Here is a 270,461-nt window from a genome sequence, read left to right as displayed (position 1 = left end):
GAAGCCTTCCCTGACCACATCATCTGTGGTAGGCAGAATAATACCCTCCCCGCGCGCACACACACACACACACAAACACAAAAGATAATACATCCTAACCCCCAGAATCTGTGAATATGGTACCATACATGGCAACAGGGACTTTGCAGGTATGATTAAGAATCATGAGAAGACTCCTTATTTAAAGTTTATCTTTCATTAAGTTAATGAACATCAAGGAGAGTTATTATCCTGGAGCCCCAAGAAAATAACAAGGATCAGGCAGGAGCCCTGGCCGGTGTGGCTCGGTTGAGCATTGCCATTCACCAAAAGGTCACTGGTTTGATTCCCAGCCTGGGTACATGCCAATTTCAGGCTTGCTCCCTAGTAGGGGGCATGCAGGAGGCAGCTGATCGATGTTTCTCTCTCTTCCTGTTCCTTTATCTCTCTAAAATCAATAAAAACATATTTTAAAAACTGTTTTAAAGAGGGAGGCAGGAGATTAGAGGGAGAGAGAGTGATGTGACAGTGGAAACAGAAGTCAGAGTGATATGGGGCCATAAAGTATTGCAGGCATCTCTAGACGCTGGAAAAGTCAAGAAAATGGATTCTCCCCTGGAGCCTCCAGAAGGATCCAGGACTGCCACCCATATCAGACTCCTGACCTCCAGGACTCGAAGATAATAGCTGTGTGGTAAGACATGGAGCTTGTGGTATTTTGTTACAACAGCCGTAGGAAACTCATACACCACTTTCCATAGTTACTCTGTTCTGTCTTCAGACCACTTACCAAGCCAGAAAAGGCCCTTTTTGTGTATTTATTGTCCATCTGTCCCACAGCAATCCCTGCGAGGACAGGAATCTTCTGTCTTGTTCTCTGATGTGTCCCTAGAGGCTGAGCACATATCTGACACATCAAACATTTAGCCCTAGCCAGTTTGGCTCAGCAGCTAGAGCGTCAGCCCACAGACTGAAGGGTCCAGGGTTCGATCCCAGACAAGGGCATGTACCTCAGTTGCAGGGTCAATCTGTGGCCTATGTGGAAGGAAACTAATCTATGTGTCTCTCTCACATCTATGTTTCCCTCTCTCTGTCTCTCCCCCTTCCTTCCACTCCCTCTAAACATCAATGGAAAAATATCCTCAGGTGAGGATTAACAAAAAAACTAAATAAATAGAACAAACATTTATCAAAGGAAGGGAGGCCCTGGCTGGTGGCTAAGTGGTTAGCGCGCCCTCTCACACACAGAAGGGTGGAGGGTTCTATTCCAGATCAAGGGCAGGTACCTGGGTTGCTGGTTCCATCCCCAGCCCGTGGGGGCGCCTGCGGGAGGCAACCAACTGATATTTGTCTCTCAATCGATATTTCTCTCTCCCTCCCTCTCTCCTCTTTTCTACTCACCAAAATCAGTGGGAAAATATCCTCCAGTGAGGATAAGATAAATAAGAAAATTAAAATAAAATAAAAAGGAAGGAGGCTGGGGAAGGAATTGGGTGGGATTTCCTCTTTAAAAGGACATTTGGGCCCTAGCCAGTTTGGCTTAGTGGGTAGTGTTGGTCTGCGGACCGAAGGGTCACAGGTTAATTCTGGTCAAGGGCACGTACCTAGGGTCCAGGCTGGGGCCCTGGTCGGCGCCTGCAGGAGGCAACCAATTGATGTGCATTGATATTTCTTTCTGTCCCTCTCTCTCTAAAAATCAATGGGAAAATATCCTTGGGTGAGGATGTAAAAAAAAAAGAAAAGAAAAAAGGACATTTGGTTATGGGGGGACATTTGGAAGCTAGTGTGTGTGCAGGGGGAAGGTGGGTTTGCAGCCTGGTCTTGAGTCTTTGCCTGTGGCTCAGGATAAACGGGGTGGGCCGTCCAGGGCACTCTTTTGCCCGCAACCTGTGTGACCCGTGGAAACTGACCGCAGTCCCCACGTGAGCCCTGCGGACACAGGGACGGGACGATGTGTGGGTTCCAGATGCCAGCACACAGGTTTAATGCTCAACATGAACAATTTATTTGCTGAATAGAAGAATGAACAACAAGGAGTATCGCGAACAACAGATACGTCGTATCACGAAGAAATTTTAACAAGCCGCTGCTGACCTCTAGGACTCAGCACCTCCACGGAACGCCAAATCCAGACGCCCCGGAACCTTTGTTGCGAGATATCACAGTTGCAACCCGGGAGGGAAAACAGCCGGAAAGATTTTAACAGGCGGGAATCGCGCCAATGACAAAAGCAGGCTGTGTGGGCTGCAGCCAATACTGGAGGCTGGAGCAATGACAGTATCGGAAGTGCAAGGGACGTCGGGGAAGTCCAGTAAACAGCAACCCTAACCTGTTTCCTGGTACGTGTGAGAGGAGTGGGAGACAAAGATATCGGAGCGAAAAGTTTTAAAAGTGTTGGATGTCTAGGGCTTTATACCCAGGGCGACATATCTCCGAACTCTGGCCGAGGTGATCCTCTCTAATTGGAACCTTGTTTTCTAGCCTAACGGCCTCCCAATCATCTTCCGCGAGAGGTGGGCTTTCGCTAAACTTTTCCCGGGATTTACCCAATCACAGGCGGGGGGCTTGGGGGGCGGGAAGAGCGGAGCTTGGAATATTTGCCCAATCACTTCCCATTTTTGGGTTTCCGAAAGAAATTGTCCAATCATTTCCCTTGGGGGCGGGGCTTCCTTTAAAATATTGTTCCCTCAACACCTTTTTTCACCTTCGGGGGCGGGACTCTGCTAAGCCCCGCCCCTCCTGGGATCTTAGCCTATTGCGCTCCTAGAAGGGGTTAAGCTTTGCTAAATAAACTCTTCTTTGGCTTCAGGGGCCCCTCAACTTCTCTTCCCAATTCTGTTGGGGTAAAACCAGTACTAACCAGCACTCTTGGGTGGAGAGGGTCTTGCAAGGCAGGATTCGGCGTTTGGAAGAGAGAGCTCTGGAATTCTGAGTGCCTGTCCTCACCCCACAGGAGAGTGTGTGCTCCCAGAAAGGGAATGAGCTCTCAGGCCTGCGAGTAAGTCCAAGATGTCAGGATCCACAGCCTGGAGCCTCGGGTTGAAGTCCAGTTGATGTTCTTTCCTGTGACTCAGTGCCTTCATCTTTTAAACACCTGTGTTAGGAATCCAGCCCCAGCCTTTTCACATTCCAGTGCAGTGTGCAGGATTTGTGTCCTTGAAAGCCCTTTCACCGGGAGCATCCAACTGGGAGCCATCTATTTCTATAATTTACTATTAGATACTTCTGTGGGCCATGCTGATCATATCCTCACAAGTGGACGGGTTATATCCATTCAAATGAGGAAACTGAGGCCCAGAGAGGATATGGTATAGCCAGGGAGTGGCTATAGTCAGACCCAGGCTCCTGACTGTTACCTCCGCTCCTAATCACTGTACTACACTGTCTCCCCCAGAGTCGGGTCCCCAGGTCTGAATCCTGGCTCTGCAGTTCATGCTCTGTGACTCTGAGTAACTTGAAACCGCCAGGACTGAGTTTCCTCTGTGAAATGGATGTATCACTCTCTGTCTCATGGAGACTTTGAAAGCCGTAAAAAGTGTTCTGTGTGGTGCCCGGCACCCAGTAGGTGCTCAAAAACACGAAGTGCTTTGTTTTCTCATTATCTGATGCAGTTGTTTTTCATAATCCAAACCCACTTTCCCTATGTCTCCCATTTCAGGCTCCTGTGCAGGAAGTTTTAATTCAGCAAGTGTGAGGCTGCTGTCCTTAGAAAGGCCAGATTACAAGGTTGGACGTTGGCTGGCATCTGGGAACTTGAATTTCAGGATGGTTTCCACTGTTCCCTGATAAGAGTGGTTCCCTGGGCTTAAACTGTTTGCACAAACAGTTATGCTGAGCACCTGCTCTCCTCCTGGAGTCTGGAATCTTGGTCCGTGCTGGGCAGAGCTGCTTGCATGACAGTCCCCATTGAGAACTCTGGGTGCTGGGTCTCCATGAGCTTCTCCAGACTTTTCACACCTGTGTGACTACTCCTTGCTGGGGGAATTGAGCACGTCCTGTGTGACTCCATTGGGAGAAGACTCTGGAAGTTTGTGCCTGATCTTCCTGAACCTGTCCCACGTGCCTTTTCCCTTTCCTGATTTTCCCCTATAACTTTTTGCTGTAATAGATAGTAGCCATGTGTATGACCATATGCTGAACCCCAGCAGTTCTCCTACGAAATCATTGAACCCAGGAGTGGTCTTGGGGACCCTGGCACGGCTCCCCAAAGACCGGCAGGCAGTACATGGTGCGATTGATGGTTCCCTTCAACATGAGGTCAGTGCCCCCACATGGCCCCCCACACCAGTTGTGGCAGACAGATCCGATGTCTGGAGTCCAGGGAGTGGCTCATCACTGGTGATCAGACCAGGTCACCAGTCCTGGCTCAGACATCTTCACAGTGAGCAAGTGACGGCTCCAAGCCCCCCTCTCCCACCATCAGGATTATCTCCCTGCCCTCCTAGAGCTCCCAGCCAGTGCCTGCCTCCAGATCTTGACCTTTGATAGTGAAAGTGTGAGCACAGAGATGGGGCCCTGTACATACATTCACTTGCACCAGCAGCCATGACTGTTCCTCCCTCAGGACCTTTGCATAAGCCGTTCCCTCTGCCCAGAAAGAACACTCTTCCTTTTGCTCTCACATGACTCTTCTTCACCCGGGAGGTCTTGGATTAAATCTCACTTCCTCAGAGAGCTCCTCTTGAACCCCCCATCTAACCCATCCATTATTTCCCCTCTTGTCTTTTACACCACGTTTGAATGACCATATGTTACCAGTTCCAAGCCTCATATTTTTTTTCACATTTTAGCATAATTTGAAATCAGGCACCCCTGATAATCAAAGATACCTTGGTTCAGTGAATTTCAGGGCATGTTTACATATTGATCTGATTATTTTCTATTTCCTTCATTCTTTTTTGTTTTCCATTCAGCAGTCATTTCTTAGGCACTTGCTGTGTGCCAAGGCCTAGGCTGGATACCAGGGATGCTTGGGGATCAAGACTGACAAAATCCCTGACCCCATGCACCCCACAGTCTGATGGGGAGTGGAGATAATAAACAAGTGCTCAGGCGCATTCACAACAGGTGTGTGGGGGGCACGTAAATCAGTCACGGGAGAGTGACTGGGTAGGCGGCAGGGAAGGGAGAGTGCTTAGCTGGGGTGGTCCAGGAAATGCCAGAAGAAATGCCAGCGGAGCTGGGGTCTGCGGCTGAAGGGTGTCATGGGCCGTGGGAACTGCAAGGACAAAAACCCAGACGTAGGACCAAACTGGGGGGGCGGGGGTTACAGGGATGGCAGGAGGCCGCGTGCTGGGCGGGGAAGCACAGGCTGAGCAGGAGGGGCTAAGGCAGGGCAGAGGCGGGAGTTCTGCCTTGCTCCCCGTGGCCTCCCTCCTGGTAGAACCTTCCCTCCTGAAGTCCAGGAGCCCCCATTTCACCTTGCCCCCGGGAAACAAAGGTTTGGGGGAGATATTTATAGCAGCATTATTTATAAAGGCATAAAAACTGGAAATAACCTAGATGTACAGTAATAGGAGATTCTATGAACAAGCTGCTGTGCAGTGGAATATTACATAGCCAATAACAGTCACAAGTTTACTTTGTCATCCCAAGTGTGGTATTAAAGATTTAGGGAAAGGACAAGGAGAGCATACAATTTTTCTTCACATACTTATGTACTGTTTGAGCATATTTTTGCCAGAAGCTCCTTTCCTTTGGTTAAAAAATCAGATTTGATTAAAGTAAAAAGACAATTTAAAAAATTACATCTTTTATTTATGTTTCAACAACAGTTTTATTGAGATACGTTCTGCATACCATACAATTCACCCTTTTAAAGTGTACAGTTCAGTGGTTCTTAGTATATTTGCAATGTATTAAACTACCACCTCTATCTAATGCCAGGACATTTCATCACCCCAAACATAAGCCCGTCCCCATTAGCAGTCACTCCCCCTCCCACTCCCCAGCCCTTGGCAACCAGTAATCCACTTTTTGACTTTGTGGGTGTCTGGACATTTCACACAAATGGAACCACACCCAACTGGCCTTTCGTATCGGGCTGTGTGTTCCAACACAGGGCACCCAGGCCTTCCCCAGGTCAAGGGTTTCGCGTCCGGCTCCAGCCAGCGGTGTGGGCAGGAGGCCTTGGCACCAACTGGAATCACAACCAGACAGTCATGAGCATCCTCTGAGGCGGGCGGGGACGGTGACTTGGTTTCTCTCCTGCCCCCCGCCCCCCAGCCTTCCGGAACCCGGACTAAGCCGGCTTGTACTGCCAAGGGGCCCGTGCTCTGCTCCCAGCTCTCCACCCTCCTCTTGGCTTTTGGAAACGAGGGACTTGGTTTCTCTCCTGCCCCCCCTCCTACCAGCCCTCCTGAACTCGGGGCCCCAGCTTACACTGCCCACTCCTGGCACTGGGTTCGGGGTGTGAATCCCTGGAGCAGCCTCCAGCTGGCCTTTGCAGGCCTCTCTTGGATAGTTCTCGAGATGTCAGTCATGTTTGGGCATGTGGTGAGCCTACCCGCTCCCGATTGCCTCCCTCCCTTCTTGCCACAAAACCATCTGGAAGCAATAAAAGGAACCCACCCATCTGGCCTGGGCGCCTTCTCTCTACCAGAGTCTGAGGAGCGGGCACAGAACCATGCAACTCAGCCAGTACTGGGTTCCTGCCTCAGAAACCAGGAGATACATGTGTGTTGTTTAGCATGTGACCTGTGGGGATATTTGTTACACAGCAGTTGATAGCTAATATGGTCATGTGACCAGTAAGTCTCGTTCCCAAGCTCACATTCTGTGGAGGTGGCCAGGTTTCACCTCTGGTGTCATCGTCTCCCATTCCACACTTCCTGGTGGAAGGGCCTGTGCCACCGTCGGACTCCTTCACGCCTTCTCTCCCACCCTCCCAGGGTGTCTGACATCAGCGCTCGCTCTCTCTCTCTCTCTCTCTCTCTCTCTCTCTCTCACACACACACACACACACACACACACGACTTTCCTTTGGCACTTGATAATGATGTTTTGTGTTTTTCACTGTCAGAGTTTGGGGTCCACTTTCCTATGACAGTTTTCCCACTTAGATATGACAGACGAAGAGGCGACCTAGGATCCAGTCAGGGCTTCTGGATCACTAGGGCTTCTCATCACTGCTCCCTGGCTGTGAAGACAGGACCTGGGGGTCCTGGTTTGAAGCCCTGACCATGGTGGCTGAGCCAGCTTGTACTGGCAGCTGGTGAGAACTGGCACGTGGTGCGTAGACTTCCTCAACCCTGCACTCAGCAGCAGCATATTTGTGGCTTAAAATTGGCCACGACAGAGTTCCACCATGGAAGTCAGTGAGTGCTACGAGTCAGTGCCCCAAGCCAGAGGCCCCGCGGTGAAGTGCTGACCAGCACACGCACCTGTCTTCCCAGCTCGGCATTGAGAAGGGTGCCGGCCGCGCCTGTGGTGCCGGAGGAGACTCTGGCTGAAACAAGCCATCCGAGCCTGGCCCGGTAGCTCAGTAGGTGAGAGTGTCCTCCCGACATGTCAAAGTGCTGGTTTGATCTCTGGTCACGGCACATACAAGAAGCAACTAATGAATGCTTAAATATGGGGGACAACAATTCGATGTTTCTCCCTCTCCTCTCCTCTCTCTCTCTCTCTCAAACCAATCAATATATATATATTTTTTAAGTCATCCAATTTGTGTCTCACATCAAGTTTCTCTCTCGCCCTCCCTTCCACTCTCTCTAAAAATCAATGGAGAAATATCCTCAGGTGAGGATTAACAAAAACAAAACAAATCTCTCTCTCTCAAAATCAATAAATAATTTTTTAAAAAGTCATCCAACTTAAGGAGTTGTGAAAAGAGAAGGGGCGGGAGGTGAGGCCTCTCTGGTGCTTGTTGTTGTTGTTAACCTCACCTGAGGATACTTTTTCCATTGCTTTTCAGAGAGTGAAAGGAAGGGGGTTGGAGAGAAACATCGATGTGAGAGAGATGCACCGACTGGTTGCCTCTTGAATGCGCACTGACTTGGGGTGGAGAGCGAACCTGCAACCCTGGGATATGCCCTTGACAGATCAAACCCGAGACCCTTCAGGTGTGCAGGCTGACGTTCTAACCACTGAGCAACACAGGCCAGGGCCTCTGGGGCATTTTTTTCTCTCTTTTTCCTCTGGTGCATTTGATTCATTCTTTTATTTGTTTGTTTGTTTGTTTTTATTTTTAAAATATATATATATATATAGTTTTAATGATTTCAGAGAGGAAGGGAGAGGGAGAGAGAGATTGAAACATCAATGATGACCGGGAATCATTGATTGGCTGCCTCCTGCATGCTCCCTACTGGGAATCGAGTCTGCATCCCAGGCATATGCCCTTGGCTGGAATCGAACCCAGGACCCTTCAGTCTGCAAGCCAATGCTCTATCCACTGAGCCAAACCAGCTAGAGCTACTTGTTTTTATTTATTTTTTAATATTTTTTTATTGGTTTCAGAGAGGGAGAGGAGAGAGAGAGACACACATCAATGATGAGAGAGAATCCTTGATTGGCTGCCTCCTGCACACTTCCTACTGGGGATTGAGCCCACACCCAGGCATGTGCCCTGACTGGGAATCAAACCCTGAACTCCTGGTTCATAAGTCGATGCTCAACCATTGAGCAACACTGGCCGGGCTTGATTCATTCTTTTAGACTGTTTCCTATACTTCTTGATCCACCGTAATTTTTGCCCTGTGCGTGCACTGTTACTATTATTTACTTACTATAATTAAGTATTAACCTAACTCCATTCCAACACATGGCTTAGTAAACTACAGTCCATGCAAAACTTGGCCCATGGACTGTTTTTGTAAATAAAGTTTTATTGGCACACTGGCTTGCACATTTGTGTGCATATCATGCATGAATGGCTGCTTCCACTCTCCAGTGGCAGAGTTGAGCAGTTACAACTGACACTCTATGGCCTCAAAGCCAACATGTTTATAGAGAAACTTCGCTGGCCCGTTAGGGTCACCCAACTCAGCTGCCCACGGCCTCTAGGGGAGGGTGGCCAAGAAATCCCTTTCCCAATTTCTAAGCTCACACTGTCCCCACCGCTCTGCTGGCTGCGGTCATCTCTAGGGAAGGGACCAGCTTCCTTCTCCTCAGTGTGACCCAGTGGATGGGGCACCCAGAGTCCATTTAATGAGTAATAACATCAGCTAACGTTTGTGCAGCCCTTAGCATGGGCCACACCTTGTGCTAAGCTCATTATACAAACTCACTTGCTTAGTTTCCCAATGCAAGTATATTAATCCACTTGCTCATTCAAAAAATATTTATTGAGCATCTACTATATGCCCAGCTCTGTTTTAGGCACTGGTGCTACAGCAGGTGAAGGAAAACAGTCTCCACTTACAAAGGTGACGTTCTTGTTGGAAGATGGGGGATAATAGAGTAAACATATCTAAATATAATAATGAAATAAAAATAAATGAGTACTAGAGGTGGAGATAACTATGATGGAAATAAAGCAGGGTAAGAAAGTTCTGAGCACACTAGCTGGTTTGGCTCAGTGGATAGAGTGTCGGCCTGTGGACTAAAGGGTCCTGGGTTCGATTCCAGTCAAGGTCACATGCCTGGGTTGCGAGCTCAAACCCCAGTAGGGGATGTGTAGGAGGCAGCCGATCAATGATTCTCTCTCATTATTGATGTTTCTAGCTCGCTCTCCCTCTTCCTTCCTCTCTGAAATAAATAAAAATATATATTTTTTAAAAGTTCTGAGAGGGTGCCTTAAGGAGGTGCATTTTCTGCCCGTTTTTCCCTGTATGAGTTATCTAGTGCTGCATAACAGATGACCCAAGTTAGCAGCTAAAAAACACAGGAATTGGATGTGGTTTTGCTGGGTTCCCTGCTTCAGGGTCTCTCCTGGCTGTAATTGAGATGTCAGCCAGGGCTGGGGTCTCCTCTGAAGGCCCGATTGGTACAGGTCTGCTTCCAAGCTTCCTCATGTGGTTGCCCCAGTTCCTTCCCAGGGACCTACCAGCTGGCTTTATAAGACCAGCAGAGGAGGAAGTCTCCTGGAAGTGACACCAACTTTGCAGGTTCCACTGATGAGAAGCAAGCCTCAGGTCCCAGCCACATGCAAGGGGAGGCGATTGCACATGGGTGTGTCCATCAGGAGGTCATTGGGAGCTGCCAGACCCCCCCCCCCCATCCACAGTGAGCTTTGCAAGGGTAGGTGTCATGTTGATGAGTATGTCCCCAGCACCTAAGACCATCCAGGCACTTAGTAGGTGTTCAGTAAATGTTTGTAGCCTGACTGAGTGGGTGTCTCCCAATTCATAGTGAGGGAATCGAGGCCCCGGGGGGGCCTTGGTTCTGCCTGCACTTCGCCACCACTCGCCAGTCCTCCCCCTGCCGCTGGTAGTGTTTCATTCATTTTTCTTTTCCCTCCAGGCTTTTACGCTTCTTTCTCCCTGTGATCTGGGAGCAGTTTTGCTCTTGACCCCCAATTCCCTTGTGGGGGTTCCCAGGACCGAGTGAGCAGAGGAACAGCAACACATTTGGGATCTGTCGTATGTGTAGACCCTCCTGGGCCTCTGCCTGCCTCCCCCCACCCCCGCTTCCCTCTCCTCCCCTGGAGCCACCACACACACTGTTATGTGGAGGCTACCCTTCCCCCATCACTGCCGACAGCCCTGCTTCCCGTGAGCTCGGTCTGTCATCTGGTTCTCGGGGGCTGTCAGGCTTCATCCAGAATCTCTGTCAACTTCCCTGGGAACTGCTGGCTGAGCACGTCAGAGGGCAGGCAGCGGTGGCCGCCCTTCCCCGGAGCCCCCTCTTGCCTGAGCCTGCGCGTCACCACGGAGCCGAGGGGCTGCTGTCACCTTAGGCAGGCACTGCACCCCGCTCCCTCCACACCCAAGCCGCTGCCGCCCCATTTTGCAGAGGAGGGGAGCCGCCCAGGGCTCAGCCAGTGAGGCGCGAGGCCGGGTTTAGAACTGTAAGGCTCCATCCTGGCCGGTGTGGCTCGGTTGGTCGGAGCATCGTCCTGTACACCCAACGGTGGCAGGCTGATTCCCGGTCAGGGCACACACTCAGGTTGCTGGGTCACTCCCTGCTTGGGGCATGTGCGGAGGCGGTGATCCAGGTTTCTCTGTCTCTCCCTTCCTCTCTCTCAAAATAAAAAACACCGCAAGGCTCCAAGGCTACTTTGATCACCAGGCTCTGTTGGCGGGGAGCCCCCCGGGGCTGGGCTGTGTCACCACAATCAGACTGGGGACTCATGATGACAGGGCTGTGCCTCTCCTATCAGACTGGGACCCCTGCAGGAAGGCTTATGTCTCCTCCATTACATGGGAACCCTTGAAAGAAAGTGCATCTTTCTTCCCTCAGATGGGAACTTCAAAGGGCAGGACAGGTTTCTGTCTCCATCAGGGGCAGCGCCATGCATCTCTCCTCAGCTGAGAAGCCCCTGGAGTCAGAGCCACGCCTCCCCCATCCCACTGGGTGCTTCCGAGGGTAGGACCATGCCTCCCCCATCAGACAGGGCCTATGAAGGCATGCACGTACCGACCATGTCTCTCCCCTCAGACTGTGCTAAGAAAGGCATGACTGTCTAGGAGCTTCTGGGAGCAAAGATGGTCTCCCCTGTCAGACTAGGAGCTCCTAAAGCAGGGTCACGCCCCCTCCATCACATCAGCAGTGAGCCATGCCTGCCTTGTCCCTTCCGTCCTGCTGCTTTGGCTCCCACCCCACTCCAGACTTGATCCAGCGGGGAACAGAGGGGCAGGCACCGCCCCCAGCCCTCCCCCCCCCCCCTCCAGCTCCTTCCTGAGGTCCCATCCACTCTAAGCACATAGTGAGCACCTACGCGGTCCGTGCACTGGACTGTCACTCAGCCACGAGAAGGGCTGGAGCACCGACACAGGCTACAACATGGGTGAGCCTTGAGCACATGCTGCTCAGTGAGAGGGGCCAGACGTTTAGTGTGACCCCATTGATGTGAAAGGTCCAGAACAGGCACACCCACAGAGACAGGAAGTGGGTTCGTGGATGCCATGGAATATAGATTTGGGGAGAATAAAAGGTTACTGCTAAATTTCGGGTGATAAAATGTTCAGGAATTAGATAGTGGTGAGGGTGACACAATCTTCTGAACATACTGAAATCCACGGAAATACACACTTTAAACGGGTAAATTGTAGGGTATGTGAATTATATCTTTTTTAAAAGTTGCCCACTCGCCCTGGCCCGTGTGGCTCAGTTAGTTGGGTGTTATCCGGTGCACCAAAGGATTGCCCCTTAGATTCCTGGTCAGGGCACACACCCAGGCTATGGGCTCAGTCCACGTTGGGGGAGGGCAGGAGGCAGCGGATTGATGTTGCCACTCTCACATCGATGTTTCTTTCTAAAAGTAATTCTTTAAAAATAAAAAGTGCCCCAAACAATGCCAGGCAATAAGTGCTCAGCAGAGGTGAGCTGTTACATTCCCATTGAAAAGATGGGACAACAATCCAAATCACTGCCCAAGGTCAGGCGGGCTCAGCCCCACCGGGAGGAGCCTATTGAACTGCCTGGGGGTAGTGCTGGGGGAAGGGAGGACACCAGGCCACCCACCTTCTTGCCTTTGTCCATGTAGTGCCCCCTCCAAGCATCGCTCCATGGCTCCCTGGTCTCCAATCAGAAAGCCAAACCCAAGAGGTTATGTGGCTTTACAGGTCATACCTCAAGGTCGCAGGACTCCCAGCCTGGCTCTCCTGTCCACCTCCTCCAGCTCCTCCCCTCCTCCCCTCCTCCCCTCCTCCCCTCCCCGCTCCTTGCCTGGCGGTGGAGGGGCAGTCCCAGGAGAAGCCAGCTCAAAAGCGCAGGAAAGTCAAATGCCGTTTGATTCCGCCTCCGGGGCCTCTCATTGCTATTCCTGACACACACTGTAATTAGAAGGCCCTTTCAAATATTTATACCTCAGACGCCGGGTGTTTATTCGCCAGGGTGAGGACTCGGATTTGATGAGATCTGTCATCAGCTCAGCCCTGAGCCAAGCCTGGAATTACCTGGCGGCTGACAGAAAACAGGACAATTACCCGCTGTGCTCCCCAGCGGTCCCCAGGGATGCTGCCTGGGCTGTGATCGGAGTGATCGGAGTGGGCATGTTGGGGCTGGGAGGCTGAGTGAATGTGCTTCCCAAGGGAGGACTGAATTCAACAGGTTTGTGTTGGGGGACACAGCCAAAGCGAGAAAGAGGAGGACACGGGGAAGCAAGCCCCTGCGGCTGTGAGAGGCTTTGCCTTGTCAGCTGTGGACCTCAGTTTTCCCATCTGGAAAATGGGGCTAGCAGTGGAGGGGAGACGGAGAACCACTGATTCCATGAAGAGACTCTAGCGGGTCTCTAATGCCACCCCATGCCAGGCCATATCATGGTGTCCGGGGAGAAATGAGCTGCGGGGTGGCTCTGAGCAAGTCCTTCTCCCTCCCCGTGCCTCAGTTTCCCCACCAGGAAAAAATGGCTCTCCCTTGGGCAATCCTTCCTCTAGCTCTTTGGGGTTTCCTATCAGAAGTCCCATATTTTAAGCCGGGAAAGCAAAGTGCAGAAGCATAGACATAGCCCTAACCCCACTGTTCTTCCCAGGGGCAGCGAGTATGTCACCGGACAAACAGTGGGTCCCGTGCTGCCTGTCACTATCCAGCCAATGAAGCAGTGACAGGGTTGAATCATAGATGAGCGTTTCTTCCAGAACTGCGGGCAGCATGGGAGAGCCGCAGGTCAGCCACAGGAGACTTCTCTGCACCCCGCCATGAGCCAGTTGCTTATACAGTAAACGCACAAAGGAAAGGAGGCACAGGGGCCGTGTACAGCTAGCTATGCAGAAGGACTGGGGGTCTTCAAAGGGCTGAGTGACAGGCAAGGGCCGGGGTCACATGGGGACGTAGCCAATGGGAGTGCCAGGTGGGCAGTTACAGGTGAGCAGGCGGGAGTCGGCCAAGGCCTGCGGGTGTGCAAAGGGCTGAGGTCTGCAAAGGGCTGGCGATTCCTGTTTCTGCAGCAAAGGTGTTCATCTTCTAGGGGAACAGGCAGCTCCCCGTGGGGAGGAAGGGCTGCGCCTCTGGGCCGGCTCCAGCCGGGGTGGAACGGGCCTTCTTTAATCAGAAGGAAACAGCCGTGGTTCATGGAGCGGGATTCATATTTCTCACAATACCAGCTGGCTCCCCAAATCCTATTGCTGCCCCCTTTCAATAGCCCTAGCCCCACTGTTCTTCCCAGGGGCAGCTCACAGCACGGGCAGCTCTGACTTCTGGTTCTCCCTCCCCTCCAAGCCCTGCCTGCCCAGCCTGGGGGGCCGGGAGCAGGAAATCTGGGATCCCACTCTTCCTGACCACCCCTCTCTTACTCCAACATTAGGGGACTGAGCAAGCCCCTTACGGGGAAAGAAAGCAAATGTGTTTGCTCTGGAAGTGGCCAGAAGCTCCCCTGGCCTCTCCCTCCCCAAACCTCTTAGTGTCCTCCCCACAGACAGCTGCAGCTGCCGGCAGGCAGGCAGGCCAAGCAGACCCCCCTCATTTCTGTCCCCCTCCCCGCCTCCTCCCCAGGAGCCACAAAGGGACAGATGCTGAGGACACTCGCCAGGCACAGATACCATCTCCCTTCCCCTGGCCAGCTGCCCCAACCCTCTCCCCCCATCCTGCCATCAGTCCCCTGGGGAGCCCTCTTAGGGGCGGGGAAGCCAGATCCCTCTTTCCTCCTCGGTGCAAGGCTCGCTGCGGTGACCTCTGCGACAACCCCCACCCCCCGCCCCCCAATTCCTGGTCAGTTTCGCCGCCAGACCCTGGTTCCATTTGAACGCCCAGAAGCGGCGGTCACTCTCACCCCCTCTGCTGGTCAATTCGCCCCGTCTCGTGGTCAAGTCCAGCCCCATTTCCCGGCCCGTTTCCACCTCCCGCTCCCCCAGCCCGCCTCTGCACCTCCCTCCCCTGAAGGTCAGCGCCGGGGGGCGCCCACCGCCCGCGCTCCTCGCTCGCTCCGGCCGCCTCTGCCCTCCGGGTCAGTGTCCAGCTGCCGCGCCGCGGCCCCGCGCCTCCTGCTCGCACCCCCTCCCTCCGTGGCGCGGCTCCCCGCCCTCCCCGGAACGGCGGGAGGTCTCAGTCACCCCGAGGGGAGCGCCGAGCGGGGAGGGAGGGGGAAGCCGCGGAGCGGGAGGCGGAGGACCCTTAACCTCGCTGCCCGCGGCGCGGCCCGAGGCCGGTGGGGACCGGAGCGTCCGCCCGCGCGTCCCCTCCCCGAAGTCCCACCTCCCGGCCGCGCGCCGGCGGCGGGTCAAGTCTCCGAAAACGCGAAGGGGCACTGCAGGTTTATCTCCCTTTGTGCGGCGGCGGGCGGACCGGGGCGGCGGGGCTGGGGGCCCGGGGTTGGGGCTCCCCGGAGCAGAGGGCAGCGCCGCCGAAGATACCCTGCGTCGGGGTCCAGGTCCCGGCGGCCCAACTTTGGGCGGGGCGCCCGCGCCCCGGGGGAGCCCCGCTGCGCTGAGAGCCCCGGCGTCCCGGGTGAGCCGGGCTGGGGCGTCCGCAGGCGGCGCTTCCCTGACCCCGGACCCCAGGAGGGATCCCGGCGCTTCCCGGAGGCGCCTGGCGGCCGAGCGGCACGCGGGGACCTCGCTGCCCGCAGGGACCACGCTGCCCGCGGATGCCCCTCGCCTTGGCCGGACGACCTCGCGCTCGGCGTTCGGGGCCCTGCGGAGCACCCCCTTCCCCCGCGGGCCTTCCAGAGCCGGGCTAAGGTGGGCTTTGCGTCCCCACCCCCCCGTCTCCTCCTTTTTCTCTCCTTTTACCCTCCCCTGAGCCCAGCCAAGGGGCACACCTGACCCTCCTCCCCCTCCTCTTTCTCCCCCTCCCCTCCCCCTCCCCCTCCTCCTCCTCCTCCCCCTCCCCCTCCCCTCCCCCCGCTCCTTCTCCTCCCCGGCCCCCCCTCCCGGGGAATCTGCTGAGGAAGGCGCCCGGAAGAGGGCATGTGTGTCTCCCCTTTACAGTAGCCAGGTTTTGGGGTGACGCGGGCCCAAATGGCCAAGTGGCTCCGGGACTACCTGAGCTTTGGCGGGCGGAGGCCCCCTCCGCAGCCACCCACTCCCGACTACACGGAGAGCGACATCCTGCGGGCCTACCTGGAGCAGAAGAATCTGGACTTCGAGGACCCTTATGAGGACGCGGACAGCCGCCCGGAGCCGGACCCCGCGGGCCCCGGGGACTCCAAGTACGACTCCCCCAAGCACCGGCTCATCAAGGTGGAGGCCGCCGACATGGCCGAGGTGGCCAGAGCCAAGGTCTTGCTGGGCAGTGCCGGGGCGGAGGTGCGCGGCTGAGGGTGGGAAGCTGGGTGGCCCTAAGAGACGGGGTGGGGAGGACCAGGCCGGGCCCCGGACTCTGGGGAGCATGTTCACTGTGTGACCGCAGACACTCCCGTCCTCCACCTGCTGGGCCAGGTTTGGTGTCTGTGCCTTTTCAGTGCCCAGTGCTGGGCCGCCCACCTCTCTGACTGCCCCGCATTGTCCTCCGTCCCTGAGGTCGGAGCAGCTGGAGGAAGCTCCCTAAAACAGGCCTGAGCGATTCGCTCCCCTACTGGGCACTAAAACACCCTCACCACTGCTCTTTGAACTGCCTTTGTTATTATTCCCATTTAACAGATGTGGAAACAGAGGCTCACAGAAAAGTAAAGAAGCAATTTGCCTGAGGTCACATGGTCTAACTCCAGACCTGCCTCCAATGCCCATGATTTTTGTAGTATTTTTATTTTTATTTTTTTTAATATATATATTTAATTAATTTCAGAGGAAGGGAGAGGGAGAGAGAGAGATAGAAACATCAATGATAAGAGAGAATCATTGATCGGCTGCCTCCTGCACGCCCCCTATTGGGGATTGAGCCCGCAACCCCGGCATGTGCCCTGACGGGAACCGAACTGTGACCTCCTGGTTCATAGAGTGACCCTCAACCACTGAGCCACACCGGCCGGGCTATAGTATTTTTCTTAGAGGATCACTGCAAACCCTCAATGGAAACAGAAGGATTTGGGGAGGGTTAGGAGAGACTGTGTTGGGTTGATGGTACAGAGAAAGGGAGAAGGAGGCAGGGACTCAGACAACCTGGGATCAAAAGCTGCCTCTTACCAGCTCTGTGACCCTGAGCAAGTTACTTACCCTCTCTATGCCTTGGTTTCCTCATCTGTAAAATGGGGATAATGTGCCTACGGAATGTTGCTATGACAAGTAAATATACGTATATAAAGCATTTAGAACAGTGCTGGCAGCTGATAAACTTTAAAATTATTGAAGCCCTAGTCAGTTTGGCTCAGTGGACAGAATGTTGGCCGGAGGACTGAAGAGTCTTGGGTTTAGTTCCAGTCTAGGGCTTGTATCCCAGTTGCAGGCTCAGGCACATGCGTGTGGGAGGCATCCAATGGGCGAGTCTCTCACATCCATGTTTCTCTCCCTCTGTCTCTCCTCTTCCCTTCCACTCTAAAATCAATAGAAAAAAGCATCCTCGGGTGAGGACTAACAACAACAAAAATTGCCCTAGCCGGTTTGGCTCAGTGGATAGAGCGTTGGCCTGTGGACTAAAGGGTCCCAGGTTCTATTCCGGCCAAGGGCACATGCCCGGATTGCGGGCTAGATCCCCCCCAGTAGGAGGGGTGCAGGAGGCAGCCAATCAATGGTTCTCATCATTGATGTTTCTATCTCTCTATCTCTCTCCCTTCCTCTCTGAAATCAATAAAAAAATATATAAAAAATTATTGAAGGAAGGAGGCGAGGGGGTCTATGTTGGGGAGGATCAGAACTGCATGGAGGAAGGGAGTAGGGGAAGCCGGCATCTTTCTTGCAAACATCCTGGGTGGTAGCGGAGACTCCCTCCTCCCCCCAGAAAAGAGAACTGCTGGAAGGGGGTGTGTCAGCTGGCCCAGGGAGGGCCAGGGTACCCAGAGCCGGGCTGGTCCCCCTTTCCTTCTCTCCCCAGTCAGAAGTTGACACTGAGTACTCGGACCCCTTTGATGCCCAGCCTCATCCGCCACCCCCAGATGATGGCTACATGGAACCCTATGATGCCCAGCGGGTCGTGAGTGGTGAGTGGGCAGGGCTTGGGGGAGGATGGCAGGGTCCCAGGTGGGAGTGGGATCTGACCAGTGTCCTTGGCCTCCCAGAACTGCCTTGCAGGGCAGTGCAGCTGTATGACACTCCCTATGAGGAGCAGGATGGGGAGCCAGGAGACAGGCCTTTTTCAGGGCAAAGGCCTGGACAGAGCCGGCAGCCCCAGGAAGATGAAAGGCCAGCGGATGAGTATGATCAGCCCTGGGAGTGGAAGAAAGATCACATCTCCAAGGCATTTGCAGGTGCTCCTCCAACCCAGGCACTCTAAATGCTTGAGGCCCTCTATTTGCTGCTCTGGTCACATCCCCTGTTTCAGCTTACAAAGTAGACCCCATTTATCTGCCACGTGGGTGGTTTGTTAATTCTCACTAGAGTGTGAATGACTAATAGTCACACATTTCTCTTCCCAGAAGAAACTATCTTCCTTGGAAAACGAAACACCTCGTAGAGTGCAATAGGACCTACTTATTCTGCCCAGTATAGTGAAGGGGAAGGCTTTGACCTGGGTTTGTGTCACTTGGGCAAATCATTTTACCTCCCTGAGTCTGTTTCCTTACCTGTAAAATGGGGATCATTGTGGTCTCTACCGAACAGGGTGCTTGGAAATTGAGTGCTATAAAGTGCTCAATTACAGAGGAGTTGTTGGGGGAGAGAGTAACATTTCATAGTAGCTGTCATCAGGTAGACTTGGGTGATCTTGGCAAAGCCTCTGAATCTCAGTCTCCTCTTCTATAAAAGGAGGAACAATAAGGTCAGCTTTAAGAAGTAAAATAACTTGGCCAGGAAGAGTTGTGAGAACCCAACTTTGCCCCACATGTTGTATGACTGGGAGGGGAATTGGAGCTCAGTGCCTTAGTTTGCTTGTCTGTATAGTGGGCACCCTTTTAGCCACGCCCCCTGCTCTCTGATTTGTCACTCATGAAACTGCCCCGCCCTTCTATGCCTTATGACTACACCCCTTCTGAAAGTCAATTGGTTGTTCCTTTCCCAATTCGGCCCCAGCCCCTCCTCTTCTGGATTCCATTGGTACCGCCTTCCTGTTGAAATTCCATTGGCTTGCCCCCACCCCGCTCCTCCCAGGGAGGCTGGACTTAGACCTTTGCTCTCTAACCCTCCCCCGCTTCAGTGCAGTTTGACAGTCCGGAGTGGGAAAGGACCCCAGGCTCGGCCAAGGAGCTCCGGAAACCCCCACCCAGAAGCCCCCATCTGGCAGAGCGTGTGGACCCTGCCCTGCCCCTGGAGAAGCAGCCGTGAGTGGGGAAACTGAAGATGGAAGTCCTGGGTTGCATCCCTCCTGGCCCCATACCAGCTGCAGACTCACCGGACTAGGGGAGCTGGCTCATTCACTCACTCATTTCATTCAATCTTCAACTAATCTTCACTGGGCGCCAGCACCTGCTGTGTGCCAGACCATCTAGCTAGGTGGCAAAGCAGAGTCAGACGGAGTCTCAACTCCCTCTGGCATCAGACCCTGGGTTCAAGTCCCTGCTCTGTATCTCCTGGCTACAGGACCCGAGCCTGTCACTTAACTTATCTGAGCCTTGCGCTTAAAACCCCCAAGATGGTACCTGGCTCAAACAGAGTAAAGGGGGATTTCCTTCCTCCACTTGGGTGGGGCTCATAAGCCTGGGAACTAAGAGCCAGAGGTATTCTCACGCCCAGGACAGGCCTGGGATAAAACTGGGAAGAACAGGATTGTGCAGAGGTCCCAACTTTGGGCTGGGGTGAGGCTGGGAGGGGGAGGGGCTTCTCTGTGTCCCTCCAGCCTAGGGCCCTTGAGGAACGCCCCAGCCAGGTCCTAGCCCTGTGGCTGTGCTTATCACAGTCATTCCCAGACCCTGCCGGCGGGCGATACCGACCTGGCTACTTAGCACTGAAGCACAAGGTGAAAAGTTTATTCTCTTTCTCAATTTTCTTTCAACACAAAACAACCACCAAGTCCCTGATGCCCATCTGTCTCAGACACCTTGCTTGCAACTGCTGCCTCTCTTTGGGCACATTAAAGAACAATGTTAAGGAAAGAGTGGTCCAGCTGGGTGGGGACACAGGATGGAGCAAATCTTGTGAGAGTGATAAGCACGTGATTCAAGTTGGGGAACTAGGGCAGGGGCTGAGTTATCCAGCCCGGGGAGGCCAAGGTCAAGGTCAGGTGGAACCGTTAATTGGCAGGAGCAGCTCCACACGGGCCTGGGCTCGGCTGCCTCCCGGGGGGGGGGGGGGAGGGGGGCGAAACAGGCTCCTCTTGAGAAACCCACGGGAGTTTTCCTCTTAATTGCCTGGAGGCCCAAAGCCCTCTAACCCGCTGTGCCTGCCCCAGACCCAGAGTGCGTCTGAAGGGGGCTGGCCCTTCCTGAGACATCTGCCCCCACCCCCAGGTGGTTTCACGGCCCCCTGAGCCGGGCAGACGCCGAGAACCTCCTCTTGCTCTGCAAGGAAGGCAGCTACCTCGTGCGGCTCAGCGAGACCAGCCCCCAAGACTGCTCCCTGTCCCTCAGGTGAGACCCCAGCCTCCTGGAGGTCGCAGGACTGCATGCGTCTTGTTTTCGGGTCTATTCAGTGGGAGCCGAGGGGTGTGCCTCCAGCTTTCAGGCCAACGGATGGGACTTCTGGGACCTGTTGGTGGGGCTTCCAGGGAGACCTACTGAGAATGAACTCCCTGTCCCGGGAGGTATGCAAGAAGATGGAGGCGAAGCCGTACAGTAGAGCAGGCGTCCTCAAACTACGGCCCGCGGGCCACAGGCGGGTGTTTTTGCCGTTTTGTTTTTTTTACTTCAAAATAAGATATGTGCAGTGTGCATAGGAATTTGTTCATAGTTTTTTTTTTAAACTATAGTCCGGCCCTCCAACGGTCTGAGGGACAGTGAAAAAAGTTTGAGGACCCCTGCAGTAGATCTAGGACTTGGGTGAGAAGGAGAACCAGATGCCAGTTTTCTTTGGACTCCCCAGTCCAAAGGTTAAAGTATATTCACTTGTGTCTGTCCTGGGGCTGGGATCTGAGTGGCTCTCTAGCCACGTGAGTTAGAGACCCTGGTTCTGCGTGCTTCTCTGCCCGAGCTTCTAGGTGTGTCTGATCGCGCAGCACTCCTAAGGTCCTCCTAGGCATCTGAGTGTGACATCCCTAAACGGCCACGAGTGAAGAGGCCTTTGGAGGCTGGTTCAAATCCTGCCTCTACCGCTTTCTAGCTGTGTGACCTTAGCCAATTTACTCAACTTCTCTGGGCCTTGGTCTCCTCATTTATGAAAGGATAACAGCACCAATGCCATGGTAATACTGCAATGTTTAAATGGAAAAAAAAATACAGAGAAAATGTTGAGAACAGTGCCCCAGAAACAGGAAGTACTTGATTCACATGAATGATGTGGATAAAATGATTCCCAGGTTCTACATCATTCCACCCCCCCCACCCCCCCACCCCCCCCACCCTCCGCAAGACAGAGAAAGGAAAGAGACCCCAGACTGGGGTTTAGTTAACTAGTGGGGAGGTCAGGAGGTTTGGAGAGAAAGTGCAGTTCATGTTGCAGGGCAGGGCCTGCCCGGACAAGCACAGAAGGCGTCCCTGCTGCGTGGCGCAAGCCAGCGCCTTGGCACCAACTGGCCGTTTAACGGAAATCTCTGGGGACACCATCCCCGGGTTCTAGGAGCAATGACGGGGGTGGCTTCAGGGCTGGAGAGTGTGCTGGGCCTGGGGTGCTCAAGGCCCCTGTGATGCTGTTCCCCAGAAGCAGCCAGGGCTTCCTGCATCTGAAGTTCGCGTGGACACGAGAGAACCAGTTGGTGCTGGGTCAGCACAGCGGCCCCTTCGCCAGTGTGCCCGAGCTGGTGCTCCATTACAGCTCGCGCCCGCTGCCCGTGCAGGGCGCCGAGCACCTGGCCCTGCTGTACCCGGTGGTCACACCGAGCCCCTGCGCCGGAGCCTCTGCCCCCGGCCCTGCTCCCTGAGGCTGATTCGCTCCAGTCCAGGAGGAGGCCAGAGGGAAAGGCGTCCTGCTGCTCCAGGCTCTCCGGCTGGCTGCATCAGGGCTGCCCTCTCAGCCCCCTTCCGGGTCCTAGGGTCCAAGATTGTGTGAGAGAGTCCTCCTCCGATCCAGAAAATAAATAAGTTATTGTGTGTTTCAAGTGTCCTTTCTGGGAGGCCGGGATCCCAGCCCCTGGGAAGGGAGAAAAAGATGGACCCTTGGAGGGAGAAGGGGGTCCCCAGCTCCTCGTTTTGCAGAAAGAGCTGGGATTGGAGCCTGAATGGCTCGCAGGGAGGGACCAAAACTCAGACAGCTGTGGTCAGTGGAGTCCCGCAGATAAAAAAGATAAAGAAACCCAGAGCGGGCTCTCAGGCCAGCCCCGCCCCCACCCGTTTTCCCCTCCCCATTGGGGCGGGCAGCTGAGGCCTGATGCTGCTGCTGAAAGGACATCTGTCCCCATGGAAACAGCAGGAGTGGGGGAGGGGAGCTGGGCCCAGCTGGTGTCACTTCAAGGTGACTTGGGCAGGAGACCCAGGAGGCTGACAAGTGCCAGGGAGTCCCATCTCCCTCCTCACCCCCACCTCCCTCCTCACCCCCACCTCCCTCCTCACCCCCACCTCCCTCCTCACCCCCATCTCCCTCCTCACCCCCACCTCCCTCCTCACCCCCACCTCCCTCCTCACCCCCATCTCCCTCCTCACCCCCACCTCCCAGCCTGCCTGGGGGTGCCAGCTGGGGAGAGGGGCTTCCTGCTCAGGGCACAATTTGGAGGCTGGGGGCATCGCTTCTCTGCTAATTGGACATGTCCCTCCAAGGATGAGAGGGGGAGCTGATGAGTCATCCCAGAGCCCCCTTGCCATATGGACCTCCCCAGCCACCCCCGGGACCTCCAGGTGACCCCTTGAATCTTTTTGGCACCTCCAAACTGCCACAAAATCTGGCTTTGCTTTCTTCATGAGCCTTTATTGGGTTTTCTGGGGGCAAGGGAGAGGTCCACGGTCAAAGAAATAAGGACAGGGGTCTCAGGAGGGGCTGCTGGACTCCTGAGACCAGTCACATCCTGTGTAGCCACTGGGGGGTCATGTTTGAGTCCCCAGGGTCTGGCTCCTCTTCCCACTTCTCTTGGCCTTGGCTGCCCAGAGAAGCCTGGGCCAAGGAGAGATTCTGCCTGTAGACGTGGGGTGACGGGCTGGGGCTGGGGCAAGGTTTGGGGGCCAGGTGCCACCGAGGGTTGGGGCTGGGGAAACGCGGTGGAATAGAAGGAACGGCCCTGTGGCCCTCCCTGGGGGTGTCCAGCACCTTCCCCTCCACAGGCCTGGCCTCAGTCCTCTTTGGGAGCCCCTGGGCCAGCAGAGGATGTTGCTGTAGAGGGATGACAAAGACCAAGAGGGGACAGTCATTCCAGCCGGTGTGGCTCAGTGGTTGAGTGTCGACCTATGAACCAAGGGGTCGCGGTTTGATTCCTGGTCAGGGCACACGCCCAGGTTGTGGGCTTGGTCCCCAGTGGGGGGTGTGCAGGAGCCAGCTGATCAATGGTTCTCTTTCATCATTGATGTTTCTATCTCTCTCCCTCTCCCTTCCTCTCTGAAATCAATAAAAACATATATTTTTTTAAAAAAAGGAAAAAAAGAAGGGACAATCCGCTGGGAGAGCCTGGCTTTTCTTCCGCTCAGCCCCGGGGCTTTGTCTCTGCTTCTGAGAAGCATGGATGTACGGGGCAGCCTTCCCCACCGCGTCCCCTCTTTCCAGCCCTCAGCCTCCCTCCCTCCTTCCAGAAGTGGGAGAGGGGGGCACAGTCCCTCCTTGTGAAGGGCTGCAGTTCCCACCTACGCCCAGTGGAGAAGGGTGCCCAGTGGATGGCTCCAGAACCATCTGTCCTGGCGCCACTACCTGCGCCCTCCCCTGCGTCCTTGAGGCAGAAGCCCCAGAGCCGGGCGCCCCGCCTGATACAGCCAAGGTCATGACCCCGGCCTCCAGCAGCATGAAGAGTCCTGGGGTGAAGGGGCAGGAGGTGGGCGAGACACAGGCGGCAGGGGTGGCGCAGGAGGGACACCAGGTGAGGCTCACCTGGGAAGCCAGAGGTCTGGTTTGTTCGGTGGCAGGGTCCAGCCTCCTGCGCCCTTCAGGGTCAGAGCCTCCCACCCCGTGTGGGACCTCAGGGTCCCTGGGCCCTCTGTGCTGTTTGACTCTGGGCAGGTGCTTACTCTAAGCCTGTTTCCTCTTCTGAAAAAGGACACTAACATTCCCATCTTGCTGGGTTATTGTGGACTAATGACCAAGTGGATTTTCATCATGAGCTCCACACCCTGGTCACGAGCTTCAGTCATCCTCACGCTGACCTCCATCACCCTGATCATCAGGGGTCAGTTACTCGCCCAGGGTCACACAGCAGGGAACGGCAGAGCGGGGACATGCTTCCGGGTCTGCATAGTTGGCGTGACCCCAGCCAAAGGCTCCTTCTGCTGCACCTGAACCCTCCGTCTTCAGGTTCTCAGGCTGGCAGTGGTGCTGGGGGCTGTGAAACAGCTGTTCGGGGCGGGAAAGCCGCTGTGTGGCGCGGGACCTGCACCAGCTCGTTCCCTCACAGCTGCCTGTAACAGCTCACAGCCCGGTGCCTCTGCTCGCTGGTAATCGGCCCCCTCATCACTGGAGGGGTAGGGGGTGCAGGACAGCCATAGGACACTGCCCTGGAGGTAGGCAGTGGGCGGTCCTGCCAGCTGAAGAGGAATGGGCATCTCTGTCGGATAGGGGCTGGAGCCGGGGCGGTGCTGCATTGTCTGATAGGGGCTGGGCATGCGGCGGAGGAGGCCATCAGAAACCACCCAGAGAGCCCCTGCTCAAGGGTCAGCCCTAAGGCAGCGCTATCAGAGCGGGGAGTGTGTGCACCCGGCTGGAGAGGAAGCCGCCGCTGCGCTGGCTTGTGTGTGTCACTGGATATGACTGCACCCTCTCTGCGCCTCAGCTTTTCCATCTGCAAAACAACCCAGCTGCCCTAGCTGATCTGGAGAGCTCCCTCCAATTCTGGGTTCTAGAATTCTCTGGTCTACTCTGAGACTACAAACTCCTAAGAGTCTCTTTATTGAAAGTGTTTACCATAGTGCACTTCTAAGATTCTAGAACCATTCATTCCTTTATTTCAGGGTTTCTCAACCGTTTATTATTGTCACCCGCCGCCCCCCGCAGGAGTCTTTTTAAAAAATCTTAATTTCTTCCCCCATAAAATTTTAATACCACAGATATACTGTAAATCTATTTGTGCATTATGTGCATATTTATAATTTATACATAGAAAAGGGAAAATTTTTCTTTGCTCCCCAAGAACCAATTTTTGCCTCTTTAGGGAGTGATCTGCCCCAATGAGAAAATACACTTTATTTATTTATTTATATATATATATATATATATATATATATATATATATATATATATAAAATATATATATTTTATTGATTTTTTACAGAGAGGAAGAGAGAGGGATAGAGAGTTAGAAACATCGATGAGAGAGAAACACCGATCAGCTGCCTCTTGCACACTCCCTACTGGGGATGTGCCCACAACCAAGGTGCATGCCCCTGACCGGAATCGAACCTGGGACCCTTGAGTCCGCAGGCCGACGCTCTATCCACTGAGCCAAACTGGTTTCGGCTATTTATTTATTTTTTAATCCCACCCTGCGTTTCCCTACTTCTTTTATTTTTTTTAATATATTTTATTGATTTTTTACAGAGAGGAAGGGAGAGGGATAGAAAGCTACAAACATCGATGAGAGAGAAACATCGATCAACTGCCTCCTGCACACCCCCTACTGGGGATGTGCCCACAACCAAGGTACATGCCCTTGACCGGAATCGAACCTGGGACCTTTCAGTCCGCAGGTGGACGCTCTATCCACTGAGCCAAACCGGTTTCGGCTGAATTGTTTTTAATAAAAACTCCAGAATTATATGTACTCACGAGTCTTTATGATTGTAATATTCTAGAACTGGGTTCAGCAAACTATACAGCCTGCTGATCAAATTCGGCCCACTGCCTGTTTCTTCAAATAAAGTTCTGTTTTTATTTTTTATTTTATACTTTAAAATATTTAAGTGCTTACAAATGTTTTCACACATATAAACAACGTATCAATCTAAACATAGAATGTTTCAATCTCTGCAGAGAGTTCCCTGTACATACCACCCCCATAGATGATCACTGTTTTGATTTATATCATTTAAAGTTCTTTTTCAAAATATGTTTTTATTGATTTGAGAGAGAGCGGAAGGAAGAGGGGGTAGAGAAAAACATTGATTAGCTGCCTCCTGCACAGCCCCCACTGGGGATTGAGCCCACAACCCCGTCAGGTGACCAGGAATGGAACCAGTGACCTCTCCATACAACCAACTGAGCCACACCAGCCAGGGCTCAAAGTTTTATGGGAACCCAGCCCCGCCATTAGCCTACTATCCTCTACAGCCATTAGCCTACTATCCTCTAACCATGGTCTTAGGCGTAGGCGACCCTGCTAGCAGTTCTCTACCTCTGGGTCTCGACCCCCACAGGTTGAGAACCGCTGCTGTAGAGCCTAAGACCATCGGAAAACACAGATATTTACATTACGATTCATTAACAGTAGCAAAATTACAGTTATGAAGTAGCAACAAAAATAATTTTATGGTTGGGGGTCACCACAACATGAGGAACTGTATTAAAGGGTCGCGGCCTTAGGAAGGTTGAGAACCACTGCTCTACAGGCTTACAAAGGCAGAGCAAGTAGTTGCAACAGAGAGCACCTGTTCACAAAACAGAAAATACTTACTATAGTGCCCTTTCCAGAAAACGTTTGCCAGAGCTCTGGTCTAGAGTTATAAGTTCCAGCATGCCTTTGGCTCTGTGATTTATGATTTAATGTTCTTGCGTTTGCAGGATTTCTGTTCCTAAAAATCTGATTTGAATGTAGAGCTTATGTTTCTAGCTGTTTGAAATTCCAGTCTTAAGATTCTAGAAGTCCCGAGTCCCTGCCTCTTCTCCCCACTTGCTCTCACACCTGTGCCCAGGAGCTGCACTCCATCGCCCATGGCCTCCACCAACTCAGGAAGCTCCATGGTTGCCCAGCACAAGTGGTTCCCACTGTGGTTGATTCTGGCTGTCCAGCTGCAAAGTGAGATTGCCAGGTGGTCGCCGGAAGAGCCGTCCCTGAGGCCCACAGACCTCCAGGCTGAGGTTGCTGCTGGCGATGTCCGGTGGGCACAAGGTAACACTGTCCTTGGTCCGCCCGACAAGGAGCTGCTCCCAGGCCTGAGACTGTACCACCTGACAGGTCAAGGTCACCTGGCTGTCCTGCCTCCCCTGCAGCAACTTGGGCTCCTGTTGCACACTCAGACCTGTGGCTCCTTGCAGGGCAGGAGGCAGAAGAGGTGAGTGAGGCCTTTCTCAGTGTGTGTGTGTGTGTGTGTGTGTGTACACGTGTGGTCTTACTCCCAGAGCCAGCTCACTGCGGTGAGGCAGTAAGAGGTTAAAACCTTGCTGTCTGTATGACCTTTTGCAAGCTCACTTCTTCTTGCTGAGGTGCAATGGCCTCATCTGTGAAATGAGTATAACTCTCTCAGCACTTGTGAAATTTCAGGGTGGACTTTATGACATGCCCAGCTCTCAGCCACACAAACGTCGCTTTGTAAGTGCCCTGTTCTGGACCCCGTGGACACAGACACAGAGGTGACTGAGTCAGACAAAAATCCCTGCCCTCAGGCAGCTGATGGCCCAGGGCAGAGAGAGACACAGGAAATCGTGAAATAAGAATAATAATGGAGGAAAGGAAGAGGGAGTGGCAGTCGGGGATTAGGCTGAGGTGAGAATCTACTTACTGAGGGTGGTTAGGGAAGGCCTCTCAGGGGAGGTGACATTTGAGCAGGAGTCTGAATGGTAAAAAGAAGAGGAGGGCTGAGTAGAAGAAGAGTTTGCTTTTGGCACCTGTTGGATCCCCCAGAAGGGGTGAGTTTACATTAAGCTCCTAGCATTTCAGACACGATTGCAGCTGAGGATAGAGAGATGAAATCCAGGGAAGAGTGTTTCAGGCAGAGGGAACAGCATGTGCAAAGTCCCAGAGATGGGATCAAGCGTGGTGTGCTAAAAAAAAAAAAAGAAAAAGAAAGACAAGCCAGTAGGCGGTCAAGGGGGAGGGAGGGAAGGCAGAGGGGGTGATGTGGTGATGAGAGAGGCCAGTGAGACCAGGCCACCCAAGACTGGTATGTAGGTCATAGTTTAAATTTTATCCTAAGGGCCCCCTCTGAGGACCCTTGCTAGACCCCTTCAGCTCTCCTAAGGTTCTGAGTATCAGAGAGAGACAGGCCTTATTGGGCAGAGCAGAGAGACTAGGGTTTAGAGGAGCTTTGAGTGGAAGGGGTAGGCAGCTGGAGTGGTGGACAACAGAAGGGGGTGCAGAGGGGAGAGAGGCCCAAGTACTCACCCCAGAACCACACCAGGAGGACCAGGGCTGTGCCCATGGACCCCATTCCTGGCCCATCAGGCCTTCCTCTCCTGGCTGGCATCCCTCTCATTGGACAGACTTCCTGCCACAATCTCCGCCCCAGACACAGAGGCAGGTGTGACACCTGGGCAGGCAGCAGATGTCTGGGAACAATGCTGCATGGGGCTCCACTTCCAGCCACATTTTGCCTCAGTTTCCCAAAGTTTTCTAAATTTTGTTTGAAAGGCATATGCATATGTGAGTGGGAATGTGTCCCATTGAGTGGAGATCTTTCTGGAAGACTATATATAAACACACCTGGCCTGAACCCCGGGGCGGCATAGGAAGGGCAGGTGATGCGCAGTGGGGAGCGGGGAGTGGGGAGCGGGGAGTGGGGAGTGGGGAAGGGGAGCAGAGGAGGGGGAATAGCAGAATCCAGATCTCGGAGGGAAAGAAGGCATTGGAAAGCTGAACATCCGCTGGGCAAAGGCCTTGGCTTTTCAGTCAATGCAAGGTTGTGAGTCGTCAGGGGCCAGATCTCGGTAGAATTCCCGCGTGAGCAGCAGTGTGGGTGATCCAGTGGGGAGACTGAGGCACCAGGAGGACTAGGATGGGCTCTAGGTCACAGGGCAGGACTTGGGTTCAAACCCAGACATCCTATCTCCCAGCTCCAGGCTCCCTTCAGCTCAGCCATCACTGCCAATTACCAATGTCACCGAGTGCGTCCCAGGTTCTGGGGGTGGGGGCTTGGAGGTGGGTGGGTGAGGGGTTAGGGGTGTCCCTTCTCTCGGAGACCCCAGCGCGGGACTACATTTCCCAGCCTGCCGCATTGGGTGGGGGTCGCGCCTGCGCGTTGTGGCCAGTGATGGAGCGCTGAAGGGGGGCGCGGCAGCGCGGCGAGGGCTCGGCGGGCCATTGGCTCCCGGCAGCGGCACCGCCAGCTTGGGGACGAGAAGAGCGAGCGGGGCCCGCGGGCCGGGCCGGGACGAGCTGGGCTGCAGCCATGGAGGACCAGAGGGTAAGACCAGGGCGGGGCGCGGAGGGACCCGCCTCGGGGTACCCAAAGAGGGGGGACCAGAGGATGCCGCAGCGCCCTCCCCGCCCCCGCCCGCAGCTGCTCTGCGGTGCAGACTCCACCCCTGCCGCAGCCTGGCCCAGCCTAGCCCCTCCATTGGGAACGTAGCCCCCCACGTTTGCCCAGACTCCTCATAATCCTAGCCTGGGTTCAGACGCATCCCCTCTACCCCCACCCCCACCCCCACCCCCGCCCAGGATCCCGGACGCAGCCTTGACCCCATCCCCCACGCCTTCCATCCGGACTGCGGACCAGGTGTCCCAGCCCCCGCCCCGCCCCGCCCCACCAGCTCAGCACAGGTGACTCCACCGACCCTGCGCCCCCAGAAAACAGACCCGTCCGAGTCCTGGGTCAGAGCTACAGGCCCCAGCCAGACCCTCCCACGCCGCCTTCCCTTCCAGCATTCCCTCCCGGCATCCCCTCCTCCAGACCATCCCCCTTCCCCACTTACCTGGGCGCTCTGGCGCCCGCTCTCCTCAGCTTCCTCCTCTCTCCTTGCCAATCCCTTTTCCAAGGTGAGCCCATTTGCTGCAGGCATCATTTTCCTTCGGGGGTTTCTTTTCCCAAGCTGGCCCCTCACCTTATCATGCCCCGCCCTCAGGATGGAGGTTTGAAGGCTTTGTGCTCCCGCCCAGAGTTTGTTCCCAGAGTTGAGAGGCTCACTCTGTGCCTCAGTCTCCTCTCCTGTAAAATGGGTCTCTTCATGGAGCCCACCTGCTGGGTGAGGGGAGGACCAGAGCTTCACCCAGGGCCTGCCTCCTGGTGAGTGCGTTGGCACAGTGGCCCCACATCTCCCGGCATCTCTGGAGGTTGGAGTGATGAGCTCCAAGTGAGGGAGCTGGGCCAGGCGGAGGGGCTTACTGGCCTGTGTGTGTGCGCGCTTCCCGTGGGGGCAGGAGGCTCTGCGGAAGATCATCACCACGCTGGCTGTGAAGAATGAGGAGATTCAGAGTTTTATCTACTCCCTCAAGCAGATGCTGCTGAACATGGAGGTGAGGGCAGGTGATGGCAGGGAGGGAGGGGGCAGCCCTGTGAGCTAGCCTGTTGCTGCTGATAACTGTGGAACTCTGGGCCCGGCTGCCATGTCCAGGCCTCAGTTTCCCCATCTGAGCGTGGGCTTTGGCCAGTCCTGGCTGTTCAGACCTGCAACGTCTCTCCAAGGCGAACTCAGCCAAGGTGCAGGAGGACCTGGAGGCGGAGTTCCAGTCCCTCTTCTCCCTCCTGGAGGAGCTGAAGGAGGGGATGCTCATGAAGATAAAACAGGACCGTGCCAGCCGAACCTACGAGCTGCAGGTGTGTGTCTCGGGGGACTCTCTGAGACCCCTGCCCCGATGCCATCTCCACTGCACCCCTCAGATTCAACAGATCTCAGCTGGCCTCATGTCTTTTTCCAAACCTGCTCCTTTTCCTGTGTCCCTTCTTGGAGATGCTCCCGTGTTCCCAGTGTCCAGAGCCAGACACCCTGCTGATGTTGGCCTCGCCTCCTCTTTCCCTGGTCTCTTGCCTGTCCGCTCCTTGGCCATGACCTGTCAATCCCCCACACACCTGTTCTCCCTCTTAATCCCGGCCATTCCACCCGCTTCTCTCCATTGCCACAGCCACGCCCCCACAACTGGCTGTTCCTCCCTCCCGTTCTCACCCAGTGACTCCAGTTTCTCAGCCCTTCCCACTGGTCCCCCAGATCTGATGGCCAGACACCCCCCATGGCTCCTGTGGGATTAGTGGGGCTGTATTGAAACCACCTGGGCAACTTCCTAACACCCCAGACGCCCATCCCCGGGGATGCTGAGCCCTGGGCTCAGGTGTGGCCTGAGCATGTGAGTGAGTGAGGAAGGATCCCCAGGTGATTCTGATGTTCTTCGAGGAGCAACACCCCACCCTTCTCCAGCCTCCCTCTCCCACTTGGAGTGGAAGAAGGGTGTGGTGCCCTGAATCCCAAAGGCAGTGGGGAGGCCTGGGAGGGTTTGATGCACTGGGGTGAGAGGTTTCCTCCCTCAGTGCCCTGCCACCCGCAGAACCAGCTGGCTGCCTGCACTCGGGCCCTGGAGAGCTCTGAGGAGCTTCTGGAGACGGCCAACCAGACCCTGCAGGCCACAGACAGCGAAGACTTTCCTCAGGTGGGGCCTCAGAAGCCATGCTGGTAGGGCTGCCGGACAAAATACAGGACACCCCGTTAAATTTGCATTTCATATCCACCACGAGTAACTTTTTAGTAAAGTTTGGCCCATGCAATATTTAGTATCAGTATTTCCATGTGATCTTTGGGACATACTTACACTAAAAAAAAAAAAAAAAAAAAAAAAATTATTGGCCCCGGCCAGATGGCGTGGTTGAAGCATCATTCCAATGACCCAAGGTTGCAGATCCCTGCTCAGGGCACATGCAAGAATTAACCAGTGAATGAATGGATTGGTCAAACAACAAATCTCTCTCTCTGTCTCTGAAAATCAAGAAATAAAAGTTTTAAAAATAAGTAAATAAATAATAATTATTTGTTGTTAATCTTAAGTTCATATTTAACAAAGAATAATTTTTTAGTGTAAGTATATCCCATGCAAATGTTTATATAAGTATTTCTCAAATGTTGCATGAGACATATTTATATTAAAATAGTAATTATTTATTTGAAATTTAACAATGAGTAATTTTTTAGTATACTATATCCCATGCAATATTTAGTACAGCAGGTCCTTGAACAACACTGTTTTATTCAGAGTTGTTCTGTTATAACATGGATGTGGGGAAAACATTCTGGTTGAGGCCACTCTCTGTGTGGAGTGTGCATGTTCTCTCCATATCTGCGTGGGTTTTCTCCAGGGACTCCAGTTCCCTCCCACATCCCAAAGCTGTGCACGTGGGGGGAACTGGCGTGGCCACACGGTCCCAGTCTGGATCGAGTCTGGGTGGGTGTAAGTGCGCCTGTGATGGAAAGGTGTCTTGTCCCGGGTGGGTTCCTACCTTGTGCCTGAGTTGCTGGGAGAGGCTCCGGCCACCTGCAACCCTGAACTGGAAACAGGAGGCTGGAAAATCATTCTCTTTCTTGTTTCTATTAATCCTTCTTAATGGGTGTACAGCTCACAGTTATTTCCATGTTTAATATTAGAAGTGTTTGGGGTCTTTATTTAGAAGTTTGGTGATATTCTTGTGACCAGAAATAGGCTATAGGAACCTACCTCTTGTTTATATCAATTAGCCTACCATAAAGTTGATTTTATTACTCATCATTTCGCTTAAAGTTGCAGTTTCTAAGAACCTATTGACGCTCTAGCTGGTTTGGCTCAGTGGATAGAGTGTCCACCTGCGGACAGAAGGGTCCCGGGTTCGATTCCGGTCAGGGGCACATGCCTGGGTTGCGGGCTCGGTCCAATGTGCAGGAGGCAGCCAATCAGCCAATCAATGATTCCCTCTCATCATTGATGTTTCTACCTCTCTCTTCCTCTCTGAAATTATATATATATATATATATATATATATATATATATATATATATATATATGAACCCATTGACATTAAGTGAGCACTTACTGTATATGTATGTTGTAAATATAGATTAGGACATACCTATACTAAAAAAAGCATTGTTGATCTCAAATGCAAATTAACTGGCTGTCCTGTATTTTTTATTTGCTAACTCTGCCAATTGTATGTTCTGGGCACTGGGCAGGAGGTGGGGGAGGGGTGGAGCCTGTCTTTGCCCTTCTGTCCTTTCAGGGTGCAGCCAAGGGTTTCTGCCCCAGTGCTGGGGGACTTTGGCAAATGGCTGCCACGCTGGACCTCAGTCTTCCTGTCTGTGCAGTGGCTTTCTAATTCAGTCTAGACAACTCTGAATTTTATTCTGTCCCTCTTTCTAGGCTGCCAAGCAACTCAAAGATGGGTAAGATACTGGATCTGGCCCCCACCCCAGTGCCCCGCCCCTGGTATGACGGTGGGGACACCCAGGTGAGGGTCCCTTGGCCCAGAGCACTGGACCAAAACCAGGGGGAGGGAGTCACCTCCACACCTCGGAGGACCAAGCCAGGGCCCTCCCCACCCACCCACCCCCGCCCCCCCTCCCCCCCGCCCCAAGATGCCTGCCAGCAGGCTGCCTCCACTTCCTTCCCTGCAGTGTGACCATGGCCCCTGCCTTTCGGCTGTCATTGAAAGCCAAGGTCAGCGACAACATGAGTCACCTCATGGTAGACTTTGCCCAGGAGAGGAAGATGCTACAGGCACTCAAGTTCCTGCCGGGTGAGAGGGGATTGCCCCAGGGTTTCAGAGAAGTGGCTGGGAGCCTGGGAGGCCCTGAGAGTAGGGCTGACAGCCAGGTGTGGGAACCCCAAGAATGCCCTTGGGTGGAGCCATAAAGAAGCCCCCCTGGTGCCACGAGGCGGCCACACACCTGGTGGAATCTTGAGGAAGCCCCTCCCTGGTGGCAGAGCCCCAAAGGCCCCGCCCAGCAGTGGTGGGGTTCCATGGAGGCCACGCCCCTAGCTGGTGGAGAATTCTGGAAATGTTCTACCTGTAAGTGGTGGAATCCTGAAAAGGCCCAGCCATTTGTTGGATGAACCCTGAAAAAGCTCTGCCCGCCACCCCCCTCACGCTTTGATGGAACCCTGAACTCAGAGGGGTCCCCCATGCGTGGGATCCAGAGAAGGCTTCATCCCCAAGGAGGCCTATCCTGTGGACAGGGCTCAGCAGGGCCTGCCCCTGCTGGTGCAGGGTCCTGACCCCTCCCCCCTCTCTCCTGGTCAGTCCCCAGTGCCCCTGTGATCGACCTGGCCGAGTCTCTGGTGGCAGACAACTGTGTGACGCTGGTGTGGCGCATGCCGGAGGAGGACAGCAAGATTGACCACTACGTGCTGGAGTACCGGCGGACAAACTTCGAGGGCCCGCCCCGTCTCAAGGAGGACCAGCCCTGGATGGTGGTGGAGGGCATCCGGCAGACGGAGTACACCCTGACCGGTATGGGTGGCTCGGCCCAGCTGCCAACCCCCCTGTGCCGCTTAATCCCTCTGGGCTCCCGTTTCCCTGTCAGCCAGCTGGAGGTTGGTGGGTGATCCCCAATACTCACGGGTGTGAGAGCAGCCTGGATGGACTGATCAGGAGTAGCAGGAAGTTGTAATAACAAGGATACTGATGACAGCAGCTGCAGCACTTACTGAGAACTCACTGTGTGCTAAACGTTTCACCCCCATGTAACAGGCAGGCTTATCACCATTTTACAGATGAGGGGGCACAGGGGAAGAAGGCACCCTCTACCCACATCTTATCTCTATTCCCCATCATTCATTCATTCAAGTTTATTGAGTGACTACATTGTACTAGGTGCTGTCCTTACAGTAGTGAGAAAGCAGACAAAAATCCCTCCCCTCAGGGAGCTGGTGTTCTGGGGCCACCCTCTCAGTATGTGGGGACTTCCTTGGCAGGTACAAGAAAGCCGAAAGGCTCTGCCAGTGTGGTTCAGTGGTTGAGCATTCTCCCATGAACCAGGAGGTTGTGGTTGATTCCGGTCAGAGCACGTGCCTGGGTTGCCGGCTTGATCCGTGCAGGAGGCAGTGTTGATGTTTCTATCAGGAAGTAGTAATAACAATTATTACTCCGAAATCAATAAAAACATATTTTTAAAAAAAAGAAAGCTTGGGGGAGTCCACCCAGCTGGTAGGGGAGGGTCTGAGGGGGGAAAGAGGTGGGTGTCAGAGCCATCCTGAGCCAGGGAAACCCTCGGGGCCGGGAGAGCCTTGCTGGCAGGATAACTAGCACCCCCGCTCCTGGGCTGTAATCAGCCTGCTCCTGGGCTGTAATCAGCAAACATAGTTAATAATAAGTATGCTAATTGCGGGAAGGAAAAGCCACCAGCCTACAAGATGGCCTGAGAAGCTACTGGTTTATCCTTCGCCTGGGAATCAAAATAAACACACCCCATTTTTCTTCAATCTTTATTGTGGTAAAATACATATAGCATTTACCATCTTAACCTCTTTTGTTTTTTTTTAATTGTAGAGGTCATTTTTTGTTGTTAACCCTCACCCGAGGATTTTTCCCCGTTAATTTTTTAGAGAGAGTGGAAGGGAGGGGGAGAGACAAAGAGAGAGAGAAACATAGATGTGAGAGAGATGCATCGATTGGTTACCTCCCACATGCACCCCAACCAGGGCCAGGGATTGAGCCTGCAACTGAGGTGCATGCCCTTGACCAGAATCGAACCTGGGACCCTTCCGTCCGCAGGCCGACGCTCTATCCCCTGAGCCAAACAGGCTAGAGCTAGAGGACATTTATTAAAGCTGGGGAAGGGCCTAGGCCGGGCTGCGTCGGCTGATTAAGAAGTCAGAGACCTATTTAAAGGAGACAATAAATACACTTGCACAGGATAAAAGAAGAAAAATTTTGCCAACAAAATTGCATCTTACATGGAGGGAGTAAGTGTAGCTAAATAATAAATTTAGGTGAAAACTTTTCAAAAAAAGAGAAAAGGGAGTCTTGGGAACAGGTTCAGGGGGGTTAGTCCTGGATGAGCTGTCGCTGCTCATTGCTGCCCTGGTTGCAAGCTTTGTGGGGTCCTTCGAGTTTAGGAACGGGGAAAGAAGGGCCGGGGAGGCTTGGGCGTGCTCCAGGGAGGGAGAGCATGTTCAATCTTAACCATTTTAAATATATATTTTTATTGATTTCTGAGAGGAAGGGAGAGGGAGAGATAGAAACATCAATGATGTACTGGGGATCAAGCCCGCAACCCAGGCATGTGCCCTGACCAGGAATCGAACCCAGGACCTCTTGGTCCATGGGACAATGCTCAAACCACTGAGAGTCCACAGCCAGGCTTAACCATTGTAGGCTGTATAGTTCAGTACATTCACATTGTTGTGCAGCCATCACCACCATCCATCTCTGTAACTTTTCATCTTGTGTAACTTTAAGAAACTCTGTCCCCATTAAACACTAACTCCCATTTCTCCTCCCACTATTTGACTTCCTGTTCCTCTGATTTTTACTACAATAAGTACCGCACAGGAGTGGAACCAAACAGTATTTATCCTTTTGTGACTGGCTTATTCGTTGAGCATGTCTTCCAGGTTCATCCATGTTGTAGCACGTGTCAGAATTTCCTTCCTTTTTTAAAAAAAATATATTCAGAGAGGAATGGAGAGGGAGAGTTAGAAACATCGATGAGAGAGAAATATCGATCAGCTGCCTCCTGCACACCCCCTACTGGGGATGTGCCCACAACCAAGGTACATGCCCTTGACCAGAATCGAACCTGGGACCCTTGAGTCCGCAGGCCGATGCTCTATCCACTGAGCCAAACCGGTTAGGGCTCCTTCCTTTTTTAAGGCTGACCATTGTCTGGGTATGTCCCACTTCCTCCAGTAGTGGCAGCTTACATAGCTGTAGTTCAATATCAGAACCAGGAAACTGACATGGCTACATTCTAGTGTTGATTCACATTTCACCAGTTTCACGCACCCTCATTCATGTGTGTGTGTAATCCCATATGCAAGTTTACCCCACATGCAAATTCTTGTCACTGCCACCACAATCCAGGTATAGATCTGCTGTCACAGGCTTTCTGATGCATCCTTTTTATAGCCACACTCTCTCGCCTTTCACAAAATTCCTAGTGAGTTAGTTCCTCAGGGTAGGAAGTTGAATCTATTAAAAGGTGTGTGGTATTGAGGAATATGTGAATGTGCTCACCTATGGAAATAACCCATGTGGTTATTTGCAATCAACCTACTATCTCGTTGATTGCTTGGAAAGACAGGAGGGTTTTGGTTAAGTGTTTATGATTTCCATTTCTCAACTCATCTCATCCTCATGTGAGCCCTGCTCGGCATGGGGAATATGATCTCTGTTTTGGCAGAATAGGAAACTGAGGCACACAGTGAGTGACTCTAGGCCATGTTCCATATTTGAATCCAAGCCTTCTGAGTGGCAGTCTTAGCTCTGGAGCAGTAGATGGCACTGCTGAGCAAACTGCTGAATTCAGAGAAGGGAATCCAAAGTGAGGCAGTTTGGGTGGGAACCCGGGAGAGGGGAGGGGGGGGGGCGCCTGCAAACACCAAGGGGGAGCAACCAGAAGGGGCAGCCAGGAGAGGGCAGTGCTCTGGCTGCCAAGGAAAGACAGTGCTCTAGGAGGGGAAGAGTGGTCAGTGAGCAAGGTGGGGACTGACGAGGCCTGAGTGGGGGGGCAGATTGGGGGGACAGATTGAGGGGGCAGCGAAGAGGGTGTTCCTAAGCCTCCAAAGAGGTTTAACTTGAGGGGACAGCTCGATAGCGTCTTTTTATTTTTTTAAGAGCGGAAGAAACCTTTAAAAAAGGACAGAAAGGGAGGGCGAGATATATCCTGGTAGTAGGGAAAATCTTTCATAAGTAACCAGGTATGGCTAGATCCAGGGGTTGCACTTTTTGCCTCTGGGACTTGCATTCTCCAGGAGACGAGCCAAGAACACTGACAGTTTTCCCTGGAGGCACTTCCTCCAAGCTGGCCAGCTCTGCTCTGCTCCCTGTACCAGCCAGGGTCCTAGGGAAGACTCTGGCCAGTCTGGGTTGGGTGCAGAGCCAAGTAATTGATAGCTCCACAGGTGTATGTGGGCAAGGTTTCTCAGGTAAGATGTCGTTTGCAAGGTGCTCCTTAGAATGAGGAGTCTGCTGTGGCGGGCTTACTATGGGACCCAGGGGCCTCTAACCTCCTGCTCAAAGTCTATGTTGAGATTTCCTGTTGTCTCCTAGGTCTCAAGTTTGACATGAAATACATGAATTTCCGTGTGAAGGCCTGTAATAAGGCAGTTGCAGGCGAGTTCTCGGAGCCGGTGACTCTGGAGACACCAGGTGACTGGCTCCCACCCCTACCCTGGCTCTGACTGTAACCCTTCACTCCTGGGGCCCCAGGGACTGGTGTGAAATGAGAATCCAGGATTCTGTGGCCCTTTTTGCCCTGGCTGCCAGAAAGCTCAGAGCTTAGCCCCCAGTAGAAGTCCGCACCCTGAGCGTCTGGTATAAACCTGCTTTTGTCCTTTACTTTTGCTCTTGATCCCTTTATACCTGGATGGTTTACACACACACACACACACACTTCCTCTCCCCCTCCCCCAAGTGAGTAAGTGCTCTATAGAACTGGGGGGGGGGGGGGTGTCAGTCGTGCAGACAGCTTCTTAGCCTCCCACAGTGACGCCTTTGCACGGCCTTTCTCAGTCTAGCTTAACTGCCCTATTGCTGCCCACCGCCTTTCCTGGGATTAATCCCCCACGGAAGCACAGGGCAGCACACGTGGTTTGAAAAGGGCTCCAGGCCTGGGAAGCCTTCAGACAACAAGCCCTTGGCCTTTCCTCCTCTGGCTGTATGGTCTGCCCCCTCCCTTTTCCCCACCTTGTGTCTTTTGGTGTCTTTCTCCCTGTCGTCTCTATCTCTGTCTGTCTTGTCTCTGGTCCTTCGTCTCTCTCTGTTCTCTGTCCCTGTCATGGTCTGTCTTGGTCACTGTTTGTCTCTGTCTCTGTGTCTCTCCGGGTTTCCCCATCTCTGTGACTCCCACGTCTGCCCGGCCCCAGCGTTCATGTTCCGCCTGGATGCATCCACATCCCACCAGAACCTTCGGGTGGATGATCTCTCCGTGGAGTGGGACGCCATGGGCGGGAAGGTGCAGGATATCAAAGCTCGAGAGAAAGATGGCAAGGGGCGGACGGCGTCTCCCGTCAACTCCCCAGCCAGGTAGCCTGCCCCCTCCCCTCCCTAAGTCTCTGGTAGAGGAGGTCAAGATGGACATGAACCCACAACCCAGCGTGGGAAAGGCTGGGGTGGAGGGAGGGACGTGGAGCTGGGGAGACAAAATAGTGAATGGAGGGAGAGGCGGCTTTGAACGGGGTATTGACGGCTGGACAGTTTTCCAGACAAGGAAGGGCACAGGCATGCTCTGACGTCAGGGGCCCAGTGTATGAAAAGGACCAAGTACTGTCCAGGACCGATGAGAAGTCCTCAGTGGCCGGGGTAGACCAGAGAAGCATCCCGGTACGGGAGGTGAGGGCTGAACTGAGCGCTCCCCTCCCTGTCACCCACAGAGGTACTCCATCTCCCAAGAGGATACCCTCAGGTCGTGGGGGACGGGATCGCTTCACAGCTGAGTCCTACACGGTGCTAGGTAAGGTGGGGGGAAGCTTGGAGGGGAGTGGGGAACTCTGGCCAGGGCTCTGATGCTGCCGTGTGGGAGAGAACTCCTTTGGCTGGGGAAACTGAGGCAGCCGTCAACAAAGCTTCTCTGGGAATGGTCCCAATAACATGTGTTGTGGTGCTGGTGGAAAGGGAAGGTTTGGGGAGGGGAAGGAAGCTGAGGCCTGGAAGAACCTGGTCTCCACCAGGAGCAAACTGGGAGTCTGGGAAGCAACAAGAAGGAGTCTGGAGTCCTGGAAAGTGTCTGGACTCCAGTAGGACTTGAGGCCTATGGGAATACTTGGAATCAGCCAGGAGCAAAGGTTTGGGGATTATCTGGTTTCTGGAAAGAATTGAGGACGGAGGAGTAACGGAACATGGGGAAGAATTGGAAGGGGGTTTTAAGGCCTGGAAGTATCTGGAAGGAGTAGCTTGTACTTGTAGAGAATCTGAAAGGACTAGTGGAAGCTTGGAGAGAATCTGGACTTAGTATCTAGAGGAAGCTGATAAATCCTGGGAAATATCTGGAAGGAATAGCTGGGGACCAAGGAGTATCTGGAGGGAATAGCTGTGGTCTGGGAGTACCTAGGTGGCTGCCCCTTTGTGGAAGAGCACCTGGGGCCCTATTCAACCCTGTTCTCACTGCCCACCCTGCCCCCCAGGGGACACGCTGATCGATGGCGGGGAACATTACTGGGAGGTGCACTATGAGCCAGACAGCAAGGCCTTCGGCGTGGGGGTGGCCTACCGCAGCCTCGGCCGCTTCGAGCAGCTAGGCAAGACCGCGGCGTCCTGGTGCCTGCACATCAACAACTGGCTGCAGGTCAGCTTCACCGCCAAGCATGCCAACAAGGCCAAGGTGCTGGACGCCCCCGTGCCTGACTGCCTGGGCGTGCACTGCGACTTCCACCAAGGTGACCCTGGGCCCCAGCGGGCATCTCCAGCCACCTCTGCCTGTCTGGTCTCTCTGCCGCAAGCCCTCTAACTGGTCCCCTGCCCCTCTGCCCTCCACCCAGGCCTCCTGTCCTTCTACAATGCCCGCACCAAACAGCTGCTGCACACCTTCAAGGCCAAGTTCACTCAGCCACTGCTGCCTGCTTTCACAGTAATTTACCCTCATGGCCTGAGATGGGGGGGTGGGGGTGGCTCTGGGTGATGACTTTGAGGCCGAGCCTCTTCTCTCCCCTCCGTCTCGCAGGTTTGGTGCGGCAGCTTCCAGGTGACGACAGGCCTGCAGGTCCCCAGCTCCGTGCGCTGCCTACAGAAGCGAGGCAGTGCCACCAGCAGCTCCAATACCAGTCTCACCTAGGCCAGTGCACCCGGCTGGGCTGATTTTGGGGGCCACCACCAGGTCTCGGCTGTTTTCAGCCAGGCACCCTCTTTTCACTCGCTGCTTGGAGCCTTAACTCCTAATGGGGGTCACCAACAGGAAGCAGGCACCTGGGCAGGCCCTCCTCCCCACCTCACTTCCCAATAAAGGTCAAACACTGGCCAGTGGTGCTGCTGGTTCTTTGGGGCTGGGTGGCACTGGCTGTGCCTCGGCCCTCTCTGGACCTCAGCTTTCCCAGCTGTAAAATGGGCTTTCCTGGCAAAGTCAGATGGCAGTTTTTGCTGAGCTGACGATCTTTAGGAGTGAATGGAGCCAGCTGATGAACACCTCACTGCCCCACGTAAGCCAAGTCACACTCACGGGCCTTGGGTCACTTGAACTTTAATTCTGGGAGGAGGGATCCATCTGACTGCCGTGCCAAGCTCCGAGTCTGGCCCGTTAATCCCCAGGGTGCTCGGCTGAGTGTTCCAGTGCCCGCCGCCTCTGCAGTTTCTCTTCCAGCTCTGCCGTCACCTTGCCCAATCCTGGGGGGTGGGTACCCTAGACATCAGCTGCACCCAGAATCCCCAGTCTGTGCTGCCCCACCCCCATCCACCCAGGACTGGCTGCAGAAATACGTGGGGCCCCAGTGCAAGATGAAAATGTGTTCAAGAGGCAGGAGGAATTCTGAGATGGAGACAGCAGAGCGTTAGACCAAGTACAGGCCCTTCGGAGTGCTGGGTCCTGTGTGCCTGCACAGGTCGCACGCCTGTGAAGCGCACACCCCTCCCACATCGGCCCCCCCGGCCCCGTACCTGTTGTGGGGAAGACAGCCTGTGCTGAGCTAATGGCCAGCTTCTTGGCGAGGCCGCTGGTGAGGCCCCTGGGCTCTGGAGAAGGCAGGTAAAGGCTGAGAATGGCCCTCCACGGCATGAGGGAGGGGCTGGGGAAGAGGGTCCCCTACCTGGCTTAGGTCCAGTGGGGGGCTTTGGAGGCTTTGCCTGAACTTTTGGGGCTGGGTGACACGGCTTGGGCTTCTGAACCTCTGGCCAACCAGGGGCAAGCGCTGCATAGACAAAGATAGTGTGTCACATCGGCCGTGAGCCTGCTCCCCCTGCCCCTTCTCTCAGCCACCTCTGGTCCCCCACACACCATCCTTGTTCTCATAGTCGGCAACTGGGGCATCTTTAATGGGGATCACATAGTCCTCATCCGGGTTCAGTGGCGGGGGCAGCTTGTGCTGTCTGGGCTCAGGTATGACGGGCACAGGAGGTAGCTGCTTGGGGCCACCGGCAAGGGATGCAGCACCTGGTGGGTGGGAAACAGCAGTAATTTTGGGGACCCACATGGTGCAGGGAGACCCCAGGGTGGGTCTGTGTGCTTCTGAGCAGGAATGTGTGTGTACATGCCTGGATACAGGCAAGTGTCCCTGTGCACGTGTGTCTGCAAACATGTCCATTTATAAGTCTGTGTGTTTGTGCCCCGGTGTAGCATAAACATGAACACTGCGTGAGCTTGAATAAGTTAAATATAAATATGTATAACAGTGCATGGATGCTAAAGTCTGTGCTGGGGTACTTGTCTCCATGTGTACACTCATGTGTCTATAAATGTCTGAATTTGTGCTGTGTACACATAATTGTGGCTTAAGGTATGCATGTGTGCTAGATGGAACAGAATCATGACACATGCATTCATGCATGTGTGGAGCTGTTGTCTACATGGGTCTGATTATTCAGGTCACACAGTCTGTGTTGGTGATTGTGGCATGTGCGTATGAATAGATACATACATGGGGCCCCCCCCACATCTGCCCAGCCCAGGGCGGATCATACTGCTTCTAACCTCTTCCTCCTGCTCCATAAGCTCGACTGCCTCCCATGCCTTTCCCAATACCCTCCCTAATTTCCCATCTCTGGGTAGTTCTTACTCCATGTGTACCTTCTGTCCCCCTCAGTGCCATCTCGGCCTACTGAAATCCTTTGTGAACTTCAGCAAACACCCTCTCCTCCAGGATGCCTTCCCCCTACCTTGCCCCCCTCCTCCCCTCCTCCTCTCCTCCAGGCACTGTACCAGCCCTAGGTTCAGTCCCACAGGGCTGGGAGTGTCTGTATCCAGCTCTGTCTGCCCCCTCTACAACCTGGAAGTCCCCAGAGGGCAGGGTCTGGGTAAATTCTGGGTACAAGATTGGGCACAGGAGGCACCATGTGGGTCCTAGGTTTCTCCACCCTCTGCCCCAGTGGCTGCCTTGGGGAGGGGCATCACCTGGGCAGAGGACCGCGGGTACCGAGGGTCCTACCCACACACTCTCGCCGTTCTCTTTATCCGCCTCCACGTAGCCTAGAATAGAGAGGGCTGCCTGGAGGAGGCGCAGCGGCAGGGCCTGGGGCTGACCCAAGGGAGTCCCCATCAGGCTGGAGGCGGGAGAGGCAGGGACTGGGCCCCTGAGTCCTCACCCACCTAGCACCTTCTCATAGTCCTCGTCCAGTAGGAAGGGCACCAGCACATTCTTGGTTTGCAACACGAAATAGTTGACCACGGCTTGGAGTGAGGCGCAGGAGACCTGGGAGCGGATAAGGGGTCCGGTTAGGGCCGCTGGGGCGGGGCGCGGACCCCGCCCGCGTGCTTCCCGAGACCCCGCCCCAATGCTCACCGGCTCCTCCACGTCGATCACGTACATAGGGCCGTCGCGCTTCACCTTGTAGTGCCGGACCAGCGGCGTCCTGCACGTGCAGTGGGCAACTGGGTGCCCCGTCTCCGACCCAGGAAGACCCCGCCCCGCACTCTGTCCCGCCCCCGGCACACCGACCACGCCCTCTCCTGCCGGGACCTCTGGTCCCGCCCCCAAATCCTCCCCCGTCCCAGCTCGGACTCGGTCCCCGGGCAGACGCGCTCTAGGACTCGACTCCGCCCCTACGTCTGGCCACGCCCCTCCTTGGACGCCCCACCCCCACCGCCGGCCTCCCGAGCCGCGCCTGCGCACCCGCTGAGCGTCTGGCGCGTGGAGACAGACACACCGTCCGTGCCGTCCCCGCTGGGCCGCAGCAGCAGGTTCCCGCACTCGGGGTAGCGCTCCAGGAGCAGCTGCGCCTCTAGCCGGCTCACCTTCATGAAGCACCTGGGGAGGGTCGCGTCTCACTCAGGACAGGCCTTGTCCCGCGGAGACCCAGGCGCCCTCCCGTACGTACCGCCGCCCCTGGACACAGCCCCGCCCCGCTCACAACCCCGCTTCCGACACCCAGTCTCGCCCTCCCGCTAGTTACCGGGTCCCCGACAACCAGCCACGCCTTCTGGGCACCCAGACCCTCCCCTGGAGATCTTGACCCTCCCCAGGGCACCTAGAATCGCCGCCTTCGGAGACCCAACCTCACCTCCTCCTCCAGAAGACCCTGCTCTGCCCCAGCCCCCGGTTCCGTTTCCGGAGGCGCACAGTCCGGTCCTCCAGGCACCTAGACCCTCCACTGGGGGCCCAGACCAGCCCCCAAACACCAAGTCCGAACCTAGTCCCCGCTGCAGCACGAATGCAGCCCTGTATTCAGCTTAAGGCCCGACCGGAGACCCCGCTCACAGCCCACCCTCGACCCCGCTCACACCACCCCCACCCCGCAGCCCCTCGTGCGAGGCGGGCACTCACGAAGGCATCTCCAGCGCGCGGCGCGCCTCCTCTTTGGCCAAGGCCTCGGCCATCATGTACAGGTGTCCGGGCAGCAGAGTCAAGTTGGACGGGACACGGAGCTGCGGGGCGATCAGGGCAGCTGTGGTTTGGGCAGCTGTGCCCATGTCACAGAAGGCAGAGTGTGGACAGAGCCAAGATGGGAACCTGGGTCTGGGGGCTCCAGAGCTGCCCTACACCTTCAAGGGCAAAGAGGTTTTGAGAGGATGCAGAGAGAGAGACTTCAGTGATGGGGAGGAGGACAGAGCAGATGCTAGTAGTCTCAAACTCTACAGGCTGCGGGGGTCAGGTAGGAAACAAATGAGTAAAATAGAAATTAGGAATGTTGACTAAAATCCTGCTTTTTAAGTGATGGTAGCTGACTTTTAAATTAGCACTTCATGCTGTAACCGGTTTGGCTCTGTGACTGAAGGATCCCAGGTTCCATTCTGGTCAAGGGCATGCACCTTGGTTGCGGGCACATCCCCAGTAGAGAGTGTGCAGGAGGCAGCTGATGGATGTTTCTCTCTATCCCTCTCCCTTCCTCTCTGTAAAAAAAAAAATCAATAAAATATTTAAAAATTAAAAACTAAATTAGCACTTCGTTGGCAAAACAAAACATGTTTATGGACTACATTCGGTTTGTAGAATGCCAGTTTGAGACCTGCTTGAGACTCTAGGGGCTTATTTGGGGAGTGAAGGATGGAAAGAAAAAAGAGGATTTCTGAGGAGGACTACTGGGGAATGGGAGAGAGAGGGGCAGGGGGTGACCACTCTGACCTCCACCACTGTCAGGATGAAGCCTTTCCACATCTCCCGAGACTCCAGGCTCTCTACCTAGAGAGGGAAGGAAAAGTCCATGTTGATTAGGCTCAGTCTATTCATCTGTGAAATGGGAGTGAGGAATTGAACAGTTCATGTTTCCAAGGGCTGTTTGAAGATTAAATGAGTTGAGACAGGTTAATTTAGGGTGATGTCTGAATATAAGTCCTTAATGTGGATTGTTATTCTTTAATGTTATCACACCAACATTAAAAAAAGTAATTCAGCCAAAGCCGGTTTGGCTCAGTGAATAGAGCATCGGCCTGCGGACTGAAAGGTCCCAGGTTCGATTCCGGTCAAGGGCATGTACCTTGGTTGTGGGCACATCCCCAGTAGGGGGTGTGCAGGAGGCGGCTGATCCATGTTTCTCTCTCATCGAAGTTTCTAACTCGCTATCTCTCTCCCTTACTCTCTGTAGAAAAATCAATAAAATATATTAAAAAAAAAAAGTAATTCAGATCATGTACCTCCTTATTCTTTAAACCCTCCAGGCCTCCCACCCCCCTCAGGGTAGAAGCAAGTCCTCTCCATGGCCCACAAGGCCCTGCACGACCTGCGCAGTCCCCTCCCAGCCTTCACCTCCTCCCTCCCCCTCGTTCACTCTGTTTCAGCCATTGTTCCTCTAACACACCAGGCATAGTCCTATCTGAGGACCTTCGTATTCACGTTCTCTTAGCACTTGTCTCTCTAGCATCCACTGCCACCTGACAGTCCATATGTTTTACACATTAGTACAGTTGATTGTGTGCCTCTACCACTAGACTGTAGACTCCTCAGGGGCAGGGATTTTTAATTGTCTGTCCCACTGCTGTGCAACTAGAGGAAAGTCTGGTACATAGTAGGTGCTCATTAATGTTTGTTGGAAGACTGAATGATGGCAGTGATGATCTTTGTGAATTGTATCTTGTTCTGGGTACTTTATACATATTATCCCATTTTGCAGTTGAGGAAACTGAGGCCCAGAGAGATCAAGTGACTTGCCCGGTATCACCAATCCAGTGTTAGACTCTGTGTGACTCCTTGCTAGTGTGTGTTAATGGTGGGTGTGATGGGGAAACAGGTTCTCCCCCCAGCCCCACCCCTCCCCCCAAGGGACCTACCTTGAATTTGATCTCCTGGTTCCGGACGAAGAGGTTAAAATGTACAGCAGGGTCATGGGAACTCCCCCAGGGAGCTTCATCTGTGACTTTCACAAATGCTCCAAGGTCTATCTTCTCCACGTGCTGGGGGCACAGAAGCAGGCGTCTGAGCACCAGACCTGTGGTCCCTCAGGCCCCCTGGTTTGGCCACACCACCCGGTACCCTCTGCTTGGTACCTGGGGTCAAGGATAGGCCAGCTCTTGGGCCCTCATTCGCATCCTTACCTGGGAGTCCCTATTGCTATTGTAGAAATAGAGAGTGAGGCCCTGGAGGCCGGCCCAGAACTTCTTGTAATCCTGGGGAACAGAGGGGGAGAAAGAGAAGGATGTGAGTTGGCCAACTGGGTACCTCCAACCCACCCATGTCTGCCTTAGGACCTTTGCCGTGGCTGTTCTCTCTGCCTGGACACTCTGCCCCCAGATCTTCACATAGTTTCCTTTGTTACCTGCTTTGGGTCTTTGAACAAATGGTGCCTTCTGAGGGAGGCCCTCCTCTCTCATGGCCCAGCCTCTGGGGATCTGTTATTCTCTGATAAATGACCAAAGGGAACCTTGATAGGATGGGGGACCCAGAACAGTCCCTCAGTCTATGGAGGGGGCTGTTCTAGGAGTCAGTCAGTGGTGCTAACTGGCTTTATGAAGATCCATCCACCCACCCACCCTTACATCTGTTGACCCATCCATCCAGCCACCCATACACACACATACATCTCCCTGGCCCCTTATCCTCCCCATAAATATGTATTGGCATCTCCTGGGTGCCAGGTGCTCAGATAGGTGCTGAGGCCATCGTCTCAGAATTTCACACGGTTCTGGACTCTAGGAGGTCTGCAGATTCAGGAGCCTCCCCGCTCCTCCCCCACCGACCAGGATTCTGAACTCCAAATGCCCTAACTCTCTGGATGTCTAAGGGGCTGATACAGCTCAGGTTGTAAGATTCTAGGGTCTTTTCACCCAATATTCCATGAGCAACTACTCCGCAGCAACCAGCTCTATTGCAGGCAAAATAATAAGTGGGACATGGCTTCTGTTTCTAAATATGTCATGTTCCAGAGGACAGAGAAAGCACAGATACTGAGATCCTCCAGGAAGGAAAACTAGGGTCCTGGAGAGGGACAGACCCTGGGCCAGGAGATCACAGAGGAGGAGAGTAGCCCTCCAACTGGAAAATCTGAGAAGACTTCCTGAAGGAGGAATCGCTTTAATTAGTCTGCAATGACAATGAGGATAGCTTATATGGACAGTTATTCTCTCAACCATCCACCCGTCCATAGATACATTCATACATTTAACTAACATTGCCTGAAGACATACTCTGTGTCAGGCATGGTTCCAGGCACTTGGAATAAAGCAATAAGTGATCGAACTCCGTGTAGTCAGACTTGCTTTGTCATGTACCAGCTATGTGTCATTGGGCAGGTTATTTCAGCGCTCTGTGCCTCAGTTTCCCCACCTATAAAATGGTGATACTAATGGTATCTACCTTAGAGGCTATTGTGAAAACTGGGTGAACTGATGTAAAGAGCCAGTGCTTGTCCTGAGCCAAGTCCTTGGCCAGCTAAGGGCTGCCCCTTTCCTGTAAATGTGTCTATGGCCCTATCCTACCCGTTTTATTACCGAGGGAACTGAGGCACGAAGATGGAGAATCACTCGTAGAAGGCCTGGGAGTCAGAAAGGGGTGGGGCATGGATGTGAACCTGGGTCTCGCACGTTGGGGCCCATGGTCTTTCTTAACCACGGTGACTGGTGACTGCCTCTGGGTGCTTTCCAGGCGGGAGGGAACTCGGGCTCATGGAGCCCCAAGAAGAAGAGGAGGGAAGGGCAATGACAAGGTCAGGGCGGTGTGCGGGAAAGCCGGGGTGGCTGGTTTGGGTTCTAGGAGAAGAGGAATGAATACAGGGAGTGGGGAGGGAGAGATGGGGCCTTAGTGGGAACCAAGAGGCGGGGCTTGTTTCTGAGCAAGATACAAACACACACACACACACACACACACACACACACACACACACACCCATGCCCGCATGCGCACATTGGCCCGCAGTATCTGGTCCTGCTGGACGTGGCTGCCACCAGCTCTTACTGTCCCCACTGACAACTGTCCGAACCCTGTCCCCTGCAGCGGAGGTTCACAAAGTTCAGGGCTGGGGGAAGGGGAACTAATTAATTTTAATTCCTCATTTCCTCAAGGAAGTCCTGATCCTGTTTGTATCTGACAGACAGAAACAGCGACTGAGACCCAGAGAGACACAGATGGACACAGGCTGGGAGAGACAAAGAGAAAGAGAAAGAGATCAAATAAGAGTCAGAGACACAGAGGCAGACAGACAGACAGATGGACAGAATCCTTCTAGCCGCCAGCCCATGCCCTGCCCCATCGCGCACCCACCCCGCCCTCCTTGGCCAGGTGGCAAGATCGAGGCTCAGAGAGGTGCCTCACTAGCCAGGCAGCCCAGCGGGGCCAGGTTCCCTGCCCCACCTTACCCGGTCACGGGGTCCCTTCTTCTCCAGGAAGCTCTCATGGTAGTGTGAGGGCAGGGCACACTTGGGCTTGGGGGCCCGGGGTGGGTTCAGGGCCGAGGCCATGGCAGGCTGGGCCTCTGGCCTGGCCTCTCCTCCAGCACACAAGCGGGGCCAGGAAGCAGAGGAACAGGTTCCAAGGGAATTTCCTCTCTTCTGTCAGCTCCCGAGTTCCCTCCCCTGCCAGTGCTGGGCAGGGCGGGGCGGGCCGGGGCAGGTCCAATGATCCTAGGGAAATCCCAGACTCTGGTCTCTCCCGGAGGTCAGAGAGCAGGCAGGCCGTGCGGGACTCGTGGGATGGGGAGGAAGCCACGGGAGGGTTCAGTGTGGAGCAGAGACTGGGTGACTGTACACCAGGAGGAGGGACCTGCTTCGGCAAAGGCCTGGAAGTGAGAAAGGAGGAGTGTGGTCCCCAGTTGGTTAGGGCCGTGGTCGGCAAAGTGCGGCTCACAAGCCACATGCGGCTCTTTGGCCCCTTGAGGGTGGCTCTTCCACAAAATACCATGTGCGGGCGCGCACGTACAGTGCGATTGAAACTTCGTGGCCCATGCGCAGAAGTCGGTTTTCGGCTCTCAAAAGAAATTTCAATCGTTGTACTGTTGATATTCGGCTCTGTTGACTAATGAGTTTGCCGACCACGGGGTTAGGGGATGTAACAAGAGAGTTCACAACAGGAACATAGCATGAAGGCCGACTGGACCTCAGAACGATGGTGCCTAGATCTAGCCCCAGATCTTGCTGGGTTTCTGGTAGGAATTGCACTAAACTTGTATATTAGTTGGCGGAGACAAGGCATCTTTCTTATGTCGAGACTTCTAGCCCACGGGCATGGTCCGTCTCTTCATTTATTCAAATCTTTGATTCTTTCAGCACTGTTGTGTAGTTTTCAGCATACAAGTCCTGTACCTATGTGCAGCCCCCCCAAAAAACTTTTTTTTTTTGAGCCTTGTATTTTTTATTTTTATTTTTGGTTCATCCTTACCCATTTTTTCATTGATTTTTTGAGAGAATGGAAGGGGGAGTGGAGAGAGGGAGAGAGAGAGAAGCATCAGTGTGAGAGAGACACATCAATTGGTTGCCCCCTGCATTGGACCCAATGGGAGCCAGGGATTGAACCTGCAACCCAGAAACATGCCCTTGACCAGGAATCGAACTTGCCACCTTCAGGTGCACAGTTGATGCAGTAACCACTTAGCATTCTGGCCTGAGCAATGTCACTGTATTTTTTTTTTAAGAGAGAGAGGAACGAGGGAGAGAGAAAGAAACATCAATCTATTATTCCACTTACTTATGCATTCATTAGTTGATTCTTGTATGTGCCCTCACTGGGGATCAAACCCACAACCTTGGTGTATTGGGACAATGTTCTCACCAACTGAGCTACTTGTTTAGGGCCTGTCCTTGGAATTTTTAATTCCAATTTTCACATATTCATTGCGAGTGTACAGACATGCAATTGATTTTTGTGTGTTGATCTGGTATCCTACAAACTTGCTGAACTTGCTCATTTATTAATTGAGAGGCATTTGTTGTAGAGATCTTGGGATTTTGTACATTGTATCATCATGTCATCTGCAAATTAGGCTAATTTTTATTTCTTCCTTTCTAACCTGTACTGCTTTTATTTCCGTTTTCTGACTTATTGTACTGGCTAGAACTTCCAGTACTATGTTGGAAAAAAATGGTGACAGTGGACATCTTGCCATTCTTTTTATTTTTTATTTTTAAAATTGACTTCAGAGAGGAAGGGAGAGATAGATACATCAATGATGCGAGAGAATCATTGATTGGCTGCCTTCTGCCGGCCCCCTACTGGAGACTGAGCCTGCAACCCGGGCACTTGCCCTTGACCGGAATTGAACCTGGGACCCCTCAGTCCGCAGGCTGACGCTCTATCCACCGAACCAAACCAGCTAGGGCAACATGTTTTCATCCTTAAGGGGAAAGCATTTCGTCTTTAACCATTAAGTACAATCTTTATGGAAGGTTTGTAGACGTTCTCCACTAAGCTGAGGTGGTCTCCCTTTGTCCCAGTTTGCTAAGAGTTTTTATTGTAAGTCGGGGGAATTGTGTTACGTGCTCTTTCTGCATCTGTTGCTATGATTGTGCAGCTTCTCTTCTTCAGCCGTTGCACGTGTTTCCTGTGGCTGCTGTAACAAGTCCACGGCACACTTAGGGGCTGAAAGCAACACAAATGTATGATCTCACATTTAATTAGAAAGCCTACGTGGATCTCCCGAAGCTAAAGGCCAGGTATTGGTGGGGCTACATTCCTTGCTGGAGGCTGAACGGATGAATGTTTCCCTCGCCCTTCCCAGCTTCTAGAGATCTCCCACATTCCTTGGCTCCTGCTCCCCTGTCTCATCTACAAAGCCAGCAACCCAGGCAAAAGCCTCACCTCATCAGATCGTTCCTGACTTCTTCCACTGTCTCCTCTCTCTGACTCGCTCTTCCACTTTGAAGGACGCTTGTGATTACAATGGGAAAACTTCCCTATTTTAAAGTCAGCTGATCAGCCACTGTAATTCCATCTGCCACCTCAAATTCCCTTTGCCGTGTAACCTCACTTATTCACAGATTCTAGGGACCAGGAGAGGGACATCTTTAGGGAACCATTATTCTGCCCACCACCGCCTGTGAAATATGATGGGTAACATTTATTTTTGAATACTGAACCTACCTTGCTCCCCTGGAATAAGCACCACATGGACATGGTGCATAATTCTTTTTATATATTGCTGAATTCTGTTTCCTAATACTTTGTTAAGGATTTCCCTGTCCCTGTTCATGAAGGATATGGTCTGTAGTTTTCTTTCTTTGGGCCATCCTTATCTGGTTTTGGTATCCTGGTAATTAATGCTGGTTTCATCTAATGAATTTGGGAACTGAAGTGTTCCCTCCTTCAATTTTTTGGTAGAGGTTATATAAAAGTGGTGTTGATTCTTCTTTGAACCTTTAGTAGAAAAATTATCTGGACCTGGAGATTTAAAGAAAATTTTAAAATTGATTTTGAGAGAGAGAGAGACGGGAAATGAGGGAAAGAGAGAGAGAAACATTGATTTGTTGTTCCACTTATTTATGCATTCACCGGTTGCTTCTTGTATGTGCCCTGACCAGGGATTGAACCTGCAACCTTGGCACATTGGAAGGAAGCTCTAACCAACTGAGCAATCTGGACAGGGCTGGAAATTTCTTTTTTTTGAGTGTTTTAAAATTGCACACTCACCGAAACCGGTTTGGCTCAGTGGATAGAGCGTCGGTTTGCGGACTGAAAGTTCCCAGGTTCTATTCCGGTCAAGGGCATGTACATTGGTTGCGGGCACATCCCCGGTGGGGGGTGTGCAGGAGGCAGCTGGTCGATGTTTCTCTCTCATCGATGTTTCTAGCTCTCTATCCCTCTCCCTTCCTCTATGTGGAAAATCAATAAAATGTATTAAAAAAATAAAAATAAAATTGCGCACTCAATGTCCTTCATAGTTATAGGGTGAGGCCGCTTGGACTTTATACACATAGCAAAGAATAGCCTTTGGAATCCACTGGAGAGCTCTGTGACTCTGGCAATCTATTCATCTTGAATTGTATAATAAAGTTCATAATAAGACTGCCATAAAGGAGTGCCATAAATGGTTAATAAAGTCGTAGCAGTTAGTTTTAATTTTATTTATCAAGGGCAATGGGGAGTCATTGAAGGATTTAGAGCTGGGAAGGGAGGTGATCATAGTTTCATTTTAGAAAGATCCCTCTGAGGCCAGGGTGGAAAATGGACAGTATTGGGGGTTAGTATGGAGGCCTGAGGCCCAAGGAGATAGCAAGGGTCCTAGGTTTTGGAAGATAGTTGAAGGGAAAGTGTGCAAGGACATGGAGGAGTAAACTGAAGCTAGACTTTAGGGAGCGGGCGATGACAAATTGGTGGCTGGACCCGCGGTGGGGGTTCGGGGGGGGGGACTCCAAAAGGAGGCTTGGGCTGGACAAAAATTGAATAATAATAATTCACATTTATCCCGCTCTGTCAAGCCCTGATCTTTAAACCTGAAGTGGAATTATTATTATCCCCACGGGGACGCAGAGAGGTGGAGCCACGTGGCCAAAGTCACATTAAGTGCGCATGATAGCAGGATTTGAGTCACGTCCAGTCCGATTCCCCACCACCCTGGCTGGACACCCCCGCCCCCGCCCCCGCCCCCAATTTCCTCTCCCCTCTTCCAGTCTGGGGTCCGGGTAAACCCAATGGGGAATCCCCAACCCCGGGCTTCTAGCTCTGCCAAGGGCTGGGAAGATTCGGAGCCGAGAGCTGGCGCTGGGAGGTGGCACTGCGCTATGGAGCAAAGGGACCAGGGACAAAGGGCCGGACTGCAGCCACTAGGCGCACCCCCCGCCCGGCTCCGCCCACGGGCCCGCCTGCGCGGAGGGTGGGGCCACCCCATACCAAACCCTACAACTGGTTGGATAAGTGAGGCTGAGGGTTGCTGGTCATTGGCCGAGAGCGACAGCTGCCCATTGGCTCAATCGGAGTTGGGCGGAAGCAGCGGCTTAGCACTGATTGGCTAGAGTAAGTCAAACAGCTACTGCTTATTGGTTGGAGATGAAATAAACCTCCGACAATGGATTGGCGTACGCCACTGCGGTCCAATAGGGTAATCAATCAGCCGAGGGCCCACCCGAAAAGTGGAAATTAACCCTTTAGACTCCAGAGATGGCCGCCCGCGAACTGGACCCGCGGCGCAGGGCTGCTCCCGCACTCGGGCCCGCAGCCTCAGGGCTTCAGTTTCTCTCCAGGTCCCAGCGGCCGAGGCCTCTGTGTCCCGCCGAGCTGGCCGCGGGCCTCCGTTTCCCCTTCGTCCTGAACTCCCCGCGCCCCCAAGTCCCAGGCCTCAATCCCAAGGAGGAGGCCTCGGATGGAGCACTAATCCCCTGAAAGCAGAAGTCTTGCGCCTCAGTTTCCTCATTGGTACCGATGAACCCTCAGTTACCACCCCCTCCCCTGGAGAGTGGTCTCAGGCCTCAGTTTCCCCAGTGGCCCCCCGGAGGGTTGAGCCCCCGACTCCCAGTCTTAGATGCGCGGGCCCGGGCCTCAGTTTACCAGCTCGCACCGGCGGGCCGAGCCCCCCACCCGCCCACCGGCGGCGGCCAATGGCTGAGGCGCCCCCCGAATTGGGGCGGAGCCGCATCACGTGTCGGGAAGAAAGAACTAGCGGGGCGCGGGGTTGGAGCAGCCATGGCAGGTACGGCGGGCCTGTGGGGGAGCCGGCGAGGCGCTGGGCGGGGTGGCTGGACCCGAATAGGGGCGCGCGACCCCGCTGCAGCCTGTCGCTGCCCGCAGCTCCGGAGCCGCTGTCCCCGGCGGGCGGCGCGGGCGAGGAGGCGCCGGATGAGGACGAGGAGGAGGCGGAGGCCGAAGACCCCGAGCGGCCGGCGGGAGCGAGCGGAACGCGCAGCGGTGGCGGGGGCGGAGGCGGCGGCGGGGCGGGAGCAGGGGGCGGTGGCGGGCCGGGGGGCGCGCTCCCCAGGCGCGCGGTCACCCTGCGGGTGCTCCTCAAAGACGCGCAGCTGGAGCCCGGCGCCGGGGTGCTGTCTATCTACTACTTGGTGAGCACTCCCCATCCCATCCCAGCAGGGGCAAGAAGGGAAACTGAGGTCCAGGGCTCCCTTGCAGCAGGCGAAGCCTGGGAACGGGGAGGGGAAACTGAGGCACGGACCATCCAGACCCAGCACGAGCCCAGAAGGTCATCGTTCACCAAACACCCCATTCTACAAAGGAGAAATTGAGGCTCAGAGAGGATACCACTGCTTTCTTGGCTGTGTGGCCTCGCTCAACCTCTTAGTATCCTACTATTCTAGCTTCCTTCTTTGTAAAATGGGACTCCCCTCCCCCCACTCCATGGGGTTGTATGAGAATTAAATGAATAAAGCGCTCAGCAAGGTGTCTGCTACACAGTAAGTGCTTTGTGTTTGCTCTTATTACTATTGTTGTTTAGTTTGTGAATGGTACAATTTGTGAATTGAGCACCTGCTGTGTACCAGCCTGTTAGGTATTAGGGACACAGCAGTGGAACAAGACAGACCCTGTCCCTGCCCTTTGGGGGTTCACAGTGAGGAGGAGGGGGGTAGACACATACTTGGGTGGTTTTGATCCAAGCTGATCAGGACTGCGGCAGTGGGCATGTAAGTACAGGGAGGCGCCTAAGGTAGAAAGCTTCCTGGAAGGGGTGCTGAAGTGGGAAGTGGGTGCTGAGCCCTGGGAGCAGCATTGGGTCAGGGAGGACTTCCTGGAGGAGGACTTGGTGGGTACCAGGTCCTGGGCCCAGCCAGCCCACTGTCACTGCAGGGGAAGAAGTTCATGGGGGACCTGCAGCCAGACGGGAGGATCGTGTGGCAGGAAACAGGGCAGGTGTTCAACTCACCCAGTGCCTGGGCCACCCACTGCAAGAAGCTGGTGAACCCGGCCAAGAAGTCGGGTTGTGGCTGGGCCTCCGTCAAGTACAAGGGCCAGAAACTGGACAAGTACAAGGCCGCCTGGCTCAGGCGACACCAGCTCCACGTGCCTGCAGCTGTCGCCGATGAGGTGCGTCCTTTGGCCTCCTGGATTAAGCCTTAGACTTCATCGTATGTAAAATGGAAATGGTAATAGCAGTACCATGTGTATTAGACAAATTTAGGTTGCTTCAAATATCTGGCTGGCAAGTCTTAAATCTGTAGGGCCACTGGCAGGCTGGAAACTCAGTCAGGAGTTGGTGCTGCAGTCTTGAGGCACAATTCCTTCTTTTCTGGGAGACCTCAGTTTTTGGAGTAGACTGACTTGGATGCTGGTCCAGGCGGGCGATGATGGGGCGGACCAGACCAGCCATTGAGATGGAGAAGTGGTCAGGTTCTGACTAATTTTGAAAGTGGATCTGATGGGATTTGCTGATGGATTAAATGTTGGTGTTAAGAGTTTTGTTCTGAGCAAGTGGGTAGATGGGGTTGCTGTCATTGGAGATGTGGGGATTTGGGAGGAGTAGGTTTGGGGGGATGGTCGGGTACATCATGGCTGTATTGAGTGTGAGCATCCCCTGCATGGTGATGTTGACGGACAGCGGACCCTGAGTCTGGAGCGCAAGAGAACTCCAGGATGTAGACAGGTCTGTGGGTATCACTGGGGCATGGGCAGGATTGGAGTCCTGAGAGCAGACCAGGCTTTCCTGAGGGAAGAGCCCCAGGATCCAGCCCTGGGCAACAAGGGAGAGATGGGGCGGCTGAGGGGACCCTGGAGGGGGACAGGGAAGCTGGGCGAGTTCAGGATCCCTGAGAAGTTCCCAGGAGGAGGGGGTACCAGCTGGGTCCGATGCTGCTGGGAGGGGGAGGAGGGCAGAGAATGAAATGTGACTGTTGGGTTTGGACACAGAGAAGTCACCTTGGCAAGGGAAGTTTAGGAGAGAGCAAGAAGAGAGGTTATTGAAAGAACATAATCCATGCAAAGTGCATGCTTGCTCAATGGAGCAACTGAGCTTATGCTAAATTCTTTGCACACATTAACTTGTTTCACCCTGATGCCAGCCCTATTGGGCTAGAGGTCATTGTGCGGTTTTACAGGTGACCACAGAGCTCAGATAGGTTAGGGCGCTTACCTAAAGTCACACAGCTTGTTCAGGATTCGAACCTGGGAGCCACATGAAGGCGCTCAGGTCTGAGCAGCGTCAGAGCCTTAGGCCGCCTCTGCTCACTCACTCCCTCTAGTGGACATCTGAGGCAACGGCAAGGACCTAAGGGTCAGGCAGGCCAGCAGTCTGGGTGGAACTTGGGAAGGGTGGAGTGCACCCAGCTGAGGGTCCCGCTGCTGTCACCCCCACCCCGCCAGAGCCCAGCCAGTGAAGGGGAGGAGGAGGAGCTGCTGATGGAGGAAGAGGAGGAGGAGGTTCTGGCAGGGGTCTCAGCAGAGGACAAAAGTCGAAGACCACCTGCAAAGGGCCCCTCAGAGCCTGCCCATCCTGGTGAGAGGCGTGAGGGAGGGGAGGAGACAGGGTGGGCAACATGCAGAGCTCAGGTGCAGGAGGAGGCTGTGGACAGGTATGGCCTTTCTTTTCCTCAGTGCCTCCAAGATGCCTGGCTGACTTCCTAGCCCACTAATTTCACTCTCACTGCCTGACTTCTGAAGCTCTAGTGTTGGATTTCTTGCTCCCACTGACCAGTTTCTTTTCTTTTTTTCTATTGACCAATTTTTTTAAAAATTTTTTTTAAATTTTCAAATGGAACTTGCTTTTAAGTGACGACGACATGCACTTGGGGGTGGGTGGATGGGAGTTCTCATTTGTCTTGAAATCCCAAATTAATAAGCATGATAAACTGTTATTGCTGGCACTGGCTTTACCCCAAGTGGCCAAGTGGCACTGTCTGACTCTCTACTCTTAAGTCCCCTAACCCCCATCCTTTCCCTTTCCATTGACTTGGGACAGCCCTTGTAGACATGCCAATCACAGTGGGAAGGGGGAAAAGGGGGAGGTCACAGTGCATGGGGTTCAAGGCCACAGTGGGAGGAGCAAAGGGGATCACAGTGCAAGTTAATCAGGTCCTTCCCTCTGCTCAAGTCCAGTTGTCTGCCACGGCAGTGCGACCCATGGTGGACGACCCAGGAGGTGGTGACGGCGGCAGCATTCTTTCTTGCCCACATTTATCTGCGCTGTTTGAAGCCTTGTGACCCATCAGGACCCAAAGGCTGTCTGATCACATTATTGGGCTGCCTGCTGTCTATTGACCAATTTTTTAATGTGCTGCCTGATTTCCTTGTTCCCCAATAGGATTTCTTTGCCCTGTTGTCTGATTTCTAAACTTGCTGCCTAATTCCACATTCTCCCCAACCTGGTCTTCTGAGGTCCTGGCCTGATTTGAGCCCCTCATCTGGTTTTAAATCTCTGTCCAATTTATCAACCTGCTGCCTAATTTCCCAGTCCCGTGGCCTTATTTTTAGGGCTGCTTCTAGGGTTTTTTTTTCTCTCTTGGGTTGCCCTGTCTTTGATTTCCAGTTCCAGGCTGGGGAGGGACTGACGATGCCTTTTTTCCAACCCCGCAGAGGCCACGCCCCTGGGGAAGCGAGTGGAAAACAAGATCCGGGTGCCAGTGCGGTACTGCATGTTGGGCAGTCGCGACTCTGCCAGGTCAGATATGCCCATGTCCCTCACACGAACCCCAGTTTACACAAGCTCTTGCTGGGGTCGGGGGGAGGAGTAGGGTGGGGACAAGGCCTCAGATCCTCAGATCTGGCTGGGGGGAGGGCTGGGGAGCCAGCCTAGGGGTTCCTGAAGCTGTGGGACCCTCGGGCTTCTGCAGGAACCCCCATACCCTGGTGGAAGTAACATCCTTCGCAGCCATCAACAAGTTCCAGCCGTTCAATGTGGCCATCTCCAGCAACGTGCTGTTCCTGCTGGTGTGTGCCTTGTGGGTCAGGGGCTCCCAGGTCTGGGCAGAGGGCTGGGGTGCTCTGGAGGCAGATGGGGTCCCTGGAATGTCAGCTCTATGTGGGTGGGCACCTTGTCTGCTTGCTCACAGGTGGGTGAAGGAGGAGGTGAGAGGGCTGGCCCCTGCCCATTACAAGAGACCTGGGCTCCCAGGATGGATTGGAGCCGGGTGTAGCCTGAGTTGTGTCTTTTCATGTACCTCTTCCCAGGACTTCCACAGCCACCTAACTCGCAGCGAGGTCGTGGGGTACCTGGGGGGCCGCTGGGACATCAACAGCCAGAGTGGGTAATTGGGGCCTAGCGGGCAGGGGGATATTGGGGGCTGGGTCGATATCCACGCCTTATCTCCTCGCTCTGTGCAGTGCTCACGGTGCTGAGAGCCTTTCCCTGTCGCAGCCGGTTGGGGGACGTGGATACCGGGGCCACTATGGAAGAGGAGGTGCGGGGACACACTGGATGGGGCATTCTGGGGTGGGATGGGTGGACACAGCTGTTCTGACAGCTGGCAAAGTCAATGCTCAAAAAATGTGCAAATGAGCATGTGTGAGCCCCTGCCCCACCTTACACCTAGTAAGGGCTGGATACATTTTAATGGCCATTTAAAAAAAAATCCTCACTCGATATTTTTTTCATTGATTTCTAGAGAGAGTGGAAGAGAGGGAGGAGGGGAGGGAGAGAAACATCGATGTGAGAGACACACACCGATTGGTTGCCTTCTAACTGAGGTATGTGTACCCTTAACCTGTGTGCCCTTGATCGGGAATGAACCCGAGACCCTTTGGTCCATGGATGGACACTCTAAACACTGAACCAAACCAGCCAGGGCTTAACTGCCATTTTATTTATAAATATATTTTTATTTATTTCAGAGAGGAAGAGCTAGAGAGATAGAAACATCAATGATGAGAGCGAATAGAATCATTGATCAGCTGTCTCCTGCACACCCCTCACTGGGGATCGAGCCCACAACCCAGGCATGTGCCCTGATCGGGAATTGAACTGTGACCTCCTGGTTCAAAGGTTGATGCTCAACCACTGAACCACATCAGCTGGGCTTTTTTTTAAAAAATTATTTTTTATAATATATATTTTTGATTTCAGAGAGGAAAGGAGAGAGATAGAAAACATCAATGATGAGAGAGAATCATTGATTGGCTGCCTCCTGCAAACCTCCACTGGGAATCAAGCCAGCAACCAGGTCAGGACACATGGAACTGTGACCTCCTGGTTCATAGGTCGATGCTCAACCACTGAACCACCCCCATCAGGCTGCCGTTCTTGATGTTTTCCTAATGGTTCTTAGTATGCACCTGGCACCATGCTCAGCGCTCTACACCCACCTCAGGGATAAGTGAATGGGTGGTGATTCAGCAAGAACCGTTCTCTTTCCGCCCCTGCTTGCCTCCACTTGAAGGCATTCAGGAATGCCTGTGCCTGCTCAGATGCATGCATATCCACCTCTTTTAACTGTTTATTGAGCATCTACTGTGTGGCAGGCATTGTTGCAGGAGTTGGGACACAGCAGGGAAAATCACTTTTTGCCTTTGTTTCATGACAGGTGCATCTTTTTTATGTACTTGTTGACCATCCCCCAACCGGACTTGTTAGGGTGGGCGCGGGGGCAGTCCTGGTACACAGCCGATACGCATTATGTGGAGCTGGATGGGAGTCAGGAGCACACCAAGGCTGGTAGGATCCCAGCTCCCCGCCCTCTCCAGCCCTGCCTCTGTCCCCAGATCTATCAGAGCCTGCTTCTGCGGGGCCTGTCCCTGGTGGGCTGGTACCACAGCCACCCACACAGCCCGGCGCTGCCGTCGCTGCAGGACATTGACACGCAGATGGACTACCAGCTGCGGCTGCAGGGTTCCAGCAATGGCTTCCAGCCCTGCCTCGCCCTGCTCTGCTGTAAGTGCCCCACTGGGGTATGTGTGTGCGTGTGACTCCTGGACCATGAGCCCCCCAGGCCCAGCCCCTCTCTCTCACTCTCCTCCCACAGCCCCTTACTACTCTGGCAACCAGGGTCCAGAGTCCAAGATCTCCCCGTTCTGGGTGATGCCACCCCCTGAGGTAGGTGGGGCTCCTGGGGGAGGCCAAGGGTCAACATGCTAGATGTGTCATGGTGTGGGAGGCTTGGGGTGGCTGGTGGTGACTGGCCAGTGTCCCTGCCAGCAAAGGCCCAGTGACTACGGTATCCCCATGGACGTGGAGATGGCTTATGTCCAGGACAGCTTCCTGACTAATGACATCCTCCATGAGATGGTGAGCTCACTCCCAGGTGAGGTGGGTGCACCCCTCCTCATGGGGCGGGCGGGTCTGAAAGTGCCTCCCAGCTGGACCTACAGGACAAGGTCTGACTCGGGAAGCCGTGGCTGCATGTGCCACACCAGGGCCCTGGTCAGGTTCCTCTTCTGCAGATAACCACCCGTGTCTCTTAGGACCCAGTCCCAGGTCCTTGCAGCACCCTTCCCTCACCCCCCAGGCCTCCTAGTTGCTCTGGACACACCAGGGAGGCTCCTATCTCGGGCCTCTGCACCCGCCACTGCCTCTCCAAGGGGAGACACGTGGAGGACTTCAGGTGTTACAGGATGGTTTATGCCTGTGGCTCAACAGGCATTTAAAGAACGGAGCTAGTTCACTACACCTGTGGTTTCTCAGTATCTGTAGTGAGGCTAAAGCAGGGAGCTGTCAGGCCTATGTGACAGCACGTTCAACGTGCCTCCCACAGCGTCTCGGGCAGTTCCCTCTCCCCTCCACACACCTCCTGCTGAGCTCCCTGTCTACTGGGTGGGCGCCTCAGTGGACTTCTTGGTGAGCGGTGTTGTCTGCTTGCATTAGCCTGGAAGCCTTCACGATAGGTGACAGGTAGCAGCAGCACCGTCCTGCTCACTGCTGGATCCCAGTGCCTGGCGTGGGGAGGCAGGAGCGAGGGGTCCCAACCACCCCCTGTCCTGTAGATGCTGCTGGTGGAGTTCTACAAGGGCGCCCCGGACCTGGTGAGGTTCCAGGAACCCTGGAACCAGGAGCACACCTACCTTGACAAGCTCAAGGTAAGACTTCTACCCCAAGTCCCATGTGAACCCCTCCTGTAGGAAGACAGCTCTTGGGGAGCACCCAAGAATACACCCATGGGACTTGAGAAAGGGATCCCCTAACTTGTATAGGGAATGAAGTATTTCAGCTGGAAATGCACAGTGCCCCAGAGCCTTATCACGAGGGTGGGAGTGGGAATCACCATCAAAGTGGAGATGAACTATTAAGTCCTGTAGACTCCAAGACCCTGGCACAGCCCCGCTGAAGCTGCACTGGACCCTACTTCCCTCCGTGGCCACTCAGAGGGTGTGCAGGGTTCTGATCTGGTTTAGAGTCTTAAGAGCTGCTGGTGTGAACGTGCACACTGGCCCCCCAGGCAGTGGGACATTTAAATTAGGCTTTTACTGGCCTCCGGTGTGTGTCTGATTTATTTCCTGTTTGAAAGTCATCCTTAGAAGATACTCTCAACTCTATGCTTTGCATAGAGTTTCACACTTTTGCTTTTGTTCAAACTTTTATATTTTGTTAATCCTTACCTGAGGATACTTTTTCCACTGATTTTTTAGAGTGGCGGGGGAGGGAGAGAAACATGGATGTGAAAGAGACACATCAGTTGGTTGCCTCCCACATGCACCCCAACCTGGGGCCATGGATCAAACCTGCAACCCAGGTACCTGCCCTTGACCAGAAATTGAACCCAAGATGATGCTTTGGTTCACGGGCTGATGTTCTAACCATTGAGCACACAGGCCAGGGCTATTCAAACTTTTAAAGAAAATAGTAACCAGGGCTTAAAGTTGTTTCTTGTCACCTCCCAGCCAGGCACTGGGCTGCTGGGGATGGAGTGGGGGGTGGGAGGGCGAGGAGGATCTGGGTGGCTCTCAGCATGTGGCGAGTGTGGGATCCAGGCTGGAGTGACAGCAGGATTTGTCAAGTGCAGATGATCCCCATACCCCAAACATTAGTCAGCTGGGTCTTGTTACTCAACATCCTTTTTGTTACAAAGAAAGCTTTGCTTTAGGGATACCACCGTGAACCTTGGGCAGGCGAGCCCCTCTGCCATGTGGCAGTGCTTGGGCCTTGGGGGCGAGGCCAGGCCAGGACCGCTGGACGTAGTCCTGAGGCACCAGGCCTGATTGTTTCAGATCTCCCTGGCCAGCAGGATGCCCAAGGACCAGGGCCTATGCCATGTGCTGGAGCAGGTGTACAGCGTCCTTAAGCAAGGGAACTGAGAGGATCGATCTCTGAGGACCTGGGAGGCCTCCTGGTCAGACTCGGCACCCCCCAACCCTGGGTGAGGGGGAGCAGGTCGAGAGGTTTCGTTCACGACTGTGTTGCTCTGATCCTGTGGGACTGAGGTGTTCGATGGCAGGGGCTCATATAATAAAGGAGAGAAGCAAACAGCCCAGGCCTGTGTCTCACCCTGAGGGGGGCCTCCTAGCACTTGCTGCTGGGCATGTAGGCCGCTGTCTGGGCAGTGGAGCATTCATGCAGCTGAGTGTGTGGACAGTGCTTTACCCAACCCCAGCCCTGTCCCTTCCTGGGCTTGCTGTGGGGCCGGTGCCCACTCCAAGAGAGGGTAGGTGGGCAGCTGTGTAGGCCCTGTCCTGACCAGAGACCCCTTGGGAGGGCTGTGGGTGTCCCGGTGAAAAGAAGGCCTGCCCCACACCACAACCAGGCAAGAGACTGTAGAAAGAGACGTTTAATACTTTTTAAAAAAAAGTCAGGATTACATTTCCATCTGCCCTAGACTGACCAAGGCTATATGCTGCTTGTCTTGGTCCGGATGCCTGTGTCTCACCCACTCACGATGGTGGGGGGGCCTTGGGACGAGCAGAGCCTGGTGTCATGGGGGCTGTGCAGGGTCACTGGGGGAAGGGAATGTGAACCAGGCCCGAGGTCCCCGAGGCCAATTTCAGATTAGGCAAGAGGCGAAGCAGATGCAGGGCTGGGGCCCTGCTGGTCTGGCAGCTGCCTACCTTGGTCTGGAGGAGACAGCTGGGGATACTGTCAAAGGGGGATGGCAGCCAGCTTGGGATGGGGGAGGCCCTGTGACCCTCCCGAGCAGCCAGGGGTCTGGCAACATTCACTCATCAAAGCCTTTGTGCTTGACCTTCAGCAGAGAGGAAGCTGGGGGCTCCCATGGTCCCATGTATGGTGTGTGTGTGTGTGTGTGTGTGTGTGTGTGTGTGTGTAGCTGGTGGTGGCAGCTTGTGCCAGAAATGGTCCATGTGCTTGGCTAGGGGGTGGGCATGGGTGTGTGGGGCTCAGCCCTGCAGCTGAGGACAGGGCTTGTCCTTAGGGGACCGGGCCCCTGGGTGAGGCCCTACTAGGGAGGTGGCATCTGTGGGCATGCAGGGGCCTGAGAAGGAGTGTCTTGGGGGAATTTAAAAGCAGGGTGGTGAGTCTGGGCCAGGGGTCCTGCTTGGACCACCCCATCACACAGACTTTCAGTCTGCTCACAATAAGGGCAGGCCAGGCCCCAGTGTGGAGGGGACAGAGGGTATGTGTGTGTCTGAGTGAAGGGGACCCACCCAGAGTTACCAGTCCTGGAGGGGGCCGGAGGAAGTTAGTGTTTCTAAGAGCACCTTAGTGTTAGCCCCCCTCAGGGCGGGTGGGGAGGGGAGCCCCCACCACCTCTATGGGTGAGCACTAGTGTAAACAGGGCCCCTGGCCTCTCCGATTGGCCCTGCTGCCTCGAGTCCTGGTGCCCTGGGAATACCTCGGGAGGCCCTGGGAGGAGCACTACCCTTGCTGTGCTTCGGGCCGAGTGGAATACAGGCGATCTGGACGGAGAGGTGAGCAGGCCCACGCTGTCACTGAGGCAGGGGCACCAGCACCTCCACGTAGCTGAGGGGGAAGAAGCCCGACTGGCCATGGAGCATGCCCTCGTACCAGTTCTCGTCGATCTGGTTGGTCAGCGTGATGATGTCGCCCTCATGGAAGCCCAGCTCCCCATCGTTCTCGGGCTCAAAGTCATAGAGTGCCTTGCAGCTTGGCTGGTCCAGGGGCGCTGGGGGTGGGCAGGGTATGAGTGTAAGGTCTGGGCGTCCAGCTCAAATCCCACCTGCTGCCTCGCTGTGCCTCAGTTTCCCCTAAGGAGAGCTGCTCTTCCTCTGGCTCCCCAGGGTTGTTGGGAATAAGGAGCAGTGACACACACACAAAGGAGGGAGGACCTGGGGGCGCACAGTGGCATTAGGATGCCCAGAGCCCACTGCCCTCAGGGCGCCCTGGACGCTCACAGCGGCCCGTTTCCCACGGGAAGGCTGAGGCCACAGAGGCAAGAACTCGGCTCCTTCCCTGCTTGAGGGTCTGAGGAAACCCCAACAGGTGTACACTTCTACCGATCAGGGGAGTCAGAAAGACCCTCCCAGGACAGACTGGAAGGCACTGTTATAAACCGAGGCAGGGGGACACTCACGCATGCTCCTGCTGGGAGTCCGGATGGGCTTGTCAGAAGATCGGAAAGATGACGAAGCTGCTTGCAAACAAAACACACAGCTGGGCTGAGAGTGCTGAGGTGGGGCCTGGTCCCCTTTTGCAAAGGGCTTGGATGGGGCAGCAGGCTGGGGCTGCCCCACAAGAGGCCTGTCTCTGAGGCCCGGGGAAAGCACGGCCCCTCCCACACCTTACCTGTGATCTTGGGGGCCGGGAAGCCCCCGTTGGACTGCTCAGGCTCTCCAAGGTCAAAGCTCTCCCGGGGCTTGGGCTTATATTCACGTTTGGGGCGCGAAGAGGCTTCCCGCATCCTGCAAGTGAAGGGTGTGAGCAGTCACAGAGCCTGCATTATGAGCCAGAGTGTCAAGGCCAGAGAATAACACCCCCCGCCCTCCAAGCTGATTTTGCTGCCGCCACATGGACAGTGGGACCCTGGGGAGGCTGTGAGATGGACACAACACACAGGGAATCCTGGGGGACACCCTGGGCCAGATCCCCAGACTAGGGCATTTTTCAGGTTGCCAAGTGGCCCCACCAGGGAACCACTGCCAACCAAGGAGACTGGCAGTGGAGGAAGGGTTCCTGGGGTCTGCCCTGGGTAAGCTGCCTCCAGCCCCCTCAGGTTGTCTCCTGTCCCACCGCCACTCCAACCCTCTCCTTCGGGACAGGACAAGCCTGAGGAGGTCCTACTCCCGTGCGGGATCCCCACAGCCAGTAGGCCTTTCCTGGCCAGCACAGAAGGGAAGGGGCTCACCTTCGCTTAAGCTTGCTGGCCAGCTCATCCAGGATCTGCACGGCCTGCCGGTGGTATTCCAGCTGGGCATCCACCAGGGCAGAGAGCTGGCTCACCTGCTCAATCTGCAAGCAACCAGCCAGAGCTGAAGAGGGGGCTGTCCTCTAACTCCCATCTCCAGGCCACTTCCTGCAAGGAGCCTTCCCAGACTGCGCCAGGCACTGGGGCCCGGCTGACCTTTGAGCTGCAGCTGGAGAAGGGTGGAGGACCCAAAGACACCGAAAGCCTCAGGGTGCCAGTTGCTGCCCACCGCTGCTCCTTGTTCCCCCTACATTTCCTTCCCCTCCTAAACCGGCACTGAGCCCTTGGGTTCTGGCACTTGTTTCAGGGGCTTCCCAAGCAAGGGTAGTCCCCGGCCCATGGACGTACATCAGTCTCCAGGAGGTTGTGCATGCTGGTCTCAGCCACTTCCTTGGACTCTTCGAACTTCTCCAGGGCCTGGCGCAGCTCCTCATCAGGGATCTTGCCCTGCCGCTTCTTCTTATAGTCAAAGTCCAGGCGGCGGCCCTCTAGCTTCTTCAAGTGGTGCTGGGGGCAGGGCGAGGGTCACATTGCAGAGCCCCCCAATGCCTTGCAGCCCTGCTCGCAGCAAGTATGCACAGAGGTGAGCTGAGCAGGGGCCCAGGATGGGAAGAGGCTCACTGAGTGAGGGAGCCATGTGGGATCCCTGAGGGCTATACGGGGGTTGGGCATGAGGGACAGGACGTCAAGGCATACCTGGATCTCCTTCAGGTCTTTGTCGCACAGGTTCTGGAGGGGGTCGATGAAGTTCTGCTTGACCTCTATGTCCAAGGAGTCCTTCACCTCTGCCAGGCACTTCATGGACTCCCCTGCATCCAGCAGGGCGTCGCCTGAGGGGGTAGCGGGTGGGGGAAGAAGCCATCACAGGATGCCTGTGGGGCCAAGACGCCCCCAATTTTTAAAAGACCCCACAGCCAAGGACTGATCAGAAATCAGAGCAACAGACCATCACGTCTGTTCCTGAGCCAGTGGCCTGGGGCTGGTAATGACAAGTGCCAAGCAACCTGCCCCTCCACACACTCAGAAGGGACCAGATTTGCCCTGAATGCGCTCTGGTGTGAGCGGGAGGCCTTCCCTCAGCCTTAACACTGCAGGTGGTCCTGGGATCCTCCCTCCCCCCATGGGACCAGCCAGCAGTAGAGAAGATTCTGGAGCTATGGGAGGGAAGTGCCCTCCTGCTCACCAGTGTGGGGAGGCTCTGGCCTTCCCTCCCTCAGCCTGGCCGCCTGCCCATGCAACCTGCTGAGGCCGTCATGGTGGCCCTCACCGAAGTTGGACTCGCCACCCAGCTCCTTCCCGTGACGAATCATGCACTCGCCCAGCAGGCCCTCCGACTGCGGGTAGCCAGGATTCTTCACCTGCCCACGGATCTTGGATACCGTGTTGAGCATGGTCAGCTTGGCCCGTGAGGCTGGAAAAGAATGGGCCGGGTGGGCATGTGGGTGGTTTCTCCAGGAGCCACCAGGCCTGTGCTCAGCTAGCACTGCTGCTGCCCTGGGTGCTCCCACTCTTCCCCAGGGCCCACGTATTTCTAAAGTACTCCCTTGGCCCAAGGCACTTGGTTGCCATGCCTGTTGACAACCAGGCTATGAGGCCTCTGAGCAGACCTGCCCTACTTTGTTCTTGGCCACAAAGGATCATGGGTAGTGGGCAGGAGAGGTGATCGGCTCTTCAGGAGCCCCCAGGGCCTCATCCTGGAGCATGGCTCTGAGTGGACCCTCCCCTCAATGGCGTGGTGGAATAGCACGCCAGAGAAGTGATGGTGGGCAGGTACAGGCATCCCAGACATGGATATCCTCTGGAGGTGGGGGAGGAGCTATGCTCCTACCTCTGCCCACTTGGGTCTGTCCCTGGCATAGGCCTTGAATGGAGATGCCTGGGTTTGCTACCTGTTCCACGTCCATTGCATGTGGCTGGTGCCTGACAAACTAGAATGAACACCCAATTCAAACTGACCCAATGAATCGGTTGGGGTGGGGGGGAGGTGCTCTTTTCTGCTGGGACTGTTAGCTGCAAAGGTGATTTAAGGTTGGGATTGACACAAAAATGAGAGTCCCCAGATGAAGCAGAAAGGAAATGCATGACCCCAAGGACATCCTTCAGATACCTGGACCAGCCATGCCTAAACCCACCTACCCCATGACATTTCAGTTTTGTGATCCCTTACGTTCCTTCTTCATGCTGTGGTAAGCGGAAGAACTTGCAGCTAGCTGGTGCCCCTACCTGGGTTGGGCTGCAGGTATTCGATGGTTCTGGCCAGCACTTCGGCCACAGCCTTGCTGGTAACATCCACCTTCTGTAAAGAGGCAACATGTGTGGTTTCAAAACCAGTGGGGCACCCAAGGCCAAACCAGGGGCCCCTGGATAGCCCTTGCCCTGCTCCCCAGTCCCTGCCTGCCTTGGAGCCCACATAAGAACTACACGCTGCTGTGAGGGTGCCTGGCCTCCCTGTTGTCATGTCCCCGCTGATGCCTGCCCAGGGCTAAGGGACACCTGATGCCTCTAGTCCATCCTGATAAGTCTTGGCCTACATGTCAGAGCGGGGCTCGTGAGGGACTCGGTAAATGGTGCCAGACGTTAGGCAGGGCACACCACTCTTCCCATTACCTTCTCCATCTCTTTGAAGTCATCGTCAAGCTTGGTCCCTTCAGCCCCTCCGACCTTCTCGCTGACCAGCTGGGGAACAGAAGAAGGTAAAAGAGTGAGTCTCAGAAGAGGAGGCCCCAGGATGCCTTCCAGCCATGGCACGTCTACTGCCGGTGGGAGAGCACGGGGTCAGGATGTGCATGACAGCTTCCCACAGATGCTGAACACAGCAGCCAATGGCAAGACGGGTGATGGAGCACACGCTCCTTCAATGAAGGTGGGGGCTCCTCTCAGTAGGAACCTCAGGGATCACTGGGTATGGCAAATCCCCCAAAATGCATGCTCTGGGTGGGTGGGAGGGGAGGCTCCTGAGTGGCGAGCAGGTCTATGGTGGGGAGGAGGTCCCATGGCTGAACGAACACGGGAAGTGTCATGTTTGACAGGAGCTGATAGGGAAGGAGAGACTTGCCCTGCTCGGGCCAAATGTTATGGTGCCTGAAAGTAATTTCTTATGCACATGTGTGGGCACGCACACACATCTGAACAGCACTCTGGCATGCTTAATCACACACAACCCCGAACAGCAGTGAGTGACATGTTTAATTTCTCATGCTTAATCACAGATACTTGCCCTGGCCTATGTTGTGCAGTGGTTAGAGTATTGCCCTGTGCGCCCAAGGGTCACACAGGTTCGATTCCTGGCCCTGGTTGGGGCACATGCAGGAGACTACCAATGGATGTGTCTCCCTCACATCAATGTTTCTCTCCCCCCAACTCTCTCTAAAAATTAACTGAAAAAATATCCTCGGATGAGGACTAGCCATGAAAAAAAATCAGACATTCATGCACGCATGGCACAGACACACTCACTCCATTTCCTAATGGCTGGCAGCAGTTTCTGCTCACACATAAAAACCCCTCCCGGGGCTCCTGAGGACACCCAGCGGCTGTCAGTCTACAGGAGCAGCCAGGTCACTGACATGCAAGGACAGGGCCACCACCTTCTACCTATGTGGTCATGGATAATTGGCTTCTCTGGGCCTGTTTTCCTCCTTGTGAAATGGGGTGACAGATATGCACTCACGGGGCCATGTGCCGGCTTCTGTGGCCTGCTGCATGCGTGTGCTCAGGAGTGTGCCTGGCAAACAGTAAACACTGGGCAACCACACTGCCTACACCTCTGACCACTATTACTTTCCCCACCTGTCTCGTCCCTCCATGGGGACTGAGCGGAACTCCAGGGCAGGCCTAGCCTGTTCGTATCCTTCCCCCACTCCCGCTCCCCCCGCCCCTCGGGAGTCAGAGGGGAGTCTAAGAAGAAAACTGGGCACAAGTGAGAAAGGAGATCAGTACAGGGGGGAGGGGGGACAAGAAGGGGGAGAACAAGGAAGCAGGGCTGGTGTGTGGGGCTGGCCCGGGACTGTCACCACTTGGACCTGCTGGCTGTCCTCTGGGTGCACCACTCTCTAGGGGAGCTCACAGGAGAGGCAAGGGCTTCTGCTTCTGCTAACGACTTCACAAGGAAAGACCCTGTCTGCCCTAGGTGTTCTGGGCGCTCCACTTTATTTCATGGGACAGTTTCACTTCTTTTGATTACGAGAAAATAGGACGTTCTCAAATCCGGTGGTTGCCAGAGAGGGAAGTGAGTTGACTTGCCTGACGTGAGACACTCCTCTGGTGTACTGAGAGGGGAGCTGAAGCTTAAAACCACACCTTCCGGGCTGAGGTCCCCGGGGCCAGACGGCCCACTCAGTGCAGGGCACTGAAAGGAGCGGCTCCCTGAGGGAGGAACCCCTGCATCCTCGTCCAGGCCCCTCAGGAGTGTCACCTCCCCACCTCTACTGGGAATCCAGGACTCAGCTTTCCCAAGCCCTCCGCACAGCTCCTCTGTCCCCCACTCAGGGCTAGATTCCCTGGCCATTCCCTGGGGAGGCCTTGGAGGAACTACCAGGCCACCTATCTCCCTACCCCACCCCATTTTGGAGCTCTCAGCTCAAATCCCTCAGGTGGCGGTGAATTGCCCCCCATGTCCCGGCTCTCCAAGTCTCAATTTTATGTTTTTATTGGTTTCAGAGAGGAAGGGAGAGGGAGAGAGAGATAGAAACATCAATGATGAGAGAGAATCATGGATCGATTGCCTCCTGCACGCCCCCCACTCGGGACCGAGCCCGCAACTGGGGCATGTGCCCTTGCCGGAATCGAACCTGGACCCTTCAGTCCACAGGTCGATGCTCTATCCACTGAGCCAAACCGGCTAGGGCATCCAAGTCTCAGTTTTAGAACCAGTACAAATGGATGAGAAGATGACAAGAGGTCAAAAGGAAAAGTGGGCCCGGATAGTGTGGCTCAGTGGTTGAGCACAGACCCGTGAACCAGGTGGTCATGGTTCAATTCTAGGCCAGGGCACATACTTGGGTTGTGGGCTTGATCCCCAAAAGGGGGCATGCAAGAGGCAGCCCGTCGATGATTCTCTCTCATCATTGATGTTTCTATCTCTCCCTCCCTTCCTCTTTCTGTAATCTATTAAAAAAAGGAAAAGTGTGAAAGCCAAAGAAGCCATATGCCAACCCAGCAACAAAGAAAGGGTACAGTGCTGAGTGTGGGGCTCCCCAGGAAGCAGGACTGTGGCCCAGCAGAGAGGGGACCTGAATGGTCCACAGGCAGAGGTGGGAGCCATGTGTGGGTTACAAGCACCCACCTTTGGGTGCAAGGTACAGCCTTTTCTAGGGGCTGCCTGAGGATGCTCAGGGTCAGGACACTCTCTGGGGAGAGGGGCCTGTGCCCAGAGATGCCCCATGCATGGGGAAGGCCACCACACCAACACTTCAGTTCTGCTCAGGTTTATGCATGTCTTTGGGCCCAACAAGAGCAATAGTATGTTGCTGTGGAAATGCCATCCATGTGTAGAGTCTGTGTCCCAAATTAACAGAGCCTGCCTCTTTCACCCCTCAATTAGTACTCTCTACAACCTGATCAAGTTCCCACACTGTAAGGCACAGCGCTTGGTGGGGTCTGGCAAGCTAAGGACTGAAGCCCACTTTTTCGCTTACATCTGAGAGGCCAGGAACCTCATAAGCTCACTGTTTTGAGACGTGCATGGCTACGGCACCTCCAGGGGATGCCAGGGCAGATGGATGACTGCTGCCCCGTCTCTCGCGTGGCTGTGACCTGACTGGTGTGTGGAAAGCAATGCCTCCTGGGATCCACCTGGCTGGATCAGAACCTGGGTCAACTAGCAGCGAGCCCCACAATGGCTGCTGTTGTAAATCCAAGCCAGTGCCAACACAGGGCCCATCCAAGCCAGAACATCCTCTAAGAACCTGCCCCAGGTCAGGTGCCAGCCTGGGCCCTGTGGAGCCTGCCTTCTGCAGAAGCCCTGGGAGGCTGGGGCGGCCCAGGGCTGAGAAGTCACCGTGGCAGAGGCTGCCACTCGGTCAGACATGGCGGTGACCTCTTGCCCACTGAAAGATTCTTCAGTCTTTGGGAGACAGGCTCCTGATCTCTCAGACCCCAACCCCAGCAGCCCTGGCTCTGCGCTCCCCTGTGCCCCACCTGCCCGGTGCTACCTGCATGCCGCATTTCACTTTCCTCCTGGAACTCTGTTCATTTCTGTCTGTCTAGTGCCTAGCGTAAGCCCGTGAGGAGCGGCCACCCCTGCCAGGTTGGTGGCTGCATTCCTCCTGTGCTGGCACAGCTTGGGCCTCAGGCAAGCACTCAGTGACTGTGCTCCACAGAGGGCCTAGAGCAGCACCCACCAGTGACACCCTGACATTGCTCTGTGACACCCTGAGCATTTGCCTGCCTGCGCCTGTCTCTAACACTCTAACTTCAGATCAGCGCTCCAGAATGGCAGGAAGTTCCCTCAGGCTGTCCACAGTCAACCCTGCTCCCCCTCTCCGCCCCCGCAGGCAACCTTTGCTTTGCTGTCTCTCTCTCTAGAGGTCCCTTTCCTGGAAATTGCCAGATGGACTCACACCATATGTTAGTACTTTTTTAACCTTTGGGAAGAGTGTATTCTGCTCCCAACTTAGGCTGCACACCCTTCCAGGGCAGGATGGGGTCAACAGCTCCATGTTCCCCTAAGTTCAAAATATGCTTAGACTGCACAGATGGTTACGGCCAGTGAGAGAGTAAAAGAGGCCCAGTCCTGTTCACGTTCCCAAGTGCCTGAGACACGCAGGCTGCTCCCCTGGGAACCCCCATCTGGACGGTCATATCTACAACATGCCCACAAGTGACTTCGAAGGGCAGACCTATTCAGGCCTATTTCAGGCTCTTGCATCGTCTGACAATGACACCTGTGAACCAGGCACCTGGGAATTGAGCAGGCCTGGATTGGATGTGGGCTTCACTCCACAGCACCTACACCAAGCATGTCAAACTTGAAGGCTAACACGGGCCAAATAAACAAGGCTTACGTTTATGTGGGTGGCAAAAAACCAAAAGCTTCCATTTTCATAGAAACATAGATTTATTTTGATAGAGACATGCTGAATACAAAGGGCTGAAATTAATGAGTAATTGTTAATATAAAATAATAGAACATTGTAATAAAAATTAATCTTTTTTCTTGAACATTAACTTACCAGACACTGAATAACCGCACAAATTAATAAGCGTAACGCAAATAAACCTATTTTTCTTATTCTCCGAAAGCGAAATATTTCCTGTTGCGCACACCAAACAAGTCAGTCCAAGACTAATGACATGGCAATCGGCTGGTAAAATATTCGCTGCTAGTATTAGTGGAGAGAAATGGTGTGCCTGCACATAAAGTGCGTAAGGGAAATGAGTGCAACATGATTATAGTAATCAGTCATTACTGAACATTGTAGTTCGTTATTAATAACTAGAGACCCAGCGCGCAAAATCGTGTGTGGTAGCCCGCCGCTGCTCACAGCCCCACCCACCCGACCACCGCTGCTCACAGTGCTCACTGTCCCGCTCACCCGCCTTGCTGCAATCAGAGCCTGTGGGCTGCAGGGGAGGGACCGAGAGGTGCTCAATGCACCTCATGGTGACTGGTCGTTTGGTCATCCTGGTCGCCACAACACTGGCTTTTTATATACAGGCAGTCCTCAGGTTACCGACGTACATTGTTTCGTGGTTACGTTGCCATTTCCCATTTATTTATAAAATAAAAAATATTCCGTTGTTTTGACATATGTACATATGTGCTTTGTATTTTTTATTATTTATTTACCACAAGGTCAGGAATTGTTATCTTTCTTTAAAAATTTTTTTAATTGTTTCACTTCATTACTACTGTGTATGTATGTGCTCCATGTGAGTGACGTAGGTGCTTATGTAGGTGGGTTCTGACTTGACGGTGAAAATTGTGTTATGTTGCGCCATAGGAACGAATCTGTGACGTAACCCGAGGACCTACTGTATATAGATTATGTATACAGGATATTGTAAAAATTAAGTTACGAAATTTTTATTAAAATATTTCTTACATACTGTTATATTGACTGGGCCGCAAAAATATTTGTTGTGGGTCATGAGTTCGACATGCTTGACCTATGTGATTTCTCTTTTTTTTTAAATTTTATTTTTATTGATTTCAGAGAGGAAAGGAGAGGGAAAGAGAGATAGACACATTAGAGAATCATTGATCGGATGCCTCCTGCATGCCCATCCCCCCAAACTGGGGATCGAGCTTGCAACCCGGCATATGCCCTTGACTGGAATCGAACCCGGAGCCCTACAGTCTGCAGGCCATGCTCTATCCACTGAGCCAAACTGGCTAGGGAGCACCTACATGATTTCTGTTCTCATGCGGGCCCATGGGCACTTAGTGAAGGGTCCTGGGTTCAATTCTGGTCAAGGACATGTACCCTGGTTGCAGGTTCAATTCCCAGTAGGGAGCGTGGAGGCAGCTGATCGATGTTTCTCTCTCATCGATGTTTCTAACTCTCTATCCCTCTTCCTTCCTCTCTGTAAGATCAATAAAATATATATATTTAAAATACCACTTGGAGAAAGGGGCTGTTCTTTTAAAGACTGGCATTCCTCAGGATTCCAGACCTTTGGCCATCTTTGGAGTAGAGCAAGGCCTCTGACACGCAAGAGAAAATGTGCAGTGGACAGTCCACAAAAGGAACAGAGAAGATGCTGCATGCCAAGACCCGCCAGGGTTGCCGCTGCAGGAGTGAAGCAGGAAACAGGCAGGAGGAGCTTTTACCCAGGGGTGCTGGATGATGGCTGCTCCCCACTGGACAGGCACATTGGTGGTGGCCACTTGGTGGCAGCTGGAGGAGCAATTTGAATCCTGCCAAGTGAACAGTGGCACCAACCACAGGCCTCATAATTGAGTAATCTCAGCAAGAAAACCTGATCAGTACCACACAGAAAATAAACTGGCCGATATACAGTATAGGCTCTGTGACCTGGGCAGACAATTCACTTTGATGAATTAAGAGTTTAAGGGGGAAAAAGGAGGAGGAGGAGGAGAAGGGAGTTGGCATGGAGGAGAGGGGAGAAGGGCCACTAGGGGTTTGTTGTCCAGGATGGGTGCTCCACAATTTCTGCTCTGTGTCCTCACACCTTGTCCAGACATCGTGCTCTGGGGGGCCATGTACAGTAGTACTCCACGACTGGGAAACACCTGGGTCTGCTGTTCTCTCCTGGCCTGGACCAAATCTGGGAGCAGGCTTCCATTCCTGCCTCGGCCGGGCTGACTTCTCCCTCCTGTCTGTGAGTGCATGAGGATGACACTTTCCATGCCGGGCTATGGAGCAGTCCCTTCAGCAGCCAGAGCAATAGGCCTGGGGACAGTGGCCTGGGAGTGAGACAGCATTGAAGGTCCAGGCCCAGCCACCCTCCTGTGTGGCCTCTAAAGAGCCAACACCACATATGGGTCAGTGACTGGCTCTCCCTAGTGAGGCACTGGGAGTCTCAGCTCTCAGGTGTAAGCACTGCTGGCTTGTTAGTGACTGCTCTCAGGAGGGGGTGAGGTCAACAGGGCAGCACTAGCCAATTGCCATGTAACAAGATGAACCGTGTCCAAAGCTGGAGAAGGGTATGAAAGGCTCTGGCAAGAGAGACAAGAATGTCAGAGAAAAACATGAGGAGAACTGCAAGATGTAAACCCTCCAACATGGCAGAGGGATATGCTCCTGGCTGGCTGGCAGGGGGTGTTCTGTGTGAGTTCAGGGGCACAAGGGCCGCCATTCCTGGTCCACCACATAGTCACAATCCTGCATGATATTGTTGATTGTCATGTTTACTCAAGGATGATGTAAGGACCAGCACACCCATTTTACAGACGAGGCAACTGAGGGATGAGAGATGGAAGAATTTAAAGTCCCTGCAGCTGTTAAGTGGAGGAGCTGGGAGCTGTGCCCAGACCTGCCAGACTGGACGGTCCATCATGTGCTGAACCCCAAACTGGAAAACTGGTCAACGATGGAATGGGGTGAAGCCTGGGGACTAGGTGGGGCCGGGGCGGAAGTATGTGGGGCCTCCAAGGGCCAACCCCATGTGCAGAGTGCTGGACTTGGGAGGCCCCAAGAGGCGACTATGATGATCTTGGGCAGGGCTGAGAAATTCCTGAGTTGTGATGCTGGCAAAGGGATGGGAAGGGAGGGAGGGAGAACCCATTCGCCTCTAAATCCAACTGTGACTTCCCTCCCTCTGGCCTTTTAAAACACGTGTGCCAAATACCTCTGAGCAACCTATCTGGTTTCCATTACAGTCTCGTGACTTGAGAGTCCACAACATGGGCAGGGCCCCGGATGGTCTGTTGCCAGGATGACACATGAAGCCACTGGCCTTCTCGATCTCCTTTCTCTGCTTGCACTCCTGGACCCTCAACTCGGAAACACTGGCCGAGACACAAGATAGTGTGCTCTTTGGCTAACCAGACTCTTTCTGGAAAGGTGAGCCAAGCATGCTTCTTGGGGGGGTAATATGCATAGGGCACTGGCTGCCCTCAAGCCTCCTGTGTCTCCCTGCCTGGAAACTTTCAGTGGCTCCTGGTATCGCCAAGATACTCAGAATGATTTCCCAAAGCTGAGGCCCTTGTGAATGGTTCAATTATGAAATGCTTGCTGATGGGGGCGGCACTCTGATTCCAGGCAGTTTGGAGCTCCCACATGGCTCTTGAGAGTGAAGGCCATGAGGCGTGGGGCTGGGCTGCGAAGGAAGAGGTGCCACACAAAAATATTTGTGCCCAAATGAACCTTCATAGCCCAACTGGAGGAATCGGAGAGTAGAAATCAACCCCTCAACCCAAGGAGATGGGTGCGCAGGAAGAGTGAGGTCTGGCAGCCAGGAAGAGACTTCATGCAGCACACAGTCCTTAGCAAATACTTGTGAGCTGACTGGCACAGAAAGTCACCACCCCTTCGATAAGCCCCGGGAGGGAGATGTTCTGACAAGTCAGAACTTACTCGGCATCCTGAGAACTCTGAAATTTCCCCCAATTTGCTGGTAAGCATGCCTCTAGGCACACATTTCCTTTCCACCCAGCGATCTAAGCTAAATATATTTTTAAAAAACAGTTTTGTGAACAGGAGTGATGGAAATAATTAACCAGGAAAAAGTTCTAAAGTTACTTTTCATGTGGAAACCCCACACTGGGCACTGAGACAACCAGGTCAGGCCCTGAGACATACCTCCATGCCCCAAGGGTCACGGGTTTGTTAGGAACCTACTTCTGACAGAAGGAGGAGAGTGGGCTTTTGAAGCCCAAAGCATTTTCCCAAAAGGAGCGGTCGCTCAGGCCTAAGGGTGGTGGCTGAGATACCAGCTCAGAAGCAGAACCCTCAGGCCTCCCAGGGATAAGCCAGCTGCCCACCTCCCAGCCAGGGGAGGGGTGGGGCTGGTTGTTGATGTGCAGAGGAGCCTGGGCACAAGGGCGTTGATCAGACCTGGCCTCACCTGGGCTCTCTCAGTTTAGGTAGTTTTCTGCCATCCACTGTGGCGGCCATTTATAAAACATGTCAGGGTGATTCAAGCTCCCCACCTCCCAGCACATACACCTCTCAGGCCTGCATGGCTTCAGTTTGAGAACAGGACCCCAGGCTGGCAAGGGATGATAAATGCTTTGCTATTTGGAAGGCAGTGAGCTGACTGTCAACATGAAGCCGCAGCTGTGGCTTTCCTGCCTGGAACATGCTGTTAAAATGGGAGGGATGGGGCGGGTTTAAGCAAGAAAAATTCTCTCAAAAATCCTGGCTTAATTCAAGATTCTGAGCTGGACACAACACAGGCACTGGTGGCAAAGCAGGAACTGGACATTGGAAAGAACTGTCTTTAGAGGAAGTGGCGACGGCAGATGGAAGACAATCACAAAGTGACTGTCAAGGAATAGCGAGCCAGATGACCAAGCTCCTCGAGATATAACGAGGGGGGAGGGGAAGTGCGCAAGTACTGCCTCTTGCAGGTCCCAGCGCCCGTACACAGGCTCCTCACAGGAGAGCTGAGCTGCTCCTTCAGCTCCAGGCCGAGAATTTTTCTTTGCTGATAGTGAAGTCGCGGACCTCCACAGTGCGGGGCCCACTCCTCATGCTGCTGTCAGACTGTGCCACCAGCTTTAAACTCCCCAGCATCCTTCCTGGGGGCCCTGTGAGCCCCTGGAAGCCTCTCCACCTACCTGAACCAGGTCTGCCCCCACCCTGGCTAGGATTTGCATCATTTTACTCCCCAGGACCCCTGGGTAGTCTCCTCGCTAGTCTCCCCTCCTCCCAGACCTTGCCGTGACCTGTCCAGAACCCTCCATGTGCTGGGGCCTGTGGCCCTCTCTAGGCTACTGTCCCGTTTTTTGCGCCGCAATCGCTAGACAGCTCTCCCTCTTACCCTGCCCGTCAGTGCTGCTTTAGCCTAATCCCTGCTTTGTGCGCTCAGAGGCCTTGGCATGACTTTCTGTTACAGCTCCCCACACCTTTCAGAACACTCTCGAGTTCTAATTCTGCGTGCCATGCACCCCATGTTTGTCCTCAGTAGCTGATGGCAAGCTCCTGAGGCACCCCCATGTTGCTCTCTGCAGGCATCCAGCACATCGCCCAGCACTGTGCATGGGTGGGGTGGATACCGTCTGACAGACTGGCTGGCCCAATGCTCTACACCACTCAAATCACCCTGAAGGGTCAACTCTTGCTGGTGCCCTCTGCCCCCGACAAAGGATGTGCTCTTGGACAGGATCAGAGGGAAGTGTGGGCTGAGCACAAGCCCCTTCAGGCACCTGGGAACAGGCCAGATCCAAGCTAGTGCCCCTGTCGTGCTGAGGATTTTTACCTCCGACTGAGATGCCAGCAAACACTTGTGGCCCTTTCCTCGTCTCCCAAAGGAGTGGCTAACAAAGCGAAGGTGCAGTAGCACAGGAGGACCTGAAGGCGGAAGGAGATCTGTAACCATGGGGCCACAAAGGAGGAGTGTGGGGTTGGGCACACACAGGCAGTTATGAGGTGCCTTGGCTTCAGTCCTGTTTGAGGGAAGTGCCTCCCGCTCTTCCCACAGGTGGCTCAGTAGTCCCTAGAGACAGATGATAAGGAACCCACACCCTGCCTGGCCTCACCTCCATGGGGATGGTGGGAAGAGAGGGCAGGCTAAATGAGTGTTGGTCCACATGGGGCCAAGGAGGCGTTTTCCCTTGAAGCCAGTCTGGCCAGAGGCCAGGCCCTGAGCACCCTCCTGGTGTTCTGTGGTGGGCAATGGCCTGGGGTCAGGGCACCAGGGCTCCTAGTCCTGGCTCCTCTGGGGACCCTCCTAAATTCCTCATCCTATTCTATATAATAAAAGGCTAATATGCAAATTGACCAAACGGCTGAATGACCGGTCACTATGACGCGCACTGATTACCAGGGGGCAGACGCTCAACGCAGGAGCTGTGCTGCTCAGCCAGAAGCCTGGCTCACGGCTGGCGAGCCCAGGGGCAGTGGCAGGAGCCTCTTCCGTCTCCGTGGCAGTCGGACATCCCCTGAGGGCTCCCATACTTCAAGTGCGCAGGCCGGGCTGAGGGACACCCCCCCCACAAGGTGCACAAATTTCATGCACCAGACCTCTAGTCTATGAATAAGAGCACTGGTCCAGGTTCAACCCTAATGATCGGCAGTCCTGGGATTTTTTTTTTTTAAAATATAGTTTTATTGATTTCAGAGAGGAAGGGAGACGGAGAGAGAGAAACATCAATGATGAGAGAGAATCATTGATTGGCTGCCTCCTGCACGCCCCGCACTGGGGATCGAGCCCGCAACCTGGGCATATGCCCTGTCCGGGAATCGAACCGGTGACCTCTTGGTTCCTGGGTCGACACTCAACCGCTGAGCTACACCCGGCTGGGCAGTCCTGGGATTTTCATTAAGACACTACCAAGCCTGGCTGGTGTGATTCATTGGTTGAGCATAACCTATAAACCAGGAAGTCACGGTTCAATTCCTGGTCAGGACACATGCCCAGGTTTTGGGCTCAATCCCCAGTGGAGGGTGTGAGGAGGCAGCCAATCAATGATTCTCTCTCATCACTGATGTTTCTCTCTTTCTCTCTCTCTCTCCCCCCCTCTCTCTTTCTCTCTGAAATCACTAAAAATATCTATAATAATAAAAGCGTAATATGCTAATTAGGACAAAGCCAGGGCTGCCAGGGAAGCTAGTGCCGGCAGCCGGGGGAAGGAAGGCCTACTCTTGCACAAATTTTATGCATTGGTCCTCTAGTTTAAAAATAAAAACACACCACCAAGTTTCCCCACAAGGAAGGAAGCAGAAGCACTTGCATGTCACACAACTGGGAAAATCAATTTCAGATGAAAATTTGTAAAAAAAAAAAAACCCACCCAACCCACAAACAAATGAGGCAAAACACCCCCTGAGACCTGCCTGGCAGGGTGGTGCCAGCTCCATACCACTAATAGCGAGCTGGGTTCACTGTGGGGAGCTGCTGGCCGCTGGTCTAAGGCCTGGCTGGCAGAGTGTGATTCTGTTATGCTTATGCACAGAAACGATAAGGTGTTTTTGCAAATTAATCTGTTACCAATGGCAAAGCGGATGCAAAAGCAGCTCTTTAGGAAGGGACAGGAAATAAGGCTGGGAAATCCTGTGAGGCACAGACCTGCACAGCCTTCAGAAGGCACCAGAACAGCCTCTGCATTAAACATCATGACCACAGCCTACTGCATAAGAGGCTGTAGATATCCAGCATAATTCTCAGTCAGGAGCCATGGGTATCCCAACAATGGCAAGCTAAGCTGAACTGACCAACTTAAAAGTGCAGAGCCCCTGCCTTTTAGAACATAGATGCCACCACCCTGTCTCTAAGACCTCTTCCATTTTTAAAGGCCTAACTAACGAGAAGCCACCTCTTCCAGGAAGCTCTCCTGATTCTCCATTACCCACCTCCTTACCCAGGCAGGGGTGACCTGGGGTGCTAGCCACTCACCCATCACACTATGGCACCCCCTCTTTCAAGCCGCTGCCCCCTTCAGACCTCACCTTGGACCAGGCTTGCTGGACCGAGTTTTCTGTTCCACAATGGCACTCACTTCATTCCCATCTCCTTATGGCCCTCTTCCTCCACTGGACTATGAACTTGAAGTCAGCATCCGGTCACTGCCATACTTGCGCTCAGAATGGCATCTAAGACTCAGGAAGAGCTTAGCTAATACAACTTCATGGGGGTCTGATCTCATCCCACCACTCCGCAGTGGCTGAGCTCTGGGAGGGCAGTGGACTAGGGAGATGGCTGGATGAAAGCCCAGTTCCCATCCCTAATTTTCCTTTATAGGAAGTTCAAGTTAAGCTGGTTCTCTGGTCGGAGGCTGCCTGTCCAGTTCCCTGCTCTCTGCCCAAAGTCTGCCCACAGCTGGCTCCCACACAGGAGAGAGCAAAGGTTCAGGAATATTGGCAAAGACAAAAAATCGGAGCAAGCCAGGCCCAGTCTGGCTTAAATCCAGAGGACCCCATTCCCGGAATAAGCTGGTTTGTTATCAACAGGAATCCCCATGAAAACAAAGGGTCTGCGGTTTTGGAGGACAGGATACAGAAAAAGAAGGCTGACAGGCAAATAGACTTTGAAGGCCGAAGTGAAATGGTCCCAAAACACACACGAGGCTGGAGCAGGGAGGTGTGTGTGGGGGAACACACGCAGGTCCCCTAGGGATCATCAGGGAGGGCAGAGCGTGGCCTTGGATCTCTTCCACCAGGCAGCCTGTGGCACAAGTTCTGAGTGCGCGCTAAGGAATGTGTTTTCATCTGGCTCCACTGCTCACCTGCCACACCAAGGTGGTGACAACAGGCTCAGTTGTCAAGTGACTCATGGCCATGGTGGCCCACAGTCACCAAGACCAGTTTCTTCAGGTGTGGCTACCAGCAGCACCTGGGCAGGATACAATCCTGGGACGACTCTTGGCACTGCAGACCAGCCCCTTCCATGGGTTAGTGATGGGCACTGTGAGCCCAGGCCATGTATTAGGTGCCAGCATCCTGTTACCCTGCATGACCACATCTTCATCTGCACCCCATCTTGTTTGTCCAGGGACACCTGCCTTTCTAAACTGCAAAGTCAGTCTTAGACACCTGGAGCTGGAAGGAATCTCAGAATCCATTGTCTAACCTCAGCACACCGATGAGGAAACCAATGGGACCGAGGAGGAAGGAGCTGTCAGGGCCAGGTGGGCAGTTCCAGGTGGTCACCAGGGCAAACCGTTTCTGTCCCACAGCTGCCATCCACCCTGCACCGAAGAGAGTGGGTGGGCCTTTTCTTTCGAAGGACATTCATTCAAACCTTGTACACACATGCTCACTGACACCAACGCTCATGCCCCAGCGATGGGTGAGCACCCAGACTTTGAGGTGCCCAGGACCCACCTCAGGCCATAGAGAAGAGTAGTTATGAGGGGCCCTTTCTCCTCCTGAGGCTCAAATTCATTCTAGCAACTCCATTAGGGGCAGCCTCGCTTCCCCACCACAAACACACAGTCCGCACACTAACTTGCTGTCAGCAGCAGCACTGGCTACAGGAACTGAGTTAGTGGAGCAGCACGGGCCTGGTGTCCAGTAGGTGCTCAGGCAATCACTGTTAGTTGAGATACATAAGTACCTGTGTGCAGACCCCACCCTCTACAAGCTCTCTCTTGTGTTAGTAACAAGCCAAGACAAGGGTGTGCCTGAGGTCCTAAGACAATGCAGGTGATGAGAAGGGGAATGGAGAGGCTTGGACCACAGGAACCCTCAGGCTGTGACTTTAAGCAAGAAATGTGGACCTCTCTGAGCCTCAGTTTCCTCAACTATGAAACAATAATGTGTTGTGGAACTTGGATGTGAACATGATTAAATAATCACAAACTGCCCTACAAATAGGTGCCTGCCCTAGACTGTGTGATGCTCTCAGGAGGAAGGAATGAGGCGAGGAGGGTCTTGGGCAGGCAGCTTGACGCGGGTCCAGGACATGGGCAACATTCAGAAGCAAGGTCTGCTAAGTGGCCTGGATGACAGGGACAGTAAGAGTGCTGGGTTTCTGGAGTGAAAGGTTTGGTGTAGATTCTTCTTTAATAAGAGAAAACACAACATCCTGGGTGGGCCTCCTATGAGGGATCTGTACTTCTGCACACACATCACCCCACACATCAGGACATGTGTCAATAGCAGGCTGATTGCTCACTCGTCCAATGTACCAAAAGAGATCAGTAACAGGGTCTAACTGACTCACGGCACCAAGTACATTTGTTGATGGGTGACCATGATACATAATTGTGAAGCTCCATTTGGGAGAAGGGGAGGTAATGAAGTGCCAGGAGATAAAATGACTTGGTCTGAAGGAAGGTGGGTGGGAAATCTTCTTACTCCATGGAGAGTAGCATGTGGTGTAAAAATGCTACCATGCCTGACCTGGGCAATAGTTTCCAGGCCACCCCACCTTTTCTAAACAACCTGGCCTACTGGCCATCCCTGATCACCCTAGGTGGCTTTCTGTCCTTTGTCCTTGCTAATATGATCCCTGCTTGCCCTGGGACACCCTACCCTCTCTCCTTCCAGATGGTGCACATCCATAAAGCAGTGCTTACGCCCTGGGTATGAGGGTTCCCCCCACTGTAAGTCAGAAGGTTTTGCTATATTTGCCAAGATGGCTGAACAGTACCCCTCACCAGAGATGGCTTTTCATCTTTCATTTTTCCTTTTTGTAGGAGAAAAGCTGCCCAGCCCTCTTCCCCAGGTCTGGCTTCTCTTCAGTGTAATGCGTGTCTGGTGTGGCCACTTCCTGAGCAAGGAGCCATAAGAATAATCAAATCCCTCTCTACTCAAGGATGATGGTTTAGCACCAAGGGCCTCCTCCCGGCACCCACCATCTATGGCAGCTACTGCTCCCATGGACGAACTGACCCCATAGACAGACAGTGTCTGGGCTCCTGGAGCAGGGATGAGAACACAACAGGGCAGGCCAGTGATCCAGAGGCCCCATCTCCAGTGCCTGCCAGGAAACCCTGAATCTCATCCTCCTTTCCTTTCCTCCTTCCTCCTCCTAAATTCAAAGCCAACGTCCTAGTCACCTCCCTGTGAGTCATCCCTGGTTTCTCCCTACAGGGCACTTGTCATAGGACCCTGTGTCACCATACTGGCTCTATTTCAATCACTTAGCCACTGTGTGTGCTTGAGACACTCTCCTGCCTTAATCTTAACATTTGGGGTCAAAGTCAGATGACCAGATGTCCCCTATTGAGAAGGTTGCTCTTATTCATTTAACAAATACTATTTATATGCGCCAGGTATATGGAAGGGAAAAAATTAATAGCATAAGCACACAAAAAAAGTGATAACATAAGGACCTCTGATAAGGAACCTACAGGGAGAAGCACTTTCTTCTGTGGGAATGGAACCAGGGAGAATTCATAAGACCAGGACTCTGGACTTGGGTTTGAAGAATGGACTTAAATTGGACATGGGAAGGAGAAACAGATGTGACGTGAGGAAAGAGAGAGACAAGGGGATGCGGGGGTCTGCAACAACACAGAAGACAGAAGAGCTAAGGGCTGCCTTAGAAACAGATGTCGGACATCTAACTGAAGACGGCCGCGGGAGACCCATTGTTAGCATAGTACCCATTAAGTCAACTTGCCAAAGAAAACTGGTCCTATTTTCTTGCTGATTCAGCCATTAAGCTGGAGACAAGAGCTAATGAAGAATATAACACACGCACACACAACCTTAAAGGTTGAATTGAAAACCTTTAGCAGGACAAGGCATTAAATCAGTATGAGTTTTCTATGGCTGCTGTAACAAATCACCACAAACTTAAAACACAAGTTTCCTAAAAGATACAATAAATGGAAGAATATACCTGTTCATGGATTGGAAGGATTAACATTGTTCAAAAGTCCTTACTAACTAAAGGAAGCTACAGATTCAATACAATCCCTATTAAACTATCCATGGCACTCTTCCAGAATTAAAACTAATCCTAACATTTAAATGAAACCACAAGACCCCAAATAGCCAAAGAAATTTTTAGAAAAAAAAAACAAGTGGGAGGTATCTGCTCACTGATATCAAACCATACTACAAAGCTACAACAATCAAAACAGTATGGTACTAGCATAAAAACACACACATAGATGAATGGAATAGAATAGAGAGCCCAGAAAAAAATCCTCACTTATACAATCAATTATTCTATGACAAAGAAGCCAAGGATATACTGGGTGGGGCAAAAGTAGGTTTACAATTGTTTGTATGGAAAATAATACAATAATTAATATATATAAGAATAAACTCTGTTTTTTTGCACAGTCACAACTATAAACCTACTTTTGTCCCACCCTGTATAATGGAGTAAAGACAGTCTCTTCAATAAATGGTATTAGAAAAACTGATCAGATAAATGCAAAAAAATAAAACTAGACCACCTTCTGACACCATATGTAAAATAAACTCAAAATGAATTAGACTTAAATGTAAGACCCAAGACCATAAAACTCCTACAAGAAAACATACACAGTAAAATCTCTGACATTGCCCTTAGCAATATCTTTTTGGATATGTCTCCTCAAGCAAGGGCAACAAAATAAAAAAATAGAACTAAATCAAACTAAGAAGTTTTTTGTACAGGAAAGAAAACCATCAACAAAATGAATAGCCAACCTACTGAATGGGAGAAGACATTTGTAAACGATACATCCGATTAGAAATTAATATGCAAAACATATAAAGAACTCATACAACTTAATATCCTCCAAACCTAAACAATCCAATTAAAAATGGCGGAGGACAACTCTCCCAAGACAACATACATATGAAACCACGTTCAACATCACTAGTCATCAGAGAAATACAAATTAAAACCACAATAAGACACCACCTCACACCTGTCACAATGGCAATCTATTATCAATCTATATAAAAGCCTAAGTGACCATCGCAACTGAACGGATGACCAACAGGCTGCGTGGGGCGATCAGGCTGGCAGGGGGTGCAGTTGAGGGCGACCATGCCAGTGGGGGAGGGGTAGTTGGGGGAGATCAGGCTGGCAGGCAGAGGCAGTTAGGGGTGATCAGGCTAGCAGTGGGGGGGCAGTGAGGGGCGATCAGGCAGGCAAGCAGGTGAGTGGTTAGGAGCCAGCAGTCCAGGATTGTGAGAGGGATGTCCGACTGCCAGTTTAGGTCCGATCCCCGGGATTGGGCCTAAACCGGCAGTCAGACATCCCCCAAGGGGTCCTGGATTGGAGAGGGTGCAGGCTGGGCTGAGGGGACCCTCCCTCCCCCACTCCGTGCACGTGCACGAATTTCGTGCAATGGGCCTCTAGTCTATAATAATAAAAGGGTAATATGATAATTAGACTGAACATCCTTCGGAGAGCCGCGGCGGTGGCAGTGGGGCGAGCCCCTTGCATGAATTTCGTGCATCAGGCCTCCAGTCATCAATAAATTGACAAATAGCAAGTGTTGGCGAAAATGTTCAGAAAAGGAAAACCTTGTGCACTGTTGTTAGGATTATAAATTGGTGCAGCCACTATGGAAAACAGGATGGCGGTTCCTCTGAAAATAAAAAATAGAATGGCTATACAACTCAACAATTTCACTTTGGGTATTTATACAAAGGAAAAAAACTCCACCAATCTGAAAGATATATGCACCCCTGTGTTCATTGCAGCATTACCAGTAATAGCCAAGATATGGAAGCAAACTACAGGTCCATCCATAGATAATTGGATAAGAAGATGTGATATAGCCCTAGCCAGTTTGGCTCAGTGGATAGAGTGTTGACCTGCAGACTGAAGGGTTCGATTCCAATCAAGAGCACATGCCTGGGTTGCAGGCTCAATCCCCAGTAGGGGGTGTGCAGGAGGCAGCCAATCATGATTCTCTCATCATTGATGTTTCTAATGTGCTCTCTCTCTCTCTCCTTTCCTCTCTGATATCAATAAGAATCCTATCTAATAAAGAGGAAATATGCTAATTGACCCTCACGCCATCACAAAGATGGCAGCGCCCACAGCCAACAAGGAGGGAATATGCCAATTGAGTGCCACGCCCTCAAAGATGGCGGTGTCCACAGCCACAAGATGGCAGCACCCAGTCCCCTCAGTCCCGCTGGGGCAGTAGGCGCATGGCAAGGTCAGGCTGGCACCCAGGCAGGTCTGGCTGCTCCGCGCACCTGCCTCCAGAGTCCCCCAGTCCCGTCAGCCCCCAAGTCACCCAGGGCCAGGCAAGACTCAGATGTCGGCTGCCCAGCCACCCAAAGCTTGCACTGCTGCTGCCAGTAGTGGCAGCAGCAGAGGTGTGATGGGACATTGCCTTCCCCTGATCACCAGGTCGCCTCCCACCCCTGAGGGCTCCCAGACTGTGAGAGGGGGCAGGCTAGGCTGAGGGGGGTCCCTTTCCTCTCTGTGCATGAATTTTCATGCACCGGGCCTCTAGTAATAATAATAAAAAGATGTGGTACATATATACAATGGACGATTTTTTAAAAAAAAATGAGAGAGATTAAAAATGGCAGCGTAGCATGTGGAAGCTACACTGACACTCTCCCAGGACCAAACTAGAAATACAACTAAAATACAGAAAAACTACCCTGAAAAATCAACTGTAGATCAGCTGGACAGAACGTGGAAACTGCATCAAGACTGGTAGAAAGTGCAGAAATGTGAAAGGGGTGGCTGGGCTCCCATAGCCAGCAGCTAAAGATCCGGAGGGATAGCTCAGCTGATGGAGGCCCCCACTGACAACTCTGGGGTCTAAACCACAAGCTGGGCTCACCAGCCCAGAGCATCAGAACTGAGAAAGGTATCCATATAACACCTTGCTGTGAAGTCCGCCAGGAGAGAAGGCTGGAAAGGCAGGTACCCTCTTAAAGGGCCAACACAAAATTTCGTGTGCAGCTACTCACCTTGGGCTCCAGCAAAGGGAGGACAGAGTGGACTGGAGCTATGTGAGGAGAGTCCAGGGTTGGGAGCTCTGGGGTTGGAACTCAGAGGGCAGACACCCCAGTTTCCTGTGCTGAGTCATTCCCTCATGCTGCAGAGGACATCTTTCTCTTACAGACCTTTGCTTTCAAGGCAGTTTTGGCTTGGGGGAAAGGCAGCTGCCATATCCTGTTGGAAGACCTCTTACCCCACCCTGTGGTCCATAGCCTGAGGCCAATCAAGGCTGATAACAATCAGACTGTAAGCAGATGTCTGCAGGCTTTCAGCCTTTGCCTGATATCCTCTGGGCCCGGGGCTAGGAAAAGCAGACCCCCTAATGCCCGTTCCCCGCCCCCCCCATCTTGATCCTTTCCAAAGGCATCCAGTCCCAGCCAAGGGAGCCACAAGCTATGATTGCTGATAGCCCCAAACAGGGTACTCAGTGCTAGTCAGAAACAGTGTCTATCACTGTCCTGGACTAGAGCTTGGGAGTCGTAGCACACCTACCTATTACATAGATACAAACCCAAACAGGCAGCCAAAATGGGGAGACAATGAAAGAAAATCCCCAAATGAAAGAACAAGAGAATTCTCCAGAAAGAGAGCTAAATGAAGTGGATATAAGAAATTTATCTGATATTGATTTCAGAATAATGATTGCAAAGATGCTCAACAGCATGAGAAAAGAGATAGTAACTATGAAAAAAGACCAGTCAGAAACAAAGAATGGCACAGCACTAATAAAGCACACACTGGAAGGCCTACATAGCAGATTAGGGGAAGCTTAGGATCAGATCAGTGAATTAGAAGACAAGGTAGAAAAAAAATCACTCAGAGAACAATGACAAAACTATTAAAAAAACAGGAGGACAGCTTAAAGGAGTTGTGGGACAACATGAAATGTAACAATATTCGTAACTGGAGTGCAGAAGGAGAAGAGTGTGAGCAAGGGATAGAGAACGTGTTTGAAGAATTAACGCCAGAAAACTTCCCTAACCTACTGAAGGAAAAAGTCACACAAGTCCAGTAGGCACAGAGTCCCAAGCAAGAAGAAGCCAAACAAGCCTATGCCCAGACACATCATAGTTAAAATGCCAAATAATTAAAAACAGAGAATCTTAAAGGCAGCAAGAGAAAAGCAATTTGTTACCTGCAAAGGAGCCCCCATAAGGCTGTCAGCTGATTTCTCAACAGAAACTCTACAGGCCAGAAGGTAATGGCATGAAGTATTCAAGGTAATGAAGAGCAAGGCTCTCATTCAAAATAGATGGTGAAATAAAGAGCTTCCCAGACCAAAAAAGGCTAAAGGAATTTATCACCGCCAAATCGAGACTGTAAGAAATCCTAAAGGGACTGATGTAATGAGAATAGAAAAGGGAAGCATAGGAATACAGAATTAAAATGGCAATAAAGAAGTGCCTATCAATAATAATCTTAAATGTAAGTGGATAAAATGCTCCAATCAAAAGACACAGAGTAGCTGAATGGATACAAAAACATGACCCAATTACCAGTATATGCTGTCTACAGGATACCCCCTCAGAACAAGACTCACACAGGATGAGAGTGAAGGGATGGAAAAATGTTTTCCATGCAAATGAAAACAAACAAAAAAAGCTGGGGTAGCATACTTGACAAAATAACTTCAAAATGAAGGCCATCACCAGACACAACAAAGATCACTACAACAAGAGGGATCCACCCAACAAGAGGATATAACCCTGGTAAACATATATGCCCCCAATATAGGAGCCCCAGATATATAAAAATCTTCTAGAGGACTTTGAGGGAGAGATCGACTATACAGTCATAGTAGGGGACTTTAACACCCCGCTGACTTCACTAGATAGATCTTCCAGTAAAAAAATTAACAGGGAAACAGTGACTCTAAAGGACACACTAGATCAGATAGATTTAATTGACATTTCAGAATATACATTCCATTCAAGTGCACATGGATCATTCACAAAGACAGATTACATGTTAGGACACAAAACAAATCTCTACCAATTCAAGAAGATTGAAATCATAGCAAGCATCTTCTCAGATCACGAAGGAATGAAATTAGAAATAAACTACAGTAAAAACACCCCAAAACATTCAAACACATGGAGGCTAAATGGCACATTAATAAACAATGAATGGGTTACCAACAAGATCAAGAAAGAAATAAACTTCCTGGAAATAAATGAAAATGAACACACAATAACACAAAATCTCTGGGACACAGCAAAAGCAGTCTCGAGAGAAAATTTCATAGCACTACAGGTCTACCTCAAACAACAAGAAAAATCAACAATAAAATATTTAGCCCTACAACTTAAAGAACTAGAAAGAGAACAATAAGAAAAACCCAGATTAAGTAGAAGGAAGGAAATAATAAAGATTAGAGCAGAAATAAATAACAGAGACCAAAAAAAAAAAAAAAATCAATGAAACTAAGCTGGTTCTTTGAAAGGATAAACAAGATTGATGAACTGTTAGCCAGACTCATCAAGAAGCAAACAGAGGACCCAAATAAATAAAATCAGAAATGGAAGTGGAGAAATAACAGTGACACCACAGAAATACAAAAGACTGTATGAAAATACTATGCCAACAATGTGGATGAAATGGACAAATTCCTAGAAAAATACAATTTCCCAAAACTGAATGAGGAAGAATCAGAAAACCTGAATAGGCCAATAACAACTGATGAAATAGAAGCAGTAATCAAAATACTCCCAGCAAACAAAAAGTCCGGACTTTACAGGGGAGTTTTACTGAACATTCAAAGAACATTTATACTTCTCAAACTATTCCAAAAAATACAAGAGAAAGGAACACTTCCAAGCTCTTTTTATGAGACCAGCATTATCCTAATTCCAAAAACAGATAAAGACACTACAAAGAAAAAGAATTACAGGCCATTATCCCTGATAAACATAGATGCTAAAATCCTCAACAAAATATTAGCAAATCGGATCCAGCAATATATCAAAAAGATTATACACAATGACCAAGTGGAATTTATTCCAGGGATGCAAAACTGGTACAATATTCGCAAATCAATAAACGTGATATATCACATAAACAAATTGAAAGACGAAAATCACAGGATCATATCAATAGATGCAGAAAAAGCACTCAACAAAATCCAACACCCATTTTTGATTAAAAACTCTCAGCAAAGTGGGAATAGAGGAAGCATATCTCAACATGGTAAAGGCCATATATGACAAACCTACAGTGATCATATTTAATGGGCAAAAACTAAAACCATTTCCCCTAAGAACAGGAACAAGACAGGGATGTCCGCTTTCACCACTCTTGTTCAACATAGTACTGGAAGTTCTAGCCACAGCGATCAGACAAGAAGAAGAAATAAAAGGCATCAAATTGGAAAGGAAGAAGTAAAACTCTCATTATTCGCAATGACATGTTATTGTACATAGAAAACCCTAAATACTCCACCAGAAAACTACTAGATTTAATAAATGATTTTGGCAATGTAGCAGATACAAAACCAACACCCAAAAATCGATGGCTTGTTAATACACCAATAATGAATTCTCAGAAAGAGAAACTAAACAAACAATCCCATTTACCATTGCAACAAAGAATTTAAGATACTTGGAAATAAACTTAACCTTTTGCACTTGGATGTCGAGTGTGACTCGACACGGTTAGCATCGATAGCAGCTCTTTTTATACTCTTTGAATGTATCAATAATTTGAAATATAAAAAAATCCAAATAAATAAGTTTGTATGAAAAGAAACCCCAGTTTTTTATTATACTGCTGCACTTTGTAAAATCTGGGGTATTTAAAAAATTAAATCCCGAGTAGAATAAAGGAATCAAGAAAAAAGCAAGCGAGTGCAAAGGGTTAACCAAGGAGGCAAAAGACCTGTACTCAGACAACTACAGGATGTTGAAAAAGAAATAAAAGAAGATATAAACAAGTGGGAGAATACACCATGTTCATGGATTGGTAGGATCAACATCATTAAAATGTCCATACTATCCAAGGCAATCTAGAGAAATCTACAGGTTCAATGCAATCCCTATTAAAATACCAGCAGCATATTTCACAAATCTAGAACAAATACTCCAAAAAATTTATATGGAATAAAAATTAAAAACAACAACAACGAATAGCTGCAGCAATCTTGAGAAAAAACAACAAAATTGGAGGAATCACAATTACCAGATTTCACGTTATACTACAAAGACACCGTAATCAAAACAGCCTGGTACTGACACAAGAACAGGCATATAGACCACTGGAACAGAACAGAGAACCCAGAAATCGACCCAAGCCATTACACTCAATTAATATTTGACAAAGGAGGCAAGAGCATACAATGGAGTCAAGAGAGTCTCTTCAATAAATAGTGTTGGGCCCTAGCTGGTTTGGCTCAGTGGATAAAGCATCCGCCTGCAGACTGAAGGGTCCCAGGTTTGATTCCAGTCAAGGGCACATGCCCGAGTTGCAGACTCTATCCCCAGTAGGGGACTTGCAGGAGGCAGCTAATTAATGATGCTCTCTCATCATTGATGTTTCTCTCTCTCCCCCTCTCTCCATTCCTCTCTGAAATCAATAAAAATATTTTAAATAAATAATTAAATAGCTAAATAAATAATTGGTGTTGGGAAAATTGGACAGATACATGCAAAAAAAAAAAAAGAAAAAGAAAAAGAAAGAAACTAGACCACCAACTTACACCATACACAGGAATAAAATGAAACTGGATAAAAGACTTAAATGTAAGTCGTGAAACCATAAAAATCCTAGAAGAAACCATAGGCAGCAAAATCTCAGACATCTCTCACAGCAATATGTTTACAGATACATCTAAGAAAAAAGGAAACTAAGGAGAAAATAAACAAATGGGACTACATAAAAATAAAAAGCTTCTGCACAGCAAATGAAACCATCAACAAAACAAAAAGAGAGCTCACTGTATGGGAGAACATATTTGGCAATTATACATCTGATAAAGGGTTAATATCCAAAATATATAAGGAACTCATAAAACTTAACAAAAGGAAGACAAACAATCCAATTAAAAAATGGGCAAAGGACCTAAATAGACACTTCTCCAAAGCGAACATGCAGGTGGCCAAGGGACATATGAAAAAATGCTCAAAGTCATTGATTATCAGAGAGATGCAAATTAAAATGACAATGAGGTATCACCTCACACCTGTCAGAATGGCTACCATCAACAAATCAACAAATGACAAGTGCTGGTGAGGATGTGGAGAAAAGGGAACACTGCTGGTGGGAATGCAGACAGGTGCAGCCATCATAGAAAACAGTATGGTGTTTCCTCAAAAAATTAAATATGGAACTGCCATTTGACCCAGTGATCCCACTTCTAGGAATGTACCTTAAGAAACCAGAAACACCAATAAGAAAGAATGTATGCACTCCTATGTTCATAGCAGCACAATTTACAATAGCTAGCTAAGATATGGAAACAGCCCAAGTGCCCATCAGTAGATGAGTGGATAAAAAAGCTGTGGTACATTTACACCATGGAATACTATGCAGCAGTAAAAAAAGAATCTCTTACCCTTTGAGACAGCATAGAGGGACCTGGAGAGTATCATGCTAAGTGAAATAAGTAAGAGAAAGACAAGCATCACATGATTGAACTCATATGTGGAATCTAAATAACAAAACAAACTGATGAACAGAGTGGATCCAGAGACATGGTAGCATGGAATAGAGTGAGGAATCTCGGAGGGAAAGCGGAAGAGGTTGGGTGGTTGGGAGGTAATCAACCAATGATCTTGTATGCATGCACATATGTATAACCCATGGACACAGACAATAGGGTGGTGAAGGCCAGGAGCAGGCAGGAGGGGGGCTCAATGGGTGAAAAAAGGGGACATATGTAATACTTTCAACAATAAAGAACTATTAAAAAAACAAGTATCGCCCTGACCGGTGTGGCTCAGTGGATAGAGCGTTGGCCTGCAGACTCAGAGGTCTCAGGTTCGATTCCAGTCAAGGGCATGTGCCTTGGTTGCGGGCGCATAACCAGTGGGGAGTGTGCAGGAGGCAGCTGATCGATGTTTCTAACTCTCTATTCCTCTCCCTTCCTCTCTGTAAAAAAATCAATAAAATATTTATTTTTTAAAAACCCACAAAAAAAACAAGTATCAGATGATCTCACTCATATGTGAAATCTAATGAACAAAATACACTGAGTGGCCAGATTATTATGATCTCTGAACACATAATAATCTGGCCACTCAGTGTATATCCCTATATAATAAAAGGCTAATATGCAAATTGTCCTCTCGACCAGGAGTTCGACCAGCAGGCAGGCTGGCCAACTGCCCATGTCCCCTCCCCCTGGCCAGGCTGGCCGGATCCCAGCATGCACAAACTCATGCACTAGGCCTCTAATATATATACAGTATATACACTGAGTGGCCAGATTATTATGCATTCAGAGATCATAATAATCTGGCCACTCAGTATAGATTCTGTGGAAAACAGTATGAAGTTTCCTCAAAAAATTAAAAATGGAACTCCCATTTGACTTAGTAATCCCACTTCTAGGAATACAGCCCAAGAAATCAGAAACATCAATCAGAAAGGATATATGCACCCCTATGTTCATAGCAGCATGATTTACAATAGCTAAGATTTGGAAACAGCCTAAATGCACATCAGCAGATGAGTGGATTCAAAACCTGTGGTACATCTACACAATGGAATACTACACTGTTGTAAAAAAGAAAGAACTCTTATCATTTGCAACAGCATGGATGGAACTGGAGAGCATTATACTAAGCCAAATAAGCCAGTGGGAGAAAGATAAATATCACATGATCTCACTCATTTGTGGAATATAATGAACAACATAAACTGAACAAAAATAGATCCAGAGACAGAGAAGCATCAAACAGACTGTCAAACTTCAGAGGGAAGGCAGGGGAAGGGGAGGGGTAAGAGATTAAAATAAAAAAAGAAAAGACCCAGAGACATAGAAGCATAGAACAGACTGTGAAATTTCAGAGGGAAGGTGGAGGAGGGTAGGGGGCAGGAAGAGATCGACCAAAGAACTTGTATGCATAACCCATAGACATAAACAATAGTGTGGTAAAGGCCTGGGGTAGGGGCAGGCTTGAAGGGGTCAATGGGGAAAAAAGAGGGACATATGTAATACTTTCAACAATAAAGATTTAATTTAAAAAAAAAAAAGAAATGTTGTTATTTGAGACAACATGGATGGATCCAGAGGGTATATGTTAAGTGAAAAAAGTCAGACAAAGAAAAATACCCGCCAGCCCGCATGGCTCGTGGTTGAGTGTGGACCTGTGAACCAGAAAGTCACAGTTCGATTCCTGGTCAGGCCATCGGATTGTTGGCTCGATCCCCAGTAAGGGGCATGTAGGAAGCAGCCAATCAATTATTTTCTCTCATCAATGATGTTTCTATCTCTCCCTCTCTGAAATCAATAAAAAAAATATTTTTTAAAAAAATAATAATACCATGATTTCACTTAAATGTGGAATCTGCCCTAGCCGGTTTTGCTCAGTGGTTAGTGTTGGCTGGAGGACTGAAGGATCACGGGTTTGATTCCGGATCAAGGTTACATACCTTGGTCACAGGCTCTACCCCTGGCCCCATTTGGGGCATATGCAGGAGGCAACCAATCAATGTTTCTCTCTCTGTCTTTCCCCCTCCTTTCCACTTTCTCTAAAAATTAATGGGGAAAAAATATCCTCGGGTGAGGGTTAAATAAGTAAATAAAATGTGGAGTCTAAAAAAAAAAAAAAGAAAGAAAACGAATGAATAAATAAAACAAAATAGAAACAGACTCATATAGAGAATAAGCTGATGGTTGCCAAAGAGGAGGGGAGGTAGAGGAAGAGAATAATTTTTAAATATAAAAAATAAAACTCTACACAAAACATTAAACAACACAAAAATCTTAAAGAGGTCAGAGATCTGACATGGATCTCACCAACTAAGACCAGGGTGTCAGCCGAGTTACATTCATTTCTGGGGATTCTAGAGATTTCCAAGCCTTTTCTGGCTTCTATTAGTAGAGGCCACCTGCACTCCTTGGCTTGTGGCCCTTTCCTCTGTCTTCAAAGCCAGCAAAGGCTTTATGCTGCCTTCCTTCTGGTACTCTTTTCCATAGTCACATCTCTGACCACAGCAGGAAAAGGTTTGAACTTTTAAGGGTCCTTCTGATTAGATCCAGAATGTTCTCTCCATATGCAGGTCCATATTCTTAATCCCATCAGCAAAGACCCTTGTGCCAAATAAGGTAACATATCCACAGGTTCCACAGATTAGGACAGGAACATCCTTGGGGGTGGAGGGTATGCTACTTGCCACAGGAACTACAGTGACTCTGCTTATTCATAGTGGTTCTGTTCTAAAAAGTCACCACAAACACTGAATTAGCAAACACGAAACCACTGCTCCTGGAGAAAAGACTGTGTTAGGTTATATATCTTGTGTTATGTGTATTTCTATTTAAAGATACCTCATTTAATATAGATTACTTCATTAACATTGAACTCAGCCAATAGCATTGTAAGTCATACCTGATTAATAACACATGTATCTTTTCTGTAAGGAACAGCACAGCCTCTTGCAGTTAGGAACCCTGGACAGCACTTCAGCTCTATACTTGGGGTCAATTTAAACAGTGAAAACTCCCACAAAAAGCACAAAAATACAAAAAATGCAACACTAAATAAACAGTGGAAAGGACACCGGTTTACAGTACAAGAGCTGAAACTCAAGGAGGCAGAGCAAGTCAGGAAAATCAACTTTTTTTTGTTGCTATGCACAGGTCTATGAAAGTGCCACATGCCCTGGCTGGTTTGGCTCAGTGGATAGAGCATCGGCCTGTGGACTGAAAGGTCCCAGGTTCGATTCCGGTCAAGGGCATATACCTTGGCTGTGGGCACATCCCCAGCAGGAGGTGTGCAGGAGGCAGCTGATTGATGTTTCTCTCTCATCGATGTTTCTGACTCTCTGTCCCTCTCCCTTCCTCTCTGTAGAAAATCAATAAAATATATTTTTTTTTAAAAAAAGGAAGTGCCACAAGTATTGATTTGGGGTTACAAATAAATTTCAGCAAGTAGGTGAAACTGAAAATACAGAATCTACAAACAAGGATCAACTGTGTATCCAAACCTGAGAAGATGCCAGGTGCTGTCTGTGAGCTTAGTTTCATTGCAGAGACCAAAACAGAAAACATGGGTTCTTGAGGAATTAACAGGGTGGTGAAGAAATTAATACTATGAGGGGGGCATGGGGCAGAAACAAGGTTCTGGGTGCTGGCAGCAGCAGCTGTGTGCTTCCCTTGGTTGATCCATGGACCATGCTCCCTCTGGACCACACTGAGCTAACATGGAGCCCCCACCCCACGCATGCCACTTCCTGGCCATGAGCCCAAAGGGACATCTACAAGACTGCTCTGTCACTGTTTGCAAGAGCAAAAACTTGGAAACATCCTAAATGCCCACTGGCAGGAAGATGGACAAAAGTACTGTGAAACAGCCACACCAAGGGTGCCAAGAGAAGAAAGGTATACAGATGATGTATTATAGAATTGTACATCTGAAACCTATATAATTTTATTAAATAATGTCACCCCAATAAATTCAATAAAAAAGTTAAAATAAAAATTGATTATATGAATGACTATAGGTGTCAGAAAAGGGATGGCTCTTCTGGAACTTAAGTCCGTATGCAGACAGATCTACAGCAATAGAACTTTAACTTCTAACTTTATCAGCATGGCAACAACATGATTGCATTTTTATTACTCTTAAAATTAAAAAAAAGAAGAAGAAGAAAAAGAGGAGTGCATGGCACAGTAGTTAAACATTGACTTATGAACCAGGAGATCATGGTTCAATTCCCAATCAGGGCATATGCCCGGGTTGCGGGTTCGATCCCCAGTGTGCAGTGTGTTCCTATCTCTATCTTCTCCCTTCCTCTCTGAAATCAATAAAAATATTTTTTTAGGAGAAGGAGGAGGAAGAGGATGAAGAGGAAGAGGGAAAGGAAGAAGAAGAAGAAGAGGAGGAGGAGAAGGGGGGGAGGGGGAGGAGGAAGAAAGGTAACTTAGTTTACAGGGAATTAACGTTCCCCAAGGCATAGGAGGTGGTAACACAGGGACAAGTGAGAAAATTATTCCACAGCAATGCTACTTCAAAACTCCTTATTCTAGCAAGGTGGGCGTGGACTGTTCTGGTTTCAACAACTCTTTATCAAGAGGGAACAGACCCCCAGCCTCAGAACTAAAGTATCCTGCCAGGGCTGGTGTGGCACTATGGTTAAAGTGTTGGCCCTCACACTGAAGGGTTGAAGGTTTGATCCCCAGCCCCAGTCAGGGTGCATGCAGGAGGGAACCAATCCATGTGTCTCTCTCTCCACCCCCTCCCAACCTCCCTTTCATCCTCAGAATCAATGGAAAAAATATCCTTGGGTGAGGATTAACACACACACACATACACCACACAAGCCCCACCAACAAACAAACAGAAGTAAGGTATCCATGAAAACTGATTACCTCGCTTTGTTTTAGTTGTATTTGGTGGTTCAGTTAATATAATGTTATAGCAAGAAATAATGTCAACATCCCTTTAAGATAAATTTAAAAAGTGAGTCAATATAAAAGGGAAAAGATGGGAGAAATTGGCAGTGAGTTGGGGTTCTCACATGGAGGGTGATAGCAGGGAAGGGTGCGGGCAGGCAGGTAAGAAGGCTGGCTTCAGGTACAACCGGACATAGGAGTGTTCTGCACTTCTGTACCCTCGGGATGGTAGAGATCACCATCTAGGGCAGTGATGGCGAACCTATGACACACGTGTCAGCACTGACACGCGTAGCCATTTCTGATGACACGCGGCCACTGAGGCGGCCGCATGCCGAGGATGAAACATTTGCTGCTCCTGAGGATGAAACATTTGTGAAATAATGTTTTTTCCTCAAAGTGACACACTACCTGAGTTATGCTCAGTTTTTTGGCGAAGTTTGACACACCAAGCTCAAAAGGTTGCCCATCACTGATCTAGGGGGTAGTTGGGAATGACTGGAGATGTAGGTCTGGAGGACAGATGCATGAGGGCTGGTGGGTGCAAGGGAGGTGAGAAGAGGAGAGCTTTTTCCCTGTCACCGCAGAGTTGCACGGAGGCGGAGGCTTGGGTGTGTTCAAGATTCGGTTCTACCCATAACTCACTACCATGGCCGAGGAAGGCATTGCTGCTGGAGGTGTAATGGACATTAATACTGCTTTGCAAGAGGTGCTGAAGACCGCCCTCATCCACAATGGCCTCGCACGTGGAATTCTCGAAGCTGCCAAAGTCTTAGACAAGTGCCAAGCCCACCTTGGTGTACTTGCATCCAACTGTGATGAACCTATGTACGTCAAGTTGGTGGAGGCTCTTTGTGCTGAACACCAAATCAACCTAATCAAGGTTGATGACAACAAGAAACTAGGGGAATGGGTAGGCCTCTGTAAAATCGACAGAGAGGGAAAACCCCGTAAAGTGGTTGGTTGCAGTTGCGTGGTGGTTAAGGACTATGGCAAAGAGTCTCAGGCAAAGATGTCATCAAGGAGTACTTCAAATGCAAGAAATAAACAAATAAACTTGGCTTTTGTTTATCAAAAAGAGAGAGAGAGAGAGAAGAGAAGGAGAAAGAGAACAAAAAGGCCACAGAGAAAGACAATTGGGAGAAGTGGGGAAGGTGGGAGGAAAGGTTAATAAAAGAGTTGGCGGGCTGACTGAGAAAATGAGAAAAGAGGAGAAACAGCAGGCAGATATGGAAACCAGAAACAGCAGGCAGGGCTGGCAAGCAGGATCAAGGCTAAAGCTGGGAAGTGCAGTGGGCATGGGGAGCAGGCTTCTGGAGGCCAGTGAGTGGTCTAACAGAATGCAAAGCCCAACAAACTCCATTTCTGAGCAGGTCGGCACTTCCAGGTAAATCTGGGCCTGGCCTTGGGGTCTGAGTAATAAAGATTGCATGAGATGCAGGTCAGGCCCCTCCTACCTAGCCAAGTACAGGTCCCTCTCAACCACAACCCCTGGTGGCAGGCCAAAGGGAACACCTTTGAGGTTTGATTTCTTATTTTTAAACTAGAGGCCCAGTGCACGGATTCGTGCACCAGGGGAGTCCCTTGGCCTGGCCTGTGCCCTATTGAAATCCAGGAACCCTCAGGGGATGTTGGATAGCCCGTTTCGCACAATCCCTGCAGGCCCGATCCAGAGAGGAGGGAGCCCAATCCTGTGCGTTGAGCGTCTATCCCCTGGTGGTCAGTGTGCGTCACAGCAACTGCTCGTGCAGTCACTTAGGCTTTTATATATATAGATCAGTTGGACTTTCCCCCACAGAGCCCTCTCCCCCTCCAAGGCCTCACCAGCCACTCCACTTCCCTGGGGTTCTTCCCGGGCCTGAGCAGGAGCCAGGTAGGGGCTGGTGATGAGCCCCGACTCCCTCTCTAATAAAGAGCCCACCACCCTGGCCTATGTGGCTCAGTTGGTTGGAGCAATGTCCCAAGCACCAAAGGGTCTTGGATTTGATTCCCGTTCAGGGCACATACCCAGGTTGCAAGTTCTATCCCTGGTCAGGGCGAGTATAAGAGGCAAACAATTGAATATTTTCTTTCACTTTGATGCCCTACCCCCTCCCCCCCCAAAAAAAAAATCAATGAAAAGCATATCCTTGGGTAAGGATTTAAAAAAAGGAGCCCATCTTTTCTGACAACATAGTCAACAAGCCATAACCCAGGTACTGGGGTTTGTCACATTCCCTCAGGCAGCCCCACTCATTCAGGAACTGGCCTCTGATAAGAAAAAGCACATTTAGCCAAAACCGGTTTGGCTCAGTGGATAGAGTGTCGGCCTTCGGACTGAAAGGTCCCAGGTTCGATTCCGGTCAAGGGCATGTACCTTGGTTGCAGGCACATCCCCAGTAGGGGGTGTGCAAGAGGCAGCTGATCGATGATTCTCTCTCATCGATGTTTCTAACTCTCTATCCCTCTCTCTTCCTCTCTGTAAAAAATCAATAAAAAATATATTTTTTAAAAAAAAAAAGAAAAAGCACATTTGATGCAAGGATGTGATTGGCATGTGGCACATGTGTGGGAGAACAACACACTAGATGCTCTGAGGGTGGAGAAGTGAGTGGTTAGGGAGATGGCAAATATAAAGTAACATACACACTGGGTTTTTAACGGCAACCAGTAAGTGAACAGAGAGACCCCAGGTATGCTGGGAAAGGTGAGAGGAGCACTGCCTCAACAGGAGGGGGAGGTACAGGCGACTAGGTGGGCCCACGCAGACTGGTAGGCCCAGAGTGTGGCCCTGGAAGGGGATGGGTGGGAATTGAAGCTGGGACCAGGGTGGGGGCTCCAGAAGGTCCTGAATGCCAGGTTGGAGCTCAAACTGCACCCAGGTCAGCCAGGGACATCCTTCTTACCATTCATCCCAGCCCTTTGCTTTTTCCAGACATACTGACACGACTGCTTCCACTTTTGCACTCTCCCAACCCATGCTGTAGCATCTGCTCATTCATGTGCGGGGCAAACATTCCTCTAGTATTTACTGAGTTCCTGGGCACAAAGCAGTGGGCAGAAAACATGGTCCCTGATTGCAAAGAGCTTATGTTATAATCCAGTGACAAGGATAACAGAATAGTCACCCAAGTCTACTTCAGTCCTCTACTGAGAAGTTGCTGCACAGGAGTCCGTGAAACTGGGAGATAGGGGATATGAGGGCTCAGAGGCTCAGAAAGACACCACATGAAAAAGCTGGAGGGACACTTCGAGGATGAACTCATGTTCACCAGGCCAAGGACAGGAGGAGCTGCCCAGCAGACAGGGCATCTCACACCCTCGGGTTATGACAGCATCTCCTGTGACAGCAAGCGCTGCCGAGACTATGGTTGCTATACACCAAGCATGATGCTCACCAGAGGAATTTATGCCCAGGTGTGGAAATCCCAGCAGCCCTTTCCAAAGCAGGCAGGGTACAGATGCTGAGTCAGGTCCACCAGAGGAAGTTGCACTGATATTCAGAGGAAATCGCACAGCTCTTTTCCTGCTGGCTGGAGTGTCTGCTTGACCCCACTCTCAGAGCCCAGTCAGCAGGTTTTTCTAGGAGCTAGCAGAAAAGGAAGATGGGAAGTTGCTTTCTGGGAAGTGACTGCCAAATCCAGCCCTGTGAAAGACGAGGGAGGGGGAGAGAGAGGATTTCGGGGAGAAGAGAGAAGCCAGCTGCTGCCACATTCTGACACTTTCTTCCACCCAGCTTTCCAGGGACAGCTTTAAAAAAGAACAGGAACAAACCACCCCTAACATTTCACCAGGCACATTAAAAGGCCATTAGGACTTGAGCACAGGGTGTAGAATCACCTCAATGGGCTCCTAACCCCTGGGGCAAAGAGGCCTGTGGCTTAAAAGTTTCAGCATTACCGGTAAATATATCCTTCCTCTAAAGCTTAGAAACCTCACCCCGCCTAGGGCCTCTGAAACAGAAACAATTTGACTTTCCTCCTGGCTGCTCACCCAGTCTCCCCACAGTGCTAAAACTTGCAGTTGCCTCTGAAATCCTAAAGAGGAAGTTGGCTGCACACCCTAAATTAAAAACTAAGTTTCTCCAGACTGGATCAGTTCTAAAATATTTGCAGCACCGAAAAGAAGGGCTGAGATAGGGGCCAAGGCAGAGCTATCTGGCCTATGTCCTTGAACCAAAGGCCAGGGACACACACGTCGGAGGCAAATGGCAAGCCTGATCACAACCTACAAGTTCTTCCTCTGAGGAAAAGAGCAAACAGACACACATGTGGACTACGTAAGTGCAAAAGGGTGAGCTCCAGCTCCAAATGCACTAAGTACGCTCAGATGTGGTTAGGTGGGTGGGTGAACAGCAGGATTTTCTTGGTTCATTGCTAAGTCTTAGATAATTCTGGGGTCTCAAAAATGTGACGCCCCCAATTTCTGAAATTGAACATGGAGAGACTGTAAAACACCTAACCTCACAGGCTGTTATTAAGTGGCACACGGAATATAATTAAGTGTCCTATGACTTTGCCTTAAAACACACCCAGGGTAATTAGATTCCATGGCACTTGAACTGTGTGTGTGTTTTTCTCTTCCTTTTGAACTGGTCTTTAATATACACAAGATTCTGAGTCAGAGGTGAACTTTTGGCCTCATATTCAGCAGTCACAGTGTTGGAATCAGAATGTGAATGTCATGACCCCTTAGTTCTCGTCTGTTAATAACAAGAATGGGCAGGATGCTGCATGGTGACAGAGTGCCTCTGTGACTGCGAACAGTGGGTCCTGTGAAAGAGGTCAGGTCAACATGCTCTTTTTTTTTTTAAAGTATATTTTTATTGATTTTAGAGACAAAGGAAGAGGAAGAGAGAGATAGAAACATCAGTGATGAGAGAGAATCATTGATTAGCGGCCTCCTGCATGCTCCCTACTGGGGATCAAGCCTGCAACCCAGGCATGTACCCTTGACCAGAATTGAACCTGGGACCCTTCAGTCCGCAGGCCAACACTCTATCCAGCTGGGACAACATGCTCTTTTTAAATCCTCACCAGAGGATATGTTTTCATTGATTTTAGAGAGAGAGAGAAAGAGAAACATCGATGTGAGAGAGAAACATCAATTGGTTGCCTCCTATACGTGCCCAACTGGGAAAGAAACTACAACCGAGATTATGTGCCCTCAACAACCTTTTGGTGTACAGAATGAAGCTCCAACCAACTGAGGCACTCGGCCAAGGCAGGTTAACCCGCTTTTACAGATAGACCTGGGAAGTGGGGGGTGAGAGTGGGTGGGTGTGAGGTTTAAAGAGGCCCCTGGTTCCTTTAGGAAAGAACAGTCTCAAACCTCTTTTGTATCTCCCAGCTCAGCCTAAAACAGGCTGGTTACTCCACCCAGGCAGTGGGGGGAGTGACCCAGCCTGTCCACTGACATAGCAGGATGAGAACATCTCCACCCAGGGTCCCAAAGGGACAAGGCTAAGTCAAGGGTCTTCTTACAGATTGAACCAGCAGCGTGGCTTCCAGTTCCAACCACAAGTGGACATCCCAACAGACCAAAACCCATCCCATGCCTGCTACCCCAAGAAAAATGGTCTTCAGGAGTTGAGCCACAGCTGCTGAACTCAAGGACCTGGGGTAGGGACCCCACTCTCCAGACCTTGTTTGTCACCTCTCATTCCCAGCCCTAAGTTCCACACCTTTATTCATGCTGAGATGTAAAGGGGTTATAAGTTCCAGATTTTTGTATCTTAAAATCATTTCATGATTATTACTTAACAGGCCAAGCACTTTGCTAGGAAATCAAAAGCATTATTTCACAAACTGAGGTTTAAAAAATAGGTCAGTGCAGACGCTATCTGCGGCCATTCCAAACACTAACCACATCTCCCAAAATCCCCAAGGCCTCCCCCGACCCATGCCTCTCACGGGAAGTTCAATCTTTCCTCCTAGGCACAAAAGGAGTGAGGGTGGGTGTGGATGTGTGTGTGTGAAGCTAGCAAGTACCCAACAAACTTCAAAGCTATGGGATATGGTGGTGTGAATTTTCCTCCTAACTCAGACAAAACCAATATTTCAGTCCAAACTCTCCCCCTCCTTTCAGACCAAAAAAAAAAAAAAAAAAAAAAGAAAAGAAAAGTCAGGCCAGCATTCCAGGCAGCTTCCAGCTCTATCCCTAGTTACACTTTCAGATCTCTCCACAACCCAGCCACAAGAGTTATCAGAAAACCAGTTAGCAGTATAGGTCTGGAAATTAATGTCACCCAAACACACACGACAATGAGAAATGAACTTTCAAGTTTAGATCTGACTAGTAAAGTTCCTTTACCCTCTGCAGTTTCCCAGAAATATGCATATAAAAGCACCATCCCCTAAGTATCAGAGAGCTACTGAGGGAGTGGGCATGAGACAGGCAGGTTCTCTCTGGACCAAAATGATGCCCAGGACAGATGCCTATTTATTTTACTGCTTTCCTATATAGATTATTCAATTTTCCTCAGCCCAGGCCTGCAACCCAGGCAGTGGCCAATTCATAATAAGAAGTAAAACTCACAAACCCCCCACTCAAGCCCAAACTGATTTTTTTGCAAGACCTGAAAATTTTCACCTAAGATATTGAAATGGTGTGGAATTTTCCAACATACTGCCAGATATAGGCAGACCTTGGAAATACTGCAGGTTGGGTTCCAAACCACCACAATAAAGCCAGCACCACAATAAAGCAAGTCATAATCTTTTTGCTTGGGATGGGGTGGAGAGTGAGGGGCTTGCCTTCAATTTATAAAAAATGCAACATCTCTGAAGTGCAACAAAACAGGTGTGCCTGTACTAGTAACTGGTTTGTTGCTAATATCATCAATGAAAATAGAAAATTTTAATTAACATCATAGATTCACCTGCTAGAAAACAAGTTTCTCTATTCCTGGAGCCAAATCTAGCTCTCTCTCACACATACACCTGGCTTCTATTTCTCAATTTAGAAACAACACTGTTATAAGTCTTTGAAATCAAGAACCTGTTTCAAAGCAGGATTTCTCAATCTTGGTGCTACTGACATTTGGGCCAGATAATTTTTTTGTTGTGGGGAGGGCTGTCCTGTGCATTGTAGAATGTTTAGCAACCATCCCTGACCTCTACCCACTTGATGCCAGTAGCACCCTCTCCCCAAGTAGTGACAACCCAAACCTGTCTCAGACATTGCTAAATGTTCCCAGGAAGGTGCATGGGAGGAGATGAAAGAAGGCAGGGTTAGTCACTCCTGGCTGAGAAGCAATGATGCAAACTTATTCCTTCTTAAAAATAGCAGATGCCAAAGACACTGGAGTTCTAAAGATTTGGGAACTGGATGCTGGGTTTTATGTACATGCCCATCTGTGTATATGTGGTTATCTATGTTTTAAAAACTGAGAAAAGCAGGCAGCTACCACAAGAATGGCCCCAAAGTGATTTGTGGGGAGGGGTATAATTATCCTCACTTTTCTCAAACCTTAAAGCAGGGCTTCTCAGCTTCAGCACTACTAACATTTGGGTCCAGGGAATTCTTGGTGTGTGGGCCTGCCCAGTGCATTGTAGGGTGTTGAACAGCATCCCAGGCCTCCTCCCACTAGATACCAGTACCAATCCAAGTTGTGACAACCAAAGTGTCTCCCAATATTGCCAATGTCCCCTGGAGGGTGGAAGTGGCCCTGGTTGAAAAGCACTGTTCTCGACAGGAAGATAAATGTCCACAAATCTTTTTATGTAAAAAGGGGAATATATTAACCCTTAGGCCAGATAAGTGAGGCCAGTTGAGATCAACTGGTTTAAAGCATATTGTTGGTTCACACTAAGAATTCAATAAATATTAATTATTACTACATTACTTTTCAACAGACAACCCTATTCTGAGGGCACAGAAGAGGATGAAAGATAGTGTTCTTAAGATCGAGAAAAGAAACATACAGAGAGTTGGACAAGGCCAGATGAACAATGGAGATGCTGGAGGACTGTGGAAACTATTGCAGAAGAGAATGGAACACAGCCAGGGTGATTCCTGAGAGCACAATTCAACATGGAATTGCTCTCAGATTAGGATATGGCCATTGCTGCAATTCTTTGGGGCTGGGCCTCAGATAATAAATTGATGCAAACCACTAATATACAGTGCATTGTGTTTTCCAGGTTTCAAAGCACTTCTCACAGATCTGAATGTAGGCATCCTGTTTCCCCTTGAGAGAAAAGGCTCTGGTGGCTGGCCTGAGAGGCCCAGCTAATTTGGGATGGGATGGACCACCAGCACGGGCTCTGGGGGTGGGGTAGGGAGGGCTTTCCAGAGACCTGTCTATGTGAGAAAACAAAGTAGTCCTATAATTCTTCCAAGACTTATGGAGACATCAGTTCTGCAGGAGGAACTACACCGGGCCCAAGACAGTGAGCAGCTTCCTCAGGTACTCCAGTCAAGCACATGGGGGTCTGATGCCTGCTGAGCAGGGGTCTAACCTAGAGCCAGGTCACTTAATTTCATCCTTTTAGGGCAAAGGGCTGTACTCTCAACAACAATCCTAGAATCCCTCTAGATCAGGGGTGGAGAACCTTTGTTCTGCCAAGGGCCATTTGGATATTTATAACATCATTCACTTAATATAATTCACTTAATATAAATTTATGTTGCTATGAAAAAACTCCTAGATTTACTGAATTTCAAGTCCCGCCTGTGGTTGCCTTGGCAGGGCCAGACCAAATGATTTGGCCAGAGGACCGGATGTTTCCTACCCCTGCTCTAGATTAAATCTTTTCTCCTCGAGGGTTTAGCCATCATCTGGGGTCTACAGACTGACCCCAAATGTCTTTAGCCCTAGACAACCACTAGGGTTGTGATTTTTCCTCTTAACGGATAAGATACCAGCTGTGGCCTGGCGGGTGTTCTCAGTGGTTAGAGAATCAACCCAACCCGCTCACTGAAGGGTCTCGGGTTTGATTCCTGGTCAAGGTGGGTACCTGGGTCGCAGGTTTGATCCTCACTCCGTTTGCAGCACGTATGACAGGCAACCAATGGATGTATCTCTCTCACATTGATGCGTCTCTCGCGCGCTCTTTCCCTCTCTCCCTCCCTCCCTCCCTCCCTCCCTTCCACTCTCTCCAATAATCAATGGGGGAAAATATCCTTGGGTGAAGATTAAAAAAAAAAAAAGATACCAGCTGTGTGTTACTAGAGATTTGTTTCTCTTTCCTCCCAATGGATCTCTTCAAATCAGGAGTACAGTCAGGTTTGCCAGCAAGGCCCAAACAATTCCTAAGATTAGCGCTCAGTCCTCCAGGGAGTCTATCCACACAAACTGCACACCTACGGTTCATAACCTGGGATGCAGGGACCAACAGAATTCAAGGAATCTTAGGCTTCTTGCCCCAACTTTCTACAAAACCTACACAATTGGTTACATGTAAAACACATACATTTTTGGATTCAGCATTCCATTTCTGGGAATTTACCCTATAAATCCAATCCCCTCTGTGAGCAAAGATAGTGTCTATTCACCGTAGCAGAAAACTACTGGAAACAATCTAAACAACCATCAATAGAGGACTGATTAAACGAATTATGGTACACTTCATAGAACGGACAACCAGGAATCTACTAAAAAGATCCAAGAAGCTCTAGGGTTATGTTCTAGTGCAGTAACGCTGGGGCAGGGGGAAGATGGGGTTCCCCAGGGGCAATTGGCAGGGACTGGAGACATTTGTGGATGTCACGCCTGGGGGTGCTCCTGGCCTTGAGCCAGGGATGTTGCGTAATACCCCACAGTGCCCAGAATACCCCCTCCCAACAGAGAGTGACCTGAGGTGGAGAATTCTGACACATTTAACAAAAAACTCAAAGAACACAGGACTCTGTAGACTAGGAGTGGGGAACTTCCCGCCGTGGGAGAAATCATTTAATCTGGCCCTACCAAGGCACCTGCAGGTAGGACTCGAAATTCAACAAATCCAGGAGGTTTTTTTCATAACAACATAAATTTATTTTAAGTGAATTATATTAAGCGAATGATGTTATAAATATTCAAATGGCCCTTGGCAGAAAAAAGGTTCCCCACCCCTGCTGTAGACTATGCTACACTACCTGTGTGTGTTTTTAAAGGAAAGGCGGACACATATCTTTGAAAAGAGACATAAGTCGTCAGTGACAGTCCTTGTCTTAGGGTAGATGGTCTGAATGCCTGACAGACTGGAGTGAGGAACCGACTTTTTACCCTTTCAACTTTGTACCGGGTCCATCCAACGGGTTTCTGTTGTTGGTTTTAAAGAATTGATCTAGACACAAATTTTTCCTCTCCCTGGACTAGCTGGCAAGAGTCCTGTTTCTTCCCTTTGTCTTTCCCCGTCCCTGCCCTTTTAGAGGGGAGGAAAGGGGGTGGGATCCACATCCCAGATCAACCTCTGAGGGCCTCTCTGGGGTCTATCCACCCTTCTCAAGGAGACTGGAGCCCACAAGGCGGGCAGGATCTGGACCACCTCGCACGAAGCCCCCGGCCTTCCTGGGCTCTCCCGACTCTGCGAGGAACACGCGCCAACGCCGCCCCCTTGGTGTCCCCGGCCCGCTCCCGAACCAGAGCCGGGCCTAGCCTGGCCCCTCATTCCGGAAAGCCGGGGTCCGGGAGCTCGCCCTCCGCTCACCTGGCTCGCCTTGTAGAACTGCTTCTTCAGCCCCGCCACCGACATTCTGCCTTCCGCCGTCGTACTTCCCGTTGGGACCCAGCGAACCGGAGAAACAGCGCAAGCGACAGGCTCCCGGGCGCCGCCGAGCCCCCGCGCGCTTCAGCTGGCCCCGTCGGCACCGCCTCCGCAGCCTTCACGCCAGCTCCGCGCCCGCCCGGGCGCAGCCTCAGCCCCTCTCGCGCCCGCGCGGCCAGGATATTACATGGCAACCGCACACTTCCGGCGCCGGCCGGGTCTGAGCATGCGCACGCACCCTGCCAGCCGGACAGCGCACGCGCACTTCGCCTGTCTCGGGAGCGGCCGCTTCTGCCAGCGAGTGGACCGGGGAGAGTCTAGAGCGGCCAGGGCGGCTGCAGCGACCCCTAGAAGCTGGGAGGTGGCTCTATCTAACGCCTTGGGAAAGGCGCTTAAAACTTTCTGGAGAGGTTGGGAGACTGACTGGGTTTATAAATCTCCAGATAACTGTTTACTAATCTCAGCTATACCGAATTCCACCATTCGGGTCGTTTAGTCCTTACCATCCTACCTAGAACCCTGCCCCGTGTTCATCCAGTCAGTTGCCCAAGTCAGATATCAGGGTGTCGCTTCTATCTCCTTTCCACTATCTCCACTGTCCTCCGCCCTGACCAAACCATCCCACCAACTTCCGCTCTGTTGTGCCCATCTTCGAGTTTTCCTCTCCAATTTATCCCCTATCAGGAGGCCAGAAAGATGCTTTTGTAACAGGATTCAGATCATGGTTCCCCGTTTAAAGCTTACCTACTGCCCTCAGAATACGCTCCCAACTTCATAATATGGCCTACAAAGCTTGCATAATTTGGCCCCCATCCACCCTCTGATTCGGGGGCTCTCTTCTTCTTCTACAGTTCAGGATACCTGTTGCTGTGGGCCTTTGCTAATGTTCCTATCTTGCACATTCTTCCCTAATATTGCTCCCCATTGTCTTGTGTATTAAACAGGAATTTGCTTGGAATATCGCCTCTTCCAGTAAGCCTTCCCGGATTCAACATGTTTATTGATAGTGACTTTTTTTTTAATCCTCACCTGAAGATATTTCTTTTTCATTGCTTTTCAGAGAGAGAGTGCAAGGGAGGGAGGGTGAGAGACAGAATATTTATGTGAAAGAGACACTTCGATTGGTTGCTTCCTGGGGACAGGGAGCGAATTGGCAACCCAAGTACCTGCCCTTGACCCAGTATCCTACCCGCGACCCTTCCGTGCAGGAGTGGATGCTCTAACTACTGGACACACTGGCCAGGGCATATTGATGACTTAAAATCAATTCTTATTGATGAAAATGTATTGAGCCCTAGCCAGTTTGGATCAGTAATTAGAGCATCCGCCCGCTGACTGAAGGGCATGTACCTCCATTGAAGGCTGGATCCCCAGCCCCTATTGGGTGTGTAAGGTAACCAACTGATGTGTCTCCCTCACATACATGTTTCTCTCTCTCTCTCTCTCTCTCTCTCTCTCTCTCTCCTTCTCCCTCCCACTCTCTCTAAAAATCCATGGAAAATATTTTTGTCAATCCTTGGGTGAGGATAAACGAAAAAAATTAAATTTAAAACAGAAAATGTATTGAATAAATTGGAAATTAATAATGAGTCAGAATGAGTAAATGAATCCAAATAGAGGAACAAGAACGTGACTAGAGCTAAAGTGCTTGCAGCTTCAGTGCTGAAATTCCTGACAGATTTGGGTAATTTTCTGCAGCAACAGGTTACTGGAAGTTTCCAAATGCCTAAACAGAAGGTACTGGACTAGATCAGAGGATTGTTTCAGAGTATGCAAGCCCCAACCTCCCTCCTGAAGATCCTGAAAGGGTTATTATGAATGGTTTGAAAAAACACCCAGGTAATAATGATGGGCAGTCTCAATGGTGATCCACTGGTCTAAATCATTGCGTACTGCCAGAATATAATAAGCTGTAATAGAAGAAGAAGAAGAAGAAGAAGAAGAAGAAGAAGAAGAAGAAGAAGAAGAAGAGGAGGAGGAAGAAGAAGAAGAATGTATATGTGCTCGCTTCGGCAGCACATATACTAAAATTGGAACGATACAGAGAAGATTAGCATGGCCCCCGCGCAAAGATAACACGCAAATTCGTGAGGTGTTCCATATTAAAAAAATTATAGGCACTTCTTGTTGGGGTGCCAGTCTAAGATCTGAAAGTTGGGTGGAAATTAGCCAGGAAAAGAGGTGCGGAGTTTTCTAGGCAAGAAACAGCGTGTGCAAAAACTCTGAGGATTAAACCAGAAACATTTATTTCATTCATTCCCTCTGAATATGTTTAGTGCATATCAAATGCTGCCCATATTTTATTTTATTTTTGTTCATATAAAAAGTAATTTATAATCTTTTTTAAAAATGTGTTTTTATTGATTTTTAGAGAGAGAGGAAGTGAGAGGGATAGAGATAGAAAAATGGATGGGATAGGCTGCTTCCTGCACGGCCTACGGGGGATCAAGCCCGCAACCCCGGCATGTGCACTGACTGGGAATTGAACCACCGGGGGGCAGTAATTTGTAGACTTAATTGGTGTTGCTATATTCAGCCGATATCCAAATAGAATAAACTCACAACTTCAATCCTCACCTAAATTGCAGTTTCAGGTTGTCACCTGCACCCTACGCAAAACGTTTCGTCATGACGTAAGAGCCTTGGACCGCCCTCCTCCTAAGTCCCACGCACTTAGCCAATCACAGTGTTGATCTCTTGGCTTGACACCTCCCACCCCCAATCGCAGAACACCTTCTTCCCACGATCCGCCCAGAGAAAGCCCGCTTCTCCGCGGGAATATCAATAGGGGAGCTATGGGAGGAATGGAAGCCACGGATCTCGCGAGGATACTTCCTGCGCTCCCCATTTCCCGAGGCGGGGCCTCACGTGATGCCATCTTGTCCAATAGGCGCACGGGCTGCGGGGGTCGCCGCGGTTCCCGCCAAATACGAGCGCGGCGGCCGCGGCAGGAGCGGCGCGGGCGGGAGGGCGAGCAGGAGCCGCCGCCGGAGCGTAGCCCGCGCCTCCGTCGCCCCAGGGGACCTCGAGCCGCTGCCGGGACGATGCTGGAGGAGCCGGAGTGCGGGGTTCCGGGCGCCAGGGGAGCGTCCGCAGGTCGGTTAGGGCCCGCGCGGCGGGGTAGTGGGGGCGCGGCGAGCGGCCCTTATGGGCCGATCCAGTGGTTGGGGACAGACGGGCCTCCCGGCCCCAGGACGCATCCTTGAGCCTGATGTTCGGTTGGTGGGGTCGTTACAATCCCGATAAAGGCCCTTGTGATCCAAAGGGCGCTCTCCTTGAGGTTATTGTTGGGGCAGCGACCATTCCCCCCCCCCCCCCCCCCCCGTGTTTTTGCGTTAAGTTCACTCCTCCGGGGCCCTCTGCAGTGACGGGTCATTGTGGCCAGGAGAGGAAACTGAGACCCAGGGAGGCGAAAGGGCCAGGTCTGCAGGTTGCTTTTGTGTCCTCTGAGCAACTTGGACCCTGCAGCCACTCTCTGGCCGGGTGGGGAAACTGATACCCGGGGTCACATGGCCTCGGAGACCGTAACAGTTGTGTCTGATGGTCAGGGCAAGTCTAGGTAAGGGGCCTGGATGGTGGGGATTGTCAGGAAGCTGGGACTCCCGCCTTCTCATCCTGCTGGATATGAAGTGTCTTGGGATGGGGGTTTCTAGTACCTAGCAGGCCCTGGAAACAGAGCTTGCCCTCTGACCAGCTTGACTCCTATTTTATCCCCAACTCTTGGCACAATGCTTGGCACATAGTCGGTGCCCGATATGTGTTGGTTGACTGAATTAAGAACTGTTAGGGACATCAACTAGACTAATTCAGGGTTTCTCAACCTCAGCACTATTGATATTTGGGGCCCTCCTATGCACTTGAGGGTGTCAAGCGGCATCCCTGGCCTCCACCCATTAGATGCCAATAACGACCCCCCTCCCCAGTTGTGACAACCAAATATATCCAGGTATTGCCAAAGGGGGGGGGGGGCAGGACCAATGCTCTAATTGTTTCCAGATTTGGGAATTTCACAAAGTAAAATTCATATAATTAAGTTGGGGGGACTGATTGTCATTGACAGTCATTTGACTCAGTAAGGTTGTTTAATTAAAAAGCAAAAAGAACATCACCTGCTATGACCATACTATTATAAAAGGAAAGGATATTTTAATGCCAAGTAGAATTAGAAGGGATATAATGTCAGAATAAAGAGCAGTGGTGAGTTTATACGTAAGTGTGTGTTAATTGTGTGTGTATCTTTGAACAGTCTGGATTCCTGGGTGGGGTCGCTTTTTAGGTTGACCTGAGCTTCCTTCTGGGCCCACATCACTTCTGTTCCACTTGCATCAAAGCTAGTGACTCAGGACCACACCAATAAATCCTTGTGATTGTCCTAAAAATAAATTTAAGTGGCTAAAGATTATGTATTCTTCACTTGAAGTGGGGGGAGTGGGAATCCATGCTTTTGGTAACTGAAAACTTGAGAATGGTATTGTCTTGGAATGGGTAGAAAGGAAGTGTGAGTCTTCTGGGTACCTTATATTTCAAGCTTGGGAGGAGGGAGGGCAAGTTTCATCTATGGACAGCTGAGTTTTTCAGAAAGCCGTGGTCTGCTTTTAAAAAGTATTCACTTGTATGTATCTTACAAAACATACATAGATTGCCCAAAATAACATAGATTTTTCCAAGCCAGACCTCCTGGCAGGTATGAGTTTCTAAACTTATATTTAAAGATACTTACGGTCATTTTTGCATCATTTTTAATATTATTAGATGCTCTTCTTGAGATTTTTATTTATTTATTGGTGCAGGTAAACTTTTCATCATTATTATTATTACTGGTTTTAGAGAGAGGAAGGGAGGGAGAGAGAGATAAACATCCATGTAAGAGAGAAACATTAATCTCCCGCACACACCCCAACTGGGGCTCGAACCTGCAACCTGTGTATGTGCCTGACTGGGAATCAAACCCATCACCTTTCCATGTATAGTATGACACTCCAATCAACTGAGCCACACTGGCCAGAGCTTCCTTTATTATTTTTTGACAGTGCTTCAGCTCCTGCCTGGCCAGCTCAAAGTGCTTTAAGTTGTATTACCTTCATAAACTCTTATTTTTTTAAAATATATTTTTATTGATTTCAGAGAGGAAGGGAGAAGGAGAGAGATAGAAACATCAATGATGAGAGATAATCATTGATCAGCTGCCTCCTGTATGCTCCCTACTGGGTATTGAACCGACAATACCACAGACATGTGCCCTTGACCAGAATTGAACCCGGGACATTTCAGTCCGCAGGCTGACTATCTACTGAGCCAAACCAGCTAGGGCCATAAACTCTATTTTAAAAGAAAATGAACCCTATTCTAATTTATAGAGCTGGTTGGATTGAAGGTAGATGTTTTGAGTTCCTATTAATGGTGACTTGAGTGATACAGTGTTTTCTTTTATCTCTTCCTCTACTATTCCCCCCTTCATTGTTGGTGTTACAGTGTTCATTGCTTTCCCCCTATGTGCCAGCCCCTGAGTGAGGGGCTCCGGGTACAGTGTAGAACAAGTCTCCCTGCCATCCTAGAGCTGACATTCTGTAGGAGGAGATGTCATAAACAGTGTAAATTTCAGAGGGATTAATGCCACAAGGAAAATAAATCAAGGAGGTGTGACAGTGTACAGGCAGGATTTCTTCATTTACTAACATTTTGGGCCATATAATTCTTAGTCATGGTGGGCCATACTGTGTATTGTAGGATATTCGGCAGTATCCCTCTCTTCTACCCACTAGATGTGAGTGGCAACCTTCCCCCAAGTCATGGCCACCAAAAGTGTCCCTAGACATTACCAGCTCCTCAAGGGTGAGGGTGGCAAAGTCACTCCCACTGGGTAACCACTTTGTACATAATAGGTGCTACTTATGTATTTACTTTCATTATTCCCAGCATTTAATTACGTATCCTTTGACACTTTTATTCACAGTAATGGATTGCAAAGACAGACCAGCTTTTCCAGTCAAGAAGTTAATACAAGGTAACTTTCTGGGAATGGGTTAATATTTGTTCCTAATTTATATCCTTCATTGCCTCCTCAGTTATATTTCTTAATTCCCCTTGAGCAGAGGGTTGGGTTCCTTAGCAGTAGGGGAGAAAAACAGTTGCACTTTACATTTGGAAGCCTGGGAGTCCATTTTATTATACCTCTGTTTCCCTAGGTTCCCAGGGATAAATCAGAGGTCACTGCCTTTACAGCAGCCTTTCTCTACTTCCCCCCTATTGACATTTTGTAACTTTTCAGGGGTGGGGGACTGTCCTGTATATTGTAGAGTTTAGCAGCATCCCTGATCTCTTCCCCCAGGTCGTGACAACCAGACATTGCTAGATGTTCCCTAGAGCAGTGGTCGCCAACCTTTCGGACCTCACGGACCACCAGTGGTCCTCGGACCACCCCTTGGCGACCGCTGTCCTAGAGGGCACAGCTGCCCCAGTTGAACCATTGTTGTGCAGGAAGATAAATGTCCCCAAATCCTTTTGTGTAAAAAAGGAGTGCATTTACACTGAGGCCAGATTAGTGGCTGGATTGTATTAAAAACCACCGTTTCTGGTTTTTAAAATTTGGTATATAGTTTCCCCCTGTAACAATTTGCCTTCTCCTCTGACAACTGATAGCAAGTTTGGTGGTGGTAGGAATTGTGTTTAGGGCAATAGTCTCCTGAGGTTAAAAGATTAGGGGCAAACCATAGGACCCAAGGGCATAATTGCTTTATAGACTGTAAAATTATGAAAAGACACACACACACACAGCAAGGTTGGGTCATTTTGAGTATATGGAATGTTAAAGTATTGATCAATTGTCACTCTTCACACTTTCACTGTAAGGATGGTCTCCTTCTGTCTTTTATTTCAGCTCGTCTGCCCTTCAAGCGCCTGAATCTTGCCCCAAAGGAGAAAACCAAGGACAGATTGGACAACATAAGAAGCTCTCCAAGTGCTCCTGCACAAAGTCAAGTCCCCGATGTAGAAACCTCTTTGGACAACTTGGAGAACAATTTTCATATGGGTTCTGACATAGATTTTAGACCAAAACTTGTCAATGGGAAAGGTCCCTTAGATAACTTTTTAAAAAGTAGAGTCAAAACCAGTATTGACGAGACCACAGTCATCATTGATTTGACAGAGGACTCAAGTGACCAACCAGACGACATTTCAACCTACAATAAACTAAATTCTGCAGCCTGTCCCTCCTTGGAGGAGGCTGTAAATAGGGTCAGAGAAGAAGCTGGAGATGAGGGGGGGCTGCCGAAGGCTAGTCAGAAGGACGAGCTAACAGTATCTGAAGAGACCCTTTTAGACATTCCATGCAAAACAGAGGAGGAGGGTGCTGGCTCAGGGAGCACAGAGAGGAGAGGAGACGCACAGGAAGCATCTCAGAGCTGTCCCCAGTTGACAGATGGTCCGAGAACGTGCTCAGAGAAGGACCAGGACGGTTGGAGCGAAGCTGGAGGCATCTTGTTCAAAGGGAAGGTGCCCGTGGTGCTCTTGCAGGATATCCTGAGTATAAAACCTGGAGCCAAGTCTCCAACCATCCCTCTGGACCAGGGTACGCCCTCCCGGAGGGAAGTGCTAGAGTCTAGCCACGGAGAAGACTCTATTCTCAGCCATTCCTCCCCGAGTTCTTCCTCTCCTACCAGCTCACCTGAAGGGTGGCGTGCTTCCAAAAGTCAGCACAACGGTCCCAGTACCTTCCCCACCCTCACACCTGTCCGAAGAGTGAGTATCTCCCCAAATCCCAGCATGTTAGTGCTGATGGTGTTTCTAGTACAGCGCCTTTTCATCTGGGGACACGATGCCCCTAGGTGGTGGTTAGAGGCTGAGTGAGTGGGGCCACTAACTAGGTCTTGTAACTTCTGGTGCAGAATTCTGATTCTTTTCAATATCAAATTCCATCAGCGGTATTCAGTGATGAGTACTGTACGTTGGGTTGTGTTGGTGGCTGGGTTAATCACCAGTGTGTTGAGGCCATTCTGTAGCCTTTGTTGTTCACACCTAGTTAGTAGTCTGGTCAATTTAGCTATTTTAGGAAATGATGACAGTAAGTAGACAACTGTAATGCCTCAGCTCCCTCCGTTCCTTCTTCCTGTTATAGCACAGACTTGTAGGGATGGTAAAGAGTCAGTCAGTGTTGGTAAAGAGACCCCGAGACAGCAAGAAGAATATTGTGGGGAATTCTGTAGAGTCAACTCTTGTCAATTTTTTTTGTTGTTAATTCTCACCTGAGGATATTTTTATATTGATTTTTAGAGAGAGTGGGAGGGAGAGACAGAGAGAGAAACGTTGATGTGAAAGAGACACATCGATTGGTTGTCTCTGCTCTCATCCTGACTGGGATCCAGCCTACAACCGAGGTACATGCCCTTGACTGAAATCTAGCCCGGGACCCTCCAGTCCGTGGGCTGACACTCTATCCACTGAGCCAAACTGGCTAGGGCAGTGGTCGGCAAACTCATTAGTCAACAGCCAAATATCAACAGTACAACGATTGAAATTTCTTATGAGAGCCAAATTTTTTAAACTTAAACTTCTAACGCCACTTCTTCAAAATAGACTCGCCCAGGCCGTGGTATTTTTGTGGAAGAGCCACATGCAAGGGGCCAAAGAGCCGCATGTGGCTCGAGAGCCACAGTTTGCCAACCACGGGGCTAGGGCATGGCCACCCATCTTAAAAACCTCACTCAAAGCAACAGAAACAAAAGGATTTTTAAGGATCACAGAAGGCTGACTTTGTTATTGGGGTCTGATCAGCACAATGGCAAATGTCACTGTTTTCACCTGTCCTTAAGGTCTTGTAGATAAAACTGGTAAAATCAGTTAAGAATCCCAAAGTGTGTCTAAAGATGTTTTGGGTTTTTTGTTTTATTTTGTGGAACCTTAGTTTGTTCATCTTAGGTTGTTGTTGTTTTTAATATATAAAATTGGGTCTGGGGTGGGTTATTTAATCTCTACCTGCTTAATTTGACCCTAAGCCACCAACCTTGATCACTTTCTGAAATTTGATCTCTAAGGCAGTAGTTGCCAATTGGTGGTCCAGGTACCACTTGTGGTCCGTGAAATCCGAAAGGTTGGCGATTGCTGCTCTAAGGAACTCATTTTTCTAGATGATTCCATTTCTTGTTTTTCATCTCCTAAGTATAGGAGAAAATGGCTTCCTCTGTGGGCTCATAAAATATCAAGAGTGGAGCAGTCTTTTTTTTTTTTTCTAAGCTTCTCAGTGTGGTAGATATACATTTTTATTTTTTTTTTAAATATATTTTTATTGATTTGAGAGAGAGAGGGAGGGAAAGGGAGAGAGAAACATTGCTATGAGAGAGAAACATCGATTGGTTGCCTCCGTACTCGCCCTAACCTGGGGATTAAATCTGCAATCTAAGTATGTATGTGCCCTGACTAGGAATCGATCAGGACAATTGAACCGGCAACATTTCAGTGCATAGGATGATGCTCAACCAACTGAGCCACAGCGTCCTGGCCTGGATATACATTTTTATTTTTTATTTTTTTATTTTTAAAAATATATTTTATTGATTTTTTTATAGAGAGGAAGGGAGAGGGATAGAGAGTTAGAAACATCGATGAGAGAGAAACATTGATCAGCTGCCTCCTACATGCCCCCCTACTGGGGATGTGCCCGCAACCAAGGTACATGCCCTTGACTGGAATCGAATCCAGGACCCTTCAGTCCGCTGGCCGACACTCTATCCACTGAGCCACACCGGCCAGGGCTAGATATACATTTTTAAACTTCCATCTGAGCTGTTACTCAGACTCTCAAAATCAGAATTTGAGCCCCTCTTGCTGTCAGCCATATTGTTAAGTCCCTCTTGGTTGGAATCCTTTCAGACTGATGCTAATCCTTTACAGAACTACTTTATCACGTGATGTGTCACAGCCAGTTAGCCTGGAGAACAGGACATTACATTTTTCCATTCTTAATAGCTTCATTAAGTTAATGCTCATAGCCAAACCTGAGAATATGAAGTCACATAGTTGGTCATTGTCATGAAACAATGTTACTCTGTCCACTGGCCCAAATGGCTCTAAGACAGCTGAGCATGGGAACTAGGTGCTCTCAGTTTGGGAAACCTACATCTGGGATGCTAGGTCTTACTTTGAGCACAGGATTGGGGTTTTGAAATGCTCTAGAAGGCATTGTTATCACAGCTTTGCAAGTCATATACACTGCAAGTGGTGAAGGCTCTGGCTGTCCCAGAGCCTGTGGCAGAAAATCGGGCCATTCCATCGCAAGAGTGGAAGTAGAGCCCCCTGATGTTGGGTGGCACCAAAGGTATGAAAGTGAAATGAGTGGATTTCCTGATTTGCTTGTGCCTTTTGTGATTGGTACGTAACTTGAACAGCTTTTCCTGCCTTGGCCTTTGAGATTTTCCTGATCCCTGTTACTGTGGGAACACTTTGTTTTTCCATTTTCCCTCGCCACCACCTTTCCAGAGTGTAGCCAGACACTTGCTGGAAGCTTACTGATTGTTTCATATTACCATGTAACGTGTGGTTTTTACTGCTCTCTGTTAGTCCTGGAGTTGGTACCACTGTGTTTGGGAACTCCTAGGCATTCACTGGTCCTCTATTTGTGTGTTGTTGTTTTGGTTTTATTTTTTGTTTGTTTGTTTTTCTTGGGAGCTTGTTAAAATGCAGGTCCTGCTGTCCCTTCCCAGGGATCTAGAGACTCACTTTGGAAAACAGTTTATAACACCTTTTATTGCTAGCTTAAAGAGCTTTATTTAGCACTAGAAGCCCGGTGCACGAAATTCGTGCACGGCGGGGGGTTATCCCTCAGCCCAGCCTGTACCCTCTCCAATCTGGGACTCCTGGAGGGATGTCCGACTGCCCGTTTAGGCCCAATCCTGGTGGTATCGGGCCTAAACGGGCAGTCGGACATCCCTCTCACAATCCAGGACTACTGGCTCCCAACTGCTTGCCTGCCTGCCTTCCTGATTGCCCCTAACTGCTTCTGCCTGCCAGCCTGATCACCCCCTTAACTACTCCCCTGCCAACCTGGTTGATGCTTAACTGCTCCCCTGCCAGCCTGTTTGCCCCCAACTTCCCTCCTCTGCCAGCCTGGTCACCCCTAACTGCCCTCTTCTGCAGGGTTGATCACCTCCAACTGCCCTCCCTTGCAAGTCTGGTCCCTCACAACTGCCCTCCCTTGCAGGCCGGGTGCCTCCCAACTGCCCTCTCCTGCTGGCCATCTTGTGGTGGCCATCTTGTGTCCACATGGGGGCAGGATCTTTGACCACATGGGGGCAGCTATATTGTGTGTTGCAGTGATGATCAATCTGTATATTACTCTTTTATTAGATAGGATAGAGGCCTGGTACAGGGGTGGGGGCCAGCTGGTTTGCCCTGAAGGGTGTCCCGGATCAGGTGGGGGTTCCCTTGGGGTGTGGGGCGGCCTGAGCGAGGGGCCTGTGGTGGTTTGCAGGCCGGCCACGCCTCCTGGCAACCCAAGGGGAGGCCCTGGTATCTGGAATTTATTTTCCTTCTACAATTGAAACTTTGTAGCCTGGGGCGGCAGCCATTTCTGGGGCGGCAGCCATTTCTGTGGCAGTTAATTCACCTTCTACAATTGAAACTTTGTAGCCTTAAGCGGGTGAGCCCGGCCAGGGTGTGTGGAAAGCTTTGCTTCCCCTGTTGCCACCGGCAACCCTGGCCTGCTCTCTCAAGCTCCATTCTGCCGCCATTTGTTTGAATTTGTTTACCTTCTATAATTGAAACTTTGTAGCTTGAGTGGAGGCTTAGGCCTGCAACGGCTATGGAAAGCTTGGCTTGCTCTGTTACCTGGGAAACCTTGCTCTCTGTGGCTGTAGCCATCTTGGATCGGGGTTAATTTGCATACTCATCCTGATTGGCTGGTGGGCGTGGCTTATGCAGCGGAGTGATGGTTAATTTGCATATTACCATTTTATTAGAGATGATTAGAGCTTTTTACCACTTGTGGTAGAACTATTTCCCAAGTTTGTTTGCAATGAGATGTGCTAATTATTCCACAGATGATAATGTTGATATAGTTGTGTTACTGGAATCTTTGCCTTGTCTCTGTACAAATGAGCCCAGATCACTGAAACTTTTTCACATATACTTTTAATTTTACAAGTATTAAATTCCCCATGTTTAGAAGATTACTATTAAAACATGACAGTCCCCTTCTTCTCCTCCAGGTTGCCATTATCATCACAGTATCGTTTTTGTTTTCTTATGTGAGTGTATACTGTAAATTTGTTTCTTTTTCATTGGAGGGTGTCTCATTTTCTATTTTGGGATGGGAAGAGGTATCTTTCTTTAACTGCCTATGGTGTGGATATACTGCACTTTACAAAGTCAGCCTCATGATGGATATATCTGTTGTCTCTAATTCTCTGCCTTTGCAGAATGGTAATTGTAATGAACTTCCTTCTACATGGATCCTGGGGCTGTTCAGTAGGTTTGTGGGCTCCCATTGAATAATTTTTTCCACTTATACTCAAATATGGCCGGACCAATTTGGGTTGTGCCTTCTCCTGCTGTTAAATTTTCAGCTGCTGCTGCTACTGAGCCCATCCATTCCAGCCTCCTCACCTCATTCACTGTGTATCTGCTCTGAGCTTAGAAATTCGATCTTATGTATAAGGAGAGCAGAATAAATAGGATTCTCATGATAAAGTGTAGAAATTTTAATGCACACACATGGTTAAATCTGCTTTCACAGGAGGTAGTTGGTGTATGTTTCAGCCTCCTTCTGGGATCCTGGGTTTTGTTTTTGGCAGTTATGTTCCAGAGAGATAAAACATACGGCCCATGATTTTGAGAGAGAGTTCTATAAATACTTACGCCATGTGTCACAAAGATAAAATTATATTAGACCAATAAGGTCCTCCCGTATGTCTAGTAAAGATACTGGTTTTATATTAAATCGTAATTGCTGAGGTTGTTGCATGTCATTACAGTGGCTTCTGATATTCATGTTAATTCTAGTATTCCTGGACTCACAGCAAAGGGAAGCAATGTAAAAGGCACTAGATTCTGCAACTGAAATTCCACAAGTATGGGCAAGACTAAGTGTGTTCCACTTCCCATCACCACTCCCAAATACTCATATATGAGTCTGGAAATCACATCCATTATAATCTTTGAATACAAAATAAAGGACAATGACAGAGAAATATAGCAACTTACAAATTCTGCTGTTAAATCGTTTACTGTGGGGGTGAAGCCCATAGACTTGGCAGCTGAAGTGGATTCTGAAGGGGCAAGTGCTTTTTTTTTTTTTTTCTTGCTTTTTAAAAAATTTTTATTTTATTGTTTAAAGTATTACAAATAGTAGTACATATGTCTCCTTTTTTTCCCCATTGACCTTCCCCTGCAGATGCTTTTTCTTAGGCCCTTGGTAGGCTTTGGTAACTGGCATTGCAGTTGGCGCATGCTCACTTGGGCGTAATCTCTGTGGCATTTGAGCTCCTGCCAACACAAGGCTTTCAGATGACTGCTCAGCCTTTTCCTATAGGAAGGCTGAGTCCAGAAAGAACTTAATATGACAAGAAGGATGCCTTCTTAGTTTATTAATCTATGAGTTTTATTCTGTCAGCAGTCTTAGTTGGGGCTGAGGCTTTCCTAGATAGAGAAATCACAGTTATATAGTTTTGTCAATATCTTAAGATAAATGGACCTTTGGTTTTCCAGCTCCACTTCAGTCTTATTTTTTGGCTGCCTGTCCAAGTCTGAACTCTCTCCCCACTGCTCTTCAACCTAATGGTTTGGTTGTTAGAACTCCCTGCTCTGCAGAGAGCTTAGGCCAGTAGTCTGAACTCCTGTTCATATATATTTTTTTTTTTTACAATATATTTTTATTGGTTTTTAGAGAGAGAGGAAGGGAGAGGGATAGAGAGGTAGAAAAACCGTCAGTCGGCTGCCTCCTGCATGCTCCCCTACTTGGGATTGAGCCGGAAACTCAGGCATGTGCCCTGACCAGGAATTGAACCCATGACCTCTTGGTTCCTGGGTCGATGCTCAACCACTGAGCCATGCCAGCTGGGCATGTTCATATTTTAATCAGAGACCATTTGGCCACCATGAATCCAACCATGTGTCTTGAGAAGTCCTTGTCACCACTCTCAGTTTGAAGCAGGGTGATAGAAAAAGCTATGCTCTAGAATATAGGGATTCTTTTTAAAATATATATATTTTTATTGATTTCAGAGAGGGAGAGAGAAACATCAGTGATGAGAGAAAATCATCGATTGGCTGCTTCCTGCAGGCCTCCCACTGGGGATTGAGCCTGCAACCCAGGCATGACCTCCTGGTTCATAGGTTGATGCTCAACCACTGAGCCACATTGGTTGGACTAGAACATAGGAATTCTAGATCAGATTGCCTCCTCTGGCAAGTTGACCTTTTTTCTTGAGCATTCGCTTGCATTCTAAAAACAGAACTGCACCAGACAGAGAGGACAGATTGTTTTTAGACAAAATTTACATAAAATTGACAATTCTCTGGTAAATTACCTGTAAGAGCTCGATCCTCTTTGGCCAGGGTATGTCCTCTAGTTGGCTACAAATCATACCACTCTGTGTTGTCCGCATTGCTTCTATTTTCAAGCTTGTCTTGTTTTTCTTGTGCTTGTCCATCCCCCACCCCACAAACCTGTCATTCATTTGTGTCATCTGCCTCTCCCATCTTACCTCTCGTCCCTAGATGCACACATGTGTACTTCATTGCAGTTTATGACCCCACTAAGATATTTTGGTTCTATATGGTAAAAACTGGTCACCTGAAAATGTTTTCATTTTTCTTGTTTTGCAAATAAGTCCTTAATAGTGTGGGTCACTTGTTCCCTTCTTCCCTCTCCCCAGAGGACTGTGTAATGTGTTAAAGTGACTGAAACAGTTCACATTTAAAGATAAATGTCTTTCATTTCAGATAACGAAGAAATTGGTCAAAGATTCTGTCGAGAAGAACAAGATGAGACTACAAAGAGTAAGACTTTTTCTCTGAAATAGAAAATTAACCTGTTGTGCTTTTTGCATTAAATATAAGCTAAGCCCTTTGCCCTTCCATCAGCCCAGTTATTACCTCTCCTGGCTTATCCTGACCCTCATTGTAACTCTTGCTTCATTTTACATATCTGGGCTTGGTAGACTGCCATCATTTTTAGCTTTGCGGATGCTTAAGGCTTTGCATGTAGACTTTTCTAAGCTTTCATTATTATCATAATAATATTTGTGTATCCTATTGTAGCTTAAAATTGTCTTCACAAGAACCTAGTCCCTTTCCTTGCATCCCAGGCTTCTACAAATAGATTTAGGTTCCATTGCTTCCCCTACACTCGGTGGGTGATTACTACTTAATGATTTACTACTGAGTCATGGATTCTATTATCTGGGGCTCACCACATTTCACACACATTGGTGCAGGGGCCTTCTTTCTTATTGCCATGAAGAACAGAGAAGGCCATTGGGTTTCTACCTCCCATGCCAGCTCACGGAATGGGCACTGATTGATGACAGTTGGCTGTCTACTCACCAGGTGCTTCGTGTGCCGTCCATCTTATGGCTGTGTTCGATTTTTGTAGGTCCAGTTTTGATGGCTTCTTTAGAGTGTATCTCATTCTCCATTGGGATACCAGAGAAGGCCACATGTGGGTGGGAGTGGAGACGGGACTCAAGTATGGCTAGAGACCTGATTTATCTGATTGACCTGTGATTTACAGAGCCCTCTGTCTTCTTATACACCAGAGGAGAGGTGCTAGTCTCATTAATAGAGACCAGGCACCTTTTTAAGTATCCTATGTGTCAGGTGAAGATGCTGAGGATACTTGGTGAGAATTGAACATTCAAACATCTCTAACTGCCTTCATGGCTTTTTTTGTGTGTGTTTTTAATTTACTTTATTGTTGAAAGTCATATAGATATCCCGTGGCTTTTATTAAAGCAACCAAAGGGTTATCAGGACAGAAGGTAGAGCCCTGGCTGGTTTGGCTCAGTGGATAGAGCGTCGGCCTGCCGACTGAAGGGTCCTGGGTTCAATTCCAGTCAAGGGCACATGCCCAGGTTGCGGGCTCAATCCCCAGTGGGGTGCGTGCGGGAGGCCCCCAATCAATGAATCTCTCTTATCATTGATATTTCTCTCTCTCTCTCTCTCTCTCTCTCTCTCTCTCTCTCTCTCTCTCTCTCTCTGCCTTTCTCTCTGAAATCAATAAAAATATATATATATTTAAAAAGGACAGAAGGTAGAATATTCTCTAAAGACAAGGCATAATCATACACCCAGACTGACAGAGGAGTTGTTGGGCTCCCCACCTTGGGAAGACCATCTTTGGTGGTAATGTAATGGTCCTTAAAAGTTACCCTGTGCTGTGTTAGAAACTAACTGCTCTTCTGGTCATGAATTCAAGATTCTTTAATAACTCAGTGCCTCGAACTGCATGCCAATTCTTTGGAATGAGGCACTGATGTGCTAAAACAAGGCATTACCACTTTAACAAATATCAAAGACATTAGCTACTTTCTCCTTAGTAATACAAATTACTCTTTGTCCTTTCTTCACATCTACCTTTCTTTTCAGATCCTGAGAAATTGTTTTAAAGATTAAAAATAATACTTTTTTCTTTGCTTTTATTTTTTATGGTTATCATCTATTCCCAACTGTTTTAAGACTGTACCCATCAGGTTTCCTATCCTTGCCTCATCCAATCTTCCATTTTAAAGGAAATAAAATAAACCCTGTCATCTGGTATGATTTTGAGGGTATGGAAAGAAAAATGCTTTTGTGCCTGGCCACTGTGTCCCAATGGTTGAGCCTTGACCTATATGCACCAGGAGGTCACGGTTCGATTCCCGGTTAGGGCACATACCTGGGTTTCAGGCTTGATCTCCAGTGTGGGGTGTACAGAAGGCAGCTAATCGATGATTTTCTTTCATCATCGATGTTTCTATCTCTCCCTATCCTTTCATCTCTCTTTCAAAATCAATAAAAACATACTAATAAAAAAAAAGAAAAGAAAAATGCTTTTGTTTTAAAGGCAGGGATGCAAAACCTATAGGTGTTTCTGTCTTTATCTTGGCACAGATTTTTTTTAAAAAAAATTTTTATTAATTTAAGGGGGAGAGTGAGAAAGAGAAACATCGATTTGTTGTTTCACTTATTTATGTATTCATTGGTTGATTCTTGTATGTGCCCTGACCAGGGATTGAACCCACAACCTTGGTGCATTGGGAAGATGTTCTAACCCAGCAGTGGCCAACCTTTTGGACCTCGCAGACCACCGGTTGGCGACCGCTGCTCTAACCAACTGAGCTCCCCCGCCAGGGCTTTCCAACAGATTTCTGATTGAATAAAAGCAACTCAAATGAATAGTGGGCATCCTACATAGGCAGCCCAGGGGTATTTATTCAATCTTTTTTAATTAAGTAAAATTCCAGCCAGGAATCGAATTGTGACTTCCTGGTTCAACCACTGAGCCATGCAGGCCAGGCAGGAAAGTATTTCAGCCCTAGCTCAGGGGATAGAGTGTTAGCCTGTGGACAGAAGGGTCCCCAGTTCGATTCTGGTCAAGGGCACATGTCCTGGTTGTGGGCTCGATTTCCAGTAGGGGGCGTGCAGGAGGCAGCCAATCAATGATTTTCTCTCATCATTGATGTTTCTATCTCTCTCCCTTTCCTTTCCTCTCTGAAATCAATAAAAACATTTAAATAACATACTTTTTTTTTTTTTTGAGGGTATGTTGTTTTTTTTTAAATATATTTTTATTACTCTTAACTGGTTTGGCTCAGTGGATAAGGGTCCCAGGTTTGATTCCGGTCAGGGGCATGTACCTTGGTTGCGGGCACATCCCCAGTAGTTGGTGTGCAGGAGGCAGCTGATTGATGTTTCTCTCTCATCGATGTTTCTAACTCTCTATCCCTCTCCCTTCCTCTCTATAAAAAATTAATAAAATATGTTTTAAATATATATATTATTGATTTATATTATATATATTTAATATATATATTATTGATTTCAGATGGGAAGGGAAAGGGAGAGAGAGATAGAAACATCAATGATGAGAGAAAATCATTAATTGGCTGCCTCCTGCACACCCACTACTGGGAATTGAGCCCCCAACCTGGGCTTGTGCCCTTTACCGGAATCAAGCTCAGTATCCTTCAGTCCGCAGGCCGATGTTCTTATCTCCTGAGCCAAACTGGCTAGGACAAGAAGCTGTTTTAAATGAATCTTATTTTGAATGGCCCACAAGATCCTGTGATAATAGCTAATTCTCACAACAGAAGGAAATGTGATGGAAAAATCACTTCCATGTTACGGATATTGACCATCAAGCTTCTTCTAGAACTGGTTCCTTTATCCTTTCCCTTTTTTTTTAAATTCTTTATTGATTTCAGAGCGGAAGAGAGAGGGGGAGAGATAGAAACATCAATTATGGCCCTAGCCAGTTTGGCTCTGGATAGAGTACCGACCTTTGGACTTAAGGGTCCCGGGTTCAATTCCGGTCAAGGGCATGTACCTCAGTTGTAGGCTCCTCCTTGGCCCAGGCCCTGGTCAGGGAGCATGCAGGAGGCAGCCAATCAATGTGTTTCTCTCACATGGATATTCCTCTGTCTTTCCTTTTCTCTTCCACTATCTAAAAATCAGTAGAAAAATATCCTAAGGTGAGGATTAAAGAAAAAAGGAAGAAACATCAATGATGAGAGAGAATCATTGATTGGCTGCCTCCTGCACGTCCCACTCTGGGGATCAAGCCCGCAACCTGGGCATGTGCCCTGGTTGAGAATTGAACCGCTACCACCTGGTTCATAGGTCGACACCCAACCACTAAGCCACGCCGGCTGGGCCATTCTTTCCCTTTCTGGTTGAACATATTGTCCCCATCATGCTGGCCTGACCCTTCCCGGGAGGTCTACAGGGACACAGCTGTCCAATTGTCTCTTGGCTGTAGGATAAGGAGCGTTTGGGCAAGCAGCTGAAGTTACAGGCCGAAAAAGAAGAAAAGGAGAAGCTAAAGGAGGAGGCCAAGCGTGCCAAGGAAGAAGCCAGGAGGAGGAGAGAGGAAGAGAAAGAGCTAAAGGAGAAGGAGAGGCGCGAAAAAAGGGAGAAGGAAGAAAAGGAGAAGGCTGAGAAGCAGCGACTCAAGGAGGAGCGGCGCAAGGAGCGGCAGGAGGCCCTGGAGTGAGTGTCCTCCCAGGGTGGCCTGAGCACTCAGGGGCCAGGCCGCTCCCCCTTCCCTCCCTTTCTGTATCTTCCCTGAGGAAGGGATACAAAAAGCCTCTGCCCTGGTACCCTCTTCCCCTCTCCTGCCTCTGCCAGGGACACCTGTGCAGACCCAAAGTGACCCATGGGTTCTTGTCCAGAAACACAGGCTTTGTTTGTGTGCTTGGGGCACTGGTTGGCTAAAAATGAATTTTATGTCCCACAGGGCTAAGCTGGAGGAGAAGAGGAAAAAGGAAGAGGAGAAACGGCTGAGAGAAGAAGAAAAGGTAGACATCCTCCCCAGAACCTCCATATTCTAGTCTGTTTGAGAAATGGATCCTGGAGTCCTCATAAGCAGGATTTTTGCCTATTGCTGCCCTGTGTTCCTTAGGTCATGAGAAGCTCAGTGGCCCCACAGGGACTGGCATGTGTGTGTACATATGTTTCTGTTGATTGTTGTCATGCTGGCCTGTCACATGCCTGCTGGCTGGACATCCGGGCCTTTCTGTCTACAAGAGCACCTCTGACACTTTGAGATTGCTTGCTGTACCCAGTTGAGGGTTGATGGGTTTTGAGAGCTATCACCAAAATAATGCTTTCAATTTTAAAATGTTCAGGGTTTGCCCTGGTTGGTATAGCTAAGCAGTTAGAGCATCGGCCTGAGCACCAAAAGGTCACGGATTCATTACTCAGTCAAGGGCACATACCTGGGTTGCAGGTTAGATATCTGGCCCCAGTTGGGGGGAATGTAGGAGGCAACCAGTCAATGTGTCTCTCTCACATCAGTGTTTCTCCCTCTCCGTCTCCCTCTCATCCCCTCCTCCCCCTCTCTTCTACACTCTCTAAAAAGCAGTGGGAAAAAATATCCTCTGGTGAGGATTAAAAAACACACCACAAGGTCGGGGTTTAGTTCTAGGGGACTTTGCGTTTTTGAAAATACACCATTTCTTTTTATTTCTTCGTCTTCTATTATATTGCAGCGCATTAAAGCAGAGAAAGCTGAAATCACGAGGTTCTTCCAGAAACCAAAGACTCCACAGGCCCCCAAGGTGAGCAGCAGCTTTGTTTAGCCTTCCTTTTCATCTCTGTCAGGCTCTTCTTTTGGGAAAACAAAAAGCTTTTTTCTGACCAGAGGGGCCTCCACTTGCACAGGGAGCTTCTATTTCTGGTAGGGCCTAGAGATTCTCCCTATGTCCTTGAAAAAGCAAAAAGTGGCACATTTGCTAACAAGACTGTCGTGTGTTTAGGGATCGCTTCATGAAAAATTTTGTGTGAGTCGCTGTATGAGGCGGGTTAAGAGAAGACCTAGTCCTTACCCTCTGGACTTCATGCACAAGATGGGAAGCAAGGTTAAGCATAAGACAAGAGCCCAGAGTTCTGCTTCCCCAGTCTGGCATCCAGTCACCCTCTGAAATAGCTGCTTGTGCAGACCCCAGATCCTGCCCCCTCTCTTCTCCCTCCATGCTCCAGAAGTAACCCATCTTCTCCGATGCAAGAGTGTCCTTCCAGACCTTTCTTCATTTAGATCCCTTTGTATGTTTGTGCATTTGTATACACATACATCAGGATCACTAAGAATATGTGATGTTACTGCATTGTTTGCATAGCTGTAACTTGAATTTTTGCCAGGTCGGCACATTTGGGTCTATTCCAATCTTTTTTGTTGCTATGTAATGTTTCATAATGTGGATGGTATCACAGTATATAGATCCATTCAACTATTGATCCCCCATCCATGGTGCTATGAATGTCACTCACCTGCCTATGCTCAGGTGGCTTCCTTTTTATTGCTACGTGAGATAGTGGAAGGAAGACGGGAGAGAGACAGAGAGAAACATCGATCGGCTGCTTCCTGTATGTACCCAACAGGTGATCGAACCCGCAACCTAGGTATGTGCCCTGACCAGCAATGTGATGGCGCCCAACCAACTGAGCCACACTGGCCAGGGCATGACTTTTCTTTGAACTTAACCAACCTGATGGGTAAAAAATAGACTTTTTTTTTTTTTAACTTTCCATTTTTCCATGATGTCTAATGTAGTTGAGCATCTTTTTAAATTTGTTTGCCATTGTATTTCTTTATAGGTTTGGCTTTTTGTCTTGATCTCTAGGACTTATTTATATAGCCAGGATTTTTATTCTTGGTGTGATATACACCACAAATGCATTCAACCTGTTAACTTGCCTTTTAACTTGTTTGTTGTAATTTTTTGTTTTAATGTCAACATTTTTATTTTATGGCAGTTGGCTTTTGGTTGGAAAGCCTTAGCTACCCTATGGTTGTAGATGCATTCTAATTTTTTTTTCCAGGTTTTGTTTTAATTATTTTACTTAGGGGTTTTTGTTTTGTTGTTTTTTGTTTGTTTTTTATGTCTAGTTCCTTCTCCTAGCTGGAATTCTCTATGCCTGTGGTTTGGGGCATGGCCAGTTTTCCCATATGGATGCCCAGTGTTCCTAGTACCTGCTCGTTAGTGAGAATAGTCAGCTAGTTCTTGTCCTCTGTGCATGTTGGCATCATCAGGGAGCTTTAAAGAACACTGGGCTTGGCTCCCATCCCAGAGAACATGGGCCTGCTGTGGGCATCAGGATTTCTGACAGTCCCCAGATGATCCTGTGTGGAGCCATGATGAAGCCACTGGCCTCAGTTGTTCTTTCCTTGCTGAGGTGAAACACTGGCTTTCTTACATTGAACTTAGATGTCAGCTGTCCTTCTGACTTCCCATGCCCTCGTGTGCTGCCAGCTTTGGATTCCACTGACACAGACATTAAAGATGCTGAAGGAGCCGGCCAGCATGGCTCAGTGGTTGAACATTGACCTATGAACCAGGAGGTCACGGTTCGATTCACAGTCAGGGCATATACCCGGGTTGCAGGCTCGATCCCCAGTGTGGGTGTGCAGGAGGCAACCAATCAATGATTCTCTCATCATTGATGTTTCTATTTCTCTAGCCATCTCCTTTCCTCTCTGAAGTCAATAAAAAAAATTTTTTTTTTTTTTTAAAGAAAAAGATGTGGAAGGAGTCTGAGCAGGGAAATCAAACTTCTCAGAATTTACAGTGTGTGGTTCTTAGGACACACACACCAGTGTTTCAGGTTCATGTCAGCCTTCAGTGTTGAAATTGGCCCTGTGTTGAAGGTCATCTTGTATCATAATGGTTGTGGCTCTTGGTAAGCTGGTCACTCTCCAGGTCTTGGTTTCCTCACTGGGAGCTCAGGTCTTATCTTTTTTTTTTCTTTTAAAGAAAAGTCAGATTTATTGTGTATAATTTACAGTAAAATTTGCCATTTCCAGGAGTACTGTTGAATGAGTACTCATTGTATTAGGGCACACAACCACTGCAATAATCAAGATCTGCAGTGTTCCCATTATTCCTGATGGCTCCCTCACAGACAGTCTCCTCCTTCCCCCACCAGCCCCTGGCCACCACTACTCTGTCCCTGGAATTTTGCCTGTTCCAGAAACCTGTCATCACACAGCATCTCTTCTTTGATTTGCCCACCTCAATGGATCTGAAATGCAATGTGCTGTGGCTCACCCATGCCTCTGCTGATGGCGTCCATCGCCCAGGCGTGCCATCACATCTCATTTCCATTTCAGACGCTGGCCGGCTCCTGTGGGAAGTTTGCCCCTTTTGAAATTAAAGAGAACATGGTCCTCGCCCCTTTTTGTCGGACCACCTTTGACCAAGACCTCTGTGATCAGTTAGACCAGCTCATGCAGCAACAGAGTGGCGACTTCTCCTTCCTAAAAGATCTAAAAGGCCGGCGGCCCCTCAGGTCTGGACCCACTGTGGTTTCTAACCGGAATGCGGACATTTTTAACAGGTTAGTACCCGAGAAGACTGTCCTGTGCTCATTGGTGAAGTCAGAGCATAGTTGGCAGAACTCTGGATTCTGGTTCACTGCTGAGCCATTGTGGCCTGGGCCAGTCATCTCCTTTCCAGGTCTCAGACCTAGCTTCAGTGCTTTGTCTCATCTCTCTCCTGGCTTCCTGTGAGCCTCCGAAATCTCCGGGTGTGCTTTTGGAGTGCAGACGGCCCATCCCGGTGTGCCAGTCTCTCCTGGGAGGGATCCATTTCCATACTGGCCTCCCTGGAGGGGTGTTTCCCTGTTCTTGCTGATTCACTTACTCTCCATGACCTGCTCACAGACATGCCATGGGGCAGCACCATGGTGGCACTTTAGTTTCTCCCTCCTTGCTTTGTGTCTCTGGAGTAAATGTTCCCTTAGCCTTCTTCAGGAATAGGTGCTGCTGCTGCTTAATGGTTACCTGCCTTTGTAGACTGTTGGTGACCTTCCATGGGAAGACGGGGTGACCACATCACCAGGGAGGCATATGACTGAGTGCAGTGTCTTACTCCTCAGTGATGTGGTGATAGTGGAAAGCAGCAAAGTAGATGGCATTCCTGAAAGGAAGAAGTTTGGCAGGATGAAGCTCCTGCAGTTTTCTGAGAATCACCGACCAGCATATTGGGGGACATGGAATAAGACGACGACGGTCATCCATCCAAGGGACCCGTGGGCCCAAGACAGGGTGAGCATGCAAGCAGAAGTGCCAGTGGTCTAGACACACCTGTATTTCTGTGTTTCCTTCTCAGTTTGCCTTTACACTGGTCTCTTTAATTCCGTGAGTATTCTATTTCCTGCTCTGCCCTTTCCTCCCAACCCTGAGAAGTGGCAATGACGCACTGCATGTCTGTTTTCTCAGAAGCTCCTGGACTACGAGGTGGACAGTGATGACGAGTGGGAAGAGGAGGAGCCAGGAGAGTCTCTCTCTCACAGTGAAGGGGTGAGTGCAGACCTAGAATGATTGCAGCTCCCATCAGAGGACCGCAACAGCCCTAGGCTGAATTCCTTTACATAGTTTCTGTGTCACCTGCAGAGTTGTCTGAAAATGTCAGCCAGCAGTTTACATCTGGACTCCCAACTTCTCTTGGAATACCTTATTTGGCAACACTAACCCGCTCGCCTAGCAGTAGTGGGTTGTTACTGAAGCAGTGTTGCCCTTTCTAGATGGGGCACATCCGTTCTCTAGTTCACCCAGGTCCCTGCCACTGCCTCTTGCCTTATTGGTTGAATTTACTTGTTTGTGTTCTCCCCCTCCCACAACCCATCCTCACACACTGCAATATAATAGGATTCGTTTATGGGGTTTTGGTTGATCCTCATGGTGTCCATAGGAACAACAGCAGTAGATGGCTTTTTTTTTTCTTCCTTAGACATATACAGATTTAAATTTTTAATGAAGCATGTATTCTGTTTCCACATGTGAACATACTTTTTTTTTTTTTTTTGAGGATGATGATGATGAAGTAGAAGATGAAGATGAGGATGATGGTTTTTTCGTGCCTCATGGGTACCTGTCTGAGGATGAGGGAGTAACTGAGGTGAGTGGATGCACAGGAAATTGACTGGCTTAGAGAAGAGCCCAGTCAGGGGCTGGAGCTTGGTAGCTGCCTGGGGACAGTGCTCAAGGGTCGCAGCCCATCCATGTCCGATCCCACATGTATCTCACTTCTCATAGCCATGAAGGTGAGCCCCAGTGTATGGTTGGTTGTGGAAATGCTAGACCCTGAGCTGGAGTTTGTCTGGAAGGGGGGGAGAATTTGCAAAGGTGAGAGAAAATTCACTGTGACGGAAGGGCATGAGAAGAAACCCGGTCAGAGAGTTACTGTGGTTCATGGGTCAGCTCACCAAACTTTTTTTTAACATTTGTTTAGCTGAAATGTAATTAGCATACACTTATTCAGTTTAATGCGTTTTGATAATTGACAATATTTGTGAAACCATCACTGGATATAAAATACAGAAGTTTCCATTTTTCCATAAGGTTCCCCTATTTCCCTTTGAATTTACCCCACCAACAACAACAGCAACAACTTTCTAAATTTTGCCACATGGTTAAACTTTTGAATAAGCCATTTTTTAGGGCTCCAAAGGCCTATCGGTTGTGAAATGATTTTGTCTCAAAGTCATACTTGAAGGGCATGTGTCTCATACACATTTCCAATCAATGAGGCAGGCTGGTGTACCCATAAGCATATCTGCCTTAGAGAGTGGTATCATCTGGTGTGGGAGATGCCCGGCCCTGTGGCTGTACTGGGCATGTAATTTCGACTTGATTCAACAGCTTCCAGGATGACATTGTTAACCTGAAAATGGAGAGAGAAGTTAAGAGGCCTCTTGTATACCTACGACCTGCAAGTCACAGCCAGACAGGATAGATGTTTCTGAAACACCAAATGTGTCAGTTACCATTCAGTCCAGAAAAACTCTGTGTGTTTCATCTCCTGTACTGTTAGAAAAGGGACAACTAGGACATGGTAGGATCCATGAAAATGCTTCTGCCCTGGCTCTGGCTGTTAACACCTCTGACCCACATGCTCTTTCCTTCACTGTCCCCGAGGCTGGGGCTGCAGAGCCTGGGACAGAGGGCCAGTCGGGACCCTGAGTAAGCACCTGTTCTCTCACCTGCAAGGAGTGTGCTGACCCTGAGAACCACAAGGTCCGCCAGAAGCTGAAGGCCAAGGAATGGGACGAGTTTCTAGCCAAGGGGAAGCGGTTCCGCGTGCTCCAGCCCGTGAAGATTGGCTGCATCTGGGCGGCGGACAAGGATGGCAGCACCGACCTGAAGGTGCTAGAGCAGTTCACGGCATGCCTTCTAGAGACAGTTCTCCCCGAGGAGGAGCAGACACCTAAGGCCTCCAAGAGAAAGAAGAGGGACCAGCACAGTGAGTGCTGGCTTGGGGCCGGGGTGGAAGGGGGTCGGGCTCCCAATTGCTCCAAGGCCCAGATCTGTCCAGGGCCAAGGGCAGGCGACTTCTTAGGCGAGTGAATTAATAATTTAGAAGTTATTTCAACAAATCACAAAGGCTAGCACTCACTGGACACAACTGTTTTTTTCTCTGATATTCACAACAGCAGTACAAGGCAGCTAGTTTAATTAGCCTAGTTTTCCAACAGGGACACAGGCCTAGAGTGCTTGGCCCGCGGTCACAATCATTCCTAACTCCTGTGCCTCCTCACTATTCAGAGCTGGGGAGGACCAGTGACTCAGACTGAGAGCACGATGATCATTACTAAGGAAACACAGGTGCATAAAGTCAGTCGCGATGGTTTTATCTGGATGAATCTGCCTTGTGAAGTTTGGGCTTCACAGAATCTCTTCCAGATCAAGTTCATATGTCTTAAATCTTTCCTTAAAAGGCCATCTGAAGCTGATTGTGTCCCTCAATCTTGGTGACAGGTTCAGGAACCATGTGCAGTATTTATTGCTATTTTCCCATGTCTGACACCCACTCGTGTCCTCTCCTCTCCCTGCCAGTCTTGGCCCAGTTGCTCCCGCTGCTGCATGGGAATGTGAATGGAAGCAAAGTGATCATCCGGGAATACCAGGAATGCTGCCGCCAAGGACTGCTTGGCAAGGACACTAGCAGTCCTGAGAGCAGCTCCGCCAGCCCTCCAAGCCCTGGCTCTTCCCGCCCGCAGACCCCCACCACCAGCGAGGACAATGCCGTCCCCTCCAAGGCCAGGCTCAAGCGTATTATTTCCGAGAACTCGGTGTATGAGAAGAGGCCTGATTTCAGGATGTGCTGGTACGTCCACTCACAGGTGCTGAAGAGCTTTGATCAGGAGCACCTGCCCGTGCCGTGCCAGTGGAGTTATGTCACTATGGTGCCCTCAGCTACCAGAGAGGACAGTGGCAGCACCCCCACCCCAGGGCCCAGCCAGGGGACACCCATCTCGCTGAAGAGGAAGTCAGCAGGAAGCATGTGCATCACTCAGTTCATGAAGAAGCGCAGGCATGATGGGCAGGTGAGCAGTGGGGTGCTTGAGGGCCTGGGCAGGGCAGGGAAGCCCCAAAGTGGCTTTTTTATTCTTACGTTCACAGCAAAATTGAGGCAAAATTGTTCAAAATTGAGGGGAAGGTACAGAGATTTTCCATATTGCCTACCCCTCAACACACACATGCACAGCCTTTCTGGCATCAACATCCCCCACCAGAGCCCTATGCTTGTTAGAGTTGATGAACTCACGTTGACACGTCATTAACATCCCAAGTCCATAGTTGACATTAGGGCTCACTCTTGGTGTGGTACATTCTGTGGGTCTGGACAAATGTGTAAGATGTATCCACCATTACAATATTACACTATATAGTTTCATTGCCCTGAAAATCCTCTCTTCTGCCTATTCATTCTCCTCCCCTCCTAACCCCTGGCAACCACTGATCCTTTTACTATATCCATAGTTTTCTCTTTTCCAGAATGTCACATTGTTGGACTCATACAATATATAGGCTTTTCAGATTGGCTGTTTCACTTAGTTATATGCATTTAAGTTTCCTCATATCTTTTCATTGCTTGATGGCACCTCAGTATATGGTCCTCACTTTAGGTCAGCATCTCACAGTTATAAATTTTAATGAAGGTGTGATAGTTGGGTCTCCCGCTCCAATCAGAGCCCTTTTCAGGAGAGCGGGCTGCTCTGGGAGCTGTGCTCTGAAGGCTATAGCAGTGGTAACGGAGAAGAGTTGGTATATGCCCCCTTTACTCCCCACTCCCATTCCCTGATCTGACATGAGTTACTCTGAGGCTTAGAAAATAAAATCAGGGCGAGGAGGCAAGAGAAATTGCTCCTGGAATGTGACAGTAAACCTTAAACTGTCACAGCAGGAGGGACTATCGGAACAGTCCAATGTCAACTTGACATTCCCCAGAGTCCCTATCCATGAGCATTTGTGGGCACAGCTCTGCCTGCCTATGGATGTAGCTTGGTGCCATGGGGAGCCCACTGGATGAGGAGGGGCTCTAAATTCCCAAACACTTCCCACCCTGGGCCTTGGCCCAAAATGATGGGCTTCGTTAGATCTGTTAGTTGTTTGAGCCACACACTACCTTTTGTGGTTGATGTTGTTGCTAACCCAGCCTTAGAAGGAACCCACATGTGGCTGTTCTGGTTGAAACAAGCTGGGGACCCTGATTTGAAAATAGGTGGTGCTGGAAGACACCTTTTGTGTGAACTCATAAGTAGCATTCCCAGGCCTCTGCCCCATCAACCCTCCCTCAGTCACCTTTGTGCTGTGGTCTGCTCCATTGGGGTGGGGTAGAATCCCACACAGTGTAGTGTGGGGGCTCAGCTGCATTTCTGCGCTTCGCTTCCCTTGTCAGCCTCATTTGTATAGTTTCCCTACATGAAAAACTGTGGTTTTGTCCCATTACATTCCAGGCACTGCGCTAGGCATTTTAGGTGAATTCCTGTGTTTCAGTGGTGGTAAGAAGCTTCATTCTCTAATTGAACCTCCAGGAGAGAGAAATTAAGCCAGGGAGTGCTCTCCCAAGTTAGAGAGAGATATGGGAGAAAGCATGTGCCTGGGAATCAGTGAAATGGGACATGTCATCCGATGATACACATGTAGCAGCAGCCATGTGCAGTTGTATGGGCTCCACTCCCGTTACAGAAGCACTGCCCAGGAAGGGGGTTAAAACCTTAGGAGATCGGGGTGTGCTGACCCCCACAACTGATGAATAGGTGTTAGGGGGTTAAAGTCTGCACTTCAAAGCCCCTTCTCACAGAGTCCTTTGGGAAGGGTCTAGGACCATAGCGTGGGGCAGCAGAGGGCGCTGGCTTTTTTTTTTTTTTTTTTTAATATATTTTTATAGATTTCAGAGAGAATGGGAGAGGGAGAGATAGAAACATCAATGATGAGAGAATCATTGATTGGCTGCCTCTTGCACGCCCCCTACTGGGGATCGAGCCTACAACCCAGGCATGTGCCCTTGACCAGAATCAAACCTGGGAGCCTTCAGTCCTCAGGCTGATGTTCTATCCACTGAGCCAAGCCACCTAGGGTGGGTGCTGGTTCTTTGGAATGCTCTAGAAGTGGATTTGTGGGCATTTAGCCTCACCCCTGCTCCTTGGAATGTTCAAGTTTGGACACCCTGCTTGACAGGCCTGGGTCCCCAGGACTATGTCTGGCCTCAGGTAACGGAGCTCCTATTTTGTGGGGGTTTACCTTAAGCAACTAGCCCTGAACTCATGTAACATCCTAGTCCAGTAGCCGGGTCCTCCTACCTCCCACTCCCTCCTTAGTCTGTGGCCGGCAGTAGCTAGAAAGGAATGCTCACCCCAGTCGACTTCCATCAGTATCTTTCTGGCCAAAATGCTTAGGCACAGCCACTGTGAGTTGCAAGAGAGACTGGGAAGTGAGAACTGACTACCCTCCACCCCTGCTTGGTGGGGGGATGCATGGGTAAGGCCTGCTGCCACATAGCACCTATACAAAGTGGGAAACAGGCACAACTTTCTAGAAGGGAAGATTGGAGGAGCATGTAGAACACTTCCCCCTACATTTTGGTAAAGCTTGCTAATTGGTATTTCTGCACCCTCGGAAGTAGTTGTAGCTAAACTATAAATGTGTGTGAGTGTTAAGAATATTTAAATATTTGAGTTCAGCCCTGACCGGTGTGGCTCAGTGGATAGAGCGTCGGCCCGCAGACTGAAGGGTCCCGGGTTCAATTCCGGTCAAGGGCATGTACCTTGGTTGCGGGCACATCCCCAGTAGGGGGCGTGCAGGAGGCAACTGATGGATGTTTCTCTCTCATCGATGTTTCTAACTCTCTCTCCCTCTCCCTTCCTCTCTGTAAAAAATCAATAAAATATATTAAATATTTGAGTTCAAAAATCATCATAAACCCTGAGTTTACAAGGTATTATGATCTAGTAGATAAACAGGCTAAGGGGAGACTTCAGCTCTGGCACCAGGGTGACTCAGATCTGTGGGCCTTGGTTTTATTTTAAAATGGGAAGAGGTTCTGTTTCTCCTTTCTAGTCAAATATATTCTATGATCAAAACAAAACTAAGCCGAAACCGGTTTGGCTCAGTGGATAGAGCATCGGCCAGCGGACTGAAAGGTCCCAGATTCAATTCCGGTCAAGGGCACGTACCTTGGTTGCAGGCACATCCCCAGTGGGAGGTGTGCACGAGGCAGCTGATCGATGTTTCTCTCTCATCGATGTTTCTAACTCTCTATCCCTCTCCCTTCCTCTCTGTAAGAAATCAATAAAATATATTTTTTAAAAAAACACACAAAAAACAACACTAAAAGCCCTAGCTTGTTTGGCTCAGTAGATAGAACGTCAGCCTGTGGACTGAAGGGTCCCCGGTTCAATTCTGGTCAAGGGCACATGCCCGGGCTGTGGGCTTGATTCCCAGTGTGGGGCGTCCAAGAGGCAGCCGATCAATGATTCTCTCTCATCATTGATGTTTCTCTCTCTCTCTCTCTCTCTCTCTCTCTCTCTCTCTCTCCCCCCCCTCCCTCCCTCCCTCCCTCTTCTCCCTTCATCTCTGAAATCAATAAAAATATATTTAAAAAGAAATAAAAAGAGATAAACCAAAGAATCTGTATGCACGCATATAAGTATAACCAATGGATGCAGACACCAGGGGGGTGAAGGCATGAACGGGAGTGGGGTGGGGGGCAAAGGGGACATAAGGACACATATATAATACCTTAATCAATAAAGAAAAAAAAAAAGAAATAAAAAAGAAAACTAAAAGAACAACAGGTGTTATACAGCTGTAGTTCTTGACAGTTGCCAAATATCTAATTCCTGCCCATTTCACATGTTCCCCTTTTCCATCTCTGCATCCACCACATGCAGCAGTGACAGTGGGGTGACAAGCTTTCCCATTACAGTAAGCTGCTGACAGCTCAGCGCAGTGGATTCAGGTGTCATCCTAAATTTCCACTGTAGAATATTTTATAGCCTGTCCTGTGTCTGGAGAGTTATGGATAGTGGTTCCACTATAATTGTTTCCTGTCTTCTGGAGAGCCCAGAAGTCAGATCATAGAATATATCTGACCAGGGGAGGCTATGAAGAAATCTCTGTTCCTTTTGCTTAACAGACCCAAATCCACATAGTTGAGAGCTGAGCTGTCTGTTCTTGGTCAATCAGGGTTTTTTTTAATCCTCACCCAACAAAATTTTTGCATTTATTTTTAGAGTGGAAGAGAGGGAAATACAGAAATATTGATGTGATCGATTAGTTGCCTTCTGCACTCACTCTGACCAGGGCCTTGGTAGGGGAGGAGCCTGCAACTGAGGTATGTGTCCTTGACCGCAGTTGAACCCGGGACCCTTCAGTCCACAGGCCGACGCTCTATCCACTGAGCCAAACCAGCTAGGGTGGTCAGTCAGTTCTTTTTTTTTTATTTTTTTTTTTTTATTGATTTCAGAGAGAAAGGGAGAGTGAGAGAGAGATAGAAACATCAATGATGAGAGAGTATCATTGATCGGCTGCCTCCTGCATGCCCCCCTACTGGGGATTGAGCCTGCAACCCGGGCATGTGCCCTTGACCGGAATCGAACCTGGGACCCTTCAGTCCACAGGCCGACGCTCTATCCACTGAGCCAAACCAGCTAGGGCTCAGTCAGTTCTTTAGGTAGTTAGAAATTGCCGTCAGCATCCTTAGGTGGCAGCTCCTGCTTTTGCTGTGGGACCATTCCTGTCTTGGTGATGCTCCAGCCACGTGGAGCGTACACACCAGGAACTGTGATGCTACAAACTTGAGCCCAGTCTGCCAGCCAGGCCAGGAACCCAATGTGCAAATCTTTACTGCTCTGTCATCCTTTTTCCAGGCAAATGGAGATTTTTGTAGCAGAGGAATTTCAAAGTGTTTTCAGAAGTAGCCTCTCTGTTTATAAGTCTGTTCCTGCCTCCTCTGCCAGTTAGTTCCCTTTGTTCATTTACAGAGAAAGTGAGCACTTGTGTGGATGGTTGGTGTTTAAAATCAGTCCTGCTACGTTCCACCTTGGCTTTCTGTCCCCTCTGCTGAATGCCCATGAAAACAGCCCAGGAATCTTTTTGGAAAGTCTAGCCCCAGTAGAGGCCTTCCCGCTGTCCCCTGTCCTTCCTGACTTCTGTCCACAATTGCCCAGAAGGTAGCCACACTGGCCAAACTGGTCTAAGCATAAATTGAGTTGTCAAGCATCAGGCAGAAGGTATAGAGAAAGCACTGACCAACTGGGCTCTCAACCATTTATTTCAAATAATAAATTCAAAGAAACTGTATGCTTTATCAATTTTCCTTTCAAACCAACCCAGAATTCTAATTCAAAAACAGTTCACAAATTATTTTTGTGATAAGGTAAATATGATAGTGGTAGTTTTCAGAGCTCTGAATTAGTTCATTGGAAGGAACTCGCCAAGGTTTGCTTGGTCATCAGCTATCAAATGGACTCCTCCGTGTGTTATTAAAATGGTAGATGAGCCCTAGCCGATTTGACTCAGTGGATAGACTGCCAGCCTGCATACTGAAGGGTCCCAGGTTCGATTCCGGGCAAGGGCACATGCCCAGGTTGTGAGCTCGATCCCCAGTAGGGGGCGTGCAGGAGGCAGCCGATCAATGATTTTCTCCCATCACTGATGTTTCTCTCTCTCACTCTCCCTTCCTCTCAGAAATCAATAAAAGTATATTAAAACAAAACAAAACAAAAAACCGGTAGAGGAGGCCAGTAGTATAGACACGTGTAGCAGGAGGGGTTACACACTGGTCTGCCTGAAGTGCCCATGCTGATGACCTGTGCTCCCTTCCTGTTCAGGTCGGAGCTGGGGACCTGGATGGCTTCCAGGCAGACACAGAGGAGGAGGAGGAAGAGGATGGTGACTGTGCGATGATGGACATCTCGGATATTGCTGGTGAGAACAGCCCCAGTCCCTCTTCTCATGCAGGCTGGCAGCAGGGGGAAGAGCACTTGCCCTCTTACCTTTTCATTGGCTCTCTTATGTACATAGTGGGGGTTGAGTTAAAAGATTCTGAAAGGCACTAGGCAGGCTGGTCTAATGATGTGGGTGGGCAGTTGGGTCCAATCCAGGCCCTGGAGGATCTGACTTAGTTACCTAAGTACATTTAGGAAACCAAAGAACTGAAGGTTGGTTGCCACCTTGGTGGGTGGTGGATGGGATGTGTTAGGGAAGAAGAGTCCTGAAGGTAGGGGTTCTGGCACAAGTGAGGTACCTCTGAACTAAGCTTCTCCAGGGAAAAAGAAGAAAGCAGTGATGCTAGGCTCAGGGAGCCTAACGTCCGGTGATCCTTGACAGAGTCACTTAGCCTCGGTGTCCTAGTTTCTTCCCCTTTGCCATGGGGCTTCAGGCCTAGATTTGGCTTTTCCTATGAGGGAGCTGAAGAGGGCCAGGGAGTACATGTGCCTAGAAAAGGGACATGGGTCTGGGGGCTACAGCCATGCTCCTTCTCTAACCACAGTCGGATTGGGAGATCTTACCCCAAGAAGGCTCTCAGAGTTGTTTCAGGCCCCAGTGACACAGGTACAGCCACTAAAGCCCCTACCTCTCTTGCCTTGCAGAGGTCCAGGACCCTTGTGTAACCACTCCCAGAGCTGGAAGGCCTGTGGGAATGGACACCAGCGAGAGCCCCATGCCCTCCAACTCACTCAGCCCCTCCTGAGCACCCAACTGGCTGGCGTGTGTATGTAGAATGGTTAGGGTTTTCTCAGACGCTTCTCAGATACTTGAAAGTCCTATGATTCCTGTGTAAAGAGCACTTTGTCCTGCTTCGCATACGCCCCCTCAAGGGTTGGAAAGTATATAGGATGCTTGATTCATTCTTTTTTATATTTGTAAAAAATTTCCCCTGAAAGCTGCATACTAATCTGCCCTTTAATAAAGCATTATCGCAATGTGTTGGCCTGTACGGGGAATCCCAATTGTGCCCTAAGGATCCTGAGCAGGCACTATGATGAAATGCTTATAAATGAATTGGAGTCCTGCCGGTGTAGTGTGGCACCGGGACTGACATGGATATGTATAAACTTATTGTCTAGCCCTGACCTGGTGTGTCTGTCATCTTTTCAACATATCGTTTCTGTGAGCGGGTGTGTACCTTCACCTGTGGCCTGAGCCCTATGTTGTGCTCTCAAGTGTCCATTCCTTCTACCCCACACGTGGTACTGTGGCATCTGTATCAAGCTTTCCACTTGGCAGAAGCACTGTCCCAACTCTTTGTTGTAAAATCCTGCGCCTCCCCAATGACCTAGTTCAGGGTGTAGCTTCTCAGCAGGTGCTTGTGCCCATCAGTTCTTCCTCCCCTTGGGAAGTGAGCAGGGCATATTTTGGGCTTCTAAGCCCTGAATCCTGGCTTCTAGGTGGACTTCAGGGTCAGGCCACATCACAGGAGAGTACTGAAATAGTGGGGCCAACTAAAGATGCTGGAGCCCTGATCCATGAGGCCCTGGAGCAGCCCCACATTGGGGCAGTGTTAGTACTACAGAGGCATTGAGCATCTGTGAGCTGAGATTTTGGCAGCGTTCACACACCATCCAACCTGGACTTCTGTCCTGCCGACCCCTCATATAGAGAGAATAGTGGGTTGATTTTCTTGCTTCTGCCCCCATGGGAGAAGAGCCAGTAGGCATATCAGTGTGCACAACAGTTCAGATCAGCTGGATACAACCAGACAGGGCAACTCAACCCTGTGGCTATGTGGTGGCCAAGACTCCTCAGGTTTTCCGCTCCCACAAACACCCTGACCTCCAGGGGCCTCATAAGGATGGGGCTGAGAAACATCCCAGTTGCAGGGGAGAACATGAGCCCCAGCCAGAACCTCCTACTGGAGGTAGGGTGCAGCTGAATACAGACGTGTGCTCAGGATAAAGGCACATGTGTTAAACCTGTGAACACAACTACCTGTTGGGATGTGTTAGGGAAGAAGAGTCCTGAAGGTCACCACCAGGAGACTAGTCAAACAGGCTGTTTATTTGGATTCAGAACTTAGTGTTACAGAACTCTGCCCAGGCCTGTTTTAGTTGGGTATCTGACAGTTTAATCCTAGCAGCAGTTGGGAACAGAGAGGGGATGGATCTAAGTGACAGGGTGAGACCATGCTGGGTTCCCAAGATATGGCAGCAAAGGAAACAGGCCTAGGTCCAACATCTGCTGGTGGCCTATGTGTGAGGCAAGGGCATGCATGGGGGCAACTTGCTTGCTGAGGAGGTTACAAGGGATTATTGCTTTTAAAATCACATTTGGGGCCTTGAAGCTTCATGTCTGTCACCTAGCTGGCAGTGGCCAGAGGACCAGCCACTAGGTCTCCATGCAGAGGAGAATCTAACAGGAACAAGCCAGCAGCCCACTTGGGAGTGAGAGGGGAGGGGATGACCCAGGGGACTGATTGAGGGAGCATCTCCCAGCCTGGGTATGACCAGGGGGGAGTACCTTTGGCGCTCCTGGCCTTCGTTTCCATTTTAGTTCCCTGTAGCTGTAACCCATCGCTACAAATGGTGGCTTAAAAACAAAACTTGTTCTTACAGTTCTGGGTATCATCAGACATGGGTCTCACTACTTTAAAATACAGATGTGAATAGGGCTGGTTCCTTCTGGAAGCTCCAGGGGAGAATCCATTTCTGTGCCTTTTCCAGCTTCTAGAGGCCACTGCATTCCTTGGCTTGTGGCCTTATTAGAGCTTTGAAACCTGCAGTGTAGCATCTTCCCATTTCTTCTACCTCCTCCTTCAACATATAAGAACCCGTGATGACAATGGGCCCATCTGGAAAACCCAGGACAATCTCCCATCTCAAGGTCCTTAATCACACACGAAGTTCCTTTTGTCACATAAAGTAACATTCACAGGTTCCAGGGGTGAGGATGTGGACATCTACAGGAACTATTCTGCAGGGCCTAAGAGGCCCTAGCCCCACAGCCCAGGATCCCTGGGTCAACCTCCTTCAGCAAGGTGGGCTCATTCACTGGGTGTCCTGCAACACACGGCTAGAATTCACCACCAGGAGACTAGTCAAACAGCCTGTTTATTTGGATTCAAAACTTAGTGTTACAGAACTCTACCCAGGCCCAGCACCTCTATCTTATGCCACTATCACCAGCAGCTCCACAGTACAGCCTCAGGGCCAGCCATGGGGCTGGATCCAAGCTGCAGGCCTATTCCTATCCAGGGAGGTGGCCAGGTCTGTCACGCCTGGGGTTCCATTAACTAGGTTAAATAGCAGCTGGAGAATGCTACCAAGGACAGCACAGCAGCTGTTCCTTGAAAGCCCTTGGTGGTGGTCACAGGCCAACCAGTGGCTCTCCCTTGCCCATGGGCTGGGCAGCCCCAGAGGAGGATGGGAGGCCTTGAAGTGGAGGGAGAATAAGGACGTGAACAGAGGTGGAGGAAGCAGGAGACATGGGGGCTGAAAGCCAACCCTGCTTTTATTTCACGAGAGCTTCTCGATGGCCAACAGGAGCTCGGGCTTCAGGATAGATGAGTCTGGCTTAGCCCCCGCGGCCTTAATGTCCTCTAGCACCGCCATGTCCCACGAGAAGGTCAGGAGGGCTGAGGGCACCTGTGGTGGGGGGAGAAGCTTCAGCTTTGTTCTGGCCTTTACGTGACAGAGCTCATCTCTACGTTCAAATCTTTGTGTTGGAATCAGGTCCATACGCTCCCAGGGCCACTTCCCGCTGGTGACACCAGGGCAGCCTTCACACAGTCGGTCCATTCCTGAACCAGTGGCCCCTCCTACAGAGGACCCGGGCTCAGGGACACCTCAGATATGGCTAAGACTACCTCAGTGCTGGGCAGCCGTCAGCAAATCCCCACATTTTCAATCCCATCTGGGTTCTGCTCCTCAGAGGACTCGAAATAACACACTTGCTACCTTCCTTTCCATTTTAAAGGTGGGAAACTGAGGCACAGAGAAGTTACTCAAGGTTACTCTGCTAGTAAAGGGGAAGGCAGGACTGAGGGAGCCTGGTCCTGGGACCCCTGCTCCTAGCACCACCCCATACTGAAGAGGGCCGCCCTCATGGGCAACCTGTGCAGATTCAACAAGATTCAGCATGCTGGAGCTTGTCACTCACCAGCCCACATTCATTGAAGGCCAAGTTCTCATCCTCCAACAACTTCTGCCCACATGAGGCCAGCAGCTCAAAGGGCAGCCAGTCGTTCTGCAGGGCCTCCCGGACAAAGCTATACAGTGCTGCCACCCGCTCCCGGGCATAGAAGGTCCCTAAGGGGTGGAACAGTCAGCGTGGGGCTGGAGATCCTGGGAACCCCCAGCCCAGACAGCTGAGCCCAGATGAAGCTCAGACCAGAGAGGCCTTCCACTCCTGCTGGAGGCACAGCAAACCCACAGATGCAGTTATACCACACCCAACTCAGCCAAATCAGCAGACACCACCTCCCAGGCCTCACCCTGCCCAGTGGGAAGCACACACCCTGGAGGAGGCAGCCATCAGGGAGACGGACACGCAGCAGTGTGTAAGTGTACTTGCGCATCTCCCTCTGCTCCTCCTTCTCCCGCATGGCCTTGGTCCGCAGCATGCTCAACCGCTCCACCGCCTCAGACCTGAGCTTCTGCTCCCGTTTGGCCTCCTCAGCCGTGAGGTTGAAGAAGTCAGAGGGCAGGTCAAACTGGGAGGCCATGGGTGAGGGCCGGAAGACACGGCGTTGGCGGATCAGTGTGGCCCGCACAGGTTCGCCGCACAACAGCTGCTCCTTGTGTCTTTCCAGGCTCTGGGGCTGGGCCAAGGCGGCCTCGCTTAGCACGTAGAATTCTTCGGGGCCCTCTGGGATACGCAGGGATGTCACTGTGATATCACTGTGCCACAGCAGGAAGACCCCGAGCTGGACCCCACACACTCCCACCTCCCGACGTGGCCAAGGCCCTTCTCTAACCAGCTTACCCTGATCCGGAACTGGCAACAATGTCTTCTGGAAGCCAATGGCCTCAAAAAACTCGTGGGCCCCTTCCAGACAGTTAATGCGCTCCTGGGAGCAGAGCCAGAAGTCATGCAGGGCCCTTGGGCCTCCTCAAGCCCAACCAACCTTGCTGCCCATCCCATTCAACCAGGCCCAGCATCTCCCTCTTTCAGAGCAGCTGCTGCCCATTGGACAGGATGAACGCCCCCAAAGCTGCCTAAGGACAGGCTGTCACAGCTGGTCACAGAGGATGTGGGACCCCAAAGGCCAACAACTAGGGTGAAGAGGAACTAAAGAGCCAAAGAACAGCATAGAGGGGGGGCAAAAACTGGGGGAGGGCTGCATATGATGGTGGGAGGTGGGCAGTGGGTGTCCTGCCAGCAAGCGGCACAGGTAATATGGGCCAGGGTGGCGGGACCCCTTGATTTCTCCACAGAAGCCAGAAGTCTGTTTATATAAGAAATCCTCCCAGTGCTGATGTGATCCCAACTAAAGAAAAGTCAAAACGTGCCACGGGTGGTGGGGCATGCAGATTAAATATAGATATGGTGTATGACCTATGTTCATAAAACCCCCTCTCCACATGCTACCTCTGCCTACCTTAACCTGAAACCCCCGGAGGAGCACTCCCACTGGCCCCACCGCCAGACTGGGCCCTGTGTGACTGGAAGCCCGGCCACGCTGGCTACACAGGCTAAGTCACTCAGCAGAGCCCTCACCTGGAACACCTTGTTCTGCAGCTTGATCTTCCGGTACTTCTCCTCCTCAGGGTGCAGATGGATATTGTCCAGGTACCTAGGGCAGAATTGGGGATCCGGGACAGGCCAGGGTTGTCTGACTGGCTCCTCTGTACCTCCCACCCCCAGATGGATAGCAGCTCAGAACCATACCCAGGCTTGTGGTAAGAGGGATGTTGGGGGTGGGGGGGTGCCATCACACCTCAGACACCTCATGGAGCCTGACCCCTGGTGCCAACAGCTTGGGCCAGCACAGGACACCACTGCCCCCACCATTGCCACCTGGGACCTATCGCTGTTCCTGCCTCCCCTGGAGGGCACCAATGGAGGACAGGGCCAGTGGGCCACCAGTGTCGGCTGGGGGCTCATGGGCAAAATGGACTTCCAGCCCTGCCTGGGTAGCTCAATTAGTTAGAGAATCGTCCTGATACGCCAAGGTTGTGGGTTTGATCCCCAGTCAGAGCACATACAAGAATCAATCAATGAGTGCCTGAATAAGTGAAACAACAAATCGATGTCTCTCTCTTTCTCCTTCTCTCTCTCTCTCTCTCTCTCCCCCCCCCCCTCTCTCCCTCTCTCTCTCTCAAATCAATAAATAAAATTAAAAACAGACTTCCAGCACTCCCTAACCTGCTCAGTCAGAGAAGTGGGGTGGGAACTCACCTACTTCCCATTCTTCTGATGATCCCAGAGGGAAGCCAGGGCTGGAAATCCCCAATTCTGTAAACCCTTTTGTTTTACAGACAAACAGAGGCCCCAAGAGGCCAAGCCCCTTTCTCATGGGCTCAGGGGCAGTGAAGGTTGGGGCCTGGCTCCCAGGGCCAGGCTCCTTCTGGGCCCCCTCAGCAGGTTATGCTGGAAGCCCAAGAGACTGGCCCCCCCAGTGGGGGGAGAGGGCACCCACTCACTTGGCGATGGTGTCCACGCCCAGCTTCACCCTGTCCCGGTCTTTGTTGAACGTGTGGATCTTCATGATGGAGGCAGCTACCGGGTCCGTGGAGAAGTGCTGGGAGGAGTGAGGAAAGCATGTCAAAAAGTGCTTACCTCATGGCCTGGAGGCCTCACTCCTCAGGAGGCAGCAGTATTAATACTAATAACAGTCTCATGGTGGACCAGCCAGTCGGATTTAACTTAATTCTATGGGCTCAGCAGAAAAAAAGGAGAAAAGCCCTTTGACAACTCCTTCCTGGACCTCAGCTCTGCCCTCACCTCTAGGGAAGATGGGGTCGTCGGCAGCCCAGAATATGGGAATAGAATTATGGCTGCTGACCAGCAGACCTTAAAATGGGACATTAGCCTGGATAATCCTGTTAGGCCAGGGTAATCATAAGAGTCCATCAGGAAAGAGAACCAGAGAGATGGCAGCCAGACAAAGACTTGCCTGGCATTGCTAGATGTGAAGGTAAAAGAAGGGGCCACATAATACAGGTGACCTAGAAGCTGGAAAAGGACAGGAAATGGACTGTCCACAGAGCTTCGGGAAGGAATGCAGCCCTCCTGCCACTAGTGAGAGCCATGTCACACCCTGACTTCAGAATTCTAAGAAACTAGACGTGTATTTGAAGCCCCCGAGTTTGTAGTAATCTGTTATGATGATTACTGAGAAACTCAGGCCCAGGGCAAAGATATTCGGGTGTTCTTTTAGTTCTTGCAATTTTTCTTTAAGTTTGAAATTATTTCCAAATTCAGTTTTAAAGAAAGAAAAGTAACGTTGGAGAGTTCTTTTTGTACTGATATAATAGCTGGCAGTTCCTATGTTAAACGTGAGTGGTACATTACCTTTTATGGAAAACAAAACAAGTGAAGGGGAGATACAAGTATGTCAGTAGTTTGTTCATATTTGAAATGTTTCTGAAAAGGAACTTAAACCACCCAGAGGTAGCATCCTGGAAGGGTAGCTGTGGGGTGGGGGGAAGGTGGTTTTTGTCTGCCTACCCTTTTTTTAAAAATATATATTTTATTGATTTTTTACAGAGAGGAAGGGAGAAGGACAGAGAGTTAGAAACATCAATGAGAGAGAAACAGTGAGCAGCCGCCTCCTGCACACTCCCTACTGGGTTGGGTATATGCCCACAACCAAGGTACCTGGGACCCTTGAGTCCGCAGGCCGATGCTCTATCCACTGAGCCAAACCAACTAGGGCTGCCCACCCTTTTTGTATCCTGAATTCTGTATCACAAGTATTACCTCTTTGAACAAGTGACAACAGACACAATATACACAGGTGAAGACACTACGAAGGATCTGTACCACCGGCCTTACTGGGGCTTACTGAAGGCAGCCCTGACCTGAAACCTCTAGGTGAGGGATGGGGGTATGGGGCCTCTACTCACTGAGAGAATGGCCTCCTTGATTCGGGTGTCCCGCTGGTCCTTCCTCAGGATGGCCCCAGTGAGCGGACAGGTGAAGTACACTCCAGGCGCCGCCAGGTGAGTTGAGCCTTCCTCTTTGGGCTCAGATACCTAGGGCGATGGGGATGAAAGTGTCTGGGCCTAGACAGTGGACAGAAGCCACCTCAAGTCACTGAATGCCACAGCCCTGAAAGCATGGCCCTGGGAGTCAGACATCCCTGGTCCCAAAGCTGTCCCCTCTACCATGAAACACCTTGGCCCGTGACCGAGCCCCTCTGAGGCTGTTTTCTTATCTGTGAAATGTCTCTGCAGGACCAGCTCAGAATTCAACAAGGTAAGGAAGGAAAGAAAACTGTGTAGCAGCTTTGGACACGGTGCTTAATCAATGGCTTCTGCTGTTCCGGTCCCTGCTACCTGGTAGAGAAGGGGCTTTGTGGTGAGGAGTCGAATCATGGTGCCCTGGATGAGTCCTGGCCTCTCTCTGAGCCTCAAGTCCTAGGCAGTATCTAGAGTCTCTTCCACTCTAAAATCCAGTGAGAATTCCAGGGTTGAACTGCAGGAACATCCTTTCTGCAGAGCTCTCCTTCAGGATGGCCTCTGGTTCCACCAGTCTCCAGAGAGCCCTCCCACCTCCCAAGAAGGCTACAGAGGCCAGTGCTTTGGAGTCCCAGAGACTGGGGTTCCCATTCTGTCCCTGCCGATTTTGAGGTGCAGAACTAAGGACAGCTGCCTTCACCTGTTTTCTCTTCTGAAAAGTATGAACTATAACAGCACCCACCCTCATGGGGTTAGGAAGTCGGGGGCGGGGAGGGAAGTGAACCAACAAGCTAATGAGGTCCAATCCTACCCTCAACACCCAAGCCTGGCATCATTAGGTGCTGAGCCTGGAGGTCCCAGTCAATACTGCACTCAACTACAACCTGCCTCCACCTTTCAAGGCAGGGGTCCCCAAGGCCAGAGGTGACCTCTATCCACTCTGCTTACAGCCCCAGACTGGGCACTTAGCTGGTGATGAGGAAATGGCCGATTAGACAAATATAGGCAAGAACTTGGGGGGCGGGGTCCCAGCTCCCCTGCTCCAGGCCACCCCTTAAGAGTATCATGCTGCCATGTGGATGCTTTTACCGTGTTAGTCCCTGAGGACTGCGAGCTCCCACTGACAGTCGCTTCAGCTGGAAGTTCCTTTCTCACTGGAGGAAGAGGCAGAGAAGGGTCAGTGTGGCCCCACCAGGGCTGGCCCTCAAGTCCTAGTCCTTCTAGCTTAAGGTCCTGACCCATTTCCTGCAACAATGCTTCATGCCCCCAGGCTTCACCTGACCATCTGATAATGACTTTCAACCTCCTCCTCCTCCTCCCTCCCTCCCTCCCTTCTTCAACCTCCCTGACATACATGGCACCCAGATGACATCAGACCCTTATTCCTTTTCACCCTGAATTTCCCCACTCTCACAAGTGTGATTTTAAAGCCCCTCAAAGTCGTTGGATTATGTAACTATTTTCATCCAGGGCCAAGCACAGGATCTGGGACCTGTGAACAGCCATGGACAGGCCTCAAGAATGAAGGGGCAGAGGCCTCACTCCACCTCCCCTCGCCTCCCCCCACTGCAACCCAAGGACAGCACAGGTCACCCTGGTTCCGGATGAGGTCCTGTGATGGGGGGCCCCGAGCCCTGGGCTGCTTCTGCTCAAGTCGGGCCAGGGCTGCTGCTGCTGCCATCTGGGCCTCATTGGTGGGTCCCTGGCGGGGCTGCTGGCGTGCTGGCTGGTTGGTTTTTGCTTTGGGGGCCTTCTCCCTGGGGAGAGACATAGGGAAAGTGAGGTGATGTGGGGTCAGACAGAAGAGCCTCTGCCCCTCTCCCATTTCTACTCCTGCCCCAGACAGACATGTCCCTTTTTCCCAGGCCCCCACTCTGCCCCACCCCATGGTTCTAACACAGCAGAACCACTGGGGCAGATTTCACTCCCAGCTCTGCCACTTTGGGCAAGTCCTGCAGTGGCCTGGGTCTCAGAATCATCATGTTAAATGGGGTAACAAGTAATAGCACCCACCCCCTACGTGAGGGCCATTTGGTGAAGCATGTATGACAGCACCCTAATGTCTTCAGGAACTGATGAGACTCACAGGTGTCATTCCTCTCCCTTGCTCTCTCCTAAGAATCTCCACCCTTACTGTCTAAAACAGTGAGCAGTTGCAGGGTTTTTGTGTTGTTTTTTTTAAGAATATTTTATTGCCCTAGCTGGTTTGGCTCAGTGGATAGAGTGTCGGCCTTTGGACTGAAGGGTCCTGGGTTTGATTCCGGCCAAGGGCACATGCCTGGATTGTGGGCTCGATCCCCCCACCCCCAAGTAGGGGGCGTGCAGGAGGCAGCCAATCAATGATTCTCTCTCATCACTGATGTTTCTATCTCTCTATCCCTCTCCCTTCCTCTCTAAAATCAATTATATATATATATATATATATATATATATATATATATATATATATGACATCTTTTTAAAAAAAGAATATTTTATTGATTTTTAGAGAGGGAGGAGAGGGGGCAAAGGGGAGAGGAGAGGGGAGGGAGAGAGGGAGAGAGGGAGATAGCGAAACATCAATTGGCTGCCTCCTGTACACTCCTTTACGATCGAGCCCACAACCCGGGCATGTGCCCTGACCTGGAATCAAACAGGCAACCTTCTGGTGCACAGGACAAGGCCCAACCAACTGAGCCACACCCACCAGAGCGCATTTGCAATTTCATTAACTGAGCACCTACTGTGTGCCAGTCAGCACCCAGTATGTCTTCCTCATACCAACACCCCTCTGAAGGCTGTCTTAAGATCTTTTGCAAGCCCTAGAGCAGTGCTTCTCAACCTTTCTAATGCCGCGACCCTTTAATACAATTCCTCACGTTGTGGTGACCCCCAACCATAAAATTATTTTTGTTGCTACTTCATCACTGTAATTTTGCTACTGTTATGAATCGTAATGTAAATATCAGTGGTTTCCGATGGTCTTAGGTGACCCTTCTAGCGACCCATAAGTTGAGAACCACTGCTGTAGAGCCTAAGACCATCAGAAAACACAGATATTTACATTACGATTCATTAACAGTAGCAAAATTACAGTGATGAAGTAGCAACGAAAATAATTTTATGGTTGGGGGTCACTACAACATGAGGAACTGTATTAAAGGGTCGAGGCATTAGAAAGGTTGAGAACCACTGCCCTAGAGGGACACAGAAGCTCAGGCACCACATAAGCCCTGGGTTAAGCATGGTACAAAGATCTGGTTTAATATCTCCTCCACCCTAGGAAATAAGTGATGGGATGACCCAAGGGGATGGATGGCTTCTTAACCTACTTAGCAGGAAAATGAGTTGGTTTTGAATGTCCCAGCAGAGAAATCCTTCTTCCCATCCTGGTCTTACTCACCTACCTCACCAGCCTTCTTCCTTAAGGGTTCTCTCCCAGCCCCAGTAATTAGGATCATCTGTGCTAAGTTTGTAAAACCTTCCCAAGAGTTCACCGCCTCACTCCTCCCACTAGGCTCAGATATGCAGCGGGCAGCCCCCTCTTCTTGTCCCAAGGCTTCTGGGACCTGCTTCCTGCCCATCCCTGCCCTTCTCGCCAGCCTTCCCCACAGCCGAGAACCCAATGTTGAAGGAAAAATGAATCACAGACACCCACCCTAGTCCCATGTGATATTCCGATCTTTCTATAAAAATGCTACTTTTCAAAACACCTCACCCATCCCCTTCATGGCTCCACTGGGCAGCCAGAGGGATCCCTCTAAAACCTGTCAGTGCTTATCAGACCTCGGCACAAAGTCCTCCCCACACCTGCACAACAGAATCCTAAAGCCACCTATGTCCCCATGGGCCATGCACAACCTGCCTATCTTCCTGGTTCACTCTTCTCTATCTACACTGGTCTCCCTGCTGTTGCTCACACAGGGCCAGCTGGTTCCTGCCACAAAGCCTTTGCGCTTCCTATGCCTTCTGCCTGGAATGTTCCACTTGGGGGTGGGATGAGGAAAGGAGGTCTGGGAGAGGGTAGAGAAGCTTCATGTATGTGCACGTGCAACCTCACTTCATCCAGCTCTCGGCTCACATGTCACCGTCTCAGAGAGGCATTCTTGGGCCACCTAAAGATTCCCCCCAGTACTCACTAGCCCCTGCCCCTGCTTATTTTTTTCATGGCCCCATGCACCACCTGATATTTATAAACTAAATCATGCATTGGTTTCTTTTCCCCCCCTCCTCCCCCCCCCCAATAGAAGGTGAGCCCTGAATGAGAATTTTGTCTTGTTTGTGAGGACAGTGTTTGACACACCCACCCTCCAGCACACCCTTACTCTCTTAACTCACTCCAGGCATGTCACAAAAGCCTGCACCTCCAAATTACTTCCTTCCCCTCTTCTCCCTGGCCTCCACTCTGGCCCAACAATCACCCACAGGGCCCCTATCTTCTTCCTGTCACACAGTCCCAGCTGCCCCAGGCCCCACCTCTACCCACCACTTGTCAAACAAATGATTGGACCCCCTTGTCTGGCCCATCACTCTCCCTGGCCCCTCTTAAGCTGCCCTCCTCTCCCCGCTCAGGTTCCCAGGAACTGATTTTGTCTTCTGTGCTTCCCTCCCTTACTCACGGACCTGGACCTCATGGGCCTTTTCTGTCCCATTCAGCACTCTCCTCCCAAGAATCTCAGGAACCCCCAATCCTTATGACAGATGCTCCGAGGTCCTTGCCCTGTACCCACTCTCCCTCACCCACCTCGTGATTCCCTCACCACCCCTTCCTGCCCTACTCCCTGCCTCTCCTGCTACCCCTCCCAGCCCCTACTTCTTCACAATCCCTTCCATTATTCCTCACAGCCCCCTGCCCAGCTGGGGTCTTTCCTCAGCCACTCCCCCACAGCCCCCTCTGTAGCTCCCTGTAGCAGCCTCAGCATCTCCCAGGCTCCCTTTGCCAATCCCACCCCCCAGTGGAGCTTCCTTCTCAGCCCACCAGCCTTGACAGTCTAGCATCCTCACCTGCTCCACCATTTCACTGCCCCCTCCATGGCACTAGCCCTCCACACACAACCCCACTGTTTTCAGTCTTGCCCCAGGCCCTTCCCTTCTCCAGGTCCTCCCCAGAAAGCTCACAGAGGCCTAAGGATGGGCACACTACCTCCCCTCCCTCCCCTTCCAGATCTCCCAAGGCCCTCCAATTTGCCTCATCCATCACCCACAAGGCCCTCATCTTCCTATCTCCCTCCCTCCTCCTCCCACCCCCCCTCTCTCTGCTTCTCTCTCTCTCATACACACACACACACACACACACACACACACAGCTTCTCACCCCCCACTCCGACTCCATTCTCCTCCCACACATCCTTAGGCCCCTCGCAGCCCCCTCCAATTCACCCAGACTTCCCAAATCCTTGCTGACCCATCCAAGCAAGATTCCCTGGCCTTCCAGGCTCTTATCCAGGCCTCCCTCGCGCTCCAGAGCCGGGGCCCAGACCCCTCACACCATGGACGCTAAGCCTCTCGACTCTGCTTCCCCAAGGTCAGCCCCTAATCCCTGTCACCTAGATTCCTCCAAATCTATATGCTTCTTCAGGGGTCCTCCTCCGCTCCTGGCTTTTCCCCGACCACACTGCCCTACTCCCTTCCCAGGACTCTGGGTTCACCGCCGGCTCCCTTCAGCCCCGCCCCGCCCCGCCCCGCCCCGCCCCCTCCTCCTGCCCCGCCCCCTGGCCTCGCCCCGCCCGCCCCGCCCCCAGAGGTCCCCTTCCCCTTACGCCCACCCCCTCCCCGGGCCCCGGCCCAAGGTCTCGCCCCACTCCCTGACTCTCGGCCTCCCGTCCTCACCCCTCGCCCTCTGAGGCCTCCCCCGACTCTCCGCCCCCAGGCCTCACGCCCCAGCCCCCGTCACGCACGCCGCCGACTCCGTGAGCTTCTGTCCGGCACCCGCACTCTTAAACTTGATGTCAGCCTTGATTTCCTGGAAGAATTTCTTCATAGTGATGGCAGGCTCCGCGGCGCGGGGCCGCGGGGGGGCGGGGGGCGCGGGGCCCGGTGGAGTTCGTAGCAGCCAACAACCGGGAAAAAAAAAATTAGGCGCTGCCGGAAGTCCCGCCCACGTGACAAACGTCCCGGCACGCCTTTCTAGATTTCCTCGCTTCACGACCCTGCGGGGACCGCTCTGCACTCTCGGACTGCGTCTCTGTGGTTTTTCCGGAGTCTGTTGCCAGGGACGACGAGCGCGCTGCTCGCTGCAGGCTGTGCTTGGGCACCTTCTACCGCGTTCCCCTTGGAGAGGAGGGACCTTGGAGAGGAGCGACAGGCCGACTCGGTCCCGCGGAAGAAGCGCTGGCCCTGCTCAGAAACCTTCTAGGGCTCCCCAGCGATTATGTGATAAAGTCCCAATTCAATTGTGGACGCATTCTAGGCCGCCCCAACCCAGCCCCGTGGTCATCCCCAGTATCTCGCCATCCCCCCTTAACCTTCCTGAGCTTCAATTTCCTAGCTATGAAATGGGGATAAGAATGGCACCCGCTTCCTAGGAGGATTGTAAGCACGATAATGCAATTGGAAGGCTCAATAAGTGGCAGACTTTATATTTTACCCCTTTAATATTTCTTGGGAATTGGCAATGTATCAGCAATGAGAAAAACAGACAAAATTCTCTGACCTCGCAGAGCTCCTGGTTTTTTCAATGGGATTGGGTAGGGACAGACAATATGATAAATAAAATCTGTGTTACGGTAGGTGTAATTATGGGCTATGGGGAAAAAGTGGAAAACAGGAATAGAGGAGGGCAGAGTGGGGGCAGTTTGTAACATCAAATAAGAGGGTCAGGCACAGAAAAAAGGACAGTTTTGAGGCCACCACTGCCCAACCATCGTGGTTCAGTGGTTGAGCTTCGACCTATGAACCAGGAAGTCACTGTTGGATTCCTGGTCAGGGCTCATGCAGGGGTTGCAGGCTCAATCCCCAGTGGGGGGCCTGTAGGAGGCAGCCAATCAAGGATTCTCTTTCATCATTGATGTTTCTATCTCTCCCTTCCTCTCTGAAATCAATAAAAATATTTTTTTAAAGAAAACTCCTTGCCCTAACTGGTTTGGCTCAGTGGATAGAGCGTCAGCCTGCGGACTGAAAGGTCCCGGGTTCGATTCCAGTCAAGGGCATGTACCTTGGTTGCAGGCACATCCCCAGTAGGAGGTGTGCAGGAGGCAGCTGATCGATGTTTCTCTCTCATCAATGTTTCTAACTCTCTATCCCTCTCTCTTCCTCTCTGTAAAAAATCAATAAAATATATTAAAAAAAAAAAAAGAAAACTCCTTATCCTTAAAAAAGAGAGAGAGGGAGACCACCACTGACATTTGAATGTGTCTGAACATTAGATGCTATAAAGGAACTAGTTAATTTTGCTAAGGGTAATAATGTCATGGTAGTTATGTTTAAGTATATTTTTGTTAGAGGTGTATTCTGAGGTATTTATGGGTGAAATGACATCTGAGATATGCTTTTAAATACTCCAGCAAAAAAATTATACAAACGTACTCACACATACATATACTTCAGGTAGGAATTATCATGGCTGTATTTTTTCCAAGTGGTAGAATATGAGAGCAGTCATTCCCCAAACATTAACTGAGCACCTACTGTGTGTCAGGCCAGTAGAGTCATAGCAGGGAACAAGACAGGCAGGATCCTGCTCTTGAAGGACTAACAGTCAAATAGAGACACAGCTATTAAACAAGTATATGGTACCAGATAGCGCTCACTTCTATTAAGAAAAATACAGTAGGAGAAAGGAATCAAGAGTTTTGGGAGTCCTGTTTTAGATAGGCTAGTGAGGTCTGACATTTGAATAGGAACCCCTGAAAGAGACGAGGAACCAAACTACAGGTATATCTAGAGATCATTCCTGGCAGAAGGAAGAGTGAAGGGTCTGAGATGACAGCTTCTTCAGGGAACATGGTGTCTGGAGTAGGGTGAGTGAAGGGTCTGAGAGTAGACTCTCTGCTAAAATCAAATAATGTGTGGTCTGATCATCCGCTCTACAGAATATTCTATAACCAACAGAAATTGTGAATATGGGAACTAAACAGCAGCAGTGATAATAGTAATTGCTGCATAACAAATTATCTCCCAATTTATGATAACAACATCTCATAATTTCTGTTCATCAGGACTTAGGAGTAGCTTAGCTGGGTGGTTCAGGTTCAAGACTTTCTTTTTTAAAAAAATATATTTTATTGATTTTTTACAGAGAGGAAGGGAGAGGGATAGAGAGTTAGAAACATCAATGAGAGAGAAACATCGATCAGCTGCCTCCTGCACACTCCCTACTGGGTATGTGCCCGCAACCAAGGTACATGCCCTTGACTGGAATCAAACCTGGGACCCTTGAATCCGCAGGCCGACGCTCTACCCACTGAGCCAAACCGGTCAGGGTGGGGTTCAAGACTTTCATGATGTTGCAGTCAAGCTGTTGGCTGGGGTTACGGTTTCACCTAAAGGCTTGACTGAGGGAGAGTCTACTTCAAAGCTCACTCAAATGTTTGTTGGCAGGCCCCAGTTCTTTGCTGGCATTTTTTTTTTTAATCCTCATCCAAGGATATTTATTCCATTGATTTCTAGAAAGAGTGAAATTGAGGAAGGAGGGGGAGAGAGAGAGAGGAGAAACATCGATGTGAGAGAGACACATCGATTGGTTGCTTCCCACTCACACCCCAAGACTGGGGTGGGGATCAAACCTGAAATCCAGGTACCTGGCCTTGACCAGAAATTGAACTCATGACCTTCCCGTGCACAGGCAGACGCTCTAACCACTGAGCACACTGGCCCGAGCTAGCATAATATTTTTGAGGTTCATCCACATTACAGTGTGTATTAGTGCTTCATTTCCTTTCATTGTTGGGTAGTATTCATCAAAGGATATACAAGATTTGATTTATCCATTCAGCGATTGATGAACATCTGGGTTATTTCCTCCTTTGGGCTGTTATGAATAATGCTACTATGACTGTGAGTGTTGAAGTTTTTGTGTGAATATTTATTTTTATTTATCTTGGGTAAATATGTAAGTATATGTTTAATTTTTTAAAAAGTCTATTTGAGTTATATTTCACATGCATAATGGTGTGGGGGATTTTTGTGAAAACAACAACAAAACTCTATTATAAGGAAAATACATAGCAAAACTGAGCTGGACATAGATGGAAAAACTCAATCATCAAACAAAGCTGCCCAAACAAAGCTTTCTGCTGTGGAGGAGAGTGATCTGGCGTTCCATCACCTTTCTTTTTTTTTTCTTTCTTTCTTTATTCTATATTTTTAAATTTATTTCAGAGAGGAAGGGAGAGGGAGAGAGAGAGCTAGGACTTAGGAGTAGCTTAGCTGGGTGGTTCAGGTTCAAGACTTTCTTTTTAAAAAATATATATTTTATTGATTTTTTACAGAGAGGAAGGGCTATGTGCCCTGATGTGGGATGGAACCCAAAACCTTGGTGTATTGGGAGGACACTCTAACCACCTGAGCTATTCAGCCGGGGCTCACATGCCTTTTTTGATCCAAAGAAACCTAGCAGGGCTGGATCCAGAGAGCCCCATTTCCCTATTTATTTTCTTTTTGGGTGTTTCAAGATATAGAAGACTTATCTGGAGAAGGGAAAGATGCAACAGCCCTTTGTTCCAACAACATCCCATCCCCATCCCTCAGTGTTTATTGATGTCAAAGAGATGAACCCCTTAGAACTGGGGCAATTTAGGCAGCAGTATGCTGAGTAATGAGGCTGTGTTGATGAGGAAGTGAGCTGCATCATACTCAGTGTGGAAGCTGGCCAGGAGGTAAAGAACAATAGGAATTGTGGGCAGAGGTAAACTGGAGCCAGCAGTCCATCAGTTCCCAATGTATCACTAGCCACTAGCGGAGCCTGTCCCTGAAAAGGGGTTTCAAAGGGTGTCCCTTTCACTGTATGTAGGAAGACATACATAGACTGCCAGCTTCAGAAGCCTACCAGCTTGGGGTGCAGTGCTTGTTTCTATCCATAAAGATATTTTTTGAGGCTAAAGTAATTTCTTTATACCTTGTGATCAAAACCCTCCAATATTTTCCCAAGAAGGTAAAATAAATCCTAAAATTCTCTGTATCTAGGTTGCAAGCTCAATCCCTGGCCCTGGTCGGGGGACGTGCAGGGGGCAACCAACTGATGTATCTCTCTTACATTGATGTTTCTCTCTTTCTGTCTCTTCACCTCCATTCCACTATTTCTAAAAATCATTGGAGGCCTGGCCAGCTTGGCTCAGTGGTTGAGCATTGACCTATGAACTAGGAGGTCACGGTTTGATTCCCGGTCAAGGCAAATGCCTGGGTTGTGGGTTCATGGGGCGTGCAGGAGGCATCCTATTAATGATCCTCTCTCATCATTGATGTTTCTCTCTCTCTCTTCCTCTCTGAAATTAATTATAATATATTGCCGAGAACCAATTCCAGCATGTAATAATTACAAGAGTTTCACCAAAAGGTTGGTGAAGCTTGGGCGACTCAACAAGGGTGAGCCATATATGTAATTTACCTGTTGGAAACGGCTAAGGCACTTCCCCCAAACCTGAATAGGATTGTTAACTGCCAGACAGCTCAGGGCATTTTATTGCCTCCTGTTGGTCAAACACCTGAACAGCTGTAGGCTATTCCCCAAATTGATAATGCTTCTGTACCCTTTGATACCTTACCATTTGAAGTGTATATTTCCACCTTGCCTTGGGACAAATTGTGTTATAATAAAAGCACGGGTCCTTGGACAAGGAGGAGTCTTGAGCTCCTTCAGCTGAAGATCCTCTGACCCCCAATGCCTTTCAAAATTATCTTTCGTCTTTGGACTTTTTAATAATCTACGCGTAGCCCCTTTCTCCAGAATGCTGAACCCTTTGTAAGGCTGGGAAAAGAACCCCAACATTTATGGTGCCCAACGTGGGGCACCAACAATATATTTTTTAAAAATCAAGGAAAAAATATCCTTGGATGAGAATTAACAAAACAAACAAACAAAGCCCTAAAATTCTCACAAGGCACTATGATGGGTCCTCAATGGATCCCTCCAGCATTACCACTCTCCCCATACTTACTCCTTCATCCCAAACTCAGATGTTTGCAATAGCCTGCGCCCACCTCCTATATGGGCCTATTTCTATTTATCTTTTAAAAATTTGTTATTAATTGATTTTAGAGAGATAGAGAAGAGAGAGAGAGAGAGAGAGAGAGAGAGAGAGAGAGAGAGAGAGAACGAGAGAAACATCGACTTGTTATTCCACCCATTGATGCATTCATTGGTTCATTCTTGTATGTGTCCTGACCAGGGATTGAACCTGCAACCTTGACCTATTGGGATGACACTCCAACCAATGGAGCCACCCCACCAGGGCTCCATTTGTCTTTGAAGTCTCTGGTTAAACCACCTCCTCCAGAAAGCTCTCCTGGTCCCTAGGATAGAGGAAGTCTCCCTCAGTATTCAACTTTTTCTTAAACACTCTGGCTTTTTTTTGTTGTTGTTGCTAACCCTCACCTGAGGATATTTTTCCATTGGTTTTTAGAGAGAGTAGAAGAGAGGGGGAAAGACAAACATCGATGTGAGAGAAACACATCGATTGGTTGCCTCCTGCACATGCCCTGACCATGACCTAGGCCAGGGAGGAGCCTGCAACCAAGGTATGTGCCCTTGACCAGAATTGAACACGGGACGGCAGGCCGATGCTCTCTCCACTGAGCCAAGCTGGCTAGGGGCAACACTCTGGCTTTTTCACTCTGAGTTCTTACCAGGTGAACATTCTGAGATGTCTTAAATTAAATTACAGCAGTCCAGAGGATGGAAGGAAGAGACAAAAGGGGTTCATCAGAAAACAACTGCAGTGCAAAACAAACAAAAGATTACACACACTCCTTAGTGTATGTTAAAATTATTAAATTAACTTCCAGGCAGATATTTCTCAGATTGGCTAAAAAGAGAGAACAGCCCCTAGAACTCTAGGAGCCTCTGCTTCATGTTTACATATGAGCTTTTAGTACTCTGCTACGTCTATCCTAGAACTAGCCCCTAGCTCCACTGCACTTTCTTTCACGCCTTTGCCTATAACTAATGTAAATTCTTTTTTTAAATATACTTCCATTGTTTTCAGAGAGGAAGGGAGAGGGAGATAGAAACATAAAGATGAGAATCATTGATCGGCCACCTTCTGTACGCCCCACACTGGGGATCAAGCCCAGTATTGATTGAATGAACCATGACCTCCTGTTCACAGGTAGAGGCTCAACCACTGAGCAATGCCAGCTGGGCAACTAATGTTAAGTTCTTTCATCAAACTGCTTACATCTTCCTTTCCCCTTTTTCCTACTTGATGCGTAAAAATGCTTGCAAGCTCCAAGATGTATGGTCATGTCTTTCCTACCAAGCTATGCTGCTGGTGGTTTAGACTCCATACCCCAAAATGGGTCTCTTCTTCCTCTTCTTTCCTACTTCTTCTCCTTCTTCTTTCTCCTCCTCCTAATTCTTCTAATAATATACATATTTTTTACTAGCTATGGCCTTTTTTAAAAAAATATTTTTTAAAAATTGATTTTTAGAGAGAAAGGAAAAGAAACATCCATCGGCTGCCTCCTGCACGCCTCCTACCGGGGATCGAGCCCCCAACCAGGGCATGTGCCCTGACTGGGAATCGAACAGGCAACCATTCCGTGCTCCAGAAGACGCTCCACCACACAGGCCAAAGCTAAACCATTTCTGTTAAAAAGACATTCAGTCGTGGAAGTTAAATTCTTTTATTTAACATTGAGTTCTTGGAGGACAGGCTAACAACACCTAATGCTGCCAGTATTTCCTAATGCCAGGCACAGTTGCCAGCGCCTTAGGCGTGAAGTTATTTAATCCTCGTGCCCCTATCAGATGAGTACATTATGAGTTCTATTTTACAGGTGGGTAGACTGAGACACAAAGCCATTAAGTAACTTGGCCATGCAGTGCTCAAAACATTTTTCTTGAATGAATCAATATAGATTGGGTACTTTGTAGCTCTAGCACATGGTGTTCAATAAACTTTTTCTAAGTGTTTTGTGCATTTTCTGACTGTCTAACCTAAGAACCCCCCATCCATGGTCCGCTCCTTCTCCTAAGCCCCGCCCCCTGGGGGGTAGGCCAAGGCACCTCCCTATTTTGCACTTCCTCTCTTACGATATCCAGTGGTGGACAGATGCTTAAGCCACGCCTTCTGTGGTAGTCAATGGCCGCTCCCTACCTTGAGAGACTTCTTGTTTGGCATCCAACGGCCTGCAACTCGCTTTTAAGCCCCGCCTCTGGGAGTGGAGGCTATCAAACAACCCGCCGCCTATAGTGATTGGGCCTTCTTTTCTGTGGTATCCAATGGCCTGCCTCCCACATAAAGCCCCTCCTACTATGGCGGCCCATGGCCCGCCCCTCTACCCTAAGCTCCGCCCCTAAGTCTGGCAGCTCTCCACCCGGCTCCCGACCGCCTCGGTTTCCCTCCTTCCCCCTTTGCCCTTTCACCTCCCATAACCTCCTCTCCCTTCAATTAGGCCTCTGGGTCACGCCCCTCGGCTCTACCCGTTATCCAATCCCGTTAACGTGTTCTCCAACCCCCTCTTCTCATTGGTCTCTGCGCTCCTCTATCCCGGCACGTGGTTCTGAGCGACCTTGTCTCCCGCCGGTGACGGCAGGAAGGTGGGACATCCGGCGGCAGCGCGCAGTCCAATAAGCACGCGCCGGCCGCTGCCCAAGCGACCGTCTCCGCCCCCTTCGTTCCCTGCTCCCGCCCCCGGCTTCGCCTCCCGCTGCCGCCTCCACCGCTGCCGCCGCTGCCGCTACCGCCGCTTCCCGCGGCCTGGGCTTCCCGCCGCCAGCATGCCGCACGCCTTCAAGCCCGGGGACTTGGTGTTTGCCAAGATGAAGGGCTACCCGCACTGGCCGGCCCGGGTGAGGCCGCGCGGGAGATATGCCAGGCGGGGGGTGGGGGGGGTGGGGCAGTAGACGGCCAGGGCCGGAGAGACTCGTGCGCCCGGGTTCTAGGGGGCCCCTGGTCTGAGGAACCCGCGTTCTTGGAAGTCTGGGGGTCCCGGGCCTGAAATACCACACGCCCGGTGTCTGGGAGCTTCGGGCCCGGGGGTCTGGGGAGCCTCGGGCCTTGTGTGCTCGAGAGGTCTGGGGGACCCTGGTTCTGGGGCACACACACGCCGGGGCTCTGGGGAGGTCCCAGGCCTGAGGGACTCGCGCGCCGTGTTTTTTTGGGCCCCCAGACCTGAGGAAAGCAAGCCGCGGGTCTGGGGGTCCCGGGCTGAGGTACCTGTGCTTCGGGAGTCCCAGAGTTGAAGGATATTGGGTTTTAGCGATCTGGGCCCTGAGCGGGCATGGTTCGAGTTTGAGGGAGATCCGTGAGTCTGAGGGGAACTGAGGAACGGGGGATTTGAGGAGAGTGATCAAATTGATGGAAAGGGGACGTCCCACACTGAAGGACCTCGTTGGGGAAGCCATGAGAAGCCAAGTTCTGAGGGCTCTGGGGCCATGTGTGAGGGTGGCTAGGGGTGAGGGGTGCAGTAAGGGAGAAAGGCTTGAGGATCAAGGCTGAGGGAGGCGAGGGCTGGAGGTTCTGTTCATAAGGTCACTGGAGCTGAGAGACTTGATCTGATAATGTCTGGGACATTAGAGGTTGGAATAAGACTTGTTTGGGGAGACTCTCCCCCACTTGCAGAGCCTGGTGGAGGAAGCTGGAGGGAGAGCTTGGGGTGTGGTAGTCCTCCCAAGATGCTTGAATCAGAGACTAGCCCCTTGCAAAGGGGGATCAGTTCCAAAAGAGAGCATATGAGGAGGAAGGGGGCTGGGCCAAGGGGACTTTGGGGACCCCCTTTGCAGGAAGCTGTGTCCAAAGAATCCAGGTGGTCTAAGGATTCCATCCAGGTCTGAAAGGTAGTCCTGAGCCTAGGGTCCCTTATCAGATTTGCAGAATGAAGTTCCAGGGACTGTTCAGGGTAGGTCCGTGTGGAAGAGGATCTGGAGGTTATTGTCAACCCCAGGTCTTAGGGCCAAAGTTGCCCAGGGCTGAGATTGGTAGAATATGCTTGGTAGGACTGAAGGGATTTGGGGGTTGGGAGTACGAGGCTCAGGCAGCAGCAGGGGACAGTGAAAGGATGAGGCTGAAGATTTGACTAGAATAGGAGTTCAGGAGTTGCCAGAACAGTGCTGTGAGATGGCTGGAGATTTCAGCCTGGACTTTCCCTCCCTATGGGTGGAAGTAAGCAGAAGGTCAGCACTTGGGGCTGGGGGTTTGGGTGCAGGGAGGCCACCATAGGATGTCAGGAGAGGCTCAGGGACCACTGCCCAGAGACCAGTTTAGATAGAGCTGGTGCTGTTACTAGGATGTCTGGGCCATGAGCTCAGAGGCAGGCCCTGGGTGAGGCCAGAGCAGAAGATGGCCTGGAAGGCATGTTGGGCTGGGCCTCAGCTCAGGGTGATGGAGTTTGGGGATGCTTCTGTGTGGGAGTGTGATGCTTGAGATGGATGCCAGAGATCCACAACCCAGGGCCAAGGATTTGAAAAGTAGCCTATAAAACTGAGGAAGGAAGCTGAGTGAGGGGAGCAGGGAAGATCTCAGTAGTCCCCAGGCATTGAAAAGAATGTTAAGGAATTAACGGGGACCAGATAACCCATTTTAACCTGATTTGCTCACTGTTATTTTCTTGGGGGGCACCAGAGCAATGAAACTTTATGGGCACTTCCCTTCTTTCCAGAGTACCAGCTTCTCCCTCTCCAACCCCCTTCCAGCTGGATCTGTTCAGCCCTGAACATTTCCAAGCACCTGATTGGAAGTGAAGGGGCTGCTAACCTCCTGTGGGATGTGACTGACAGCTGCTAGAGCCCATGGGCCTGTAGGGGAGGGTGGGACTTCCTGGATGCTCAGGGCCTGTCTCCTGCAGCCCACCCCCCACCTTCTGCATCCTTGGAGCTGCCTGCTGCAGCCTCTTGGAGACCAACAACCCCACCACCGGATCCCCTCTTTGAGGGAGGGGTTCTTGTGGGAGGGCCCTGGTAGTTCATAGAAGCTGAGCTTGGCCCCACCCCCGGCTGCTCAGAGGACTATTTTTGGCTTTGCTCAGGTGAAGCACCTACCTTGGGGGCCACCCTGTGTGTGGAGGAGGGGATAAATATGCAATGGGGGGGGGGCGGGGGCAGGGTACACAGGAATGCAGATGCCTAACTGGATGGTGATCCATTTTCCTAGGTTGAAGGCTTCCCTTCTCCCAGCATGCTTTCCCTTAAGTAACTTGGCTAATTTCTGGGTGATTTTCTGGGTTAGTGGGTGAAGTTGCCCTGCCCCTCAGCTACCCCCTTACTGGCCTCTCACTGCAGATTGATGACATCGCTGATGGTGCTGTGAAGCCCCCACCCAACAAGTACCCCATCTTCTTCTTTGGTACACACGAAACGTAAGTGTCCCTCACTGGGCTTGATTTCCCCCAGGGGTGCCTTGCAGGGTGGCCTGGCTCACCTAGGACCGGCTGTGGTTTCTCTTTCCAGAGCCTTCCTGGGACCCAAAGACCTATTTCCCTACGACAAGTGGAAAGATAAGTACGGGAAACCCAACAAGAGGAAAGGCTTCAATGAGGGACTGTGGGAAATCCAGAACAATCCCCACGCCAGTTACACTGCCTCTCTGGTGAGTACCTGGGGGTTGGGGACAGCTGTCGTGGGGTCTGCAGAGCCAAGTCAGGTGGTGCTCACATGCACTGGAGACGAAGTAGCCTTAGTTTGTCTCATAGAAAAAGGAGAGGCTTCTGGGACAGGGCTTCTCCCCTTGGTACTACTGACAATCTGGGCTGGGTCGTTCTGTGTGTGGGGCGGGGATGGCGACATGGGCACTATAGAGTGTTAGGCAGCATTCCTGGCCCCCACCCACTCGGTGCCAGGAGCATCCTCCCTTTTGTTTTCTAAGAAAAACATTTTTCCTTTTAATAATAACTCCCATTTCTGCCATTACTGCCAGATTTTAGACTCAGAAAAAGACAGCAGTTAGTACATGTGAGAATTCTTTCTTAGGTGGAAAAAAATGCCAGGGATCATAGAGATGACATCTTAGTGGCAAATCGGTATCTGAAAACATTGAGGGAAGGGAAAGATCTAGGAAAGTTGAAGTTAAATTCATAGAAAGCTGTGGAAGGCTGCGGAAGGATGGCAGAGGGGTGTCTTGCTCTGGGTATTTTGGGGTGAGATGCAGATGAGGGGAGGCTAGGCTGGGGTTCTCCACTCTGTTGTTAACCACTGCTTTTGGGGTTTCTGTGGGTGGCGTGGGGAGGCGGAGTAGCCTGGCCTCAGGATGGGTGGGCTCAAGATTGGCTGGGAGCAAACTGACCGAAGGGGGCAGAGCTTGGCTGGTAGGAAGAAAAAGTACTACCAGCAAGGTCTGCGGGGAGGGAAGCAGGAGTTGGAGAGGTCTTGGTTCTGTGGGGCCAGGTCCTGCTTGAGAACTTTGGATCTTAAGATGGTTTGGGTGTGCCTCCTGTGGCTCAGTCCACCAACTGATCCAGCAGACTCCTGTACTGACACCTGCACACAGCTAGGGACCAGGAATTCAAAATGACGGACACACTTCTTGCCTTCCAGGAGCTCACGGCCCAGAATTCAGGGTTCACTCAACTGATGGACCAGGCTCACATATTTAGTGCATGTTGGGGGGTATTTGACTTTTACCTCCAATGATGGGTCTGGGAGACAGAAGTCCCCCTGCTTTGATACCCACTCTTTTCCTTTGCTTTGCATGTCCCTAACTGGGAATCGGAAGGTCTTTAAAGTAGTTGAGTTTCATGAGATCTTTTTCTGGCTCCATCTCAAGTTCTGTTTGGTTATATCCTAAGCTTATTGTCTCCTGATGAATCATCACTGCATTTAATATTTATTGCACACCCACAGCTTGCTAAGTACTGTGTAGATGCTTGCCCTCGAGGAAACAGAACTCAAAAATGGTATGACCTTGACATTAAACTAGGCCCGTACAGGCTCCCCATGTTGAGGAGTAGCTCTGAGTGTGAGAGCTTATCGCTGCTGTTTGGTTCTCTAACCAGTCTATGCCTATAGATGGAATATCGGTTTAAAATCTAGATCCCTGGACCTCACCCCTACTCCCCTAGAGGTTTAGGTATAGTAGTTTAGGGCTGAGGTCTGGGGACCTTGGGGTTTTTCTTCCCATGCATCATCCTAGATGCTTCTGGTGGAGCCAGTCAACAGACTTAGAGTCATTGCTTTATGGGTACCTGAACAGTCTCTTTCTTCATCCTCTAAGTTTGCAGTTTATTTTTACATTTTGAGTGGGAATATAGTGTCATGGTACAAAATTGAGAAGGTACAAAAGGGGCATACAGTGAAAAGTCATTCTTGCCTCCTGGTCACTCTGTTTCCATTTCCTCTTAAGACAGCCACAGCTACCAGTTCCTTATATATCCTTTCAGGATTTTTTATTCATATAAAAACCTATAGCTTTCTTTTTTAAAGCATATAATTCTCTACTTTGCTTTATCCCTCCAATAATATATCTTGATGACTGGCCCATGGCAACATGCAGAGAATAGCCTCATTCTTTTTGACAGCCTTAACTCATCTGGTGCTCCTACCAGGAGTGTATGGCAAGGCCTGTTCCACATCCCTTGGCCAAGCTAGGAGGTGAAAAATGGTATCTTGCTATGGTTCCAACTTCATTGTCTTTTGATCCACACAGTAATCCTAGAGTGGAGTGGGCCAGTGGCATTTTCCCCATTTTACAGATGAGCAAACTAAGGCCCAGAGAGTTCACTTGATTGCCCAGAGGGACCTAGCTGGAATCTGAGACTTTTTTGTGGGGGGCTGTCCTGGGCACCATGGAATGTTGAGCAGCATCTCTGGCCTCCATGTACTCAGTATGAGGAGCACCCCATCATGATAACCAGAATGTCTCTAGACATTGCCAAATGAGGGACAAAGTTACCCTTGGTTGAACACCGTTGACCTAGAAGGATGCCATTTAATATATCTGGTCACCGATAGAGGAAGAGCTACGGGGATCTATCTAAGGTTCTCAAGCTGGTTAGAGTTGAGCTGGGGCTAAAACCTAGGCCTCCCGCCTTCCGGGGTGAATTATTTTCCCTCTGGCTGATAGAAGCCATGGTAAGGGCCTGGAGGATGAGGAGGAAGGCCCCAAGAATAACCTCTACATCAGGGGTGGGGAACCTTTTTTCTGCCAAGGGCCATTTGGATATTGATAACATTCGTAGGCCATACAAAATTATCAACTTAAAAATTAGCCTGCTTGCCTGGCCAGTGTGGCTCAGTGGTTGAGCATCAACTCCTGAACCCAGGACGTCGATTCCTGGTCAGGGTACATGCCTGGGTTGTGGGCTCGATCCCCAGTGGGGGCATGCAAGTGAAAGCTGATCTATGATTCTCTATATGATTCTCTCTCATCCTTGATGTTTCTTTCTATCCATCTCTGAAATCAGTAACAATCTATTAAAAAAAAAAAAAAAAAGCAGTGCTATGTGGACACCTGAACCTAGGTTCAAGTGAGCAAATGTGTGTCAGGTACTTTGTAAGTGCAAGATAGTAGTTGAGAATGAGGAGGCCAGGCTGGATTTTTTTTTTTTAAATATATTTTATTGATTTTTTACAGAGAGGAAGGGAGAGGGATAGAGAGCTAGAAACATCGATGAGAGAGAAACATCGACCAGCTGCCTCCTGCACACCACCTACTGGGGATGTGCCCGCAACCAATGTACATGCCCTTGACCGGAATCGAACCCGGGACCCTTGAGTCCGCAGGCTGACGCTCTATCCGCTGAGCCAAACCGGTTTTGGCAACCAGGCTGGATTTGACCTTCCCTTTCCATCTCCTTCACATCCAGATTCATTAAGACGTTGAGAGAAATGAGTGCTCATCTCACTCACTTAGCCACTGGGTGTCCAAATGTCCCCCAACTTCTCCACATGGATCAGAGTTCTCAAAACCTTTGCTGGCAGGCACTTAGAGACCACGGGCTGACCCAGATCAGAGTTCCTGGCTCTACCCACAAGCACAGTATAGGGCAAGTCACTTAGCTTCCAGAGTCTCAGTTTCCCTAATTGTGGACCATGCCCATTCATCCCAATCACCTGACTGGGCCATGGAGGCACAGTTGATCAAGAGCTTCTAGAAGTGAGGAGGCATCTAATAAGCACTAGCTGTGTGCAGGACCCAAGCTTAGTGGCCAAGGTGAACGTGCCTTGCATCCCAGCTCTGACACTTACTTGCTGTGCTATCTTGTCACACCAGCTTTTTTCTCATCTGCAAAATGAGGATAACAGCTTCCACAAGTTATACACAGAGAGAGAAAGAGAGGAGGGGGGAAGAGAGAGAGCTCAGTGTTTGGTGGTTTGCACTTGAGTAACGCTTGCAAAAGATCTTTGGACCAGCCAGTTAGTCACTTACTCTCTAAGTGACAAACGGGGTAGCATCTCCTTTCTCTGTTTACCAGTCCCACCATAAAGGCGCGATTCTTCTAGCGTTTTAGGTTTGGGCCTAAACCTACTTAGTTTTATACTTTTTAATCTTGTCAACCATACAGACAAGGCCCTGCCTTCCTGCCTAAGGTCACAGTGATTCAAGGGAGACAAAAGGTGTTTGGTGCTGAGCTGCCAAGTCCTGTCAACACATGATTCTCATTTTTCTCTCCTGTTAAGTAGGGATTGTGGTGAAGGCTGGGAGGGCTTATGACTTCAATTTCTCAGAGAGGGAAGAGTGTGGCTTTATATACAGAGTGAGCATGGAGTGGGGAAGTAATGGCAGACTGAGTCCCCTCCCGGCCATTCCATCCACTCGGTCCTTCCTGTGTCACTGTTGTCCCTGGTCTAGCTGTGGCGCCCACACTTCTACTCTCACATTTCCATTCTCTTCTATTTTGATGTGCTGCTGGGACTTGGCCTCTACCTCTGTACAGCTGTTCATGACCCCTCTTCCCTCCTCCTGGCCACCCAGCCACACAGACCTCCGCCTCTCCTTGCTCCTCTTTCTAGTCTCACTTAGTTCGTCCCGTTGGTACAGCCCTCTCCTGTCCTCATGCCCTTTTGGTCCTCGCTTTTTTCTTGGTCAGCATGCATGCCCTGCTCCAATCCATTGAGCTCCAACTGTCATCACACCAAGAGAATGGGGCTTTTTTGGGGTACTGTCTTTTTTCTGAATTGGGGTAAAATTCACATAACATAAAATTCAGAATTTTAAAGCATACAGTACAATGGCTTTTAATACTTCACAATGTTGTGCAACCATCACTACTATCTGATTCCAGAACATTCCTATCGCCCCACAAAGAAACCACCTTCTTCATTAGCAGTCACCCTCAATTCTCTCCTCCCCAAACACTAGGAACTACTAACCTACTTTCTGTTTTGATGAATTTGCATATTGTGGACATTTCATATGAATGGAATCATATATTTGGCCTTTGTATCTGGCTTCTCTTACTGAGCATGGTTTCAAGGTTCACTCGTGTTGGTTAGTGTGTGTCAGAGCTTTATTCCTTTTTATGGATGAATAGTATTCCATTCTATAGCTATCCCACATTTTATTTATTCGTCAGTATATAGACATTTGGGTTGTTTCCACATGATTCCAGAGAATGTGGCTTTTAAGAATCTCAATCTTATTCTTAAAAAAAATGAGTTATTTAGAAAAGAGGTACATACTGTGAAAAAACCTGGTCAGATTTTACCCTTGGATTTGGCTGGGTGTCCCCCCTCTTGCTGTGTTGTAATTGCATTTACTTGTCTGTATCCCCATTAGACTATGAGGTCCCCAAGGGCAGGGACCCTGTCTTACTCGTCTCTAGCCCCAGCACAGGGTCAGGCATATAGTAGGTATTCTGTGACGTTCATTGAATGACTGAATGATGGCTAAATACGATCGGGCCCCATCCGTTTTCCTCACACAAACAAAACATACAGAAGTTTAAAAAGGGACCCGAGAAAGCCCTGTGGCCTATCATTGTGCCATCTCCCTGATCTCCAGCCTTGATAACTCCTGCCTCACCTGGCCCGGCCTAACCTCCCAGCCTCTCTGCTGTCATTTTCTTTTCTTTCGCTGTGCCTCCCCCCCCACACACACACTTGTCCAGATTCCTTAGGAGAAGCTTCACGTATGCCAATCCTGTCTTCCCAGATGCGTCTAGCACCTATCCCTTTGCATGCTTGGGACAAACTCTCAGCTAAAATGTCATGTCTTCTGAGGTCCCCCTCCCAGTGCAAAATGCTCCCACCACTTGGCATACACCTCTCTCTGATCCTTCCCATTCGTGTGCTGATATCTTCATTGCTGCCCTTCACCACAGTGTGACATTGGCCTGTCCAGGTGGCTATGGTTGGTTTCTCCCATTAGATTGTAAGCTCCCCAGGGGCATATTCTGTTCATATCTGTGTGCTTACCATCTACCTAGCACAGTGCCTGGCACCCGGTACCTCCTCCCAAAATTGAGTTGTAAATAAGCCTAGCATATGGTTCAAATAGAACAAACGCCACACATAAGGTTGTGTCAGAGCTTCATCCCTCTTTATGGCTGAATAGTATTCCATTCGATTGGAATTTGGGGTAAAGCAGAAATAGCAGTGCCTTGAAGTTTAAGCCCTGTGTTAGGTCACCTTCCTTCTCTTAATTATGAGAATAATAATAATAATAATAGCAATAAGAAGCAAGCCTTGATGGATCTCTTGCCAGTCTGGGCACTGTCCTAAGTACATCACATACCACTTGTGTCTCATCCTTGTGAGAGCCCTGTGAGGCCAAAGTGGTGACATTCTCATTGAAACTGAGGTACAGAGAGGCTTAAGTCACTTGCCCAGGGTTTTGCCATGAGCCCCACAGTGCTTGAATCATGGCTTTGTCCATCTCAGCCTCCTGCCTCAGTTCCCAGGGCTTTCTGGGCCTCAGTTTCCCTATTGGGAAAGCTGGCACTTAAGACACTGCCACTGGTGGGTGCTGTCCTCTGGGTCGCTGCCCTAGTTGGGAAATCCACCCAAGCCTGAGAATGACTCACTGTCTCTGCCCCCTCCTCCCAGCCGGTGAGTTCTTCTGACAGTGAGGCCCCTGAAGCTGACACAGCAGGCAGGAGTGAGGACGACGAGGACAGGGGAGTCATGACTGTTACAGCCGTGACTGCTGCAGCTGCCAGCGACAGGATGGAGAGTGATTCGGACTCAGACAAGAGCAGTGACAACAGCAGTCTGAAGCGAAAAGCATCAACCTTGAAGGTAGGGGTGGGGTGGGGCAGATACACCTGGCCTGTGAGGGGCTGGTAGCCCAGCAATGCCCTGACTCTTTCTCCTTCCAGCCTGAAGTTGCATCCTACATCTTACTTACCCACTTCTGTTTTTTTAATCAGATTCTCGAAGGGTCCCCGTTGACCTCGTTAAAAGTTCTGGAGCAGGGGTGGGGAACCATTTTTCTGCCAAGGGCCACTTGGATACTTATAACATCATTCTTGGGCCAGACAAAATTATCAACTTAAAAATTAACCTGCTATATTTGGTCAAACATTTAATTAATTGACCCCTAATGCCTTGGCAGGTCAGACCAAATGATTTCTTGGGCCTTATACGGCTCGGCCAGAATTCCCCACCCCTGTTGTAGAGTTTGAGCTCTTTCCTGGAATAAGAGGGGTCAGGTGGGAGACTGCTCTGTTGAGCACATATGCTTTTCTGGTCTGTTTGGGTTGCTCTCCCTCCAGATGTCGGTCTCAAAACGAGCCCGGAAGGCCTCCAGTGACCTGGATCAGGCTAGTGTGTCCCCATCTGAGGAGGAGAACTCTGAAAGCTCATCTGAGTCAGAGAAGACCAGTGACCAGGTGAGCAGGTGGTTTGCTCCTTGGGTGGGTGGGGAGAGATGCACAGGTGGGAGCCACGCAGTGGCCAGCCAGTTGAATTCTGTTCAGCTCTCTTCTCTCTGCCCAGGATTTCACCCCTGAGAAGAAAGCCATGGTTCGGGTGCCACGGCGGGGTCCCCTGGCAGGAAGGAAGAAAAAGGTAGAGGTATGTTGTGGTTTTTTTTTAAAGTTTGTTTTCATTTTCTTTATTTTTGTTAAATATATCGTTATTGATTTCAGAGAGGAAGGAAGAGGGAGAGAGAGAGAGAAACATCAGAGAGAATCATTGATTGGCTGCCTCCTGCACGCCCCCTACTGGGGATTGAGCCTGTAACCCGGGCATGTGCCCTGACCAGGAATCAAACTGGTGACCTCTTAGTTCCTGGGTTGACGCTCAACCACTGAGCAACACCAGCCAGGCTAGAGGTGGTTTTTCTTTTTTCATGCTCACCTGGGAGAAACTCTTAGAGCTTCTCTCCAAGGTCACCAACCACTGTCCACAATTAGAGTGGGGTCCTCTTTGGAGGAGGATAGGGCGTAGGCCAGGGGACTGCCGACTTCCACCTCTGGCTTCACTGATGGCCTCAGCCCCTAGTTTCTGAGTACCATGTGTGCAGAGCACTTCCCTGAGCAGATGACCTATTTTTGCGGCTCCTGTCGTTTACAGGTGTTGGCATCAGAAGGGAGTGAAGCACTCTTAGTTGTCGTGTGTGTGTGTGAGAGAGAGAGAGAGAGAGAGAGAGAGAGAGAGAGAGAGAGAGAGAGAGAGAAAGCTGTGTGTTGTGTGTGTATGAGTGTTTGTATTAATATATGAATTGTATATGCATATGTGTGTATGGGCATGTGCATACCTGCACAAGTGTGCATGTGTGGTGTGTGCACATATATGAGTGTGTTATCTGGCATGTGTGAGCTGTCTACGAGTTATATACAAGCGTTATGTGTAGTGTGTGCATGTACAAACGTGGGTGTGAGTGTGCATGTACAAGTGTGTGCTGGGAACTCAGGAGCTCAGGGACAGAGACAGTGGAAGAGGGCAGCGCATCTGGTTGGGCCTCCAGGCAAGATTTTAAAAAGCTCTTGCCACTGGGGAAAATCCTTGCACTTCACCCAGGAGGAGGGCGGTCTTGGGAGATTATGCCCTGTGACCAGGGTGAAGGATCAGGCAGCTGTAGGCACATCCAGGGCTGCCTGTGGTTCTAAGCCTAAAAAGGCTTTTTTAATTTGGAGGAGGTGAAATTTTGTGGGTTGGGGGCTATAAGGGGTGTTGGGGTCTGCTCTCTCACCTCCATGCCCCGGCCTCTTCCAGAAGCCGCCATCGGCCTCTGACTCAGACTCCAAACCGGAATCTGAAGGGGTCAAAGGTGAGCCAGTGGCCGTGACCAGGTCAGCCTCTTCCTCCTCTTTGGCCTCCTCATCCTCCTCCTCAGACTCCGACGTGTCAGTCAAGAAACCTCCCAGGAGCAGGAAGCCAGGTAGGGTAGCTGGCACTGGTTCTGACCTGGTTCCCTGGGGCTGCCTCACATGGGCCCTCGCCTCTGGGCTGGCCTGTGGGGGCCCCTTGCCCCGCCTGGAGGACAGTGCAGAAGAAGGCCACCCCTTCCTTTTTCGTAGCTGAGAAGCCTCCCCCAAAACCCCGCGGGCGGAAACCGAAGCCTGAACGGCCCCCGAGCAGCTCAAGCAGTGACAGGTGGGTTGCTTCTGGTAGGATCCTCAGCCAGGCTGTGGGTGGGTCTGGAGCAGTGCCTTCTGAGGACCAGGCCCCTTCTCTAATTGGCCTGCACCCCCAGCGACAGTGAGGAGGTAGACCGAATCAGCGAGTGGAAGCGCCGTGATGAAGAACGGCGACGTGAGCTGGAGGCCCGGCGGCGCCGGGAGCAGGAGGAAGAGCTGCGGCGGCTACGGGAGCAGGAGAAGGAAGAGAAGGAGCGGAGGCGTGAACGGGCTGAGCGTGGGGAAGCCCTGCAAGGGGGCAGTGGGGGAAGCAGCGGCGATGAGGTCAGGGATGAGGAAGAGCCCGTCAGGAAGCAGCGTGGCCGGAAGGGTCGGGGACGGGGGCCCCAGTCCTCCTCTGACTCGGAGCCGGAGGCTGAGCTGGAGAGAGAGGTGCGCCCAACTTGGTGGGGGTCTTGGTAGCCCCATGGGGGGGGGGGTGATGGGGAAACATGGATAACTGAAGAGGCTTCTCCCTAACACCCACCCCTTCAAGCAAGTCCATTCCTTTATCCAGCATGTTTATTGAGCACCTGTTGTGTACTAGACACTGTTCTGGGTGCTGGGGGTGTGGCAGTAAAGCAGTGGGTGACACACAGAAACCCCTGATGTTAAGGAGCTGATATCCGAGGGAGGGAGAAAGAGTAGACAACATTAAAATGTTACATGGTGCTTTCCAGAGCGTTCTGTGCTAAGAAGAGTAAGGCTAAGGGAAGGACATGAAGTGTTGAGATGGGAGGGTTTCTATTTTAAATGGGGTAGACCCTAAAGGCATCAGTTGAGAAGATGATATGTAGGGATCTGAGTTAAGTGGGAGGTGATGTGGGAAGATAACTTGGAGAACAACATCCTAGACTGTGAGCATAGCCTGTGCAAAGGTCCTGGGGCAAGGCCATGCCTGGCATGTTGGAGGAAGAACAAGGCCTGCATGGCTGGATCAGAGTGAGCCAGGGGGAGAAAAGAAGGTGAGGGCAGGGAGGGAATGGAGACAGGAAGTGCAGGGCCTTGTGGACAGTGGGGAGGACTTAGACTTTTACCCTGAGGGAGGTGGGAGACCTGAAGGGCTGTATGCAGACAAGGGGTGGATGTGACTTAGATGTTCACATGTGTCCTCTGGCCACTATGGGGTAACAGCTTATGGGGTGAGCATGGGAGCAGTCAGGAGGACTCTGATGCCAGCGAGGATCAGTGGTGACAATCAAGTACCATGTGTTAGTGTGGGCCTGAATCCGAGAGTCTGACTTCCAAGGTCCATCACGTTCTAGACCCAGGATCCCACTTCATGTGGGAATGGAGAAAGCCTGACAACACCCTGTTCTCTCCCAGTCGCTTTCCCTTGTCCCAAAGCGGGGGACCAAGTTCTCTGCCTCAGGAAGTGTCCTGCTTGGAAGAAGGAATACAAAGGGCAGGGCTGCCCCACTGTGATGGTCCTTTCAGAGCCTGAGATCTGCTGCCAGGGATGGATGGGACACGGGGACCTTTCCCATTCCATCCTGTCCATTCTACCAGCGCCCAGCAGTGTGAAGGTGGTGGCAGGAAGTGTCTTCCCAAGGGGGATAGTTCAGGAGTTCAGAGCCAGCCCCTGCCACTCCAGCCCCTCTGTTTTGCTGCTACAGGTGAAGAAATCAGCTAAGAAGTTGCAGCCTCAAAGCACAGAGCCTGTGAAGAGACCCAGCCAGAAGGAGAAGAAAGGGCGCCCTGAGGAGAAGCCCCGATCCAGGTCAGCACTCACTTAGCCTGTCTGCCATAGCTCCCCGAGGCCCATCCTGGTCCCCAGGTTCTCACTCCTCATTGGAGGGGCTGGGCGTCCAAATTTAGTTTGGTGAACAGATCCTGTTGAAGTGTCCCCTGTTCAGGATTGTGGTCCTTGACTGGGGTTTTCCAGACATCAAGTGAATGAGGGCCAGGGATGCTGCTCAACACACCGTAGTATTCAGGATGGTCCCCCTGCCACCCCCAGAGAATGACCTGGCCCTGATGTCAATAGTGCCAAAGGTGGGAACTGTCCCCAGGCCAGTGGTTCTCAGGCTTTTTAAGTCCGAGACCCACTCAGGTGTGGGGCCAGCACATCTCTCCGACATTTTGAAGTGGAATTCCAGCCATTGGTTGGAATCTGTCCACTGGGAACTTGCAGCCTGACTGCCAAGTAGAGTATAGAACTGGAACCGTGTTAACGAGTGTTGCTGCTGTTTATGAGTATCCAAGTGGATCGCCTTTTTATAACTCATTCTCTGGGTCTTACATACTAGACACTAACCCTCAGCCACATATAAAAAAACAAAGACAGAACTTTGAGATTTCAAATGGTTTGTCCTAGGTGCCTGTCTTAGACCAGGTCTCGATGGTCCCTGACCCATCCTCACAGCTTTGGGGCCTCCTAAAGGTTTTCTTCTGTAGCTCCCGGCCCTTATTGGGGAGGATGGCAGTGGTTGGGGCAGGGTGGCTTCCTGGATGTTGGTCAGAGGCCTAAAGGGATTGAGTCTTCACAGGCCCGTGAAGGTGGAACGAACCCGGAAGCGGTCAGAGGGGTTCCCACCCGACAGGAAGGTTGAGAAGAAGAAAGGTGAGGGCCCAGCTGTCACAGTTGCTGCCAAGGTCTTGCAGCCCAAGGTTGCTGAGGTCGGGAGGGGGGCAGGTTGCTTCTGTCACATAACAGTGCTCAGGCCCGTGGCCAAGTCGGTTTGGGAGCTTAGGCCCAGGCAGTGCATTCTCTCCTGGCCACAGAACCTTCCGTGGAGGAGAAGCTTCAGAAACTGCACAGCGAGATCAAGTTCGCCCTCAAGGTCGATAATCCGGTAAGACACACCTTGGGGTCATAAGGAGCCACTCTTCCTGAGTGAAGCAGTCCCTGCCACCCCTTCATGTCTAGAGCTCCCTTAGAAGTCTCCAGAAATTGAGGCAAATCCGGGGTTCCTCGGGGTGGATGGGACGGGGTGGGGGGTCCATTGTTTTTATTGTGTGTCCCCAGCTGGGGGCCATCCTGATGTGCAGTGCTCAGTGTCCCTGCCAGCTGGCGCTGTGGACAGGCCCCAAGAACCCTCCAAATCTGGGTCTTTCGGCAGCTCTTTCCACAGGGAAAGCCCCAAGGTGTCCTGCTCTGACCTATTGGGTCGCCTAGGTGCTGTCCCTCCTTACTTCTTACTTTCCCACCCTCAGGATGTGAAGAGGTGTTTGAACGCACTAGAGGAGCTTGGGACCCTGCAGGTGACCTCACATATCCTCCAGAAGAACACTGATGTGGTGGCCACATTGAAAAAGGTACAATTGGAGCCCAGGGTTGGAAGCAGGCTGGAGTCTGCTTGGGGAGCCTGTGTTCCTAGCCACAGCTGCCCTTGGTCGGTGAGGAGAGGGCCGGTGGACTGCCCAGGGGAGTGCCAGTCTCCGTGGGAGGTGCCCAGGTGGTGGCAGCAATAGGGAGGGTCTTGGGTGGGGTGGGGGGGAATGAGGCCAACTACAGTCCCTGAGCCAGGCCTCTTGGCGGGCAGATTCGCCGTTACAAGGCCAACAAGGAGGTGATGGAGAAGGCTGCAGAAGTCTACACCCGGCTCAAGTCTCGGGTCCTGGGACCAAAGATTGAAGCCATTCAGAAGGCAACCAGGACTGGAGTGGAGAAGGAGCCGGCTGAGGCAGAGAAGCCTGAGGAGGCTCCGGTTGGAGAGGAGGCCCCGTCGGAGAGGGCGGAGGATGAGGCCAGTGCTGGTGAGGAGCTGGGTGGGCTCCTCCCCTGATAACAATATGGTGTGTCCTGGTGCTCTCTGCGCAGGCCTGGCTGTGTCCCCAAGGCAGCTGGTGCCTGGTGCACGCACACACCTATGCCCCTCACGGGTTCTGGACTGTCAGAGTCAGGCAGTGTAGGAGGCTGTGTGTGTGTGTGTGTGTGTGTGTGTGTGTGCACGCCTGTGAGGCACAGGCCTTGGGCTGGGGCTGGAGGGTCATGGGTGAGCTGAGAGGAAAAAGGATGTTTCCAGCAAGGACAGTGTCCTTTGGGGCGGGAGGTGTTCCTGCTGGGGTCACCTGGTCCTGATGACAGATGCTTAGAGCAGCCCTTCAGACTGGTGTTCGGTTGGCTCGGCTGAAGAAGCCTCAGCAGCCTGGGGGCTAGCCCAGCGGGGTGTTACCTCTGTCCCAGCCTCAGCACTCATTTACTGGCCCCTCCCTTCTTTAGGGGCCTGGGCTGGCTGCAGAAGCACATGCAGCCAGCCGTAGCCCGGTGGAGCGGATAGTCCCCATGCGACTGGGAGGCACGGAGGTAGAGGTGATTGTGGACACATGGGGCCAGGGTCCTTCAGGAGTGTCGAGGGTCCCCTGTCCCAAAGCTGGCTTGCTCTCCCACCTGCTCGCAATAGGAAGGGGACAGGGGTCCTGGGCAATAGCACCACAGTATCGTATGACCCCCTTTCCTCCCCCAGATCTCTCAGCCTCAGTGAATGGTGAGGCCACATCCCAGAAGGGTGGGAGCATGGAGGACAAGGAACAGGAGGAAGGACAGAACTCGGAAGAGGGGCCGGTGGGGGGCTCCTCTGAAGACTTGTTACACAATGAGTAAGTGTCCCTGGGGGCTGTGGCACTGGGGGTGACACTAAGAAAGCAGGGAGGAGGGATGACTTGCTGAGAAGGCACCCTGATGTCTGGGCTGCTTATCCTGGTCAGGGTCCCAGGGACTTGGCCCCCATGTGCTGGCCTCCCATCCCCTACCTTAGCAGCAGACCCCTCTGGACGCCCCAGTCGAGGGAGCTGAGCTGCCCTGGATCAGATCCTAGAGACAGTGGCTTCCTCCCAACTCTCCAGGAGTGGGTGCAGGCAGTCTCTTTCACAAGCATCCTCGAGTCTGGTGTGCGGCCAGCTGAGAACCCCAGACCATTCAACACACACCCACTGCATTGGGCACGGCGGGATGAGCCTAGGGCTTTTAGTTTGTCAGTGGTAGATGGAGATAGACAGACAGAAAGGCAGTTTGCTCACCCCCACCGTGCTGTGCTTCACCAGCAGCGCGAGGGAGGGCCCCGACCTGGACGGGCCTGGGAAGGACCGGCAGGAGCGCCAGAGGGCGCACGTGGACTCTGAGTCCCTGGACGACGAGGACAGCTGAGCCCCGGGCAGCCCGGCGGCCAGGCCCCGCCTGACATGTAGATGCCCGTAGGCCTGCCCCACTCCTTCCCGGCCGCCCAGGGAGCAGAGAACTGTTGGGGAGATGCTGTGCTCTTCATTTGTATTTGTCCCTCGGGGTTTTTTTTCTGCCCAATTTCTGTGATTTCCAACCAACATGAAATGACTATAAAGGGTTTTTTTAATGAAAAAAATCACTTTTATTGGCTTGGTTTTCTAGTGTTACTGGTGCAGCTGGGCTAGAATGGGGAGAGGTCTGTAGCTGTCAAGGGCCCTATTGGGGACAAAGGGTTTAAGCCATAGTGTCACCCTATACAGTGAATGTGAGCTTGGTTTTAATGGTGTTCCTGGCCCGGCAGGCCTGATGGTGAAGAAATGGGGTGGGAGCAAGGCCTTTCCAAAACTAATAAAGGAAAAATAAAACTCTGAACTTCGAGGCTCAAATGGAGGCTGTGGTTTGCTGTCCTGGGTTTGGCTGCCCAGTGCCCAGAAAGGAGAAACAAAGAGGCCGGGAGGGCAGGTCCGGGACAGTGGCTACCATGTTTTCCCCAGAAGCCGCTGCCTGCTCCACTGACTCAGTCATTTTCCCTCTTGCCCAGGCTGCAGGTGGCACTGCAAGCCCCCCTGCTCCCCCCGAAGTCAAGAACCAATGTGCCTGGCACTGCCAGTTCGGGGCATTCAGTCCAGGAAGTGTCCTGTGGGTTGTTTTCTTTACACGTTCAGAGAGCATAAGCACTGGGGGCAGGCCTCCCTGTGTGACATTGGGCAAGTGGCACTCCCACTCTGGGCTTCTCTTTTCTCGCCTGGATAGGGGATGACTCCAGCCTCACAGAGAAGTCTTGTGGATTTAGATGGAGGATGTGTGTGTGTGACTCCCAGCCAGGCACCTGCCCTCGGCAATTTCTGGCTAAACAGTGGCCTCCTTTGTGTCCCCCTGTTCTGGGTGAGTCCACCCATCCTAGCTAAGAGGGAGACTGTGGGATGGCAGGGATTTCTTGAGTCCTGCCCACCCCCCACTTGGTTTGGCTGGACTTAAAGTCAGGTCACTTTGCTGGGTTTCTGTGAATAGCTGTATTCCCAGTGTCTTCACTTCTGATAACTTAGGTGTTGGAGGTCGAGGAAAGAACGTCTCGGAAGGTTCACTGACTGGTTCCTTTGTTAAGCCGGGTGCCAGCACCCCAATGCAGAGTCCCTCCCAGATGCTGGCAGCCTTTGGTAACCCTTAGGGAGAGTGAGCCCATTCATCCTGGAGCTCAGAGCACCTTATCATTTCTGAGAAGAGGGTGCAGTGTTGGGGCGTGCTGTCGGCATGGTGCAGGTTCTGGGAAGATGGAAGCTGGACCTGGCTTGGGCCGCTGGTGTTCTGATGTCCAGCTCCCAGATGGAGAGAGGCCTAGGCCAACATCCTGAATTTTCACATCTGGGGGCAGGGGCAGGGGGCTTGGACCTCTGGCTGGGATTGCAGGGATGCTCCCAACCATCGCAGGCCCTGGTCTCTAGCCTGGAGCACATTACCAAGACCTGAAGGATCATTCAGCACCTTGTCCCACACTCCTTGGGGCCCTGTTCCTTGTGGGGAAACCCTTTCATTCCGCCATAGGCAGCCTCTGGGCCCAGATGCCCCAGGGACCAGAACCTCAGCTCTGGGATCCTGTGATTGGCCTGTAGGACCAGGCAGGTGGGCAAGCAGAAGAGGTAGGAAGGGGCTTGATTTGTAGCCCCCCCATAGTCCCTCTAAGCAATGCAGTCCTCAAGGCAGGCCCTGAAAAGCTGGAGGGAGGGGGGCGCAGCTGGTGGCTTTGTCCTCACAAAGCCCCTTATCTAGGCCACATTCAGCAAAGGCAGTTGGGACCCTGCCTCCGGATGGTGGTGGCATTCTGTTAATTGTGGTGCAGGGTGTTTGCTAGGTCTGGGGTAGATGCTTTCAAAATGAGTACATAGGAGCAGGACTACCCGCTAAGCTGGTAGCTAAAGGCCCAGACTGGGGTGGAAGACCCCTATCCCTGCAAAGATAATGGGGCTCCTAGTGGGGACTGCTAGGAGAATCTTCTAGACTTAGTCACATTTCACTTCTTTTTTGTAACTGGACTGCTTGCCCTGCAAAGATAATGGGGCTCCTAGTGGGGACTGCTAGGAGAATCTTCTAGACTTAGTCACATTTCACTTCTTTTTTGTAACTGGACTGCTTGCTCAGGATCTTCAAGTGCAGGCCCTCTGTCAATGGTCTTAGCAACCCTGGGCTCCTAGGCCAGCCATGCTTGGGAAGAAAGGTGGATGGGGCAGTCCCAGAGCTTCGGGGAGTTGGGGCTGGGGAGGGTCTGAGAAGGACCTATAGCTGCTGCCCACTAGGGTGCAGGTCAAAGGGCCCCACCAGCCAGCTGAGTGGGGGGCTGTGCTGCACGCTCTCCAGCAGCTTCTCCAGCCCTTGCCAGGCCTGGCCTACACTCTCACGACTCTGAGCCAGGCGCTCTGCTGGCAGCTCTGCAATGGAGCTGGCAGAGGAGACAACGCCATAGAGCTCACAGAGGCTGTGCCTCGCCTGCCTGACCCGCTGCTGGAGCTCGGCTGGGAGACCCTGGAGGCTGGAGGCTAGGGTGCTGTAAGCCACGTGGAGCTGCTGGATGAGTCCACAGGTCCTGGACAGAGCTCCCAAGTCTGACACCTGCAGGAAGAGGGAGAGAGGTGAGCAGGGGTCAGAGAGGAGAAGACCCTGGGAGCCTTGTCTTATACGTACCTCTTGGGTACCGGCTTTATCCGTCCATGGCTGTCCTTCTGGAGCCTCCTTGGCCTTTTCAATCTGTAAAGAGCCCAGCAGAGAAATGAGGGCTATTGGCAAGGACCTTTCACACACTTTCTCCTAAGAATGGCATGAGGAGCTGGGGTGGGAACTCCCTGGCCTGGAGCTGTGTGTCTAGACCTTTGTGTGGCATGGTGGGAGTGCCACAAGTTTAGAGCCAGCTGCCCCTGATAGGCCCGTCTTCTCTTGTAAAGTGGCAATAATCCAAATTCTCATGAGGTCTTCAGGGAGATCAAATAACAGTTGATGGAATCTTGTCACCCCCCAACTCAAAGCCCTCACGTGGCTCCCCATTCCCTGTTGGATAAAACCAACACTTCCCTGTGGTCTGCACAATCTGCCCCCGGGGCATCTCAGACCTCATCTCCCGCTAACACCACATCATGATCACTGTACACCACTGAACCCTAGATCCCTGGGCTCTCCCTCACCCATCCCCACCTTCACTCCATCCTATCACCCTAGTTGCCTTTCTCTGAACAGAGCTTGTTATTGGGCACTCTGGCATTTTTCAAAAATATATATATTTTATTAATTTTTTTACAGAGAGGAAGGGAGAGAGATAGAGAGTTAGAAACATTGATGAGAGAGAAACATCGATCAGCTGCCTCCTGCACACTCCCCACTAGGGATAAGGCCACAACCAAGGTACATGCCCTTGACCGGAATCAAACCTGGGACCTTTCAGTCCGCAGGCTGACGCTCTATCCACTGAGCCAAACCGGTTTCGGCCACTCTGGCATTTTTTAATTGATTTTATTTATTTTTTTATTTTAAAAAATATGTTTTTATTGATTTTAGAGAGAGAATAAAGGAGAGTGACAGAGAGAAATATCAATTGGCTGCCTCCTGCACACCACCTACTAGGGATGGAATTCACAATCCGGACATGGTCCCTGCCTGGGAATCAAACCTGTGGTTCATAGGTCGATGTTCAACCACTGAGATATCTCAACCAGGCTTAAATTGATTTTAGAGAGGAAAGGAGAGAGAGAAAAAAACATTGATTTGTTCCGCTTATTTATACATTCATAGGTTGATTCTTATATGTGCCCTGACCGGTGATTGAACCTGCAACCTTGACATATTGGGATGATGCTCTAACCAGCTGAGCTACCCAGTTAGGACTGGGTACTCCCTTCTTATGGTCCCACTTCTCCCCAACTCTGCATGGCTCCTTGGCATTCACAATGTGGCTCCAAGGGGTGCTCTCCTGCCCAGCCTAGACCCTCTCTGTCTGCCTGGTTGTCTTGTTTCCTTCTTTGCATCCCTTTTTGTAGGTACAGCAGTCCCCTCTTATGGTCAGTTTCACTTTCCACAATTTCAGTTCCTGCAGTCAATCACGGTTCAAAAATATTAAAGGAAAAATTCCAGAAATAAACAATTCATAATTTTAAAATGGCTGTTCTGAATAGTGTGTTGAGATCGCAAATGGCCCTGCTCTGTCCCGCCAGGGGCGTGACTCATCCCTTTGTCCAGTGTCTCCACTCTGTAGATGCCACACCTGTTAGTCACACTGTAGCCACATCAGTTATCAAATCAATTATTGGGGTATCACAGTGCTCATGTTCAAGTCACCCTTATTTGACTTAATGCCACAGTAACATCACTTATAGTATGTTATAATTGCTCTATTTTATTATTACTGTTAATCTCTCACTGTGCCTAAATTATAAATTAAACTTTATCATAGGTATGTATGTATACTAAAAAATAGTATATTTAGGGTTCAGTCTATCCATGGTTTTAGGCATCCACGGGGAGTCTTGGAAAATCTCTCCAAAGATATGGGGGGGCGGGGGGGACTACTGTATTTGGTTTGGTTGTCCATCTCCCTCTCTGGGACACAAGCCCCATGAGAACAATCTGTGGCTGTCTTAGTGGCTGACAGATGTCAGGTCACTGCCTGTGGTAGGGGAAGCCATGGGGAGATATTCTGAGAAAGGCACCCTGGAGAGGGGAACACTTACCAGCCTGATGGAGTCCTCAAGCTGGGCCAGTGTGGCCCTAGCCTGGAACTGGCCATGCTGCAAATGGCTCAGGGTATGCTCGAAAGCCCGCTGGCGAAAGCTGTGGGCCAGGTCACCAAGACGCACGAAGTAACTGCTCTGGTCTGCTGCGGGTACCCTGGGCCCAGGCTCAGAAGCCACCAACTGAGCTGGAAGGGAAGATGGGATTACTCAACCCAAGAGTCCCCTTGTGGCATCCAGATCTTGGGTTGCACAGATGACAAGCACCCACTAGGACCGCTAGTCCTCACCTTGCTCCTCAGCGTTCATGGGGTGGAAGATCTCCCGCAATTCCTCTGGGAGTGTCAGGAAGCCTGTGACACCTTCATGGCTGCGCATGGTGGCCATGCACCCCGCATCCTCCGTACCCAGTGAGGTTCCTTGTGTGAATGCTACCACAGTGGAACCAAGGCTCTGGGTACTTGCAGTGGCTTCTGTGGCAAGGACATGGCCTGCACAGAGAGTGTCAGGGAGGCTGGAGACCATGCAGGATGAAGCCTCCAGGGGGTTCAGCACAGTTTGTTGCCCAAATTTGTCTGTCTCCGAGTCATTGGTGAGTCCACCATAGGAGCTTTCCCCAGCAGCCGGTAACCAATTCTGTACAGTACGCAAACCAATCTGGGCAGCGCCCTTGGTCAAACCCATTGCCCCATTGAGGCCAGTGGATACTGTGTCTTTGGTGCCAGTCAGGAAGGTCTTGGAGGTGTCCACACCAGTCTGGACAGCACACTTGGCCATACCCATTGCCCCAGTGAGTCCAGTGGACACTGTGTTTTTGGTGCCAGTCAGGATGGTCTTAGAGGTGTCCACGCCAGTCTGAACGGCACTCTTGGCGACACCCATTGCTCCAGTGAGGCCAGTGGACACTGTGTCTTTGGTGCCAGTGAGGACTGTCTTGGTGGTGTCCATGCCAGTTTGGACGGCACCTTTGGCCACACCCATTGCCCCATTGAGTCCAGTAGACACTGTGTTTTTGGTGCCAGTCAGGATAGTCTTGGAGGTGTCCATGCCAGTTTGGACGGCACCCTTGGCCATTCCCATTGCTCCGGTTAGGCCGGCGGACACTGTGTCTTTGGTGCCAGTCAGGATGGTTTTAGAGGTGTCCACACCAGTCTGGACGGCACTCTTGGCCACACCCATTGCGCCAGTGAGTCCAGTGGATACTGTGTCTTTGGTGCCAGTAAGGACCGTCTTGGTGGTGTCCATGCCAGTTTGGACGGCACCTTTGGCCACACCCATAGCACCAGTGAGGCCAGTGGACACTGTGTCTTTGGTACCAGTGAGGACTGTCTTGGTGGTGTCCACGCCGGTCTGGACGGCACTCTTGACGACACCCATTGCCCCAGTGAGTCCAGTGGACACTGTGTCTTTGGTGCCAGTCAGGATGGTCTTAGAGGTGTCCATGCCAGTCTGGACGGTACCCTTGGCTACATCCATTGCCCCTGTGAGGCCAACGGACACTGTGTCTTTGGTGCCAGTGAGAACCGTCTTGGTAGTGTCCATGCCAGTTTGGACGGCACCTTTGGCCACACCCATTGCGCCAGTGAGTCCAGTAGACACTGTATTTTTGGTGCCAGTCAGGATGGTCTTAGAGGTGTCCACACCGGTCTGAACAGCACCCTTGGCCATTCCCATTGCTCCGGTTAGGCCAGCGGACACTGTGTCTTTGGTGCCAGTCAGGATGGTCTTAGAGGTGTCCACACCAGTCTGGACGGCACTCTTGGCTACATCCATTGCCCCTGTGAGGCCAGTGGACACTGTGTCTTTGGTGCCAGTGAGGACTGTCTTGGTGGTGTCCATGCCTGTTTGGACGGCACCTTTGGCCACACCCACAGCACCAGTGAGTCCAGTGGACACCGTGTTTTTGGTGCCAGTCAGGATAGTCTTGGAGGTGTCCATGCCAGTTTGGACGGCACCCTTGGCCATTCCCATTGCTCCGGTTAGGCCGGCGGACACTGTGTCTTTGGTGCCAGTCAGGATGGTTTTAGAGGTGTCCAAGCCAGTCTGGACGGTACCCTTGGCCACACCCATTGCGCCAGTGAGTCCAGTGGATACTGTGTCTTTGGTGCCAGTGAGGACTGTCTTGGTGGTGTCCACGCCGGTCTGGACGGCACTCTTGACGACACCCATTGCCCCAGTGAGTCCAGTGGACACTGTGTTTTTGGTGCCAGTCAGGATGGTTTTAGAGGTGTCCACGCCGGTCTGAACAGTACCCTTGGCCATTCCCATTGCTCCGGTTAGGCCAGCGGACACTGTGTCTTTGGTGCCAGTGAGAACCGTCTTGGTGGTGTCCACGCCGGTCTGGACGGCACTCTTGGCCACACCCATTGCCCCATTGAGTCCAGTAGACACTGTGTTTTTGGTGCCAGTCAGGATGGTCTTGGAGGTGTCCACACCGGTCTGGACAGCACCCTTGGCCATTCCCATTGCTCCGGTTAGGCCAGCGGACACTGTGTCTTTGGTGCCAGTCAGGATGGTCTTAGAGGTGTCCACACCAGTCTGGACGGCACTCTTGGCTACATCCATTGCCCCTGTGAGGCCAGTGGACACTGTGTCTTTGGTGCCAGTGATGACTGTCTTGGTAGTGTCCATGCCTGTTTGGACGGCACCTTTGGCCACACCCACAGCACCAGTGAGTCCAGTGGACACCGTGTTTTTGGTGCCAGTCAGGATAGTCTTGGAGGTGTCCATGCCAGTTTGGACGGCACCCTTGGCCACACCCATTGCGCCAGTGAGTCCAGTAGACACTGTGTTTTTGGTGCCAGTCAGGATGGTCTTAGAGGTGTCCACACCGGTCTGAACAGCACCCTTGGCCATTCCCATTGCTCCGGTTAGGCCAGCGGACACTGTGTCTTTGGTGCCAGTGAGAACCGTCTTGGTGGTGTCCACGCCGGTCTGGACGGCACTCTTGGCCACACCCATTGCCCCATTGAGTCCAGTAGACACTGTGTTTTTGGTGCCAGTAAGGATGGTCTTGGAGGTGTCCATGCCAGTTTTGACGGCACTCTTGGCCATTCCCATTGCTCCGGTTAGGCCGGCGGACACTGTGTCTTTGGTGCCAGTCAGGATGGTCTTAGAGGTGTCCACACCGGTCTGGACAGCACCCTTGGCTACATCCATTGCCCCTGTGAGGCCAGTGGACACTGTGTCTTTGGTGCCAGTGAGAACCATCTTGGTAGTGTCCATGCCAGTTTGGACGGCACCTTTGGCCACACCCATTGCGCCAGTGAGTCCAGTAGACACTGTATTTTTGGTGCCAGTCAGGATGGTCTTAGAGGTGTCCACACCGGTCTGAACAGCACCCTTGGCCATTCCCATTGCTCCGGTTAGGCCAGCGGACACTGTGTCTTTGGTGCCAGTGAGGACTGTCTTGGTGGTGTCCATGCCAGTTTGGACGGCACCTTTGGCCACACCCACAGCACCAGTGAGTCCAGTGGACACCGTGTTTTTGGTGCCAGTCAGGATAGTCTTGGAGGTGTCCATGCCAGTTTGGACGGCACCCTTGGCCATTCCCATTGCTCCGGTTAGGCCGGCGGACACTGTGTCTTTGGTGCCAGTCAGGATGGTTTTAGAGGTGTCCAAGCCAGTCTGGACGGTACCCTTGGCCACACCCATTGCCCCTGTGAGTCCAGCGGACACTGTGTCTTTGGTGCCAGTGAGGACTGTCTTGGTAGTGTCCATGCCAGTTTGGACGGCACCCTTGGCTACATCCATTGCCCCAGTGAGGCCAGTGGACACTGTGTCTTTGGTGCCAGTGAGGACTGTCTTGGAGGTGTCCACGCCGGTCTGGACAGCACCCTTGGCCACTCCCACTGCCCCGGTGAGGCCAGCGGACACTGTGTCTTTAGTGCCAGTCAGGATGGTCTTGGAGGTGTCCATGCCACTTTGGATGGCACCTTTGGCCATTCCTATTGCCCCAGTGAGTCCAGTGGACACTGTGTCTTTGGTGCCAGTCAGGACTGTCTTGGTCGTGTCCACACCAGTCTGGACAGCACCCTTGGTCATACCCATTGCCCCAGTGAGGCCAGCGGATACTGTGTCTTTGGTGCCAGTGAGAACCGTCTTGGTAGTGTTCATGCCAGTCTGGACGGCACCCTTGGCTACATCCATTGCCCCACTGAGACCAGTGGACACTGTGTCTTTGGTGCCAGTCATGACTGTCTTTGTGGTGTCCAGGCCCCCCTGTACAGCCCCTGTCACCATGTTCACAGCACCAGTCACTCCACTGCAGATGGTGTTCTTGGTGTCGGTCAGCACCATCTTGGTGGTATCCACACCAGCCTGAAAGGTCCCTTTGGCTATATCCACTGTCCCTGTGACCCCGCTGGCCACAGCCTCCTTGGTTCCAGTGTGCTCAGGTTGGGACATTCCAAGACCTCTCTGAACCACACCTTTAGCTGAGTCTGTCATGTTCGCCACTCCGGAGGAGATGGCATCTTTCGTTTTGGTCATCGTGGAGCACACCTGGTCCTTCACCCCAGAGATCATCTGATGAGAAAGGACATGTGTGGTCAAGAGCAGAGCTGGGAGGCAGACTTCTGCCAGCCTGATTCCTGATGGGCCTGGTAAGTGGTATCTGTCACCCAGAGGCCCTGCCTCCTCACTTCCCACCCCTGAGGTACCCATGGCTTTCCAGGACACAGCCTTCACAAGCTCCATCACTACGCCAAGTTACTCGTCTGACCCAGTAGAGCCCCTTTGCTGACAGCGGGTCCCTAACACCTCTGCAACCCTTGACAAAGTGCCTTGGTGGTATCCTTGCCTTAGGCTCAGCAAGCCATTGAATTTTGTTTGTTTGTTTTTAGCAGAATTTGAGCCTGGTTTCCCCGTTAACTGTGGAGAGACCAAATTGTTCATTAAAATGAATATATTCAACTAAGAGAAGGGAATGAACATTTGGAAAAGTGGTAACCACACAAGTACAGGGGCAAGTATTGGGTTCGAGCCGTAGGAAATTGTCAATAACTTTAATTATTTTTAACCTACCCAATGGCAGTTTCAGCCAATACCAAAGGGTCATAATGGCCTCAGGGTTGCCACCACTCAGGTTCAGCCCTGAGTGTGCTATTTTTAATTCAGTGGTTCTCACCTGGGGAGATCCAGCCTCCCTCTCCCCCTCACCCCCGGGGACATTGGGCAATGTTTGGGGACATCAGTGATTGTTGTGACTGGGGGCACAGGGCACTGCTTGCATTGATTGGCTGTGGGCCTGGCATGCTGTGCAACACCCCATAATGCCCAGAACAGCCCCACAACCAAGAATGATCCTGCCCCAAATAGCCACAGTACTGACATTGAGAAGCTCTGATGTTGAGAAGTTTATTCTCACTATCTGTTTCCTGCCCAGGATTAAATCAAGTGGGCACCTTGGGCTCTGTGCCCGCAGAGACCCACGTTCAAATCTCAGCTTTCCTGCACTCACTGTATGAAAGCCACATCCCCTCTCTGAGCCAGTTTCTTTCTTTTTTTTTTTTTAAATATATTTTATTGATTTTTTTACAGAGAGGAAGGGAGAGAGATAGTTAGAAACATCAATGAGAGAGAAACATTGACCAGCTGCCTCCTGCACGCCCCCCACTGGGGATGTGCCCGCAACCAAGGCACGTGCCCTTGACCAGAATCGAACCCGGGACCCTTCAGTCCGCAGGCCGATGCTCTATCCACCGAGCCAAACTGGTTTAGGCTCTGAGCCAGTTTCTGAAAAGTGATTAAAATAGCACCACCTTCAAGGATTATGGATTAAGGATTATCTGTACTTTGCAGATAGTAGGTGTTCAGTTAACATGAGTGAAGAAGAGTAGAAAATAATTGCATAAATGGAGAAGGGGTGAGGGGTCCGTTTTAATTTCAGCCAGAAGGACCTGTCGAGGTTCTTACCCTTCTGAGATGCTAAGATCTGGTTGAGCTGAGGGTAGAGGGAGACTAGGAAGACCAGGGTGGGGGCATGTGCTGGGCAGAAGAGTTCCTATCAGGGCTCTGCCACCCTCTGTGGCCTCAGCTGGCTTACACCCGTCCCTCCACTTGGCCCAGCCTTGGGTACAGGATAATATGGGCCGTCTCCATGTATTCAGGACCAAGGGTGGATGCAGCATTGCAGTAGTTCAGCCTCTGACTGCCCCTGGGTTCAGGTCCCAAACTACCATGACCTGCCACATGACTTTTGGCAGGTGGCTCAGCTTCTCTGTGCCTCAGCTGTCATGCTGGGCACTACTTACCCCTTCTTCACAGGGTGGTTGGGAGGATTAACTATTAAGCAGGACGTATAAAGTACAGTGTCCAGAGCTTGACACATGGTGAGTTGCCGCTGTTTGGGTTTCATCATGCTAGACAGACAGGGGTGATCTGTAGTTTGGAGCCTGACCCTGTGGGCAGTGAGGCAGTACTGCACCCATTTCACAGATGTGGCAATGGAAGCTTAGAGGGATGTCTGCTCTCTCCTTGGGCAGGAACCAAAACATTCCCGAGGGAGGCAGAGGCCATCAGACCAGGCCCTGACAGCCACTCACCTTGTCTGAAGGCGGCGGCAGCTTCTCCACCTCACTGGCCATCTGCTTCGGGTCGGTAGCTGCTATGGGCACAGGAGCTGGTCAGGCACCCCGGGAATGCGAGGGAAGCGGGCTGGCATCAGCTGCTCTGGTGCCCATTGCGCAATTGGTGGGCACAGCCCAAAAGGTCAGGAATGTCCCAGCCACCCCGCCAGGGACAGCAGGAGGTGACATCTGTGGCCATGGGCTTGGCTCCTTTTGACCCCCCAGGGCCTCAGTCCCCTGGAACTGAGGAGCTCCCTGGTGTTTTCTCCACATGAGTCCTGGGTGCTGTACGCCCACCCAGGGAGATTGCAGGGAGAGGAGTCAGGGCCCCGCCCCACCTCTGCTACAGCTGGCAGTTGCCTGTCAGTCCCGAGTATGTGGAGCAGAAGTCAGCTGCCAAGGGCTCGGCCCAGAATGAGGCCAGCCCGGGCAGCCACCCAAACCTGGGTCGCCTCCCCCTCCCCTGCACCAGCCCCCCCCCCCCCCCCCGATTGTCCCAGAGTACTCTGGCTGAGTAACTAGGGTGGGGAGACTCCCAGGCTCTGCCATCCCAGGAAAGCCACTGTCCCTTTTGGGGAACCAGGATTGCCATCCCCAACAAAGTCTGCCTGCAGAACACCCAGGCCCTGGTCCACAGGCATCATAAATGGGTGATGGGAGGTGAGGTGGGGGTGGAAAGTGTGAGTGGTACTGAAGGGAGATAGAATGTGCTCACATCCCCACTTTTGCTGATTATGCACCTTGAGCTACTCACTTGCCATTTGTATGCCTCAGTTTCCCCATCTGGTGCTAAATGAGTTGCCAGTCTTGTAGTGTCTATTTAGATGATGTAGGCACATAGGAAATGTCCCAAAGTGGCCACAAGTCCCTGCTTGGGGATTTCCTATTGCCAGAGTCCCCCAAGGCCCCCCACCCTATCGGGCTGTGTACTCACCCTGGGCCTGGGGATGGGTGGCCTCGGGGGTAGGAGCACCTGTGGGATCAGCTACTGGCTGGGCCTCTCTTGCTGAGCTGTGAGCATTGGCCACCAGGTTCCGGGCAGAACTGAATCCAGGCAGGAACCCCAAGAAGTTGCTCAGGGTCTATGTGGGGAGGGGGCAGCATGAGCAGGCTTGGCCGAGATGGGATGGGGTGGGGCAAAGCATCAGACAATCCTGGGCTTCCACACCTCTCAGGCTCTTGTTTTTGGGTGACCTTGAGTTTTAAGCCTCAGTTTCCTAGTCTGGACAATGGGCAGATGCAGCCGGCCTCCCATGGAAGGAGTCTCCAAGGCCTTCTTCCACAACCCCCATTTCACAAATGGGGAAACTGAGGCTGAGAGAGGGGCTGTGGTTAGCCGAGGGTCACAAAGTAGGAAAGGAGCTGAAGTCTGCCCCCACCCCAGCTTGGGACAGGAGGGAAGAGTTAGCACCTTGGCTCTCAGAGCCCTCCCACCCCACCCAGAAAGCTCCTCCCAGGTCTGAGGGTTGTGGAGGTCACCTTTGCAAGGTTCTGGGGGTCTCCAGGCCTCAGCAGGGATCTCCCCCCTCCCATACCTCTCCTCACCTTGCCCTTGGGTTTGTGGGGCTTCCGGCCTCCTTCCTCTTGAGCAGACATGTTAATACTCTAAGCAGCTGGGAGGGGGCAGAGATGGTTCATAAACGGGGTTCCCATGCCTCCTGCCCCACACCCATAGCCCCCAGACTTTCCCGGACACCCACCTGGAGACCTTGCCTCACCCTGGCATTGCTCACCTGGACTACGAGAGGGTCCTTTGGAGTGTCTGGCGGCGCAGCTGGCAGCTGGCTCTGCTTTCAGCTCCCAGGCCTTATAGGGTCTGGGGCAGGCGCAGGCTTGGCCTGCAGAGGCAGGCGGCCAGCCTGCTGGGGGAGGGCCCTGGAGGGTCACGTGCCTGCCCGCCAGGCCCAGCTTGCATGGGCCCCGGGCCCAGCACCTTTCCCCTGCTCTCAGTACTGGGCCACCTCTGCCCACAGCACCCGCCCCACCAAGCTGAGTGATTCACAGGCCATCCTATGTTCCTGAGACATAGCCTATATGCCCTCTTGGTCTATTCTTTCCACCCATGAGATGGACATGGTTCAAATCTGAGTTCTTCTGGGATGTCTTGGCCGCAGTTTCCCCTTCAGACTCCTCACTGGCCCACAATGTTCTGCCCCTCGTTTCCCCTGGCTCTTGCCTCATTGATCAGTCCAGCCACAGGGGCCTCCTTGCGATTTCTCCAGATCTTTGGGCATGGTCCTGCTTCAGGGCCTTTTCCCCAAACACCCACACAGCTCCCTCCCTTCCCGTGTTCCCTGCAATAGAACAGGACCTGGCACACAGTTGGCACTTAATAAATGTTGGATTAAATGAGCCAACTCATAGGGTGGTTGTGAGTGTGAAATGAGATCACACATGTAACCTGTTTATCCCTGTGCCTGGTACCCAGCAGGTGCTCAGTAGACATTAGCTTAGCATTGTCCAGGCAGAGAGGAGCAGCGTCTGTCCTCAGCAGGGATGGGACATGTCACTCTCCGGAGGGACTTTCGTTGAGAAAGGGGACAAAACAGACCAAGACAGAGCACCAACAGAGCCTGGAACATAGGATGGCCTGTGAATCACTCAGCTTGGTGGGGGTGGGTGCTGTGGGCAGAGGTGGCCCAGTACTGAGAGCAGGGGAAAGGTGCTGGGCCCAGGGCCCATGAGAACCAGGCCTGGTAGGCTCGGGCCAAGCTAAGGTGGCTTCCTGGAGGAGGTGTTTTGTACCTAAGGCTACAGAGCCAGGAAGTGGCAGAGACAGGATTCAGACCCAGACCCTGAGCTTGTGTGTAGAGCGGGCTGTCTGTGGATGGGTGCTCAGATGAGCAGAGGAGTGACCGCCATGCCCTCCCTGGGCTGTTTACCCCCAGCCTGCCCCTGAAACAGGGATCACAGTCATATGCTGGTGGGGGTTGGGGAGAGATCCAGCTGGTGGCTCTGGGCTCTGAGCTGGGAGAAGGGAGGGTCCTGCTATTGGGCCTGATGGCTCCCAGGTTGTCTCCTTGGAGTCAAACAGTCAAGAAACAAAAGGGGATTCCCCAGCCCCTCTCCTTAACTTCCTAAAGGTGACATTGCAGGATTGGGGAGCTGGATTCTGAGTATGTCCCTCTCCTCAGCAAAAATAATAAAAATGGCATGGCTGGTGTGGCTCTGGTTGAGCATCAACCTATAAACCAGGAGGTCACGGTTCGATTCCCAGTCATGACACATGCCTGGCTTGTGGACTCGATCCCCAGTGTGGGGCATGCAGGAGACAGCCAATCAATGATTCTCTGTCATCAATGATGTTTCTATGGCTCTCCTCCCTTCCTCTCTGAAATCAATACCAAGTCAGGTTTTGTCCCCTTTCTGCCCCAGCCCTCCAGGGCTCCCACCTCCCTTGGGGGAAAGGCCCAAGTTTTCCCTGTGGCCCATAGACCCTGGATGACTTGCCCCTGTCCTCTCCCTGCCTTCATTGTACTCCCTTTCCCCCCCTCACTCTGCTCCAGCCACACAGGCCTCCTTGCTGTGTCTCCAACAGGCCAGGCAAGGTCCTGCCCTGGCGCCTTTACACAGGCTGTGCCTTCTACCTGGAATGTTCTCCAGTCTTTGCTCATATGTCACCTCCTCAGAGAGACCTTTCTGGATCCCCTCTTTTATTTAAAAATATACATCTTGCCCTAGCCGACTTGGCTCAGTGGATAGAGTGTCAGCCTGCAGACTGAAGAGTCCCAGGTTCGATTCCGGCCAAGGCCACATGCCTAGGTTGCGGGCTCGATCCCCAGTAGGGGGTGTGCAGGAGGCAGCCGATCAATGATTCTGATTCTCTCTCATCATTGATGTTTCTGTCTCTCTCTCCTCCCTTCCTCTCTGAAATCAATAAAGGAATATATTTTAAAAATAAAATAAAAATATACATCTCTCCTCAAATGCCCACATACTACCTCATTGTCCTCCCCTTTTATTTTTCTTATTCTACTAACACTAAAAGAAGTAATATATTTGTTTTTCTTGTATTGCCCATCTCCTACTGTATTGTCAGGTCATAGAGGGCAGAAATTTGATCCATTTTGCTCATTGCCATGTCCCCAAGATGGAGAACTGCCTAGCACACAGCAGGTGCTCTATAAATACAGGTTGTTCCAAAAAAAAATGTTTAAACACTTTTAACAGCTGATGGCTCAATTGATGTTTCTTTTCAGATTTAACCCATTGGAATTAGTAATTATTCAAAGTGTGTATACATTTTTGGGGATAACCTGTATTTGTTGAATGAATGAGTGAGTGAATAATAGCTTCTGTGGGTGAGGTGTTTATTAGGATTGGGCATGACTTACCCATTTTTCAGAGGAGAAACATGTGTGGAGAGGAAAGGCAAGGCTGGGACTCAACCCCAGGGCGGTTCCCGAGCAGGGGCAGGGAAGTGAATCTGACCAGTGGGAAGTCGTCAGGGCTCCCAGAGCTGCCCCTGGGCTGGGTCCCAGGGAAGCCAGGGGCTACCCTGACCTCACCGAATCATGCTGTGGTTTCCCAACACCCTGCCTGGCCACTGGGGAGTCTGAGGGGCAGCCAAGAATGTGGTCAGAAGATGGGAGGGCCCCCATGAGACTGGCCCATGGCCCTTGCCCTGTCTCTGTCTTCCCTAATCCGGAACAGTGGAGAAACCACAGCAAGATCAGCAACTGTGGGTGCAGGGAGATGGGCATAGGAGGACTGACCCCTCTAACTTCTCAAGATCCTGCTCCCTGCAGTTCCAAGACATTCATTTATACTAGTGTGAACTTTCACTCCAGGAAGCTACATCTGAAGGGGCAATGCTTAAGCCAGGTGGGCTGGGCACTAAGATTGGAAGTACAGAGAGGATGCAGGATGGCAAGCGGGGGTGGGGGAGGGGGGAGTGGGCATCACTCCTTTCAAATCTCGAATCCTGGCTTGTGCCATGCAGTCATAGCTCTGAGCCCCCCAGGTACCCTATACCTGAGCCTCACCCCAGCCAGAACAGAGGCCTTTGAACAACACGAAGCACCTTTATTCTGGAGAGCATACCCCAAACAGCAAAGCAAGTGGGTCCGGCTGGCCCAGTTGGTGCAACCCGGCATCTTTGGGGACCCCTCAGTCCAGGATGTACAAGCTGGGGGAGCAGGTGGATGCTTGCTTTTCAAAGCCCCAAATAGAAGCCGTTGGGCAAAATGTGTTTCTCTGAGGAGCTTTGATCAGCTTCTTGGGGTGAAGGAACAGGTGACTACAGACAGATGAATCCAGCTGGAGACTAGTCAGATCTGAGTTAGGTTCATGTCCTCATATGTCCAAGGGAAAGATTGGGAAGGGTCTGATGTCAGAGTAGCTGGTCCAGATTCAGAATTCCAGGGGAACCCCCAACTCCGTGCCTGGGCCAGGGTAAAGGCATTGGCTGTTGTGCTTCTGTGTGGCCACCAGAGGGCAGCAGGCCATGGACGTGTAGGGCAGCCTCCTGCTGCCACTGGCAGCGAGGCCCCATGAGATCAGAAGTCCAGCTCTGGCATCAAAGTGTGTTTGGGGCGGCTGGGGGGCTCAGGCTCCTCTGGAATGTCCTCTGGGAGACCTATCCCATTCCGGTGCTGGGCCTGCCAGGCTCTCTGCTGGGCCGGCCAGTCCAGATGCGCCCAGCGGGGGTCAGGACCCCCCACAACCTCGTCCACCAGGTTCTCCAGGTCAGGCAGGGGCTCCGACCGCTCTATGAGGATGGGCGAAAAGGGCCCCACGAGCCAGGGCAGCGGCATGGTCTGCACCACCAACTCTAGCAGCTCATCCACGCAGGCATGGGCCCGAGCCACTCTGCCCCGGCCCTCAGCCAACGCCGAGGCTGACACATCCCTGAAGCAACGCGCATCAGCGAAGGCGGCCTGCAGGGTGTCCACGCTGCGCCTCACCTCGGCCACCTTCTCCTGGGCACCCTGGGGCAGGCCCCGCACGCTGGTTTCCAGTGCATCCACTGAGCTCTGTAGCTCCTGCATCAGACTTCGGGACAATACCAGTGTTTCCAGCTCCATCTGTGGGGAGGGGTGGGAGAGGGGGCACCTCAGTGTTCCAGATGGACACATGCTGAGACCGCTGTCCTGCCTCAGTTTACTCGGACACACCGGGACTGTCACCCTGCCTCAGTCTCCCCATAGGTACACACTGGGACCGAGCCCTCCCTCAGTTTTCCCATGGACACAATGGTATTGCCATCCTGTCTCAGTTTCCCCATGGACACAATGGACTATCTCCCTGCCTCTTTTCACTCATGGACACAATGAGACAGCCCTGCCTCCCCAAAAGCAAGAATCAGGAAGGTTTCCCTGAAAGACCCACAATGAGACTTTCCCTGCCTCGGTTTCTCTAATGGATACCCAATAGGACTGCATCACCCTGCCTCAGTTTCCTCCCTGCACACAATAGACTAAGCCCTGCCTTAGTTTCTCCTGTGGGCACCCAATAGGACTGTCAGCTTACCTCAGTTTCCCCATGGGCACTCCAACCAGCTACCTCAGCAGTTGGTTATTCACAGCTCAGTCATGGCCCCTGGCAACCCTGGGCGGATCCAGAACCACTCCCATCCTCCCGTCCTACCTGACTACGGCGGCGGCGGCGGCCGTTCTCCAGGGTGCTCAGACTCCAGTCCCCCCACAGCTCGTGCACTTTCCCAGGGCGGGCTGGGGCGGTGGGGGTCATCCCACACTGCACGAGGTCAATCTGTGGGAACCGGAAAAGTGTTCATCAGAGGTGGAGGACTTGGGGGGTCGGGGGAGCCAGGACTGATCCTAGCTTGGATCCGTCCTCATAAGCATTTAGGGAACACTTGCTGTGTGCAGCCTTTTGCACCTGCTGATCCAGCCTGGCAGCCTGTTCACTGAATCCTCTGCCTCTGGCAGACCCTGCGACCTGTGGTTTTCCTGAAGCTCAGACTCACCGCCAGGCGTTTGCTCATGCGGGTCCCTCAACCATGTACACTCTTCCCTCCACCTCATCTCCCCCGCTGGTTCATTCCAGTTCAAGTCTCAATGTGGACATTACCCCCTCCAAGAAACCTCCCCTCCTCCCCTTCTGGCTGGGTGATCCCTCCTCTGGGTCCCAGAGCACCTGCCATGTTCCGTTTTGACCCTGATCCCCTGACTGGACTGTGAGTGTCCTGAAGGAGCACCGTGTCTTCAGTACCCAGGACAGGGCAGGTATTAAAAGATGAATAGAAATAAATTGTGGCCCATCCATACGATGGAATATTATTGAGCCACAGAAAAAGGAAGTTCTGATACATGCTACAAAATGGATGAACCTTCAGGACATTATGCTCAGGTGCTCACAGGTGCCCTCTGTTGGCTGCTGTGGGAGGACAGACGGGTCCTGGAGAGCTGGGTGACTGTGTGCAAGTATGAGAGCTGGAAGCAGGTGGAGGGAGGAAATGTTGACAGACTCAGGATAGACTTTGGGGGCAGGGCTGATAGTATGGCTGATGTGTTGGACGAGGGAGGGTTTGAGAACACGGAGCTGCTGGCAATTGAGATGAGGAGAGGGGATGTGGGATTGGCAGGCTGGGGCATCTGCACTTAGCCCAGTAAGCAGGAGCTGCCATGTTCCTTTGGAGCAGGGAGGGATGGACAATGAGACAAGAAGCTGGGTGTGAGCTGGAACCTAAAGGGTGCAGAGGCTCCAGACCTACCTTAACTGCCTATAAATTCCAGCTCCTCCTTCTCCACAGAACCCCTTCTCTACTCCCCAGGCTGAGTCTCAACACCCCCTAAGCTCCTCCAGCCCCAGGCACCCCTCTTCCCCAGCCCTGAACATGCACAGCTAGAGGTAGCTGAGACCAGTTCTGCCTCCCCCTTCAGTCTAGCATGGGACCAGGTACTCGGGTGGCGTTTAATGCATGCTTACTGGCCAGCGTTACAGGGTGGGGGCAGGCAGAGGGCTCTCACCAGCTCCAGTGTCTCCTGCAGCTGGGCCAGTGTGTCCTGAGCGTGATGTTTCTTCTGCCTCAGTTTCCCCAGAGAATGCTCATATGCCAGGTGGCGGAGTCGTGTTGACAGGGAGCCCAGGCGCACAAAGTAGCCCTGATGTCTCCTCTGCTGTTCCACTGAGCCCAATTCCGGGCCCTCAGCCTCAGCCTCAGCTGCCAGTGCCGCTGGAGGGCAGGATGGGGGAGAGGGGGTCAGTGTGGACCCGCCTCCATGTCTGTTCACCCACCTTCTGGGTGGACAAGCCCATGGGCTCCCAAATTTATAGTTTCCCTTTACCAAATTCAACTCTCAACATTCCCTAAACCCTATGATGTAGGCACCATTATTAGCCCCATTTCACAGATGGGGAAAACTGAGGCAAAGAGAGGCAAAGTCCCACAGTGTGCCAGAAGCAGAACCAGGGTTCAAACCCAGGCACTCTCACTTTAAACTGCTCTTAACCACTCTAATAAAAGGCCTCTTAAAGAATATATCGCAAGTGCCTGGAACACAGTTGGTGCTTCATAAATGCCTTTCCACTGAAGACAAAGTAGGTCAACATGTTCTTCTAGTGCCAAAGCAGGGGTTGAGAAGTCAGATTGGCTCCAGGGCCAGCAGACAATATTAGAACGTTGGAGAAAGGTGGGCTTTAAGGGGGCAGATGATATTCAAACCAAGTGTCTAATTTTTCAAGGCAAGCCAGAAATTGGGATTTGTAGGGCAAAATCTGATTGTTAAGTGCATGCAATGAATTAAAACATTTAAAAGGCACTGTACAGGTCAGATAGTACAATTTGGAGGGCTACCAGTTTGAGACCACAGCTCTCTCAAGTCTTTTATTTTATTTTATTTTTTAATTGATTTTTTACAGAGAGGAAGAGAGAGGGATAGAGAGCTAGAAACATGGGTGAGACAGAGACATCGATCAACTGCCTCTTGCACACCCCCTACTGGGGATGTGCCCACAACCAAGGAACATGCCCTTGACCGGAATTGAACCTGGGACCTTTCATTCCGCAGGCCGACGTTCTATCCACTGAGCCAAACCAGTTTTGGCTCTCTCAAGTCTTTAAGCCACTTATGCTCTTGGGGTCTGGCCGGTCTGGTTTCTAGTAGGATGACAGCTGGGGGGCGATAGAAGCGGAGAGGGAGGGCAGGGCTGGGCTCCAGCTCCATGTTCCTGCTGATCTGTGTGATCAAGTGAATCCTGAACCTCTCTAATCTGTTTGGGGTTTTTTGTTAATCCTCACCCAAGGATATTTTTCCTGTTGATGTGTGTGTGTGTGTGTGTGTGTGTGTGTGTGTGTTTAATAAAAAATATTTTTATTGATTTCAGAGAGATGAGAGATAATCATTGACCAGCTGCCTCCTGCAAGCCCCCCACTGGGGATCGAGCCTGCAACCCAGGCATGCGCCCTTGACCAGAATCGAACCTGGGACCTTTCAGTCTGCAGGCAGACACTCTGTCCATTGAGCCAAACCAGCCAGGGCCCCATTGATTTTTTTTTTTTAGAGAGAATGGAAAGGAGGGGGAGAGACACACAGAAACATGGATGTGAGAGAGAGACATCGATTGGTTGCCTCCCACACGCACCCCTACGGGGCTGGGGACCGACCCTGCAACCAAGATACGTGCCCTTGACCGGAATCGAACCCATGACCCTTCAATCCGCAGGCTGATGTTCTATCCACTGAGCCAAACAGGCCAGGGCACCTCTCTAATCTGTAACCTCTGGGGATGGGGACTGGGCAGGAGGATTCAGGGGCGGTGGAGAGGGCACCAGCCTCACCCAGTTCCTCCTCAGTCATGGGCAGGAAGTGGTCCACCAGCTCCTCTGACTTGCCCAACACGACGTCCACCGCGTGGCTCATGGAACGCTTCAGCTCCACGCTCCAGCGCCGGCCCTGCCGTGCCAAGCCCGCCATGCCTGTCATACTGCTGGCCACTGCATCTTTGGCTGAGGTCACCACCTGGTGGGAGGGACCCCCGATCCAGTTTTCAGCTCCCTTCCCTGGCTCCTGGGGCTGGGGGTGAAGGACCCCTGGCCCTTTCCCAGCTCTAGGTCTCAATTTCCTCCTCTATAAATTGGAGGAAAATAAAAACTCTCCCTCACAGGGTGGCTGAAGGGGTTACCAGCACCTACTGGCACATATTAAGTGCTAGATAAATATGAGTGCCGATTATTTTTTTAAAACACATTTTTATTGTTGTTTTTTTGAGAGAGAGAGGAAAGGAGAAGGAGAGAGAAACATCAATGTGAGAGTGGAACCATCGATCAGCTGCCTCCTGCACATCCCCCACCGGGGATGGGGCCCACAACCCAGGCATGTGCCCTGAGCAGGAATTGAACCAGCAACCTTTCGGTGCAGTGAATGATGCCCAATCAACTGAGCCACATCAGCCAGGGCTGGGTGCTGATTATTTTCATCTGTGTGGTGTTTTTTGAGTTGACCAAAGCCTGATTTGGTCCCAGAGTCCAGCTGGCAGAGGCGTCTGGCTGGGTCTTGGGGGAGGCAGCCCTCCTCCCTCCCACTTCCACCCCCTGCGGATCCCCATGACCCGCGCCATACCATCTCAGAAGGCTGCTGGAGAAACGGTAGCTTCTCCTCCAGCTTGTCGAGGCCCCTGCAGGCAAGATCGTTCACTGTAGCCACTGAAGAGAGAGAGGGAGAGGCAGGGAGTGAGAATCTGGGAGATGATAACGGAGAGAGGAACACAGAAGGAGGGAATACCAGAGGGAGAAGCAGGGAAAAAAGAGGGGAGAGAGACAGGGAGAGATGAAGGGAGGCCTTTGTGAAAGGGGTGACCTGGCTGATTCCCTGAGGGGCTGGAGACCCTGAGGGTGTGGTGGGCCACCAGGCTGGGCCCTGCTTCCTCTGCTTTCCCCACCTCTGCCCTGCCACAGACTTCTGCCAGCACCAAGGTGACTCCACACCCATGCTCAGCTCAGATGCCCCAGGGAGCCGGCTCAAGGTCACTCAAACCAGCTAAGAAGGAGGAGGGGAGGCCCTGGGCTGGGAACCTCAGGTGGCCCCCTTCAGTCAAGAGTCTTTCTGTCCCCACCCCCATCAGGTGGTCAGGTTGGACTCGTGAGCTGGTCACAGGTCTAGGAAGATATGGGGCTCCGGATAGGTGGAGGCAGCCCTCAGGACCGAGGGGCAGACGGGGAAGGGAGGTTGGATAGGTAAAGGGGGCCCAAGGCCTAACAGGCCAACCAACAAGGGAGGAGGACTTCAAGACAGATGGAATGGGACAGAAGGAGGGGGCCACAAATCTGCTGCTGAGAGCAGATGACGACCAGGAGATAAGACATAACATGCCAACAGGTAGAGGGGAGGAGGGGCCGGCAAAGGGGGACTGGGAGATGGCACCGGCACAAGGACCGAGCGAGGGTGACACGGGTGGTTGGGGTGGGGAGGACAAGCAGTCAGACTAAAGGCACAGGACGGGTGAGACTGAGGAGGGACACCCAGGTCAGGGAGTCCACACTTCAGGCCATGCCATGCGGATGGCGCATGAGAGGGTGAAACCATAGGCAACCACAGGACCCTCGGGCCAGGGGGACTCACGCTGAGGCTGCAGGTGGCTGAGCAGTGGCTGGGCGTGGTCCAGGGCGCTGGTGGTAAGGCTGCACACGCAGTGCTCAGCCAGGCGGCAGGCAGAGCCCAGTAGCGGGTGCCTGCCCTTGGCTGCGCTGTAAGCATCAGAGACAGCAGTGCACGTGGCCTTGACCAGGGGCAGGGCCACAACTCGGTGTACCACGTTCTGTGGGAAGGGGTGCAGTCAGAGGGGCCCCCAGGGAGGTGGGAGGCTCAGCCTCACTTTAGCCCACTTCCTCCCTATGGGCCGGAGGCCTGGGGGAAAGCATGCGGAGCCCCTGGCTGTGTACAGTGGAGGAGCCCACAGGAAGGTGCTCACAGTAGCGCACACACAGCGTGACCAGTTCTGAGTCTGGTGGCTTGAAGGGTACATGCCTCTGGGGCAAAACTGCCTGCATTCAGTTCTGGTTGGGCCACCTCTGAGCTGTGTGAGCGTGGGCAAGTGAGTGAACTGGGTGCCTTCGTCTCTCATCTGTAAAACGGGTTTCTAGGGCTGTGATGGGAATTCTAGGAGCCAATGTATGTGAAGTGCTTGGAGCAGTGACTGATGCTCGGGGAGATGCTGTGAGCGCTGCTATTATTGTTGTTGATAAGAGTGCCACAATGGTGGACACAGAAAAGGGGAGATAGAGGCAGAGACCCAGAGCTGGGAGGGGGAAAGTTGGGCAGAGGCCAGATAAGCCAGCTGGGTGCTCTTGAAGAAATGCTCCCCTCCCAGGCCTCACTGTGCCCTCTGGGAAGTGGGTAGGAGGTGCAGAGATGCCAGCCTCCATGGTCCAAAATGCCCTAAGAGTGAGGTGCTCCAAGCAAAGATAGAGGTGGGAGGGGTGCCCAGCTGTCCAGGGAGGGACTGCCCAACCCCCCGCCCCCATTCCCCATGTCCTGCTCCATAGGAGGTGCAGCCCCTCACCTGCTGGTCCTGCTCACACAAGCTGGGTCTGTGGGCCTGAGCTGCCTCATCTTCCGACATGCCTGCTGCAAATAGGGTCACCTTGGGGGACAGGACAGAGTGAAGGGGGCCAGCCCACCAAGCTCCCTCCCAAGCCCTGGGTTCTGTCTGCCTGGGCTCTGGGACTCCAGCAAGTCTTGTTCCTTCTTGGGACCTCAGTTTCCTCATCCGAAAAAGGAGGTAATGATAATACCCTACCTCAGAATGTCCTGAGGAGCACAGACAGTGCACAAGACTCTGCACACAGTAGGTGCACACTAGAGAGCCTCTGGCAAAGTGGGGCCCCTGTAGGGATTCAAAGCATGGGCTCAGGGTTTCAATCCTGCCATTACCTGCTGTGTGACTTTGGACAAGTGCCTTCACCTCTCTGGGCTGTTTCCTCTTCTGCAAAGTAGGGGAGGTCCCTGCTGCCCCTACCCTGGACAGAACTGCACAAGCAGCCCCATACAGGGATGCAGGTGGTAACTGTGGAATCCCAATAAACCCAATCAATTGACAATCAGGGAAACCAAGGCACACAGGGGTCCATGCTGGGCTCAAGGTCACTCAGCTTAAGCTGACTCAGAGTAGGGAGTTCGACCTCAGACTCCCTGCCTGCAGGTCATCCCTACCCGGTGCCTTCAGAGCTGTGGTCCCCGCCCAACAGGGTCCTGAGCTTCAGCCAACTGGGCCAAGGGTCTCAGCCACCTGCTCCAGCCCGTCACTCCCTCCTCTCCCCACGCCGCTGAGCCCTCGCCTGCCCACCCAATTCGGGCCCCAGGCCTGCTGGGTGCTCTTGGACTCCACCCGGGTGACACTCACCTGGGCGCGCGCAGCCTCAGCCTCCAGGTACTGCCGCGGACCCCAAACTCTGGCTCCAGTCTCCGCCCTCTGCCGGCCCCGCCCGCCTTATAGTGGCTTTGGAGGCGGAGCCTCCTGGGAGTGACCAATAGGGAAAGGCTGCCCAGGGGCGTGTCTCAGGGGTGGGGCTTCAGGACCCCACTCTCTTCCCGGGCGCTCCCGAGAACTGTGCGGTTGCCAAAGCACCTTGGGGACGGTGGATGCCCAAAGATTGAGCTACTTCCGTAGGCCAAGTGTGGCCACTTGTCACCCTCGCTGCCTTGGGGGCGACCACAACTCCCACCTCCTTCCCCAGTGACCTTGGGCAAGTCCTTAATGTCTTTCTTTTTTTTTTTAATCTTTATTTATTTATGAGAGAGAGAGAGAAAGAGAGAGAGAGAGAGAGAGAGAGAGAGAGAGAGATACTGATTTGTTGTTCCACCATCTATGCATTCATTGCTTGATTTTTGTATGTGCCCTGACTGGGGATTGTACCTGCAACCTTGGCATATAAGGACAGTGCTCTAACCAACTGAGTTACACAGCCAGGGCTCTTTCCATTAAAATTTTTTATTTTTTTTAAATCTACCACTTAACTAAACCAGGAGCAAAACCAGCCCATTCTCTGAGATCCCCATTTTACAGATGAGCAAATTGAAGTTTAGAACGCTTAAACCACTTGCCCTGGGTCCCACAGTGACTGACGGATTTGATTTAAATTCAGTCAAATCAAGCTCCAGAACCTGGCTTTTTCCTCTTCACGCCTGGAGTGATCACCAATGTGGGCGTGATACTCCTTCCAGGGGGCTGAAAAAAACGAGCATGGCCCAAACACATACACATGGCCCCCCCAAATCTGACCCGGGCCCCACTATGCCCAGCATTGTCAGCAGGTGGCTCCGGGTCCTGAGTTCTGAGAGCACAGCCCTGGGCTCTGCCCATGCTTGTCCTGGGTGGCTGTGCCCTGGGTTGTCACTGGCCAGCATGACGAATTGTTTGGAGACCTGAAGCAATGTGGTTTAATTTAAACCTTCCCCAGGGCACAGACCCTGGCAGGAATCCACCAGTAAAATGACACCCTGGCCAATAGTCAGAGTTTTATTTCCAGTTAGGCCTCAGGATAGGAGAGAGGAGGAGGAGGAGCCACGGGTCATCAGATTTCAAGTCCAGCACCCAGCACCCTGGGTCATGCCTATTCCTCCTTCATCCTGGAGAAGTAGGAAGTTGACTTGGGAGATGCAGGAACACAGTAAATGCCAATTTGTCCAATTCTGTTTGACATTTATTTGTATTTGTAAAAAATATTTTACATTTTATTTTATTTTTATTGATTTCAGAGAGGAAGGGAGAAGGAGAGAAAGACAGAAACATCAATGATGAGAGTCATTGATTGGCTGCCTCCTGCATGCCCCCTACTGGGGATCGAGCCCGCAACTCGGGCATGTGCCCTTGGCCAGAATTTAACCTGGTACCCTTCAGTTCACAGGCTGACACTGTATCCACTGAGCCAAACCAGCTAGGGCTGACAATTATTTATTAAACCCCTCGGGTCTGACACCTCACTAAGTGAGACAACTCAGCCCCAGGCCCTGCACTCAGAGAGCCCCCCGAAAGTGGGGGAGCCAGAGTCAGAGACAGCCCCAGTGCGGCCAGGGTTGTGCTGAGGGAGCTGGGGGACCAAGAGATGTGGGAAATGGGGAAGGCACTCCTGGAAGAGCAATGAGCAAAGCTTGAGCAAAGGCAAGGAGGCCTGTGAGCCTCAGGGGTGTTTGGGGAAGCATGGGTCTAGCAACTGTGGAAAGCCTGCCTCACCCTTAAAAGGGAATCAATTGCCTAATGTGCAGTGTTCCGCCAGGCCGTTCCTGCCCATCTCCACCCCAGCCGTAAGCTTCAAATGAGACATGGCCGCGGCCAGCAGTGTCTGGCCCTGCCTGGCTTTAGGCTCCGCGCAGCATGTGTTATTCCGGAAGAACATCTTGTCTTTATTGTCCACAAGCCACTGATAGAAGTCGTCCAAGTTCTGGTCGCAATTCCAGGGGTTACCAGAGATGTCAAAGCCATCCTTCATGTCCCGGGCTGCCCCGGGCTGCCCCACGGATGCCCAGAGCCCCTTGGGCACGCTGCTCAGTGAGTTGTTGGACAGGTCCAGCATGTCCAGCTGCTTCAGACCTCGGAAGGCGCTGGCCGCCACCGTGGCCAGCCGGTTGTCACTCAGGAAAAGGTAGTTCAGGTTTGGCTGGGGCTCCAGCAGGCCCTCTTCGAGTGCTTGCAATCTGTTGCCCTCCAGGTGCAGCCGTTCCAACTTCAGGGGGCCCCTCAGAAGGTCAGAGGGCAAAGTCTCCAGCTGGTTATTGCCAAGGTCAAGGATGCGCAGGTCGGTGAAGTTGGCCAGCAGCCCGGGGGGTAGTGTCCGGAGGTGGTTCCCGGCTAGGTCCAGATGCCTCAGGGCCTTCAGGCCCTGCAGCCACGAGGTTTCCAGGGCTCCCAGCTGGTTCTGATTCAGCACCAGGGTGTGGAGGGTGGCTGAGCCCTGGAAGAGGCCGGGGGGCAGCCGGGTCAGGGCGTTGCGGGTTAGATCGAGCACCTTCAGCTGAGGCACAGGCAACAGAAACTTGTCTGACAGCGTCTCCAGCCCGTTGCTGGAAAGGTGCAGCTCCTGGAGGTTAGAGATGCCCTGGAGGGTCTCGGGTGGCAGCTGGGTGAGGTTGAAGAACTCCACGGACAGGAAGATGGTGTCGGCTGGGAGCTGTCGGGGGAGTTTGGCAGGTGGGTAGCAGTTGACGGAGCTGCCATTGCTTGACTGGAACACCTGGCAGGCTTCAGGGCTTGGGGTGACCCCTTGGACTGAGGGGGCCACAATTAGTAGCAGCAGGAACAGGGTTCTAGAAAGATGGGGGTCCAGGACCCCTGGGCTGGAGGCAATGACAGAAGGTGCTTAATGAGCCAAAATAAAAATATACCCAACTCAGTGAAAATATACCCAGAACATGCCCACTTCTTCCCATCCATTTTTGCTCCCCAGAACCATGCCTCCTCATTGCTCCTCTGGACTAGTGCAGTCACCTCCTCCTCTTCTTCATGTTTTGAAGGCAGAGCCAGTGAACTCCTACCCATGCTGCAAAGCCCCCAACTCCAATGCCCCTTTTTTCACAAAGCTTTCTCTGACTTTCCCAAGCAGAATTCATGGCTCTCCCCCCCCCCCCCTCCCTTGCTCTGTGCTCCTACTTTTTCTTTCCAACCCTGAAGAAACAAGGTCAGGTTATCTGTGTCCAGCTCCATCTTGCTTCAAGCACCCAGGTACAAGCCAGGGCTCCAGGTACAAATGGGACTTTGAACATGAAAAGTGTCCAAAGCAAAAAAAAAAAAAAAGTGCCCAAAGCAGGCGTGGAGGCAGGCATTTGGCCTTGTAACCCTTGGAGGGCTGGGGTTTCTGCTCCTCCCGGTCCCCCTCCAGCAGGCCTCTGAGGTCGGGGGTGGGTTCTCACTCCCTGCCTGGGACATCTGCAGGTGAGTGTGTGTATGGGAGCAAACCTGTCCTAATTAGAGCCTGAGTGTTGGTCTGCTCCAGCCAGGAGGCCTACGTCTGGCCCGGTGATTTCAGTGGGTCAGACGGAATGTCCATGCGCTGCCTGGTGTCCAAGCCTGCCCGTGATTGGCAGGGTGGGGACCTACCTCTGGCTTCCCTCTGGGCTCCAAGAGGACATGGTGGCCTCTCTCTTTTCCATCCACATTCCTTTGGTCTGGTGAGGTGGCCTTATACCTACCTGGGCTGGGGGCAGGGGCACCAACCATAGGGAAGTCCCCACCCACCCACATCCTATTCCCGATAGGGCCTGAACTTGAGCCAGGCACAGGAAAGGGAGGAGTCAAGGTTGCAAAATTGTTTCCTGGCAGGGGGAGGACAGCAGAGGGGCTGCCCACCCCTTCTTGTCCCTGTTTCTGTCCAGGTTTCCTTCCCCTGATTCCCGCCATGGGAAAGTGGGCACCCAGAGTCTCTGGGAGTGAGTCCCCACTCCCCCCACCCCCAACCCAGGAATCAAGGGTCAAGCTTGCAAGTTGCCAGTCCTGGAGGATGGGGACAAGAGGTACTGTTTGTGACACATTTGAGCAATCAGGAAGTGCAGTGAAGAGAACAAAAAAACACTTGTCTTGAATTTATGACATGTTGTTGGATATATTTTTATTGAAATAACTTTTTAAAAATAGAGTATAAAAGCGAGTGATGCCAGAAGATCTTTGCAGTTTTTGAACAATGAGCTGGAGGGACTAAACCTATTTCTGAATCCCAGCTGTGCTACGACTGCTACGCTTTGTGACTGTGGGCACGTGGCTTAACTTTTCTTGGCCTTTGTTTCCCCATCTGTGAAGATGAATTCACTCTCCAAAGGTCCCATCTGCTATTTCTTTAAAAATTGTATTTATTGGGGTGACATTGGTTAATAAAGTTATATAGATTTCAGGTATTGCTCTTTCTTCATCCTAAGCTGATGCACCATTTGTTTTGGGTTGTTTGTTTACTAATGAATGCATTAGGAGGCTATACATTTCCCTCTGAGAATGGCTTTGGCTGCATCTCATGGGTTTTGCTATTAAGTGCTTTCATTCTGGTTGAGTTGTAAAAATTCAGGTGTTCTTTGTTATCTTATTTGTTATGCCTGGCTATGGCCTTTTCTCCCTGCCCCATCTCTGAAGGGTTTATCCCTACTCAGCTGTGATGATGACTGAGTTCTGTCTTAGACACAGAACACACAGGTTGACAGTGACAGGCACAGATAAAGAATGAAAGATAGATACACATGAATCCACAGACATAGATACTGACAGAGATAAAACAAAAATACATAGACAGAACCTAACAGACACACGGACAGAGCAGGACACACAGGACAGAATGGCAGGCCTGCAGAGACAGCCACACAAAACAGGCACACACCAAAACGGGCAAAGGACCTGAATAGACATTTTTCCAAAGAAGACATACAAATGGCCAACAGATATATGAAAAGATGCTCAACATCAATGATCATCAGGGAAATGCACATCAAAACCACTGTGAGATATCACTTCACACCTGTTGGAATGGCTATTATCAATAAGACAAGAAGTAACAAGTGTTGGTGAGGATGTGGAGAAAAGGGAACCCCGTGCTACTGTTGGTGGGGATGTAAATTGGTGCTACAGAGAACAATATGGAGGTTCCTCAGAAAATTTAAAAAATTCAGCAATTCCACTTCTGGGTATTTATTCAAAGTAAATGAAATCACTATTCTTTAGATATCTGCTTCCCCATGTTTACTGCAGCATTATTCACACACACACACACACACACACACACACACACACACACACAATTCAGCCATGAAATAAGACACAAATCCTGCCATTTGCAACAACATAGATGAATCTTCAGGGCATTATGCTAAGTGAAATAAGTCAGATGGAGTAAGGCAAATACTGTGTGATCTCATGTATATGTGGAATGTAAAAATGAACTCATAGGAACTGGTGGTAGGATGGTTCTCGTCAGGGGCTGGGGGTGGAGGGTAATGGGGAGGAGAGATGTTGGTCTCAGGGTACAAACCTGCAGTCATGAGTAAGTTCTGGGGGTCTAATGTACAGCACGGTGACTATTATTGATGATACTGTATTGTATACTTGGCAGTTGCTAAGAGAGTAGATCTTAAATGTTCTGATCATACACTAAAAGGTAACTGTGTGAGGTAATGGACGAGTTCATCTCATTGTGGGGATCATCCTACAATATATCCGTTCATCAAATCATCAGGTTGTGTACCTGAAACTTACACAATGTTATATGTCAATTATATCTCAAGCTGAAAAAAACAGACACACACAGGTTCAGGAGGAGCTGTTAGATGCCATCAGAGTATTTGTGTTTCTTTATTATCAGTGTCCCCCCCATGACAAGAAGAAACCAGGTCTGTCTTGTTCACATAGTAGGTGCTTAATTGACATGGGCTGGAAGGAAGGGCTGTGAACTGTAATGACATAACACGAAAGCGATCTCTTAGATCTCTTAGAATGAAAGCAGATCCATGTCCCCTGCTTAAAACTCTCTGCTGGCTTCCTGTCCAACTTAAAATCCACGAGGCTGGGCGAGTGGGGGTGGGATGAGGAGTTAGTGTTTAATGAGGATGGGGTTTTAGTCTGGGAAGATGAGAAAGTGCTGGAGATGGATGGTGGGGATGGTTGCCCAACAATGTGAATGGACTTCATGCCCCTGAAGTGAACACTTTAAAAAGGCTCAAATGGCACATTTGAATTTATGTGTATTTATGCATATTTCACCACAGTTAAAAAAAAATTGTACTCCTCACCTGCAAGGCCCTGCCAATCTGGGCCCTGTCCTCTTCTCCCTCTTCATCGCCACCTGATCTTCCCTCACCTGCTGCCCCACCCGTCCTCCAAGTGAATTCCCACCGCATGGCCTTAGCACTGGCTGTTCCCTCTGCCTGGAAGGTTCTGTCTGCACATCTCTCCAAGGCTGTCCCATCTCCCCTGTCTCAGCTCAGATGTTACCCCTGGCAGGCCCTCCTTGATCCTCCTCCTTCTCCACACACACGGTCCCCCCTACCGAGCATATTATCTGGCTTTTATTATATTACACATATTATTACTGCAAATCAAGCCCTAATTTGCTTGTAAGTGGTCAGTCTCCCCACTAGGCTGTGAGCTTCTGCGAATAGGGGTCTTTGTCCCCGCATAGTGCCTGGCACATAGTAGGTGCACAATAAATATTTGCTGAAAGACCAGTCAGAAACTGGCCCCAACCATATGAAGACAGGGACTCCCCCCAACTCTCTGCATTCCTACGCTCAGCGCCCCAGAGTTCTGTTGGCTGCTGTGACCCAGCCGTGAGTCTTGTGGGTGCTCCCAACTGTTCAGGGCCCTGCCACTGCCCAGGCCCCACCCCTGGGAGACAGAGCAGACCCAGAGCCTTGGGGGCCGGTGGTTGTAAACAGTTTTATTGATCGGGAGGGGGTTGGGGAGGCAAATTCCAGAGAGGGTCCAAGTCTCAGCTGGCCACTCAGCTGGCATGCATGGTCAGCTGGAGGGCGGAGGGGAGGTCACAAGGGGACTGGTGGTGTGGGACCCTCTGACCACCCTGGGGCCGTATTTACAGGGGGGCCCACCCACCTTTGCTGCCCGCCCCCACCCAGACTTTTACATGGCCGCTGCCAGTGTGACTAGTGGGCAGGCCCTCTTGGCCTCTCTCCCTAAAACCCCTTCTCTGTCTCCCCTCAAATTCCTGACCGGCAGTTGGAGGCCCCCCTGGCCTTCTGGAAGCCCCTGTGTTGGCTCAGCCAAACGCCCAGGCCTCTCGGGCCGCCGACTCACACACAGACACACACCCTGCATGAGTGCCCATCGCCACGCACACGCCGGCAGCAGCCCTCGTGGGCATTCACACGCACACCTCCCTCCCCTTCCCGGCCCCTTGCACACGAACATGGCATGCACACACACACACACACACTCACACACGCCAGGAGCCTAGGTCAAGGAGGGGCCTGGAGGGGGGGCACTTGGGTCTGCAGCTGTGGCCCCCTCCTCATCCCGCCCCCTCCAAGCCCTGGGCCGCCACCCCAAGAACGGAGTTGTGCAATTGGGTAGAAAACTGCAAAAAAAACAACAACCGCAAATTGGAAACAAACCCAAACCCACGCACAGAAGGTCAACCTCAAATCTATAGCACATCCTCCCGCCCCCCCAAACCGCCTCACGTCCCGCGGCCCCGTCAGGGTGGGGGGCCAGGCCTTTGTGCTTCCGTGTGGCGGACGCCCCTCCCCCTGCGCCCTGGAGGGGGGGTCTGGAGCACCCCACTCGGAGTTGGGCCGGATCTCTCGCTCCTGTTCCCCGTGGCTGGCACAGCTGAGGCGTCCGGGGCCCCAGCCTAGGGCACGGGGGGCGCAGTCCTGTCTGTGCCCCCATAGGAGAGCAGGTGGGCCAAGTCCGTGCTGGGCCGGGCGTGTCGGCCGCGGGGACGGTCACCCCGGCCCTCGCCGCTGTTGAACGTGTGCGTGCGGCGCAGCGTGGCGGCCGCGGGGCCGTGGGGGCCCGGCCGCCGGAGGCTGCCCGTGGGTGGCGGGCTCCAGGGCCGCGGGAGGCTGTCGGAGGCCGTGTTGGGGTCCAAGGGGCCCGTGGGTGCCGACACCACCCGCCGGCGGTCCGGGCTGGCGTGGGGCGTGAGCGGGAAGTCCCCGTGGGAGGCGCGGCCCGCGGGCTGCTCGGGGGCCCTGGCGGGGGCGAGCAGCAGCAGCGAGGAGGAGGAGGAGGCGGAGGCGGGGAGCAGCGGGTGGCCGTGCTCCCAGGCGCGGGGGCCCAGGGCGTGCGGGTGCGGGGCGGGCAGGCGCTTCTGCGGCAGCGGCGTCTGCTCGGGCGTGGGCAGCAGCCCCGAGTCCAGGTCGTGGGGGCCGCCCTGCAGCAGCGTGGCCTTGGCCCAGCCGTTCTGCATCAAGGGGGCCAGCAGGGCCTCCGGGGGCCCCCCGGCGCCACCGCCGCCCCCGCCCCGGCCCCCGGGGCCCCCCGCGCGGCGCTCGCCCAGCCGGCTCACGCTCAGCACGGCCTCGCCGCCGCCGTGGGCCAGGATGGCCTCCTTGTCCTTGCGGCGGGCCAGCTCGCGCCGCTCGCGGAGGCCCACGAACCAGCCCACGCTGAAGCCCGACACCACGGCGCCCACCACGAAGGCCGCCACCGACGAGGTCACCAGCAGGTTCACCGACACCAGCCCGGCGCGCTCCTCCGCGAGGCTGGCCCGCAGGAGCCCTGGGCGAGAGGGGCGTGAGAGGGGCTCCGCCCGGCTGTCTGTCTTCCCTGTGCCGTCTCTCTGTCCCTTCCGAAGCCTGTCTGCCTCTCGGAGCCTGTTTCTCTGGGGTCTGTCTGTCCTCTCAGAGTCTGTTCGTCTGTTTGCCCTGTGGTATCTGTCACCTGAAAGCCTGTCGGTCCATTTGTTTCTCGGCATCCGTCTGTCCGCCTCTCATCCTCTCTCCGTCCCGTTCAGAGCCTGTCCGTGCGTCTGTCTGTCCCCTCAGCTCACCCACCTGTCTGTCCCCTGACATCTCTGTCCCTCACCTCCCTCCCTACCCGGGGGTGGGACCCCCTGACCTTCCAAAGCTAGTCCGTGCCCCCCACCTGGACACGGGCTGCAAAGGGCGTGAGGACCCCAGGGGAGGGTCCCCAGGTCTCCCGTCCCCCCACTTACCTGTGCAGTCCCCTAAGCCTGAGGTGCTAGCCCCGGACACGTCCTGCTCAAAGGTGGCCCTGATGGGGGCAAGGCAGAAACAGTCAGCAGAAGACCCTCTCACGGAGCCCGAGGGGAGGAGGGGGGCCCTGATCACCAGGCGGGTTACACCCCCTCCCCCCTCCCTCTCCCCCGTACCTGGTGCCAGGGCTGAGGAAGATACAGGAACCATCAGGGGCCCACCCGCAGTAGGGGTCCTGACTGCCAATGCAGTTCCTAGGGCAGACGGGACGGGCAGGCCATCAAGCACAGCCTCTTGCACAGGGCCACCGACTCGCAGCCCGGGAGTCCTGGCCAGTCTCTGCGGCGGGGGCTGTTCATGCTCCAGTTCACAGATAAGAAAACGGGCTCGGGGAAGTTCACTTTTGCCCGAGCAGCAGAGCCGGGGTCGGAGCCCAGCGGGCTTGCCCCCGAGGGTGTGTCCGGCTCTGTGCAAAGCCATCACTACAGCCAGGACGGCGTGGGCGGGGTTTCTCAGTGTGGGGGGCTCACACGGAGCTGGGGGGGGGGCAGTACTTTGCATCTGGTTTTCCACCCATTTTAGAGGTGGGAAAACAGCCACCTCCCTGGTCCCCAGCTTCTGCTCCTGTTGCTCTTAAAAATGTCACTCAGGCCGTAACCAGTTTGGCTCAGTGGATAGAGCGTCGGACTGCGGACTCAGGGGTCCCAGGTTCGATTCCTGTCAAGGGCATGTACCTTGGTTGCGGGCACATACCCAGTAGGGGGTGTGCAGGAGGCAGCTGGTCGATGTTTCTAACTCTATCCCTCTCCCTTCCTCTATGTAAAAAAATCAATAAAATATATATTTTTAAAAATGTCACTCAGGTCCCACTCCTCCTCTGCCCACAGGCCTCCAGGGCCCCTACCTCCCTTAGGGTAAACACCCAAGGCCCACAAGGCCCTGCATGACCTGCCCCCATCCTCTCCCTGCCCTCACCTCCTCCCTCACCGACTCCTCTCCAGCCACATGGGCCTCCTCACTGTGCCTCTGAAACCCCAGTCATGGTCCCAACCCAGGGCCTTTGCACGGGCTGTGCCCTCTGCCCCACTCATCTTTCAACAAGTCAGGCTGCTGCTGGGCCCTTAACTCAGACTCCGCTCTTGCCCTCTTCCCATGTTCATCTCCCCTCAGCCCCCCACACGCCCCCCAGCAGTGGCCCGGGCACTCACTTCATGCACCCTGAGTACTGCTGGCAGCGGGCCACGGGCACACGGACCACACAGTGGGGGAAGGCCGCCAGCAGGCCTCCCGAGGCCGCGTCCAACTCCAGGCTCAGCAGCCGTTGCCCCGTCTCACCGCCGCCTGGCCGGCCACACCTGGGGGTGAGCAGGTCAGTCAGACTCCGGGGCTCTGCCCCGTCTCCACCGGCTCTACCCCCTGGCCTCTGCCAGACCCCACCTGTCTGGCCGGTAGGTCTCGAACTCCTCGAGGAAGACACTGGGCCCAGAGGTGCCCAAGGCACTGGCGTTGGGCCAGACCAGGAACTTGAGGATGGTGCCCGCCTCGGAGCCCAGGAAGACGACAGTCTGGTTGCCCCAGGGGCCGGCGCCCACGTCCACAGCCACTCGAGTCAGCTGGTGCCTGTGGCCAGGGCGGGAGGGTCAGTCTGGCACCACAGCCCCTTCCGTCCCACCCCCACTGGGCAGACACAGAGACACCGCCCACGCTAGGCAAGGTGGGCACTGGTGTGGTTACAAAACAGACCCCAAAACAGACCCCACCCTGGGCTCCCACGTGGGCCTGTCTCTCTCTCCCTGAGTCTCTCTGTCCCTCACTGTGTCCCTCTCTGTGTGTCTCTCTCCCTCTGTGTCTCTGTCCCTCTGTGTCTCTCTGTGTCTCCGGCCAGTCCTCAGAGCTGTATGCTGTCTCCAGCAACACTGCTCTCCACCCCTCCCCGCTCCCATCCACAGTCAGCCCCGCCCTCCTTCCCCACCCACCACCCTGTCCTGGGCTTTCATCTTCACCCTCCGCCCCACTCGGACCCCAGCCACACGTGGGACTGACCGGGTCAGAGTCCGCACTATCCAGGGCGCTTGGCCCAGTGAGGGCACCGCCTCGTCCATCAGGGGGTGGGTCTTGACAAAGTTGAGGATCTCGTCAGGGAAGGCGCTGGAGGTGTTGTACTGCATGCCGGGCGCTGCACAGCACCCAGGCCTGCGGGGGCGGGGGAGGGGGGAGGGGGTGGTCAGGGCAGTTGGCGGGGGCGGGGGGGTCCCCATGTAGGGGCTCTGATTCTCCATGGGACCCAAGGCCCTGCCCCAAGGCTTGATTCCCTCATCTGGGCAATGGGTGCAGCTGAACTCGGCAACAGCCCAATAACTGCCTGGGAGTCCCCAGCCTTCGGTCGTGGGGACGGGACCACCCGGCACCTGTCTCGGATGGAGGGGCGCTCACCGGGGCCGAGGCACCTGATCCTCCGGCACAGGCGTCCAGATGGACTCAGGAGACTTCTGCTCTCGAAAGCGGCCTTCGAACACAGCAGCCACCTGTGTCATGTCAAAGGCGCAGACGGCAGAGCCGGGGATGCTGGGAAGCAGATGAAGGGGAGCAGTGAGCCTGGTAGGAGGCACTGCCTCGGGCAAGTGTGTGGAGGAGTCCCTGTCCCCCGGAGCTGTCCGATGTCCAGTCCCCTGAGCCAGAGTGTCACCCACCCGCCCCATCCAGTCACTGCCGCCGGAACAGTGCTCCGACGGGGTCGTATTTCAGCTCCTCTGCAACCACCCGTGTCCTGGCCTCCCCTGTCGTGAGCCTGAATGCTCGTCTCCCAGACCCCACTCCTGCCCCCTTACAACCATTCCTTCTTCTGCTCCTCGCTCTCCCATGGCTCCCTCGTGCTCCAGGATAAAACCCAGGCTCCTCTCTGCAGCCCGTCACTCCCTGCCCTCATGCTGTCACTCTCCCCTTGGCTCCCTCTATTCCAGCCACGTGGGCGCCTCTCTATTGTTCAAACACACCACGTTCATTGTATCCTCACAGCTTTGCACATGCTGTTCCTCCAACTCGGAGTGCTCTTCCCTTTGCCTCCATCTCACACCCACTGACGCCTAGTTCCAATGTCCCCGCTCCAGGTAGCTCTCTCTGACCCCCTCCTTCAAAGGCAGTGGGTGTTGATGCCCCCCATCTGCCCAGTTCTGACCAAAGGATCTTGGAGGGTCAGGGTGGCTTTGCTCTACTGTGGTCTGGGGTCAAGGCCTCGTGGGGGGGTCCAATCTTGCCCAGCCTAGGACAACAGGCAATGAGTGAATGTGGGACCTCCCCGCTCATGTCCACCCGGGGCCCCGAGTCCACTCCGTCAACGTTCACTGACCTGTTGCTGGGGGTGGAGAAAATGGCAAGGACTATGGGCCGGCCCCCCAGGCTGACCACACCCGTGACGGCCTGCATCACATTAAAGTAGAAGTGGGAGTCCCCGGGCACGGAGCAGTTGAGCCGCGCCTTCAGGAAGGACGTCCACTGCTTCTCCAGCACGCGAGGGGAGCCCCCTACGTCATTCTTGCACACGCGGGCCACGCGGGACACCACCACCTGGCGGGACAGTGGACAGGGGGGCCTGAGCCCTGAGTTCCGAAGGCCACACTGCCCACCACCCACCACCCAGGCTGGGCCGGAGGAGCCTGGCCCTGGCTCACTGGGGGGTCCTGGCTGGTCACTGTACCTCTCTGGGTGTCAGATTCCCCAGAGGAAATACGGGGATGACCATAGGATCCTAGCAACATGGCAATCATAACACTCATCATGTACACATACAGACCGTTCACTATGGACCTGGCACTTTATCCTCATCATCTCTAACTTTCCTCCCAAAGCTCTATGAAGGAGGGCCTATTGATGTCCCCATTGTATGGTGGAGAAACTGAGGCACAGGGAAAGGGAAGTGACCGACCCAAAGTCACACTAGTGGGAAATGGCAGTCTTTACATCTACTGTCTGGCTGCTGCAGTGGATGGGTAGGTAGAGGGATGGAGGAATGGATGGATGGATGGGTGGATGGATGGATGGATGGATGGATGGAAGGATGGGTAAATGAATGATTTGAAGGAGATAATGATGGATGATGAAAGACCACATGTGTGGATGAATGGATGCCTCTCAACTCCATGCCCCGCACCCCCCGCACCCCCCCCCCCCGGGCCTCTCTGGGAGGGGAAACAGGGCTTTACCTTCTCCAGGTAGTTAAACTCCATTGCGATCTCCCGGAAGAAGAAGTAGATGTGGCTGCCCCACTCCACCGCATGCACAAAGTAGGGCTCTACAGGAGAGGAGGGGTCAGAACCCAGCCCCTGACCTGAGAAAGGGAGCTTCTGGAGCTGGGCACACATCAGCCTGGGTGGCTGCTTTTATGGTGAAGGGGGGACATAGGTTGATTACCCAGGCAAAAGAAAACAGGCTCAAAGTTTTGGGGTTTTGAGGGAAGAGGTAAGTGTCAGAACCCTAAAATCGCAGTGTCTACCTTCCACAAACAGCAACATCTACTATTTTCTTGCACCTTCCTCCCTCAGGTGTTGAAGACCTGAGCTCCTGTATCTCCCTCTTGTGGTTCCATTTTGGGCTTCCAAGCCACCCATTCCCATCAAGTTCTACTTCAGGTCCAACTTCAATCTTTCCTATAGCCCCTTAAACATTGATTTTAGAGAGAGAGGAGGTGGGGGAAAAGAGAGGTACTGATTTGCTGTTCCACTTATTTATGCATTCATTGCCCTGACCCAGGATCGGACCTGCAACCTTGGCACATTGGGACAATGCTTTAACCAACGCCAGGGCCAGTCTTTTCTCTAGCGTTGCCTTTTAAAGAGGCCAGGAGGTTCCAAAGATGAGATGGGAGTCCCCTCCCTGTCTCCTCTGGGACTCTTATTCTGGTGGGGTGGTGGGATTCGATGAATGTCCATCCCACCTTTAAACCACTTGGAATCGTGTTTCACGGTGCGCAGAGTGGGTCTGTCTCCGAGACTGCGGTAGATGACAGCATCAATGGCTAGGAAGTCGGTAACGGTGGCTGTGAAGAGCATTCCTTCTGGATGGGAGTGATGGGGGAGAGCAGGTGAGGGATTGGATCGTAGAGGCCAGAGGTGGTGTGGGTCAATACTTGATCTTCCAAGACTCTCAGTCTACCTCACGGAGCCTAAGTGAGCCTGTCTGAGCCCAGGCTGAGCCCCAACCCCGCTGAACCCCAACTCCCACTGAGCCCTGACTCCAGGCTGAGGTTCTGCCTGTTTCACAGCTGGACAGGCTCCCAGCCACCATCTAAATGACCCCAACTCCAAGAGTGGACAATGCCATGCCTTGCTGGGGGCTGGGGCCTTATCCGATGGTCAGAGTTGGGGGGACACTCACCAGAGAAGAGGGCGACGTTGGCGTGTTTGGGGTCGTATGGGCAGCGGGCCATGCCACTGATGTTGTCCCCGAGGGGCTGCAGCGTGTCTATCTGCAGGGGGACAGGGCCTGAGTGACAGAGCTCGGCCAGGCCCGGCAGCCCCATGGCTTCCCCATACCTCCCTCCAAGGGGAATCCTGTCTCTGCCTCGGATGCTGTGTGACTTGACCAGTCACTTAACCTCTCCGGGGCTCAGTTTGTTGATCTCTAAGTGGGTCTAAGAGTCGGCTCTAGTTAATCCTATTACTGGGTCATAGGTCAAATACCTAGGGCTTCCCTGACCTTAAACGGGCCTCCCTGGGAAGCCTCGTCTGGAGCCCTGGGTGCGGAGGCGGGGAGGACAGACCCAGTAAGGCTTTCTGTAGGAGGCTCTGTGGGCGGGGAAAGGGCACGCGAGTGGAGGGCGGGTGAGCAAAGGTCTGGGAGTTGGGCCTGGGGCCACCGGGACTTCGGAGGGCAGAGACTCACACTGTAGTTGGCGCACAGGGGGTTGAAGGCGTTGGAACCGCACACAAAAAGGGTGGACTCGTCCCGAAGTAGCAACACCTTTACAAAGTTTCGACACTCGCCCTGGGGTGGGGAGGGAATAGAGAAGTGCGGTCATGTCCGGGGGCATGGCAGTGCTGTGGGCCTTAATGGGGGGTGGCTAGGGCAGAGGAGGAGCCAGGACTGAGGTGAAGACGTACAGGGAGGGGCAAGTGTGTGGGCGTGTCTAGGTCTCAGGACCACATCAGGGGCGTGGTCACAGCTAAAATAGGCGTAGATGGGGGCATGGCCATACCTTTCTTTTCTTTTGCTTTTTTTTTTTTTTTTAATATATTTTATTGATTTTTTTACAGAGAGAAAGGGAGAGGGGCAGAGAGTCAGAAACATCGATGAGAAACATCGATCAGCTGCCTCCTGCACACCCCCCACTGGGGATGTGCCCACAACCAAGGCACATGCCCCTGACCGGAATCGAACCCGGGACCCTTCGGTCCACAGGCCAACGCTCCACCCACTGAGCCAAACCGGTTAGGGTGGCCATACCTACTTTCTATCAGCGGCCACTGAAGGGATGGAGCGATGGCAAGACCCTAGCCTAAGGACGTGGCCATGACTGGGACCATTTGGGGGTCGTGGCCAGGCTCAGGGCGTAACCATGACAACACCGGGGTCCAGGCCTGGGATGAAGGGGGAGGAGGATTTTGCCTTGGGTGTGGCCAGGCTGAACTGGGGCGTGGCTTGAGCGTGGTCATGGCTGATTGGAGGCGTGACCGAGGCCCACTCACCTCCTGCTTGCCCTTCATCCGACACACATTGATGTCGCTGGGGTTGGAGCGCCAGGTCAGCTTCTGGGGGCACAGGGAGCTGGTGAGGGGTAAAGGGTCCCAACAGCCCTAGAACCCCTGCCGGGCAGACCCGAACCCATCTTGCTCCCCATTGTAATGTCAGCTCCCTCCGGGGGGAGCCCCACGGGCTGTCCCCTCCTCCTCCCACCTGCGCCCCCTCCTCACCCTCTGGTACCGAAGCTCCGTGGAGGTGGGGGGCTCCAGCTCTACCCGGTACAGGTTGTCCCTGAGGGAGGGATGCAGTCAGTGAGATTGGGGGCCTCCACCCTCCCCGCATTCCATCCGCCTGGTGGCCAACGTGGTGGCCAACAGGTAACGTGCACGGGCATGGACACACCTCTGCCATGAGCGACTCCAACACTGGACATGCCCTCGCATGCTTGCGTGTACCCCAGCACGTCTCCTCACGCCCTTCAGAGACTCACTAGTTCTAGCCCAGCCACATGTCTTAGCGTGCCACCTCGGGCTCACGCCCGCTGTCCTGGGGGTCACCCTGCCATGATGAACGGTCCGATGCCTTTAATCAGGTGCCCGCTCAGCACCTCTCAGTCTAGCCCAGGCTCACCCCCCCTCATGTCATGGAAACCTGCCCTGGCTAAGGTCATTGGCCAACTGGTATGAAGTCCAGCAGTCACTTCTCTGTCCTCCTCCCCGTCTCCACAGTGTCTGACCCTGCAGGTCCCCCTCCTCCTGGGAACTCATTCTCACAAGGGCCCCCGCCCCCCAAACTCACCAGGCTTCCCTCCTACCTTTCAGACTCGCTCTGGCCTCCTCCCTCCCCGGCCCTCCTGGGTGGCCTCGTCCACCCTAATACTGGCTACACCCTCATGACCAAGCCCCCAGTCCCGTCTCCAGCTCGGGCCTCCTCCGAGCTCCAGATTCGGGGGCCAGCTGCTCCTCAGCGTCGCCTCGCGGAGGGCTCACAGGCATTTCACATTCAATGTGGCCATTCTGAGCCTGACTGTTCCCCCAAACTGGTACCCCGCTTTCCTCTGTCTCCCACCTCTGGCCTTCCTCGGTCCAGCTCTGTCCTTCTGAGGGTGCAGACCACAAGCTGGAAGTCACCCTCAACTCCCCTCTTCTCCTCCCTCCCACATCCAACACTTCAGTCTCCGCTGCCTTTAATGTTTATTGAGAATTCACCTACTTCTCACCCCTGCATGGCCACTCCAACTTGCCTCCCCAAAGAAGCCACCAGAGGGCGACGGTGAGCACCTAAGTCAGGTTCCCTCCCTTTATCTACAGCCCTCCCCGGCTCCCACCTGCCTCCAGGTAAAGACCCGTCTTCCCCTCAAGCCAGGAGGCCCTAAACCATCTGCCTCGGTCTCCTCCCTGCCCTCTCCTCCTCCTCTCTCGCCTCTCACTGTGCTCCAGGCCTGCGGACTTCCTTTCTGTTCTAACACGCCAGGCACAGTCCGGCCTCTGCCCTCTGCCCTCTGCCCTCTGCCTAGGTGTTCCCCTCTCCCCCAGATTTCCTAATGGCTGACTCCTCATCATTTAGGTTTCAAACCAAAGGTCACCTCCTCAGCACCCCCTGTAGGCACCGGGTGAATTCTGACCAAACAGTTGTCCCCATCTGCTAACACCATAGCAGGCGCCAGGCTCCAGCCACATCCAGAGCCCAGCACCCCTAAAAGTGCCAGCCCAGGGACACACAGTCACACCCCAGCCAAACAATAACCCCCATCATGAAAACTCCCCCAAAGGCCCCCACACCCTGCGTTCTCCCGGACACACCCCGTACCTGTCCCCCCACACCCTGCGTTCTCCCGGACACACCCCATACCTGTCCCCAATGAACAGTGTCCTGTTGACCCGCAGGACCCGCTGGATGTTGAGGTCCTCGGTACCCTCGGTGGGGGTCAGGCGGCCTGGCCCGCTGCCCACGAACACAGGGTAGTGGCTCAGGTCTGGGGAAGAGAGGAGTGTGGTTTAGGGCTGGGGTGAGCCTGGCCTAGTGAGTCCCTGAGGGAGGGGGGCAGCGGGCTCAGTTCGGGAGCAAGACCCTCCTTCCGGACCCCCCTCCCCCAGAACCCCCACTCACAGTCCCGGGGGGCCACGCTGAGCGGCGGCGGCTCCTCAGGGAAGAGTCCGTGGGCGCCCCCCAGTAGCAGCAACAGGAGCAGTAGGGCCAGGCGGGGAGGGGGCACTCGCGGGGTCCGCATGGCGAGGTCGGGGCGACAGGAGGTGACACCTGCGGGTGAGAGGTGGGGCGGTGAGCGGCGTGGCCTGTATCCGCCACCAGATGGCGCTTATGAGCCGCAGCGGCCGGGACCTTCAATTATCCCCCAAAAATTCCCCGTGGGGATAACACTGCGATTTAAAACAACAACTTCACTGCTAGCCCCACTCTTGCCTATCCCACCCCTTTCCCCTACAACACCAGCCAGAGTAACCCTGATCTCTCTGTCTGCTCTGGGCCCTTTTTTTAAAAAAACATTTTTTACATTTGTTAATCCTCACCCTAGGATACTTTTTCCATTGACTTTTAGAGGGAGTGGTGGGGAAGGAGGGGGAAGGGGGAGAGAGAGAGAAACATAGATGTGAGAGAGACATATCGATTGGTTGCCTCCCACAGGTGCCCAAGGGCGGAGGAAGGAACCTGCAACCCAGGTCCGTGCCCTTGACCAGGAATGGAACCCGTGACTCTTTGGTGCCCGGGCTGATGCTGTGCCACTGAGCGACATGGGCCAGGACCATCTGAGCCATTGTTAAGTGTCCTGTGCAGTGACATGGAGTCCATTCACAGTGTTGGACAGCCATCCCCACCATCCGTCTCCAGAACCTTCTCACATCCCCAAACCGAAACTCTGTTCCCGTTAAGCACTAACTCCCCCTCCCCCGGCCTCTGGCACCCACCACCCACTCTCTGTCTCTGGGGATCTGAGTCCTCTAGGGCCCTCCTAGGAGTGGAATCACACAGTCTCTGTCCTGTGTCCGGCCGAGTTCACCGAACACAGTGTCCCCGGGGCTCATCCGTGCCGCAGCACGTGTCAGAACGGACGTGTGTGGACGGAACACGCGGGGCAGCCATCCTCTGTGGATGGACACTTGGGCTGCTTCCGCCTCTGGGCTCCTGCGAATAGCGCTGCTGTGAACGGTGGCGTGCGAATCGCTCTTGGCGACTCTGCTCCCCGTGCTTTTGGGTACGCACCGAGAGGTGACATTGCTGGATCAGACGGCAATTCTATGTTTGTTTCCTTTTTAGAAAAGGCCATACTGTTTTCCACAGCGGCTCCACCGCTTTCCCTTCCCACCAGCGGGGCACCGTGTTCCAGTTTCTCCACATCCTTGCCTCCACTTCGCATTGTCTGCTTTCTGACAGGAGCCATCCTAATGAGCGTGAGGCTGCTGCTTTGTGTCTTTTCACATTACTCTGATGATAATACAGGAGGAAACCCCACAGGCTCCTTTAGGGGAGTCTGGGCTACTTCAGGGCCAGCCCACTGCACCCGGCCTCAGCTTACCCCCCCCCCCACCTGGGGTTACCGGAGGCCTTAGCACCTCCCCCAGGCCCCCTAAGACCATCTGCTTCTCTCCATGAAACTCGAGGCGCCTCAGCTAGCAGCCGCCTGGCGCCCGCCTGCCGGGAAGCCGCCCCACCACCTGCCCCAGCACCTGGTCACCGGGGGCTGCCACCAGGCATGGAAGTGTGTGGCCAGCATGTGCACCCCATGCCATGCGGGGCACCCATACGTGTGCGTGCCTGCAGAGGGGGCATGCATTCGTGCCCACAGGGGAGGGGAGCGGTGCCTTGTCCTGGGCATCAGTTTGTAAACTGACCAAGCGGCAGCTCCCGCCCAGGGCGGCTATGCTCGGTGCTGGGCCTCTCGGCTCGACCCCGCGGGCAGGCCATCCCATCGGACTGCCCATCTCAGACGAGGAAACCGAGGCAGGGATGGACGTTCCTCAAGGCCGCCCCACTTCATCTTCTCCCACTGTCAAGTGTAAGGTATGACACCGCCTTAGTGACTATACGTTTGTCATAGGCTGGAATTTCCTTCTGGAACATTTCTCCCACTTCTTTCTGCCAGGGGGTCTGGGTTACCCTTTTTTTTAAAAAAAAAATATATTTTATTGATTTTTACAGAGAGGAAGAGAGAGGGATAGAGAGTTAGAAACATCGATGAGAGAGAAACATCGATCAGCTGCCTCCTGCACACCCGCTACTGGGGATGTGCCCGCAACCAAGGTACATGCCCTTGACCAGAATCGAACCTGGGACCCTTCAGTCCACAGGCCGAGGCTCTATCCACTGAGCCAAACCGGTTAGGGCTGGGTTACCCTTTTAAAAAAAAAATTATTGATTTTTACAGAGAGGAAGAGAGAGGGATAGAGAGTTAGAAACATCAATGAGAGAGAAACATCGATCAGCTGCCTCCTGCACACTCCCCATAGGGGATGTGCCCGCAACCAAGGTACATGCCCTTGACCGGAATCGAACCTGGGACCCTCCAGTCCACAGGCTGAGGCTCTATCCACTGAGCCAAACCGGTTTCGGCTGGGTTACCCTTTTTTTAAAAAAAAATAAATAATTTTTTTAATGTCTAGAGAGAGAAGGAAGAGGGATAGAGAGATAGAAACACTGATGAGAGAGAAACATCAATGGGCTGCCTACTGCATGTGCCCTACTGGGGATGAAGCCTGAAACCCGGGCACGTGCCCTGACCAGGAGTCGAACCACTGACCTCTTGGTGCACAGGACAAGGCACGTCCCACTGAGCCACATCGGCCGGGCATGGGCTACTCTTGAAACCCACAGCTTCAGTATAAATTTTAGGATCAGCTGGTAAGTTCCAAAACAAACAACAGATAAAACATAAACCCTGTCAGGATTTCCACGGGAAGGAGCTGAATGTATAGATCAAATGGAACTACTGACTGACAGCTGTTGCTCCCCCACCCCACCCGGTGCTTCCCGGGTTCCACCTGTTTCAGCTGAGGGCTCAGGAATCGCTCTCGAGCTCCCTCCAAAGCCTGCGCTGCCCCCAGCCCTGTTCTCTCACCCTCCCATCCAATGCCAGCAAGTCCCGTGGGCTCTGCCTTCTAATTTATCCAGAATGCTCACCCCTTCCCAGTCCGCTCCCTGGTCAGCCCCCATCATCTCCCATGTGGACCAGTTCAGTACCCTCCCTCCACCCTGGCTCCCTGGGTCCCGTCCTTGCTCCCCTCAGGCCATTTCCCCCAGCAGCCACCAGAGGGCCTGTGTGAGCACCTATGTCCGGGCTGTGCCAGCTCTGCCTCCAGGACTCAGCTTCCTCCCGGTAAAAGCCAAAGTCCTCCCAGGGGCCCACAAGGCAGATGCCTTCATCTGCCCCTCCCTGCCCTCACCTCCTCCCTCTCGCCCCCTTGCACACTCTGCTTCAGCCACACGGGCCTCGCTGTTCCTCCATCATGCCAAGCTCCGTCCTGCCCCAGGGCCTTTGCACAGGATGTTCCCCACACCTGAAAGCCTCTTCTTTCAGATACCCACAAGGCTGCCTCTTTATTTCTGGTCTCTGCTAAAATGCTGTCTCCTTAGAGTCTCCCCACCCCCATCACCCTGGACCCCTCCCCAGGTCCCAACCCCGCCCCCACATGGTGTCAGACTCTCAAAGCGTCCTTTAGACTCTTTGCTTCTCCAGATATGGTCCTCCAACCCGCAGCCTCAGCCTCATCCGAGAGCTATTAGAATGCAGAGTCCCGTGCCCCACCCCAGACCCACCCAACCAGAGCCTGCATTTTAGCAAGATCTCCAGAGGCCTGTGTGCACAATCACTCAGAAAATCGGCTTCTGCACAGATCCCCCCAAATGAAAGAATCACCCACATCATCGCTCACCCAGAGCCTTCCCTGGAACGTGAGCCCCGTGAGGACAGGCCTGGGTGTATCTTGGCCAGTGACATGTCCCCATGGTGTCTGGCACACCACTGTGCTCAGTACTGGCTTGTTGTATGTTGATGAACTAAGTGTCAGCACAAGGAATGGAACCCAGATGGGACCTCTTGCCTGATTCACCTTAGCTCATCACCTCCACATGCATGGTGTCCGCAGGTGGGTGGGTCCCCCCACGCATACCCATGGGCCCCGACGTCCACCGCATGTTACGGCATCTGTGTGTTCACACGAATCTATGGATGCAACCACAGAACAAGTATGTGCCCCAGCACTGGTGGGCGGTCCACACATGTGTGTGCACATGCCTGTGTGTCCGAGGGTACACGCATAACACCCAGGAAGCTTCTGTCTGCACCCCCCTGTTGATGACTTCCTGGCTGTCAGTTTCCAGGGACCCCAAGTCACTACTGACAGGCCATCTACCCACCCTCCTGCCCTGCCCTTCCCACTCTCGCTGGCAGGTTGGGGACACTGAGGCCCAGAATGAGGCTGGACAGGCAACAGTGCCAGCCAAGGAGCCTCAGGTTAGCAGCCCAGTCTCCGACGCGCACGGTCTAGGTTCAAATCCCGGCTCTGCCTCTTACCAGCCTCGAGAGCTCCGATAGTCACTTCCCCGCTCTGGGTCTCAGTTTCCTTATCTATAAACTGTGGGTGAATATAAGCCCAAACCTTAAATGTTGCTCTGGGGTAGAAAGGACATAGTGTAGACGAGCAACGTACAACAGAAAACCATGCACGAACTTTGCAGTTTTTCATCTCCGAGTGGCCACGTTGCAGAGGTGATTCAACGGCAGCCCAGCTCTGGATGAAAGGCTGAGCGCGGGGACGGGGGCACAGTAACTGGGACCATCGAAGGAATAGAAAAAGGTCCCGGCGGGTCGGGGGAGGACGCCTGGGATTCTCCCCCTTTTCCAGACAAGACGATTTCCCTTCTGTAATATACGGCACAAGCACAGGGCCTGGTCCACGTGCTCACTCTATGTGCAGTGACCTTGCTGGATGACCTTGGGCCAGCAGCTAGCCCTCTCTGGGCCTCCGTGTCATGGCAGGAACTCAGTGACCCTGGGTCAGCCTCAGAGCCCATTTCTCCATCTGCCATGGCAAAGACTGGGGCGAGATGCCCATTTCCAGTTCCATAGAAGGAGCTCCTGTCAGCCCAGCCATCCCAGGATTCCAGCTCCGAGGCCCGGCGTCCCTGAGGAGATCGAGTAACCTGGCCTGGCAGCCAGGCCCCTGCACCGTCCAGGTCTGGTTACCAGCTCTGCTTACAGCTGCCTCCTCCAGCTGCCTCAGTCGCCCCTGTCGCAGCCTCGCTGGGCTCTGGAGCTGTCTAGGAACTTGGCTGAGCAGCTAGAGGGTGTTCCTGGGGCTTTGGGCATGGTGAAGCGGCTGTGGAGAGACCCTCTTGACCCCCAATTCTCTCTCAATGCCAGTTAACTCATCTCTCCCCAGCCTGGGAGGCGGAGAGTGAATCCTCCTCCATTCTCCACCCTCCTCCCTGTTTCTCCTTCATGATAACCATCACCAGCTGCTTATCATGAAAAGTAAATGAGGTGCGCATAGTAGGTGCTTAATAAACTGTATTGACTGCTGTGCAGCCTTGAGTTACATCCTCCCCCTCTCTGGGCTTGCTTCCTCCTCTGTGAATCAGGGATGAAAATGGCAGCTTCATGACAGCAGGGGGTCTGGCACACAGTAGGTCCTCAACAAGCACTGGCTGAATGAATGTCCCATAAACAGTCCCTACTTATAAAAGAGCTACAAGGATATATTTATTTTCTGAGCACCGACTGTGTGCCAACATTCCAGGGGTTGAGCCATGACCAGGACTATGTCTCAAGAGCTTGACACAGAGCTGGGCATGCAGTCAGCACTCAACTAATGCTGAGTGTCTCTTTTGAAGAGGACAGTACTCAGAGTACCTGAGCATATCTATCCCACAGAAGCCCAGCAGAGCAGGGATTTAAACTAAGACTTTATGACGCCCCTACTATGTGTGCACCAGGTACCGGGCCAAGAACTTCACATGCATGAACTCGTTTCCTGTCCACACCTAGATGAGGCAGAAACCAGCACCACTGCCCGTTTTACAGAGGGGAAAACTGAGACTCAGAGAGGTGAAGTCACTTGGCCCAGGCTGCACAGCACAGAAGGACACGGCCAGCATTTGAACCCAGGCACGTGGTGATGCTGCCTCTTGCCGACATTTATTGAGCACCCACAATGTGCCATCTGTCTACGAGGCTGCACGGTCTGGAGACCCAGGGAGAGGCTGTCCTGTCCCCAGGCCACTCAGGGAACCAGAGAGGAGACCAGGTGGCAGAGGCAGGACCTGGAATGGGGGACACGGGCAGGTCCCTGGCACTCCTGGCCCAGATGGGGAGGGGTTGCTCCCGAGTAATTAATTTAATCAGCTTGGAAATTGGGCCACCAGGAGGCAAATCGGAAGCAGCAACTTGTAATTAGGAATGGGGGAAAGGGGGCTGCTTTCTCGGTGATGCTGAAACCATTTCGAGGAAATTAAAGTGTCATTTATACCCAGTGAGTCCTTAGGGAGCCCAGAAACATATGCCCAAGGGGGCTGGGGGCTCCTAGGGAGTCGGGGCTGGGGCTGGTGGGCTGGGCACCCACAGATTCCCAAGTGGGGGTGTCCTGGGCAGGCCCTGCCCTCAGCCCCAATTTGGAGAAAATACAGAGTCAGGCCCTGCTCTTGGGGCCCAGTTTTGGGAGACGGAGGGAAGTAAGGTTTGGCTCTCAGGGCCCCATTTTAGGGAGGATAAAGAGATCTGGTCCCCGCCCTGGGTGTCCTCCATCTGAGAGCAGAAGATGGGGACCCCAGCCCCATTCACGGGCTTCGGGGAGCCCTCCTTTACCCCAGGCTGAGCCCCCACCCAGAATTCCTCCAGTCGCTGCCCCTCTCAGAGGCCCTGCCTGGGAGGACACAGGGATCCCCAAGTGGGACGGGGCCAGAAAGGCAGGGGGATACACCACTCAGAGACGCTGGGCTGGGCGCAGGCAGGGCTACGCCAAGTGCTGCTGGGAACGGAAGACCTGGCCAATGAACTTGAAGACAAAAGCGGGAAATAGGTCCCCAGGGAAGGTCCTGGGGTCAGAGCAGACCACAGTCCTAGTGAGTCACAGCTCAGGAATGGCAGAGTCACTGGCAGAGGGAGATGGGCTCCGGGGGATGGGTCACGAGAAATGTGCATCCATGGAGGAAAACGGCGAGGGGCCCAGGTTTTGCTGGGTGACCTCGGGGAATGTGCCACCCAATCGGTGCCTCACTTCTCTCCCCAGAGCCTGGGGATTAGGCATTCGAAGGGAAGGAACAGCAAACACTTAAAATCTACTGGGTTCCAAGCCCTGTGCTATGGGGCTTTACAGAAAATACTGGTGGGTGCCCAGTCAGTTAAGCGTCGACCTATGAACCTGGAGGTCACAGTATGATTCCCAGTCAGGGCACATGCCTGGGTTGCAGGCACGATCCCCAGTAGGGGGCATGCAGGAGACAGTTCATCAATGATTCTCTCTCATCACTGATGTTCCTGTCTCTCTTTCCCTTCCTCTCTGAAAAAAAAAAAAAAATACTGGTGGGGTAGGTGGGAGGGGTTCTTCTCATCATTTTACATGTGGGCAATTGAGGCCTGGTGTGGGTAAGTGATGTGCCCGGTGTGGGTAAGTGATGTGCCCAAGGTTGCACAGCTAGGAAATTGCCAAGCTGGAATTTAAACCCAGGTCATCTGGTCCAGACACCACACTTTTAATCATAGCCTTACCTGCCCCCCGAGAAAGAGGTCCTCAGTCCCTCCCCACATCCATCCATCAGCAAGTCCAAAATCTACTCCATCCACCCACTTCTTTCCCCCTCTCCTGCCTCAACCTGGCGAGCCCCATCATCACTCGTCTGGACCAGTACAGTCCTCCACTCCCACCCACAGCGCTGGCCCTTGCTGCCCACAGTAGTCCTCCGTGCAGCAGCCAGAGTCACCTGTGCTTACCAGAGTCAGGTCCCACCCTTCTCTGCCCACAGCCCTCAGGGCTCCACCTCCCTCACAAGGCTCTGTATAACCTCCCCCCAGCCCCACCCTCGTCCCCTCCCTCTCTCCCCTTCACTCACTCTGCTCTAGCCACATGGACCTCCTTCCAGTTCCTCCAATATGTCAGGCACATTCCTGCCCCAGGGCCTTTGAATAGGCTGTGCCCTCTTCCTGGAATGCTATTCCTCTAGGTCTCTGAATGACCGACTCCTTATTTTCCAAGTCTCAGCTCAAAGGCCACCTTCTCAGACACCCTCCCTACTCCATCAGCTCTGCCCTTCTCAGCCACAACATCCAATACTATTGTCTTTAGACCACTCCTTATGCTTGATTTACTTTCTCTCTCTAGTTAGTGTCCATATCCCCACCCAGCTGTGAGCAGGACAAGGGCAGGGCCCAGTCAGCCTCGGTCATTGCTGGGTTCCTAGCACCCGGTGCATAGTAGGTGCTCATTAAATATTTGTCATCTTATCAAATGAGAGCACAGACCCATGGCCCCCACTGCAATCAGGGCCAGAGGCCACACTTTCTGTTTTTCAAAGTAATTCCTTTTACTGGAGTAAGAAAAAAACAACCAGGACAATGCCTGGCATTTTGCCTGCATCCTCTTGTTACAATGTTGAACCCTAAGAGAGAGAGAGACTAGCACCTGTGTTTTACTGATGGGGAAGCTGAGGCTCAGAGGAGGGGGCATGAGTGAGTGAATAAACTCAGGTAAGTCTGATCTGACTGCTGTGGCAATCTCTAAGCGCAATCATTCAAAGCGGCTATTTCAACTGCCCGAAGACTCTTACTCCAGGAAGGGAAGACTGCTCTTCTGAAACTATCAGAGAACATGTGGTCTCCCCTGGTGAACTCCTATACATTCATCATGGTCCTAGACGCAATGCCCCTCCGAAGTGCATCTTCTCTGATCCGCTGGGCAGAACCCACTTTCACCAGACCCATGTGCGCACCGTGCCCAGGCCCTGACCCCATGAGGCAGAGGGCCAATGCCTGCGTCTGTTTCCTTACCCCATTGAGAGCCAAACAGAGCGAAAGCCTCCTCCTCTGGGACCCCCGTGTCACACAGCGTGGGACACAGTACATGGAGGCCACTGGCAGCCTTTGTTGAGTAACTGATCTCCCCATCTGCCTTGGATGAGGGCTCCCCTAAGAGCCCACAACTCTTACTGGACTCCTACATTTGGGAAGTTCTCTCCTAGGTCTGCCCTTGGAATGCTGGCTTAGGCTGGGCCAAGGTGCATCCTGGGGAATGTAGTCCTCACTACACAGGGTCTCCCTCCCTGCAGGCCCTGGAGTAGCCACCTTTGGACCCTGGGACCAGATAGTGAAGGGTCATCGAGGGTGGCTAGTGAGGGGCCCGTATCCCTGCTCAACGGTGGGGGTCCCGGCCTCCCAAGTCTCCTCCTAGTGTTTTAATGCCTACCACTTTATCTGGACATCCCCGAAGGACAGGTGATGAACGACCATGGAAATAAAAGATAATTCTGTGGCTCAGGTCCAGACCTCTTAGGCCCTGGCTCTCGCCTGTGTCTGTTGGGGGGGGCTCCCTGGAGCCTCAGTTTTTCTATTTCTGCTAAGTGAGGCTCCACCCAGAGTCAACCCCAATCACTGTTAAGTCTTAGAGCCGTGGTTCTCAACCTTCCTAATGCCGCGACCCTTTAATACAGTTCCTCATGTTGTGGTGACCCCCAACCATAAAATTATTTTCGTTGCTACTTCATAACTGTAATTTTGCTACTGTTATGAATCGTAATGTAAATATCTGTGTTTCCCGATTCATTAACAGTAGCAAAATTACAGTTATGAAGTAGCAACGAAAATAATTTTATGGTTGGGGGTCACCACAACATGAGGAACTGTATTAAAGGGTCGCGGCCTTAGGAAGGTTGAGAACCCCTGTCTTAGAGGAATTAGTCTGAGAATCTGCAGCCCTTTAAATGACTCTGGATTTCAGAATCATGGCATCTTAAACCTTCCAGTTCAGAAAATCCACAGTACCTGGAAATTGAGAAGAAATCTGGAGGGTCACGAGGACCTAACCAATACCAGAATTATTTTCCCGGATTCTGGAAAGATGGCTGTACAACCCCACTTGCCTACCTCCCAGGATGGTGGTCCACCACTGCGCCAAGCCGCTAACTTGGTTTCCAGGAGCCTGTCTCCTGGTAACTACTCTTCCTCACTGTTGCTCCAAGTCTGAACTATTGCCCATTCACGCTACTGCTCTAAAACCTTCTATGGCTCCCTGTTCCCCTTGGGATAAAGCCCACGCCTCAGCTTGGCATTTACAGCCCCTGCTAACTCTCAGGCTTCATTATCCATGGTCTCTCACCCTTAAAATAGCCCAGCCACTCAGGACCCCCAACAACTCACATGCAGCGGCTATCCTCGCTGCTCCTTCCACCTGGAATCCCTGTCTCCCGCTTCTCCTGGCAACATCCTTCAAGCCCAATGTCAGCATCCTCTCCTCCAGGCAGCCTTCCCTGCTTCCACCTGTCATAACCCTGGCTGAGTCCTCTCTGGGCCCCCAGCATCACCTGGCAAAGGGCCAGACACAGAGGACAGGGCCCCACCCCAGGTTCAGCTAGGGACACCCTCCATCCCAGGAGACGGGCAGCAACCGGCACGTCCTTCAGCCCCTGGGGACCCAGCTCCCCTGTCCCGCCGGCTGACGTCAGGGTCACCTTTCCAAGGACAGTTTGATTTCTATCTTGCAGGTCCAGCCCCAGGTAACCCCAGCAACTCCTGTCACAAGCCCTGGGCGGCCGCTGCAGATGCCAAACTCTTCTACAGCGCAAATCTCCAGCACCTCCCTCACCCAGAGGACAGAGGTGAAAGCCGGAGCCCAGAGGGACTCAGTACCTCCGCTGGCTCAAAGACAGCGTCTCCCAGCAAAGCAGGGAAGGTGACAGACAGGACCCTGAGGACCCTGGGTGCTCAGCTCTGGCAGAAGGCAGGTGGGAAGTGGAAGGACAATGGCGAGGTTACAAACCCAGGGCATTCTTATGTGGCCTGTCTCCACCTCATTTCCCTCCCCTGAGCTCCTTAAACCCAAAGAGCATCTCCTGGGGAGATGGAAGCCCAGAGAGGGCTGAAGACCTGCCTGAGGCCACGCCGCTCACTCCTGCCTTTTCCTCTATGCTGGTTTTTTTTTTTTTTTTTTGGAGAGGGGTAGGGCGTGGGAAGCTCCAGGTCTGATTTCTGCACAGCCCGGGATGGACAGAGGAGGGGGTCCCCTGGCAGCCTTTGGGAGAGCATTTGGGTTTTTCTGTGGGGGCACCTTTCCCCGGACCCCATCTAGCAGTCCCAGGAGCGGAGAGGCCTGCTGCCCTCTTCACCCTCTCTGCGCCTCAGTTTCCCAATCTGCTCTTGGGAGTGAGCCCGTACAGGGTGGACACTCCATCGTTCAATGAGGCTTCTGCAGGCTGCCATCTGCCCGGTATCCAAGGGGTTCCCTATGGGGCCCCGCCGGCCCTCCGCCACTTTCCTGTAGAGCTTGGGGCCTCCCTCAGGTGAGTCCTACCCCACCCACGACCCCCACATGCTGTACTCTCTCATCTGCCCAGACACATCTGAAATGTTTATCCTTGAAAGAAATCGTGTCTACTAGAAAAGGGAATGCGGGCCGGAGCCTATGGGGTAGGGGTGTCCCAGGATACCGAACTTTGGTTTTGGACCCCTTGAGAAGCTGAGGGAGCCCAAAGAAATATAAAGAAATGCAATTTTGCAAATGAGGTGGGGGTCCCTTCTGTAGCCCCAGTCATTGGTCCCCCTTCCTTCCTCCTTAAATCCAAATCCAGATCCCTAAACCCCAAGCCCCAGTTCCCCTCAGATCTGGGGTCAAAGATGACAACCTCTGGGGTAAGATGCCAACGAGCTCAGCCAGAGGGCTAACGGGCTGAGCGTTGAACTGCCCCCGGCCCAGGACTCCAGCAAATACTCCAAGCTCCAATATCTACACGTTCTGGGCAGGGGCAGGGGTTCCCTTATGGCACCCCTCTAGGGAGGTGCCCCCAACTGGAGAGAACCTGGAGGTAGAGAGTAGGACAGAGGGCAAGTGACCCCCTTCTGGGGACCAATTAGCGCCTGCACGAGTGTGTGTGTGGGGTCACACTCAGTGCCCCCCACCCTGCCTGGCACTCTCAGAGAGAGACGCTTTCTTTGTCCCTTTGTCAGCTCTTGGGGGTCCCCTGAGCCCCCCTGGGTCTCCACTGCAGCGAGGGGTATCCAGACAGGCTCTCTGGGCCCACCGCGGCCCCTCCCTTGTGGCTGGGGCCCCCGGACTAGATCTGAGCCGGGCGGGAGGCTGGAGAGGGCTCAGGGGCGTCCAAGGTGCGGTGGCTGACGCTGAAGTGGGATGGAGGGGCCTCACCGCGCTGGGACCCACCACCCAGCCCTGGGTGGCCCTGACTTAGCCCTCAGGGCCCCGCCCCCCAACACCCAACACCAGTCCTCATCGCTGGCCAGCAGGACCCCTGTCCGCCCTGAACCCCCCCAACCTGGGCCCAAATCCAGCTCCCTAGCGGCGCAGCCGTGAGCCCCCCATTATTGTCTCTTAAGCGCCCCTCCCCGGACAAAATACCCGCTGCGGTGCCGACAGAACCCCTATTATAGCTCCACATACAGGCCCCCAGTCAACATCCAGTCCCCCCCGCAGCTGCGGTGCCATTGGACACCCCCATTACGGAGCCTCATTCAGCACCCCAGGCCCAAATCCAGCCTCTTCAAGGCGCTGCAATTGTACCCCATTATAACCCCCCATACAGCGGCCCCTCTAAAATCGAGCCCCCTCCCCAGCGGCTTTGCTGACAGATCCTCCCGGCTCCAAATCCATCCCCCTCCCAATGGCGGGGTCCTCAGGACGCCCCCCCCCCCCCCAATGATAGCGCCTGACCCGGCCGCCCCAGCCAACAATTCAACCCCCCAGCCGCGCGCCGACAGACACCCCCAGGGCAGCGTCTCCCCAGCCCCCTCTCGCAGACGCCCGGGGCGCTTACCTCGGAGCCGCGGCCGCCGCGAGTGCGCGGGAGGGAGCGCGAGGGCGGGAGGGCGCGGGCGGACGGGGGGCGGGGAGGGGGGGTCGGTGCGCGCACCTGTCCGGGCCTGGCTGGCTCAGCCGGGCATCCCGGGTGGGGAGGGGGGCTGGGGGCGCGCGCTCCCCCGCCCCCGGGCCGCGGCGCTGCGCTGGGGGAGGGGGCTCAGCCCCGGCTCCCCGTGCGCTGGCGTCCGCTCCGGCGAGGGCGCTGCGGGGCGGCCGGACCGGGGGCGCGCCGCGGCCGCATTTTTTTTCGCCCGCCGCGGCGGCCGCAGCAACTCGCGGCTAGCCACCTCCGCCCCCCCCCCCCCTCAAGTCGGCCACCTCTCCCCCCCAAAACCGGGCCGGAGCCACGCAAAACGCGGCCCGGATTGGCAGGGGTGCGGAACGGAGGGCGGCAGAGCTGGGTGGGCGGCCGGAGGCACTGGGGACGGGATGGGGGGGGGGGTGGCGAGGGTGGGGGCTGGGGAGAGAGATCCAAGAGAAGGCTTCCTGCTTTTGTCCGGGTGGGGCATCTAACGGCGTACCCTCCTACCTCCGGACTTCCTGCTCTGGTCCACTCTGGCCGGACTCACATCCTCAGGACATTCCCAGTCACACTCGTGGATGATGGGGGCGGTGTCAGAAACCCCCGTGGTCTACTTGGTCCCCTTCGCATGAGGTTATTTATTCAATCTCCAAGCATTAAATGTAACACTCAGCAGACATGGGAGACAACTGAGGCGCAGGGAGGCGTCTTGTCCAAAGTCACCTAGTAAGAACGTGGGGGTTTGAACCTGAGCCAGCTGGCTGCAGAGATCACGGTACATAGGCTGTCCTCTGTCCCAGCGTCCTGTGGGGCCTGGCACGGGAAGAGGTTCCTAGGGGGCTGCAGCTCCCCTGGGCCCATGAGGCGCATTCCCGCCCCTTGCCTTTGGGACTCCAGGACAAACTGGTCTTCTGATTCCCGAGACCGCCCTGTAACCCCCTTGACCCTCTATGACCTGAGGACAGGGGCCGCCCCTCTCAGGGCCTCAGTGTCCCTGTCTGTCCAAAGCACCTCCCCATGCCGGTGAGACAATGCATGTCGCCCCCCACTTGTTCCTCCAGCATCTCCAGTATACAGTAGGCAATCACTAAACGTTTTATTGTGATGTATTTATCTAGCCATCTGTCTTGCACACCTACTGTGTACTGGGCGACTTCTGAGCCCTTGATGTAGAAGTGACTTCTCAGGGCAGCCCCTTAAGGCTCCCATAGATGGGAAACTGAAGCACCGAGAGGCCAAGGAGCTTGCCCAAGGGCACAGGCCGATGGAGGAGAGCATTGTCCTCTTGCCACCAGTTATAAAGCACCTTCTATGTGGGCATTACCCATTGTGTCCCATCCTTGGACCCCAACAGTCCTGGGGCTCACACAGGCTGTGTGGCTTCCTTGTATGACATCAAAACTTAAACCCTGCCCTAGCTGGTTTTGCTCAGTGGATAGAGTGTCGGCCTGTGGACTGAAGGGTCCCGGGTTCCATTCCAGCCAAGGGCACATGCCCCGGGTTGTGGGCTCGATCCCCAGGAGGGGGCGTGCAGAATGCAGCCGATCCATGATTCTCATCATTGATGTTTCTATCTCTCTCTCTCCCTCTCCCTTTCTCTCTGAAATCAATAAAGAAATATATGAAAAACAGAAACAAAAACTTGAACCCTGCTCCATGGGAAACATTGGGTCCTGAGCAACTGGGTTCTTCCAGGGTCCGGGCATCTGCCCAGGGGCCTTCCTGGTGACCACAAACCTCCGCCAGCAGCCAGGCCTTCCTGCCAGTGGTTCTGCCCTGACCTGCTTTCCGGCAGAGGCGGAGTCCCAGGCAAATCAGCCTGCACCTGCCACCCCTTGTGTCCTGCCCACCTGGGGAGATGACACCTGTCAACAAGGGAGGGGGCTAAGACACAGCACCTCTGGCTCTACACCTTCCTCCGACCTCCATACCATTACCTGTGCTGTGCCCACCCCCTGGCATGCCCTCCCTCTCTGGCAGCCTATTCCTTCCATAAACATTTATTGAGCACCTACTGTGTACCAGGCCCTGGGCTGAGCAGTCAACAAGACAAACCAGCTACCTGCCTCCACTCTAGCAGGGGAGACAGAGGAACTGAGGCTGAGATGACTGGGCACTGTGACTGGGTGGGGGCCCCAGAAGACCATGAGAAGGTGATTTGGGGACCACAGAAGGACAGTAGATGGGTTTGGCAAAGCACATGAGGTGCGGGGTGAGGGGTGGGAAGGGAATGCTAGGCAGAGGGACCTGCTTGGACAAAGGCCCTGAGTGAGGCCCCACCCCCACAGGCCAGCTCAGCTGCCACCCAGTCTTCAGCAGCCATGAATGGGTCTTTCATGCCCTGGACCAGGGCAAGGTCAGGCCCGGCTGCTCATTTCCCCCTCCCGCCCCTTCCTCCCCACGCCCTGGGCTCCTGACTGTCTGAGCCCTGACCTGGAAGAGGGTGGCAGGAAGTTCACAGCTCCCCCTGGGGTGAGTCAGGGAGGCCCGGGGAGGGGCAGGGCCTCACCCAAGGTCACCAGAGCCAGCAGCATCCTCCTAGTTTGTGACTTTAAGCGAAGTCCCGCCCCTCTGGGCCTCAGTTTCCCCATCTGAGCTGCCGGTTGGGCAGCACTGAGCTCCGGTCCAGATCCGACCCGGGAGGAATCCAGTGCGGGTTTTGCGGGCGCCCGCGGCACTGACACCTCGTGCCCAGCACGGCCGGGCTGCGGCCCCGGGTCGCAGGGGCCGGGAGAGACCTGGAGGGGCCCGAAGGCCCCGAGCTGGGCAGAGGCTGAGCCCGGCCCTGGTGCCAGGCGCCAGCGGGGAAAGGAAAGCCTGCCCCGCAGCTTGCGCGCCCCCCGCCCGTGCTCCCGCCTCGCTGCCCGCTGTGTGACTCCCGCCCCTGCTGCCCCTCTCTGGGCCCGCTGGAGCCGGCCTGGGCAGCGGCACCCCGGGCCCCCCCCCCCCTCAGCCGGGTTCCAGCCGCGGTGTCCCCGGCCGGGTGCGGGCCCTCTTTTGAGCCCCGGTTGAGGGTCGTCACTGCTGGGTCTGGCCCCAGGTCCCTGCTGTGGCCCGGGAATCCCTTTGGGGCTCGGGAAGGGCAGCTCCGATTGGCTGAGGCCTCCTGTGACGTCAGGGCCTCCCCGACGCCCCCTCCCCCAAAGGCACGTGGGGGCGGCCGCCGCAGGGGAGGGGCTCGGGGTCCCGGCGGATTTGGGGTGTCCCCCCAGCCTGAGCCGGCAGCTGGGCGGCGCAGACGCAATTCTCCTCGGACAGATTTTTCCCTCGTCCCACATCCCCCTCCGGCCCCCCCAGAACGGCAGCTGCTCGGGTGGCAGATGCGCCGGCTAAATCCGCCCAGCTGGTCCCTCCACAGAGCTAACCGCCTGCAGTCCATGGTGTGTGTGTGTGTGTGTGGGGGGGGGGGGGGGCGGGGGGGGTGGTGGCAGTTGGTTTTTGTTTACGTCATGGTCCTTAACCTTTCCTGCCCCTGGCCTTTAACCCTTGATTTTTTGCAGGGGTGGGGGGTTCTCTCTTGGACCCTTTTCCAAGTTCAAATACCCTCCTGGAGGATTTCGGTGTAACTGGTGCCCAGAGAGGGTGTGGACCTTTCCAGAGACTACACAGTACCGTGGGCCTGTTGCCCAGAAAATGCCCCACATTGTGCTTATATTAATAGTTATAATGATGAGCTGACATTTATCGAGCATCTACCTACGGAATGCAGCCCCACGACTCTAGAACAAAGCTACTGTTATTATCCCATTTTCAGGCGTGGAAACTGAGGCCCAGGGAGAAAAGGCTTTGCCACTCACGTAGCCAGAAAATGGACCTGGAATTGTAACCCCACACTTGTAATTATTTCCTTGGGCTCTGGGACCCTTAGCTTGGGAGGCTCTTAAGGCAAATGACTTGGGACCTGGGCTGAGTGAGTAGGGTCTCAGCGACCGGCTTCCTGCGCCCTTTCTAGGCACATCTGAACCTGGACGGACCCGCCCTCCCCTGCTTCGTCAGCCCCATCACAGTGCCACTCTCACCTGGAAGCACGGAGGAGCTCCAGGGGGACTCGTGAAAGGAGGAAGCATCCCTCGCAAGTGCTGGAGGTACAGCTGTTAAGGGTCTGACAGTGTCTCCGAATGTGTAACTTTGTACCTGCCCCAGGGCCTTTGCACTGCCCTTCTCCCTGCCTGGAACGCTCTCCCCGCAGATTTCTATGTGGCCCCTCTTTTCCTCTAAGTCTCAGCTCAGATGTCACTCTGCGGGGAGGCCACCCTGACCTCTGCATCTATAGCAGCACCCTGTCCTTTCTTTCCTCTTATCCTGCTTTGTTTTTCTTCGTTTTATTTTCACAACCAAACACTGCAGATGGTCTCTCTCCCACGACACCATTTGTGCCCTGCTGGGTTCCCACTGCCTAGAACAGGAGTGGGGAACGTCGGGCCCACGGGCCGTGTAAGGTCTGAGAAATCATGTGGTCTGGCCCTGCCAAGGCATTAGGGGTGAGTTAATTAAATGTTGGACCAAATATAGCAGGCTAATTTTTAAGTTGATAATGTTGTGTGGCCCGTGAATGATGTTATAAATATCCAAATGGCCCTTGGCAGAAAAAAAAGGTTCCCCGCCCCTGGCCCAGAACAACCCTGGCACACAGTAGGTACTCAATAAATGTTTGTTATCCAGAAATCTCAGGGACATGCATGGAGGTGGGCGGGCAGAGGTAACCATGGGGAAGGCCATATGGTAGTCCTGTCTTGGTGCGTGTGTCTAGGAGCCTCGGCCATGACCCTGTCCCGTGCCCCCTTCACCCAGAAGCCCTCTCAGGGCCAACCCCCTCCCAGCCTTCCACCATCACTGCTTCAGCCGCATCGATCTGCCCCTCCTCGCCATTCCTCCAATACGTCAGGCACCGTCCAGCCTTCGGGCCTCTGCCCTGGCTGCTCCCTCTGCTTGGGAAGATCCTTGCTGTGCTTGGCCAATGTCACTTTCTCCAACAGGCAGCTCTTTGTCACCCGGTATTTTCCTTCTAAGATTATCTTATTAATTCATTCTTGAATCAGTGATGGAGTGGTGAGCTGCGCCTCCTTAGAGGCAAGCAAGCAGGTGGTGGGACAGGTGTGCCCTCTGCGGGCTGGGGTCCAAACCTTGGCTTTGCCACTTCCCAGCCGTGAGCAAGTTGTTTAATGTGAGGATGTTTCAGAAGATGCCAGGGCCTGGCACACAGTAAGTGCTTAACGAAGATGGGTTTCCTTCTCACTTCCTTCGAGGTTCTAAAATGCCACAGTTCTTCCTCTTAACACTTTCCTTGGAAGTTGTGAGGAGCTTTGATGCCCTTGACATTGTTCAGGGCATTGTCTACAGAGAGAGAAAAAAGACAGCTAGGACAGACACCTGTGTGTCAGGAACAGATTTTTGCACACCTGTGTTCACACCAGCATTATGTACGATGGCCAGAGGTGGGAACAACCCAAATGTCCACGAACGGATGAATAGATAAGCACAATGGGGCCCATCCAGACAGTGGAATATGATTCAGCCTTAACGAGGAAGGGCATTCTGACCCTGCTACAACAGGGATGAACCTTGAGGACATGCTCAGTGGAACACGCCAGACCCAGAAGGACAGACACTGTGCGATTCCACTCACAGGAGGTCCCTACGGGAGTCAGATCCATAGAGACAGGAGGTAACTGGTGGGAGCCAGGAGCTGAGTGGGGGGTGCTGGGAGGTGATGGGGAGTTAGTGTTTAATGGGGACAGAGTTCCAGTTTGGGAAAATAAGAAAGTTCTGGAGGCAGACGGTAGGGATGATTGCACAATAATGTGAATGTGTTCAGTGCCACTGAGGTGTACATTACAAATGGCTAAAGCAGTAAGTGTTATTATGTTTTGTTTACCATGATATTTTTAAAAAAAGAAAAACTGGAGGAAAAACCAGATGGAGGGGGGTGTGAATGACCTCAGCCAGTGCGGCTGCAACATTGTCACCAGGGTTAGCTACTCAAGTGATGCTGACGTCCGTGGGGGGCGGTGCTGTGGCAGGTGCTGAGCTTGGGAGCTCCACACCCATGCTTCTCGTACCTTTCTTGCCCTTCCTGGGACCCGCTCGGCTCCAGCGACCAAACCGCCAATGTCTTCCGGAAGGTAGACCTGAGCCCGTGGGCCTTGACCCTCACCGGCCCATTTACTCAGCTAACTATATTGAGCACCTACTGTGTACCAGGCTCTAGGCACTGCTGGGAACACAGCAGTGACCAAGACTGCGCTGGTTATGGGAGAGTTTATGGTGAGCCAGTGAGACTCTCTGATTTAACTTTTAAAAAGATCCCTCTGGCTGTCTTGTGGAGAAGGATGCACCCTGGACTGCAGTGGCTCCGGGGGACCAGGAGAAGATGACTGCATTAGACTAGGGGAGCAACATGGGACCCCGGGCAGCGAAGGGGCTGCGGAGGTGGAGAGTAGTAGAAGGATTTGAGAGGCATTTTGGAGGCACAGGACTTGGGGAGCGAGGAAGAGGGAAGAACCCAGAAGGACACGGAACTTCTCCCCCTCAGCCTCCTCCCCAACCTGGCTCTTTACATCCTATCTTTCTCGTCCTCCTTGGTCTCCGCTCCTATCACCTCCTCCAGGAAGCCTTCCTGACTACCCTGACTACGTCTGAACTGTCTGCCTTGGTCCTCCCAGCTTCCCAGCTCCCGGCACAATGTGGAAGTCCTATGTGTTCCCTGAGAGAAAGAAGGAAGATTCCAGAGTTTGGGGAGCAAACCAGTAATCTTCACCTCTGGCCTTAAAATCTCATCTGCACCTCCCAGGGACCGTCCCAGGAGGCCCCTCTTTCCTTACACATCTGGCAGGAGGAGGCAAGGGCAGAGGTTGAGCTCATTGGGGGAAACTGAGGCTCTGTCCGTTGCTTCCCTCCACCGTTTTCCAGTAGGGGTTCCTGGGGTTGGGGGCTTTGACCCAGCAACTACTGCGGTGGGCACCTAGCCAGGAGAGATCCGGAGTGGGAGAGAGGCCAGGCTGAGAAGAGCTAGCAAAGTGTCTATTTTTCCTCCTGCGGCTGTATTTATAGATTCCCTTTGATGTCCCAGCGGTTGGCTGACCTGGTTCTCCGCCGTCAAGGGAGGAAGACAGGTTCTCAGAGCTGCTCCTTGGAGCCGGGCGGGAGGCGCCTGGGCGTGCGGAGCCTGGTGTGCGGTGACTGGGTTCCTGGGCTGGGGAGGGGGCGGGGGGCTGGCCTCAGCTGATATTCCCCAGTTTTAGGTAAGTTTTCTTAACAGGTAGAAAAATAATAACGTAACAGCAGCAGTAATAACCGCGGTCCTATTCGTGGAGTGTTCCCAGTGGGCCCCACTTAGACAGCGTTGTGACTTGGGGCAGATTGCTTAGCCTCTCTGGGCCTCAGTCTCCACGTCGACAAAAAGAGACCTCCATTAGCGGTCCCCACAACCTCATTTGGTTTTGGGGAGAGTTAAATGAGCTGGTCCATATAAAGAAGGCACACAATAGGTTATTTCTGTTATTATTGATTGGATTATTCGCCCCGTGAGTCATATAACCTCGCTCTGTGCCTCAGTTTCCACTCCTTGTGAAACTCAGAATCCTGCCATAAGACGGAGTTTATTTATAGAAAGACTCTAGCGCGGCCCCGGCCACGTGTACGCACGGAGGATGTGTTGGCTCTTGCTATTATTGGCCGTGATGGTGACTAGAGCGGTTGACTGGCTTTCCCAGGCCACACGTGGAGACAATGTCAGCGCTGGGAGTTGAAGTGGGGTCCTTCCAGCGAAGGGTGGGAGCAATGCCAGGGTTCCCTGGGGGGTCAAGAGGGCCGGCATTGGGCCTCTGAGGACCCGGCGCCCAGGCTCCAGGGTTAAGCCAGTGTGGCAGCTGAACTTCCGTGCATCTCCTCCTCTGAAATCCCTGGGAAGCAGGGCATCAGGTGTTCCGGAACAGGCGCCTGCTCTTGACAGACGGGCGCACACATGGAGGACAGCTGGTGGAGCTCTGGGGGGCCCAGGGTAGGGGGGCCCGGGGAAGGGGCACCTTGGCCAGGAAAAGGTCACGAGCTGCCCCAACCTGCGCACCCCAGACAGGGACCGTGAGCCTTCTGTTTCATGAGTCAGTCGTCTAGAACCTCAATTTTTCATCAGCATCTGGCAGGTACTGACCGAGTGCCTGCTGTGCCTCGGGTGCCCTGTTGGGCCTTTCACTTGAGGATTGTGACACTGAGGCTCAGAAAGAGGTGATCACTTGTCCCGGTCACACAGCAAAGGAATGGCCAAGCTGGAACCACAGGCAGGGACTCCTGCCTCAGGGCCTTTGCACTTGCTGTTCTCTCTGCCAGGAACACCCTCCCTTAACCCCTCATGCCTTCAGCCCTCAGTTTAGATGGCACCTTCTGCAGGAAGTCTTCCTGGACCCACCAGTTCCCTGACCCCCGCAGCTGCCAGTGTGCCCCCATCACAGCCCTCTGACCCCCATCACCCACTGGACCGTGAGCCCCCTACTGTGGGACTGTATCCTGGGTCCCCAGCACAGGCTTGCAGACAGCAGGTGCTCCATGAAATGTTTGGTGAATAATATGAATGGATGGATGAATGAATGAATGGTTGAATGAATGATGTCAGAATTCCTACCCATCCCCCATTTCTAGATTGGCTTCCAGTTGGGAAGTGAGGTTGAGAGGCCTGTGCTGGGATGTGAAGGGTGGGGTGTGGACGGCACGGTTTCGGGGAGGAGCCTTGCCCGGGACCCGGTGTCCCAGGCCAGTGGTGTCTGCAGACATTTGCTGGGTAATCAGCTGCAGGGAACCCAAGGGCCGAACCTCAGAAGTTCAGGCCGTTCTTCATATCACAAAATATGAGGGTGCTGCCACAGCGAAGGAGGTGCAGGGAGGTCCCCACCGGCCACAGGGCCACGTCTCTGTCTGGACTCTCTGGGGAGGGCTGTGCAGGCCAGCCCCTCTGAAGGGACTGAAAGATGGGAGGCGGTGCTCAGAAAAAGGGGGAGAGAAGGATTCAGAAGGGGAAGGGGCTCAGGCAGGGGTGGGGCTCAGAAGAGGGAGGGGCTGAGAGAGGGGCGGGGGCTCCATGAGACTGGGGGGGGGGGGACACCGGTGGCCCGCCAGCCCTCTGCCCTTCCCTGGGGCCCCAGGTCACCAGGGTCCCGAGCGTATCTTGTCCCCGGGTTTCGTGTCCATCCAGAAACCGGAGCGCGTCCCCAGGTCTCAGAGTAGCCCCCCCTCACCCCTCACCCTACCCCCTTCTTCTAGGGTCCTCCAGGTTCTCTAAGATCTCCCCCCCCACCCCCTAGTCAGCTGTGCCCATATTTATAGCGGTGCGACCACTGTCACTTCACTTCCGAAATGGATTGTGCCCCTTATCCTGCCTTCAGGACCTCACACCTGTCCCTGGGCCAGCCCGGCCAGCGGGTCGGCGCCGCTTTCCGCAGCCGCAGGGGGAGCGCTAAGGTGCCGCCCGCTCCGCTCCGAGGCCCCGCCCCGCCGAGGCCCCCTCCTCCGGGAGCCCCTGTGCTCCCCCACCCCCACCCAGTGCCACCCCCACTTGGAGCCCCCACTGATCTCAGGCCCCCCTGCCTCCACACCAACCCCGAGCCGCCTGGTTCCCAGGACCCAGCCCCGCCCTCCCCGCTCCGGGCCGGGCCAGCTTATTGTCCTGGACCTGGGTTCCGGGGGGCTGGGCTGGCGGGGTCTGCGTGGGGGAGCAGTCGCCTGCCTGCTGCCCACCGTCTCTGGGCAACGCTGGCAAACCTCGGCCCGGGACACAGAGGCAGCGCTGTTTCCTGGGAGGTTCCAGGGGCTTTAGGTGAACGCCCCCCCTCCACCATCTCCCCGCCCCTGACCTCCCCCCCCCCCCCGCAGGGGGACGCAGGCAGGGGGCAGATCTAACTGCCCCAGGTTGGAGAGGGGTAGTGAGCGGTGGCCATGGGCCCGGACTTGGAGCTGTGCCTGGGACTGTCCCCCTCGCCCATTGAGTGACAGGTTCCCCCACAACTCCCTCCATCTCCTCTGCCGGGGCTGTGTCGGCCACCCAGAGCCCCTGAAGTTGGGAGACCCACCCAATTCTGACCCTGTCTGGATAGTCTCTAGAGAGTGGAAGCAAAGCCCCCCATGCCCCGCGTTGTGACTCCTCTGATGCAGGGGCTGCAGGCTGGCTCCCAGCTCTCCCCTGTGCAGAGAAGGGGCCCAGCCCCCCTCCGTCTGCCCCGTGGTCACCTAGGTGGGTGCTCCTGCCACCGGCACCCTTCCCAGTGCACAGTGTCCTGGTGTGTGTGTGTGTGGGGGGGTTGGGGGGGGCAAGAGAGAGGCATTGGAGCAGATTCTGGAGGGAACACGAGAAGGGGGAGTGGGGACAGTGAGCGTGGACAGAGGACTCGGGGAAAACGAGTGGTCACTGGATAGGCATGTGGGATCAACAGACGAGTTTTAAAAAGTGCTCTGAACAGTGTAAACGCTCACCAAATGGATGCTGCTAAATATACTTTTATTAAATAATAATTAAAATCATTATCCTAATGACAGTTATTACCAGTTCCCGATGCTTCGGGCAAATCCCAAACTGCTCCCAAGTCTGTCATCCCTTCAACTCACAAAGGCAGGGCTTAAAGTGACAGCAGGTGGCCAGGGGCTCCCAGCCCCAGGTCTGAGCCCCAGGTGTCCGGGTGGAGGAGGCGTTGGATTTGACTTAATGTGTGGTTTCAAAGCCCAGGAGGCTGCAGCGTTCTGCCTCCCAGGCTGTCAGGGAGCAGTAATGAGGCCTCTCCAGGGAGGAGGAGAAGCTGGAAACAGCTTCTAGACGCATGGCGGCCAAGGCGGAGAGCCTGAGTCCCCGCGGGGAGGTGGGAGGACCCCCGGCTGGCCTTCCCCAGCGGCCAGTTGGCAGATTGTCTGGGAAGGGCTGCACCCCAGAGCTGGGCCTGAAGGCTGGTGCTGTCAGTGAAAAGGCATTTATTGAGCACCCACTGCGTTCTAGGCTCCGGGAACATAGTGGCATCTGTAACAGATGTTAATGAAAGAAGCTCTCAGAGAGTTTCATCAGAGACTCCACGTGAGTGAGGAGCAGAAGGGGTGTCCAGAGGAAGTGATGCTTGATCTGAGAACAGACGGAAGAGCAGGGGGGAGGGAGCCTGGCAATGGAAGAGCAGGAGCGAATGCTCCGGGTCACACAGAACGTGGAATGCTGCAGAAACTGTGCGGCCACGAACAAGCCCACTTCCTTCTCATCTCAGAGCCTCATTTATCCCACCTGTGAAATGGGAAGCATTGCAGAACCTGTAGAAACTGCCTCTCCAGGTGGTGTGTGTGCCTGTTATTAGTCTTACTCTGTCCCTCCCCATTCAGATGTCAGCTCCCCGGGACCGGAATATGTGCATACCCTGTTCGCTGTGTAACTGTTAGGTCTGCCATGCAGTAGGTAATGCTTGGTGAACAGGTAAATAATAAGCATTGGAGAACACTGAGCATATTCTGGGCCCCAGTTTAAGCATTTTCTATTATTTCATTCTTCTAGAAGCCCCATTGGTGTGTGTGTGTCGGGAGTACTGTTACAATCCCATTTTGCAGGTGGGAAGACTGAGGCACAGAGCTGTTATGTGCCCAGTCATCTCACCATGCTACACTGCCTCTCCGCCCAACCTGTGGGTTGTGGGTTCATCTGCATGTGTTCATGCGCCTGCAGGTTGGTGGGTGCCCCCGACCTGGGGGCCAGAGAGGGAAGGGCAAGTGGCCAGCAGGGCCCCCTCCAGCAAGGCAGAGGCCAACCTTCCGGCCTTGTTTCCCTCTCCTCGAGGGGCCCCTCCCACCTGTCATGGCCTGGCCCAGAGCCAGCTGCTGACCTGAGGAACTTGAGTCTACTCCTCCACCCCCATCTCCTTCAGCCTCCCACCCCTGGGATATAGGCAATCAATTAGGATTGGCAGCACCTGCCTAAGTAAAAGCCTTGCTTTAATGACTCCAGAAGGAGCTGCTGTGGGTGGCAGGCACCGGGCTTAGCCAGGCAGAGCCAGGCTGGGCCAGGCAGGGCCAGGGATAAGGGGCTCCCCAGGCCACCAGTACCCCCCCCCCCCCAACTGCCTAGTTCGTGAGTGTCTGTGTTTGCTCTTATTATGTTTATTGCCATTAGGCTGGCTAATTACAGACCCAATTCCTGCTGGCCACAGGCATTTATTTGGCACCAACTGTTTGCTAGGCCCTGTACTGGGTTCGGGGACACAGCAGGGACAAGACACAGCTCCTGGGGCCTTGCAGTCCAGCAGGGGTGATAGGCACGTCACCGGGTGACCCACACAGGGTGGTAAGGGCTCTGATGGGGACACACAGACAGCAGCGGGGACCAGAGGGGAATCAGGGTGGGCTTCCTGAAGGAGGTGCCACACAAGCAGAGAATGATTAATAGAAGTCAATCTGGAAGGAGGAAAGGGAGGACTGCTGTGGCATGGTAACAACATATTTCGGTTGTTTAAAGGTTGCTAATCAATTGACATTAAGATAAGTTGAGCCCAGCCGGTGTGGCTCAGTGGTTGAGCATCAACCCGGGAACCAATAAATCACTATTCTATTCCTGTCAGGGAAGGTTCGATTCCTGGTCAGGGCACATGCCCGGCGTGCAGGCTGGATCCTCCCAGGGGGATGTTTTTCTCTCATGGATGTTTTTCTTTCTCTATACCTCTCCTTTCCTCTCTATTTAAAAAGAAAGAAAGAAATCAATAAAAACATTAAAAACAGAGAAGGCTTTTCAGATCAGGGACCATTGAATTTGAGATATTGAAGGCCCAGTGAGAATCGTAAGTGGAGAAAACGTGGTCCAGGCAGGGGGTATAGCATGTGCAAAGGGCCTGGGGTGGGAACCAGAGAAAGGATTCTTTTTAAAATATATATATTTTATTGATTTTTTACAGAGAGGAAGGGAGAGGGATAGAAGCCACAGTCGGACATCTTAGTGCTGCCGCGGAGGCGGGAGAGGTTCCCACTACCACTGCTCTGCTCGCCAGCTGTCAGTCCGGCTTGTGGCTGAGCTGCGCTCCCCCTGTGGTAGTGCACTGACCACGAGGGGGCAGCTCCTGCATTGAGCGTCTGCCCCCTGGTGGTCAATGTGTGTCATAGCGACCGGTCATTCTGCCGTTCGGTCGATTTGCCTATTACCCCTTTATTATACAGTAGGTCCTCGGGTTATGTCGGAGATCCGTTCCTACAGCGTGATGCAACGCAATTTTCGCTGTAAGTCGGAACCCACCTACATAAGCACCTATGTCACTCACATGGAGCACATACACAGCAGTAATGAAGCGAAACAGTAAAAAAAATTAAAAATAAAGATAGCAGTTCCTGACCTTTACTTGTGGTAAATAAATAATAAAAAACATAAAGCATATATGTACATACGTTGAAATGACGAAACTTTTTTTCTTTTATAAATAAATGGGAGATGGTGACGTAACCACGAAATGGCATAAGTCGAGTCCGATGTAACCTGAGGACTGCCTGTATAGGATTATTGTATTATTTTCCATATGAACAACTGTAAACCTACTTTTGCCCAACCCTATATAACAAACCCCCATGTACTCCATCATCCATGTCAACATTTATTAGTTTGTGATTGATCTTGTTTCATCTCTTTTGGTATTATTTTGAAGAAAATTCCAGAACCATATAATTTACATAGATCAGTTTGTATCTCTAAAAAATAAGGACTCATAATTAAAAATTTAACAATACTTGCCTAACATCACCAAATAACCCATCAGTCTTTACATTTTTTAAATTTAAGTATAGTTGGTATGCAATATTCTATTGGTTATATTAGTTTCAGGTGTATAATATAGTAATTCAACATTTTTGTACCTGACAATGTGACCACCCATTAATTCTAGCAATCTTCTGTCACCATAAAAAATTACCAAAATACAGAAAAAAAAATTACCAAAATACTATTGACTATATTTCCCTTCACCTTTATCACTCATCCTCCCTATTCATTTGGTCTCTGTTTCTGTGAGTCTGAGTTTGTTTTGTTTTGTTCGTTCATTTGTTTTTTTTAATTCCACATATAAGTAAAACCATGTAATATTTCTCTTTTTCTGTCTGACTTATTTCCCTTAGCACAATACCCTCTAGGTCCATCCACGTTGACACAAATGGTAAGATTTCATTCTTTTTTATTGCTGCACTAGAGGCCTGGTGCATGGATTTGTGTACTGGTGGGGTCCCTCGGCCTGTCCTGTGGGGACTGGGCCAAAACCGGCTCTCTGACATCCCCCCACGGGTCCTGGATTGTGAGAGGGCGCAGGCCAGGCCTCGGAGGAACTGCAGAGGGCTCCAAGGTGTGTCCAGCCCATCTCACCCAGTCCTGATCTGCCAGACCCCAGCAGCAAGCTAACCTACCGGTTGGAGCGTCTGCCCCCTGGTGGTCAGTGAGCATCATAGAGACTGGTCAAATAGTTGGATGGACACAGCATATTAGGCTTTTATATATGTAGATAATATTCCATTGTATATATGTACCACAGCTTCTTTATCCAATCATCTACCAGGGTACACTTAGGTAGCTTCCATATCTTGGTTATTGTAAATAATGCTGCAATGAACTCGAGGGTGCATATATCTTTTCAAGTCAGTGTTTCATTTTCTTTCGATAAATGTGCAGAAGTAGAATTGCTGGATCCTATGATAGCTCTGTTTTTAGTTGTTGTGTGTGTGTGGAATTTCCACACTGTTTTCCACAGTGGCTGCACCAATTGGCAGTCCCACCAACAGTGCACTAGGGTTCCCTTTTCTCCACATCCTTGCCAACACTTGTTGGTTGATTTATTTTTTTCCAGTCAATGAGAGGGACATTTTGTGGAGGACCCAGGGCCATGGGGTTCAGCAGGAGGCCGCCCTGCAGGCCGAGGTGATGGAGGGGCCGTATTGGACCTTCTCCTCGGCGCACAGGCTGTGGGTGTGGCTGCCCTTCTTGTAGCAGCTGACAGCCCGGGGGTGCCGGTGGGTGTAACACTTGCATCGGATCATCTTGTTGCATGTGCAGTGCACTTCGGGGCGAGCTGGCAGAGGGAGGGCCCGATGATGCCTCTTCACAGAGGAAGTGCCAAGCACAGAGTGGGCTCTCTCTGGATCCTGTGGTCTGAGAGAGAGTGGCCACCCTGCAGCTGTTTGTCCCCCAAAATCAGACGCTGCTGGTCAGGTGGGATGCCCTCTCTGTCTTAGGCTTTAGCTTTGACATTTTCAGTGATGTCACTGGGCTCGACCTTAAGGGTGATGGTCTTGCCTATCAGATTCTTCACAAAAATCTTTTCTGTGTCTGCTGGGGAGGCTCTTCGGCTGCCTCGTTGAAGAGAAAGAGCGTTTATTGACTTTGACTTTTTTTATTTTCATTTTTTTAAATATATTTTATTGATTTTTTACAGAGAAGAAGGGAGAGGGACAGAGTTAGAAACATCGATGAGAGAGAAACATTGATCAGCTGCCTCCTGCACACCCCCCACTGGGGATGTGCCCGCAACCAAGGTATGTACCCTCGACCAGAATCGAACCCGGGACCCTTCAGCCAAACCGGTCAGGGCAATTGACTTTTTTTTAAAATCCTCACCCGAGGATACTTTTCCACCAATTTTCAAAGAGAGTGGAAGGGAGAGGGAGAGACAGAGAGAAACACGGATGTGAGAGAGACACATTGATTGGCTGCCTCCCACATGCCCCCAACCAGGGCTGGGAGCCTACAACCAAGGCATGTGCCCTTGACCGGAATCGAACCCTGGACCCTTCAGGCCAACACTCTATCCACTGAGCCAAACCAGCGAGGGCCGTTTATTGACTTATTGATGATAGTGGTATGAGGAGGTATTTCTTTTTTTGTTTTTAATATATTTTTATTGATTTCAGAGAGGAAGGGAAAGGGAGAGAGAGATAGAAACATCAATGATGAGAGAGAATCATTGATCGGCTGCCTCCTGCACGCCCCCAACTGGGGATCACAACCCGGGCATGTGCCCCTGACCGGAATCGAACCTGGGACTCTTCAGTTCACAGGCTGACGCTCTATCCACTGAGCCAAACTGGCTAGGGCCGTTTATTGACTTATTGATGATACTGGTGTGAGGAGGGATTTCATTGTGGTTTTGATTTGTATTTCCCTGAAGATTAGTGATATTGACCATCTTTTTATGTCTGTTGGTCATTTGTATGTCCTCTTTGGAGAAATGTCTCTTCATGGCCTCTGCCCATTTCTTTTTTGGTTTTGAATATGTTTTTATTGATTTTTTTAGAAAGGAAAGAAGGAAGAGGGAGCTAGAAACATCAATGAGAGAGAAACATTGATCAACTGCCTCCTGCACGCCCCCTACTGGGGATCGAGCCTGCAACCCAGGCACATGCCCTGACCAGGTATCGAACCAGCAACTTCTTGGTGCCTGGGACGACACTCAACCACTGAGCACACTGGCTGGGCATCCACTACCTATTTTTTTTTTTTATCAGATTGTTAAATTTTTTTGTTATCAAGTTGTATGAGTTGTATTAGTTCACTATATATTTTGGATATCAATCATTTATCAGATGTATCATATATATATATATATATATGGCTAATATGCAAAGTGTCCCCTTGGGAGTTCGACTGGGAGACTGGGAGTTCGATTGCTTGCTATGACGTGCGCTGTCCACCAGGGGACGGTGTGAAACGAAAGAAGGCCAAAGCCTCGGCCTGCATTTGGGGAAGAGAGGCCCCGGCTGGCAGCCGGAAGGCCCCGATTGGCACTAATCGCTGGCCAGGCCTAGGTACTCTACCCATGCATGAATTTCGTGCACTGGGCCTCTAGTTTAGAAATATCTTCTCTCATTCAGTAGGTTGTCTTTTGTTTTGTTGAAGGTTTCCTTTGCTGTGCAGAAGCTTTTTAGCTCGAGGAAGCCCATTTGTTTATGTTTGCTTTTGCTTCCCTTGCTCTAGGGGACATATCCAAGAAAATGTTACTCAGGCTGATGTCAAAGAGTTTACTACCTATGTTTTCTTCTAGGAATTTTGTGGTTTCAGGTGTAACCTTTAAGTCTTTCATCCATATTGAGTGTATTTTTATATCTGGTGTAAAAAAAAGTGGCCCAGTTCCATGTTTTGGCATGTATCTGTCCAGTTTTCCCAACACTGTTTATTGAAGAGACTGTCTTTACCCCATTGTATATTCCTGCCTCCTTTGTTGTAGATTAATTGGCTGTACAGGTGTGGGCTTATTTTGGCTCTCTACTCTGTGCTTTTGATCTATGTGTCGGTACCATCTGTTTTGATTATTATAGCCTTGTGGTATAGTTTGATATCGGGGAGTGTGATACCTTTAACTTTGTTCTTTTTCAGAATTGCTTTGGCTATTCGTGGTCTCTTGCGGTTCTATATAAATTTTAGGATTATTTGTTCTAGTTCTGAGAAAAATGTCATGGGTATTTTGATAGGGATTGCATTGAATCTGTAGATTGCTTGCAGTAGTATGGTCATTTTAACTTTACTGATGTCACTCCTTTCAATCCATGTGCACAGTATATGCTTCCATTTATTTGTATCCTCTTCCATTTCTTTCCTCAATATCTTAATAGTTTTCTGAGTACAGGTCTTTTACCTCCTTGGTTAAATATATTCCTAGATATTTTATTCTTTTTGATGCAATTGTGAATGGGATTGTTTTCTTAAATTCTTCTGATTGTTCATGATTAGTGTATAGGAACACAACAGATTTCTGTATATTAATTTTGTATTCTGCTACTTTACTGATTTCTTTTATTAAGTCTATTTATTTTTTTTATGGATTCTTTGAAGTTTTCTATATATAGTATCATATCATATGCAAATAGTGACAATTTTACTTTTTCCTTTTTAATTTGGGCCTTTTTTTTTCTTGTCTTATTGCTGTGGCTAGCACTTCAATACGATGTTGAATAATAGTGGTGAAGAGTGGGCATCCTTGACTTGATCCTCATCCTAGAGGAAAATCTTCCAGCTTTTCACCACTTAGTATGACAAGTGGACTTGTCGTCTATGGTCTTTATTATGTTGCGATAAATTCCTTCTGTTATAAATTTCTCTCACTGACACCAGAGAGTTGTCACTGGACACGAACGCCCTCCTCCCCCCAATCAGTGGAGAGGGCTGTCCCTAACCTTGATCCTTGTCTTCTCATATAAATGAATTTATATGAGAGAGCTTGACTGCGTTGTGAAAAGCCAATTTAGTAAAGTAATTAAAGCACGCCCCTTTATTGAAAAGGCAAAGCAAGCAATCCTATGCATCTGGCTTATGAAGCACAGACGGGCTCTCAGCTAATCTGAAGGGCAAGTTGGGTGGGGGTCTGGGATATTATACACCCTTCTGTCCATAGGTCTCAAAACTCCTCCACTGAATATTTTGGTGCAGATTAATTCTTCAGGTCCCTCCCCCCCCCCCTTTTTTTTTTTTTAACTTTGTTGTGGCCTTCCCAGAAATCATGAGAATCACCTGGCAACTTTACCTCGCCAAGCCTTGAGACTGCTGGCTTCTCTGCTTAGGGAGTGAAACGGCCCTTTTCCCCTCCCCCCTGCCCCCTCCCTTTCTGCATTCTCTCAGTAGGGAGGTTTTCTAACCATTCCCTCTGTGTCCTTGGCCGGGAAGATAATGGTTTGTTAGTTACAAGCTGACTGCACATAGCCCACGGTCTGGCCTTGTTTTAACTCTCTTCTCTCCGTTTCCCTCTTCCTCCTGCCCTGGAATCCTGTAACACTTTTGTTATTGAGAGTTTTTATCACAAGTGGATGTTGAATTTTATCAAATGCTTTTTCTGCATCTATGGAGATAATCATGTGATTTTAATCCTCGGTTTTGTTGATGTGATAAATCACATGGTTTTGTGGATGTTGAACAGCCCTTGCATCCTTCTACTGTCTAAAGCAGGATCCAAATTAGATCCATGCACATAAATAGTTGGTACATCTCTACGTCTCTTAGTCCACAGGTTCCCTCAGTCTCCTTCTCTTTTCCTTGCTGTTTATTTGCTGGTGCAGCATTCTGTTAGAGGCATGTGTCCTCAAAAGAACATGCCGTAGAGGTGGGTTTTGTTTGTTCTTGTTTCTAAGCATCTAATCCGAGCTCTGTGCCTTTCAAGTGGTAAGTTTAACCCATTTATATGTATTGTATTTACAGGCATACTTGGGTATATTTCTATCACCTTTTATTGGGTTTTCTGTTCTATGTTCTTTTCCCCACTACTTCCTTTTTACCTCTTTTCAACCTTCTGCTGAATTTGTTAGATTTTTGTTTTTCCCTTTCTTATTCCCTCTAGGGATTTGAAAATTATTCATTCTATTTCTGTCCTCTGCATAGTCACCCTCATACATTTTGGTGTTTACCCTCATACTTTTTAAAAAACATTTTTATAAGGTAGGCCATTCATTTAAAAAAAATATTTTTTATTGATTTTGAGAGAGAGAGAGAGAGAGAGAGAGAGAGAGAGAAAGAGAGAGAGATGAGAGTGAAACATTGAGATCGGCTGCTTCCTGCATGCTCCTCTACCGGGACTCGAGCCAGCAAACCCTCACCAGGAATCAAACTGGCAACCTTTTGGTGCACCAGGCACAGTCCTGCCCCAGGACCTTTGCATAGGCTGTGCCCACTGCCTGGAATGCCTTTTACCCAACCAACTGAGCCACACAGGCCAGGCCACCCTTGTAGTTTTTAACATGCGTACTTAGCCTATCACAGCAGAAAGTTAATCAATGTCTCTTTGCATTTCCTAACAAAACAAGATCTTAGGATTCATGCACACCAGAATCCCCCATCACCCTGCATGTCACTACCCTTGTCTGGTATTTGAGTTCTGCCTTGACACCCCAAGGATGGAGATGGTGGGATTGGGGGGGGGGGGGGCGGCGGAGGCGGGCACGGTCATCATTTGCCTGTAGGGAAGCAGAAGAGGTGGAAATGGATTCCAGAGGCCCTAACTCTCTGTGGCTTCAGGCAGGTCCTGCTTAGGAAAGAGCAGAGTCCCTCCACTGCTCACATCTGAAGATTTTGTGCCCCTCAGCTCTCCTTTGTCCCCACCCCTCAGGCCAAAGACTGTGCAGCCAACCAGCACTGAAATGGGGGTGGGGGCGGGGGGCTCCAGGAGCTTGCAGGAGAACGCTAATGTCATTACTTACTTCACTGAACTAAATAATCCTGGAAACGGCTCATCGGGGCCTGGTAATTCGGTTGGATTTCGCGCACAATTAGACCTTCAGAGCTGAGGCGTCCGTGGACGAGTTCAGGGAAGGAGCCAGGCTCCTGCCAGAGGCTCCAGGTGAGGGGCAGCCGTGGGGTCCCCCGCCCGGCAGAGGGCTCAATGCGCCTCAGAGGGAGGCCTGGAAGCCCCAAAGTCAGTGGGTTCAGCTGGGGCTGGAGCTGGAGACCCACCAGTTGGGTTCAGCCTGTCATTGTTCAGTCACTAGTTGGTTTATGTTGGGAGAACATCGTAAGTAACAAAATGCTGGGGGTGACACCACATAAGGACCAACCTTAGTTGACGGACAGTGTTGCCTGAGACAGTGACAGCGTTGTCACTTTTGCCTGAGAGTTTTGCTTTTCCTCTTATAGGAAAGAATTCAGAACGATCCATTTAAAATCTAAGTCAGGTCTGTGCTGCCCACAGCGCCCCCAGGACTCCCACTTCCCTCAGGGGTACAAGCCCACGTCTTCCCACAAAGCCCTGCACAACCCGCCCCGGCCCCTCTCTGCCCTCAGGCCCGCCCTGTCTCCCTCTCACTCACTCTGCCTCAGCCACCTGGGCCTCCTCGATATTCCTCCAGCACACCAGGCACCATCCTACCCCAGGACCTTTGCACAGGCTCTGCCCACTGCCTGTCCTAGTAAGGCCTTTCACCCAAACTCATTCCTTACTAGTGATTGGTTGCCTATTAATCCTTTAATGGCCCAGCTCCAAGCCCCTCTTCTCTACAGCCTTAATTCTCCCACTCACACCGGGTCTCCCCTCCCTGCTCCCCTCCAGCTTCACTCTTCCCACCCCAGCCTGACCACAAGGGGTAGGAGGTGGCCTAAGGGGGACCACCTGGGTACCCAAAGGTAACGGCTGAAAGAACAGAAACCAGCAACCTAGACAATTACGATCCGAATGTCACTGAGGTTTCTCCCTGATCCCGTGACTGTCTCCCCATCTCCTCCTCCCTGCACATCTCTGATCCCTGTGTGCAGCTGTGTGCGCACCTCCTCCCTCTCCCTGTCCCTGCTTCTCCCCTGGGGCACCTGCTTCATTTACTGCCTCCCTCCTCCTCTCTCAACTTCCTGGCTCTCTCCCTCTCCCCCTCCCCCTAACTCTCTTCCCCAGGATACCTCCTTCCCTCCTCCTCCCCTCCCCCATGAAACCCTGTGGACTCCTATGTCCTTCCAGGACTAGCCCCAGGATGCGGGGGTGGTCTGGCCTCCTGCCATCACTCCTCCCTGTACCTCCCTCCTCTATCAGCTCCCCCTACCTGACCCCTCCCTCCGTCAGTTCCCACCCCACCCCCTCTCCGTACCTCTCCCCTCTCCCCTGACTTTCTGTTCCCGTCTCCGGTAGCCGGGATCGAAGATGTGCTGGGCGCCGCCCCTAGCGAGGCCCTTCTCTGAGCTCCACGTTCTCCTTTTCGACTGGGAGGGGCCCCTCTATTTCTGGGCCCTCCATCTGCTCCCTGCCTCCCCAGCTACTCAGCTCCGCTGGGAAGCAGAATGGAAATGCATCCTGTGACCTCCCCTCTCCCAGCCCAGCCGGGGAGGGGGGTGGGGGGAACACGGAGGGAAGGGGCCTCCCCAAAGTCCCACAGCACCTGGCCTGGGACCCCTGCCGCTGCAGGTGAGCGTCCCCTCAGCCTCCCGTGTGAGAGGACAGGTAATGGGAGAGCCACTCCACTGGGTGACAGGGAGACAAACCCGCTCAGGGGAGGCACTTAGACCGTGAGAAGGCGGATCAAGGAGACATGGCCGTTCCCACGGTGGACGGGGAAGCGGGGAGGGCCAGCTTGCTTTGGGACCCTCATCCCGAGGCTAGCTTGGTTCAGAAAGGGTAGCTTGGTGCATGGGCAGCGGGAGGGGTGGGGGTGGGGAGGGGGGAACAGCTTATACCCAAGAAAGGAATATGAATTGGGGGCTGGGGGAGTCAAGAGCATTGGGGGTTGCCTAGCAACGAGGATGAAACTGACCGACAGGGTCAAGACCACTTCTTCCCAGTGTCTGGGGTGAGGGGAGCATTTAAGAAAAGGGGGCCGTGCTGGCTGGTGTGACTCAGTTGGTCGGGTGTTGCCCCGTGCACCTAAGAGCTGCCTATTTCATCCCCAGTTGGGGCACAGGCCTAGGTTTCGGGCTTGATCCCTGGTAGGGCCAGTCTGGGACAGCCGGTCCATGTGCTGCTCTTACATGGATGTTTCTCTCTCCCTTTCTCTCTCTAAAAATCAATAAAAATCTATTTTTTAAAAAATCATTTAAAAAAAGAAAGGAAAGAGGAATGGCCACCTTCCAAACAAGGAACCAAACACAAACATGTTTATGTCCCACTGAAGACGGATGGGCCTCAGCATTCCCTGGTGAAGGGGACCTGCACCCTGACATTAAGATGTATTTTTTTAAATTTTTTTATTAAGGTATTATATGTGTACATATCTTATCATTGCCCCCCCACCCCACTCCCATACATGCCCTCGCCCCCCAGAGTTTTGCGTCCATTGGTTATGCTTATATGCATGCATACAAGTCCTTCGGTTGATCTCTTATCTCCCCCACCTCTCCCTAACCTTCTCGCTGTAATTTGACAGTCTGTTCATTAAGATGTACTGAGCCCCAGCCAGTTTGGCTCAGTGGATAGAGTGTTGGTCTGTTGACTGAAGGGTCCCAGGTTCGATTCCAGTCAAGGGCACATGCTGGGGTTGCGGGCTCGATCCCCAGTGTGCGGTGTGCAGGAGGCAGCCAATCAATGATTCTCTCCCATCATTGATGTTTCTCTCACTCCCTCTCCCTTCCTCTCTCTGAAATCAATAATAATAAAAAAAGATGTATTGAACACGTTTCATTGGCAAAGGAAATAATGATCAAGGAGGGGTAAGAGTAGGGATCCACACAGGTCGGTGCAGGAATATGAAGCAGTAGCGGCACGCTGCCGTTGATGGGTCTGAAAGAGGGAGAGGTTGTCGCCTGTGGCCGGAGAGTCCTTCCGCGAAGGTCAGACCGAGGAGCAGGCCCTGTGTGGACACTCAGCCCGCAAGAGGCAAACTCGCAGGAGCGGTGGGAGGATACATTCGAATGAGGAGAGATCCGGGCACTTGTGCTTTTTACGACAGGAATGGTTCCTTCTCAACAGACGGGGGCCTGCAGGGCATGTTGTGGGTGTTGAATGGGAAGGTTCCCTGGGGGGGGGGGGGGGGGCGGGCATCAGGCTGTGAAGGCAGATGACCTAAGAGCGGACAGTGGGCCTTATTGGTTGAGCAGGAAGACAGGATCCTCTTTGTTCACTGCCCTCGGGGGAGCGTGTGGGGACCTAACCAGGCGAGGCCGAGGCGGGAACCCGGTCCTTGGCAGTGGGGCTCCGAAGCTCTGTGACTGAAGGAGCACCAGCCCCTCCCCGGCAGGACTGGGAGCCGGGCCTGAGCCTTGCGGCTTTGGCTGATGCTACTTGGTCCTGTGGTGGAACTCACTGTCTGTTTTCTAAAATCTTTTTTAAAATTTTGATTTTGGAGAAAGAGGAGAGGAGAGGGAAACGTGAGAAAGAAACAACTGATCGTATGCCCCAGCCAGAAATTGAACCGGCAACCCGGGCACATGCCTTGATGGGAATCAGACCATGACTTCCCCGTGCATGGGAAGACGCTCCAACCAACCGCGCCACACCAGCCAGGGCATCTAAACTCTTATTGCGTCAAAGGCTCCGATACGGACAGCTTCCTGGGAGATCGGCCACAGAGCAGTGGCCTTGGACAGTGAGGCCTTACCCCTGTGGGGGAGGCTCTGTGTGCTAACTTCCCGGCTGATCAGTATCTTCTTCTACCTCTGCCAAACTAGGAGCTCTTTCAGCAGGGCTGGGGTTCTGTGGAGACTGTAAGTCCTGGGAGTCGCACACTGCGTCACGGGCTCTAATCTCAGGACTGAGCAAGAGACTGAGCTTGGTCAAGTGCCTTCATCTTTCTGGCTGTAAAGTTTCTGAAATAAAGTAAAAGTTGGAAAGGAGGGTGGGCACTGGATCAGATGATAGCAAGTGATTCTTTCTGTCCTGATGTCCCGTGGGTGTACCCTCTAGAATTGTTATCGACGTCCACTCTTTATCTCTAGAACATCTTTGGAATGCTCTTAAAATGATAGCTTGAAAAAATCCTGAAGATGACCTGCCTGTGTTTAACAGTTTGTAAATGGTCAGTAGTGAGTCCTGGGGGAATTTTGAATGTGTTATATAATATTATAGACAACTAGAGGCCCGGTGCACGAAATTCTTGCACGGTTAGGGTCCCTAGGCCTGGCCAGCGATCAGGGCCAATCAGGCTCTGCACCCTCCCTCCCTGCCTCCCCCGCCCCGCCTCCTTCTTCCCTCGCTCCCTCAGTGCCCCACTGCCGCTGGTTGCCCACCATGTTCTGCGCCACCCCCTGGTGGTCAGCACACGTCATAGCAAGTGACCGAACTCCCGAGGGGACACTTTGCATGTTAGCCTTTTATATATAAAGATAGATGTATGTCTCCTCTTGTGTTTACTGACATACCTTTGTGTTTAAAATGGCTTCTTCTACACGGCCATAAGAAAGGATGAAATAGCGTCACTTACAACAGGGATGGACCTTGAGAACCTTATGTGAAGTGAAATAAGTCAAACAAAAAAAGCTAAGAACTATAGGATTTCACTCATATGAGGAATATAAAACTGAAACTTAAGAACACAAACAGCGGTGTGGTGGTTGCCAGAGGGAGGGGGTGGGGGAAGAAAGGGGTCCTAATATGAGGTGGCAGGAGATTTGAGTCTGGGTGGTGGGCACATGGTCCTAGATACACATTTTGTAAATTAGTAATCCACACATGTAACCTATATGTTCATGTTGACTAATGTCACCCCAATAAGATAAAAAAAGTATTTCAAAATAAAAAGTAAAAAAATAAAACGGATTTCCTCAGGAACTACTTAAGAAAAATGGTAATAGCAGGACTGGTCACTCACCTAAAAATATCAGGTAGAGTAAACAGGACAGATATACATGTTTAGAGAAAGCTCAATTCTAGTTGATCTGAATTTTTAAAATATATTTTTATTGATTTCAGAGAGGAAAGGAGAAGGAGAGAGAGAAACATCAATGATGAGAGGGAACTATTGATCGACTGCCTCCTGCACGCCGCCTACTGGGGATCCAGCCCGAAACTCGGGCATGTGCCCTGACAGGGACCGCCTGGTTCACAGGTCAACGCGCAACCGCTGGGCTAGTTGATCTGAATTGAACACCATCTTTGATGAAATAATTTGCCAACTTCCTCTGCATTTAAAGAGAGTAAGCCAGAAAAAAAGATAAAGACAACACGGAATAAAAATCTCTTTATTTTTTAAGCTATAAATAATGTAGTGAATATATTTTGATCCATGTAAATAATAGTAACTTGTTTCTACATCAATAGATTAAATATCTTTGTCTCTGAGTGATCAGATTTTGTGATCTTTCTTTATAATTCTGTGAATTTCTAAATGTTTAATAGTAAACTTGAATTATTTTTATTTAAAAAAATAGACATTCAGGATTTTTTGCAGGAGTGGAGAGAACCAGACATTAATCAAAGCATGTGTGTGTGTGTGTGTGAATTTCCTCGTTCAATCCATCTTTACTGAGCATGTCCTCTGTGCGAGGCAATGGAAACAGCAGCAAACAAAACAGGAAAGCCCACTCTTAGAGCAGCCGTTCCAGTCGTGGCGGAGGTTCATAAGGTAACTAGAGGGTCGAGCAGTGAGCAGTGCTGTGGGCAAAACAAAGGAGGGGTCAGGGAGGCCCTCTCTGAAGAGGCGACATTTGTGTATCAACTTGAAGATGAGGGAGGAAGTCAAGCAGAGCGCTGGGAGCTGTAGGAAGAGCAGTCCAGGCGTTGGGCACAGCACTGAGGCGGGACCATCACTGGATTACGAGGGATGTTTGTAAGTATATCCTATCTAATAAAAGAGTAATATGCAAATTGACCATCACTCCAACACACAAGATGGCTGCCCCCATGTGGTCAAAGATGGCTGCCCCCATGTGGACACAAGATGGCTGCCACAAGATGGCCAGCAGGGGAGGGCAGTTGGGAGGGACCAGGTCTGCAAGGGAGGGCAGTTGTGGGCAATCAGGCCAGCAGGGGAGGGCAGTTGGGAGGGACCAGGCCTGCAAGGGAGGGCAGTTGGGGGCGATCAAGCCTCCAGGGGAGGGCAGTTAGGGGTAACCAGGCTGGCAGAGGAGGGAAATTGGGGGGCGACCGGGCCTGTAGGGAAGGGCAGTTGGGGGGGACCCAGGCCTGCAGGGGAGAGCAGTTGGGGGGGCCAGGCCTGCAGGGAAGGGCAGTTAGGGGTGATCAGGCCTGCAGGGGAGAGCAGTTAGGGGCACACAGGCTGGCAGGGGAGCAATTAGGCATCAATCAGGCTGTCAGGGGAGTGGTTAGGGGGTGATCAGGCTGGCAGGCAGAAGCAGTTAGGGGCAATCAGGAAGGCAGGCAGGTGAGCAGGTGGGAGCCAGCAGTCCTGGATTGTGAGAGGGCAGTCGGACATCCCTCAAGGGGTCCCAGATTGGAGAGGGTGCAAGCTGGGCTGAGAGACACACACACCCATGCACGAATTTCGTGCACCGGGCCTCTAGTATAGATATGTTTTATTCAACAGTAACAGGACAATATAAAGTAAAACACCTCCATCACTTTTGTTGTTGTTGTTAATTCTGACCTGAGGCTATTTTCCCATTGATTTTTAGAGAGAGTGGAAGGAGGGGGAGAGACAGAGAGAGAGAAACATCGATGTGAGAGAGACACATCAATTGGTTGCCTCCTGTATGTGCCTCGACCAGGGCTGGGGATTGAGCCTGCAACTGAGGTACATGCCCTTGACCGGGATTGAACCCAGAACCCTTCAGTCCACAGGCCGACGCTCTAGCCACTGAACCAAACCAGCTAGGGCAGTGGTCCGCAAACCACGGCTCGCGAGCCACATGCGGCTCTTTGGCCCCTTGAGTGTGGCTCTTCCACAAAATACCACGACCTGGGCGAGTCTATTTTGAAGAAGTGGCGTTAGAAGAAGTTTAAGTTTAAAAAATTTGGTTCTCAAAAGAAATTTCAGCCGAAACCGGTTTGGCTCAGTGGATAGAGCGTCGGCCTGCGGACTGAAGGGTCCCAGTTCGATTCCGGTCAAGGGCATGTACCTTGGTTGCAGGCACATCCCCAGTAGGGGGTGTGCAGGAGGCAGCTGATCAATGTTTCTCTCTCATCGATGTTTCTAACTCTCTATCCCTCTCTCTTCCTCTCTGTAAAAAATCAATAAAATATATTTAAAAAAAAAGAAATTTCAATCGTTGTACTGTTTATATTTGGCTCTGTTGACTAATGAGTTTGCCAACCACTGGGCTAGGGCTCCCCTATCACAAATATATTTTTTATTGATTTCAGAGAGGAAGGGAGAAGGAGCGAGAGATAGAAACATCAATGATGAGAGAGAATCATTGATTGGCTGCCACCTGCACGCCCCCTACTGGGGATCGAACCCACAACCCAGGCATGTGCCCTTGGCCAGAATCGAACCTGGGACCCTTCAGTCTGAAGGCTGACGCTCTATCCACTGAGCCAAGCCGGCTAGGGCTCCCCTATCACTTTTAACAGCTGTGTAGTAATCCAAGCATGTGCATACAGGGGTATCTTTAATGAAGCCCCAATTCCTCATCCTTGTGCAGTCCCCTCCAACTGGGTGTGAGTGGGGCCAATAACTCATTTCTAACCAATAGAATTTAGCAGGTGATGGAATGTTCCTTCTGAGAGAAATTAGGTTACATAAGACTGCAGCTTCGGTTTTGCTGGTTCTCTCTCTTTCCCTCCTCTCCCCACCCTTCCTCCTTCTCTCTCTCTCCTCTCTGTGGCTCACCTGTGCCTGCCCTGGCAAAGAAGGCCCCCGGGCAGGGCTGAGGGCAGCCCTGGAGGGGCCGAATGCCGCTCGCAGACTCGAAGCCCAGCCTTCAGAGGAGAACACCACCCGGCTGTCTCCATGGATGCGGTCTATGAGACCCTGAAGCAGGGCGCCTGGCTAAGCCATGCCTGTGTTCTTTTGTTGTTGTTCATCTTCACCCAAGGGTATTTTTTTCCATTGAGTTTTAAAGAGAGTGGAAGGGAGGGAGGGAGGGAGGGGGGAGAGAGAGAGAAACATTGACACGAGAGAGCACACCGATTGGTTGCCTCTTGCACACGCCCCGACCTGGCACAGAATCGAAACCACAGCCCTTGGTTCGTTCGTTCGTTTGTGGTCCGGCGCTCTACCCAATGAGCCACACCGGCCAGGGCCAAGCCTGTATTCCTGATCCCCAGAAACTGTGGTAGTCATGTCTTGCTTGAAGCCTCTAATTTTGGGGTCATTTCTTTCGCAGCCAGGATGACTAAGACAACCTGGATGACTTCTTCCTCTGTCTGTTTCTAGAAAGGACAGAGAGGCAGAGGGCACGGCCCGGGCAAAGGCTCAGAGGTGAGGCAGTTTCCTCTGGCTGGGGCACCACGTGGGGCGGGGAGGGTGGAGTTTGGGCTTTGCTGGCAGGACAGTGGGAACCAGGGGTCTGGGGCAGGTGGGATGGGATGACCTGGGTTCAGATTGGCCGTTCTGGTCGTGGCTGTGTGGGAACCGGGCTGTCGGGGAGCAGGACTGGAGGAGGTGGGGGGCCAGGTCTGGGACCCCAGAAGCCCCCTGTTCCAGCGGCCCCGACTCCCTGTGAGTTGCCATCTCCCCGTTCTCTAAATCCCTCCTCTCTCTCTGCCGGTCCCTCTGCTGCTGGAGACGGGAACGGAATTATATTTTAATAACTTCTTGTTTTTCCTGCACCACGTTCCGCGTGCACTGGGCTAAATTTAAAGTCGGAAGAATGTGGGGTGATGGTGTTCACTCGCTCCCCGTGGGGGAGATAAAGCCTCCATTCAGGTGCTGCTTCCTAAGGAGCACAGGGGTGGGCGGGGCCTCTGCTGAGTGACAGCACTGAATCGGGAATTTCCTACCTGAATCCTAGCTGCCTGTTCCCTGAAGCCTGACCCCGACCCTCCCCCATCAGCGCCACCTCTGGGTCCCCCATCACAGCCCTGGTCACCCCGTGCTGGAAACACCTGTTTGTGTGTCGCCTCCTCAGGGCCGTCACGCTTGCTGTTCCCTCTGCCTGCACACCTTTCCCACACAAGTCTAGGGCTGGCTTACCCTTTAGGTGGCAGCTCAAATGTCACCTCCTCTGGAAGCCCTCCCAACCCCTCCAGCTCCAAAAGCTGCCTAGGGTAAGGTGACCAGATCGTCCTGCTTTTGGTGGGACAAGATTCTTTCCAAAAATAGGGACTTCTTTAAACCGCCATGGGGCGCGGGACAAATTGTTAAAAATCGGGACTGTCCCGCCAAAAGCAGGACGATCTGGTCACCTTAGCCTCGGGGCTCTCCGTGCTGTTATCTTCCTGCGTTTTCCTTACAGGCCTCGTCCTCCCCTGGAACCACTGAGGCTTGTGACGGCAGTTGATTGAGTGCAATGGAAGGGACTGGATCTTGGCCACCCAAACAACCCCAGCTCCAAACGACAGGCTTGTGGGGACCTGCCCGTGCCCCTCGCCTTCTGTGTTATTCTCCCCAGGTAATTCACTTATCACTCAGAAAACATGTTTTCAGTGGCTACTGCCCTGAACCATGTACCCAGCAGTTCCCAGCCCTGCCACCTGGGGACCCATTAACTCCTACCCTTCCCCCCACGTCCTAACGGGCCTGGCGTGGGGGCTGGTGCCTGCCTTGTGCCCGCGGGGTGTAGAATGACTTTGCTAGGTTTCCTCATTTCCCACGGCTGCCTCCAGGCCTCGGTGAAGCGGGTGCCTCTGCCTGGAGGCCCTTCTGCTCCTGCTGCGCCCGTTTAAATCCTCCGCGGCTCTCTCTTCGTCATAATCAGTTAATTTTAATTTTGAGAAAACTGAAAGTGCGAAGACAAATACAGCACACACCTGTGCCTCTCCCATCAGGACTGACAGTGAATGGTTAACACTTGGCAGGTTTGCTTCAGATCTTTTTCATTAAAAAAAAAAAAAGCCCTGGCTGGTGTTGCACAGTGGTTAGAGCTCAGGCCTGCCCATCGAAGGGTCGCGGATTCGATTCCTGGTCAAAGGCACGTACCTTGGTTGCAGGTTTGCTCCCCGACCCCCCCACCCCACCCCAAACCCCACCCATCAGGGTGTGCACAGGAGGCAACCAGTCAATGTGTCTCACATCAATGTTTCTCTCTCTCCCTCCTCCCTTCTACTTTGTGAAAAAGCAATGGAAAAAATATCCTCAGGTGAGAATTAAAAAGAAAAAAAGAAACAAAACATTAGAACTAAATATGAAGTCTCATTTGATCCCCAGCTCCATTCCCACATTTTTATACATTTTTATACCCATGAACAGCAAATAGGATTATTTTGTGCATAAAAACAGATATTAATATACTCACGTGGCATATATAATTCTGCAACTTTTTTTTTCACTCAGTATTTAATTTTCACTCCCTGTGTACTAGGCAGTTAGACAGACATGAGCAGGGCAAGGATGATGATGGGGCAGGTACAGAAGGTCCCCCGGGTGCCTAGCAGTGGACAAAACTGGGAAAAGAAGGCCCTCACACCCAGGGCACCTCTCCTCCCCTAGCGTGCCGCGGGTCCTGCCGTTTAGACCTCCTGACCTTAAAGCTCCTCTCTCGATGCTCCGTGGCCTCATCTTGTCCAGCAGTCACTGTTGTTGAGGAGGTGTAATCCTCTGTAAGGGTAACATCTAGGCCTCCGCTGTGTTTCAGCTCCAGGCCCAGAAAAGCAGCAAAACCGGACCAGCGATGTCATGACCGGCCTCAGGACCAGCTGCACTGAGGGAGCCCTGCCGCTGACGATGAGTGCAGACCACAGCCCTGAAAGGACGCACCTGGAAAGGTGGTGAAGAATCTCCCATTGAGATCCTCCCCCGTGGCCTCCCCGGAGAGTCTCGCCTCCAAGAAAGACATAAACACCCTCAGCGCAGAGGACCCAGCTCCAACTCTCCCTCTGGGGAGCACGTCCCCACACCCGCCGATCCCTTCCTCCTCTTCTCCCCCCACAGGCACGCATCTCATAAGCCCTAAGGGGCCAGGGGAGCCACGGGCACCGGGCACCGCAGCTCATCCCAGGCTAACGCCCCCTTTCCTCCGACTTCCCTGTGAGCGTGGCAGCCCAGCCAGGCTCTCCTGTTGCTTCTTCCGTCCTGTCTCACGGCCCGGAGCCTGAGCGTGCTTTGGCTGCGGCCAATACGTTCCTGCTTGCTCTGCTGCCCTGAGTCTCTTGACTGAAATCTCTCCTTCACGAAGACCAGAGCCCAGGTCTCATCTCGCCAGTAACAGCTGCCTTCAAATCCAAGCTCAGCCGGGCCTGGGCTCTGATTTGGGGAGAGTTACTTAATCTCTCGGTGCCTCGGTTGCCTCATCTGGTACAGTAGTCACTATTGTGGAGTAACAGAGTGTTCTGAAACTTAACAGTTTGAAACAACAGATATGTGTTACCTCCTCACCTTCCAGGGGCAGGAATCCGAGAGTGGTTTGTGTGGATGTTCTGGGCTGGGGCATGGCAGGCACCCAGCTGGGCCTGGAGGAGCCGCTTCCAAGGGGGTGCACGCACGTGGCTGTTGGCAGGAGGCCCCGTTCCTGTCCACGTGGACTTCGCCAGAGTGAGGCGTGAACACCCTTCCCGTGTGGCAACTGGCTCCCGCGCCCCTCGCCCCAGTGGAGTGCTCACGGAGGGAGCCGGAGCGCCTTCTATTCCCTAGTCGAGTGGTCGGCAAACTCATTAGTCAAGAGAGCCAAATATCAACAGTACAACGATTGAAATTTCTTTTGAGAGCCAAATTTTTAAACTTCAACTATATAGGTAGGTACATTGTTATTAACTTAATTAGGGTACATGGTATTTTGTGGAAGAGCCACACTCAAGGGGCCAAAGAGCCGCATGTGGCTCGCGAGCCGCAGTTTGCTGACCACTGCCCTAGTCTTAAAGGCACACATGGTCGCTGCTGCCTTATTCTGGGCATGAAAAGCAAAGCACCAAGTCCAGCCCACCCTTAAGGAGGGGCATTAGGCTCCACCGCCGGGAGAAATTGTCGAGTTCAATGGACATGTTAAAGCTGCCACATTTGAGAAACATAAATACTAATACTCCCTAATTTTTAGGGTGTTTTTTCAAGGGATGATGCATGTTGTCACAGAAAGTGCTTACTGCAGGGCCTGGCACACAGCAGGTGCTCAGTTAATGTTAGAAAGTATTATTGTGCCGTCAGTGTGCTCAGTGCTTGAGTGTCAACCCACGAACCAGGAGGTCAGGGTTGAATTCCCAGACAGGGCACATCCCCAGGTTGTGGGCTCAGTCCCCGGTAGGGGGCGTGCAGGAGGCAGCAGATCAATGATTCCTTCTCATCATTGATGTTTCTATGTCTCTCTCCCTCTCCATTCATTTATCTGTTCTCTTGTTGATGTATTTTTATTTTTTTTATTTTATTTTTTTAATTTCTTTATTGATTAAGGTGTCACATATTTGTCCTCATCCCCCCATTCCCATCCCACACCCCTCCCCTTGGATGCCCCAACCCTCTGTTGAACTTAAGCATTGGTTAGGCTCTTATGCATGCACACAAGACCTTTGGTTGATCTCTCCCCCCTCCCCCCACCCTCCCCTATCCTCCCTCTGAGGCCCGATAGTCCGATCGATGCCTCCTTGTTTCTGGTTCTGTTCTTGTTCATCAGTCTATGTTGTTCATCATTTCCCCTAGATGAGCGAAATCATGTGTCACTAGAGATATACTTATAAGAATTGAATGTGCGACGAGCAATAATAGTTATGCTGACAGGCAAATGAATCAGTCTGTAGTGAGTTTCTTTCTGGACCAACAGTTCTTTTGAGACCCAATATCAATGTCCACCAGTTCGCTATGAGTACATGTCGGCACTGACCCCTCAGCTCTGGATGGTGGACAAATGGTGGTAATGCAGGTCCGACTCCCTCTGGTTTGGTCTCGGCCGGACCCAGGGGCACTGATTCACCCGGATCCAGGGGCCCACGGCCTCACCCGGACCCGGGGCCAGGCTCACCCGGATCCAGGGGCCCGCGGCCTCGCCCGGACCCGGGACCCAGGCTCACCCGGATCCAGGGGCCCGCGGGCTCGCCCGGACCCGGGACCCAGGCTCACCCGGATCCAGGGGCCCGCGGGCTCGCCCGGACCCGGGACCCAGGCTCACCCGGATCCAGGGGCCCGCGGGCTCGCCCGGACCCGGGACCCAGGCTCACCCGGATCCAGGGGCCCGCGGGCTCGCCCGGACCCGGGACCCAGGCTCACCCGGATCCAGGGGCCCGCGGCCTCGCCCGGACCCGGGACCCAGGCTCACCCGGATCCAGGGGCCCGCGGCCTCGCCCGGACCCGGGACCCAGGCTCACCCGGATCCAGGGGCCCGCGGCCTCGCCCGGACCCGGGACCCAGGCTCACCCGGATCCAGGGGCCCGCGGCCTCGCCCGGACCCGGGACCCAGGCTCACCCGGATCCAGGGGCCCGCGGGCTCGCCCGGACCCGGGACCCAGGCTCACCCGGATCCAGGGGCCCGCGGTCTCGCCCGGACCCGGGACCCAGGCTCATCCGGATCCAGGGGCGCACGGCCTCGCCCAGACCCAGGATTCAGCCTCACCCGGACCCAGGGGCGCATGGCCTCGCCCGGACCCAGGGGCACGTGGCCTCACCCGGACCCGGGGCCCAGCCTCACCCTGACCCAGTTCCCAGCCTCACCTGGACCCAGGGGCACGCGGCTTCACCCGGATCCGGGACCCAGCGGAGTTTCGTCTTCTTGATCCCAATTCCTGTTGGTCAATTCCCTCTCAGCAATTCCTTCGGCCATTTTCTCAGAGTTCCAGGGCAGCCACCGCAGAACTCGTTGGGCGGCGGGCTCGGCGAAGCTCCGGTGTGCCCGGTGCGCGGCGGCGGGCTGGTCCGGGGTG

The 270,461-nt window shown here is 52.1% G+C and overlaps 12 protein-coding genes and 1 pseudogene across 33 annotated transcripts; 6 read left to right on the top strand and 7 right to left on the bottom strand.

Moving 5' to 3' along the window:
* The first annotated feature begins 14,824 nt into the window (after nucleotides 1-14,824).
* SHD (Src homology 2 domain containing transforming protein D) lies at nucleotides 14,825-22,139 on the top strand. Of its 7 annotated transcripts, none has more exons than XM_079772359.1 (8): nucleotides 14,825-15,271; nucleotides 15,491-15,698; nucleotides 15,948-16,265; nucleotides 17,926-18,031; nucleotides 18,110-18,298; nucleotides 19,183-19,306; nucleotides 20,432-20,551; nucleotides 21,777-22,139. In XM_079772359.1, the coding sequence occupies exons 3-8, from the start codon at nucleotides 15,978-15,980 to the stop codon at nucleotides 21,994-21,996; spliced, it is 1,047 nt and encodes a 348-aa protein (XP_079628485.1). In that variant the 5' UTR covers nucleotides 14,825-15,271; nucleotides 15,491-15,698; nucleotides 15,948-15,977; the 3' UTR covers nucleotides 21,997-22,139. The 7 variants fall into 7 exon arrangements, with proteins under 7 accessions (XP_079628485.1, XP_079628486.1, XP_079628488.1 ...); XM_079772360.1 differs by having other exon boundaries at nucleotides 14,837-14,965; XM_079772362.1 differs by having other exon boundaries at nucleotides 14,840-14,965; nucleotides 15,587-15,698.
* A 7,322-nt stretch (nucleotides 22,140-29,461) lies between these two features.
* FSD1 (fibronectin type III and SPRY domain containing 1) lies at nucleotides 29,462-41,071 on the top strand (the record flags this gene model as incomplete). Of its 6 annotated transcripts, XM_079772170.1 has the most annotated exons (13): nucleotides 29,462-29,476; nucleotides 30,430-30,525; nucleotides 30,695-30,826; nucleotides 31,549-31,650; nucleotides 33,385-33,407; nucleotides 33,639-33,760; nucleotides 34,265-34,474; nucleotides 38,237-38,335; nucleotides 39,052-39,211; nucleotides 39,559-39,638; nucleotides 40,309-40,560; nucleotides 40,663-40,751; nucleotides 40,845-41,071. In XM_079772170.1, 13 exons carry the CDS (start codon nucleotides 29,462-29,464, stop codon nucleotides 40,953-40,955), a joined length of 1,491 nt encoding a protein of 496 aa, XP_079628296.1. In that variant the 3' UTR covers nucleotides 40,956-41,071. The 6 variants fall into 6 exon arrangements, with proteins under 6 accessions (XP_079628296.1, XP_079628299.1, XP_079628298.1 ...); XM_079772173.1 differs by lacking the exon at nucleotides 38,237-38,335; XM_079772172.1 differs by lacking the exon at nucleotides 40,663-40,751.
* A 172-nt stretch (nucleotides 41,072-41,243) lies between these two features.
* On the bottom strand, nucleotides 41,244-49,227 carry STAP2 (signal transducing adaptor family member 2). The gene is made up of 13 exons (XM_079772175.1): nucleotides 49,050-49,227; nucleotides 46,794-46,865; nucleotides 46,530-46,652; nucleotides 45,388-45,444; nucleotides 44,590-44,690; nucleotides 43,939-44,073; nucleotides 43,609-43,678; nucleotides 43,416-43,518; nucleotides 43,221-43,295; nucleotides 42,108-42,263; nucleotides 41,920-42,021; nucleotides 41,771-41,845; nucleotides 41,244-41,500 (listed from the first exon to the last, which is right to left on the bottom strand). The coding sequence occupies exons 1-13, from the start codon at nucleotides 49,149-49,151 to the stop codon at nucleotides 41,415-41,417; spliced, it is 1,257 nt and encodes a 418-aa protein (XP_079628301.1). The 5' UTR covers nucleotides 49,152-49,227; the 3' UTR covers nucleotides 41,244-41,414.
* Nucleotides 49,228-53,786: 4,559 nt separating this feature from the next.
* Nucleotides 53,787-63,100, top strand: MPND (MPN domain containing). 3 transcript variants are annotated; one of them, XM_079772286.1, is made up of 13 exons: nucleotides 53,787-54,307; nucleotides 54,406-54,671; nucleotides 55,411-55,647; nucleotides 56,920-57,052; nucleotides 58,129-58,213; nucleotides 58,386-58,482; nucleotides 58,723-58,795; nucleotides 58,876-58,952; nucleotides 60,250-60,418; nucleotides 60,510-60,580; nucleotides 60,683-60,772; nucleotides 61,468-61,560; nucleotides 62,689-63,100. In XM_079772286.1, the coding sequence occupies exons 1-13, from the start codon at nucleotides 54,040-54,042 to the stop codon at nucleotides 62,773-62,775; spliced, it is 1,746 nt and encodes a 581-aa protein (XP_079628412.1). In that variant the 5' UTR covers nucleotides 53,787-54,039; the 3' UTR covers nucleotides 62,776-63,100. The 3 variants fall into 3 exon arrangements, with proteins under 3 accessions (XP_079628412.1, XP_079628411.1, XP_079628413.1); XM_079772285.1 differs by having other exon boundaries at nucleotides 60,232-60,418; XM_079772287.1 differs by having other exon boundaries at nucleotides 60,232-60,418; nucleotides 60,683-60,788.
* Nucleotides 63,101-63,227: 127 nt separating this feature from the next.
* On the bottom strand, nucleotides 63,228-109,160 carry SH3GL1 (SH3 domain containing GRB2 like 1, endophilin A2). Its single transcript, XM_079772288.1, has 10 exons — nucleotides 108,894-109,160; nucleotides 68,403-68,471; nucleotides 68,019-68,091; nucleotides 67,063-67,206; nucleotides 66,492-66,625; nucleotides 66,144-66,302; nucleotides 65,736-65,839; nucleotides 65,177-65,292; nucleotides 64,965-65,021; nucleotides 63,228-64,556 (listed from the first exon to the last, which is right to left on the bottom strand). The coding sequence occupies exons 1-10, from the start codon at nucleotides 108,936-108,938 to the stop codon at nucleotides 64,360-64,362; spliced, it is 1,098 nt and encodes a 365-aa protein (XP_079628414.1). The 5' UTR covers nucleotides 108,939-109,160; the 3' UTR covers nucleotides 63,228-64,359.
* Nucleotides 93,985-99,425, top strand: LOC307100039 (small ribosomal subunit protein eS12-like; annotated as a pseudogene). The gene has a single exon. The product of its transcript is annotated as a small ribosomal subunit protein eS12-like (transcript).
* A 2,724-nt stretch (nucleotides 109,161-111,884) lies between the features above and the next one.
* Nucleotides 111,885-144,804, top strand: CHAF1A (chromatin assembly factor 1 subunit A). The gene is made up of 15 exons (XM_079771262.1): nucleotides 111,885-112,046; nucleotides 114,904-114,954; nucleotides 115,828-116,690; nucleotides 123,885-123,941; nucleotides 127,900-128,129; nucleotides 128,377-128,437; nucleotides 129,131-129,199; nucleotides 131,749-131,975; nucleotides 132,516-132,684; nucleotides 132,859-132,939; nucleotides 133,448-133,537; nucleotides 134,629-134,881; nucleotides 135,475-135,965; nucleotides 141,756-141,852; nucleotides 142,518-144,804. The coding sequence occupies exons 1-15, from the start codon at nucleotides 111,995-111,997 to the stop codon at nucleotides 142,616-142,618; spliced, it is 2,892 nt and encodes a 963-aa protein (XP_079627388.1). The 5' UTR covers nucleotides 111,885-111,994; the 3' UTR covers nucleotides 142,619-144,804.
* Nucleotides 144,805-144,955: 151 nt separating this feature from the next.
* On the bottom strand, nucleotides 144,956-156,057 carry UBXN6 (UBX domain protein 6). Of its 2 annotated transcripts, none has more exons than XM_079771264.1 (10): nucleotides 155,864-156,057; nucleotides 151,581-151,744; nucleotides 151,077-151,141; nucleotides 149,934-150,062; nucleotides 148,509-148,606; nucleotides 147,583-147,658; nucleotides 146,848-146,932; nucleotides 146,357-146,730; nucleotides 146,023-146,171; nucleotides 144,956-145,508 (listed from the first exon to the last, which is right to left on the bottom strand). In XM_079771264.1, exons 1-10 carry the CDS (start codon nucleotides 155,944-155,946, stop codon nucleotides 145,490-145,492), a joined length of 1,242 nt encoding a protein of 413 aa, XP_079627390.1. In that variant the 5' UTR covers nucleotides 155,947-156,057; the 3' UTR covers nucleotides 144,956-145,489. The 2 variants fall into 2 exon arrangements, with proteins under 2 accessions (XP_079627390.1, XP_079627389.1); XM_079771263.1 differs by having other exon boundaries at nucleotides 146,380-146,730.
* Nucleotides 156,058-163,735: 7,678 nt separating this feature from the next.
* On the top strand, nucleotides 163,736-181,008 carry HDGFL2 (HDGF like 2). Of its 2 annotated transcripts, none has more exons than XM_079770123.1 (16): nucleotides 163,736-163,914; nucleotides 166,342-166,418; nucleotides 166,510-166,648; nucleotides 173,041-173,232; nucleotides 173,709-173,825; nucleotides 173,932-174,009; nucleotides 175,153-175,318; nucleotides 175,458-175,533; nucleotides 175,640-175,949; nucleotides 177,173-177,276; nucleotides 178,046-178,119; nucleotides 178,281-178,351; nucleotides 178,713-178,814; nucleotides 179,042-179,255; nucleotides 179,966-180,098; nucleotides 180,543-181,008. In XM_079770123.1, the coding sequence occupies exons 1-16, from the start codon at nucleotides 163,843-163,845 to the stop codon at nucleotides 180,643-180,645; spliced, it is 2,028 nt and encodes a 675-aa protein (XP_079626249.1). In that variant the 5' UTR covers nucleotides 163,736-163,842; the 3' UTR covers nucleotides 180,646-181,008. The 2 variants fall into 2 exon arrangements, with proteins under 2 accessions (XP_079626249.1, XP_079626248.1); XM_079770122.1 differs by having other exon boundaries at nucleotides 175,634-175,949; nucleotides 180,543-180,963.
* Nucleotides 181,009-181,197: 189 nt separating this feature from the next.
* Nucleotides 181,198-193,803, bottom strand: PLIN4 (perilipin 4). Of its 3 annotated transcripts, none has more exons than XM_079770119.1 (7): nucleotides 193,732-193,803; nucleotides 193,544-193,611; nucleotides 192,933-193,080; nucleotides 191,975-192,033; nucleotides 185,720-189,956; nucleotides 185,430-185,617; nucleotides 181,198-183,459 (listed from the first exon to the last, which is right to left on the bottom strand). In XM_079770119.1, exons 2-7 carry the CDS (start codon nucleotides 193,592-193,594, stop codon nucleotides 182,992-182,994), a joined length of 5,151 nt encoding a protein of 1,716 aa, XP_079626245.1. In that variant the 5' UTR covers nucleotides 193,595-193,611; nucleotides 193,732-193,803; the 3' UTR covers nucleotides 181,198-182,991. The 3 variants fall into 3 exon arrangements, with proteins under 3 accessions (XP_079626245.1, XP_079626246.1, XP_079626244.1); XM_079770120.1 differs by having other exon boundaries at nucleotides 181,198-183,324; nucleotides 183,397-183,459; nucleotides 193,544-193,765; XM_079770118.1 differs by having other exon boundaries at nucleotides 193,544-193,765.
* A 3,097-nt stretch (nucleotides 193,804-196,900) lies between these two features.
* Nucleotides 196,901-204,520, bottom strand: PLIN5 (perilipin 5; the record flags this gene model as incomplete). The annotated part of the gene is made up of 7 exons (XM_079770814.1): nucleotides 196,901-198,024; nucleotides 198,587-198,709; nucleotides 199,930-200,135; nucleotides 201,741-201,921; nucleotides 202,522-202,604; nucleotides 203,521-203,716; nucleotides 204,461-204,520. The coding sequence occupies 7 exons, from the start codon at nucleotides 204,518-204,520 to the stop codon at nucleotides 197,497-197,499; spliced, it is 1,377 nt and encodes a 458-aa protein (XP_079626940.1). The 3' UTR covers nucleotides 196,901-197,496.
* Nucleotides 204,521-206,680: 2,160 nt separating this feature from the next.
* On the bottom strand, nucleotides 206,681-209,057 carry LRG1 (leucine rich alpha-2-glycoprotein 1). Its single transcript, XM_079770815.1, has 2 exons — nucleotides 208,991-209,057; nucleotides 206,681-208,230 (listed from the first exon to the last, which is right to left on the bottom strand). The coding sequence occupies exons 1-2, from the start codon at nucleotides 209,047-209,049 to the stop codon at nucleotides 207,144-207,146; spliced, it is 1,146 nt and encodes a 381-aa protein (XP_079626941.1). The 5' UTR covers nucleotides 209,050-209,057; the 3' UTR covers nucleotides 206,681-207,143.
* Nucleotides 209,058-210,674: 1,617 nt separating this feature from the next.
* SEMA6B (semaphorin 6B) lies at nucleotides 210,675-236,634 on the bottom strand. Of its 4 annotated transcripts, XM_079770550.1 has the most exons (18): nucleotides 236,200-236,634; nucleotides 225,971-226,068; nucleotides 223,327-223,476; nucleotides 223,069-223,192; nucleotides 221,448-221,508; nucleotides 221,223-221,285; nucleotides 220,420-220,521; nucleotides 219,913-220,003; nucleotides 219,473-219,592; nucleotides 218,742-218,830; nucleotides 217,889-218,106; nucleotides 216,976-217,107; nucleotides 216,586-216,735; nucleotides 215,980-216,162; nucleotides 215,751-215,897; nucleotides 214,719-214,796; nucleotides 214,542-214,600; nucleotides 210,675-214,105 (listed from the first exon to the last, which is right to left on the bottom strand). In XM_079770550.1, exons 2-18 carry the CDS (start codon nucleotides 226,020-226,022, stop codon nucleotides 213,234-213,236), a joined length of 2,691 nt encoding a protein of 896 aa, XP_079626676.1. In that variant the 5' UTR covers nucleotides 226,023-226,068; nucleotides 236,200-236,634; the 3' UTR covers nucleotides 210,675-213,233. The 4 variants fall into 4 exon arrangements, with proteins under 4 accessions (XP_079626676.1, XP_079626678.1, XP_079626679.1 ...); XM_079770552.1 differs by lacking the exon at nucleotides 225,971-226,068 and having other exon boundaries at nucleotides 236,296-236,634; XM_079770553.1 differs by lacking the exons at nucleotides 225,971-226,068; nucleotides 236,200-236,634 and adding an exon at nucleotides 227,280-227,295.
* Between the last annotated feature and the right edge of the window lie 33,827 nt (nucleotides 236,635-270,461).

This window comes from Cnephaeus nilssonii (genome assembly GCF_951640355.1).
Source record: "Cnephaeus nilssonii genome assembly, chromosome: 5".
NCBI classification, from domain to species: domain Eukaryota; kingdom Metazoa; phylum Chordata; class Mammalia; order Chiroptera; family Vespertilionidae; genus Cnephaeus; species Cnephaeus nilssonii.
Note: the sequence above shows the minus strand (reverse complement) of the source record. Positions and strands in the feature narration are given on the sequence as shown.

Coding starts and splice junctions, on each gene's coding strand:
- SHD (XM_079772359.1), top strand. CDS start 15,978: ATGGCCAAGTGGCTCCGGGACTACCTGAGCTTTGGCGGGCGGAGGCCC. Junction 18,032..18,109: donor TGCCCAGCGGGTCGTGAGTG/GTGAGTGGGCAG, acceptor TTGGCCTCCCAG/AACTGCCTTGCAGGGCAGTG. Junction 20,552..21,776: donor GACTGCTCCCTGTCCCTCAG/GTGAGACCCCAG, acceptor GCTGTTCCCCAG/AAGCAGCCAGGGCTTCCTGC.
- STAP2 (XM_079772175.1), bottom strand. CDS start 49,151: ATGGCCTCGGCCCTGAACCCACCCCGGGCCCCCAAGCCCAAGTGTGCC. Junction 43,296..43,415: donor GGACTATGAGAAGGTGCTAG/GTGGGTGAGGAC, acceptor TCTCTATTCTAG/GCTACGTGGAGGCGGATAAA. Junction 41,846..41,919: donor CCCCACTGGACCTAAGCCAG/GTAGGGGACCCT, acceptor TGCCTTCTCCAG/AGCCCAGGGGCCTCACCAGC.
- MPND (XM_079772285.1), top strand. CDS start 54,040: ATGAACCCTCAGTTACCACCCCCTCCCCTGGAGAGTGGTCTCAGGCCT. Junction 54,308..54,405: donor GGTTGGAGCAGCCATGGCAG/GTACGGCGGGCC, acceptor CGCTGCCCGCAG/CTCCGGAGCCGCTGTCCCCG. Junction 58,483..58,722: donor GCAACGTGCTGTTCCTGCTG/GTGTGTGCCTTG, acceptor ACCTCTTCCCAG/GACTTCCACAGCCACCTAAC.
- SH3GL1 (XM_079772288.1), bottom strand. CDS start 108,938: ATGTCGGTGGCGGGGCTGAAGAAGCAGTTCTACAAGGCGAGCCAG. Junction 65,022..65,176: donor CCCGGCCCCCAAGATCACAG/GTAAGGTGTGGG, acceptor GTTTGCAAGCAG/CTTCGTCATCTTTCCGATCT. Junction 64,557..64,964: donor GACTCCCAGCAGGAGCATGC/GTGAGTGTCCCC, acceptor GCCCACCCCCAG/CGCCCCTGGACCAGCCAAGC.
- CHAF1A (XM_079771262.1), top strand. CDS start 111,995: ATGCTGGAGGAGCCGGAGTGCGGGGTTCCGGGCGCCAGGGGAGCGTCC. Junction 112,047..114,903: donor CGCCAGGGGAGCGTCCGCAG/GTCGGTTAGGGC, acceptor TTTTATTCACAG/TAATGGATTGCAAAGACAGA. Junction 131,976..132,515: donor AATGCGGACATTTTTAACAG/GTTAGTACCCGA, acceptor CTTACTCCTCAG/TGATGTGGTGATAGTGGAAA.
- UBXN6 (XM_079771263.1), bottom strand. CDS start 155,946: ATGAAGAAATTCTTCCAGGAAATCAAGGCTGACATCAAGTTTAAGAGT. Junction 151,745..155,863: donor AAGCTCACGGAGTCGGCGGC/GTGCGTGACGGG, acceptor GTCTCTCCCCAG/GGAGAAGGCCCCCAAAGCAA. Junction 146,933..147,582: donor TGCAGAACAAGGTGTTCCAG/GTGAGGGCTCTG, acceptor CTCTGCTCCCAG/GAGCGCATTAACTGTCTGGA.
- HDGFL2 (XM_079770122.1), top strand. CDS start 163,843: ATGCCGCACGCCTTCAAGCCCGGGGACTTGGTGTTTGCCAAGATGAAG. Junction 175,534..175,633: donor AGCAGCTCAAGCAGTGACAG/GTGGGTTGCTTC, acceptor CTGCACCCCCAG/CGACAGTGAGGAGGTAGACC. Junction 178,815..179,041: donor TGGTGGCCACATTGAAAAAG/GTACAATTGGAG, acceptor CTTGGCGGGCAG/ATTCGCCGTTACAAGGCCAA.
- PLIN4 (XM_079770119.1), bottom strand. CDS start 193,594: ATGTCTGCTCAAGAGGAAGGAGGCCGGAAGCCCCACAAACCCAAGGGC. Junction 189,957..191,974: donor TGCCGCCGCCTTCAGACAAG/GTGAGTGGCTGT, acceptor CTTTCTCATCAG/ATGATCTCTGGGGTGAAGGA. Junction 183,460..185,429: donor TTGAGGACTCCATCAGGCTG/GTAAGTGTTCCC, acceptor GGCTCTTTACAG/ATTGAAAAGGCCAAGGAGGC.
- LRG1 (XM_079770815.1), bottom strand. CDS start 209,049: ATGTGGATGGAAAAGAGAGAGGCCACCATGTCCTCTTGGAGCCCAGAG. Junction 208,231..208,990: donor AGCCCAGAGGGAAGCCAGAG/GTAGGTCCCCAC, acceptor CATTGCCTCCAG/CCCAGGGGTCCTGGACCCCC.
- SEMA6B (XM_079770550.1), bottom strand. CDS start 226,022: ATGCCCGGCCGATGTGGCTCAGTGGGACGTGCCTTGTCCTGTGCACCA. Junction 221,286..221,447: donor CGGAGCTTCGGTACCAGAGG/GTGAGGAGGGGG, acceptor CTGTGCCCCCAG/AAGCTGACCTGGCGCTCCAA. Junction 214,601..214,718: donor TTCCTCAGCCCTGGCACCAG/GTACGGGGGAGA, acceptor TGCCCCCATCAG/GGCCACCTTTGAGCAGGACG.